The sequence below is a fragment of the Balaenoptera ricei genome, chromosome 8 (genome assembly GCF_028023285.1).
Source record: "Balaenoptera ricei isolate mBalRic1 chromosome 8, mBalRic1.hap2, whole genome shotgun sequence".
NCBI lineage: Eukaryota > Metazoa > Chordata > Mammalia > Artiodactyla > Balaenopteridae > Balaenoptera > Balaenoptera ricei.
The window spans coordinates 9,358,699-9,647,056 of NC_082646.1; the positions used below are offsets into that span (position 1 = coordinate 9,358,699).

At 47.4% G+C, this 288,358-nt stretch overlaps 2 protein-coding genes, 1 long non-coding RNA gene, 1 other non-coding gene and 1 pseudogene across 17 annotated transcripts; 3 read left to right on the forward strand and 2 right to left on the reverse strand.

Annotated features, from left to right (window-relative positions):
* Nucleotides 1-9,481: 9,481 nt before the first annotated feature.
* On the forward strand, nucleotides 9,482-33,146 carry SCN3B (sodium voltage-gated channel beta subunit 3). Of its 9 annotated transcripts, none has more exons than XM_059930159.1 (7): nucleotides 10,254-10,590; nucleotides 11,013-11,092; nucleotides 17,903-18,066; nucleotides 20,432-20,657; nucleotides 24,850-24,988; nucleotides 28,704-28,783; nucleotides 29,151-33,146. In XM_059930159.1, the coding sequence occupies exons 2-6, from the start codon at nucleotides 11,038-11,040 to the stop codon at nucleotides 28,765-28,767; spliced, it is 648 nt and encodes a 215-aa protein (XP_059786142.1). In that variant the 5' UTR covers nucleotides 10,254-10,590; nucleotides 11,013-11,037; the 3' UTR covers nucleotides 28,768-28,783; nucleotides 29,151-33,146. The 9 variants fall into 9 exon arrangements, with proteins under 9 accessions (XP_059786143.1, XP_059786147.1, XP_059786142.1 ...); XM_059930165.1 differs by having other exon boundaries at nucleotides 30,448-33,146; XM_059930166.1 differs by having other exon boundaries at nucleotides 28,704-28,749.
* Nucleotides 33,147-36,605: 3,459 nt separating this feature from the next.
* GRAMD1B (GRAM domain containing 1B) lies at nucleotides 36,606-212,927 on the reverse strand. Of its 6 annotated transcripts, XM_059930168.1 has the most exons (20): nucleotides 211,874-212,342; nucleotides 170,468-170,533; nucleotides 80,995-81,205; nucleotides 74,017-74,037; nucleotides 63,090-63,174; nucleotides 62,517-62,620; nucleotides 61,677-61,772; nucleotides 60,216-60,296; nucleotides 56,762-56,877; nucleotides 54,783-54,939; nucleotides 53,516-53,705; nucleotides 51,715-51,858; nucleotides 50,638-50,756; nucleotides 50,226-50,368; nucleotides 48,124-48,227; nucleotides 47,287-47,490; nucleotides 46,181-46,271; nucleotides 42,314-42,421; nucleotides 41,878-41,995; nucleotides 36,606-39,347 (listed from the first exon to the last, which is right to left on the reverse strand). In XM_059930168.1, exons 1-20 carry the CDS (start codon nucleotides 212,245-212,247, stop codon nucleotides 39,258-39,260), a joined length of 2,622 nt encoding a protein of 873 aa, XP_059786151.1. In that variant the 5' UTR covers nucleotides 212,248-212,342; the 3' UTR covers nucleotides 36,606-39,257. The 6 variants fall into 6 exon arrangements, 5 of the variants coding, with proteins under 5 accessions (XP_059786151.1, XP_059786152.1, XP_059786153.1 ...); XM_059930169.1 differs by lacking the exon at nucleotides 60,216-60,296; XM_059930170.1 differs by lacking the exons at nucleotides 36,606-39,347; nucleotides 41,878-41,995 and having other exon boundaries at nucleotides 42,315-42,421; nucleotides 46,185-46,271.
* Nucleotides 67,061-71,861, forward strand: LOC132370329 (uncharacterized). The gene is made up of 3 exons (XR_009504547.1): nucleotides 67,061-67,265; nucleotides 69,904-69,947; nucleotides 71,201-71,861. It is a non-coding gene; the product is annotated as an uncharacterized LOC132370329 (long non-coding RNA).
* Nucleotides 212,928-217,691: 4,764 nt separating the features above from the next.
* On the forward strand, nucleotides 217,692-217,764 carry TRNAV-CAC (transfer RNA valine (anticodon CAC)). Its single transcript has one exon. It is a non-coding gene; the product is annotated as a tRNA-Val (tRNA).
* Nucleotides 217,765-237,240: 19,476 nt separating this feature from the next.
* On the reverse strand, nucleotides 237,241-238,019 carry LOC132369580 (cdc42 effector protein 3-like; annotated as a pseudogene).
* Between the last annotated feature and the right edge of the window lie 50,339 nt (nucleotides 238,020-288,358).

Here is a 288,358-nt window from a genome sequence, read left to right on the forward strand (position 1 = left end):
ACTTTACTACCTGTTTCACTAACATAAAATTTCTCTCATTGGAGCGACTTGAAATTCATTTCTTCCTTTCTCAACATCTCTGTTTCCTTCCTCTTTCTCCTCTTCTTCCTCCTCTAAATCTGAGGTTAACCTCTCAGCTAGGGCTCCCCATTCAAGTCTCTCTTTCCTCCTTGGTACCAAGCACCTGCATCAGTTCTTTCACTTCTCCTGCATCTTCAGTCCTTCCCTCTGAGTTGACTTCTAAGCTTTTGCCCATATGACCTTCCTTAAGAAAATCCTTACTTATCCTAAAGTTTCCTCTCATCACTTTCCTATCCCTCTTTCATTCCCACTATCAAATATTTCGAAAGGATAGTCAAACCAATCACATCTACTAGTTTTGTACCAACAGTTCTTTTTTTTTTTTTTAATTAATTAATTAATTTATTTATTTTTGGCTGTGTTTGGTCTTCGTTGCTGCATGCCGGCTTTCTCTAGTTGTGGTGAGCGGGGGCTACTCTTCATTGAGGTGCACGGGCTTATTGTGGTGGCTTCTCTTGTTGCAGAGCACGGGCTCTAGGCATGCAGGCTTCAGTAGTTGCAGCAAGCGGGCTCAGTAGTTGTGGTACACGGGATTAGTTGCTCCGCGGCATGTGGGATCTTCCCGGACCAGGGCTCGAACCCATATCCCCTGCATTGGCAGGCAGATTCCTAAACACTGCGTCACCAGGGAAGTCCCTGTACCAACATTTCTTGCTTTACTGCTTCCATTATGTGTTGCCCCCTCTCTCTCCTCTACTGAAACTCCTCTTAAGGTCATCAGTGATTTCCTAATTACCAAGTCTCCCAGCCAACTCTCCCCCAATTAACTTGCTGCTGCAGCACGCTTTGGCATGAAACTTTCCCTCTCTTTACTCCCTGACCACAGCACTATTTTGATCTCCTCCTATCACTTTGATCACTCTTTTTCCATCTCTGCTCCTGGCTCCACTGCTTCCTCTACCCTCCTAAGTTAAGATATCCTCAGATCTCCTATCTCTTTATAGTGTCTCCTTCAAATATCATCCATTTTCATTACTTCAATTATCACTCTATGAGAATGACTCTCAAATCATGATTTCTTCTAAGGACTAAATTTAAATTTCCAGATGATCTATCGGTATCTGAAACATAAAATATATCAAACAAGACCCAAGATCCAGCCATTTTCTCCCCTAAATCACTCCTGCTATCTTCTCTATAACTTCTAATGGCATAAAAATTTTCCCCGTCAACCGTGACTAGAGTGACTTTTCCTCCCTTTCCCCACATCTGGTCATTTGCCAAATCCAATGTCTTTTTTTTTTTTTTAATGTGATTTTATTATTTTTTATTATTATTATTTTTTAAAATATTTATTTATTTATTTGGTTGCACCGGGTCTTAGTTGTGGCAGGCGGGATCCTTAGTTGCAGCTCGCCAGCTCCTTAGTTGCGGCACACGGGCTCCTTAGTTGTGGCATGCCAACTCTTAGTTGCGGCATGCAGGTGAGATCTAGTCCCTGACCAGGGATCGAACCCGGGCCCCCTGCATTGGGAACGTGGAGTCTTATCCACTGTGCTACTACGGAAGTCCCCAAATCCAATATCTTATACCTTCACATTTTTTCCAAGATCAGACCTCTCCCACTCTCACTCCCTACATCAGCCCCTCCTTCCCTCTTACTACATCTACTCCAATCATTTCACCTATTTTTCTCATTCCATGTCTCCTATTCTGCCAGATTAATTTTCCTAAACTCATTTCATATCATCTTACATGCTTTAAAGACTCCCAATTACCTATCAAACTAAGTCTAGACTACTTTAATGAGCATTAAAGACTATTAACTTACTTTTCCAGCATTACCCACCATTATTTCTCTAAATGTGTCCCGTGTTCAGATAAACTTAATCGTTCACTTTCCTCATCTCAGGTCTGAAACTTTCCTACCTCTATGCTTTTGCTCATGTTGTTTTCCTGTCAAGAATGTCTTGCTTTTCAATCACTTCCTGTTGAAATTCTATCTTTGCTTTAGGAAGTTTTGTTCCTTTTACTGTTTGAGATGTAAACTACCTTTCATCTGATCCTCTATATTTTACTCTTAATCTGCTTTGTATCATATCCACTGGCGAACGTACCACGTTCTCACCACTGATGTCTTATCCTCACTCTAGCTTGTGTCTTTAATACTATTTTCCAAGTACTCTGCTAGTTTCTGCAGATTCAAAGATACGTAAAAATTTTCCTAATTTCCCTGGGAAATTCAAAACGCCCTTACCCAAAGGACACTTGTATTTATGTTTCTCATCCCCATCCCACCGTGCAGGTTTCTCACTCACCCAGAAGGCAAGTGAGCTCCTATCGCTACTACTTAAAGGATGTAAAACAGAGAAAGTAGGGCCATCTTTACCACTACGGCAAGGGAGAGTGTGTTCTCGAATCCTCGTGTTGGAGTTTGGGATGCCAATCTTTGTGCCAGAGAGGGTTTGCAGGCTAGTGCTGGAGACAGACCCCAAAGAACCAGTTACAAGGTAATTTGACAAAAGCTGTGGTAGGAGTGTGTACTCTCGGAGCTGTGGGAGCCATCTCCAGCAAGGAGTGGGAGCAGGAAAGAACAAATCTGAAGGCTTTATTGAAGGATGAAGGAGGTTGGCAGCTGCTCAGCTCAGTCAGGTTTTCTCAGTGACTTTATCAATCATTCTGAAACACAAAATCCAGTGCTGTGCCTTTCCCAAGCATTAGGCATAGTCACACGTTCTTGCAAGTACTTACAGAAATGCAATAAATTTTAGAAGCTATGTTACTGTTTCATATGTTCTGGATCTAGAGGCCCATCCCTTTCCTCCTTCAAGTCCTGGAGTTGGTACATTAGCCTCTACCTGGCCATACATGGCTGTTGGGGAAATCTGAGTCCACGGGCATGGTGAGTGAGGAACATCAAAGAATTGAAAACAAAAAACTGATGGTTCTGCCACATACATACAAGTTGAATGGCCAAGTCATTTAACTTCTCTTGAATTCAGTTTCCTAAAAAGAAGAAGATAGTAATAGTGTCTACTCCTTATTTATGATGAAGGGAGAAGAAAATAATATCTATTAAGTTTATGCTAAGAGCCAGGTGATTTATATGATAATTCATTTAATTGCCATAAATAGCTATGGGTAGGTAGCATTAGTATTCTCATTTTATGGCTGGAGAAACTAAGACTCAGAGGAATTAAATAACTTGCCCAAGGTTACAGAGGTAACAAGCAGAGTACCCAGGATAAACCTGTCTGATTCCAAAGATATCGTTCTTTTCCATTACTCCATTTAGCCACAAATCACGACCTTACTTGAAAATGGCAGGGTCATTTGGTGAAAAGTGCCCCAAATTAAGAACCAGCAGAGTGCCACCCGCATCTACAAGGTAAGCCTTTCAGAACACCCATCAACTCCCATTCTAGCATTCCTTTTCTTTGGGAAAGTCTACTCATCTACTCAAATATTACCGCTTTCAAAACCTTCCCAGCTGTCCCCCTGCCCCCCCCCCCCCACAGAGCATAATCTGTGACTCCATCCTCCAGGGCTATGGACATAATAGCCCTTAGCCCACAATTTCACTTATTGTTGTAAAGCCAGAGATTAATCCAATACCTGGCATAGAATAAGCACCCAGTAGAAGTTTTCTGAATGAACGAATGATGTGTAACAGTACACAAATCATTTAATCTCTCTAAATATCAATTTTTGCCATCTCTAAAAGAGATGACTAGTCTCTCATACCTCACAGGTATATCATGAGAATTCAATGAAATATGTTGTGTTCTTAAAAATAAAACTATTAGATGAGGCCAAGAGGTTATTCCTTTTACAAAAAACAAAAGACAGAAAAAGAAAGCAACAAGGAGGTTTTTACTCATGTTGATCCACATGAGCTCTCTAAATGGTGAGTGATTATAAGCTGCCCCCACCCCTAAAAAAAGAAAGAAAGAAAGAACACAAAATATATTGGATTTTCTCATGTTTATTTACTTAGAGTCCATAGTTTTTCATCATACCAGAAGTTTTGTGAGTAAAGGGATTATACCTACTTTTCTCACATATAAATACACATACCTACACAACACTTATCTAGGAACTTTCCATTGCACGATGAGTCATTACCTTTCTGACTGATTTGCACATAGACATGTCTTTTGATGGTGTCATAGGAAGAAGTTAAGTCCTTAAAGCTTTGGAGGGGCTTCCCTGGTGGCGCAATGGTTGAGAATCTGCCTGCTAATGCAGGGGACACGGGTTCGAGCCCTGGTCTGGGAAGATCCCACATGCCGCGGAGCAGCTGGGCCCGTGAGCCACAACTACTGAGCCTGCGCGTCTGGAGCCTGTGCCCCGCGACAGGAGGGGCCGCGATAGTGAAAGGCCCGCGCACCGCGATGAAGAGCGGTCCCCGCACCGCGATGAAGAGTGGCCCCCACTTGCCTCAACTAGAGAAAGCCCTCGCATGAACCGAAGACCCAACACAGCCAAAAATAAAATAAAAATAAATAAAGTAGCTATAAAAAAGAAAAGTGCAAAAAAAAAAAAAAAAAAAAAAAAAAAAAAGCTTTGGAGACAAAGAGCCTTATGTCTGAATCATAGTTCTGCCACGTACAGTTGAGTGAGCAAGTTAACTCCTCTTGTATTTATTTCCACAAAAAAAATAAAGTAAAAGAGAGAGAGAAAAAAATTATAGCAGTACCTACTTCTTAAGATTGTTGTGCAGAGTAAATGAATTAATCCTTATGAAGTACATAGCATGGTTCTGGGCCAAAGCATGCCTTCAAATACCGTGATGATGAGATAATAATGCTGCTGATGATAATGATAACAGAAGTGATGATAATCATGAAAAGCTGATTATTTCTCATCCTGCTGAAGTTAACAGCTGAGCGCATCTCTGTAAGGATTAAAGAAATCATCTGAACGGGAGCCTAACACCTCTTGGTTTTATAGGACTTTACAAAATCCAAAACACATTCACACACACAATTTCATCTGTGCTCCCAGTAATTCTGAGAGGCAGATAATTAGAGAGAATTGGTTCAGAGAGGTGAAGTGAAAATGTCAGTACTATTCAGAGTACAATGAGGCATGGGACACAGGCCTATGTCACAGACCTGGGCCTCATGTTGTGGTTTCTTTCTCTTTTTCAATAGTGTTTCTGATGAGCATTGAGTCCTGTTCCAAATGTCAGAACAACAGTAGTATTTAGATAAGCAGCAAAGGTAATAATGATATTTATTTCTCCAAAAGACTTTTCCTTTTTACCTACCTGAGAGCTCCAGCCATATGCATGCCAGAAATGCATAAACAATTATGCCAGGCTAACAGCAATAGCTGAAAATATAACTTTTCCTCTGAGGTGAAGTACATTATCACCAACTATATTTTCTTTTTCCCCACTCAAATGTTTGGATTATCATACCTACCTATTGACAGCTTTCTCACTGACGTATAACCACGGGTTTCCTGGAGATTGGCTAAAAGCAGTGTGACACTGGCTTTTTTGCACACAGGGTGTGTTCTGAGTGGTGGGGTTCCTCCTGGGTGTCAGGAAAGTTCTGGCTTCCCTAATCATTCAGATGGGATTCAGTTCTATTCAAAAAACTTGTTTGGCCCCATCTTACCTGCCAGGTTCTCTGCCATGTGCAGTTCCAGAAAGAGATTACATAGTCTGGTCACCATGTCACTGTTTCCTGTTCTAATCCCAAACATCCCTTGGCTAGTGACAGTAACCACACAGCTGGCAGGCAGGATAAGGGAAAGATCTGGGGGAGCCCAATATCTCTCAGTCCCATATGTGCTCTTTGGCCACAGTTTAAAATAAAGAGGTTTCCTCCCTCTCATCCCCTGGGGTGTGCACTATTTTTCAAAATCCACTTACAATAGCAGAAGCAGGTCATTTATTTGGCTTGCCTACACTGGGCTCTGATTTCTGCATCTTGACTCTAAGTTCAGGTATGTGTTGATCTTGAAATGCTTCTCTTGGCATCTACGTGTCAAGAAGAACCCCACGGTGATTCCAGACTGGTTTTCTTGTCCCCAGTTCCCTTGTCCCTACTCTCACTGGACAATTTTGTGTGTGTGTATATATATATATAAAGATCTCATGCTTTATCTTTACTCACAGTGTCACTGCCACTACTGTTACTAATTTTCCCCCCAATAATCTTAGTGAAACGGGTTTCTTTCCTCAGGAAAACTAACTTCTCCATGCATATCTCAGATGTCATTATTTTTTTTTTCCAGTCAGAGTCATTCCTTCCCTCCACCTCAAAATCCCTGAAAACCTCAGGCCCCATACTCCCCCCCTCCTCTTCCCTAATCTCTGAGCACAATTAGCTGAAGTCCCCTCTGAGGAGGAGTGTCCCCAAAGTCTAGATATTTTATCTTCCCTTGTCTAGTGTGGCACTGTGTCTTTCTGGACCTTCTCCCATTCCTCTGACTATTTTTTTCTGTTCCCTCTATTGATTATGGCCTCAGCTCTTCACTCTTTCTGCACTATCCTCTCTCATTCCTCCATCCATTTATTCATTCATTCAGGATTCACAAAGGATGGAATATCTGCCTGGTACCAATCCAAGCATAGGGATACCGCAGCGAAAAGAACAAACAAGGCTGCTTTCACGGAGCTTACACCCTGAGAGGTGGAAACAGAACATAAGTATGTACATAAATTTAAAATAAGATAATTTTGGATAGTGAGAGAAGATGGGAAGAACAAGAAAAAGGGTAATGAGATAGAGAGTAGCTTCAGATGGGGGAAATAGGTAGGAAACCAGTTTAGAGAGTGTGTCCAGGAAGTGCTGCTCTAAGAAGAAGTCATTTAAGGCAAGAGTGTAATGATAAGAAACCAGCCACAGGATGAAGAGCAGCCTGGGCAGAGGGGACAGCTCGTGCAAAGGCTCTGTTAAGGGGAAAGAGCTTCTTATGTTTGAGGCACATATTTAAAAAGTCAAAAGTAACTGGAACATTGTGGACAAGACAGGGAATGGCAGACATGAGGGTGAAGAGATAGGCAGGGCTCAGGGCAGGCCTTGCTAGACCGTGGTGAGGAGTCTAGATTTTATTTATTATTTTATTATTCAATGAGATGCTATTGAAGGGCTTCAAGCAAGAAAGGTACATGGTCTCATAGAATACAAAGAGTGCTCTGGCTACTGTTGGTAGACTAGAAACTACAGTTTCACCCTCAACTGTAAGGGGAAGATAATCATCAAATTGGGAAAGGTAGAAAAATAAAAATAAACAAACAACAACAAAATCCCAGCAGAAAAGGATTGAAGCCGAAATGGCAGAAAGGAGGAAGGGATAACTTAATTTAAATGAGTTAAGAACTCTCAGAACAAGGCCAGAGGTGCTTTAGGGAATTTAAGGTACTTGTGAAAGTGTCTGAGAGCTACTGCCAAATATCAAAGGTAATGTCAGAAGACTGAAGAAACCAAATGCTCCTGTTTTCAATAGAGAGACAGGGGAGTAAAATCCTCAAAATGACTATTTAAAATGGGATTGGTAAATATTTTTAAGAGAACATTGTGATTATTAGGAATCAGCACAAATAGACCTAAGAAAAAATTATGTAAAATTAAGCCAGTTCCTGCTGCCATAGTGGTGATGGCTGTAGTGTAATGGTTGATGGAATTATCAGACTGAAAATATTTCAGTCACTCTATGTATTTGGGTGAGACTTTCAATAAAATCATAGAATCTCAGAGATGACTGGAACTTTATCAACAATCCGTTCCAAATTTCTAACCTATAGAAGATTTTTTTTTTCTACAACATCCCAGTAATTCTTTGGATAACAACTGCTTGAACATAACAAAAGGTAATTCATTCCACTTTGGAATGGTTTGAAATGTATTGCTGAAAATATGTTTCTATGTAAATGTAAACCTCTCCTATCTGGATCATTATAAGCCTAATTCCTCTCACATATACCCTTCGTTTTAAATTTTCAGAATGTGTTACGTTACAAATACGGAAAATAGGGAGATATGTTTGGGTATTTATTTGTGATTGAGCAATAATACCAAAGAAGTCTAATTAGTCAAACTAGAATAAGGTCTCTAAACTCGTGCCAAAGAACTCTTTTTTTTCTATCCATTTAAAAAAATCTATATTTGAAAAAAAAAAATCTATGTTTGGATCAAGCGATTATCAAGCCTAAAGATGAAACAAAGCTAAAGAAGAGAGATGTCGGATGATTAAATCTGGATTCAATACAATTATTAATAGCATGGGATAATTGGTTGAAACTAATACATTTTTAAAAATTAATTAATTAATTAACTTATTTATTTATTTTTGGCTGCGTTGGGTGTTCGTTGCCGTGCACAAGCTTCCTCTAGCTGCGGTGAGCGGGGGCTACTCTTCGTTGCGGTGCGCGGGCTTCTCATTGCGGTGGCTTCTCTTGTTGCGGAGCACGGGCTCTAGGCGCTCAGGCTCAGTAGTTGTGGCGCGCGGGCTTAGTTGCTCCGCGGCATGTGGAATCTTTCCGGACCAGGGCTAGAACCCGTGTCTCCTGCATTGGCAGATGGATTCTTAACGACTGCACCACCTGGGAAGCCCTAAACTAATAAATTTTAACAGCAATAAGCACAGAGGTGTCCCCCCCCAAGATTCCCTGTATAAGTACAAGATAACTCTGCAACAAGTTGAGTGAAAAATACTTAGGGATTTTAACTGACCATAGCTCATTATGAGTGAGATATGGCTGTTAATGTAACTGAACAGACATACCCTCTAAAGCAACTGTGGCCATAATTCTCCTGGATTTATGCTGGCAGACCCCGCAGAAAACATCAGTTCTTCTTTTGGATGTATGATGCGGACAAACTAAAAATCCTCCTGAGACAGTGACCAGGATAGTTAAGGGTTGGAAACTACCAGAAAATACACTGGAAGAAACTTACGAAGCTTAGCCCCAAACAAAAAAGTCTGGGGTGGGATGTGGGGAAGCATAGCTCTCTCTTAAGGAAAACATTTTGCCGACCACTTAATGGAGTTCGGGGAGGAAGGAAGAGTGTACAGAATTCAACTGAATATAAAGAAGAACTTCCTTAAACATTAGGAGGGACTGACTTGTGAAGTAGTGAGCTCTCATCCCTGACAAAGGCCAAGGCTGTTCATCAGGAATGTCCTTGGGGGATTCAAGAATTGGAAAGGAAGTTGAATTAAGTCGACTTCTAACTTCTCATCCAGGTCTAACACACTGTGATTCAAGGGCTGGCCTTCAAAGCAACATAGAGTATGGCCTGGTGGCTCCCTGCCCAGGAAGAAGGACATTCTGTTGCTCTGTGATATGTTAGGAGGGAGAATTTCCTGCATATGGTTCACTTACAGTCAGCTGTTACTCTGCCGTTCTGTTTTGGAATATCAGTGTCAAGCTTCCCCTTTTGGAAAGGGAGCAGTAGGGAATGAGGAGGGGGGAGAGGTTCTTGTATTAATCGTTCACTCGGTCCCAGGCATTCCTAATCTATTATGTCAACTTGAGTTTATAAGTAAATTTAAACGTTCAGGTTTCCCTTCCAGGGATGAGGAGGAGCAGTGAAACAGCTGATAGGACTAGGGTGAGGCTAATAGTTGGAAGAAGCCAAACCACAGTCTATCTGCTTTTAAACTTAACAACAACAACAACAAAGTGATTAGAGCGAGGGGGAGTTGCTCCACCCCCCCAACACCGCTGCTGCACAGACGTTTGGATCACCTCGTAAGCCAGTGAGGAGGTGAACACGGGAACAGGTGCGCCTCCCTCTAACCCCGCTTCTAAGCAGGGATTATTATGCTGCGTTCAGGGTGCCCGGTACCAATTAATCAAGGCTAGACAAAAGGATATACCAGGAGGGAATGGGGTCGGGGGAGAGAAGCCAGGAGCCATGTAGCATGTACATTGCAGATGACATCATTGAAAGAGATTTGGCCCTCCTCTTCCCGGAGCTGGAAGCTCGCATGTCTGTGCAGGAGCCAGAGTGGGGTTGCTTGGCGGGGGGTGGGGGGTGTGAATTGGTGAGAGGAGGCGTGCCGGTGCTGGGGAGAGGTGTGGAGATGCGAAAGGGAGACCTGGAGACAGCCGGCGAGCAGAGAAATCGCGGGGGCTGAGGTCTTTGCGCCGCTCCGAGCTCCGCCCCTGCGCTCGGCAGCCGCGCTCGGCCCTGAGAGGGGCACGCCTGTTTGGGGGTGGGGAGTATTGCACTGGGGTGGGGGGGCGGGTAAGTGGTGGCGGTGGCGGTGGAGAGCCGCCTGCGCATGTCAAGGCTGACGGTGCACACACGGTCGGGGCGCCTGGAGAAGGGCCGCTGGTCACCCGCCACCCAGGGTCCGGGCCCCTGCACGATCTGCAGGCCCACAGAAGCTTCCGCCTCCTTCCTGGCCCCCCTCCGGCCCTCCCCGGGGAGGCTCGGCGGGTGTGGACCGGACTGAGGTGGAACGAGTTCTGTAGCTCAGACGGCAGCCCCGGTGGTTTCGGGTGAGAGGGCAGGCCCAGCTGGAGAAGCCGATCAGGGCGGACGAAGCCGGCGCTCCCGGGTCTGGGTGGATCCTGGTCGGAGCGTAACTCTTGGTAGGGAGGTGAGAGGTGGATCAACATGGACCCCTCCGGCAGCGCAGCCGCCTAGAGCCTGCCTGCCGCTCTCTTCGGAGCTGAGCTTTCCCCGAGGCTCAAACAGGGGAAGCAGCTGAGCGGCTGGAATTGGAAGTTCCGGGTGGGCGGGGAAGGCTCTGTCCGTGGTGCTGACCCGGATCCCAGCAACGGGCTCCGGGGAGAGCGCGCCAAGCTGCCGATCCACTCCCTCGACTTGGGGCAGTCCGCTAGGGTGGCCGGGAGCTGAAACCCCCGCCCGGCTCAAGAAGCCCGCAGAGCCTCCCCAGTCAACGGCACTTGGCCCTTATTTCAGTCAGAAAGTCGCCCCCTTGGAGCAGTTCGTCCCAGAGGGTTTCCTCGAAAGTACTGAGAGGGAGGAGTTGTTGACCCAGGGAATCTCTCTGTTTAGCCCCGGAAGCCACCCGCTGAAAAAGATGCCTGGCTTCAACAGATTGTTTCCCCTGGCTTCCCTCCTGCTCATTTTGTGGGGTAAGTACCAGCACCCTGCCATGCGAGATGCAGATGACAGTAATAATGCTAACAGTAATAACACTTATTGATGTCGTTGGTGACAACAAGGAGCCCTGGTTGACTTCCCTCTGTGCACGTCTCCCGGACACGGGATCCAGAGGGGTTCCATGAGAGCTGGGATTTTGAGACTGGAAAAAGGCCTCCCCACTCCCGTGCTGCTTTATTCCTGAACCTCCCTTGGTGGTTTTTCCACCCTTCCTCCCGTTTCCTGTTAATTCAAAAGTATTTTTTCCCTTTCCCGTAGCTGAAAGAGCATGCAGTCACATTCATTATTAAAAAATCTCGGTTACAGGTACATTTCATTTCTCAATGAGGTCTTTGAATTAATTTTTATATATTAAAAAAATCTGGATGCGTGCATTTTGAGAGTGAAACTAGTTGTTGATCCATCTGTTTAATTTCAATAAGTAAAACAGGCTTCAGCCATTTGCAGCTATATATTAGATAAATAGGCACCTGGGAATTGCATCTTTCTTCTTTTTCATGAACACGTGGAATTAAGGTGCTTTGGCGTTTGGGGGGCTGAGTTTTTTTGCCTTTAAAGATAAATAGGTTCTTGTTTGTCTGCTGTGAAGGAGTGAGGTGACCTTCTCCCTCCAAATAAGGGAGTCCTATACTTGGCAACAGTAAGGCTGAGCAGAGTGGTGTTAGAGATGGGCTTGGAGTGGGGTGTCTGCATGTGTGTAGTGGGAGTTAATGAGTCTACATGATAATATCTGAATGTGTGATTGAGAGAATGCTTTACTGTGTTGATGTATGCCTCAGGGTCTGAATGTGTATGCTAGTGTATGTCAGAGCGTGTTAGTATGGGCATCTGCATGTATTGATGAGGATATAGTAGTGTGTGTGTGTGTGTGTGTGTGTGTGTGTGTGTGTGTGTGTGTGGTTGTTGTGTAGTTATGGGCATTTCAGTCTTGGTAACTTAGATCCTCAGGTCAAATATAGGTGCTCTCCAGCTGATAATTGCTTTACATGATCTTAGCTACATTCCTCCATGTTAAAAATCAATAACCAGTATAATTAGATGTGAGCATGCCCACCTGCCTTACTGAAACTAGGTATAGGATTATGCTCTATGGTTGGCATGGAACTCATTCTGCTGGTGCAGTGGCAGATATGCTGATGGGAACAGCCTCTTTACCTTCGTATCACTTTATTAAGCCTCCAGGACTAACTCTGGCTGCCAGCATTATCTGGATTTTGCATGTGACCAGAAGCAGAGCCAAGCTTCCTGTTGAGACAGGCTGGGAAGGACAAAGAGGGAGAGTAATGCCAGTCCCAAGGGCAGACTCACCGCCACCCATCCCCAGTAGAGTAGATCAGACCTGAAGCTGAAACAGACATAATAGGTTGCCAATGATCTCACCTGCTTTGAAGACTTAAGGCTGTGATGTCCTCAGGGGAGGCTAAGACTAGGGGGCTTAGGAGAGGTTAGTTGGGCTGTATATGAAAGAGCATGAGTAAAGCAATGAGAGATGAAGTTGTAGAGAAGGTTGGGGTGAGATTCTACAGAGCCTTTCTTCCCACACCCTAATTTAAGTTTTTAGCATATTTGCCTGAATTCTAGTGGAGGGGGAGAGCACTCTGTAGGCCAAGGACCTTTTGACTAGGACTTACAAAGCCTGGATTGGAGTCTTAGCTCTGCCACTAGCTTGCTATGTAATAACCTTAGAGTATTTTGTTCCTCATATACGTATATTTGGAAATACATAAGTTTGGAAATTGGGGCAGATGATATCTAACGTCCCTTTTAGCTGCACAGTTGAATGGTGGGGAAATATTTACAGAATATTGCTAAAATAGGCAGAATGCCCATCCTCCTCCCCACCCCTCAATTCCCCCACAATAAACCTTTGCAAGAGTGTGCATATTACACCTATCCTTGCCCATCCTCAGCTTCTGTATGTTGGTTCACCAAATTGAGAAGCTGCAGAAGGGAAAGAGAGATAGATAGTTCAGGAAACCTTGCCAGTAAATGTAAGAGAGAGGGCCTCGCTTCACAAATGCAGTATCTTTTTATTTGCATGTAATCCCAGCATTGGAAAGCACTTAACTTAGATGTGTTCACCCTTCCCAATATGAATGGAATTTTTTCCATTCTTTTATTTTCTGCGTGAATTGAACAAAATTCCCTTATTTCCTTCAATAAAGTATATCATAATAATAATAATAATAATAATAATAATAATAATAATAATAGAACCTACACTTGCCTTGTGCTTTCCAGTTTACAAAGCAATTTTCAATCTATTACTTCTTTTGGTCCCCATAGCAATCCTATGGTGGTAGTCAGGGGAAGCAGTATTATTTCCAATTTAGAGATGAGAAAATGAGTGCAGGGGAGGGGAAAGGACTTGCTAGAGAACTCTTATCTCTTGATTTCAGTCTTCCAGGTCTTGTTCTAGCTCCTCTTATGGACATACATGCTGCCATACAGGATTGCCAGGTGGGCGTCTGTCTTCCTCTCATCCCTCTTTGGAACCACTCTTCCACTTCTCTCCCATGCCATTGCCTTTCCTAGGGCCTTACTCATTCTTTACCTCCTAGTGTCTTCTCTGTTTTTCCTCTCCAGGTCTACTCTCCCAGGTGTCGGTTGTGTCGGGGAATGTTTTCCTCTCTTCCCCCAGTAACCCATTTTACATCCCATTCTTTCAAGGCTCTGCTAAGTGACTGGCTAATCTGATAGACCAACTCATTTCAGGGAGTTAATATCTACAAATAACATCATTTATTACCCCCTTTTGGAAAGTATTTACAATCTAATCAAAGCCTTTCTTAGCATTGTAGAGCAAAGTCAAGAGGAGCAATATAGCAATAACCAAAGAAGAAAAAGATTTGGGGTTATTAGAGGAGTTGATTACATACACATTACTATCCACCTGATAATAGATTGATGCTATTCCTTAGTTAAATATAATCATAGTTAATATATTCTTCCTTCTCTGGTTTCCTCATTATTACTATAGACATTGAAGAGGAGACCATGGGTCAAATGATTTGGTCAAGATTATTCCAGGAGTTTATTATTTACAGTCAGCAATGTGGGTTGAATGTCTACCATATGTACAATCTTTTCTTGGATATCTAGAGGATTTCTTGGAAAGAGAGGCAATAGTGTACTGGAGACTTACAGGGTGGAGAAATATACTTTACCTTTTGGTGGAAGGAGCAGCAAGTCATATTGCAAAGGGAAGGCAAACAAGGATGAGAGGATTCTGTGGCCATTTTGCAATGTTCTATCCAGGACCTCATGAATTAAATTGACCTCATGAGCTGAGTTCTTTCTTAGGACTTCAAACTGGACTTTGGCAAGGAGAAGGCGATCAGTGGGGCTTGCTGTCTGATGATACCTTGGATTACTCAGGGGCAACTCAGAACAAAGAGAGGCTGCCGTGCCCTACTCACCATCCTGACTACATGTATTCTGCCTTCCCTCCTTTAACTATAAATGAACTAACCGTGTTTATATTTAAGATCAACTCATCTACTTGTTCACTAGAGGCTATCACCTCTCACCTATTCAAGGATGTTAGTCCAGCAAACCATACACTTTCAAGCCCCAGCAGCTCTACTGTTATCTTCATCCAAGCAAAATCATTGAACCACCTCTCAGTCTGATCACTGTACCAGCCTCTTAACTGTTCTCTTTGCTTCCACCCTTATCCTTCCTCACCTCTTCAGTTTATTCTCAACATAGCAGTCAGATCATGTAATTTTGTATAAATCATGTCATTCTTCCACTCAGAAGCCTCCGATGCTCCCACGTCACTCAAAGCAAAAGCCAAAGTTCTAATTGTGGTCTGCAAGAGCAGCCATGATCTGGCTCTGGCTTATTTCTCCTGCCTCATCTCCTTCTACTCTCACTTTGTGCCCTGTACTTTATTGTGCTTTTTGCTTTTGCCAACACACTCCCACCGTAGGGCTCTCGAGTTGCTATCTCCTCGGCACACCTTCACACAGATATTCATACAGCTTGCTCCCTCCTTTCTTTCCTTCAACACCTGCTTGATGTCACCTTCTCAGTGAGTCTCTGATGATTCTATGCATGCTCTAACTCCTCTGTTCTGTTTTATTTTTTCTTATAATTGCACTTATTGCAGCTTAATGTTGCTTATTTTCTTTCTCCTTCCACTGGAATGTGGGCTCCATGAGAGCAGGGATGCTTTCTGTTTTGTCCCCTGTTGTGTTCTCAGTGCCTAGAGCAGTGCCTGGCATACAATAAGCACTCGATATATGTTGAATGAGTGAACAAACAAATGAAGGAAAATAACATTAACGAATGTACAAAGCACATTCGAAGAAATCATCCCATAGAATTTGCATGACAAATCTATTAGATAGATATTATTTTCAGCATTTTGTTGATGAATAAACTGAGTCTCAGAGAGGTTAAACAGTCTATCAAACTGGGAATTCTCTGGCGGTCCAGTGGTTAGGACTCTGCGCTTTCACGGTAGGGACCTGGGTTCTGTCTCTGTTTGGGGAACTAAGATCCTGCAATCTGCGCAGCACGGCCAAAAAAAAAAAAAAGTCTATCAAACCCAAGCCTTCAGTTGCCCAATACCGTCTTTCTTCTGCCTCTATAAGTGTAACTGTACATTCCTTGGTACATTTTCCTATTCTTCTCTGAAGTCATCATCATTGAACGAACTCATCTTTACCACGTCTCATTAAATATGAATGTGCCCCAAGGCTCCCTGCTACATGGGGTTCTCAGTGCACACTCTACACCTCTATCCACTCCCAAACTTTTGCACAAACCATGCTTTTTTTTTTTTTAAACCAGGCCTATACTCAAGCTTTCAAACTCTTCATATTCTGAAAATGTTTCTGATCAGTTCTCTCTAGATATGGACCCTCCCCCGATTAAAGTGATGACCCCAATGCAGAAGCAGGAGAGCCTCTTGCAGGCTGCCTGATAAAACCACCCTCTGCCTGTTGAGAGTTTTAAAGCCAATAAAATTTATTTTACCTTGATATGTTAAATTTTATCATAGTGCCTCTAGTTTTTAAAGTCTATGTCTAAAAATTAAATTTGTTGCTTTCTGAGTCAAATATTTCATTTTTTGACTCATAATTAGTCGGTCAGTCTCATTTTAAGTTCTAAATCAAGCTTTTCTCTGCTTTTAGAAAGAACTGTCTGCCAGTAGAGGAACAGACTGACCATTCACTGTGGACTATTTTTTAAATTACAATGTGTATTATTACATTTTTTAGGGGTTCTGTTTTTATTATTAATGAGAAGGTAGCCTCAGAAGGGGTTAGAAGTTCTGATACAAGAATCGTTGGTAAAAAAAAAAAAAAAAAAAAAGAATCGTTGGTGATTCATCTCACTTTTGAATCTTCTGTATAAGATGCAAACTCTCTTACCAAATAGTTTTTTGCATTTGTTAACAGCTTCAACACCAGAAAGAAAAAAAAATTTTTTTAATTGAGTTAGCTTTACTTTCTTGTGACTTTTGGAGTTGGACAGAATCTATTTTCTCTTCCACAGGCCAACCTTCAAATATTTGAAGACAGGTGTGTCGGTGTTCAAGCTAAGCACCCCCGGTCCCCCCTTTGTTCTTACCAGACTTTGCCCCCAGACCCTTCTCCATCTTGCTTTCCTCTGCACATGCGCTCGTTGAAAACTTCCTTTTGTACAATGTGACACCCTGAACTGATCATAGTGGTGCAGAGTTGCTCTGAACCGCACAGGGGGACCACCCCGCCTGTGCCCTGCAGTGCACATCTGATAACGCAGCCCACGTTTGCACTTGCTTTCTTCGCAGCCACATCCCACTTTTGATTCATTCTGAATTTTCAGTCTGATGTACTTACCCTCTGTAATGGGCCATGAGCTTCTAGAGGGCAGGAACTGTAAGTCCAGGCCTGCGTGTGGCCTCCAAGGTGCCCCCCAATCTGACCCCCCCCTCCTCATTTTGTTTTTGTTTTTTACTTTTTTTTATTTTACTTTTTTATTTTTTATTTTTTAAATTATTTTCTCTTTTTCCCCTTCTCATTTTTAACTGTGTGTCTCTCTCTCCTCTTTGGGTGAAGATCATCGCCCCAGCCCCGTGGTCAGCTCACCGTTCTCCTCCTTGCTGCTCCATCCTCCACCAGGCATCAGAATGACCTACATTTTCCATAAAACACAGATATGATTACGTCTCTCTAAGGCTTTAAAACATGTGACCCCCTCCTATTGTGAAGGGCATACAGAGGTCTTCACAACATGGGTCCAATCTACCTTTCTGGCCTTAAGTCTCACCATCCTTCTCTTCCTCTCTTCCCAGCCCAGCCAGGAATAACTGCCTCTCCTCTAGTGTGTCACTCACCATGGTCTGGTTTAACGACAGGAGTATGTGTTCCCTGCTAGACTGTAAATGTCTTTAGGGCGTGAAGCATGTTTTATTCATCTTTGTATCTCAGCGTCAGGCCTGGCATAGAGAAGGTCTCTGTGGGTGCTGGTGGAACGAAGGGGTGCATGGGTGGTTGGTGGATGGATGCTTGGGTGCCCTGTTCCCCACCTTGACTCTAAGTCCTTGAGCGCAGAGCTGAGGTCCGAGCTGTACCGCATCGCTGCTGCTTCCGGGAGGCTTTCAGTCAACGCTGCCTCATCCCTGCCCGTTGTGAGAGGGTGTACCTGGGGATAAACGTACATGTGCACGCTATTTCCAGCTTGTCTCATGATTCTGCCTTCTCTGTCTCTCCTCCCTCCCTCCTTGGTCTCCACTGCCTCTCCCCTAACACCTCCTGTCCCTTCCCTGGCGTCCGGGCTCTCCCCAGCTGGCGTCTGCTTCCCTGTGTGTGTGGAAGTGCCCTCGGAGACGGAGGCCGTTCAGGGCAATCCCATGAAGCTGCGCTGCATCTCCTGCATGAAGAGGGAGGACGTGGAGGCCACCACGGTGGTGGAATGGTTCTACAGGCCCGAGGGCGGTAAAGATTTCCTTGTATGTCTGACTGCTGACTCTGCCCTTTGTTTTGCTGCCTCTGCCATTGTGTGCCTGGCCCCCGACAAGTCTGGGGAATGACATCTGACAAACACCGGCTCTTTCTCTCCCGAGCACTGACAGCTCCTCTGCAGATCACTGACAGCCTTAGTTTAGCCCAGCCTCTGGGAAAGGGAGGGCTCCAGGCCAGCTCTGGGCACTCCCGGTTACAAGCAGGGTAAGGAGGAGAAAGGCATAAATAGTACTTAGAGCCTGCTGTGTGCCAGTCACCCCACTAGGCACTGTGCAGGTGTTTTCATCGAATCTCTGCACCATCCTGCTGGATGGATTAACTTCATAGAAACATTGAAATAACTCCAAGGGTCATTAATTGAGATAGCATAGGTTAACTCATTTAAGTCTCACAATCTCAGTGAAATAAGAATGTCAGGCACGACCAAAACTGATGTGCAGCTGGTACACACACATCAGTGGGTAAGATATTCAAATAGTCCTATAGTGGTTACTTGTGCCAAATCTCCCAAGTGGCTTCATCACCATCCTTCCCACTAGGAACCTCCAGACCTCCCATGATGTAGGAACTAAGGGATCAGCCATGGCCAATGTCAGTTCTGATGGGTTGGTGCCAGTGCCAAAATGGTTGTCATGTACTTTGAACAACAACTTGGGGATGAGCATTATTCACGCTGTCGCTGTCTTTGGAGCCACGCTGCCTGGGATTGAGTCTTGACTCCACAACTTATTTTAACTCTGTGTCCTTGGACAAATTACTTAACATCTCTCTCTGTGCCTCAGTTTCCTCATCTCTGAAATGGGGATATAAGCCATAGCTACCTCACAGAGCTGTTACCAGGACTCATGTGCTATAATTTTTAATGCGTTGAGAATAGTTCTGGAATACAAGAAGTACTGTATAAGTGTTTGATAGAGAATACACACACACACACACACACACACACACACACACACACACACAAATGGGGCAACTAAGGATCAAAGAAATTAAGTTAGTAAGACAGCTTAGATTTGAACCAGGTCGTCTGACAGCGGATACAAAGCCCTTTTTACTGCACTGCCTCATCTTCCTGGGGGCAAGTTTTTCCCCACAAAGACCTAATGGAGACACAACATTAGGATGAAATTGAGTTTTGCTTGCTCTTCTGTCTAGCTCTCCTAAAGCTGGACTCATTTCTCACTCGAGGCTGGATGTGCCATTCTGATGTGGCTTTGCTGCACTCAGGTGCCAGGCCTGGGACAGTAGGCTTCCTAGTGCCTGGCTCAGGGCTGACCACAACTGAGGCTACTGCGTAGGTTACAGGAGCCTGGACGTCTTGACCAGATGCAAAGGTCCCCACGAGCCTCAGGTCTGGTCATATGCCAGCCACCTGCTCTGCTTCCAGGCCTGCCCAAAGTGAGGAGAAGGTGACTCAGATGGAAGAAAAGAAACTTAAAAAATTGTGCTGGAAATACAGAACAACACTAATAGAAATTTTTGTGACAATGAAAATGTTCCATATTCGTGCTGTACAATTCAGTAGCCACCAGCCACAGGTGGCACTGGACACTTGAAATGTGGCTAGTGCAACTGAGAAACTGAATTTTACATTTTATTTCATTCCTAGTAAGTTAAATTTTAATGTAAGTAGCCACACGTGGCAAGCAGAAACTAGATGGACTGCACAGCTGTGGAAGGAAGCAAAAAAAAAAAAAAGCTATGTCAGAAGGTGGAAGTGTTTGAGAAGAGAAATGTAGAGACCAGATTTCAGATCTCATTTTGCCCAGAGTGGAAGAGCTGACGTGTGCACATTGGCTGGCAGCTCTCTGCTCACGTGGGCCACTTAAGCAGCCTGGGTCCCCTTCCTGTGGCCTGGCCCCGACTGCTCACATCCCCTCCAAGGGCACCAGTTCCGAGAGACACTTTTGGAGGCCAGAGCTCTCAGACGTCTTCATGACAAATGAAGCTGCCTCTCTGCCTTAATCTCTCCCCGGCTGCCCCCATGACACACCTTTCTCTCTTGTTCTCTCTGCCTCCTTCCAATCCTTCCTTTCTCTCAACTTCCCTCTCCTGATCTCCTGTACACTTCACTCACCTTCCTCTGTCCTCTTTCTTTCCAGCCCTCTTTTCCTGCCCACCCCTTCCTGCCGTGTCCATGTGCCCTGACACCTGTGTGCCTTTGCCCGTCTTTCCCTGTCTTTGCTCTCTTCCCTGCCCTCCTCTGAGCTGCCCATCCCACTCCCACATTTGGGAGCTCCTGGTAACATTGTCCCTGTCCCTGCATCCGAGCACCATTCTGGTCCTTTTCTCTGCCCTGTCCCCACCTCTACCCTGTCTTCTCTCCTACTCCCTCTGCTTCTCTACCTGCAGATCTATGAGTATCGGAACGGCCACCAGGAGGTGGAGAGCCCCTTCCAGGGACGCCTGCAGTGGAACGGGAGCAAAGACTTGCAGGACGTGTCCATCACTGTACTCAATGTCACCCTGAACGACTCCGGCCTCTACACCTGCAACGTGTCCCGGGAGTTTGAGTTTGAGACACATCGCCCCTTCGTGAAGACCACCCGGCTGATCCCCCTCCGCGTCACCGAGGAGGGTAAGGCTAGGGCACAGGATCCCTTGGGTGCGCTGCTCTCGGGAGAGGGAGGACAGCGGGTTTCCACACAAATGAGCCCCTTGCAGAATGCAAAACCCCATGTATCTGGAGTGGTGATATCCAAAAATGTCACCGCTGGCTTGTCTTCCTGGGGCGGCCAGCTTTCTGCAAGCTGCCCGAGAGCTTGCCTCTCTGTGTCTTTCCTCAAAGCAGAAAGGCTTGGAGATGATAGTGCAGTAATCTTGACCCGGTCCCTGGACTCTCACCCTTAGAGAAAGAGGACAGCCTCCCTGAAGCCTAAAACTGCCAAGACAGTTACACCTACTCTGGCCTGCGTTGAATCTCCGACTCAATGGGCTCAGAGAAATCTCCTGAGGTTCTCTAGAGGTCATCTACCCTCTTGTCTGTGACTCATACAAACCTCTAAACCAGCGGTGCTCAAACTTCAGCCAGCCTCAGATTCCCCTGCAGGACTTCTTAAACCCGGGCTTTCTGATTCCGTAGGTGGAGCTTGAGAATTCGCATGACTAACAAATTGTCATGCTGCCGGGGACACACTTGGAGAACAGCTGCTGTAAACCAAAGTCTGACAGTCTTTGTCTTCTGTCTCCCTGCACAGTAATCATACAAGCAACCCCCTCCCCATCCGTGGCGTCTCTCATTACATAACCTCACTTTCAGCTACGAGAAGGGGAAACGTGGTTTGCTCTCCAGTCTTTAAATTTTCCCGATTTCCCACAGCTGGTTCCTTGTTAGGCTGGGAAGTTCTTTCATCAACCTAACTCAAAAGTTTCTGTTGCGATCGAATCCGGAATCTTGAGGGTGAACTTAGAACTGTTCTTGTTCTGCTTTCAATGGACTCCTTGTTCAGAGCACTGTGGCTCCTCGCCCCTTGCAAATGTCCCTTCATGTGGCAGAAGAGTGATATATGCATCTCCCTTTGTGTTTTCTCACCCAGGCTAAATGAGGACTCCATTTTACTTAGCCCTTCCTAGACAATCTATTTCCAGCACGTTCTCAGCATTCTGCATCTGCCTCAAGATGCAGGTCAGTGAACAGGCAAAAGGTGTGGGGCAGGAAAGAAAGGAGAGGTCAGATTAAAGCCAGGCTCTTCCTAGAAAAAGATGCCAGGAATCCCGACTTCCAGGCCACAGGTGTATTTATTTTTTTATCGTGTTATGGTGATAAAATTCATGAAGCAAACGAGAGTGCACAACAGAGTGAGCGATGTCATGATTTAGAGAAGACGAAAACGGAAGGTAGGTCAATCCAGATGGTGCACAGGGACTCTCAGGCCACTTGGCTCAGACCTGATGAGCCTCTTCCCCTCTTTGAGCCCGTCTCCTCTTGTGTGAATCGAAGGGGTTGGACTGGGAGCTCTCTAAGCTATATTTCTGTTCAGAAGTTCCATTATCCTCTTCTGTTTACACACCTGTTCCCCCCGGGGGAAGGGAGCCTGGCGCCCTCTGCTGTTCACTCTCGGGACTGTCGGCTGGTGACAGCCAGGCCCTAGGAAGCTGCCTCTGTCTCCACCTTGTGCTCTCAAAGGCTTTTGCCTCCGGAGACCTTCGCGCAGCCAGTGGAAAGGGTGGCAAAGTGGAGCCAGTCCGCCTGCCTGCCGGGCACCAGAGCCAGACTTGGGTAAGAATAGAGGGGAAACAAGTTTGTCATCAGAGCCACAGAGCCCCTCGGGACGTTAGGGCTGGAAGGAAGCTTGGCTCTCTTTCAGTCCAGGGGTCTGAACAAAGAGCTGGCATCGGAATCACCCAGGGGGCTTTCCTTCAGTGCAGACGGCTCCATGCCACTGCTGCGGTGTGAGTGCAGCAGGTTGGGGTGCGGTCTGGCGAACGTCAGTTGAAGTGACTCCGCAGGTGGTGGGAGGGTGAAGCTCTGATGCCTCATGTTGTGGCTGGGAGACAGAGCTCTGGAAGAGGAGGGCTTGCCCAGACATGAAGCACATTAGTGCCAGAAGCAGGACTGCGGTCCAGATCTTTGCCTCTATTAGCTGTGTTTCCACTGCCTCTTTTCCCTCCACCACCGCCCACTCCCTGCCACTTTTTCTTTTTCTCTCTTCCCCACCCCCTGTGACCCCTTTGGCAACCCCCTGCGTCCCCACCCCCAGATATTCACTGCTCTCATACTGCTGCACGCTCCACCGTGACACATTCCCCGCGTCTGCTCCATCCCTGTGGTCCCAGAGAATCTCCCTGCTTCTCTTTGCTCAGGCTGGACTGATCCTGGCATAGGCTCTCACCTCCTGGCTCTAAGACAGAAATCTGAGTTCTCTTCACCTAGAGGTAAATAAAGCTACTGAGGACAGCCTCCTGCGGTACTACTGCTGGCTACTGCATTTAAAAAGAAATAGGGGGCTTGAAGTTGAGCACACCGCAAACCAGCCCGTTGTCAGACAGTGAAGACATTTGATGTGTCCGGCATTCTCCTGTGCCTCAAGCTGCATCTGTGACCTCCAGCTCCAGTTAGGAAACCTGGGTGATCCTGGAGCCCTTGGACGGCTTCTCTGAGGTGAAGGCCATGGCTGTGCCTATATTGTGCTTTTAATGAGCAAGGCCTTGGGGATGACTTATACCCTATGAATAACCATGAATCTAATTTGCTGCTGAGAGCTCGCAAAGGGAGATGTGGCTGCAGCCTTCCTCGCCACTAGGAAGGAATATATGTCGGGACATTAGCCATGTATTATGTTTCATTTATTTATTTTTTTTAAATGAAAAAAAATTTTTTTTTTTTTTTTAGCCGCACCGCACAGCTTGTGGGATCTTAGTTCCCCAACCTGGGATTGAACCTGGGCCACGGCTGTGGAAGTGCCGAGTCCTAACCACTGGACTGCCAGGGAATTCCCTATCATGTTTTATTTGTCATTTTTGTTGGTTAGGAAACAAGGAATATCAATATTTATTTACATTCATTCATTCCACAAATACTTATTGAATATTTGAAGTATTCTAGGATTAGGCAACAGGCTGTTAATTCAGAAATAAATATGTTCTTAGTAAGCATACAGTCAGTAGAGAAGAGAGATAAATACATCACAGTACAATCTGGGAAGTGTTATAATAGATGGATGGAAAAGTGCCTGGAGAAGAACGTGAATAATAACTGCACGAGAAGTTGAGGAAGGCTTCACAGAGGAGGTGACTTCAGTGGAGTCTAGAAAAGTGGTTGGGAGATTGAAAAGCAGGAGGCGATGTTGGGACAGAGGTAGTAGCACTGGGGTGTGAGATACAATCTAGGAAGAGGGAAGAGAAAGAAGAAACGTCCACAGATTCCAAAAACCCACAGCGTGTATGAGTAGAGAGGTTTTGCTGGCCAACCGAATGGAACTGAGGTGAGGAAGGCTGCACAGCGAGTGGCCTCTGGTGCCCTGTTCAGAGGGTCAGGTCTCTATGCTGAGGGCAGTGTGGAATACTGGAAGGTTTTCAGTAGGGATACGGCAGGATCACATCTGTGTTCCGGAAGTAGAACTCTGAGGACAGCCTGGTTAGTATGTGGAATTCTCCAACCCTCATTTCTGTCTGGGTTTGGGATGACCTGGAGGGAAGATGAGCTGGGAACGTCCTTGCTTCTCATCCAGACTTGCAGAAAACATGCTCAGGTCACTGGGCGGGCTGATGGCACTGTCCACGTGGCCCTGTCCATGTTTTCCGACGCCCTCTTCCTGGGGATACCACACTCCACCACCTTAAGCTCAGAGGACAGAGTCGGCTGAACTAAGACATGTGCCTCACATCTGTGCAGACTTTTACATCTCACAAGGTATCTTTAAATACATTAGGTAATGTATGGTATGAATTATTACCCTCACTTTACAAATTAAGAAACTGAGTCTCAAATCAGGGAAATGACTGTTCACACACCAGGAAGTAGGAAAACTGGGACCCAGCTGTATGTATCTCACACAGCTCCAGGATTCCTTTCAGTGCTCTATGACTTCTTCCTCCACCCATCATTCTCCCTCATCCCTCCCTCTGGAGCATCTGAAGAACATCAGTGAGAAAGCTGACAGACAGGAGAATTAGGGGATATTAAATCTCATTGATACCCTCTTGCGCTCCTTTAGACCCAGTGCTTATTTAAGACATACCTAAAAATAGGCCTCATATATCTCAGACCTCAGTGACAGCTCTGGGTTTGTTGGACATGCATATTGTGAACCTCACTCTCCCCCTTCCAGCTGGAGAGGACTTCACCTCTGTGGTCTCAGAAATCATGATGTACATCCTCCTGGTCTTCCTCACTCTGTGGCTGCTCATCGAGATGATATATTGCTACAGGAAGGTCTCAAAGGCCGAAGAGGCAGCCCAAGAAAATGCGTAAGTCCAAAGATGCCAAAATAATGATAGCTCGCACCTTCCGAGCGCTTGCTCTCATAGTTGAGGTGGTGAGCAATTTACACAGTCCTCCACTTTCCTCACAACAACCTTTGAGGTAGGCAGCATGAATATACCCATTTTACAGATGCGAAAGCTGAGCCTGGGAAAGTTTGCCCAAGACCATTATAAGAGGCAAAGCAAGGTTTGACTTTGTGCCTGCTAACTCATGCCCTGCACTCTTAACCACTATGTAAAGCCCTTCAGCTGCCACCACAATCCCATGACATTAGCATTATTATGACCATTTTATAGATGCTGAAACAGTTCATAGAGCTTAAGTGGCTTGCTGGAGCCACACAGATAATGAGAGGAGAGGCTGGGATTTGAACCGAAGCCTGTCTGGTGTCCTTGCTGTTCCCGTTACATTCAGCTGTTTGCTGTAAACCACAGAGCTCGTCAGGCCACCTGGGCTCTGCCGTCTATTAGCTAAGGAGCTCCAAACATGTTCTTCCCCCTGGAGCTTGGCCGTGATTGAAAACCCAGAGAGGGGCTCTTCTGCTCCAACGTCCAGACTGTACCTTGGCCATTTTCGCCAAGGCCCTAGTCACTCGAGCACAGGTAACAGATGATGGGGTCTCAGAGTCTAAGGGGCCGTGTTGGCTTGTAATTTGGGGAGAGGAGAGAAAATAACCCTCACAGATTTACACAGTGGAAGCGATAAGCTAAAAACCCTAGGCTGTTATCACCTAGAAATGCTTGATAAAGTATCATTTTTCCTGATATCTATGATCTCAGGAAAGTAAAAAATTATAACTGACCAGACAGAAGGAAAGAAAGGATATGCTGGGGAGGTTGTCATTCCTGGTGACCTGGGTGATCAGATTTCAGTGCTTGAGCATAGGAAGCAGCCACACTTGGACAGGAAGTGGCCACACTTGGACAGGAAGTACCTACACTTGGACAGGAAGTGGCCACACTTGGACAGGAAGTACCCACACTTGGACAGGAAGTGCCCACAGCTGGCCTTGCACAAGAAACAGAGTTGGAACTGAGGTCACCAGCAGAGCCAGGATCCTCAGAGGGCTACAGCTCATGCAAAAGATAGATCAGTAGATAATCATCAGTCCACCAGCCCAGAGAAAAGCCAAGGAAACATATCTATTTGGCCTGACTCCAAGTAGAAACATAAAAGATTCTTGAGAACTGGTAACCACAAGCCTGCTCTCACAATGTTTGGGATTTAAATGTATGCTACCCACATGATCCAGGAACCTCTAAACTGAGAAAATCAATAAAAAAAAATTAGTCCCCAGACAGTGATAACCATGTAGACGCAAATGAAAAACTATTCTGAAGGGACCCACTTTTAGCTGAGGCTTAACAGTGCTCCCCAGATAAAGCATTGATGAATCTGATTCCACAGTCTCATCCAAAACTAAAAGACACAGCAGGAAATAATCCAGCATGAGCAAGAGAAGTAACAAATGGCAGGATTAAACCCCAGGAGCTTCAGACACAAGAAGGACCTGGTGGAATATAGAAAATAAATTTGCTTAAAAGAGTTAAAACAAGAGGAGGAACCAAAACATAAGAATACAATAAGTTATTAAGAAAAAAGAACAGGCAGGTTTGAACAGGAATAAAGAAAAACCTGGAAATGAAAAATACAGTCAATAAAATTCAAAACTCAATGGATTGGTTCACCAGAGATTAGATACTGGTAACCAGAAGATAAACATAAGGAAGTTTCACAGAATGAAGCACAGAGATATAAAAAAATGGAATATCACAAAGAAATAGGAAGACGAAAATTGAGAAGATCGATTAGAATAGAAGAGAGAAAATGGAGGAGAGACAATATTCAGAGATACAGTGGCTAAGGAAAGGTATGACTCTTCAGATTCAGGTAGCACAATATGTCCTGAGCAAGATAAATACATATAAATCTAAACCTAAACACCAACCATCTTTAAACTGATTAATGGCAGCAACTAATGTAACCTACAGCAAATATCATCTATGTTGTAACTTTAGAAGAACTGCCTATAATATTAGAAACATGTCAAGGATACCTGCTTCTATTCTATACTGGAGATCCTAGGTGGTGCACTATGTAAATACAAAAAAAGAAAAAGAAAAAGAGTAAGAATTGTAAAGAAAGAAGCTAAATTATCATTCACAGCCAATATGATTACCTATATAGAAAATCCAAGGGGATCTATAGACAAACTATTAGAACTAGTAAGAACATTTCATAAGATTGTTGATACAAATCAAAATATTTATATTTATAAATATGAAAACACCTATATTCCAGCCACAAAAATTTAGAGAAACATCTCAATATTTAAAACATTTTAAAAAATTCAATTACAATAGCAACAAATACTCTCCAGTACCTGGGAATAAATCTGATAAAAACGTGTAAGATATTTAAGGAGAAAATTACAAAATTTTACTGAAAGATTTGAGTTAAATAAATGAAGACTAAAGCCTCACTGTTACAAACATGGCAACTCTCTTCCAAATTAATCTGCAAATTCAGTAAAATTCCCATCAAAATACCCATTGGATTGTTCAAGGAACTTGATAAGCTGATCTTAAAAGTCATACAGAAGCCCAAAGGCTAAAACTAGTCTAAGCCAGAGGATGGCCAGATAGTAAATATTTTAGGCTTTTTAGGCTACAGAGGGTCTCTGTCCCCTATTGTTCTTTAGTTTTGTTTGTGTGCAACCCTTTAAACAAGTAACAGCCTTTATTAGCTCATGGGCCATAGTTTGCCTATTTCAAAGAACAATAAGTTTGGGGGAGGTGGCTGGTAGGACTTTTCCTATCAGATATAAAGATTTCTTATACAGCTGTTAGAGTAAAGAGTTTATGATACTGAACTTCCCTGGTGGCGCAGTGGTTAAGAATCCGCCTGCCAATGCAGGGGACATGGGTTCGAGCCCTGGTCCGGGAAGATCCCACATGCCACAGAGCAACTAAGCCCGTGCGCCACAACTACTGAGCCTGTGCTCTAGAGCCCACGAACCACAACTACTGAAGCCCACGTGCCACAACTACTGAAGCCCGCACGCCTAGAGCCCATGCTCCGCCAACAAGAGAAGCCACCACAATGAGAAGCCCGCGCACCGCAACGAAGAGTAGCCCCCGCTCGCTGCAACTAGAGAAAGCCCATGCGCAGCAACGAAGACCCGACGCAGCCAAAAATAAAATAAATAAATTTTGAAAGAAAAAAAAAAGATATTTTCAAGACGTGGAATCGTCAAAGAAAAAGACAAATGTCTCAGAAGAAAAACTGGTAAACAAATGAAGTCATATTGCAGAAGTACAAACCCAAATTGCTTATAAACTTATGAAAAGATGCTCAACTTCACCAGTAATCAGGGAAAGGAAAATTAAAAGATCTATAAAATGTAATTTCCCATCCATCAGTTTGGCTGATTTAATCTAACAGTACTAAGTCCTGAGAACAATGTGGATAAATGAGAAGACTCATACATTGCTGGTGGAAGGAAAAAACAAAAGTAGTTATTATTCTAGTCTGCTGAAAGGGCCATTCTCATTTTCTCTTGGGAACATGGTGAGAAGGAAATGCAGAGGTGTTCTAGAGACATCCTTGTTCCTGTGGCCCTTGCTTCTTCCCTTTTCCTGTGTTCGCACCTCTGGGTACAAATGCACTGATTTTCTTCCCCTGTCTCTCCTTCAACAGGTCTGACTACCTGGCTATCCCATCGGAGAACAAAGAGAACTCTGCGGTACCAGTGGAGGAATAGAAGGGGGCAACTGGAGGTGATGTACAGGGAAGGGAGGGGCAGGTAGATAAGGAGGCAGGTTGTACAAGTGACCTTGACACCCACAAACCAAAATGACTTTAGATTTGGTCCCTTAGATTTCTACCCTACCCAGAGTCCCCACCCTCAGGGTACTTCTTTAAGTTGATGCCCAAGTAGTCATAATGTTCTGTGCGAGGTTCAAGTCCTTCAGAAGGTGAATTGCTTTGGCCTGAGTGTTGGGGCAGCTTGAACTCCTTACCCACAGTGACAAAAAATAATTCCCCATTCTCCCTCCTATGTAAGGATCGTGGATTAGGTCAGAGAGCCTTTGGCTTGGCTGGACTGGGCTGGCAATTCTCAGTGAGCTGTTTTGTCGCTGGTAGGTGGCCTGAACACTGAAGCGCTGGCTATCCCATGTTCAGTGATGTCAACAGCGTCAGGAGGGTGCCCCAGGGGCCACATCACTTCCCTTCACGCGTCCATCCTTCAGTTCATTCATCATACATCCACTCACCTCTGAACTGTCACCTCTGACTTGCTAACTCCATCAGACCTCCACACACCACAAGACTTTGCCAGAACCGAGGAGCCAACATTTCTACACGACTCAACCTCAGCCTGCCCTTGCTTTCAAGCAAGCAGCTCCCATGCCAACTGGACCCCTCCCCTGTGCTCCACCCGACTTTGAACACGTGCTGGAGTCGGCAAATCCATGGGCCCCTTTCTTGCTGGAGCCGGCTCATTCTCCATTGCCGCAAGTGAATGGAGGTCTTAACGGAAGGAAGCTGGAGTGATTAGTTTGGGTTAAAGCAAAAGAGTGTCATGAAGTGGGATTCCTTGAAGTCAGTTTTTCTAAGTTCCTGGCCCACTGGCTGGAGCATCAGAGCAAAGCATGCCTTTCTAGGCCCTCCAGTGATAGAAAGTTCACTAAGCATGGACTAAAAGGTTCTCTGGACCATGGTGCTCCAGGGCTAGATCCCAAGAGGTCTCAAAGGCCTGGGTTAGTGTCAGTCCTTCAAGAAGCCAAGGGCAGGGGACTTGGGAAGTCATACAACATGTTCATGATGCTCCTGGGGCAACGTGTGTGTGCCTTGCCAGGTGAACACACCACCGGAGATGGCTGGGTGCCATTGTTTTCCTGTGGGCACTGGGACTGAAATTCCCAAGTTCTTCCTCTCAAAATTTCTGTGGGTCGGTAGTATTACTCATACAGGAGGCAACGGAGACTCAGACAGGACTCCACTGATAAGAGACTTCAAAGGATAAACTGGAGCAGATAGAAGCCTAGGGCGCTGTCCAGTTTACACTTCCCGAGATGGGATAATTTTGTTCTTGAAAAGACTTCGAGATTGAGTTTGGCCATGGCACAGAACTGAGTGGATTGCCTGGCTGAGGTTAGCTCTGATTTAGGTAATTAGAAATTGGCCAAAAAGGCAGAGAGAAGGATGGGAGGTAGATTTGAAGAATTTCTTTAGTGAAAAGATTTGTGAATCTGAGACGTCTTCCAGAAGGGGAACGCATCTGGGAATGGCATTTAACTAAGAAACATGTTTTTAGTCTGAGATAGATGATGGCAAATGAGTGACGTGATAGAGGAGGGACAGGCTAGATGGCTTCCAAATATTTCACCTGTGAATTCATAATGTCCAGTTTTTTGTTTGTTTTTGTTTTTCTCCCTAGATGTTAGGAGAGCAGATGAACACTGGAAACATTTTAGTCAATATCTCATGTTTCACTTTGAGTAACTGGTGTAAGTGTGGTGTCCTTCCGCACCTCGTGATGAGAGGGGGAAGGATGCTTTACGGGATGTGAGAAGATGAACGGGACTGGGATTCGATGAACAAGATGTCCCTCAGATCCAGGGGAATCTATGGGGAAAGATCCCACTCTCTTGGCTTTGGGCCTCACCTGACAAACTCAGTTCATCTCTGCCATCCCTGGGAAAGCACTTGAATTAGTCCTTGTTCACATATTCGAGAGTCTGATTTTATTGAAGAAAATACTTTCAAGAAATTCAAGGCTGTTCTCATTGGTAATTTCCCACACTATCTCTCTGAAATAGGGGACAGAATATAGATTTTCCTTACTTTCCTGTGAGGAAAACAGGCCTGGATTACTGTGAGGTTTTCCCAGTCACGTGGCTGGTGGATGACAAGCCTGCCGCAGAAACTACTTTCTACCACTCCACTGCCCTCTTGCTTCAGTAGACCACGCATCTAACTTGTGATCTAGAATGCACGTTTGCTTTTTTTTTCCTTTTTAAAAGCCCAACTCAGATATTTCCTGAGTGATTTTTAATGAAGCTGAATGGTACCTCTCTTTTTTCCTTATCCTTTACAAGTAATCTTCTCTAGTCTTTTCCTCCTCCTAACTTCTCAACTCTTCTCATCTTTAATGCTTTCTTTATTAAGCTATATGATTTACCAAGCATTTTAATTATCTTATTTCTTCTCCACAACTAGCTCTGTGAGGTGGATATTGCTAATATGTTAACAAAGGAAGAAACACACTGCCTGAGGCTAAGAAGCTTTACCAAACCATAAGCTCATATAGTTGGTAAATGGAGAGCTGGAATTCAGGTCTTCTGAGCCCTAGCCCAGCTCTCTTTCCACTGAGACCATAGCTGCTTCCTTTCCTCTCACTTTTTTTTTTTTTTTTTTTTTTTACTTCCATCTAATCTTTGCCTCTCTTGCTTGTCCTGAGATGTTAAACATCTTCGCTCACTCCTAATCCCACTCGATTGCTCCTCTACCACTTTGCTTCTTGGTCCGTGCTGAAAATGTGCTTTCAGAGTCTTAATCTCATGTTCGTTTCCCCTTTCTCGTTGGTTTGTACCTCATTATTTCTCCTGAATTGCAATTAAACTCCTTCCTGGGAGACTTGATCATGACTATAAATCCACAAGGTACTGTGGTCACCAGCCCACTTCAAATCCTCACTCACTCCCCGTTCCTCCGCATATTCCTACCAAGGACCCAGATAAACGTGCACTGCTCCGGAAGCTTTATCTGGCATGCTGTTCTTATTAAAGGGCTTAGAAGTGTTCTCAAGGGCTATCATCACTCTAGGAACCCCACCTGTTGTCTTGGTGCTGGATATTTCCCCTGACTGATGCTTAATAATACAATTCACTCAAGGCCAGCTCGGCTGGGTCTGGTTTTCCCTTCCCTTGGGCTTAACAGCCATGACCTTCATTGCTCAAGTCTGCTGGCCCTGTGAGCACCTTGCCCTACTGACCTTTGCCATCAGCTCAGCCCTGCATCGCAGCCCCAACGCCTGTGTGGAAATACCTTGACGGTCAGCACGTGTCCCGACACTAGCCTTTATTTTCAGGCCATCTAAAAGCACTGTCCTTTATAGAGTCACCACCCCCAAACACCCACACACCCGGATCTCTGATTCTCTGAGTTTCCGGTTTCTCCTTAGATGCCAAACTAGAAATGTTAGTAGGAAAGGAATTTTTCAAAGCAGGAATATGCTGGAAATATGTATAGAGCTATGAATGGTTAAGAGAAGAGATAGTACCTCCTTTTCTTCCTCCAAAACTACGGGATCAGAAAGGAAAATATACCCATCTCAGAATCTGTGAACCCACCTGACATAAATCAGAGAGAAAAGGCCGTGTAACTGCATCTTGGCAGGAAGAAGCAGCAAGGAGCTAGACCCATTTCAGGATATATCTTGGCTCCCCTTCCCAAGTGGAAATGGAAAAATAAAACAAAAACCACCTTCCTCTCCCCTCCTTTTGTAAATGAAAAGCCCCCAACCCAGTGAACCCTCCTAGTCACGGCAAATGTACCTGTGTAGTACTTGGTGCGCCATTACTCCGATCATGCATTCATTCTGCGTTTCAGCTCCCTCTCTGCGTCAGGCACCAGTCTAGACCCTGACTGTGCCCTGTGCTCTTAGGTTTTAAAAATATCATCATCCAAGACTTTCCTAGTCTCTTAAAACTCTACCATGGTAGACGACTCATGTTTGGCGCCCCTCCCCTTACCTGAGGCTGTAGTAGGACCCAGGAGATGTACACTTGAAGCAAGTCTGAGCTGTAGCACAGACTCAACCCCTATCATAGGCTAGCTAAGCCTCAAAGCTGGTATTACTCTTTTTTGGGCAGAGTGACAGGGAGGGAGGCACCGAAGGACGAGTGCTTGTGGGTTTGTGAGGCACCAAACACAATCAGCAAACTCGTACAGCCATGGAACTCGTCACCACGTTGTCACCTTCATGTGGCTTCTTCTTGACTTTCCACAGCCAAGCTTTTTCTGAACTTTAGAAATGTTGTTCCTGACCACGCAAGCTCTCAACAACCTAATGCCTGTACGCGGTGTTTTTCAGTGAACTCCCTGTTCACGTCAATAAAGTGTCTCTGAACCCTGCTGGCTCTGGTGTCGCTCCGCTGTGTGTGTCTGCTACACACACCACGGCTTCTACCTCCCTACCCAGCCCACATCAATCCCTCAACTCACAATCACTACCCACCTCCCCAGCCCACATCAATCCCTCAACTCACAATCACAGGGTATAGGCCCAGAGAATGAAAACTACATTTAACAGTCTAGAATTAAACATGCTGTCTCCCTTCTTTCCTTCCCTACCCAAATACAAAGGAATCCAAGAGCCAGCGGGTTCTCACCTGAATGACATCAAACAAGCTGGGGAGGGGCTCCCAGCAAGGAAGACCTAGTGAAGGGAGGGGCCCCACTTCCTTACCAGGTTGGCTAACATGCAGGAAATAAAGCAACGCTGTCCCCCAATGTGTGTCTTCCTAGAAGTGCCAAGGCCCCAAAAGGGAAAAGTTACACAAGAAATTGTCACTGGGATTCAGTCTACCATACACTCCTAGAATAATAATACTACTGATTAATAATGATATAAAATCATTAATAATGATATAAAATTATCTTCATATAGTACTAGCCACTATACTAAGAAACACACACACATATACACACATATATTTTATGTTATCTCTAAAATAAACTGAGGCTGGCAGTAATGGTTGGGGCCCAAGGACACAGCTGGTAAATAGTGATGCTGCAATCTGGACCCAGATCTGATTCCCAAACTTCTTATCCATTCCACTTCATCAGGCTCCCACCCTCCCCTGGGAAGGAGGTCCTAGATGGCTGGCTGTGCGTGTGTGTCTGTGTGTGCCTGTGAATGAACACACGCCTTCAGGGCTTGCTGTGATCACACCTGGGAAGACCAAATCCATCTGGGACAATGAGGACTAACGAATCAAGCAATGAACACACACACCGTTTATTATATGTAGTTCAATACTTTTTTTCTTTTAATTCATACTGTACTTCCATGGCTCTAGCTACTTTACATTAAGATTTGACCGGGAAGCCTTGTTTGTCTCTAGGTACTAGCAGTTAAGTTTTTAGACCTTGCGCACAGCGCCAGGCAAAGTACAGTTATAGCTCCAAATACAGATGGCCAGACAACTCAATTGCAATCAACCTGTGTTCTTTCCCGTATATGGCCCAGGGCAGGGGTTGGGGATGCTCCCTCTGGCTCACCCCACCCCCCACCCCCATGTCAGGATTCTCCAGGGGCCGCAATGGCCTCGGACCCATCCCTCCCCACCTTGGAGTCTAGGTTGAGTCGGGGGGAAAGCACCATGGGTTTGGGAAGATGATCTGGTCCATGCAGAGAGTGGTCTGGCCCTAGAGTGCAGGAGAGAGAAATGTGGGGAGCCACACACTGTTGTTGGCAAAAATGCTTGCTTTTACTATGCCATCTCCGTGCGTGGCACCCAAGCCCAGGGCCAACTCCCCAGACACAGCCAGCTGTCTTGCCTGGAGCAGAGGCCACCATTTTTTTGCTTCTGCAGTGTCTCATCGTGTTGAGAGAAGCAAGGAGGGCCAAGGGGCAGAGGTGACAATGTTCTTTAATGCCTTCACGTGTCGGGTACCTCGCCTGGCATCAACTCCTCTTGGCAGGCAAGGTGCTTCTCGCCAGCAGCCAAGGCTCCGGTCCAGGCTTCCAGGCCTGCTGAGGACCTCAAGTCGCAACAGAAGACGATGGCCCAGACCCCCGAGCTTCCCCCGGAACGCCAAAACAGGGAGCTGGCTGGGTCCATCACAGCCACGGCTGGAGCAGGAGTGAGGTAACAAGGTGGGCAGAGAGGTGGGGAGGCGGGGCCAGCTCTCTACACCGTGGGCAAATTCCTGCTCCACATCAGGCAAGCAGGGCCGCTCAAAGATGGCCTTCCAGAAAGTGCTCCTCTCGGACCCAAAAATGCATCTTCTGGAAGAAAACCTAGAGGTGGAGGGGAGTGGGGCCAGCCTGCTGGAAGCTGGGGGATGAGGGTCGAGGATGTTACGTGGTGGATGGGATGATTGTCCCACAGCCTAGAGATGAAGGTCGGAGGAGGAGAGAGTCAGGAAGAGAGGTTCTCAAGCTTCCTACTGGAGTGGGCAGGTGGAGTCAGGGGGTGCCCTACCACCTGGGGGAAGAGAGGGGAGTGCTATTTCTCCTGGGGGCCCCTAGGGAGGAAGGGCTGGCCTTGGCTGCCCTGAAGAGCTAAAGGCGCAGCATGGTTATGGCGCAGAAAGGTTTCTTCTGAGACCACACAGACCAGAAAGATTCTCTCCCTAATCCCTCCTCCAAGACTTCACCCTAGACATGCTGCCTGCAAACGTATGGACATGGTCAAGCTTGGGTCACAGACAGGGCAATGGAGAGAATCCACTTCTATCAAAGCATTCCTCTTGCGCTTTCTTGGTCCTCCCCCTTCCTTGTAATCCCAAGTTCTTAGTGTCAGCGCTCTAAGGCAACCCAAGGATTTTAGCCAAAGCTTCACACTTAATCCAAACCCCAACAAAGTTGGAGACAAGAGAGAGGTGGTAGAAGCAGGAATGACTTCTCTCCACCGTTTGCTCTAGCCAGGAGGAGGGAGGATGGATAGATGGATGGAAGGCTTCACAGCCCAGGGACGAAGATGAGCTTAATCCAAGACGGTGTCCTTCTTGCCACCATCCTCCTCTTCCCAGCTTAGAGAAAGTCCAAAAGGACCCTTCCCAAAGTAAGACTAGGCCAACAAAGGAAGAAACACCCTCCTAGGTTAACACCAAGCAATACAGCAAGCTTCATCTTTCTCCCTCTCCCTCCCCCACCCGCCTCTCACTGGACCTCCCTGCCCCTCCTAGCGCGTAAAGAAGATTTAACTGCCCTGGATTTCCTGGGAACCCAGACTCTGCCCTACGACTCATCTAAACGCCAGGGAGGCTCTAGTCCAGAAGGCTTGTCCTCTCCTGGCAGGGCACCTTCCAAGTTTGAGAAAGCCCAGCCTCGCCAGTCTCTGACCCAGCCTCCAAGATCATGTCAAAGCTAGAACCCACCTTAGGGACAGTCTAGCTCAAGCCCCTCCTGTTACAGATGAGGCTCCAGAGGCTCAGAGACCGGGGCTGTGTGTGGGGGGGTGTGACCTGCCCAACAGCAGAGCCAGGACTCAGGCCCAGGTCCCCTGAACCCCTCAGCTCACTGCCCTTCCAGAGAGCTCCAAGTTGCTGATCTTGCTGTCCTGGAATGTTATCCCTTTGTCCCAGGGAGGGGGATGGGGGAAAGGAGAGAGTTACAGACATGACTGGCCTCTCCCAACACCAGTCCCGTCAATTCCCCCCAGTCAGCAGGAGTAGAGTGCAGACCCGCCGCTGTTCTCACCTGTCTAGAAACGGCAAAATCTTTGAAACTGAGTGCAAGCTCTCAAATGTCTCACCACATGAATCCTCGCAGAAAGACTCCTATAAGACTGAGTTCTTATGTGAAAAAAACCAAACAACAACAACAAAGAAAACAAAACAAAAAAATGCCCTGGTTGGAAGAAATAACATAAGAAATGGTGGTTTTAATGCTCCCTTACAACCCAGGGTTGCCAGCCATGAGTTACAATGTTATTTGTGTGTTTCACTCCCAGACTGAGCTGCTAGGGCAAGGACCCTTCTCTTTGACAGGTTCCTGAATAAAGGGGAAAAGCTTCTGTTTGGTAGTGAACACAGCTGTTGGTTTTCTCCTGGTTTGAAAATCAAAAAATTACTAGACTAGAAAGCTCCCACAAACGATCCGTGATTCTTAGAAATGAGGCAGGCCAAGAGATGCTTCCCATGTGTACACACTGTCTCCCGGGTTCAAAACCCCAGAAATCAAGAGGGTTCCTTGGACATCCCTCCCTGTCACCTACTCCTCCCTGAGAGGGGCCTGAGAGGTGAAGCAAAAGCCGAACAATTCTGCGTAGCCAGGCCCACTACACCACTTTATTCCCAGCAAAGAGTCCTTTTAAAGTCATCCCAAAGGTCCCAATATGGTACCTTTAATAAGTGAATAATTTAAATAAATAATTACGTATGGAATAAATTAGAGAATTTATCATTTGTCCTTTCCTTTCAAAAGTTTCGGGGAATAATTTTGACTTCTGGCTACTCCAACCGGAAAATTCCTAGCAGTCTGCACTGTTTCTCCTTCTTTGGCTCAGGGCCCATGAACCCTGACCCTCACCAGGGTCTCCCATTCAAAGTCCCGGACAGGGACAGAAATGATCTTGAGCCGCTGGCCTGTGGGCATATGCACACTTCACAAGGATTACATTCAACTCCATTTGCTCATATCTCCTTTTCTAAAGAAGGGATATCAACAATTCTAGATGACCATTATGGAATCATCCATCTCATCCTACTCCCCCTGCGGGGGATGGCCTGGGTGTGTATCTTTCTGTCTTCTCATCCTGCCCTTAGGGCAATAATGAGGCCCTCTTCTCAGACAGACTGAAGAGTCAAAAACTTTCTTTAATCGCTAAAGTGGGATGCCCAGGCCAGTCCCAGAGAATACAACATGGTCTTCTTTTGGGCTAGATCAGTGATCAAATCTACCTTCCTTTCCTCTGTCCCTTCCACCAAGAGGTCCACTAGAACAAGCAATCTGGAAGAGCTCTCCTTGCCAAACTGGTTTAATCCTTTCCTGATCAAGAATCTCTACAAGCTCTGCCTGGGGCTGGCAGGATTCCTTGGGTCATCACAGGGAGAGATAGTAGTTAGTGTGTGAAGGACGGTAAGCATGCCCAGATGGGCCATCAGTTCTGTGAGCCAACCCCCGAAAGGCCCTAGATGGCTCACTTTCCTAACCCATGGTCTTCTTTCTACTCTGTAGTGATCTCATACCTCTCTGGGGCCAGAGACCAGAGAAGGCGCTGGTTGCTCTCTCTGCCAGAACTTCCACTCCCAACTCTCAGAAACAGGGTTTGGAATGGCCCTCTGTGGGGTAGACTCGATCTGGCTTTTTCCTGCCCAAACCTACGCACCTTTGCCAAATCCATTCCCTCCAAGGCTTAGGTCTTCTTTCATGTGCAAAGTGTCTCAGACGGTTGTCTCCCTTGACTAAGCTGGTTCCTCGCTGAGAGGAAATGAGGCTGGCCGCCAAAGAGTGCTTGGATATTGGTGCTCATGACTCACAGTAGTTCTGTGGTTAGACCCTACAATTCTTCCATGGCTAGTGCATTCACTCTCTCAAACCCTGGAGGCCCTAGGACACCCTGATTCATCCTAGAAATCAAATGACAGCTCAAAGGGAAGGGGTTAGAGCCACAGAGCTGACTTGCTTACAATCGCTAAAAGAGGTTTAACAAGATCAAAAATGCTCCACCCTGATGAATAAACAATGTGCTCTTAGGGCACAGAGGAAAAATAGGGCTTTAGGCACTAAAAAGTGACACTTCACCCAGATCCAGCCTGGGAAAAGACCAGAGAGAAGGGGTGGGGGGGAGGGTGGGAAAGTAAGAAATCCCCAGCCCTTATTGGGTCCACACCCCACGCAGGGTAGAGGAAGGTACAGGGGGTGATGGAGGAGAACACCCTTCAGAACACAAGCCCTCAGGAGCCTGCGGCTACAAAGCCCAATCCCTCCGGGGCCTCCCCAGCTGTCCCGCGGTCCTCTGCACCCGGCTCATGGTGCGCGGGCCACGTGCAGGGGGCGGCCTCACATGGTAGAGTTTAGCTTGTGCTCCTGCTTTTGATGCTTCCTTGCTCCCAAGAGAACACTTGGGGAAGTGTTGGGTAGGGAAAAAAAGATTCTTGTTTATTTTGGAAACAAATCAAAAGGGGATTAGGGAATGAAGCACCTTAAGCAATGCCCCCTTGAGACTTCTTTTCACGACCCCAGGGTCTTCACAGGCATAACTTTGGCTCAACGTTTCCCTTCTCAGAGCCAAGAATGGCCAGCGAGGGAAAGGGTGGGGACGAGAGGATGGGGAGGAGGAGGGTCAGGGGAGGTCGGTGCTGAGAGGTGGTCCCTGCCCTCCTCGGCCCCGCCGCCGGCCAGCACAGGGGGGCGGTCCCGCTCCTTCTCCCTGGTACATAGGCATTATCTCTTTTTAAAATCTGTATATAATATATATATTTATATTCTCTCTCTATTTATACATATATATTTATATGGTCTATGTACACGTATTGCACAGGCCTCCTGCAGCTGCCCCCGCTCCTGCCTGGTCAGTGATAGCGGTTCCTCTTCTCTTCACTTTCTGACGTGTAGTCACGGGCCCTGATGCCGTTCTGAAGATTGATGAGCGAGTCCTTCATCTGTAAGACAGGGAAGCCCGCCCCAGCCCGGGTTTGTGCCCTCAGTGGGCTTCTCCACTCAGCAGCACCCACCACACCCATGTATGGCAGGTCCCCCGCCAGGCCAAGGGAGCTAAAGGGAGCAGGCTCCTGAAACAAGGGTGGTTCTCAAGGGACACGGTCTCAGGCTGAAGGGGGACAGCCGATCGAGCACTGGGAACCCCTGGGATAAGGAGTGCTGTGTCTCAGTGATTTGTGGTCCTTGCTTCACTGAATTAAGAATTCTCTGGAAGGTTCCATTGCTATCAGGACCTGCGTCCGATGCCACTGACCGGTCTTCTACTCACTCAGCTTGGTTTCCCAGTGATCCTGAATACTCTGTCCTCCTCCCTTGGTACCTTTGCCACAATGTTCCCCCAGCTCGGACTCTTCTCTCTTGCCCATTCAACCTCACCCACCTACTATCAAGGCCAAGAACAGATCCAGACTTTCTCTGGCTCACAGCCATCTCTCCCTCTCCTGGCCTTTCGTGGACCCCTCACTAGGGCTCTGTGCTGCAGTCATCTTTAACGGCTTTGTTTCAGCTGTGTTGGGACTGCACTGTCTTATCCTTCCCTTATACACCCCGGGTGCCAAGCAGAAAACCGAGTAGGCTCCTAGCTGTTCCCATATCACTGAATTAACTGAATCTTAATGGAATTTCTTAACCTTCTTTAAGAAACAGATACATCCCACATCACGGGATGGAGTTTACACGGGGCAATTCCAGCGGTAGAATCTTACCCTGGTTCTAGGAAAGCTGCCTTGTTAACACAGGACGGTTAACGGTTCACGGGTAAACAGTTATGGATTTTGAGAACCTCTGATCTCTCTGCCTAATCCATCACTTTCTTCTCTTTAGTTCTTCGATATCAGGAGGGATGAGGGGCCCATTAATGTTCTTTTAAAGGGAACAGAACGATGGGAATTCCCTGGCGGTCCAGTGGTTAGGACTACGGCACTTTCACTGCCAGGACCTGGGTTCAATCCCTGGTCGGGGAACTAAGATCCCACAAGCCATACAGCGTGGCACGCCCCCCCCCCAACCCCTAAAAAAGGGGGAAAAGAAAAATGAAAAACAAAATCAAGGGAACAGAACGAGACACCGATCTTAATGCTTGCAGAGTCGAGTCTACGAGGCTACGGGTCTGCCTGCCCCAAGCTCCTTCTGAAGGAGACCCACCCCAAATAGAATTCCACAGCTGGAAGGGGACCGGGTCATCCAGTCCAACTGCCCCCGCCTTTAATTCAAAAGTCCCTCACCCCACATCATCGCATCACCCTCTGAGCACTTTCAGTCCTTCGAAGTAGCCCATTCCATTGCTGGACTGCTCTACCCGTAAGGAGTCTGCTTTTCGCTGATGACTCAGAAATCCGATTCCCTGTAACTTCTGGCCCTGGTTCAGTCCCCTGGAGGTTCACAAGCAGTGTAACCCTTCTTCTAGATGTTAGACCCCAACGTCTGAAGACTGTCCTGTGCTGCTCACCCACCCCAGTCTTCCCTGCTCCTGAGCACATCTTTAATTCTGTCAAGCCTTCCTGATAGGCCAGAGCTTCCAAACTCCTTGCTGTGCTGTCTGCCCTCCTTTGGTTAAAAAAAAATGCCCTCCTTAAATGTGGCTCCAATGTTATGCGTGATACTCTAAACCCATTAAACTGGATCGTGATAGCTGCATTAAAATTCTCTCTCCTTAATTTTGAGCGAAGAGACCAAACCATGAAGGGGAAATAAAGTTGAATATTAATGAGTGCCTCCCATGGGCCATCAGATCAAATGTGACAGCAATTTCACAAAGCAATGATTATAATTCCAATTTTATAAATGAAGAAACCGAAGGTCTCTAATACTAAATCCCTTGCTTGAGGTCACAAAACTAGTCAGTGGCAAGATTAGGATTCCACCTCAGTCTGATAAAATGAAGCTAACTATTGATTTTGCCCCAGAAAGACTTTCTTAAATAGACGCATCTAGTTTTTCAGAAAGAAAACTGTACCAGGAAGAAGACGTTATGAAAAGGAGACACAGTACCAGCCATCTTCCCAGACTCTCAGCACAGCCCCTGAGGAGGAGCCATGGCCTGGGCGTTGGGTGTTGTGTGCATGTTTTGAGGGCAGGAGGTGGGGGAGGGGAGCACACGTCAAAAGGAATTAGAAAGACACGCCCTCTGGGAAGATAAATCTCTGCAAAAAGGGGGCTATCTCTTTCAAGGCCTGTCAGATGGCTATGGGTTACCAAGAAAATAAATTAGCTCTCCTTCCATCTAACCTACAGTTTTCCTACTGCAAATCCAGTGTGTTCTTTCACTGATATAATTTTGGGAAATACACGGGTGTCTCCAACAGCTCACTCAAGGATGGCTTTAAAATTAGAACAATGGATGGCCTGGGGGAAGAACGAATGGGAGGAGGGCATCTGGTGGACAGTGATGGAGATGGCGCTCTCCTCAGAGCACAGGGTAGAAGTCCCATCTCCATAAGACCAGGGCCAGGAGGGACGGTGGGGGCATCTCACCTGGTCAAGAAGCATCACCGAGGATTTGATGATCTCCCTCCATTTTTGGAGCTCGGTATCGTGGTACTTTTGCTGGGACTCTAAGAGCTGGGCCCACTCTGTCTGAGACTGGGGTAACCTGCGGGGTAGAAGAAGGGGTACCCCAGCAGCTGGAGTTATGGCCCGTCGACTTTCCTATGCGCCCAGACCCCTGAGGGACAGAGAGCCACATCAGAGTGCTCTGTCCCTTGCTCAGTGCCCTGGTTCCCCTGTGCCCCAAATCAGAAGCAGACTGAAACTACAGGGACAGTTTTCAGAGCCTGCCTAGGGACTCATCCCAAAGGGTTATCCCCCCGCCAAGGGCAGCAGGGCCGTCCCAAGGAGACTGGGAAGCAGGAGCCGGGACACAGTACTGGCTGGGGTGAAGGTGGGAGCAAGGGGGAGAGGCCAGGATTACCTTTCCTGGAGCCGCAGACCCTGCCAGGCAGTGAGGGTCTGGGTGGTATATTCCAACATCCAGAGCTTGTAGAAGAGCATCACGTTGAGGATGACCAGCAGCACCAGACTAAGGAGGAGACAAGGGGGAAGCAGGAGCCATGAGACGGGATCTGGGAGAGCGCCCGCCCTCGCAGAGCCAGGCTCCCCTCCCCAGCGGCCGTGCCCTTGACCACCGGGTCACCTGAAGCATCGCGGTGAGTGATGAAGTGAGCCAGAGGGATGCAGCAAGCGGGGGGAGGGGGGAGAGAGAAAGAGAGAGAGAGAGGGAAGCAGTGTCATCTGGAGGGGCCAGGAAAGGGCCGTGGAGAGGTGTGTGGGGTGAACGCATCAGAAAGGAGAGACATACAAGTCACCCAGACACCCAGGTGCTGGGGGAAGCGAGGTAAGATGGAGAGGAAAAGAGGTAAGATGGAGAGGAAAAGAGATGAGGGGGTAAAAGAAGCAATCATAGAGCCAGCATCTGAAACAGACCCCAATGGGAGCAAGGAAGACAAACGGGGAGGAGGCAGAGGTTAGAAACAGGCTCGTGTGGGGAAGGGGAAAGCCGCGCTCAACCCGAGGCAGAGAGAAAGTGAGTGTCCGTGACAATGAAATGCCAGGAGCAGAGACACAGCAGGATGGGGGCATCTAGCAGGAAGGTGGGGGCGCTGGGCGGGGACCAACTGTAAAGAGACTCTTAGCACTTCAAGGGTGATCAGTGGAGACAAGGTTCCTCCTACAAACCCAAACCGGGGGAGGAATTCCAGTGGGATTCCCAGCTCTGCCCCTGATACGCCTCCCAGATGTTAGCACAACTGCCCGAGAGCTGCCGTCTCCTCCGTGCACCTGCCACAGCCCTGCACGGGGCACGAGGACCAGCCGAGGCTTCTCAGGGATGGGCTGGAACTGCTCAGAGTCAGGGAGGTGTCAGGAAAACCAGGGGCCGGAGGACCCAGTGGGGAATGATGAAGAGTCACTGAGGCCTGTGGAAATTCTCTTCTCTTGGCCCCAGTGGCCTAAAGATCATTTTATAACAGAGGTTCATGGGATGGAGAGATGAACGCTCCGGGAAAGAGAGGACGCAGACACGCAGAACTGGGTACAAAGCCTGGCTCACTACTTAAACATCTCAACTTTCAATCAAGTTTCCTAGCTTCACTGAAACCCAGTACCCTCAACAGGATAATAATACCTACCCTGCTGAGGTTGTTATGTGCATGGAAGGAATGTATGTGAAGCCCTCCACAAGGAGCAGTTATTTTCATTAAAGGAGGAAGTACAGACACACAGGAAAAAGAATGACAAAAATGGGAAGATAAAACAAATAGATGGAAAAAAGACCAACAAAGAAAGAAAACCTATACTACGCCTCTGACCTTTCAAAGTGTGTGCTGCATGTGGTGTGTGGTGTGTGGTGCGTGTGGTGTGTGGTGCATGTGGTGTGTGTTACTGCGTTCCTCACCTGGGCTTCCAGCACTATGGACAGCGGCATTCCTTAAAGCAGCAGCTGCAAATCCCTGGGGCTACTCTGTTGTGTTCTTGGGGCTCTCTGAGTTTTCCACGAGAACGTCTAAATGTTGTATTGAATTTCAATGATACCACCTTTAATTGCATCAGTACGCCTGGACCACCTGAAGGCCGCTTCCTCAGGGTGTGCTGCACACAATCTTAGTACTTGCGTTTGGGTTTGTGTTTACAGTCCTGTCTGTGCTCAGTGGAGGTCAAGGGACACCCCTGCCTGCTTCCCAAGTGAAGGCTTGGGGGTGGTCTAAACAGAGAAGAGGTAGGAGGCTGGGGTCACCACAGGGCAGGCTTATGGCAGCCGGGGCCTCTAAGACGCAGGGCAATCTGCACTGTACCAGAAGGTTCCACTCACAGGCTGGGAGCAGACCCACCGCCTGGACCTTCTAGGGTTGAATGACGAGGCCCAATTATCCTAAACTAACAAAGCGCCAACGTTTGTTAATATGCTATACAATTTACTCAGGCACTGGCCTTCTCTACTAAATAATGACAAAACACAGAGAGAGCTTAAGCAGAACTAACCCAAGGTTAGAGTTTTCTGTTGACCAAAACCAACATCAGAGATTTAGTTTTAACAATGGCATGAATCACATTAAAATGATGCTGCTAAACGTGAATTCTACTGGTTTTACAGTTGTCTTTGTATTTAATTTTGTAAAAATATGTTGGCTTCTTATGCCATAGTCAGAAGACTTTTGCATCTACTTTTATGTTACATATTCAGGTAAGGTTAGCAAAAGAGCCCCCCTCGTGACCCTCAAAGGCCCCTCTCCGTACGTGGTCCCCAGGTCTGTCCTCAGCCCATTTCCTTTCTCACGCTCCACACTCTCCTCCGATGATCATCTCATTCCCACCATGACTTTAACGCTACCGACAACTAAATCTGCAACTGCAGCCTAAACTTCCCTCCTAAGCTCCAGGTCCACATCAAGAAATATCTATCTGTCACATCCGCCTGAACAATCTATGGCAGCTCAGAGACATCGGGACCTGACAGCATCTTCTGTGACAACTTTCCTCTAAGTTCCAGGTTTCTGTCCATGACACAACCATCTACAGGCACGCAGATCAGGAAGTCCTCTTCCTTCGCTCCATAACCAGGTGTAACGAGCCTTCACCTTCTGGGCCCTCTCAGCCCCAGGAGGCCCTCATCTCAGCGTGACAGCCCCTCCTGCCGAGATCACTGCCGTTTACTCCTGTTGGCCCCCACTGCCTCTAGCCCGTTCTTGTCTAGCCCATGCACCACCCATGCGCCATACTGCCGTCAGAGTGATTTTTTTTTTTTTTAAGTGCAAATCCAACCATGTCAGTCCAGGACTTCCTTCCCAGATTCCTGTGGGCAGAGCTGTGGACCTGCTTCTGCAATCCTGAAAAATGCTTTAGTGAAGGCAGGAAGGGCTGGGGGTGGGGCGGGAGTCACGGAAGCAGGACAGAGCTACGCACAGGCTAATGCCTGGTGCACACCTGGTAGAGCCAGCGTCTGGGCAGCTCCTGAGCCCCCCAAGCCGTGCCGCCACGTCTCACAGCACAGCCCAGGCAGGAAGGGCTGGGCGGTCAGGCGGTGGGCCCAACCAGGCGGAAGAGCTGTCTGTACTTAGCTGCCCAAGCTGTTCCTGCTCAAGGTTTACACAAGTCCTGAGCAGGCTCTGGGCTCACACTTCAGAAAGCTTGTCTTCCCATCTGACACCCTCATTTTTTTCAACGAACTTTCTCCCTGGCCCAGCATCTTTCTGTGCAAGTTACTGAGCCCACAGCTTTACAGCACTATGGCAGTGATTATACATTGCTTATATTAAAATAAGCATACACTTTTCCTGGGCTCTAGTCATCGATTGTGTCTGGCCGCCCTGCCAAACGGTGGGCCCCGTAAGTGCACAGTCCCGACGCCTGGCACAGAGCAGACACCCAGAACGTCTGTCACAAACAAATGAATGGGCTCCTAAAATGCTCTGTGGCATCTCTATGTTAGCATTTATCCAACAGTGTAGCAACTGTGAATTTCCTGTCTGTTTGACCCACTTGAAACTGAGCTCCTGAAGGGCATGAATGCTGCAGGCAGCATTTTCTTCTGAATCCTGAAGGCCCAGCATACAGTAAGTGCTGAGTGAAACAGAGAAAGAGCAGCAAAGAGGCAAGGAAGGACAGACAGAGCAACCGATCTGGAGAGGCACTAGAGGAGAAAGCAAAAACCAGGGCAGCAGCGAGGGTGTCTGGATGCCTGAGGAAGACAGACGGGGAGGAGGTGGCAGGAGAGAAAGGAAGTGGCAGGCGAGAAAGGAAGGCGGCCGGGGCAGGGCTGGGGAGGAGAGCCGGAGTCCCTTACACACAGCTGATAACCAGCAGCAGCTTGGACACACTCTGCAGGTGGAAGCCATTGGGGCCGTCCTCGGGGATGTGCCGTGTCTGCGTGGAACCTGTGGGGAGAAGGAAGAGGCTGTCACCACGTGGCCCGCCAGGCCACCAACGACCGACGTGATGCTGGTCACGCGCAGAACTGCCCGTGACGCTGTCGCGGCAACGATGTGAGACGTGGACCCGGCCCTCGGGGAAGGGAAGCTCCTCGAGGGCGAGGGGGACAGGAAAGTGACCGAACAAATGAGAAAGTCACCTGACCTCTGTAGCTAGGACATGCAGAGGCAGGACACAGCGACCTGCAGCCGTGGAAGGGAAACAGCACTGGGCGGGGACCAGAGACAGCTTTCAGCTCTGGCTTTACCCATAACTGGCCATGTGACGTTGAGCAAGTCATGTAATCCACTGAGGGCCAGTTTGTTCGAATGCAAAGTTAGCCAGGAGTCCTGTATGTAAAACTCATGAACAACACGGGAGTGCTCTGGCTGAAGCCAGGCGAGGGACAAGGAAGGCTGGCACCCTCCTCCTCCTCGTCCCCTGCCCCATCCAGATCTGATGAACATCCGGGGAAGTGCCGAGCACAGCCTGAAAATCCCTTGCTGCACGTTTCGGCGACCGAGCAAAGACGGGAGGTTGTGAACGGCTGGATGGGAGGAGGGAGCCCCCCTGCCTGGCAGGGGCCGAGGAGGGGCCTGCCTCGCACTCCCTGACCTTTGCGTCATGAGGTAACCCTGGGCCTGAGCTCCGCTTCTCCCTGGGGCGCGTCCCAAGCGCTCGGAAGCTGCAGGCTCGAGGCCAGGCAAGCAGGGAGCCTCGGAGCTCAGGGAACACGGAGGCAGAAACCCAAAGGCAACTTCTGTTCAGCAGAGCACACGGCGGGGTTGAGCAGGGGCCGAGGAGCTTAAGGGCAAAGGGAAATGGTGGAGCATCCGGAGCCTCAGATTTAATGAGTCGTGAGCCAATTATACGCAGTCCACCCCACACTGCAAACTGAGCACGCCTGCGTGCCTGGCGTAGGCACGCAGCTCCCGCCCACAGCCCTGAGCCACGCCTCCCCGGCCCCCGCCCGGCGCACACCTGCCACGTGCTTGATCCTGTGGCCCACATCTTCATCGGTGGGCGTGGTCACGGGGCTCATGGCCTCCTCCAGGTGGGGCACCCGCAGGTGGGCATGGGGACGCTTCCTCCTCCGCACCGACGGGGGCTTACTGGCCTTCTCCTTGGGAGACTGTCTGTGCAGCTCAGCCAGGTAGGTGCTCTCCGTTTTGGTCAGCTCGCTCTCTGTCAGGGTCAAAAGGCCCCATCAGAGGACATCTGCCCCTCCCTCCAACCCAGCACGCTGGCCTCCAGAAGCAGCTGTCTACTCCTAGCCGAACCTTCTCTAAGGGGACCATTTTCCCCTACTGTACTCTGAGATGTTGCCTGGGAGGGCGGGGGTCCCTCAGGGATGCCCATGAGCCCCAGGAAATACTCCTGGGACCCAGCCCAGCCCAAAGCCCTCTCTGGGTTGTTCAACAGTGTGTAGAGACAAAGGCTCCCAACATGCACCCTCACGTATGCAATCTGGGGCACGTCACGTTTCCCAATGGACGCCTTCACAGGCTACTTCCTTCTCATAACAGAATCACCACCAGTGTGCCTGGATCTCAGGCTCATTTTGGGGGGGGGGATCATGGATCCCTTCATGATAACGATCTCATAAAGGTTACAGGCAGAATCTCTTGAACGTGCGTATGTTCACATACGTGCTGAACTTTGTACCCATTTCTGGGGCAGACTCAGGGACCCCGTGAAGCCCGCTCACTGCCCCGTCTCTCCCCGTGCCCCATGCCTCTCACTCCCTGAACGGTGACAGTGCGACGGTTCACCCAGCACCAGTGACGGGGTTCACCCAGCACCAGCGACGGTGCTCACCCAAGTGGCGGAAGTAGTCCTCCAGCCCACTCCAGAAGTTCTTCTCGATGAACGTTTTCACCAGCCCCCAGGGCTGTTTTCGATAGCGCAGCTCTGTGGAGACCCTGAGAAACAAGCCACAGACAAGATCAGCCGTGTGCTGGGCGGACCCTCCTCTGCTGGGAAAAGGAAACTTCAGGTTTAAGGCCGCAGCAGCTTCACATCTGTGCTGCCCTTTACAAGTTAAAAGAGCCCCTTCACATCCACATCACCTGATCTCCCTGGCCACCCCTTGGGGTAGGTGAAGCTAGTGGATTTACCCTCACTTCACAGAAGAGAAAACTGAGTCTTAGAATTTGTAAGCAGACCAAAGACTAGCAAGAAGGGGTCTGACTCCAAGCCCAGAGCTCGCTCACGATGCCACTCGGCCTCCTCCCAGGAGGGCTCCGGACGGCGGGCAGCCTGTCGGCCCCAGGGCCCTTTTCTCCTTCTCCAGCGACTTTTAGCCCAGGGCAGGCTCTCGGGCTTCATGGCGTCCACCTTTAAGAGCTTCGTCAGCTCCTGGCCTGGCCCCTGCCCCCCCACCCTCCCTGGGACCTCGCCAGCTCCGGCTCTGTCCCCAGCACTCTCTCCCCGTCGTGGGCGCCTCCGCTGCCCCGTCCCTGCAGCGTCACCTCCCTCCGCTCCTGCACGGTCACACTGCTCTGCCTCTCCTGAAGCTGCGCTTCCATCGGTTACTAGATGCTCCCAGTTTACGCTCCCCACGCTCAAGGCTCCCTGCTCTGCCCTCAGGAGGAAGAAGGGACCTCACTCCCAGCCCCGGCCCGACGTGTGTGTGTCCACGGCCACCCCATCCCCACCCAGCAACTCTTCCCTGGATTGAGGGTGGGCACCTCTCTGTGAAGGTCTGTCTGGGGTCAACCAACTACCTCTGCGTGAGCTGGACGGAAGGGACATCCAACTGGAAGACCCTCCAAGGAAGCTGGAAGCGAGGAACACAGATGCTGCAGGGGAGGGACAGTGGGGCAGCGGGGAGAAGAGAGAGGGGAGGGGGTGGGGGCGGGAGGAGAAAAGGAAGGGAGGGAGAGAGGGAAGGAGGGAGGAGGAGGGGGGGAGGGAGGGACGAGGAGTTGCTCAGAGAGAAGCACCGAAACCAAAAAAAATGTTTCAAAGGTGAGAAAGCTTCAGGCCCTTTTCAAGGTGTGGGTATTCAGATCTTCCTGATTCCCCAGAGACCTCTCGCAGCCTTTCACCAAACTCCTATTTTATTTGAACAATGTGAGTGAACTTCTGCTCCATATAACCAGAAGAACTGGGTCTAAGGTACAGGCACACGATCGGTTGTTTTCAAATGGGTGTGTGTCTTGGCTTTTCGGTCAGACTACAAGCTTCGTGGAATGTTAGGGTCTAAATTTCTTCCTTCCTTGAAGGCACGTCATAGTGCCCAGGTCAGGACTCGAGCCACAAACAGCGTCTAACTAATCATTGAGTCAACCTTTTCTGACTCTACTGTGTGCAGGCCCCGTGCTGGGTGCTGGGAATGCAGTGGTGTGTGGGCTGGGACTCCCGCTGGCCAAGGTGGCCGGAGCTGCCACCATCAGGGAGACGCACGCGTGGGAACTCGCAATACGCCCAGCACCCAGCACCCAGCACCCAGCAGGGTGGGAGGGGCAGAGATTTGCTTTTCTAAGACCTGGGTTTCAACACTTTTGACTCTTGGAAAAGTTACTTAACTTGTATGACCCTCAGCTTTCTCATCTGAAAAGTGAGGATAAACCCACCTCCTTGGGTTATTCTAAAGAATCCAGTTCTTGGAGGTGAAGTACCTACACAGTATTTTATAAACTGCAGACAATCACTAAAAAGCAGTGCTTGTGAAAGTTCTACTACAGAGACGCACAGAGGGGTGAAGGGAACGCGTGGTGGAGAGAAGCAAGAACGGTCAGCACGGGGCGGGGGGGGGGGTCTCGGAGGCTCCAGCGAGCAGACAGAACAAAGGCTGAGGCAGCGGCCAGCACACCCGGCCTCCCCTCCTCCCCAGGGGCACGTCCACGCTTTCTGCTGCGGCTCCCCCAGGTGCACAAGGAACTTGCTCCGCACCCGCTCGGCCGTAGAGACAGCACCTGAGTCGACTCTTGTTCCGGGCCACGCGGGTGAGAGTGTAGCGGTTGATGGTGTAGAAGTAGTCGTGATATGGCACGTCGTGCGTGAGGACCTCGGCGTCGACCACGTAGCACTCGCTCTCCTGGCTCGCCTTGTACATGGTCTGTGGGGAGGAGAGGGTCGTGGCACGAGGCTGACGAGAAGCAAGACGGGAAAAGCACCTCCTTCCTCATCTCCCCAGCCCACCCCCAACTTCTGAACGGGGACCCGGAACCACAAGAAGTGGCAGCATCTAAGCATGTCAAATGCCGCCGTGTCAGGGCTAAACAACACTGTCACCCAGACACTCCTTCCTGACGTCTCTCCTGAATCCTCCATGACAGAACAGAGGCTTTTCCAGCCCGCCCTTACTGGCCTCTGCCCGGGGCTCACCTGTGTCTCCCTGACAGTGGCAGTTTTGGGAGCCAGAGGGTTGGTAAGGGTGATGGTGTAAAGAATCACTCGGCTCTGGTTTCCACTGTCTTCCTTCTTCCACGGGTGGAAGATGATATCTGAGGGGAAAGAGGAGTCATGGGATGAGGGAGGGAGAGAGGTGCGCCATCCCCACATCTGAACGTCCCCTCCAGTGACCTTCTCTTGACTGTACTGACTGCCGACTGGCCCCCAACAGGAAGCCAACGGGAGCCTGAGGGCCGGGGGAGGAGGGTGAGAGGAGGGGGCGTCAAAGCAGAAAGAAGCTCATTGTAGCACGGCCGAAATCCTACACAGGGCTCCAGAATGCTGATTGTTCTGGGGCCACCTACGGGGCAGCTGGCAACACTGGGGTTACTGTGATGAGGGCCTGGGATCCTTGGGACCAAGTCCTCTGCTCCGAGGCACAACCTCCCCGTGCCCTCGGCTCGCCCCTCCTCCTGGCAGAGGGCTTCGCCGATGCCCAAGGGCTCTTCCGCAGACTCGGACCCCGAGCAGCCCTGCTGGTCCCTGCGGTGCGGCCAAGCAGGGGCAAGGAGCACACAGGTGCAAAGCATCAACTCTGAGAGCTTGAGGTTTGAATCCCAGCTGGGCCCCTTCCTATTAGCTGCATGACCTCGGGCGTCTAACAATGGTCTGAGTTGCAGCGTCCTCAGTGGTACCGTGGGGCTCACAATCCTGGCACACAGGGCAGACGGGAGGACTGAACGAGACAGTGTAATGCGCCTGGTGGACAGCACATGCCGACAGGACATGGTAGCTGCTACCCTCTACTAGACGGTGAGCCCTGGTGGGTCCTGTTCGCCGCCGAGCCTTTGGGGCCCGGCACCGAGGGTCTGGGCACCGAGGGCGAGCGTACAGCCGCAGTGGCACGGGGAGGAGTAGCCGGCAGGGCCCCGAGGAGCTCTGGCACCGCGTGAGGCCAGAGAGGGGGCGCCCCGGGCCATCAGGCGGCCTGGAAAAGGAGGGCGCTTGGGAGGAGGGGAGAGTGGACACAGAGGGAAGGGGTGGGAGGCACCAGCCCCGGGAGGGACGGACCTGAGAAGCGTCGCTGCTCCATGAAGTCCCGCTGGAAGGGCGAGTCGGTGAACAGGAGGTCGTACAGCTTGTCCACGCTGAAGTTGAAGACTTCGTTCACGTACTGCCGGCCACTCAGGTCCTCGTAGAAGGCCTGGACCTCCCCTGCAGAGAGGATGAGGAGGGAGACAGGGAAGGTGAGGGAGACCCCAGGGTCACCCACCCCAGAGCACTTATGTCTCCGTGGCTAATGTGGGAACGGCCACCAAGGCTCAAAGGAGGCCGCGGAGTGGGGCAGCGGGGCCCTGGCCTCCGCCGTTCGTGGCTTTGTGTCAGTCGGCCTCCTTCCTCAGCGGGCATGCATGCTACAGACTCTAGCTTTACAAAGAATTTGGGAATGTGCTATTTGCCTTTACACTCTCAAGCCTTCCTAATTAAAGTGATCTTAGACCAAAGTTTAAATAAATGACTACTTCCTGGGCTTGCCAGAACCCAGAGGATGCGTTATCAAGAGTCTGTAAGTTAAACCACAATTGACAGCAAATGTCATTGCAACCCATGGCACCGGTGTGTCCAGGGACGCTGATGAATCTGTTTTTACAAAAGCTTCTGAGGCTGGTCTGGTCTGCAGGGCTGTGATCTCTGCGCAAGGTCTGCTCTCCTTCCATAAGGCAGCCTATACCCCCTTCAAAAAATTTAATTTTCTACAGGAGAGAGTTTCTGAGTACGGGTGAGTTGCTCAAACCCCAGCATTCTTCTTGAGCCCTCGGCACCCCACAGGCCCTAATTACTGCACCTGCAGGGGCTGTTATCTGATCTCAAGCAGAACGCTGCCATTTCTGGCATCCCTGTGACCCTGAGAAGGCCAGGGAGGAGTTCACGAGCATCCTGGAGGGTCCGTGCCCATGACTGTGCAGGATCAGGACCGTGGAGCACAGCTCGGGGGATACTCACTTCTCAGTTTACGTGACGGCACCCCGGTTCTTAGGCAGTGCCCACCTGCGCAGTCCTTTGCACCGACCCTGCACCCTAGGTGGCAGTGGGCAAGCCCACCGCAGGTGAGAAAGCCCCACCGGTGACTCACAGGAGACCGTCCACAGATGGGTGAGTGAGCACTGTCTGCACAGCCTTGCCAGTCAGAACCCACCACCAACTCAAAGGAGGTAAGCCATCAACCATACCCGTGAACACTGGGGATCCGGCCTCTCGCCCTGGAATGTCAGAGGCAGCGTGTTCCCGAGGGAGGGCTAGACGCCAGCCCTACGCAGGAGGGAAGTAAGAAGCCACCCACTTAGGGGTATGCGACAGAAGGGCAGTCTCCTCAGTCTGTCTGACCAGGCAACAGTCTAGGTCCGAAATCCCCATGCTGGAGCCACCAAAGCAAGTGTCTGTTAAAATGTGTTTCCAGGGCCAGCTGCCTGGCACTTCGCTTGTGGCGTATACGCGTACACACTGTGAGGGGCAGAGCTGCAGGGCACGCCGGTGCCAACAGGGGGCACGTGGAGTGACAGACTAAATGGCAGACAACCTAACACAACACTGTAAAGCAATCATACTCCAAGAAAGATGTTTGAAAAAAAAAACTGAAAAAAAAAAAAAAAGAAAAAGACAAATATGAAACGACAAGGATACTACGGTGAGTACCTGAAAAAAGGGATGTTTGCCAATAACAAGTGCACCTTTTTTAAAAGAGCTGTTTTACCCACCCACCCTTCCGCCAGGAACCCAGACTGACTCCAGTCTCCATATGGGAACATCCGTTAAGCCTTCAAAATGTTTGGAGACAGGAAGTGCCATTCTGCCCCCGCTGTCAGACGCCCACCTTCATCGTGGGTGTCGGAAGAGTCACTGAGCTCGGTGGGGATGTCCTCGTTGTCGTTGAAGTCTAGCGAAGGGGAGTTCACGGGCGCGATGATCTCAATCTTCTCCCCGATGACGCTGTCGATGGCGAGCTCCTTCTCCAGGGACCCGTCGCCCTCCAGCACCTCCTCCTCCAGGGGCAGGCCGTCAAACTGGGGCGGAGACAGAGCGGTCAGCCTGGCCTGCTCTCCAAGAGGAAGTCAGAGAGCTGGCCGCGGGAGCCCGCACGTTCAGAACGCAGCCGCTCAGGGGCTGGGCTGTGGGGGTCAGGGGTCTCCCCAGCTCTGCCGGGGAGGACAGAACACAGCACAGGGCCCTGCCCTTCTCCTGACACCAAGCCCCACACGTGGGCAGAGCCAGCTCCATAGTCCAACTCCTCTCCTGGGGCCAGGCCTCCACCGTCCTGTAACAACGTGGGCCTGCCTCCAACTAGTGCCCTGTTTTCTGAGAGGCTCAAAAGGCTTCCTAAGCAGTTTTTGATTCATTCTCCCATTAGCCCTGGGAGGGAATGGGTACAACTCTTTACATTTTAAAGTCAACCTCAGAGACAGAAAATGGGGACTAGGCATCATATGCATGATGCTTTCATTCTAAGGCCAAGTGGTCTGACCCCTAAGCCACTGGAATACAAGGCTCTCTTTTCTGGGAACCCTTTCTTCTACCTGCCAGCTCACACCCCGACACTTCCCTCACCAAGCTTCTATCCCCTCTATAACCGAGTCCCAGAGGACAGAGTCCTTCTTACACATTTCTGTCTCTTCTGCAAAGTCTAGCACAGCAGGAAAATAAACCAGAGTGTCGACACTAGGAGCTCCATCACGATTTACAGAATGAATGAACAGATAGCAGTTCTGCAGTCCTCTATTCATGTACAACTTTGACTTTAGATCGAGGCAGTGAAAAAAAAAGACCTGGAATAGTTCTCCACCAGTGGGCGGATCACAGCAGCCCACCAAGAGCAAAGCTCACACAGTGGACTTGAAATGGCTCTCATCTGCTCCGAAGCCAAACAAAATCTGGTACCCGAAGCACCAAGAACCCAGCTCTGGATTCTACACTCATCTGAATGGAGAGAGTGCCTCTGCTCCAGGACGCCTCCCTGCATAAACCGACCACAGTGTAACCAACCTCCCCTCTACCTGCTCCCCAGGTTGGGGTCCCGTGGAGTCAACAAGGCTGGGAAACACTGCCGCCGGATTGGGTGGAAGCAAAGGGCTCCCTGCCCGTACCGAGACGGGCGCTTCGCTGCTCCCCGTGGACGTCAGTGTGCTGTTGGTGATGGACTTCTTGGGCAGCTGTGGACTGGCATCCGGCTTGGTCTCTATGCTGCTTTTGGAAGAGCTGTCATTCACTTCATTCTCCTCTACAGGGATCTCCTCACAGTAGCTGAAAAGGGACAACGTGAACCCACGTCAGCCTCAGTGGCCAAGACGGCCGACCCACAAGAAACTCACACCCATTGATCCATCCCAAACTATGGGCTTTCCTGCTTCTTTGCTTTGTGCATGACCTTCCTCAAACCTCTAGCTGCCCCCGAACTGCTCTCCTAAAACCTCCTTCCCACCTGACACCCCCTCCCCGTGGTAAAATTCTGTCCCCAAACTCACCTTTTCTAGGCACCCTCCTTAGACTTATCCCTACCTAAATACGAAAACTGTTTGTCTTAAACTTTCTTTTTCCATTGGCTTCCCATCCCACCCCAACCTGACCATGTGAATCAAACATCCGGGCTCCGAGCATACATCTGATTTCCCACAGTGACCAGGACAGGACTCTGGACGTGAGTGCCCTTCGGGGGCACTGCCCAGATTCTGGATCATGACTAGCAAGCTTCTCTGCATTGCACACCCGAGGGAAAACCCTCCTCGAGATACAGGCAGGTGCCCTTCTGCGGACACTTCAGGGATGCCATCGGAGCCTCCCCCAAGGGAGAAATCATCATCACCGTCGCCATCAGCATCTAACTTATACTTTACATGTTACCTCATCTGGATGCATAACAACTCTGAGTAAATCATTCCATGCGTTTTAGAGATAATCAAGTAGATATTCACAGAGGCTAAGTGATACTACTATTAAGTGTCAGAAGTGGTACCTGAGCCCTGGGCTACGCACCACGCGTTTGACGTTCTTTCCTTGCTGTCTATTCCTCTTGCCTCTCACATGACCACCAAGCCTCTACCTTCCAACCTCAAGCATATTGTATCACTCTGCAGTCCCATCTGTCTTAGCCTGTCAACAGCACGTGGTACAGCGACAGCCCCTTCTCCTCACAACATCCTTCCCTTGGCTTCCAGGATACGAAAACCCTCCTAGCGTTCCTCCTACCTCACTGAATGTTCTTTTGTGATTTCTTTTGCTGCCTCTTTCTCTTGTTGAGTGTTCCCAGGCCCAGTCCCTGAGCTTCTTCTCATGTTCATTCGGTCACCTGGTGGTCTCAGCCACTAGTAACCCCCAAGGTTATGTCCCTAGCCCAGACCTCCCGGTGAACTCCACACTCATACACACAGATGCTTATGTGACATCTCCACGTGGCTAACAGTCATCTCAAACCCAACCTGCCTAAAATCAAGCTCCTGATGTTCCCCCACATCTGCTCTGCTTATAGTATTGTCCATCTCAGTTCAGAACAACTCTATCCTTCCTGCTGGTAAACCTTTAAAGCCACCTTTGGATCCTTTCTGACCCATCAGCAAATCCTTCAAAATACGTCTGGTTCTATCTTCCAAATATATTCAGAAACTAACCACTTACTGCTGTTTCTACTGCTACCTTCCTGGTCCAAACCACCATCACCTCTCATCTAAATGACCTAAATTATTCAGCAGCCTCTTAGCCAGTCTGCCCTGGTTCCCCTTCACTCTATCTTCAACCCAGGAGCCAGGGTGAGGTTAAAGGGTTACGTCAGATCTCATCAATCATCTATTCGAAGCCTTCCCTGGCTTCTCATCCCCCTCTGAGGAAAAGCCAATCATCACGCTGACCCAGCGGCCCTCAGAGTCCAGCCCGACCTCCCCGCTTCCCACCTGCCCTTTGCCACCTGCCCTTTGCTCGCTGGCCCAGCTGCCGCTTCCCCTCCCTCTGCCTGGGAGGGCCTTCGCGGGGCCTCCCTCACTGCCCCAGGGCCTTACTTGGACGCCGTTCCCCAGCCGCCCTCACCCCTCTGCAAAGGCTTCCCGGGCAGCCTCCTGCCCTCTGCCTCGCTCACCCCATCGTGTTGAAGTCGTCATCAGGGGGCACGTAGTCCTCGTCATCGCTGGTCAGGCCCAGCTCATTCCCGTAGCACTGGTGAACGAAGTGCCAGAGCTCCTTGGGGCACAGGGGCTGCAGGGGACAGCAGACAGGCTCTGACCCTCCCTTCCTCAGGACCCCACTCTCCACAGAGGCACTGAATTGAGCTGGACTCTCTCAAGGGTAGGAGAAGCCAAACTCCACCCACCTGGGCTGGACTAAGTAGAGGGCAGCGCCTCCATGACAACCCCACCCCCTGCTCTTCCCTCCTCTCCGGATCTCAGCAAGACGCCCATCTTCCCCCGAAGGATATGGCTTTTAGTAAAGCCAGGAGCCTGGCCTGTTCCCTCAACTCAGGTTTGCACAGTGGGACCAACAGGCCCTTGAGGATGGCAACCGCCCGCCTCTTGCTCCTGTGGGTGAGGCCCGGCATTAAGCGGCACAAACCAAAACTCCTCTGGGGCCAAAGTGATCACAGAGCTTCTGACTTGGACTCAGAATGAGCACCAGAGGCCCCTGGGCCAGTCTCGCCCACGCTGCAGAAACCTCCTTATACTCACAGTGGCCACGCAGGTCCTGACGGACCTGATCCAAGATGGATCAGGTCCAAGAATGAGGTGTGACCTCAAAGGTGGCCCATTCCACAGTTGGGCAGTTCCTGTGCTTGGAAAGAAGTCTACGTTCTCACAGTTTCAGGGGCCTCAAAGGTCACTGCACCCAGCCCTCTCTTCACTACTTGAATACTTCCTTCTTTATTCTGAATTACAATCAGTCTGCCTACGGTTCTATGTATTAGTTCCATAAACAGTTTTTCTCATTTCACTGGGTGTCTACATGTCCTCCTCAAAAGCACTGTCCTAAGAAAAGTTAGCTCTTGTTGAGGTTCAGAGTTTTGGAAAAGAGGCAACAGTATGTCAAAGAATGAAGGTCAAAGGTGGAGACCATGGATGAGTCCTGGGTTGGGAGGAGGGAGAGAAGGTGGGAGGGATAAGTATGTGAGAAAGAGAAGCATTAAGAAAAACATAAGCAGGGACTTCCCGGTGGTGCAGTGGTGAAGAATCCGCCTGCCAATGCAGGGGGACACGGGTTCGAGCCCTGGTCCGGGAAGATCCCACATGCCACGGAGCAACTAAGCCCGTGCACCACAACTACAGAGCCTGCGCTCTAGAGCCCGCGTGCCACAACTACTGAAGCCCGCCTGCCTAGAGCCTGTGCTCTGCAACAAAGAGAAGCCGCCACAGTGAGAAGCCCTCGCACCGCAACGAAGAGTAGCCCCCGCTCGCCGCAACTAGAGAAGCCTGCGCATAGCAACAAAGACCCAATGCAGCCAAAAATAAATAAATAAATAAATTTATATGAAAAAAGAAAAAAGAAAATCAAACTTAAAGAATGTTCCCAGCAACGGATTTGATAAGGAGTTTGAGCTTTCTCTGACCCCATCCTTTTGAGGTACGGCTTAAGAAGCACGCAGCTGGCAGGATGCCATGAGCCAGGTCGCCGGGTTCCCGGCTAAGGAGAACTGCCCAGAATGGCATAGTCCGGGCTGTCTGTGGCCCGGAAGGGTCTGGGGTGGCAGCTCTCTGTGCTGGCCGCCCCCCCCGACCCAGTGCCAGAGGGAGGCACCTGCTTCTGTACCTGGACCTCCTACCTCCTCCCTCCTCCCAGCGGCCTTTACGTACACCATCCACCCTGCCCGGGACGCATTTGCGTCCCTGCCAATCCACGCCCTCCCCTTCTCCACAATTCACCTGCTCCACGCAGCCTTCCCTGACCAGCCCCACCAGGCTCAGCTTGTCTGACCACGGCCAGGACAAGCACAAAAAGCAGACCCTGCTCGTCAGGCAGAATTCTGATGTGATTTTGTGAGAGTTTTTGCGAACCATATGGATGACCCTCTGTCTTAAGTTAGAAATGACAGCGGTTGTGAGCTGAAAATTCAGACCTGCCAATGGAGACTCAAACACATTCTCATTTTACCATTATCCATGGCTAATAAAGGTAGACGATCAACTCAAAGTAAGTTACCAGGATTTATACGAAGGCTACAGACTTTCAGGTTAGAAGAAACTCTAAATAACAAATCTATTCAATTTTCTTTAGACAGTACTAAGTTTGGGCTAGAGTCAAGGTAGAGACACACATAAATTTAAATACATACAAGTCATATATATATAGTCGTAATTACAATATTATATAATTATATTACATAATTGTTCCCCCAGGTCTCTTTCCCTGGCTGGGAGGCTGTTTCTCGACACCCCCGGCATCTGCGTGCACAGGATGCACAACCATGTCTCCATCTGCATCTCCCACAGCGTCCCCTTCATCCAGGTGATCAACCGGCGGCTGTGTTAACTCTATCTTCCTATTTTCTGTATTTCTTTAAAACTTATTCCATTGACGTATAGTTGGCTCACAATGTTGTGTTAATTTCTGCTGTACAGCAAAGTGATTCAGTTATACATATACATATGTATATAGATTCAGTTATATACATATATATGCTTTCTTTTTCATATTCTTTTCCACATGGTTTATCACAGGATATTGAATATAGTTCCCTGTGCTCTACAGTAGGACCTTGTTGTTTATCCATTCTATATACAAGACTTTGCATCTGCTAATCCCAAACTCCTAGTCCTATTTTCTGTATTTTTGATGCTTTAGCATCTGAGGCCTTGCTGACTGGGGAAGGCCTGCCCCTTGCAGGATTAGCTAATTCCTAGAGAGAGAAGTCACCCTGCCAGGGAGACCACCTTCCCTATGTAAACCGGCCAAGCCAAAGCCCGCACACCCAACCACCTGGTTTTTCTAGCTGTTACATTCCAGGCCAATACTCTCTTGCACTAATCACCCCGGGACAGTGTCTCTGGAGACAGTCTCTCTACCCTGAAGCCCAGCGAAATATTCAAACTAGCCAGTCCAGTGAGCTGCTTGGCCAGCTCACTCTGCCTCACTCATCCTTTCCCGTGAAAACCTGCAACGAAGGCTCTTGCCCCTGCTTCCCCCTCGCTCTCTCTGCCTCCTGACTGACCTCGAGCTTCCCCGTGTGGCCCTGCCTGGCCTGCTTCTAGGGGTCTGTGAGTATAAAAACCTCTTCCTTCATGACAGTCATTTCTGTGTCTGTGCGTCTTACCGCACCTGATTAAAACAAACCCCGGTGCCTTTTAAGACAGCGGGAATGCACTGCCCTGTCAACAGGGCCTTGCTCCAGGCAGCAATGAAGCTGTTCACATAAGAGGACGTGCTACTCTCAGCACCTGGGTCACCAGCAGTGGAGGATATGTTACCGCGAGCCTGGAGGACTTCCAGAACCAGGAGAGGCACGGGCTTCTTTGGAGCAGGCCAATGTCAAATGGACCCCCACCCAAGGGGAAAGAACGTTCTAGGTGGGTGCGCATCCCGAGGCTGAAGAGCTGGGCAGGACTCACCTTTTCCAGGAGAGCGTTCTGCCAGAGGCGGAACATCATCATATACGTCCTATCCCGGGCCCCAAAGGAAGTGAAAAAGTGCTGGATTGAAAGAGAACATGGCAAGAAATGTCTGTTAAGACTTACAATACAGTGAATGGAGACACTGTGCTCCTTCCTTTAGGAAAGGCTCCTGAGTCCGTCCTCAAATCTGCGGACTCTCAGTCACCCGTGATCACAGCACAGGGGCTCTGCAGTGAACGGGGTCAGCACACCGGGGACCAGGGACCTGGGACCTCTGAGTCCACACTGTCTCCATGTCCTTCAATGTTCACCCACACTTTCGTCAGTGGTTCTCTTTCTGGTTTGAAGTTTCCACCTCCATAAAAAACTTCCTTCGCCTACGTACACGGACTGGGTGAGTGGTGAGCTGGGAACCAGCCCAAGGGAAGGAGAAGGCAAACCCACTAACCCACTCACCCTTTGATTCATCAATTCAGCAAATACTTGAATATTAGTGTGTGCACTCTTCTACATGTACACACACTAATACACGTGCACACACTCTTCTACATGCGTTGGGCACAATCACAAACAAAACAAAGCTCTCATGGAGCTTACACATTCGTGGGGACCTTTTATAATGTGCGGGAAGAAAGCGACAGAAAACCAGATTTTACTGAACACGTTCTAGGTGCTTCACAAATGCTCCTTCATTTAAACCACACAAAAGCTTTGGAAAATAAACATAACTGCTAATACTTAATAAAGAGAAACCGGCTGGTGAGGTTAGGTGACCTCTGTCATCACAGAGCTGCTTCGTGCCAGAAACAGAATTCAAAGCAAAGACTATCGGACCCCTAAGTCTCAGGGTTCTTGCCTCTGGAGTGCCTGAGTCCAAGGGCACTGTAGACCTGTGTTCAGTCCACCCCTAGCCCTGAAGCTATCAGTCTTCAGGCTCTGGCTAAAGGTCAAAGATCACAGTGTTCTCTCCGCTCTAAATTTTATCCACCACACTTTCCCCATGCTGACGATATGGACAGTCTGTTTCCTATCGGACTCCTCTTCCCTCTGGACGGGCTGTCCTGATATATGATGATACAGCTTACATTTGTACAGCACTTTGCAATTTAGTGTTTTCAAGTGTGTGAGGTCATTTCAGACTGTTAAACAGGCGTTGCTGGCTCCGTTTTACATTTACAAGCTGGGGCTCAGAGAGGTTACATAGTGTACCTACAGCCATGGGACTCTAATTCAGGTGTTCTGGCTCCAAGTCCAATGTTCTGCAACTCCACCTCGCCCCCTGCTCAGACCGCACGCACCCTGCCCACCACGGAGGTGGCTCCCGTAATCTGCATCACCTTACCACCTCTCACCCCAATCCTACTGGCCACCATATTAGTGCAACTGAAGGGCAGAAATCCAGGAGTAGGGGCACTGGGGTTTGGGGGAATAGAAAGTCCAAGATCAGGCTCTACTTACCTTTTCCGAGTCAGTGCAAACTTGGATGGCGTTGGGAATGAGGCGGGCTGTTTTTTCTTTAGTCATGGAGCAGATGTCTTTCAAACGAACGGTCAGCTGGCATCCGCACAGAAACAGAGAATGGACAGCAAGCAAGAAGAGGCATATTAATAGAGTCGGGCAAGGAGTGTTCACACGGCACCAGTTCAGACAGAGGAAATCAGACCACAGGCTGCATACTTCTAAACCTGGAAGGGACCTCCTTAGAGATCACCTGATGTGGCCCCTTATTTCAGAGGCCACACAGCGAGCCTCGCCCAAGGTTCTCTTGATTCTTGGTCCAAGGAGCTTTGCTTTCTCATTTCTACACAGCCTGGTAAATGTGCAGAGGTCCCATCACGATTTGCCACTTACAAAAACACAGAACACTGGCACTGGATGGGACCTTAGAGTCATCTAGTCTGTCTTTTCTCACTTTATTTTATAAGATTAGGAAACAGAGGCAAATAAACAATAAAGGACTAGCCTAAAATCACACAGCTAATTGGCTGCAGAACCCAGGAAGTACAAGCCCGTTCTCCTGAGTCCCAAGGCCAGTGCCCGTTTTACCTACTCTTCTGCCTCCGTGGTGATTCCTGCCAAATACTTACCTGCACTTCCCCAAAATCAAATGCTCACCCGAGGAGGAGGGAGGGGAAGGCATGGTAGAGAGATCTATCCTTCAAGATTCAGGCACGTGCTTTTGTGAATTATGCAAAGGCTTGGGCAGAGTATGAAGTCAACCAAAGGACAAAAGTGAGGGCAGCTTCCTCAGCTACAGCCCAGGGGGACAGCCCCAGGGAGCAAGCCCCGGGTCTTTACCAGAGTTTCCCAGCGGAAGATGTTGCTGTAGAAGCAGATCCAGTTTTCAGAGAGGTAGAGTCGGCCCTGAAGAAGAATGTCTCTTTGGAGTGCGCAGGAGTAATCTGTGGTAGAACGGGGGACGGAGCTCAGGGGCGGGGAGCGTTCTCGGCAAAGCAGTACAGTCAGGCACGCCGTCCCCCAGCTGCCCACCACGGACCAGGCGTGTGAAACCCTAGTCTAGCGGCCAAGGGAGTCCCCAGCATCTCCGGATCGGGCACGGCAAGGATGCGAACTACGTTAGAGGCCGAGAGGCCGATACAATTCAACCAACGCCCCTCCCCCTCCACAACCTCCCCAGCCCCTCCTCCGCCGGGCCATCTGCAGGGACAAGAGTGGCAGCGACGCCTCCCAGGCCGGGCTCTCTGGAGGCCATCAGGCAAGTGGGGCTCAGCCCTGAGTCCCCACCGCTGGGGCCAGCTCTCTGGGCATCCTCGCTCCCTATTCCCAGACAGATGCTCTTACTTGGGGAACCTGTACTCAGAAGCAGCCTGATTGCCCTCCTGCCCCCACATGCCAGGTCGCCCAGCTCACCAACGATGAGGCGCTCCGTGTCTGGAAGTTGCTTAAAGAGCTTTCTGAAGTCTTCATTTCTCTGCTTGTAAGTGGGGCTTAACACCTGCGTGACAATGGCCAAGGTTAGCAGGATGTTCCCAGGTTCGCGGGTTGGGGAGGAAGGTACGGGAGGAGCACCTGCTTGCGTGTTTCAAGGCAAAGCTGAGGCTCTGTTGCGCCAGAGGCCCCAGGAGCTGGGCAGAGGGGGCTCGGTACGGGAAAACATGGTGGAGAGAATTTGATGCTGCAGAAGGCTTTATATCCAGCGTCCATCAGTGAGAAAATGTCAAACATACTAAGCAGGGCCCACACAACATCCCAAGTGGACAAAGGAAAGAGGGACAGCTCTGGGCTATTGCTGTTCTGCCTCTGACAGCAGGAAGCACCACCGTGACAGTGGAAAAGGCCCAAGGGGACCAAGGGGAGCTCCCCCCACCCCCCAGCAGGACCCAGGATATGACGGTGCCCAGTGTACCCCTCAGAAGAAGCTGTCATCATGAGTAACACAGTTGGCACTTGGCTGTGTCTGAACTTCATGATTGGAAAAAAGAAATCATGAAACATAAGACTAGTACAATGTTATGTCAATTATAGCTCAATAAATCTGGTGGGCATGGAGCGAGGAATTACACCTTTACAAAGAGTGGACTAAAAAAACCCATAAAACTAGTACTAAAAAAAAGCACACAAGTAGGGAATTTAAAAGCATATCTGGCGGGCTTCCCTGGTGGCGCAGTGGTTAAGAATCCGCCTGCCAATGCAGGGGAAACGGGTTTGAGCCCTGGTCTGGGAAGATCCCACGTGACGCGGAGCAACTAAGCCCGTGCGCCACAACTACTGAGCCTGCCCTCTAGAGCCCGTGAGCCACAACTACTGAGCCCGCGTACCACAACTACTGAAGCCTGGGCGCCTAGAGCCCGTGCTCCGCAACAAGAGAAGCCACCGCAATGAGGAGCACGCGCACCACAACAAAGAGTAGCCCCCACTCGCCGCAACTAGAGAAAGCCCGCGCGCAGCAACAAAGACCCAACACAGCCAAAAAACAAAACAAAACAAAACAAAACAAAACGTATCTGGCAACTTGAGGTACCCAAACTTCACTCCCTCACCATCCCTTAGAAGACAATCTAATCCAAACCTTACGTTACCAATAAGGAAACTAAGCTCGGAGAGAAGTCCCTGCCCAAAGCCCTCTGGCTGGTCAGTGGCAGAAGTCTTGATCCCTGGTTCTGTGCTCACCTCCCACCAACACCTGTGCTGCCAGACACCCCTGAACCCACCTAGCGTTTTGGTGCCTCAGTGAAAACTCATACCCATCAACTGCCTTAGTGAATCCTTCTTGGAAATTCCATGAACCAGTTGAACAGACAGGAAAGGCACCCAAGGCTGATACGCGAAGACAAGCGCACAACCCGGGAAGGGTCAGGCCTCGTGACAGAGACATCTGCACTCCACCCAGGTGACTTGTTGACCTACTTATGCCAGGAGCACACGCAGGTAGACAAACCGTCCTGTTATTGCTGACAGATGGGTCTTGGCCATTTATGCTTTCTCGCCCGCTTCCCTGGGAATCCACTGGCATACAGCTGTGGCGACAATGGAGTGAACTCTGCACTGTTCGTTTCTTGGCTTTCTGCAAAGCTAACGGCCTGTGAGACAGCTGAGGCTGCGGCCTGACCACCCTGGCAGCAGGTACTGACTACCTGAGCCAGAGGGAACCGGAGGATTTCAGGAAGTTAGAGGAGAGAAAACAGCATGACTTCAGTTTGGGGAGGTTTTCCAGGTAAGAGAGAAAGAAGAGGAGTGTTTTCAACTACTTTGTCCATAGTTAATTTGAAATTTAAACTCTTGTTTTGGCTTATTTATAAAATGAGTTTTTTATATGCAAGTGGACCCTCTGCTACCTTCCCCAAAGCAACAGACATGCTGTAGAATCCCAAACTTCACCGGCCATATGTTTGAACCAAGTATCAGGGTTATTGGGAGGGAATGTCTGGAAGCCAGCCCATCCCGTGACTTCTACGGCTAGAAAAGACCTCAGAAGACAACATTCCTCGGACCCATCAAACGGATACTGAGGTATCCAATCTCATGGCCCCCTGGCCTCACAGAACAGAGCCCACACACTGAAAACCCTTGCCTGAGCACCTGATTGTCAGGAAGTTCCTAATTATGACTAACCGACCTTGCAGAGCTAACGTGGAGTGAGATATGAACCTGCACCAAACACTATCATAAGCCCTTCACAACATCCTCTCATCTGACCACAGGGTCGTTTTTATGATCCCATTTTAGACGTGAGGAAGTTGAGGCACACAGAGGTTAAGCAACTTGCCCAAGGCACGTGGTTACGAAAGGCAAGTGTGGAATATGAACCAGGGCGGGCAGTGTGGTCCACAGCTCTGGGTCTGAGCCATCACTCTGCACTGCCTCAGGATCCTTGCGCCAAGAAGGAGACAACAGGGATGCCCCAGCCGAGCACACCCTCTTGTGGATGAGGTGCTAACTTATGCGGGGGGCCCCCACTAGCCTTCCATGCCTGCAACTGGGGCTTTTTTGGGGCGGGGGTGTAGTTTCAGTTTTGCAAGTTCTGGAAATTGGGTGTACAACAATGTGAACATACTTAACACTACTGAAATATATATTTAGAAATATCTTAAAATGGTAAATTTTATGTTATGTGTATTTTACCATTTTTTTTTTTTTTTTTTTTTTTTGGCCGCCCCATGCAACTTACGGGATCTTAGTTCCCCGACCAGGGATCGAACCCAGGCCCTGGCAGAGTGAAAGCGCACACTTCTGACCACTGGACCGCCGGGGAAACCCCACAATTTTTAAAAAAACTGTTATCAGTCAAGTCGGTCTTTAAATTTACAAAGTTCCAATATCAGCCTGAAGACCAGCCTACCAGGTGGCCCCGGACCCCCTTCAGTTGAAACTGGACATCAGGCATCCAATTGCCTGCAGCCTGGAAGTCCTCCCCTTTCTAAATGTTCCCTCCGTGGCGCTCTGTCACCCCTGCTTCTCTCACATCCAGTGGGGACTCAGACATGGACAGAGATGCAGGCGCAGGGAGTCTGGCCCTAATCTCCAAACCAGAGGCAAACGGAGGGAGCCGCCCTCTCCTCCCCTCGGAACAAAGCCGTGGCTATGGGGAGGGGAGGGCCCGGAGGGCCCACCCAGCCCTGACCTCAGAAGTCAGCCAGTTCTGCGAGGGCTGCCTCGGGGTGTAGGAACTCCTTAACCCAGGCCCGCAAGTCACTGCCCTGATTCGAGCAGGCTGCCGGCGTGGAAGGCAGGCAGGCTCGCCTCCTGGAGTCTAAAGTACAGAGATCTCAGTTGGCCCGCCACCATCTACCTTCTTGACGCGGGAGACCGTGACCCTCTCTCCCTGGCGCCCTCGTGCTCTTAAAGCCGTCTCCTCCGAAGGGGAGGCACGGCTCACCTATTTCCATTTTACATGGCCAAAGACTTCTGGTCCAAGGCTTGTCAAACCCGGGGCCCTCTCAGGGAGCAGGGCCAGGTGGCGAGCGACAAGGGCGCGGCAGACCTGTCACCCGGCGCAGAGAAGCCAGGATGCGCACTCACGGCTGGGATTTCCTCAGACCCGGGCCGGCAGCAGAGCTCCGCGCCGGCAGGTCCGTCCGTCAGTTCCTCCAGGCGCCGCTGCAGGGGCTGGCTGTCGTGCTCCAGCAGGAGGCTCCAGAGGACCCCCGATTCCGTCAGAGATTCCATCCCGGTCCCCCAACTCCGACCCCGCACCGTCCCCACAGGATGCAAACAGGCAGCCTCGCCCAGGCTGGACGCAGACAGGCGGCCTCTGGCTGCTCGGCAGCGGGTCTGCGTGACCCTCGCTGGCCCCCTTGGCGCCCCTGGAGCCCCGTTCCCGGTGCAGAGCCTCACGGGTGGGAGGGTGCGGTCAGCAAGGTTCTCAGGCGGGCTGGCCGCTCTCCAGGGGCCGGGCTCTGCCTCATCGCACTCGGCTCCCAGCGTGGCAGGTCTCCAGGCTGCGGGTGACCCCGAGGGGACGTGAGGAGGCCCCTCCCCCGGGTCAGCGCGGACAGCCGCTCCGAGGGGCCGGCTGCGGCCGGGACGCGGAGGACGGGGCAGGTGCACGGGGCCGCCAGAGGCCCGCCCCGCCGTTACTCACACACGGTAAGTACAGGGGCTCACGGCTGGTCTGAAACTCCAGGGAGGGCAGACGCCCAACTCCCCAGCTCCGTCTGGCCTGTCCCGTAAGGCAGCCTGTTCAACGTGCAGTCGCTGCCCTGGGCGGGCGCCGGGCGCTGTGACTCACGGTCCTCAGCCAGGCAGCGCAGCCACCGCTGGCTGGGGCACCAGGGCCTGCCCCCACCCCCACCCCCACCCCCCTTCCTCCCAGACGCGCTCCTCTCGGCTGACCAGCAAACAACTTCTTTGTTAGCAGGAGGGAGGGGTGGGGGAGGCAGGACGGGTGGGCGGGCAGGGCCGAGCCCTACACACGCTTCGAGTTACAGGATCTGGGTGATGGTACCGGCCAACGTCCTCCAGTAACCCCCGGCCTAGCCTGGCCTCCCCAGCAGATGTGTCCTGCAGTGGAAAGTAGCTGGCCTAGGCTCCGCGCCGGGGAAGGGAGGGGAGGAGGTGCCAGGGGCACTGCTGCTGTGATGAAATCGGAAATGTGAGACCTGAACAGCCAGGGACTTCTTGGAGACACACTCTCCCCTCACTGGCCCATCCATCCACCAACACCCCCCTAGCAGCAGCAGCAACAGGAGACTTGGAAGTTTAACACATCCCGTTCCAGATGTGCCGGTGGGGAGAAGCTGAGGTCAACAGCTCCCAGGTGCGTGGAGGCATCGCCTTCCTTCCCAGGGATGCCGGGAGGGTACCCACGCAGCCTCTCAGACCTTGAGGGCCAAGGAGCCACGCTAAGAGCAGAGAATCTGGGCCAGCTCCAAAGGAGACAGACAGGCTGCAAGGAAGCTGAGACCTCTGGAGAGGAAAGAGAGCCTGGCAATGAGGGCAAGAAGGGCTCCAGAAAGAGAAGCTGGGGGCAGAGGTCAGACAGCACTGGGGCCAGGAAGATTGGATTCCCAGGAAAAGTCAGACTCTGGAGACAAACGGGGCACCTCCCTCACCCTCCCCAGTTCCGCCCGCCTTGCCAGGAGGGTCTCCAGGCTGCACACGAGGGAGAACGCTGCCTTTGTCCTAGGAGTCTCAGCTATCGATATTGGATGCCGTAACGCTCAAACTGTACCGTACTTAAAAATGATCTAACCATCGTATTAAGAGTATAGATTCCTGACTCCCAAACCCCAAAATAGTGATTCAGAGGCACCTGGGGTCTCCCAGTTAAATCGCGTTGGAGGAAGAGCCTGAGTCCTTCCCCGAACTCCTGTTCGCGTCTCTCACTGTGCACACCCCGGACGCAGCCCCCTCCTCCGCCCGTCTATCACGCAGGGTGATTCCTCTCTCAGACTACCATCTTCTCCAGGAGGCAGCTAACGCCTCCAACTATCTTCTCCAGCACCTGCCATGGTGTGTTTCAAGTATCCGCTGCTCAGAAACTATCTACCAAATGAATGCATTCCTTTTGCACTTCTTACACTGTCCCTATTTTACGCATCTTGTGTGTACACATCCACACACATCCCCACTCCTACAGGCATGGCTCCCAGCACCCAGTCCCTGCCAACACTCTCCAAGCCATAAATCCGAGCTTCTCTCCGCCCTGCGTCAGCCCCATCGTCAGGAGTGGGGTAGGAGAACTCAGCAATCCCGTTTTCCAGGGTGACCGGAATGCTTCTCTCCTGGGCCTCACCAGACCCCACGATCTAGGCAGTACCAGGGCCCAAGAGGGCTGAATCCTTACAGAAATTCCTTGGAAACATCTGAGTATTGCTGGGGCCAGATGAGGGGATGACTGTTTGGGGTCCAATGCGGTGAGTCAGGGGCAGGACACACCCAGAAAGATAAGCGCTGGGAGATGAGTCCCAGTGCCCTCAGCCTTTGTCTCCTACGCCCCCTCACAACTGCCACGGGGCAGGGCAGCGGGCAGCTTCCAGCCTGGGGAGAGGGAACTGGCCCCAGGCTAAACATTAACTCGAGGGCAAACACTGGGAGCTGGGACCGAGTGGTACCCCCGCCCTGGCTAGAGCAGCGGGAGGGAGAGGGTGGAGGTGTCCAGGAGAAAAACAGATGGATCTTGGTGGAGCAATGGCCTCACCTAGGAAGAAAGCAATTAAGACCCTCAAAGGAGACGCTGGACTTTCAACCAGATCTGGGTAGGGAGGAGCCAGATGTGGGATAAGGGGCAGTGGAGACGGGGGAGGTGTCCCAGCAAAGGAAGGAGAGAGGTGGGTGGGTGAGGGTGTAACAGAGAAAGACGGAGAGGAGCGGGACTGGGAGAAAGTTAAGACAGCTGTCGGGGGCCCGGGGGTCCATGGGTAAACAACAGAGGGGAGCCGGACGGAGGCACAGGAAGCAGAGGCCGTCCCCGAAAACAAACAAACAAACAAACAAGAAAACGGGCTGCCAAGGTGTCCTCAGCGATGCCTTTCAGCGCTCACTCCCACTTTCCTCACTGTCCCCCATCACTTGAATTTCACTCCTACAAAGCTTCCTCCTCTTGTTCAATAGTATATCTGCCGGGCCTGCCTGGTCATTCCACAGGGCCGGCACCATCCCTCTTCCCCACTGGACAGCCAGCATCCCCAGTGGGGACCAGCAGGCCACTTGGGCCCTACAGTCTCAGGGCAGCCGCCAGGGTCTGGGCTCCCATCCTCTGACCTCAGAAACCTTCCTTCCCTAGGTTGCCACGGAGTTGACTGACCCTCCAGGAAAGAGGTGAAGCAGGTGAGGAAGCACCTTTGTCCCCCTGGAGCACCGGGGAAAAGACTTCTGTGACTTGCCTTCATCCAAGATGCGAGAGCCCACTGCGTCCAGTGGGGCCATCTTTGGGGGGGCAGATTGCACCCCTCCTGCCCCTAACCCTCCCCTTGGTTCCCTGTTTCTGCTTATCCTCCCACCTGTGTATCCCCCAAGCTGGGGGCCTTGACTAGTAAAACTGGGGTAGTCAAAGGGGGGGTTCAGGGGCAGTAGATGTGATCAGGCCTGGCAGGGACTCAGGCAGACGGCCCGGCCTTCAAACCCCACTCTTGACCTGAATATCCCTGGCTGGAGACCAGAGGCTCTTGCCTCGGTCTTTCCACGTGTCCCTGGGGTCCAGCCACCTCCCTCCGTGGGACCCACGCTTTATAAAGGCCAAGATGGTCTGTCATCATGGTGACAGCTCCTCCCTGGCTAAATAGGTAAAAGTAAAATGCAGAAGAGAGGCAGATGGAGGGGGAGGCTGGGGAGGGACAGGGAGCGGTTGGGGGGGCTTCCTCTCACATCAGACCCAGGCTACTCCAGTGGGCCTGAGATGTTCTCGCAACAGTTGGCAAGCCTGTGCTGACCCTCCCTGCCCTGAATCCAGCCAGGCATTTCTAACTGTCCCTAGGGCTGGGGACGACAGAGCCTTTGCTTATCTGAAGGACGTCCAGTGCCAACGATGGAGCCTCAGGCAGCAGAATAGCTGGAGAGCCACCACCGGTGTCAGGAGAGGGATCAGAGAGGGCTGTCTGATGCCTTCCTGCTGCCTTCCTGCTGGCCAAAGTCCAACCCCCTAGGGCAACAGAGTGGTGAGGCAGGAGGACCGAGCAGATCAAGGGAAAACAGAGAACCAGGTCACAGCAACAGGGGCAGGGCAAGGGCCTCCTGAGAAACCAGGAATGGACTACGGGGGGCAGTGCTGGGGAGTGGGGGCGATGAACTGAAGTTTCCTGATGGGGCCTCTGCACACGAGCGCTGACACACACACAGCATACCGCAGGAGCGCAGGCCCCAGAGGATGGGGGCACCGCACGCCCGTGTGCACGGACTCAGGTGGTTCTGAGCTCAGGCAGGGAAACTCCCAGGACCTGGCTTCCCAGTGGAGCCAGAGCATCCGGCCTAGGAGCACAGCCACGCTCAGGCGGTGCCCACGGACAAGTGCACCGGTACCATCAGAGTGGGCATTCATGGGGGTGACACTTGTGTGAACACGCAGCATCTTGCTTCCTCCACAGACACCCAGGGGTGGACCAGCCCAGAGCCGGGGCATCCGCCTCAGGACGAGAGCAGGGTTTTACTTGGAAGAGGGGGGTTCCCGGTGTTGCTTGAAGCCGGCCTCTCTAGAGCTCTACCCACTATGGCAGCTGATTACCCTCCGGACATGAAAACACATAAAGAAGAAATGCCAAGATGCACTAGACACAGCCCCTGACATCTGTAGCTCAGGCCGGCTGGAGATCCCTTCACCTCTCAGCTTCCCTCCATCTGCCCAGCTTCTGCCGCTTCCTCCCAATGTCCACCTGCCATTTCTCTCTCCCTCCCCCACGCTGGTCCATTCTGCTCCCTGTCCGGACCACAAGTCAGGACGTCCGCGGTGTAAGTCCGGCAAGACCAGGAAGAAGGCAGCACCCAGGGGCTGGGTGGCAGGCACAAGGGGCCACGTCTGCCTGGCAACCCTGAATCGGGGAGCAGGGGAAGCAGGAGAGCTGCAGGAACACCTTTGTGGATGGGCCCCACGTCTGGTATGGCTGAGCTTCCAGAAGAAGCCCCCGCGTGAGAGCGTAAGGCCGGGAGGGGATCTCTGAACGCTGCTCAGCAGAGCCCCTTGTGCACTTGGCCTCTGTGAGTTGATGATTTGTCCTGGGTGGAGAGTCAGTGTCTCTGGAATTCATTTGGGGTGAGGGGTGGAGGGTGAAGGGAGACGGCCTAGGATTAATGGAGGGTGAGGGCAGGCAAGGCCTGGGAACCGGGTGGGTTCTGGAGGACGACTGTATGAGGGGATTTACGGAGCGAGTGCGGGCGGGCTGCTCCAGCACGTCTCCGCTGCAGGCGGAACCCACCAGCAAGCAGCGCTCGGCCACGCCGGGCTCCTCTGTCTGTCGCTTATCTGCCATCAGAACGCCTGACCTCTGGGCCCCATATGGCAGCTGGCCTACCACCACCGTCCAGCCAAGCGGCGGCATCTATTTCTAGCCTGTTGCTCTGCTGAGGGCTCAGACGCCAGTTCTCCTGTGCGGGGCTGAGGGAGAAATCAGGAGTGAAAGGAGGGGAGAAGTGGGGTGGGGAGGGGAGTAAAACCTGCTAGAACCAGAGAGGAAGAGAAAGCCAGCCAGGAGAAGGAAAGTTAGAAAGGAGAGCGGCAAACGGAGGTGGAAAAAAGAAAACGGGGGAGTCAGCGAGGAAAGGGTAGGCAAGGATTCAAGGGAAGGAAACGTGAGACGGAGCGGAAAAGCTTACTGGAAAGAGGAAAGGGAAGAAAGGAGTATATAAAAGGGAGAGGGTGGAGACTAGCAGCAAGGATGAGGGTCTGCCCGTCCAAATCTGGTCGATTTAATTGTCTCCGGGGTCTGCAGCCACGTGTTTCCTGCTCCCCTTTGAGACACTGATTCTACAGTACCCCTCGGGAGGGTGGACGATTTCGTGACGACGGAAAGGATGCTGGAGGCCCCACCCACTCCCAGGAAAGCATTCTCCATCCCCTCTACCTCCTCCCACACAGAAGGAAATCCTCTCCCCTCCAGGATGTCAGCTCTAAGCCACGGGGAGGCCACAAGCCCAGGTGAAGACCACTGTGGGTCCAAGGGGGGCGGAGGGGCTGAAGTCCGGCTTCTCCCACCCACAGGCCACCTCAGCCCTCAACTCCCCTCCTGCCGGCACAGCCCACCAACCTCTGCCTTGTCTGCGCTGGGTGAGGCTAAGGCTGGGATCCATCAACCCTATCTCTGGCTGGTCCCCTGAGTGGGAGGTGGGAAGCCACAGGGCTGACTGACACGTGCTTGACTTTGGGGAACTGCTGAGCCCTGTGGGAAAACACCCTCCACACAGTGATCCTGGCCCAAGTCCCTGCGTTACACCCAAGCCTCTCCCCTCCTTCTCCTCCCGCTCCCCCTCGCCAGGGCGTCCCCAACGCCTGTCTCTCAGGCGCCCGCTCCGGCACCTTCTCCAAGTCCACGCGACCTGCCGCAGCGGGGGCTGGTGTTAGGGGAGCGGGGAAGGTGCATCCATGTGACCATCAGGGTCAAGCACGCGCAACAGCGAGCTCAGGGATGAAAGACAGTGACCTGAGACCGGGCCACGGCTGCCCGTCCGTCCACTGCGCAGCCGCGGAGGTCGGAGCACGACCGGGCAGGCCGCTGAGACTCCAGCCAGCTGCTCTTAGCAGGAAAAGTCTGAAACCCTGTGGCCCCGGCTCTGTGACCCAGAGGATGTGGCCTCTGCAGGGACCGCTTACTCCACGATCGGCTTCCGCGTAGGAGTGCCTGGCTGGACACGGCAGGGACGACCCCAGAGCCGGGGATGTGTTCTGGCAGGAGCGTGCCCGTGGGGCTACTGCGGGGACCCAGGGGCAGAAGTCACATTCCGCCACATGAGACCACCTCGCTACAAATGGGCAACTTGTCCGGCTGCTTTCTCCCCAAAATGTCTTGGTTAAGGGGAGGAAACCTCGGCCCTAAGTTTAGGCCCCAGGACTGTCCCGTCCCAGAGTTCTGTCTGGTCTTGGGATGCCTCCCCAGCCTGGTCTCCTCCTTCAGGGCTGGAGGGCCCTTGTCGGGGATTCTAGGCGGGGGGACGAGGCAGCCCGTCTCTGCTTGGTCTCCGGGAATCGAACCCTTCCTCACCAGCAGTCCTGTCCTGCTACAGAAGAGAACCATGGTGTCTGGTTTTTGAGGGAGGGGGTCTGGTCAGGCGAAAAGCCCACCTTTCTAGGCCCCTAAGTTTGCCCAAGCCCACAGGGAAGCCACGTCGCGCCCCCCATGCCTCCATCCCCTGAGCACGGCCACCCCCCACCCGTCTTACACGTACCCAACAAGCAGAGAAAAGGGATACTTACATTATACCAACTCTGGCTTTTCTGAAAAAAAACAAAGTAAAAGAGAAGCAACGTTAGTCAGGGAGAGATGGCGGGAATGGCCAGAGCATCCCTGGCTCCAGAGGGAAGGTTACACAGACAGCGGAGGGCGGGCGGGGAGGACGAATCCCAAGGCAGCTGAAGGCTCCCCGTGTTGTTGCTCGGGGTGGGGGTCCTCCTTTCTCAAGACAGCTCCCGAAAGGAGGCCCAGGGAGCGGTCCATGCTGGAAGCCCCCGCGGCTGGGGTGGCAGGCAGCGCAGCGCCAGCTAGAGCTCGACCGGAAGGGAGCAGACCCCATCACAAGGTTCTTCCGATGGGGGCGAGGGAAGTACTGCAGGCATCCGAGACCCAGTCCCCAGCGGGCCCTGATCAGAAGCAAAGTACCCACGGAGCGCAACACAGCCGCCCACCCGAGGCGGCCCCCCTGAAAGGCAGGGCGGGACCCTCCGGTGTCGGGGAGTCGAGGGGCTGCCGAGAAACTTCCCTCCAACTCAGTAAATTCCTCCTTCTGCCCAACTGGCTGATCACATAAGTGGTAGTGGCCAAGGAGTGGTTGGGGGCTGTGTGTTGGGAGGAAGGCTGAAGCACATAATTGCTAAAGGTCCTTCCCGACTTCATGGGGTTAAAATTCAATACCAACAAACCCTGGTCCGTCCCGACTCCAGAATTCAGGTGCTCTCCATTCCCAGCCCTGAGCAAAGGTAACAGAGATTTTTAGGGAAAGAGGAGGGATGGCTAAGAGGAGGGATGACCTAGTCTATCTCCCATCTCACTGGCCAGGAGTCCTTTATACATACACATCCCACTTGGAAGACAGACAGAAAGACAAGCAGATAGAGACAGACAGACACACACACACGCACACGCACACCCCTGCCCCATCCCTTCAGGGGCTGACCCAACAGGTTTACATTGGGTAGAATGGGGCTGGGGTATTTTCAGTTTTAAAATGCTTGCCAAGGGTGTATAATTCAGGAGGAGAATCCCTGGGTAGAAGGAAGCTTTGCCTACAGGTCCACATCTTAACTATAGGCACACCTCGTTTTACTGCGCTTCATAGACATTGCATTGTTCACAAATCGAAGGTTTGTGGCAATCGGGCGTCAAGCAAGTCTACTGACACCATTTCCCCAAGAGCATTCATTATTTTTTAGTTAATTTAAAATTGTATTTTTAATTATAATTAAATGTACACTGCTTTTTTTTAGACATAATGCTATTGTATACTCGACAGACTACAGTACAGTGTAAATGTAACTTTCAGATGCACTGGGAAATCAAAATATCCACGTGACTTGCTTTATTGTAACATCTGCTTCACTGTGGTGGTCTGGAACCCAACCGCAGGCTCTCCGAGCTATGGCTGCACACGCAGAGGTGTGGATCGTGGGCACACTTAGCAACCTTTATCCCGCCCACCTGGTCTTACAGGGTCCCTACTCCTAAGGGAAGAAGGCAGGTGTGGTCTCAGGAGGTCTGCTGTGCGGTGTCTGGAGAGGCAGGGGGGGCGGAGGGTGAGGGTGACTGCAGCGGTGAAGGCCTGGGCGTGCGATCGCCCCCCTTGCTGGCTCTCCCATCCCACCGGAAGAACTCTGTAGAGACCTTCACCTTCGCTCTGAAGAGGAAGCGTGTCAGCAGAAGAAGGACAGGCGTGGGTGGTGCTGCCTCTGAGTGGCTTTGTTTCAACCTCACACCCTATCTCACTGGCCAGAGGGCAGATGGCAAGGCAGGCGCTCAACCCTCCTCTGCAAGATGCTCTCCTTGGTCGTTTCCCAACAAAGGCTGTCACCACGGCCCCATCCGGAAGTCACGTATTCCCACCACAGCCTCGTCTTCTCCTCCAATCCAGAGGGCTTAGCAGGTGAGGGGCCAAATCCAAATATCCAAAGCCAACTATTCCACCACTGAGGGAGAATGGGAATCGTGGACTGAAAATTCGCCTCTAGTCATTCTGGAGGAGAGTAGATGGGGCAAGGAGGCTGCATCGGACTCTACCCTGCACCTTAGAACATCTTAATTCTTGGGTCCTCATTCTGAGATCACAGGGCACGAGGCTGTGCAGGTATCCATGAAAACACCTGTCTCAATAGTGGAAAAGCACGCTCTAGAAGCTGCCGGCCTCAAGCACCCGCAGTGTGCCTGCGTTTCATCAAACCAAAGCCAGGTCATCAGACCCCTGCTTCACGGCTGGGAAAACTCTCTGTGCCCGCCCCCAGCTCCTCACCTCACTGTCCTGGCCTCCACATGAGACCCTCGGAGGAAAGGGGGCAGCAGGAATTTGATCCTTTACTTAGGCTCCCCCTCCTAACTCGGGTGAACGGAAGGAGGAGAGTTTCGTGCACTGCCCCACAGATGCGTGGCCCTTCTGAATCTGTTTGGAAGAAGAGCTTCAGAGTGACAAAGGGCCTGCACCAGGGAACCTGGGCCCACCTCTGACTAGCTGTGTGATATCTTTGTGTGTGTTACCTGCTTGTGTAAATACGTGTTCACAAGCACTGCAATGTCAGACACACAGAGCGAGGAGGACTTCTGTCCCTCAGCCTGAGACTCCGCCCCGACCCAGCGCTCTGTGGGCAGCTTGCTGCCCGTCACCACTGAGGGTGTCCACCCCTCCGGCCAAATCCACGGCAGCCCCTGGGAACAGCCATGTGGGTGTGAGTCTCCCTGAACTCAGTTTGATCTCCGTGGCTCTGCTTTCCAGGACTGAGTCCTGGAGGAGCTGCTGGACCGGGAGGGCCCAGCTCACGGGGCAGGGGGGCCAGGGAGCGGTGGCCCCGGAGGGTGAGAGGGGTGTCCAGTGGCACTCGTGAAGTCTCTGCCCTGGTGGGTTCTCGAAAGTGTCCTCCTGTGCAGAGAGGGCCGGAGGCAAGGGAAGAACGGAACGAGGGAGTGGGGCGAGGGCTTTCTGACAGGTGATAAGTGGATTTGGGCAAAGCGGGAGGACGGAGTCAGGAAAACTGCCCAAAGACAGAGCTGCTGGGGCGGGGCTGGGCTGAGCAGGTTTCTAAGCTCCTCCCCGAGTTCTGAGGAGCGAGCACCTTAGGGACTCCAAGGCCCCTGGAAACAGACAAGTTCCTTACACATCCCCCCAGCACAAAGGCCCGGGAGTCGGGAAGACGGGGCGTGGGCAGAGGAGGGACGGAGGAGCGCTAGCTAGAGGAGTTAGGGGGAAAGAACAATTTCTTACTTTGATCAGGTTAAGTCTGTCATACTGGAAAGGAAACCACAAAAATTAGGACTGAACAACAGGGAAAGAGTCAAAGGGGGAAAGGCGTGCCAGAGCCACAGAGCCCGCGACACCGCACACCCAGCGCGGGGAGGCACAATGCGGGGGCCAAGCAAGGACCTGCCTGGGCTCCCGGCACCGCAGCGCCCGGTTCCGGAGCTGGCGGAGCAGGAAACGGCTGCGGGCTCCCCCTGGCGGCCACAAGCCAGCACTACAGAGCGGAAGCTGGGCGGTGGCACAAACTGAGGGGTCCTGGAATAGACCTGGGCCTTGACGTGTAGCCCAGGGCTCTGGGCAGGGCTGCCCCGGGCAGGGCCCGCCTCAGCAGGACAGCTGCAGAGTCACAGGAGCGGGGCCTCGCCGGCTACCGCGTCCAACCCCAGTGTACTAACACAGGAGGAAATGGGGGCGCAAGAGAAGGGCAGGCGACACTGTGAGCGAGGCCTGGCTTCAGGGAGAAGTGGGGGCACTCTCCAGCTGGCCTGAAAAATATGAGGTCACCTCCTCTAGTGCACAGGACGCAGGCAGCAAGGTGGCCTGGCTGTGAGAATAGTGGCAGTAGCTCTGGCCACCAGACCCCTCGCTGTGGTTGCATTCGGTCAACCTGAGAAAACGCTCCACCGGGGGAGGGGTATCCCCACCACAAGACCCCCCTCCTCTCCTCACCTCACCCCTGCAGCTTTCCCTTGCTCCCTGCTCCGGGCCCTGACCGCGCAGAGCCTAACTCCTACACTGGTCGTCGTGTGTCTTCTCTGTCCCGCACGCGCATTTCCCAGACCAACCACGGCTGCTACCATGTCCGCCTGGGGTGGCAGGCCGCCCTCCCCACCGCAAGTCAGTCCTTGTTAACTGCTGTGGTGTCGGTCAGTGACGATGGTCATGACTGGGGAGAGGATGGGGTGGGGAGGCAGCTCTCCGAAGCAGGGGACCTCAGTCTGTGGCTGACAGGTTCAGGCACCGCCTCACCCAAGCTCTTCACAGGGAGAGAGAACCTGGACCCCATCAGTCACCTCCCTCTTCAGCTCCTTAGGAAAGGGGCTGAGATGCACTCTGGGTTCATGCTCAGCTCTGGGTCTCTTCATGATGCCTCGTTTCGCCCCTCCACAATCCCACTGGGAGTTCCAGCCTGGTTCCGGGCACCCGCTCCCCGCTCCCCGCCTCAGACGTGAGCTCTCCTGCCTCCGACTTCATGAAGCATCCCAACCACGCATGTGGTTCCGAAGGTCAGGTTAGGTTTGTGGATAATCTGGGCACAAATAATCAGGATAATCTGTGTTTCTTATCTCCCTTCCCAGACTAGACACTGCCTGGGGGTGGGAACCTGGTCTTCATACTCTTTTCTTAAGGAAGACCTACCGTTTAGGGGTTTTTAAAAATCCTCATCATTGGCTACTCCCCTCAACCCATCACCTGACCAAAAGAGGCGCTCCGTTAAGTTCTGACTTAAGTGCTGTCGACCATAAATAAGTATTGCTCTGCTCTCTGAGTGCCTTGCTAGGCACAGGGGTAAGAAGGTAAGGAAGGTTAGAGCTTGACCTTAGGATGGAGAAGTGTGCAAACACTGTGGGCAGAGGCAGAGAAGTGGAATAACTGGATGCCCTGTCCCGCTGCATCTGCCCTCTCCCCAGCCAGAGGCGTGAGGGGCTCAGGAGGGGCTGACGGAGGTCATCTCCAAACCCCGTCCCCAAAAGGCCTGCACCTGCTGAGCCCCCCGAACCCACAGGGGACTCCTGGGGGCCTCCTCGGGGCAGGCAGAGTTCCTCCTGCCCTGCCCACAGCCAGCAGCTGTGGTTTGAAATCCTCAGAGCTAAGATGAGTTTTTAGCCTGAAGGTCACAGACTGTAGGATTAGCCCTGTAGCCACTCGTTCATCCCTCAGGAACGAGAACAGCTGTTGAACCCAGCTCCTCCCCAAAACCCTTACAGAGGCTTGAGACTATGATTAAGTCATCCCTCAGCTCTCTCTTCTTCAGGCTGTAGCCACCCACTTCCCCCGTGGGTATCATTTCCTGAGCCCCGCTGTTGTAAAACACCTATTATTCACCCTCCGTTCCCTCCAAGTTCTCCTCAGGCCTCTGAAATCCTGGAGTCCTGGGCAGACTCTGGCACAGGCTCCCTGACCTGGTTGCATCTGTGCAGGGCCTGAGCAGGGACAACTCTCAACGTCCACGACCTCCCGGGGCTGGTGCCACGCCCTCTGAGAGAAGACTTCTCCTCTGATCACCAGCCAGGATCCTAAGAACACCACGAGTCCCAGGCTGGATGGTGGGTGGAAGCATTAAGGGGAGCTCAGGCTGAGCAGCTCTCAGCGGGCAAGCGGAGGGAAGGAGCGGGCCAGGGTGAGCTCCTGGGGTCGCTCTACTGCACCAGGGAACTCCTGTAAGGGAATTCGTGACCCTCAATCAGCTTGCCTGGGGAATCAGGAATCACCCACCAGAGCAGGTACAAGGGGGTATCAGGACCTGCAGCCCCACCAGATCGGGGAGTGGGGGGCCTCCCTTCCCCAAAGGAATGAAACTAAGCCCTGGCAGGACTCTGCTTCTACATGGCACCAGGTAAGTAGGGAACAGACGCCCAGCCGAGGCAGTGTTTGGGGCGCAGGCAGAGACACGGGGGTGGGGGGGGCGGGTCTGGTCTCCGACTCCGGGTGCAGTGGGAATGGTCCGCTCAGTGACCTCAGCCAGCCTGCCAGGGGCAGTGGGGCCGGCCCTTCTGGGAAAGGGGCCAAGCCAGACGCATGGGCCAAGATGCGCGAGGGAAGAGGGAGGGGTGCGGAGCACTACAGACAATTCAACACCGGAGGGGAGACCAAAGACAGAGACAAAAGATGGCTTACTTTTGAGAGGCGCTTGTGAGACTAAGACCATGCATGCAAAGAAGGTATTTGGGAGATGGGGGGGGGAGAAGAGGAAGAACAAGAAATCAAAAGACAAATTCAGGTGGGAAGCCAGCTCCCGAGCCTCCCGGCGTCCCCTCCCCTCCCCAGGGCCTGTGAGTCCAGCAGGTAAGAGAAGCTTTTGAAGGAGCATCTAGGCAAAGACATCTCCTGCTTCCCAAAGGACTAAGGGGGTGGGGGGTTGGGGAGAAGAACGTCTCTGGGGACCATAAGTAGCCCAGGCCCCCCAGGGCTTATTTTATGCCCCTCCTTAGGCAAAGGCCCGGGGCTCAGGTGGCAACTCGGACACACCTGGGAGGGATGGAGAGCCCTGTCACCGTCCTCTTGGCCGGATGAGTACCAAGTAGGTTATTACCAAAGGCCAGGCAGGGTGATGGCCAGGGCGGAGGTTAAAACGGCATTCCGCAACCTTCCCTGAGGACTCCCTTCCTGGCACTACAGTTGTCCCAAATAATGTTCCCTTCTACCCCAAATTTGGAAGAGGTAGCAGGGCTAAACAGATGACCCCTCCTGACCCCCAGAGCACCTCTCCTCCAAGTCTCAAGGCACGGGAGGCTCCCTAGCCCCTAAAGAGAGATAACGGTCATTGCGGAGTCATTTTTCCAGCTGCCGGGGCCCTCTCGGAGTGCTTAGCTGAGATGATAACATTTAACTAGGGTCTCCCCTGCCGGCCCCGCCTCACCTCACTGAATCAAGGCTATCTCTGGGACACTAGGGGCCGGCCAATCACGCCAGGTCCCTCGATGACGGGGTTCTCTGCCTCACCGTCCCCCCACTGCCAGCTTCCCCGCAGCCGGCTACTGAGCGAGGACAGAGTCCCCGGCGGGGTCGGGCTCACCTTGGAGTTCTTGCCAGCGCTGCGGCCCGACTGCGAGGAGCAGCTGCGCTGCACGCCCTGCTCCGGCGTGGACGGCGACTTGTCCGAGGAGTGGTCTGAGCCCTTCTCCACCATGGTGTCTCCGTCCGGGCTCTGAGCGGGTGGCGAGCGAGACCGCTTCCGGAGGATGGGGGAGCAGGCCGGCGTGCTGCGGTTGGAGTTACTGGCAGTGCTGCAGGGGGAAGACGGAGAGAGGGGGCGGGGTGGAGAGGGAGGAGGAGGAGAGACGAGCAGTCGGTGACTGAAGGCCAAAGACGGGTCCCAACGAGCCAGCTCGGGGAGCCAGGGTTCGGGGCTGGGGAGAAATAGGGAGCAAAGGGCCCAGCTACGGACTTGCTGCACCATAATACTGCTGCTGGCCAGGAGGGGGCGGTGGTGTCCACGTGAAATGGAAATAGCAACAGGAAGGGGTAAGTAGGGCAATTAGACATGGAGAGATTCGTTCACCCAGCCATCCATCTGACCATCTGTCTGTCCATCCATCCATCAGATATTGTTAGGACACCCCCGCTCCCCCCCCCATTTTATGCCAAGAACTGTCTAGGGAACACGGAATTTAAGATCTGAAAGGCTCATTAGAGATCATATCAATACTATCAGCTCATTTTATACATGCTGCAAAATCCAGTTTCTACATTTGGTTTTGGAGATATTTGCCCATAAAAATAACAAAAATAATCCCGCTTTCCAAAGCATTCACAACATATTATTTCACTGGGTCCTTAAATCATTCCACCAAGGTAGTAATGACAAGTGCCATAAGTCCTATTTTTAAAATGAAGACCAGTGCATGGCAAAGAGGATCAAGTGTCCTCTGATCACAGAGGGCTTAGAAACAAAATCTGGGTCTTCTGACTTGTAACTCACCCGCACTATTCTATTTCCTTGTAAGCCAGACTGGTTCCTGTTCCCTTCGCCCAGGGCAAAGATGAATGCAGCGGAAGTTCTCACATGCCATGTCTCCTCCCCCAAATTCACTTGCAAAAGGTACCTTTCACATCCCAGGGTACCAAATCCCCTCACGCCAAGGCTTATAAACTGTGTAAATATTTAGCTTGTGTTCTTAATGGACTAGAGGAGATGAAGAAAGGAAGAGCAGAGGAAAATTAAGTGCAGTTAAGTTCTAACAGGTGCTTGCTTTGCTCTGAGAGAATGGAGGAAGGAAAGAGACGGGGGAAGGAAAGGTTATGGAGGAAAGAGACGGGAAACGGGAAACAAAGCCCACGTTGAGACTGGAAAGCCAAAGAAGCACGAGGGGAGGGGGTGAAAAGCCCAGGGCCTGGCACAGGGCAGTCAGAGCAGGGTCGGGGCTCTGGGCACAGCCGGATGGATGCGAGGCTGTCAGGGCCCCAGGAAGCACCCTGGGAAGCTGCATCCCCGCCTTCCCTCAGCGAGTGGAGTGCAGGGCGGGGAACACTGCCATTTGCATGAAGATCCAGCTGCAACCTCAGATGTCCCATCGGACCCACCTGCAATGAAAACCACGCCCCCTTTCAGCAGAACCTTCCACCTGGGGATCCTTGGCAGAGAGAAAAGGAAGGAAGCCCAAAAGCCCAAACCAGCAAGTGCAGGAGGAGGGCAGCAGTGGGGCGAGGGAAGGGCTCTGACTTTTGGAAGGAAACGGATGGAGAGAAGAAGCAAAAGGAGACCAGAGTAAAGGAAGCCAAACGTGACCAGAGGGCGTATGGGGACACGTAAGGCCAAATGTTTTGCTTTATCCCCAAACAGAATTTGAATTTGGAAACTCAGTTATAATACCACCAACAACTGTGATTTAGAAAGCGGCTTTTCAAGTTCTCACCCCACCGCCAACGTCCTTATCCTCTCCGACTTCTGAACTCATCCACTACCATCTCCAGCCAAACCCTGGACAAAGGAAATTACGTTCTTCTCCCTCGGTTGGAAGAGCTGGGCCTTAGAATAGCAGCAAGTGCCTCCTCGGACCCGCCCTGGGGTGGGGGCTGGGGGCCTCGGGATGGTCCAAGGAGCAGGATCAGGTGCTCCCCTCTCTGGGGGCAGCCCCCCCACCTCGGGCCAACCTCAGTCCATGGCCAAACACTCCAGGGCTGAAACCGTCTCCTGGCACGGCTTCACTGGAAGAACAGCCAGGACCGGACCTGTGCCCCGCACCTCAACTAGTTTGCTCAGAGAAGCGAGAGCAAGAGTGGATGACACCAAGTGCACGCCCGTCTCGGACACGCGGACCCACGCCTGGGCTCCTGTCTTTTCCCGAGATAAGGGACATCCCCACACAGGGTGATTCCAGACCCAGGAATAGAAAGGAGCTCCCTTTATCCTTCCTCAAACTGTGAATCCCTGAGAAAACTGCCTGTTGAGGGAAGATTCGAGCAAGGGGTGGGCAAAAAATTCCAACCGGGAGGAAACTCACCCCAACTATCCAAAACCGCATGAACCTCAGGCGCTCGTGGTCGACGTGCCTAGGAGATGTCCTCCGCCCCTAGTGACCCCACATCAGCTGACCCTCCATATGCCACCCGACGAGTACCAAAAACTCTGCTTTCAACACTTCAGTCAACCCTGAGAAAACCATAATTCAAAAAGAGTCATGTACCAAAATGTTCATTGCAGCTCTATTTACAATAGCCGGGACATGGAAGCAACCTAAATGTCCATCATTGGATGAATGGATAAAGAAGATGTGGCACATATATACAATGGAATATTACTCAGCCATAAAAAGAAACGAAATTGAGTTATTTGTAGTGAGGTGGATGGAGTTAGAGTCTGTCATACAGAGTGAAGTAAGTCAGAAAGAGATAAACAAATACAGTATGCTAACACATATATATGGAATCTAAGGAAAAAAAGAAAAAAGAAAAAAAAAAGGTCATGAAGAACCTAGTGGCAAGACGGGAATAAAGACACAGACCTACTAGAGAATGGACTTGAGGATATGGGGAGGGGGAAGGGTAAGATGTGACAAAGTGAGAGAGTGGCGTGGACATATATACACTACCAAACGTAAAATAGATAGCTAGTGGGAAGCAGCCGCATAGCACAGGGAGATCAGCTCGGTGCTTTGTGACCACCTAGAGGGGTGGGATGGGGGGGTGGGATAGGGAGGGTGGGAGGGAGGGAGACGCAAGAGGGAAGAGATATGGGAACATATGTATATGTATAGCTGATTCACTTTGTTATAAAGCAGAAACTAACACACCATTGTAAAGCAATTATACTCCAATAAAGATGTTAGAAGAAAAAAAAAAACACTTCAGTCAACAGACGATGTACACTATCACGCGCCATTTTACTCTCTGTGCTTATAAGGCTGTTGATTTGTGCTGCTGTTGAAAATCTCTCCCCGTCTCCCTGACGACACACGCCTCTCTCTTCCATTCCTCCTCCTGTCTCAGCAGCGGGCTCCCCCCTGGCTCCTCCACCTGAAATTCAGTCCTTCCCCAAAGGTGGGCCCTTCACCACCTGAGCCAGTTCCTGTTTTCCATGACTTCAACTATGCCCGGAAGCAGAGGACTCCTCTACCTGCTTCTGGCCCTGTTAGCTTCAGCCCAGCAACCTGGTGCCACCGTGACATTTCCTCCAAACGGACGTGTCTCACGAGCACCTCAGATTCAAAACTGAGCTTGCCGTCTTTCCTCCCAAGCCGCCTCCAACTGCTGCCCATCCTCGATGCCATCCTCATTTCCTGCTCTCTCAAGCTGCAGGCCCATCTCTTGCATCTCACCCCACAAAAAGTGAGCCACTGAATCCCATCAATTCCATTTCCCTAAAGCTCCCATAACCCATCCCTCCCTTCCACCCCCAGGGCTCTAGTTCAAGCTCTCAATGCCTCCGGCCTAGACTTGTCTAATAACCTTCTAAGTAGTTTTCTCCTCTCCTTTCCTCTTTCGTGCCCATTCACACCTTTGTCCTTGAATCTTTCTAAATAAAAGCCTGATACTATCTTTCTGCCCCCTACTAGCGTTCCTATTAAAGTCCAAAATCCTCAGCATGGAATTCAAAGCTCTGTACTGAAAATAATTTGACACTTTCCCTAGATCTCAATACTTTCTCCTTGTACTCGCTCAAAGGGTGCCCATCTTCTCGTCCTACTTATCTTCCCCTGGTTTTCTTAATACACATTCTTCTTCTCCTGCCCCCTACCTCCCCAACTCACCACTTGTGCGTGAAGCGCTCTCTCCCTTCATATGTACCCAATGGAGTCCTGTTCATCTTTTTTTTTTTTTTTAAAGATTTATTGATTGATTGATTGATTGATTGCTATGTTGGGTCTTCGTTTCTGTGCTAGGGCTTTCTGTAGTTGCGGCAAGCGGGGGCCACTCTTCATCGTGGTGCGCGGGCCTCTCACGATTGTGGCCTCTCTTGTTGCGGAGCACAGGCTCCAGACGCGCAGGCTCAGTAGTTGTGGCTCACGGGCCCAGTTGCTCCACGGCATGTGGGATCTTCCCAGACCAGGGCACGAACCCGTGTCCCCTGCATTAGCAGGCAGATTCTCAACCACTGCGCCACCAGGGAAGCCCCGTCCTGTTCATCTTTTAAGACCCATTTCAAACCTCACCTTCTCCAAAAAGCTTTTGTAAATCTCCACCACTGAACTGACCAAAGCATTTAACACGTTCTGCCTGGTGTTAAAGTGAAGACCTGCACACTCCTGGACGCACACCTCTGAGCCTCCCTCCCTGCTCAACGGGACGCTCTGTAAGTAGTATGAGCTCAGCTAACGCCTGAAGCGAGTCTCATTCTAGTGCACACCCACGGCTTTAACAACCCCCAGGATCATGACAGCTCCCAAATCTGCACCTCCAACCTGCTAATATTAATACAAATAGCTAAAAGTTGATCAGTGCTTATGAATTCCTGGCACAGTGGCAAGCATTTATTAAGGCATTCTCTCATTTAATCTTCCCAACGAACCTGTGAAGTATTAATGGATATTACCAGTCCTGTTTTTCAGGTGCTAAATCAAACGACTGACAGATTAAGTAGTTTGCCCAGAGTCACACACATGGGTAAGTGGCTGGAGAGGCCTAATCAATCGTAGGCCTATCTGATTATAGAGCTTGTTCCCAGAACCAAGCATTCAGCAATGTCTGTTTGCTGGGTGACGAGACAGGAGGATAGATGAACAGGATTGATGGGGAGCTGAACGGATGGAAAGAAAGAAGGAATCAACTTTCTGCCTCTAGCCTTCAATCCATTCTCTATTTCACTGTCAAAATGAACTTTCCACAAAAAGTAAATGGGTCATTTTTGGCCCTCCTCTACCCCTGGTTAAAGCCCTCTATGCTTTTCTACCTCCCTGGAATAAAATCTGAACTCCAAACTATGGTACAGAAGTTCCCCAACTGTCGACTCCAAGCTGCCTTTGAAAGCTCTGGCTTGGCTCCTCCTCCCAGGACACACTCAGCCTCAGCCATGAAGGCGTATTCACGGGTCCCCTGGCACGCTCCCTCACTCTTCCACGTTGTATCAGTCTTTCCCACCCAACACTTACACTCAAGACTAAGCCCAAGTATCACCCTCACGCCCCACCCCATGCTCCACCTCCACTCTGATCCTTCGCTAAACAGGAAAAAATGTTAGGAGCTACTACAGTCCTAACTAGGCAAAATCACAGCTAGACTCGTTCGATTCCTAAAACTCTTTTACTTTTACTAAGCTTTTTTATTTAGTATTTTTTCCTTTGGCCACGCTGTGCGGCTTGTGGGATCTTAGTTCCCCGACCAGGGATGGAACCCGGGCCCTCGGCAGTAAAAGTGCCGAGTACTAACCACTGGACCGCCAGGGAATTCCCCCTAAAACTCTTTTAAAAGGCACTCCATCATCCTACAGATTCGGGTGTCCTGCTGAGCAAATAAAACCAATTCTTATGAATCTCATAACCTGTAATACTGTTTTTCCAACAAACTCTACGATGTGTGCCATTAATCTGATCCTGCCACCCTTATTAACAATAGTATTACATTATATTTCAAAATCCTTGGATTTTAAAGCTAAAAATGACCTTCGGTTTGCTGTAGAAAGAAAGGAAGACACGGATTTTGGAGGGGCTATTGGAGTAAGACCCCCCCTTTCAGATTTCAGAATTAACATAGCCAACTCTTAACTTCACATATAAGAAACCTGAGAGGGCTTCCCTGGTGGCGCAGTGGTTGAGAATCTGCCTGCCAATGCAGGGGACACGGGTTCGAGCCCTGGTCTGGGAAGATCCCACATACCGCGGAGCAACTAGGCCCGTGAGCTACAATTACTGAGCCTGCGCGTCTGGAGCCCTTGCTCCGCAACAAGAGAGGCCGCGATAGTGAGAGGCCTGCGCACCGCGATGAAGAGTGGCCCCCACTTGCCGCAACTAGAGAAAGCCCTTGCACAGAAATGAAGACCCAACACAGCCATAAATAAATTAATTAATTAAATTAAATTTAAAAATTAAAAAAAAAAAAGAAACCTGAGAAATAGAGGTTAAAGGTTAAGTGCCTGGCCAAGGGGATAGGACTTCACATCTGGATCTTCTGTTCCACAAACATTTACTGAGCACCTGGAATAATACTAGGCGTTCAAGTTCATACTGATGAGTCAAAAGGATCCTTGTGCTTGGGACATTACCATCGGGAAGAGCTAGACACGTATTCCTCTCATTTTAATATAAGCAACAAGTGGTGTGACAGGAGAGAGGAAAGGAACCTTAGAGGTCAAGAAAGGCTTCCTTGAAGATATGGCCCTTGAGACTTAAGCTGGGTCCTGAAAAATGTGTCAGAGTTAATTACATGGGACTGAGTGAACTGATGAGGATGAGTATAATTTTTGTGACTTTCTGTCTGAATTAAAAAAAAAAAAATCCAACAAGGACTCAGAGGCAAAGAATATACAAATCAATTTTCACTGCAAAGTAAAGGAGCTGTTACAGTGGAGGATTACTGGACTGAATGTCAATATTATGACATAGTATGAGTGTGTTTCATGTTTGGTAATTGCAATCGTTGCTTTTGCTGTGGTCATCCATGTACAATGCTTGGTGTCAGTCTATTTATCTCTTGTAAAAATAAAATACAGTGTGTGTGTGTGAAAAAAAAAAAAATGTGTCAGAGTGAGCCAGGTGAAGGGCGTGGTAGTAGGAGGGAAGAGAACGTTCCTGAAAACAAAAAAAAAGACAACCCACAAAAACCAAAACAACAGCATGAACAAAGGTATGAAGGCCTAAAATAGCATGGAGTACACAGAGCAGTACAAGGAACTGTGTGTTTTTGAAGCATAACACACTTGAGCGAATACTTAAGAGATTCTTGTCCTCATCAACTCTCCCCAGTAACAGGTCAGCTGAGACCCCCTGAACCACCTTTAACCCCTGCGGGGCGGGGGGGCCCAGAGGTCATTCATTCACTTCCCATCTCTCCTATTTTATTTTATGACTATTATTTTTTTTGATACAGACCATTTTTAAAGTCTTTATTGAATTTGTTACAATGTTGCTTCTGTTTTATGTTTTTTGGTTTTTTGGCCACGAGGCACGTAGGATCTTAGCTTCCCGACCAGGGATCAAACCCGCATCCCCTGCAGTGGAAGGCGAGGTCTTAACCACTGGACTGCCAGGGAAGTCCCCCATCTCTCCTATTTTAAAACCTCCATTAAAGACTATGTCACTCCTCCCCTGGTTACTTTGCTCACAAACAGTGCTTCCTTAAGTCTGACCACAGTACCTCATGCTACAGTTTGATCCTGCTTCCCATAGTTAGGTCTGGCTGAAGTCCCTGAGAAACAGGGGCACATGGAAAGAGGACCAAGGCTCTTGGGCCTTCTGTGGCGACCCTCCTGGCCGCATCTCCCACCCCCACTCGAGACGTGGGAGCCACGGCCCCGGTCTGCTTGGCCTTCTGTTTCCATCCTTCTGCCTGTGTAGTCCTGCAGGCCAGCTCCCTGATCAGCCACCCACACGGTTTCAGACCCCCGAGCAGAGCAGGATAGTCAGCTGGTGTCCCAGTGCTCCTCATTTTTTTTAAAAATATATTTTATTTATTTATTCATTTATTTTTGGCTCTGTGTCGGGTCTCTGTTGCTGCACGCGGGCTTTCTCTAGTTGCGGCCAGCGGGGGCTACTCTTCGTATCGGTGCGCGGGCTTCTCATTGTGGTGGCTTCTCTGGCTGTGGAGCACGGGCTCCAGGTGCACGGGCTTCAGTAGTTGTGGCACATGGGCTCAGTAGTTGCGGCTTGCGGGCTTAGTTGCTCCGTGGCATGTGGGCTCTTCCCGGACCAGGACTCGAACCCGTGTCCCCTGCATTGGCAGGCAGATTCTTAACCACTGCGCCACCAGGAAAGTCCCCCAGTGCTCCTCATTTAAGTTAACTTGTTTGCTTGCAGCAAAGTTAACTGTTTCTGCCCCAGTGATTGCAAGATATGTACCTGTCGCCCCACCCCCAGAGGCTCCTTTCTGGCTCTCAGGTCACTGTGCGTTCCGGCCCTGGCTCATTCCCAATCAGACCCCCTCCTTCCCACCCCTGGACACTTCATGTTCACTCTATGGTTCGCCCTGAGCCCAGCTCTGCCATGACCTGGATGATCAAACGTATGGCTGTCACAACTTCAGTGCCCCATACTGGTAATTTTTTAAAGACTGCCTAATACATTCCAGCGCACCCCACCCTAATAGAAAGAGCATTTAATTAGAAATTTAGAAAGCCAGTTTCAAATGAAACGTTTGTTTGCCGAAGGCCTGCTTGGGCTCTGCAGGGTCAGGATTAATCGCCAGTGTGCAGCGTAAGCAGGCTCAGCGTTGAGTCCCAGCTTTGCCACTTGCTGTGTGACCCTGGCCTCTAAGCCTTATTTTTCTCATCGGACCAATGAGAGATACTAATACCTATCTCAGAGGATTGTTGTGTTAAGTGAAATAACGTAAGTGAAATCTTTAGTGCAGTGCCCGATACATAATGAATGATCAATAACTATTTCTGAGCTGCTGTTATTAAGAAGGTTTTTGTCCCTCTCTGTAAAAAGTGGAATAATTATCCTTGCCCTTTTTCCTCAGAGGGTTATATGGACATGCTCTGAATGCTCCCAAACATTACTTCCCATAGGAGGGACCAAATCCACGTGGGGTGCTTTCTTGAAGTGCAAAATCCCAGCCCCATCCCCACTCAATAAATGACAATTTCCAGGGGATGGTCTTATGAATCCGCATTTTAAACAAGCACCATAGCTCATTCTGATGCACCCCAAAATTTGAGAACCAGTGTTCCCAAGGACTAAACCCTATAAGGATCAAGGGATAAGTGACCGTATCTGCCCCAGATGACAGAAACCTGCTTGTAACTCTCTTGAGTGCATCAGCTGTTCAGTGTCTGCCGGGTGGGTGGGCTGTGACAGAAAATCAGTTGAGCTTGTCAGAGGAAGTGCCAATGGAAGAGACCCCAGGGTTGCTGGGGAGTGGGCATGAAGGTGTGGTTCTCAAGGTAATACTACGACTCAGCACACCTTTTTTTGGTGCAGGAGCCTGACAATCATCATTAGATCCCACGCCCACAGCCATATTACAAACACTGCTCCCCTCCCTACCTTTAGTAGCATCTAGTTAAAGCTGATTCCGATATCGAGCGCTTCCTAATTCCTAACAGCCAACTATTCTGTTATCTAGCTATGCCCCTCCCATCCCCATGCCAATTCTGAAGTTTCATCAGTAATCCTCCTCAGCTCTTTATAATAGCACTGCAAATATCCATGCAAATTAGCCAGCTCCACTTTGAATTTTCCCATAGCACATGTTCCAGCGTCTGAGATAATATGGCCATAGGTGTATGCGCATAATAGTTGCATGAAATGTACATGCTTCCTGCAAATGCCTCCATTAGATCTGTCCACCTAAACTGGTTCCAGATTCAGAGTTGACGAGGATTCCCTGAAGATGGTTGTTTTTCAATCCCTCTCTGTATTCCTGCTTGTCACTTAGTGTCTCTGTACCCATAAATCCACAGCACGGTAGATGGGAAGGGCAGACCCAACCAGAACTTTGCAGAGGAGGAAAAATAGCCCAGATCACAAATCCCAGCTGGGCCCCAAATTCCCCTTGGGCCCTCCTCCTTGGAGAGCAAAATACCAAGTCACTTAGAAAAAAAATTTCCCAGGCCTGCCTCAGTTCTTGTTATGACGCGCCGGAGCTCCAGGTCTTGGCCCCCTTTACCCATGAAAATAAAACCACAGTCTCAGGTGCCCGAGGGATGACTGTTGCAGAGAAAGAGTCAGAGTCCTCTTACTGTTACGGATGGAAGCACAGGCCCGGGGAGACGATGTGACTGTCCACCAAGGGGTTAACAGGCAGCTGGAGAGGGTGCTCAGCAGGGTTAAGTCTCAGTAGCTTTTCCCCCCCGTGCTTTTTAGGGTACTGGATGGGGTGGGGTCTTGAAAGGATGGAAAAATGTACTATTGTTCCTCCTAAGAGGAGCTCCTGGTGACCGTGTATAGAACTCACTCTTTGAGAGCCTATCGCTTAGAATCTAAACCCGGCAACAACTCTGCCATTGGGTCCAACGCCTTCTCTTAGGGAGAAAAAGCCAAGTGTGCTTTTTGCGTCAAACTGTGATTACCTGCTTGAAGAAAGGGGCCAGACAGCTTCTGGAGAGATGCCTTTTTGTTGTTGCTGGGGTTTTTTGTTGGTTTGTTTGTTTATGGCATAGAGGTTCTCTTCCCAACTTATGGTAAAGCAGGTCTCTCTCAGCCTGGTCCCAGCATGCCACACTTTGGCCTGGATGTAGCATCGTGTTGCACTTCAGCAAAGGGCAGGGAAGGAGAGGAACCCTGGGGTGATGCCTTTCTTTCCTAACACAGCTCATACAGCGCAACTGCAGAGCCTGACACTGAGCAGGCCTCCCTCCACTGCTGCAAGAGCAAGATTTACACAGAGATGAACATCTCGCTCCGGCTCTTCTGTTCTAGTAACTTGCTGAAATGCCCCGGGGGCTTTCCAAGTTGGGCCTTTGGGTGAAATATACACAGTGTTCAGGGAAAGGTTCTGTCTGAAATTTGGAACCAAGAAGGTGGAACTAGACTGTTGCCAGGTCAGACCATGGGCACAGACACCTTACAAATGGAAGCCTGACAATTCTCCAGACTCACTATCTGGCCACTGGTCATCCAAACATTGGTTCACAGGGTCCACGTGGCCCAGGCTCCACCCTCTCTCTGCACTCCGTCCCTCATTGGTCTCCATCTCTGTAGATATTGCGTAGATAATTCAGGGCACTTCTTATGGTCAATAAGTTCCACGGACCCATTCTTCCTTCCCTATCTTGTTCAAGTACCTATGGAAAGTTAATTTTTTTTTATCTTACGAAGGGAATGAAAGGTGGCAGAGCCCATCCAAAACATCTGCAGCCAGCTGGCTAATTTAATACCTTCTAGGTACATACTAGATACATTCTCATTAGGGAGCTACTTAAGCCTGGAAGGACCTACTTGTGGGGAAAGTCTTAGCATTGACTTCAATTGTTGATGAACTTATTAACTGAGCAATTAATGAAAGGGCAAGGTACATGGAAAGTGTTTGGCCAAGGAGAAAGGCAGAAGAACATAAGTTACCCTACTACTGGTGTTCTTGGTCCAGAGAGGTGATGGGTGAAGACAGGGCTGGAGAGCGGGCAAAGGTTGTCTGACTTTCCAACACAAGCCAAGGAGAGATCGCTCATCACAATGGCTGCAGCCTCCATCCACCCTACTCCCCCACTCCCTGGCTTTCCTACAGCTTCTGTTCAGCCCAGAGTTTGGAATTCAATCCAGGAACAGGCATGACAAACACTATTTTTCATTTCCATGGAGACCAGGGCCCGCAATAGAACCAAGACTCCATGCCTGAAATGCCAAAACAGGCTGACCCACTTTTCCTCCTTCCTACAAAAACAAAATAAGTTTGTTTGGGTCCTGCCAGAGCTGAGGGAGAAGGCAGGGCTCCAGTTATCTCTATGGACATTTCGAAGAGGAACAAATGATGATAACCTTTGAAAACTCTGATGATGCTACAGAACCAGTGTCAGAAGTCAAAGTCAGACATGAATTGTTTTGCGCAAAGGGTTCACAGGCCGCACCAAATCCATCCTGTGTCCTTGTCGTAACCTTCTGGAGGGATGGACTTAATGACTAGCAATCCAACTCCTGGGATCTAAACTCAGGGATCTGTTTCCTCAACTTTCTCTTGTACCACTTTCTCCCTCAATCTATTCTGGCCTCCTTGGACCTTTCTGTTCCTCCAACACACCAAGTTCACCCCTGCCACAGAACTCTCACTCTAGAGTTTTGAATTTTGATTCCTTTTCAACTTTTAGATCAAAGTTCAAATGTCACCTCCCCCAAGCAGCCTGTCTTGAAGGACCACTGCACCTAATGCAGCCTCCCTGTCTCCAGGCAATCACTATCACATCGTGCCATTTCCCACCTTCACGGCACTTATCAGGAGCTGAAGTAGTCTTATTCTTTGTTGTTGAGTTGCTTACACTAGATTGAACACTCCATGGGGGCCGAGGCCTTGTCTATTGTGTGGTTCCCCAGTGCCTCTAGCTCAATGACTGGGGATCACAGATATGTATTGCATGAATAAAGGAATGCACTCATTTTAAAGCCACTGTTCAGCCACTCTGTTAGATATTTCTTTCTTAAGCCTGCCCCAAATCAGCCTTCTTATAACAGCCCATTGGTTCTTGTTCTGACTTCTGTATCCATGAAAACTAAAATGTGACATCACTTCCAGACTTTGCTGGCCTGATCACTTTGTCTAGACGTAAGTGTACATGTTTGAGTTTAAATACTGAGCTGTTTTGTGCCCTTGAGAAAAGTTACTTTATCTTTCTGTGTACCTGTGTTCCCTGCCTACTGGATGATCACAATCTAGCTTACTAGGATGACCGGAAGAAGCTAAAAACAAACAAACAAACAAAAAACCCAACTAATTAGCCGGTGCATCCCCAAAGTAAAGGGCTTCCTGTAATTTGCTCATGGAGGGAAAAAGGGGGTTAGAAGTAAGAAGTCAGTTTCCAGCTAAGGAACTGCATCCTGTTTCTAAATTCTGTCCTGTCCACGAGGCAAAGACAAGGGATGAGAATACAAATTGCTGGTATTCACATCTTCAGCTAGTCCCCACTTCCACAGGGCTAGGAGGATAAAGACTTAACATGAAGCTGAAGATGCTGAAATTAAACATAGGAACTTACTGGTGGTGTACAATTTCCTTTCTCTGAGTTTGTTCACAACAGGACAAACACCTAACATGTGGGAAACAGTCCTGCCGGATTCACAGGCAGTGTTGACCGAACTGCTCTCTGACAGTCTGTAGTCTGGAAGGGGTCTCAGTGGTCATGTAATCTCACCTCCCACGGGACACAGGAATTTCCTCTTTGAGGCCCTGTCAATAGGCACCTCCCCCCACCCCCACTTCAGGTTTCCTAGGAGAGAGTACCCATTAGGTGGTTAGGTTCCAACGCACATGTGTTGGAACAGCTCCAAAGGGACTTAATTTTAAGCGCCACGGTCCTTACTTCTCCATGATTCTCGGTGATCATTCTCCATCCAGCTCTCTCTGAGCTACACAGTTAAGCTGACCTTGTGGATTGGATGTCATTAAACAAGCATTTACTGAACACCTAGTATGTGTCTCCTACTGTGTGATACGTATTCATCCTGAGGGCCCCACAGGGCAGCGACTGTGCCGTTGTTCTTTGTAGATACGCAAGGATTACATACACAGTACTAAACATGCTGGGCACACAATAGGGTCTTTATACTGTTACACTTGACTCACTATCAATCTCAGTCAAATCTAAGTACAATCTACCCAAAGTATTTCAGAAGCCTCAACACTCAGGAGAACGGGACCTTGTGAAAGTGGAAAGGTGCTAAGCTATTCCAGGAAGCCCCTTCCTTGAAGGAGATTTCCAATCCATTGGGGGGCCACAAATCACCAGAACAAGGCAGGGAGGAGTTCAACTGAATAGAACGTCCAACTTATTCTAAGTTTGCTCCACAAGGGCCCCCTCCCCCAACCCGCGCAAGAGAAATGTTACTACTAAAACTGAAAGGAACTTGTGCCGGATCCATCCGTCCATCCATCCATCCATCCATCTAACAAACAGCTGAAGAGAACATGCTCCAGATAATGCTCTAGGCATTTAGGGAAACAGGCTCTACCTCTAAGGAACCCACCGTCCATGAGAGAGACAGACATGTAATTAACCCTGCGGTTAAGACCTACTTGGATTCAGTCAAACAGTTCCCCTCATCACCTGTCAAGGGAGCTGGGCAGTCCCGACTCGGCCCCTTCGCTGTGTATGATATGGGGGCAAACCCCTCCTCCCTGAGCTTCGGCTTTCGTTATGCAAGAAGAGCGAGTGTGAATATATCTTAGCCCCCCACAGAGACAGAGACGTGAGAGGGGGTGACAAAGAGCGTATAAAGGACACACCGTGAACTCCTGAGAACAGCGGCTTCTCTGAGACACAGGGACCCCGATCTACATCAGGCAAAGGATCCAGAAACAAGATCCAGGCAGTCTGGGCCCCTAGTTAACTCAGCATCAGCAGCTCTCCCTCTCGTCAGGGCCACGCCATCTCAGGCACCAGAGGCCGCTGCCGTGCTGTCAGGAGAAAGTTCCTAGCCAGGCAGGCAGGCTAAGGGGTGTGCAGGGTGTATATAGGTGGATGGGGTAAGGAGCAGCATTGGGTGCACCCTTCCCTCCCGTCACTCCTCCCCAACCTCACCTTTTGAGCCAAGTGTATGGCTCATCGCCTCCAGAACCTATGGATTCAAACCCAGTTCTGACTCACTTTCTGCCAGAGATCAAACAGAAGCAGGCTGAAGAATAACCATTATGTAAAAATCATAGAAATTTTAGAACAAAGAGATCTGTAAGAGGGGTCGGCCAATCTGCCCGGTTGCAAGCAGATACCTATGTCACCCAAGAGAGGCTGTACCCTCACTTAAAATATATTCAGAGTACAAAATTCCAGGGCTTCCTCCTCTGAGCCTTCTCATTGTCTTCTGCTACCATCAGCAAGTTCTTTATGATTAAAAAAAAAAAAAAAAACCCTGTTATAATTCCTCTGGGTGGAATGAATCTAATGCCTCAACCCTATTTTTAGAAGTTTAAAATCATTTCTCCTACATCTCCACCTAATCTTTGTTTAGAGTCTACCTCAAGTGACAGAGAGATAATTAAATGATTATGTAACTCATTTCACCTTAGGACAACTCTTCTTATTTTAAGCTCAATCTGTTTCCTGTGGCTTCCCACCAAAGGTCCTATATCTATCTACCCGCTTGGCAGGTGTAGAATAAATCTCACTCCTCTTCCACATGGCGCTTTTGACGTGGCTCTCAGGCTCCCTCAGTCTTTTCTTCCCCAGACTTGCTGGTCCCTCTGGCCATCCCTCACACAGCACAACTATGGATCCCTTAGCCACTGGGTTCGCTCTCCTCTGAAAGAATTCCAGTTCATCTCAATCGCCCTTAAACTGTGGAGCCCAGAAACGGTTGTAGGACAGAAAAGAAGTGCTCTGATGACCTCAGAATAGAGCAGAACCATCACTCCATGTGCTCTGGAAATCAGAGTGCAAACATATATTTTTGGAGTCATATTCTGAATCAGAGGAATCTGGAATTAGTCACTCTTCTCTTATGAGTCTCTGGCTACAGCCTCCAGGCTAAGGAGAGCGCGGGCACGTGTAACGTATGTATGCATCCCTACAAGGGACACTCCCCGCCCCCACCATTCCTTCCCCCAACCAGACAAACCCAAGTTCCAGTGGGATGAAGAAGAACCCACTCAGTCCTCAGCCCAACTCAGGTGATACTACAATTCGGAACGTTTATATGCATATTTCCAGGCCAGATACAAAACCACAGCCCTTAAGAGGTTCTGGAGATGTCATGTCCTTCGCAAATGCTTTCCCTCCTTCTAGTCCAAACATTTGATCCTTGGACCCTTACTGCCTGACTTACAGAGAAGGTGAGGTTTCGCCTGGCTGGCCGAGAGCAATGCTGTGAGGTTCTGTCTGAGGCCATTAGGAAAACTGAATCCAGCCCTGTCTCATCTGTCACCGGAATAGAAGGGTGCGTGTGTGCGAACACGTGCACAGTGAAGGCTGCACACGCCCTTCACACTTTCCTAAGGAGGTCTCAGGTGATTATCAGGCCGTTCAAATCAGGACTACTTCATGGGTCAGCAAACTACAACCCACAGGCCAAATCCGGCCTACCACCCGTTTCTGTGTGACCCACAAGCTAAAAATGGTTCTTACATTTTTAAACGGTTGGGGGAAAAAAAAAAAAAGAATATCTTGTGACGTGTGAAAATTATATGAAAGGGAAATTTCAGAGTCCATAAATAAAGTTTTATTGGGAAAACAGCCACGTGCGTTCATCCTTATACGTCTGTGGCTGCTTCCGCTGTACAAAGCATTACAAGAGAGATGGCCTGGCCCACAAAGCCCAAAGTATTCACTCTCTGGCTCCTTACAGAAACAGCTAGCAAACCCTAGTCTCACAAAATGTGTGACCTTGAAAGGTCTGTTCTGTGAGTCTGCCTCTCCTCCGTCAAGTTGAAGAGGAGGGTATCTGTGTCCCACCGACAAGGCACCTGTGCTTGACGACTCCACAGTGGAAGGAAGGGGCTGCAGGCTGGCTGCCGCCTGCAGAAGAAATGTGTAGGGCCAGGGAAGAGAGGAGGGGTTTTTCTCCAGGTAGGATGACAGAAGCTCCCACTCCTCCATTCTCTCCCAATGGGGTACTACCGTCCATGGCCTTGACACTGACACTCTCCTGCCAACGGCAGCTCCCCGAAACGTCCCTTCCTCTTCCCTTCTTCCAAAGCCAGCTCTTTCCAGCCCGTCCCGAACTTCGCTAACCAATGGAGTGCTAGCCAAGGCAAAGGAGGAAAGCAGGCCCACCTTAAGGCTGCCGGGAGAGAAGAGGCGGGAAGCAGAGGAGCCAGGCGGTGTCCACAGAAGCTAACAAGTGTCAGAGAAAGTAAAGAGGCGAAGATCCCTTTCCCCAGCCCTGGCTGGGCGCTTGGCTGAGTCCCCAGGGAGACAGAGCTTCAAGTCCTCCCCTACCCTCCACTTACCTAAATTAAGCAAATAACTAACAATACAAGGAGGCGTGGGGGAGTAAGGCCCCCGCCACTGGGTACCTATTTTCTGAAAACACATGGCAACTCTCTGAGCCAAATGCTGGCTAAGCCAAAGAATAAACAAATCCCTTTATTTCCCTGAGACGGGAGCTATCGACTTCCCCGCTGGTGCCCTCCCCCTGCTAGCCGGACCTATCCACCCGTCCCACGGCTCTTCCCCGCAGGAGGAGCCGGATCTGTCTACATCTGAGAGGGTGGCCTGCCTTCTAACCCTCCAGCCCGCCTCCCCTCCCTTGCTAACCACTGCTCTGGTCACCTCTCCCCCACCAGGGGCACCCCAGAGCTAAGTCAGTGGGTGGAGAACAGGAGCACATGGCCTGTCCACACCTCCCCCAGAAGCTCCGGCCAGCTCTCCGTGACGCACCGCTAATGCGATCCTCTGCCCTCTTTTCTCCGAGTTCGGGGACCCTGAATAAGTCTTGCTGGCCAAGGGGACCCCACCAGCCTCAACCCAACCCCTCCCTCCACCAGCCCCAGGCCCACCCCTCAGTGCTCCAAAGCTCAGCTAGGGCAGTGCTACTATGACGGAGGTGAGGAAGGGGGAGAGAAAAAAGCCAGGGAGGAAAAAGAATGTGGCATCTCTGCAGCATGATGTCACGCTGGCTGATTTCAGATCCCCCAACACAGAACAGAAGCAAACAACATGGACTCCGGATTTACTAAGCCGGGAAAGGTTTGTGTTCTCGGCAGCGCCAGCCGCCTGCGCCAGCTGGAAAAAGCACGCAGCCAGTTAAGACAGGTCCCCCACCCGAGCCCTGCATAGACGCCCCTTCCAAAAAAATGCCTGGAGAAGACAAAGATGGACTGACATATACACACACACAAGCGTCAGCACGAGTGAGCACTAACCTGGCAGCCATTGGGAAGGTAGTGGAGCGCAGGGCAGAGCTCATTCATTCATGCACTGGGCAGTGGGGGGAGGGGGCGGGGAGCGGGGGCCCCTGAGGATGCCGGAGGGCACGCACCTCCATGACCATCCCACAGCCCTGGGGCTAACGGCGGGGGCAGGGCTCTCACAAGCTGGGGGAGCTTCCTTTCTCTGCTGTTTCGAAACGCTCTGGAATTGTAAGCGTGACTCCCCTTGAATGTCTTCCCCCCACCTCCCTGGCGGCCGGCGCTTGGTGTGGTCGTGCGGCCACGCCGAGCCCCTCTCTCCCGGCCCTCACTCCCTTTCTCTCTCTCCCTCGGACTCCCTCCCAGACAGCTGTTCCCGAGCTCCTGCACGCACGCGCACAGCGCACAGACACACTCAGACACGCACCCTTCTGGCGCGCAGACACACTCGCACACACGCACGCACACACGCGCACGCACACCCCGCCGCCTGCCGCTTTACATAATGCAACTCTCTGGTGCACAGTCGGGCTTGCCAGCTCTCAATTATTCATGCCGTCCTGGAGGACAGGGCCGCTGGGGTGACGAGCGTTATTTCCTCTCCATCCCCAAATCTGACAAAACACAAGATGATGCCCCTGAGAGATTCTGCTCCCTTCGCTGCCACCAGTTATTTCCCAGGTGTCGCCTATTAGGTCAACCTGTATCAAGGAGGTGATACTAAATCAAAACACAGGTGCCTGGCTCAGAAGAGAGCCTTGCATCTTTCAAAGGATGACAGCTGCTCTTACGGCCTGAGCCTCAGGAACAGAGGAAAGGAGGAAGGCGGCACTGGAGACCACAGTCTTTAACAGAAAATGGCAAGGGCCTCTTCAGGGCAGCCTCCCTGACTTCCAAGGCAGCAGACCGTGATACCTGCAGGTCAGACCCTTAACAAGCACAACACTTACATTCATGACAAAGCACAGTCCTCTGAGTTTTTTCAAACTCTAAGCAGCACCTCCAAATATTGTTTTTTTTTCTCCTGTCCATTCACTGGAATGCAGCACTAGTACGGAAGCAGCCCCCAGACGAATGTTCTTTCAGATGAGAGGTATTCTATTCAACAACGGTATTAATGAATACTTTGAAAGTCATTCACGGCTTACAAAGCACTTTCACTCACATTAATTCATTTGATTTCCACAACAATCGTATACATAGGCCTTGTTACGACAACTAACATAAGGATGCTGGGCCCTGGAAAGGTGGAGGGTCCCCACGGCAAGAAAGGTTGAGCTGGGAATCCAGATCACCTGACCTGAAATCCCATGACACCCCAAGTATGACTGTGAGAATTTTGAGTACCACCGTCATCATTTGAGGGGAGGAGCAGAGGAACCCCAAACCTGGGCCCAAAACAACAAAAACAATGGTGACGGTGAGCTCAGTGTTTCTCGAACTTTAATCAGTTGAGGATCTTGTCAAACCACAGATTCTGATGTGGTATCTGTGGGAGGGACAGAGGGCCCAAGAGTCGGCCTTTCTATCTAACTCCCAGGTGATGTCCATGTTGCTATTCCACGGACCACACTTTGAGTAGCAAAGTGTTGGTTTACGCATTCTCACTCTTTGGATGTCCCTAAAGGGCAGAGTTTTGTCTGCCTGCTGCAGCTGCACAGGATAACATGCTGAAGGTGAATAATAACTATCATTCATCAACGCCACCTGTGTCCTGCTCACCAGACTCCGGCTGGGAGCTAATACTTCTTGGGCATCTGTTGGCAAAAAGTCTCACTCTATGATTGCCAAGCCCTACAGGCTCATCAAGAAAGGTCCTTCTGGGATTGTTTCTACCTGCAACCAGTTGAGAGAATAGCAGCTTCATGGTGTTTAGGAAGCACCAAGGTTTGGTAACTGTCCCACCTCAGTTACCTAGAGGAATTTCAGCGCCACAGAAAGGTGTGCTGGCAACGCCCTGGGACGCAAGCACTGCCCCAGTTCTACCCGCCCCCGCTTGTCTGGTCAAGTCCCACCTCTTCTGAAATGATGATCTCGCTGTGGACCACCCACCCACCTCCCCTTCTGTTACTCCAGGGAAAGATCTCGGACTTTGGGGGTCAGATCTGCATTCAAAGCTATGCTTTGCTGCTTTCTGGCTCTGTGGCTCCAAGTTGCCCTGCCACCCCCTTCTCAGACACAGTTTGTTCATCTGAAAAAGCCAAAAATAGGTATTTCCTCTCTTACAGGGCCAAAAAAAATGAAAGACTAAAATAAACGTATGAAAAAGCACCCAGGAGAAGCTGGCTACGTCCTCCACCTCTGAGCTTCTAACCGTAGTACAGAATTTAGAACTTAATTGTAGATTCTGTTGTTCATTTTGTTGGTTTTATCTCCCTAAGAAGATTGTAGGCAACTTCCTTCATGTCCCTCCAACTCGTAGGAGTACTGGGTACAGACAGCACAGGTATCAGTAAATATCTTTGCACTGACTGTCCCGTCCTCCATTAAGACAGTAAACAAAAGCGTTGGTGGGCCCGAGGCCTTGTCTTGCCTTCTCCATTCACTTACTCTGTGACTTTGGACAAATCATACTGACTTTTTTTTGGAGGCTTTGCTTCTTCCGCTATAAAAGGCACAGATTTCACCTTTCTTCTGAAACAGCTCTACATAGCCCGATAGTATCAGTATCTTCATGATTTAGATTGATAGCAATGGGTTAAAAGGGCAGACACAGAGATCAGACAAACCTGACTTCAAAAGCTGGTTCTCTCAATTACACTAAGTCCCCTACATACAAACCTTCAAGTTGTGAACTTTCAAAGATGCAAAACGTGCCCATGTATGCTAGCTGTTATACTGTACTATGGTACCTTTCAAGGTACTGTAAGATTAAAAATGTTTTCATTGTTGTGTTTGTTTTTTATGTATTATTTGTGTGAAAAGTAGTATAAACGTATTACAGTACAGTACTATATAGCCGATTGTGTTAGTTGGGTACCTAGGCTAACTTTGTTGGACTTACGAACAAATTGGACTTAGGAACACGCTCTTGAAACAGAGCTCATTTGTATGTAGGGGACTTACTGTACTAATTTTGTGACCCTTGAAGTTAGCCTCTGGCTTCAGACTTTAAATTCTTTAAGTAGTCACAAAAATAACAGAATATTACTGGACTGTGTGAGGATTAAGAGAGGTAAATACAAATAACGAGCTTTTCACTGTATCTGACACAGTGTCTATCCAATAAATGAAAATTATTATCAGTACTGATTCAAAAAATAGCTATTTTTAAAAAACACAACAAAATATATCTTCTAGTGGTGAGACAGGCATTCAGAAGCCTTCAGTTGAGTCTGAATCTAAGAAAGATGTCAGTTCCTAAAGATGCATGTGGTAAGTGCATGATATTTCCTCAGTTTCCAAAATGTTCTTTGCCTGCTCCTCCCAAATTGGACCTCATTAAATAATAAGAAAGTTACAGGGGCTTCCCTGGTGGCGCAGTGGTTAAGAATCCGCCTGCCAGTGCAGGGGACACGGGTTCGAGCCCTGGTACGGGAAGATCCCACGTGCCTCGGAGCAACTAAGCCCGTGCGTCACAACTACTGAGCCTCCGCTCTAGAACCCATGAGCCACAACCACTGAAGCCCGCGAGCCTAGAGCCCGTGCTCCACAACAAGAGAAGCCACCGCAATGAGAAGCCCACGCACCACAACGAAGAGTAGCCCCCGCTCGCCGCAACTAGAGAAAGCCCGCCCCCAGCAACGAAGGCCCAACGCAGCCAAAAATTAAACACAAAAAAACAAACAAGAAACAGAAATAGAGTACTTTCTACATGCAGTGCAATTCGCTAAGTCTCTGATGTGAATGGTCTCATTTAATTCTACCAGCAACGGTAAGAAACAGGTACTCATCATCCCCACTTTTCTGATGAACGAAACCATGAGAAAGAGGGTTTAATAAACTTCCTATAGTATATGGTCAATAAACAGTCGAGCATGTTTCTGAAACCCAGACCCCCTTAGCCGAGTCCTACTCTTAACCATTAATTGTGTATGAAAAGAAGGCTACTGACTTGTCATGAGGAGGGAAGGGGCCTTTTCAAACTCACAGTGTTTACAGATTGCACTGTTCGCCTCATCCTTCCTGAAAGTCACAGCACAAACTCCGAAGAGGCTGGCTTAGCCTCAGAGCGCTTGCTGTGACCAGAACAGAGCTGACTGGACAGATGGAACTCCTGCTCCCGGACTCAATCTCCACGTTTCAACGGCTGAGCTATTTGCTGCCTAAATTCCCAAACTGCTTTCCTGTAAATTAATTTAGGAAATTGAGGTAAAAGTAGTTATCTTTTTCTGAATTAAACCTTTCCCGTAGAGATATGGAAAACTGACATTAGTTTCTATTTTTGAAAGGAAAAGAGGTTTCTGAGAGTCTTGTGCAGTATCAAAAGCACTTTCCAAAGAGCACCCTGGAGGACTTGGGGAAGAAAAAGAAGTTAATGTATACCTGCAAATCCAATTGAACCAAATGGTCCCATTCAACCCAATCCCATTCAATCACATGCTATAAAAAGAAGGTCGGTGTCTACACAGTATCTTGTTCACCTCAAGTGCTTAACAACTGTTGTGGACAAGAATGGGAGGTAGGGATGATAAAAGATAAGGTCTTATCTTTGAATCCTACTCCCATCCCGACAAAAACAAAAGAATTTTTACATAGCAAATACTTCAAAGATTTTAACTAGATCTGAATTTGTTGAATTATGGGGAATGACAGGCAAAAGTGAACCTGACTCTATCACGACCATCATCCAAAGCACAAGTGCTTTTCTGAAGCATAAGCATCTAGGAGATTCCTGAAGTGTGTGGGGTAAGTCAAAGAAGGAAAAGGAACAAAGATCTAACACTTACTGAGACTCGACCATGTGCTAGTCACGTATTTTACTTTATTATATATTTACTAGTAAAACTTTTATTTAATCAAATAAATGAAGAAACTGAGTATAGAAGCCTCTCCTTACCCAAGGTCACACTAGTATTTCTAAAATCCGTGTTTGCACCACACCATGCTATTTCCATAAATAAACACCTACTAAGGCAAAGGCACTTCCCAGGTCACTGGCATTTAATCATAACCAGTTACTATCATAATACCGCATCTAGTCCTCAACACAACCCTGCAAGGTAAGTTCTATCCTTCCTATTTACTTAGGCCAGTTATCCATTTATTGCCCCTCAGCTCCAAATCCACCCTTCTTTGCCTGGCCTTGTGATGCTGGAGCTGCGCCCTGTGAGCGTTTCACCAGCCTCCTGGTGAGCATCACCGGCATCCCATGGTGGTTTTCGGTTTATGTGCCCCACCCTGCAGCGTCTCAGGAACTTTCTGTGCCATATACTGGGCAACAGCCACTGCCCTCCAGAATGAGCCCTGAATCTCAGCCCTGTGTGGGGACCACCCTTACAAATTTGTTCCTAGAGGCAGTGGTTGCTCCCTACCTCTGTTATTCCTGTGTTCCTTAGAGTCTGCTGCACTCGTTTACACTTGTTAATGACTCTTCATATTAAACTTTCCCTGTTCAACTTATTGGTGTGGTGTCAATCTCCTGACTGATGCTCCCTGATATATTCCTACTCTACAGGGATGAGCAAAAAGCAGCTTAGAGGAGTAAGACACCATCCTTGCCCTTGAGTTATTCAGTAAGAAGAAAATGGCTAAAAGCATCTAGAGCACTCTATGAGCCAGACAGATTTTATACATTTAATATGCACTCCCTCATTTAATCCTCACATCAACCCTCCTTTACAGATGAGGAAACGGAGATATCTCAGAGATTAAATAATTTCCCCAGATCATACAGTGGACAGAGAAACCAGAGTTTCTGACCCCACAGTCCATTCTCAGCCATGCCATGCTACAATGCTGCCACCATCAGCTGGCTGCAGTCAAAGAGGGAAAGGGGTGCAAGGAGGCAGAAGTGGGACACAGAAACACAACAGTCCTTCACGAAATTTGGAAGAGCAAAAAAGAAGTTAAATTGTTGGCCAGAGGTCCACCTGTCTCCAAAGAATTTAAAATATGAGAAGGGACCATTAAAGGTCTTTTAAGTCAGTCTCTTAGTGTAAGAGACTTGGTGTACCGTGGTCAACAGGTACTCGGGAGACCGTATTAAATATCTCTTTCAGAATTAATACTTGTCCATGTTTTATGAACCATTAATGTAGGAGAACTGATGGTCCACAGATTTCCACTCTGCCATCTCTGAGGTCCCAAACCCAGACTTTAATCCACGGAACCTGGGTCAGGGGTTCCGAATAGGTATATTGATTGCCTCTGACCCAGCTGTAAACCAAGACATCTCATGAATACTGCATCTCTCACATGAGGAGCAGTGATGTCTACATAATTAAAATTGAAGCAAGAAATGGCCAGAAGGGTGGGGAGAGAGGGATGAGGATTCAGATAGCTCTAACACCAATCCCACCCTATGGTAAACCAACACTGCCACTAAAACAATGCCCACCCATTAGGTCAGACTTTAGCAGGATAAAACCTTTCCCTAGAGCCAAATGCAGCCCACTAGGATACAAAGACCTATCCCCTAGCCCACTGGGAAGAGAATTTGCTGGGGATGGGGATGCTTCTATATATTAGTCAAAGCCCGTGTCACCATGCCTGCCAACACTCTCTACCAATTTTCTTATAACTCTATCCAAATAGAATAACTGACTCCTAAATATCTCCTTTTTCAAAAATGTTCCTGCCCATCAGTCCTAGATTTTCAGCCAGGATCAATTATAAATCCAATGAATGGTCTATGCCAGTGATTTCCAAACTTTACTACACCTAGTAGTTTTTACATATCCCAATGCCTGGTCACACCCTGTACCCGATTAAATCAGAGTGTCTGGGGGGGGTGGGGGGTGGTGAGAGCTAGTCTTCGGTTGTTTTTTTTTTTAAACATTTATTTATTTATTTTTGGCTGTGTTGGGTCTTCATTGCTGCGTGTGGGCTTTCTCTAGTTGCAGCAAGCGGGGGCTACTCTTCATTGCGGTGCGTGGGCTTCTCATCGTGGTGGCTTCTCTTTGTTGCGGAGCATGCGCTCGAGGCGCGCAGGTTTCAGTAGTTGTGGCACATGGGCTCAGTAGCTGTGGTGCATAGGCTTAGTTGCTCCGCAGCATGTGGGATCTTAGTTTCCTGACCAGGGATCAAACGCACGCCCCCTGCAGTGGCAGCGCAGAGTCTTAACCACTAAACCGCCAGGGAAGTCCCTCATTTAATCTTATTATTCCAGTTTCACAGAAGAGAAATTGAGTCAAGACATTATAAGCACATCTACAAGTTTATTCAGGACACCTGTGAGACTTCAACAAATTTTAAAAGATCAAGTCATCCCATGTTATCTTTTCCCTGATCTTTGGGTTTTAATTTAACCCAATTACCTATGATCTATTCTTTTGATTTAGAAAACTGCTCTCTCTACACGAAAATACGTCATGTATGTGTGTTTGGTGACATTCTGAAACACACTGAAAAACAGAATGAAAATCCCTCCATTTCCTAGATCTTCAGAATGAAAGTGAGTGCTCAGGGGCCATGACAAATATCTACACAAGAAAGCAGGCACTAGAGATTGGTTCAAGATGGCAGAGTAGAAGGACGTGCTCTCACTCCCTCTTGCAAGAACACCAGAATCACAACTAACTGCTGAACAATCATCGACAGGAAGACACTGGAACTCACCAAAAAAGATACCCCACAACCAAGACAAAGGAGAAGCCACAGTTAGACGGTAGGAGGGGTGCAATCACAATAAAATCAAATCCCGTAACTGCTGGGTGGGTGACTCACAAACTGGAGAACACTTATACCACAGAAGTCCACCCACTGGAGTGAAGGTTCTGAGCCCCACATCAGGCTTCCCAATCTGGGGGTCCCGCAACGGGAGGAGGAATTCCTAGAGAATCAGACTTTGAAGGCTAGCGGGATTTGATTGCAGGACTTCAACAGGACTGGGGGAAACAGAGACTCCACTCTTGGAGGGCACACACAAAGCAGTGTGCACATCGGGACCCAAGGGAAGGAGCAGTGACCACATAGGAGACTGAACCAGACCTACCTGCTAGTGTTGGAGGGTCCCCTGCAGAGGCGGGGGTGGCTGTGTGTCACCGTGAGGACAAGGACACTGGCAGCAGAAGTTCTGGGAAGTACTCCTTGGCGTGAGCCCTCCCAGAGTCTACCATTAGCCCCACCAAAGAGCCTGGGTAGGCTCCAGTGTTGGGTCACCTCAGGCCAAACTACCAACAGGGAGGGAACCCAGCCCCACCCATCAGCAGACAAGTGGATTAAAGTTTTACTGAGCTCTGCCCACCAAAGCAACAACCAGCTCTACCCACCACCAGTCCCTCCAATCAGGAAACTTGCACAAGCCTCTTAGATAGCCTCATCCACCAGAGGGCAGACAGCAGAAGCAAGAAGAACTACAATCCTGCAGCCTGTGGAACAAAAACCACATTCACAGAAAGATAGACAAGATGAAAAGGCAGAGGGCTATGTACCAGATGAAGGAACAAGATAAAACCCCAGAAAAACAACTAAAGGAAGTGGAGATAGGCAACCTTCCAGAATAAGAATTCAGAATAATGATAGTGAAGATGATCCAGGACCTCGGAAAAAGAATGGAGGCAAAGATCGAGAATATCCAAGAAATGTTTAACAAAGATCCAGAAAAATTAAAGAACAAACAAACAGAGATGAACAACACAATAACTGAAATGAAAAATACACTAGAAGGAATCAATAGCAGAATAACTGAGGCAGAAGAACGGATAAGTGACCTGGAAGACAGAATGGTGGAATTCACTGCTGCGGAACAGAATAAAGAAAAAAGAATGAAAAGAAATGAAGACAGCCTAAGGGACCTCTGGGACAACATTAAACACAACAACATTTGCATTACAGGGGTCCCAGGAGGAGAAGAGAGAGAGAAAGAACCCAAGAAAATATTTGAAGAGATTACAGTTGAAAATTTCCTTAACATGGGAAAGGAAATAGCCACCCAAGTCCAGGAAGAGCAGAGAGTCCCATACAGGATAAAACCAAGGAGAAACACGCTGAGACACACAGTAATCAAACTGGCAGAAATTAAAGACAAGGAAAAATTATTGAAAGCAGCAAGGGAAAAATGACAAATAACATACAAGGGAACTCCCATAAGGTTAACAGCTGATTTCTCAGCAGAAACTCTACAAGCCAGAAGGGAGTGGCATGATATACTTAAAGTGATGAAAGGGAAGAACCTACAACCAAGATTACTCTACCTGGCAAGGATCTCATTCAGATTCGATGGAGAAATCAAACGCTTTACAGGCAAGCAAAAGCTAAGAGAATTCAGGACCACCAAACCAGCTCTACAACAAATGCTAAAGGAACGTCTCTAAGTGGGAAACACAAGAGAAGAAAAGGACCTACAAAAACAAACCCAAAACATTTAAGAAAATGGTCATAGGAACATACATATCGATAATTACCTAAAACGTGAATGGATTAAATGCTCCAACCAAAAGACACAGGCTTGCTGAATGGATACAAAAACAAGACCCATATATATGCTGTCTACAAGAGACCCACTTCAGACCTAGGGACACATATGGACTGAAAGTGAGGGGATGCAAAAAGATATTCCATGTAAATGGAAATCAAAAGAAAGCTGGAGTAGCAATACTCATATCAGACAAAATAGACTTTAAAATAAAGAATGTTACAAGAGACAAGGAAGGACACTACATAATGATCAAGGGATCAATCCAGGAAGAAGATATAACAATTATAAATATATATGCACTCAACATAGGAGCACCTCAATACATAAGGCAACTGCTAACAGCTATAAAAGAGGAAATCGACAGTAATGCAATAATAGTGGGGGACCTTAAAACCTCACTTACACCAATGGACAGATCATCCAAACAGAAAATTAACAAGGGAACACAAGCTTTAAATGACACAACAGACCAGACAGATTTAATTGATATTTATAGGACATTCCATCCAAAAACAGCAGATTACACTTTCTTCTCAAGTGAGCATGGAACATTCTCCAGGATAGATCACATCTTGGGTCACAAATCAAGCCTCAGTAAATTTAAGAAAACTGAAATCATATCAAGCATCTTTTCTGACCACAATGCTATGAGATTAGAAATCAATTACAGGGAAAAAAACGTAAAAAACGCAAACACATGGAGGCTAAACAATACGTTACTAAATAACCAAGAAATCACTGAAGAAATCAAAGAGGAAATCAAAAAATACCTAGAAACAAGTGACAATGAAAACACAACAATCCAAAACCTATGGGAGGCAGCAAAAGCAGTTCTAAGAGGGAAGTTTATAGCTATACAAGCCTACCTCAAGAAACAACAAAAATCTCAAATAAACAATCTAACCTTACACCTAAAGGGACTAGAGAAAGAAGAACAAACAAAACCCAAAGTTAGTAGAAGGAAAGAAATCATACAGATCAGAGCAGAAATAAATGAAATAGAAACAAAGAAAACAATAGCAAAGATCAATAAAACTAAAAGCTGGTTCTTTGAGAAGATAAACAAAATCGATAAACCATTAGCCAGACTCATCAAGAAAAAGAGGGAGAGGACTCAAATCAATAAAATTAGAAATGAAAAAGGAGAAGTTACAACAGACACCGCAGAAAAACAAAGCATCCTAAGAGACTACTACAAGCAACTCTATGCCAATAAAATGGACAACCTGGAAGAGGTGGACAAATTCTTAGAAAGGTATAACCTTCCAAGACTGAACCAGGAAGAAACAGAAAATATGAACATACCAATCACAAGTAATGAAAGTGAAACTGTGATTAAAAATCTTCCAAGAAACAAAAGTCCAGGACCAGATGGCTTCACAGGTGAATTCTATCAAACATTTAGAGAAGAGCTAACACCCATCTTTCTCAAACTCTTCCAAAAAATTGCAGAGGAAGGAACACTCCCAAACTCATTCTATGAGGCCACAATCACCCTGATACCAAAACCAGACAAAGATACTATAAAAAAAGAAAATTACAGACCAATATCACTGATTAATATAGATGCAAAAATCCTCAACAAAACACTAGCAAACAGAATCCAACAACGCATTAAAAGGATCATACACCATGATCAAGTGGGATTTATCACAGGCATGCAAGGATTCTTCAATATATGCAAATCAATCAATGTGATACACCATATTAACAAACTGAAGAATAAAAACCATATGATCATCTCAATAGATGCAGAAAAAGCTTTTGACAAAATTCAACACCCATTTATGATAAAAACTCTCCAGAAAGTGGGCATAGAGGGAATCTACCTCAACATAATAAAGGCCATATATGACAAACCCACAGCAAACATCCTTTTCAATGGTGAAAAACTGAAAGCATTTCCTCTGAGATCAGGAACAAGACAAGGATGTCCACTCTTGCCACTATTATTCAACATACTTTTGGAAGTCCTAGCCACAGCAATCAGAGAAGAAAAAGAAATAAAAGGAATACAAATTGGAAAAGAAGAAGTAAAGCTGTTACTGTTTGCAGATGACATGATACTATACACAGAGAATCCTAAAGATGCCACCAGAAAACTCCTCGAGCTAATCAGTGAATTTGGTAAAGTTGCAGGATACAAAATTAATGCACAGAAATCTCTTGCATTCCTAAAAAATAATGATGAAAAATCTGAAAGAGAAATTAAGGAAACACTCCCATTTACCATTGCAACAAAAAGAATAAAATACCTAGGAATAAACCTACCTAGGGAGACAAAAGCCCTGTATGCAGAAAACTGTAAGACACTGTTGAAAGAAATTAAGGATGATACCAACAGATGGAGAGATATACCATGTTCTTGGATTGGAAGAATCAATATTGTGAAAATGACTCTACTACCCCCCCAAGCAATCTACAGATTCAATGCAATCCCTATCAAATTACCAATGGCATTTTTTTACAGAATTAGAACCAAAAAATCTTAAAATTTGTATGGAGACACAAAAGACCCCGAATAGCCAAAGCAGTCTTGAGGGAAAAAAACAGAGCTGGAGGAATCAGACTCCCTGACTTCAGACTATACAACCAAGCTACAGTAATCAAGACAATATGGTATTGGCACAAAAACAGGAATACAGATCAATGGAACAGGATAGAAAGCCCAGAGATAAACCCACGCACCCGTGGTCAACTCATCTATGACAAAGGAGGCAAGGATATACAATGGAGAAAAGATAGTCTCTTCAATAAGTGGTGCTGGGAAAACTGGACAGCTACATGTAAAAGAATGAAATTAGAACACTCCCTAACACCATACACACACACAAAAAAACTCAAAATGGATTAGAGACCTAAATGTAAGACCTAAATAGACATTTCTCCAAAGAGGACATAGAGATGGTCAAGAAGCACATGAAAAGCTGCTCAACATCACTAATGATTAGAGAAATGCAAATCCAAACTACAATGAGGTATCACCTCACACCAGTTAGAATGGGCATCATCGGAAAAGCTACAAACAACAAATGCTGGAGAGGGTGTGGAGAAGAGGGAACCCTCTTGCACTGTTGGTGGGAATGTAAATTGATACAGCCACTATAGAGAACAGTATGGAGGTTCCTTAAAGAACTAAAAATAGAATTACCATATGACCCAGCAATCCCACTCACTACTGGGCATATACCCAAAGAAAACCATAATTCAAAAAGACACATGCACCCCAATGTTTACTGTGGCACTATTTACAATAGCCAGGTCATGGAAGCAACCTAAATGCCCACTGACAGACGAATGGATAAAGAAGATGTGGTACATATATATAATAGAATATTACTCAGCCATAAAAAGGAACGAAATTGGGTCGTTTGTAGAGACCTGGATGGATCTAGAGACTGTCATACAGAGTGAAGTAAGTCAGAAAGAGAAAAACAAATATCGTATGTTAACGCATGTTATGTGGAACCTAGAGAAATGGTACAGATGAACCGGTTTGCAGGGCAGAAATTGAGACACAGATGCAGAGAACAAATGTATGGACACCAAGGGGGGAAGCGGTGGGGGGTGGGGGTGGTGGTGTGCTGAATTGGGCGATTGGGATTGACATGTATACACTGATGTGTATAAAATGGATGACTAATAAGAACCTGCTGTATAAAAAAAGAAAGAAGATAAAATTCAAAAAAAAAAAAAAAAGAAAGCAGGCACTAAAGTGCTCTACCCCAGAGAGAAAGCCCAGACCCCCACATGTACCAGAACATTACACCTCACATGTGGAAAGGATCGGAGGCAAGGATCTGGAGTTGATGCCTGGGAGGAAAAAATGGGATTGAGGAAAATGAAGATAATCTATGGTCCTGATTCAGTGGGGGAAGCAGGTGGTAAGAGGGGTCTGTGTGGAGCCCAGGGAGCGCTGAGGAGTTAAAGTAGAGAAAGAAAAAGTGAGGAGGCTGACAAATGGGACCCGCAGCTCAAGGAAAGGACTCAGTCTCACTGAAAAGGGACCATCCCCAGGCAAGTCTGTCCTCTCTCCAGGCGATCATAACGGCCCAAGCAGGAAGACCCTGAATGGAGAAACTGCCAGCAGGGTAGCTACAAGTGGGGCTGGAGACCTTTAAAACCTGGGCACAGAGCTAAGCTAATTACTTCATTATGCAAATGAAAGTAGTTTAACTTGCCCACAACCCCAGCGTTAACACGGAAGAGGATTAAATCATAATACACCTGCTCTATGAGAGGGTGATTTTGAGGAAGAAGAGATGTAAGGCCAAGTGCAACGTCCTTGACTCTGAGACATGTGCAAGGACATTATAGTGAAGCAGTTACCTCAGTGCACTGCTCCCTTCCACAGAGAGGCACTCATCTCCCTGTAGTAAGAGCTGCTGATGGGTCACACCCTAGCTCCTCTTGGGGCCCTGCCCTTGACCAAAGAGAGCAGCCTCACAGAAGAGTATGCCCCCTCCCTGAGGACAGACCACTCCTAATGGCTAGTCCCTCAGGAATGCGAAACCTGCCCCTTTGGGGATAACTTTTTTGGGAACCTTGCCTCAATTTGGGGTAACTCTGCAGGGCCATCCAGAACCAGAGCTGTCCATGGGATTGGCCCAAGTGCATCAAAGTTTAACTTCTCCCTCTGCCCAATCCTGATTCCCTCACTCACTTCCAGGCTTGTTCCCAAGAGCACTTCCCAATAAACCTCCTGCAGGCAAATCCGTCTCCATGTCTTTCCCAGGGTCTCTTTCCAAACTAGGACACACACCAATTACAGTGAAGGAGTGTGTGAATAGGGAGGTGACAGGACACACTGCTGAAATTTAAGAAAAACACCAAATTTCAGCCTCAAGAAATCAGTACCAGCCTGGAATTTCTAGAGAGACACTTGGTCCCCTGGGACAGGTGGATGGCCACGCTATGGCTTCTACCTCTGTCCACCTCCGGATATTAGGGGAGACTCAGCCCCCCTCCAAATCACCTCTTTGCAGAGGTAACTGACCTCTCCTTAATCCTGGATTAAGGTCTTAGAGAGGGACGCCTGCTTGCTGGTGCCCCAGTTAAGATGTTGACACACTGTACTTAAGGACAGACTTCAAGTCCTTCCGGCCACTGGCCTGAGGCTTGGGCCACATGACTGCCCCCTGCCCACTCTTCCTTTAACGGAGAGAGAAGCAGCCAGCTGTGACAGCTAATAGAGCTCACGTCATGAAAACACTATGGTTAGGCCCCTGCACCGCACTGGAGCTGGTGAGGGAGAGAGGGGGTCATGATGAGTGAGTTAGGAAGGATCCTCGTCACAGCAATGACCCTGCCCCAGCTGGGGGTCCCCGGTGTGTTCCGGGGAGGCTGCTGTTGCCTCCTGGCCCCCCTGCACACACCCCCGCATCTCAGGAGTTTAGTTGGTCAGTGGAGCCGGGACAGAAAATCCAGGTGGAAAGAAAGCACCAGAGCTCACTGGTCACGCACACCCTGACCCAGCTCTTCTTTAATTCACGCCAGACTCTCCAGAGGACAACTGGGAGTGCTCTCACACGGGCACTGAGAGACCTTCCACCATCTCTCTTTCCTTAGGATGGCACAGTGGTCCGGACCCTGTAAGTGCTGCCTCGAGTCTGGCTTCTGCAGACGTGTCCAAGCTGCTCTGTGCGGCTGCCAGACCCTGTCTGGGCTCCCCTATGATGTGAGTTGTTCATATTTATGAACATCTCTTCTCAGTGTCCATTTCTCCATACACGTCCAGCCATGGCAGTTAGTCTGCTCAGCCACCCCTCCCAAGGGCAGCACCTGGGCTGCTTTGGCCATTGTCTCCAAGCCAGGCCTCCTCCTAGTTGGGGACAGAGTATACACGTGACTCTCGAAGAGGACGATGCAGGCTATGGAAGGAGTTACTAACAAGCCCCAGTCCCAAACTCACTATATAAGACAGCGTCCACCTTCATGAGGTACAGGCACCCAGGTGACACTGGTGGTGACCTTGGATGTGTCCCACCTTTTCTCCGGGCCTCAGTTTCCCCCTCTTTTATAAGAAGGGGTTGGTCTAGATGACCCCCATGAAGACCTGTGACCATTGTTCACCCTCACACATCTCCAAGTGCTAATAATAAAAAAAAAAAGAGCTCTGTGGCCACAAACTGAGGTAGAACAAAGCAGCAATGCTGACCACAGGAGACAGGGCCAGTGCCCGGCCATGAGGCTGCTCTCTTTACACCTTCTCTCTTCTGAACACATCGTTGCCTTCAACTACCTGCCTCTCCTCTCCCTTCCTCTGTATCTCCTGTCTCTCCAGAGAAGAAGAGCTAAAACGCTGTGAGGGCAGTTGTGCTGGGCATCTGGGAGCCAATGCTCACTAAAGAGTTTGGGCCTGGCCTGACTCTCCATTCCAAACCTGACGGGGGCTGGAAAGGAACAGGTAGGAACAGATGCGACTAAGGAAGTAAGTAGCCATGTGGCAAGCTGGGGACACCAACTCACCACGTGCATATGCTGTGACACCCTGGCGGTACCATGGCCTCCAACCAAAATCAAATCTAAGCAAAACCATCTTCCTTTCTCACAGCCCACACGCTGTTAACCAACCATTCAGCCATGCACCCCCGATGCTGGAGGCTCCCTGATGTCAGGGGTACTGCAGAATAAGCCCTGACTTATGGTAAGGGCCTTTTTTCTACAAAGCCTGAAGGAATATAAAGGTAGAGCGGGCAAAGATCACAATGCTTGGCAAGGGCCAAAACTACAGGGTGACTGTGAGAGTAACCAAAATACACCTGGGGCTCGCCAACAGCAGCCAGTAAAGGGAGGTAATAAACCCCCTGCAAATGATACCTAGAGAGGGCAGCGCTCTTTATGAGGTCTATTGCTCAGATAAGATAAACAAGACAGTGTGGGTCTGGACAGCCTGCCCTATGCAAAACTGTAAAGCAACTGGGAATGTTTAGACTAAAGGAGAAATGCCTTAAAGTAAGCAGGATATCAAGTAATTGAAAAGAGGAAGAGAGAGAGAAAGCCAAAAGAGAGAAGAGTCTTTTTTTGTTTCTCTAGAGAGAAGTTATCAGATTACATGATTGGGTTCGAAGTAATATGGAATATTCTAAGAGTTTAGGGTGCGCTTCTAGTCAAGAGGCTGGCTTCACATCCCGATCTCCAGGCTGGTCCAGATGATCCTACAAAACCTCCCGACTCTGAGACATCCCCTGTGCTGAGCAGTGCCCAGTCACAGATGACACCCAGTGAGCCTACAGGGTAGGAATGAGCACAGGGCCTTCTGATTTTCGTATCGGAAACCAGAAGGGAATCTCCACCTGCTCCCATTCTATGGATCCTTCTTCTCTAGATCGAGAGGGAAGGGCTTCCCTCTATTGTTAGGGGCCAGAGATAACATCCACAGACTCCATGAATCTCCAAAGTGGAAAGGCCTTTTGATCTCACTCAGCCTAATTTTTCACCCAAAGCAGTGCTTTCCTCTGCAGCTTCCCTGGAGGAGAAGGAAAAGAAACCAAAGGATCTCTTCCATTAGCTTCCAAAATAATGAATCAATGTTCTTAACTAATGGGGCAGGTTAGCCAAACCCTTCTCCCAGGAGAGGTTGATACGTGTCCCTCAATCCACTGAGGTCCTCCTTCTGCCCATCACTGTGGGTCTCAGAACCACCAGAAGTACCAAAATCCCCCCCAACCAAGAACAGAAATACACCTGTGAAGCTTCCTGGAAATCTTGTGAAATATGCTCAAGAGGGAGTGAGTGGGTGCTAGGAAAGCTCTGCCCACTGCTGGGTTCCCTGTGTGCTGACATTTGTGATCAAGATGGAAAATATCCACGAGACATGCCCTGGAGACTGGCTTGTTTTCTTCTAAATAATCTTGCATTCGACTCACCAAAAACTCTTGTAACAGCATCTATAAAATACCACCGCCTGGGTGTACGGCATTAGAATGCTCTACTAGACCAATGGCCTTTTGTCCAGCCTTGATTATTTCCCAGAACACCCTGGGGGGAAGGTAGAAAGGAATAGCTCAGTCCTCCCAGGTTGGGTGTCTCTCTCCCACCCTCCTCCAGCCGCATGCCATGCCCATAAGCAGCCGGATCAATGTGATTCCTGAGTAACGAATGCAAAGAGAAATTAGAAGGCACAGGAAGAAAAAGAAGCCTTGAGCTGGACACTAAACATGGAAAATTTTAGTCCAACAGAATCGTTTTCAGAAAAGTAGTGGTTGAGCAAAACCAAAAAGTTATAATAAAAACTTGGATGCGTGCTGAACTATAGCAGTGCCCACTCTGGCTCAGCGGTGCTCCTGAGGGTAGCACCACCCACATACCCTTGGTTACACACCCCCCCGAGCCCCCACGGATGCTTGTGTGCTTGTGTCCCTTCTCCTTCCCTGAGGTCAGGAAGGCTATGCAGAGGGCCCAATTTAACTCAGGGGATGGAGCTGGGTGTGGGTAGTAATTAGGATACCTTGTATTTATGTCTAGCTATTTCTGGCCTGCGGCTTGTTTTCTCCTCCTTCAGTTCCCTCTGAAGAGGTCAGTCAGCCTCACAGATGTGGATTCTGGCCTTCCTGTGCCAGCGTTCCAGCGCTCATCAGCGTCACCTCGCCCAGAGGTGGCAGTTAGGCCAGGATTTTTGTCCTCACTCTACTGGCCAAGTGACAGGGAGAGCAGATGGTAGGGCCACCTCAGAGAGAGTCACACAGACGTACCTGAGAATTGCTGCTCATTTACTAAAGCATATAAGGCTTCCCTTCCCAAGGCCAGCTTAGCCAGGGCACACGGCCACTAAAAGACTATTCAAATCGTGATCTCCTGGATGAAACCTGGATGACTAGTTTACCAAAGAAAAAAAAAGGTTTCACAAAAAAGTCTACAGTACTACTGATGTGTTAGTTCTGTTGTGCTAACTTTATAAATATCAGCTCCTTTCATCCTCATAACCACCCTATACGGTAGGGACTAAATTATCCCTATTTTAACGGGTGAGACAACTGAGGCACACAGAGGTTGAGAAACTTACCCAAGATCACAGAGATAGTAGCTGGTGGGGCCAGGATTCAAGCCCAGCGGACCAGCCCCAGGGTATACGCTCGTAACCACTGAAGAGAAGCCGCCTTGCTTAAATTCGTGGGCCCCGCGCAGATACTCTGATCCAGCACGTCCCCACATGATCCTGAGGACCAACCAGGTTTGGAGATCGCTAATGAAGTCGGTGGCTCTCAAACTACGGTGTGCTTGTGGGTATTCAGATTCCTGGGCCCCAGAAGTTCTAGAATTGGAACCAAGGATCTATAGTTTTAACAGGCGCCCAAGATGAGGCCAGTGCAGGTGGTTCACAGAAGGCCCGTGTAGAGAACTAGTCCCATCGCCTCACCCGGCTCACCTGGGACAAGCAAACAGCTCACTGGGGCACCTCAGGGCTGCCTGCGTTGACTGTCCCTTCTTCACTGGAGCAGCCCTGGGGGAGGGGAGCTGGTGGCTGTGTGAGGGCTGCTCTGTTCTTTGGCCTTGGTGACAGGCTGCGTTCAGATGGCGGAGGAGGGGGAGGGGGGCCTGAAGGGAGCTCACCGTCCCTCCACCCTCGACAGGCTGCACATCAGAGCGGCACACGCAGTGGGGAGCGGGAAAAGGAGAAAAGACTGGGCGGCCTGGGCCCCCGTCTCCTGTCACCAGAACAACGGCCTCTTCAAATCCCTGGCATCTGAACTGGCAGTCGGCCACCAGGGAAGAAAAGAGCCTGCTGTCCCTTTAAGGACGCCCTCTCTCCACAAAGGTCAGAAATGCCAGCTCAGCCGGCCCAGCGGCTGCCATTTTGCCGCTTTGGTGCCCTGGGGCCCCGGGCCGTGAGCCCCGTTCCAGCTGGTTCTCCGGGCACCTGCTGTCTTCGGGAGAAGGCAGAGCACCTGCGTGACAGCTGCGGCTCCAGGCGAGGTTCAGGGATCAGGCAGGAAGGGCCGGTTCAGAGGAAACCCAAGACCTCATTTGTTTCTCAAACTCATCCTCCTAGGGAGAGTTAGCTCCAAGGAAGCGGGACTTGGGGCGGCCAGGTCAAAGATGACCGCGGGAGGGGTGGGGGTCAAAAAGAAAACGGACCAAGGAATGGGCGCTCCAAGAGAAACATTTCATCCAAGAGAGCAAAGGCTGACAGATGACAGATCCAGAACTCACAAAGAGAACGGGGCAGGGAGTGGAGGTTGGCAGGAAATACTGGGGAGTGGTCAGGGTTTTCTCCTACAGACTGAGTTCAAATCCTGCCACTTTATGTAATCTGGGGCACCGTTCCTAACTTCGCTGAGCCGCAGTTCCTCTGCAATGTTGGCATATACTGAGCAGTGAATAAACATTAGAAACTAATACTGTCTATTATTAGAGTACTAGCCGCTCAGTGTGTTCCTCAAGAGGCCTGAATCCCAGACCACACCACTGGTCCCACTAAGTCATCCTGCAAATATGTGCCGTGAGGAAAGGGGGGCGCTCATTTAGGAAACTACACGGTGAGGCAAATCATGATTCTCATGAGAAAACAACTGAAAATTAGTCATCTATTCATAATACAATGCAAGGGTTGGTGAACTCTTTCTGTAAAGAGCCAGGTAGTAAGATCACACAGTCTGACCATCCTACTGAACTCTGCTGCTGCAGGGTTAAAGCAGCCATAGACAACGTGCACGTGAAAGAACATGGTTGTGTCCCAATAAAACTTTATTTACAGAACAGGCAGCAGGCTGAAGCTGGCTGACCCCTGAAATAAAGGATGGCATTAATAGAGGAAATGATGAGTCCTTATGGTGGCAGAGGCCCATTTCTTGCTCTTCTCATGGGACTGAGAGTATTTTACCCAATTACTTGACGTCCAGGAAGAGATTTTAGCCGACACCAGCTACCTGCAATGACTCCTGTATGCTGGTTTCCTCAGCATCTATGTCTGGAGTTTGCCCAGTACCTCTCTGCACTTCAGAGGGTTCTTTTCCTTGTTCTTCTGCACGTCCTCTAATGCTTGAGATTGGGAGCTCACAGGGCAGGGTCTCCTCCTCCTCCAGCAAGCACAGTGAGAAACTGGCTGAACTGGCCACCCCTCAAGATGTCTTCCTTGAAATCCCTCATTGCAAAAATGCCCGCCCCTCACCCACTTTCCCAGGCCACAGTGGGTTGGATCCTACAAGTCTGTCCTTCAGCAGCTTCCTAAACAGCTGCGCATCTCAGGGAACCCAGGCAGATTTTCACTCATTCACTGATTTATTTAAATAGGGGAGTGCCCACTGTGTGCTAGGTAAATCTTAGAAAACACAAATTTCCCTTCCGCTTTGAGTGGAGTTGGAGAGAGGCTGCTATGGCTGGAATCTTCTCAAAAGGCTGCTCTGAAGCGTATTTATTTCCTGCTCCCTGGTGTCTTTCTACCCGAGAGCTCAAACACTTCGAAAACAACTTTCTCAACAGTACTAACAACTTTTAACATGATGATTTCTAAATGGCACTAAAAGCAGAAAGGGGCTTCCCTGGTGGCGCAGCGGTTAAGAATCCACCTGCCAATGCAGGAGACACGGGTTCCAGCCCTGGTCCAGGAAGATCCCACATGCCGCGGAGCAACTAAGCCCGAATGCACAACTACTGAGCCTGCGCTCTAGAGCCTGCGAGCCACTACTACTGAACCTGCATGCCACAACTACTGAAGCCCACGCACCTAGAGCCCGTGCTCCACAACAAGAGAAGCCACCACAATGAGAAGGCTGCACACCTCAACAAAAGAGTACCCGCTCGCCACAACTAGAGAAAGCCCACGCACAGCAATGAAGACCCAACACAGCCAAAAATAAATAAATAAATAAAAATAAAAGCAGGAAGGATAAGAAAAGCTGAGAATGAGGAAACAGTGAGATCCAAAGCAACGAAGGTAGAAAGGAAAGGAAAAAAAAAAAAAAAAAGATCACTATTTCAGATTAAAAAAAAAAAAAAATACTGCTTACTTACATCATTCTCTCTGCATCAAATGACCTCATTCCACAAGTCCAACCTGTATGGTCCCAGCCTTCCTTCAAAGCTCTGCTCCCAATGTATCTTCCCCGGGGAGATTTCCCTGATAAACTCCCCCCAAATCTCAAACTCTCCAGCATCCCTTAGAATTCTCCAGCACGCCTCCCACTTGTTCATGTACCTTAAGTGTGGTGTATGAGAGCCTATGGGCTATGTCTTAACCCTTGGACTATCACCTTCTCAAAACCCCTATCAGGATTTTTCCTTCTTCCACATTCCCCATGGCACACTGTAATTGGCAAATGCTCTCCCTACACTGTTGCTCGGCCAAGGTCCTGCTTCAATGGAAGAGCTGCTGCTATCTTACAGTATCCTCAGCGACCTGCCATCACTTCTCATACCACCATTTACTCATTCATTCATTCATTCAGTTATTCACTCAACAAAACTGATGCAGACTGTTTGTGTGCCAAGCAGTGTGCTGAAGGTTGCCTTATATCTCATTTGCAAATTTATTTAATCCTCAAACCAGCCTACTTAGATAGATATTATTAATATGTAACTGGCACACAATAACACAGGTGATTTCAGAAAGGATGATGGAAAGTGTGGGCGACTGATGGGAAGGGGTAGACTATCATACTCTGGAAAAGAGGTACCTATCTACCTGGGCTGCTGCTCTGATGCTAGGAAAATGAACATGACTTATGATAGTCCCTTCTCATCCCATGACTGAAAATGTAGTCACCTGAGTTTTATAAAAGTATCAACTGATACAATTTTATATCAAATGGACCAATGCATTAAATTTAAAAACAAACCACAGAAAAACTCAAAGCTTAAGTGAATATGTATACTGTTAAGGTTGGGAGGAACTTTCTATGAATAATACCCAACAGGGGAAGGGAGACTGACCTGATCACATTCAAACAAACAAGCTTCAATGTGCTGAAAATCAGCCTGACATTAAAAGACAAAAAATCCAGGGAAAGTACTTAAAACATGTATGACTAAGGGTTACTAGCCTTATTATGTTGAAGAGTTGTGAGCAAGGAGAAAGACAAACACCTCAACAGGAAGGTGGGCAAAGAACAAAAAAGGCAATTCGCAGAAGAAATATACATGAGTAATAAGGAAATTAAAAGCATGTAGTCAATGATCAAAGAAATGCAAATTAATGCAACTCTGAGACACCGCTTGTGGAGTATCAGATTGGCAAAGACTAAAAAGAATGGTAATGCCAGGCAGGCAAAGACAAGGGGAACAAACACTCTCATAACTTGGGGGTGGACGGGTAAACTGGAACAACCTTTCCAAGGACAACTTGGCACGTGTGTTAAAAGCTGTTGACCTAGAAATCTGGCTTCTAAATTTTTATCTGAAGAACGTTAGTATGACGTTATTTTTAATCTTGAAGAATTAGAAATAAGCTAAATGTCAAATAAGAGGAGACTGGACAAATACTTGCATATTTGCACTGCTACCCTTAATACTAATTAGGTAAATCAATGTTAGTTGATTACAGAGAGATCAGATATTAAAGAACTTAAGAACAGCATATAGAATGAATTATCAATTTCAGCTATTTCTTCCTATGAAAAAATAGCTCAAAGGATATAAAGTAAAATGTTAATAGTGATTATCTCTGAAGGGTGGTATTATGATTGATTTTTTTAAAAATATTTTCTAATTTTTCTACAATGCTCACAATTTTTGTTGCCAAAAGAATCAAACAAGTTACAAGTACTGATAATTTTTTTCTTCAAAAATTTCTTTAGGGCTTCCCTGGTGGCGCAGTGGCTGAGAATCTGCCTGCTAATGCAGGGGACACGGGTTCGAGCCCTGGTCTGGGAAGATCCCACATGCCGCGGAGCAACTAGGCCCGTGAGCCACAACTACTGAGCCTGCGCGTCTGGAGCCTGTGCTCCGCAACAAGAGAGGCCGCGACAGTGAGAGGCCCGCGCACCGCGATGAAGAGTGGCCCCCACTTGCCGCAACTAGAGAAAGCCCTCGCACAGAAACGAAGACCCAACACAGCCAAAAATAAATAAATAAATAAATAAATAAATAAATAAAAATTTCTTTAATTTTGATTTTCAAAAGACAAGAAATCTATAAAAGAACTTTGAAAAGCAAAATATAAATTCAAGAATACAATCAATTATCCAGCAAATATTTCTTTGAGCACCAACTGTGTGTAAAGCCCTGAAGAAAGTACAGTGAAGGGACTTCCCTGGTGGTGCAGTGGTTAAGACTCCGTGCTCCCAGTTAAGGGGACCCGGGTTCGATCCCTGTTCAGGGAACTAGATCCCACATGCATGCCGCAACTAAAGAGCCCACAAGCCGCAACTAAGACCCAGCACAACCAAATAAATAAATATTAAAAATAAATTAAGTCTTAAAAAAAAAAACCAAAAACAAAGTACAGTGAGAATCAACAAGGACCTACTGTATAACACAGGGAACTCTACTCAGTATTCTGTAATAACCTATATGGGAAAAGAATCTGAAAAAGAATGGATATGTGTATATGTGTAAGTGAATCACTTTGCTGTACACCTGAAACTAATACAACATTGTAAATCAACTATACTCCAATATAAAATAAAAATTAAATTAAGGGACTTCCCTGGTGGTCCACTGGGTAGGACTCTGAGCCCCCACTGCAGGGGGCCCGGGTTCGATCCCTGGTCGGTAAACTAGATCCCACATGTATGCTGCAACTAAGAAGTCCGCATGCCACAACTAAAGATCCTGTGTGCTGCAACTAAGACCTGGCACAGCCTAAATAAATAAATAAATAGTAAATAGTAAAAAAAATTAAATTATAAAAAGAAAGTACAATGAGAAAATAAAACAAAAATTAGAATAACTCTCTACTCTCAGAGAAGGCTTAATGTTATAAAGACAGAATGATACCTAATCCAACACAATGTAATTATGGGAATCCAAGCAAAGTGCTCCTATTTGGGGATAAGATAAATCTGGGAAGACTTTTTCAAGGCGGTGACAGTAAAGCTAAATTTTGAAGGATAAATAGGATTTCCATAGGCAGAGAAGAGAGAAGCATGAACAAAAGAGCAGTGTTTAACTATGACTGTAGTTCTAGGAAAAGGTACGTGAGATGCTCTGCAGAGGATAGGTCTGTTAGGGTGGCGGGGACAGCAGAGGTCATGGAAGGAAGGAGTGGATGACGAGGCTGGACAGTCAGGATGGAGCCAGACTGGAGAAGGCCCTGAGTGACACGCCAGGCTGTCAACTGCGTTTTGTAGGCGACACGAAGCCAAATTCAGGTTTTGAAGAAGGGTTGGAAATCTGACCTACATGACAGCTGAATGAAAAATGGACCCAAGAGTTACAGAAGAGATTAGATTATTCAGCCACGAAAAAGGAATGAAGTACTGATACATGCTACAACTTGGATGAACCTTAAAAACATAGTACTAAGTGGAAGAAGCCAGTCACCAAAGTATATGCATGTGTGTGTATATATATATACATACATATATTTCATAAATGGAAAATATGTATGTATATATGTATATGCATGTGTGTATGTATATATACACATGCATCTATTACATGAAGTCCAGATTAGGGCAATCTATAGAGACAGAAAGTAGATTAGTAGCTGCCCAGGGCTGGGCTGGGAGGGTTGGGATGTGCCAGCTAAAAGGTATAGGGTCTCTTTTTGAGGTGAAGAAAATGTTCTAAAATTGGCTGTCATGATGATTGTGAATATACTAAGAACTGAATGGTATACTTTATTTATTTATTTATTTTCATTTATCTATTTTTGGCCGCATCGGGTCTTCGTTGCGGCATGTGGGATCTTTTGTTGCAGCGCACGGGCTCAGTAGTTGCAGTGCTCGGGCTTAGTTGCCCCACGGTATATGGGATCTTAGTTCCCCAACCAGGGCTCGAACCCGTGTCCCCTGCACTGGAAGGCGGATTCTCAACCACTGGACCACCAGGGAAGTCCCTGAATGGTACACTTTAAATGAGTCAATTGTATGGTATGCGAATTATGTCTCAATAAAGCTGTTCCAAAAAAAAAAAAAGAGGGAGGAGATCAGCCAGGTGGCTATTGCAACAGGCTAAGTAAGACATTCAAAGGTTATGAATTAAATCAGTGGCAGTAGTCATGGGAAAGAGTGGAGGATGATCAGAGACACTGCAACGACGGAAGTAACCATGTGGGGAGTGAGGGAGAACAAGTAAAAAAAAACAGCTCAGAAGTTTCCAATGTGAATGACTAAGAGAGGATGTGAGGGGAAGGCTGGATGGGAGACTATTATAAATCTGCTTTTTACATGAAAAAGCAAAAGTGAGTTTGAGGAGCTTAAGCCCATTCCCGGAAGTAAGGGAACAGAGAGAGAGGTGCAGATCTGGAGTTGACAGCCCTTCTCCTGGCAGTGGAGACTAAGGGTCTTTTGTGACTGGTGATGACAATTATTAATTATATTTAGCACTAATGACCAGTTTAAAGTGGTCCTAACTTATGCCTAGAAATATGCTTAGGAGAATTTAGCCAGAGAAAGAAGTTAAGATTGCAGCATGCAAGGAAAACCAATTCTATAGCTGCATATACAATATTCCAAGCATTGAAAAGAGCTGAGTATTTACTGCTCCAAGTAGGGACTTTTGTAAAAAGGAGTATTATCATTGTAGCTATAAATGTAATGGTTTATACAAAGACTGCTCAATAGCTGAACGGCAGTAGTTAGCTCCTATTACTAGAGGGCCTCACAAGAGCACAAATTTTGCTTGTTTATATCAAAGAAGGAAAGAACATGGAGTAGAAACCTCGGTTCATAAAATCAGAGAGTTTAAAAAAAATCATTTAGACCAAAAAGATGACTAAGGAAAATAAGGTGCAATGAGCAAAGCAGATCACCTTCAAAAGCCCAATGGTCACAGTTCCCAGAATTTTTATCCTGAGGCTTGTCAAGTTAAGCCTCTGGAAAACAAAGGGGTTTTGCATGTCATGTCATAATGCCACCGGATACACACCATGACCATTCATTCAGTCAGGATAAAAAGTTGAGGTCGCTGCAGGGAAGCTATTATGAAACAATGAAGCTCCCAGTCTCAGGAGAAAGGGTCCAAAAAAGGATCTTAACTGAAAGATAAATCTATGTGCACCGGAGAGGCATCTGAGTCCCTCTGGAATTTTCCTATACTACGCAGCATCGGTGAGACCCTACAGGGAAGGGAGTCCACGTCCGGCTCCCCCTCTACTGAAGCCTCACTCCAGGGCAAGGACCAGTTCTTCTCATCTTTGTGTTCCTACCACCTAGCCCAGTGGGCGCTCAAGAAACGTTCGTCCAGTAAACAGATGAATAAATGAATTAAAGGGAAGATAGGAAGAATCCAGTAGGAACTTGGGAAGAATATTAAAGGGTCTTGTACTCCAGAGATCCTAGTCCAAAGTCCATGGGGATCCAAAAGAGATAAAAATCTGCTGCTCTAATCTCGCCTATCATCTTAGAGACGAGGGCACTGGTGCCTTGCCGAAGGTCACACACCCAGTGAGTGGTAGGACAAGTTCTAGCTCCCAGTTAAGTAACCACGTGACCATATCCATGTGGGACAGGAGACAGAAGAGCTCCAGCAGTGAGACTCAAACATATGATATTGGAGGTTGTTAACTTGAAAGGAGGGGTGAAACTGACTGAGAGTGGCCTAAATCTACTGTCCCTGGCTATCAGGGAAGAGAAGGACCAGAGTTCTCGGTATCCAGCTAGGGCATGAGAAACAATCTTGGATTTTAGGTGTGGAGAGCAAGGACCATGACCATGCTCTCTCTGAATGATGCCAAACATAAAACAATAAAGATTTTAATAGCAGCTTAACATTTATAAGGTGGTTACAATGTGCCAGGTCTCCTCCTAAACGCATTAACAGGAATGATCTCATTTAATCCTCCCACTCTTTACAGCAGCCCTCCAAGGTAGGTGTGATGAGCCCCATTTTATAGATGAGAAAATCAAGGCTTGGGGAGAGTAAGTACCTTGCCTAGGGTCATACAACTAGAAAGCAGCAGAACCATCTGCATCCGTCCCTTGGGGTCCACATATACGGAGCATCGTTAGAACAAAGAGGCGCCTGCTGAGAAGCAGAGCCTGCTTCCTCTAAGAAGGAAAGTCCCAACCCAGATTCAGGAAAGCAGTCAGTGCTCAGTTCCCAAGATTTGCATTTCCTGAGGCTTGACCTCCCAGCCACTGAATATTTCCATAAATCTTACAAAAGAAACACATAAAACATGAATGACTTTCAAAGGTTTAGGTAATGTTCTAAGCTTAACTGGATGGTGACAATGTTCAGGTATTCTTCTTTAAGTTGTACAGATACATTAGACACTTTCTTTTGTATGCATGATATACTTCATAAATTAAAAAAAAATTTTTTTTTAAATAAACCCTGACGCAGCCCTGAAGTGACAGCCACCAGAACATTGATGACTAGGGTCATGGCTCACCATGGTGGTGGGGTGAGTGCACTGGAAAAACTATTCTACTGCATGACTGAAGGACAAAGGGAGCACCACCGCCCAGAAAGGTCGCCCCACCTCCTCAGCAAACCTCTGCTGAAATGCAAAGTTTAAAGCATTTCTACCAAATAAACACTCTTCACACTGTACGCAAGAACTAGAGTATAAGGGTTAAGGGCACAGGGCTAAACATCTTCGGTTTTATCCCAGTTCTGCCACTTACCACACGGTCTCGAGCCTGTTACTTAAACCTCTTTGAGACTCAGTTTCCTTACCTGTAAAATGGGATGAATACCACCTTTCCTGTAGGGTTGCATGAGGGTTATATGAGATTTTTTTTTTCATGGAAAGCTCAGAGAAGCATAGTTATTATAATTTCTAACGCTATTCTTCACACATGCTCCCAAACTTATTCCAGTTCTCGGCCCCAGAGCAGCCTGCCCTCCAAGTTGGGAAATGCATCCCCACGCTCTTTGGTCATCCTGAGCCTGAGGGCTTCTCACGGCTGAGCAGAGCAAGCCCACAGCCTCTGCCTCACTTTGGATGCTGTCGGCAGGTGAGCCCCGACTTGCCTCTCAACTTTCTGCTCTGTTCTGATCTCTTCATCCACCAGGCCCTCATCTGATTTCTGTGGCTCAGTTCTTGCTTCTTCCCTGCCTGAGAGACCCACTAAACCCTCCTGACATCTCAATGGCCTCCACGCTTCAAGGACCAGCCCGCAGCCCACCTCCTCCATTCAGCCCTTCTCCACTGATTTTTGCCCATTACTGATCTTCCCCTGTCTCTGTTCTTGCACATCGTTGGTGCTTATAATTCATATCATTAAACGTCTTCATAAATTACCTTAGAATATTTCTCTAACTTTTCTCAGGTATCGGTCTTCTCTCTTTTCATGGGCAAAGACCTGTCTTCCAACTGCTTTGTAACTGTAGTGGTTAAGAGCACGGGCTCTGGAGTCAGACTGCCAGCTTGAACAATTCTGGGCTGCGTGATCTTGGGCCAATCACTTAACCTCTCGGTGCCTTAGTTACTAATTTGTAAAACCTACATAATAATAGTACAGAGCCCAAATAACTGCTATGAGTTAATATATAGAAAACATTTATAATATGTCATATAGTCAATTGTTATGTAAGTACTAGCTATAATTATTACTATCTTTATCGTCATCACTATTACTATCAAGGTGCCTAGAACAAGACTGCTAGCTAGGAGGTAGCCAGTAAAAACATATCACTTTGTTGCACTTGAGAGGCATCTCTATTTGCCTAAACTAGGGGGCAGCAAACTTTGTGTAAAGGGCCAGACAACAATTATTTTATCTTTGGGGGCCAAAGCTCTCTGTCACAACTACTCACCTCTGATGCCGTGGCATGAAAGCAGCCACAGACAATGCGTAAACAAAACTCTATTCATGGATACTGAAATCTGAATTTCATACAATTTTTACATGTCGTGAAATATGACTCGATTTTTTTTCAACCATTTAAAAATGTAAAAAAAAAAAACATTCTTAGCTTGCCTTAGCTTGCGTAAAAACAGGCAGCAAGCTGAGCACAGCCCTCGGCTGGGCGTGCTGACACCTGGACTAAGGTCACACAAGGTCCCCCCGATATCACAAATTAAGGCCCTCGTTCTCCAGGCGGTAAGAATACATTGCGGGATTTTAAGTAGGGGAGTGCGCCCACGCCCACACCTCCATAAAAGCAGCTGTGGTGGGCATTACTGGTGCTCAACAATACTTCTCTTCCTGCCATCAGAAGTCTACATCTCCCAGCTTTCTGGCTGTCAGGCAGGGCCACGTGACTAGTCCTGGCCAATGTGCTAAAAGGGCAATGACAGTGTATTTGCTTCCAAGGAGAAGCATTTAAGAGGCATGCTCTCCTCCCCCTGTAATGATTGTGGAGGAGATGCCAGGAGATTCTACAGCCTGGATCACTGAGCTACCACACGGAGGATGGCATCCCTGGAGAGTTTTCCAGAGTCTCAGAGGGACCTGGAGTGGTCAGAAACTAACTTCCAATGAGTTAAGCTGTTGAGTTTGCGGGTGGGGGTCGTCATCACAGCATAACCTAGCCTATCCAGTTTAATTCAACATCTTTCTGCAAATACAAACCAAAGAACAGCGCGAAGGATAAGTAAACACAAAAACATCTAGCCAATACCTACTTTATCATATGCTTTCACCGTAACAACTCATTTAGGAGACCAATGCCCGGCCTTCTGGACAATTTAGCAAGAGATCAGAGGCATTCTTCTCTTCCTCAAGTTCTGTCATGAGAAACCCTAAATCACCTCTTCCAGCAGTAAACTGCAATGACAAGAAGTCTCATAATAGCCAAGAAGAAGCGTTTCTAGCCAGCAGCAAAGAACCTGGAGCGCTCATCATCTCATTTGTTTGACACCATCTCTGCCATCCAGAAGCTTACATTTTAATAAGAGTAAATCTCTTTCTTCTTAAGTAATAATAATGATGACAACAACAACAAAGCAAGGCAAATAATGTTTAGCGTTGCTTATTTCAAGCCAGATGCAGTTTCCCAAAGGAGAAGAAAACCTGGGTAAGAGGTAGGAAAGGCCTATCCTTTTAAGAAATCTGCAGAGTCAGAAGATTTGGTCATTGCCCTAAGCTGTCCTGATACTCAAGGGATTTAAATGCTTAGATGACCAGTACTCAGTGCCCTGGATTTACCAAACCATGGGAAATCGCCAGTTCCCATCCCACCAAGTCATAAAGTAAATCTCACACTGTTAGCAAGAGGTGTGCCTGCTGGGGGATGATGGTAAATGAATATTGACTATTTTCAAATGAAGGTTTATTTTTAGTGTCTCCTGCTGGCTAAAGAAGTGCACCAATGGCCCACATCACAAGGGACCCGCTCTGTCGGGACTGCGGCCTTTGTTTAAACCACTGGTGAAAGGAAAGCTGAGAGACCCACTCATCTGCCCAGCACTGTTATTTAACCCCACTTTCAAGACGGCTACCACCCAAGGCAAACGGAAGTTACTTAACATGGCCACACGACAGGTCAAAAGGCGACGACAAGATTCAGACTCACGAGCTGGTTTTCCAGAATCTCGAGACTTCACCCTAGCTCACCTTCTGGTAAACGTGTGAAGAGCTAGGAAGCCTGGGGCTAAAGGGGGTGTGCAGAGGCCATGCCCAAGGTTTCCTCCTCCTCCACAGTAAACCTCACAGAAAGGGCCTCGAAAGATAGATACACGTCCTGAGCTTAATGCTCCAGAAAGTCCAAACTCTTTCCTTACGTCTAGTTTAAATCCTCCCTGCTGCAACCCAACCGTTTCTTCTTTCTTGGGTCTAAACCAGAGCTGAAGAAGGAACAGTGCTCCATTTGTTAACAGATTTAAAGAGAAGAAGTACACTGGACCAGTGACCTTGTATGAGATAAAATATGGCTGGCCATCAATCTCCATGAAAGATGGAGGTGTGCAAAACGGACTCTTGTCCCAGTTACGCAGTAAGAACGTAAGTGACTGGGTTGTCTCACACGGCGTTCACATTCCTAAATAAACAGTGTGAAGTCGCACGACTGCTCTCTCACCCGCTCAAACACAGAGACAGACTCGAAATTCCTCTCGTCTGTGGACCAAGACCTGGCCACAGAAATGCTTCCCCCGCTATGTGTCTTTACTCTGTTTTTTCTTCACCAAATGAAATTCTTCCAGCACGCTGACTTTCCTGAAGGTCTGTCACAGCCCCCAACAGACGTGAGGACCAGGAACGTGAAGACAGAGAACCGAGACAGATGTCACGACAGGCTGTCAAGTCCTGTGGGGTCAAAACAGTCTGTACAGGGAGCAGCCCCACGGGACTGGAGGCTTCCTAGTGGCTGGGTTTCTGAAGCTCTAAGGGAATTAGGAACAGCTTTACATCACACACACATACAAAAAAAAATAACCATGTAGAAGCTAAGGAGGCCTAGAGAAGTGTCCTTTAAAAAACTTACTTGGCTTCTAAACTACGCGTGCCACGCTTCTGCTTGGACACAGCCCTGTCTGCATACGGACCTCCTTCCACGACCTCCTCCCCGCCGCCTTCACCTTGCTCACCAAGTTACCAGGAGATGGAACCACAGAAGCATCTTTTGAGAGAGCCTAAAGCCCCTGACCCAGTGAGGGGGAGGTTGGATTGGGGGGGGAGGATTTCTCGCTCACAATCCAGCCACTTGTCAATCACAGACACGTATCTTGATCAGCTTCATCCAAAAGCATCCCCTGTGATAACCTCGTAACTCCGAGAAGTGGGGTATCAGTGTTGTTCACAGTACAGCCTCCACTCGCCTGACGCTGTCCAGGCTTCACACCCCCACCTCAAGTGCCAATTACTTCAAGAAGCTTCTCTGCCACCCAAGCGGAAATAAATTCCAACCTTCTCTGGATTTCTAGAGTGCTTGTTGTTCATTGCCCTAGCATTTACTGACTTTGTGTGTGTGTGTGTGTGTGTGTGTGTGTGTGTGTGTGTGTGTCTGTGGTCGGGTCTCATTCTGCCCGGGGGGCTACCAGTCCCTAGCAGTGGGAGGCGATGTCCTTTACATTTTTTCACCCCCACAATGCCTAAGCACAGGGCTGTGAAAACAATAATTACCTGGTCAACATTTGTAGAATGAAGGGATGGACGAATAATGAATTTATAGACCTTGACCCTGCTCTCTGGAGAAGTATAGGTCTAACCTTGTTGTTGCTGTGACAGTTGCGAAACTGAAATAATGGTCAAGTAATAAGAGTGTGCATCCTGGCCTTCCACTAACTAGTTGCAAGAATTTAGTCAAAACCCTTTATCACTCTGTAGGTCAGTCTCCCTCGCTCTAAAATGGAGATACCACTTGATGGAATATAGTGAGGACTGGGGTGACACATTTCCATACACTTTTAAAAGCCTTATTGGACTTCCCTGGTGGCACAGTTGTTAAGAATCCACCTGCCAATGCAGGGACACGGGTTCGAGCCCTGGTCCGGCAAGATCCCACATTGCCACAGAGCAGCTAAGCCTGTGAGCCACAATTACTGAGCCCTCGTGCCACAACTACTGAAGCCCTCGCACCTAGGGCCTGTGCTCCGCAACAAGAGAAGCCACCGCAACGAGAAGCCTGTGCACAGCAACGAAGAGTAGCCCCCGCTCGCCGCAACGAAACAAAGCCTGCGCGCAGTGACGAAGACCCAACGCAGCCAAAGATAAAATATAAATAAATAAATTTAAAAATAAATAAATAAAATAAAAAATAAAAGCCTTATCAACTAACAACAACAACAAAAAAAGTAAGGCAAAGAGACAGCAAAAAACAAAACAGCCAATATGTACTAGACGTATATATTCACATGTATATACATATAATACAGATGAAAGTGAACAAGTGAATCACTGGGAAAAATTCCCTGCAAACCCAAAGCCAGATTCCTATCTGTACACCTTCAAGCAGGTTACTTAACCTCTCTGTTTCCTCGCTCTGTAAAGTGGGGACCTTAATCGTAACACTGTGGGCACTACGTGACTTAATACATGTAAACGGTGCTCGACGCATGGTAAGCACTCAAATGTTAGTCGCCATTATTATTATTATTATTATTATTATTATTATCATTATTACTGTCAGCATTTTTTATATCACTAACGCATAGTAGGCATTCTGGAAATGTTTCTAGAAATGATTCAAAGGTTAGAAAGTTAATTCATTCCATCCACTTCCATACACAGACAGTTTTATCCAGAACAAAACAGCCAGTGTATTTGTCACCTTGTTTCTAGCAAGTCTCCCTGTTGGGAGAGTAGAGGGTGCCCTGACATGGGATCCCACCAAAGGGAGCCGCATTTCCAGCCCAAACATCCACATCACAACAACAAGGTCTGGCCCCTGGGCCAAAATGGACTGATAAATCTGTACCTAATGACATGGTGAATCACGGGATCTGATAGTACCCAGGCAGACCACATACACAATTTCCCCATCCTGGTAGCATCTGACTTGGCTGAAAAGGACAAGGTTACCCCAATTACAGTTCCCAGCCTAACACTGCTCTCCCGTGGAAACGCATCAGGAGGTGCTCAAGGCAGATTTTTAAAGGCAAACCTCTCGGCACGTCCCTGAGGGATCAGCCTGGGCTGTGCAGGGAAGCACTCTGTGTTAAAGGGATGCCTCACCCTGCATGACAGCCAAGCGCCCCTCAGCTCCAACCCGGGTGCGCTGACAGCAGGGGCGCAGGGGAAGGCCGAGTGATTTCTGATGATGAGGCAGTATCCCCACTCTCCCAGCAGCACCTGGGCTCTCCTTGGAGGCCTCATCCAAGTCACAGACCCAGCTCGGCTCTGCTGAGGAATAAAGGGGCAGCTTTGGATGCTGACCGGGCCTGCTAACGGCTTCCAACCCAGGAGGAACAGGGAAGCTGGCCCCAAGAAAGCAAGGGCAGGGATGGCACCACAGTACCTCTGCCACCCTTTCTCAAACTCAGAGGGGGCTTCAGAACAAGAGTCGATACAAGAGGCAGTGATACCACATCCTGAGGAGCAGAAGCTAGAGGCTGGGCGGTCACTGACGTGCACCACCGCTTGGGACCTCGCAGTTATGAAGAGCTAAGCTTGCAGGAGCTAAGCTCCTCCCCTTCCCTTCCACAAAGTATCTTTTCTAAAGTGCCTTTTCACTAAAGGACCCTCTTGCCTAAAGGAGGAGGGCTGGTGTAGACTGATTCTGTCAGGGTTTACCCTGGCGTACCGGGGTTCTGCAAAGCCAGAGGCGGCCGAGAGCCAGGCTAGGACTCCCTGCATTAAACTGCTCAATACCCACCCGGCCTCTGACCAGCACCCTCCAATCCAGAGAGGTGACCCAACTACCACCCCACCCACGACTGCCGGCCGCAGGGAAGGCGGGACGCAGCCCTGCAGGGAGCGGTCTCACGCTTTTGCCTCCTCCCACCCTCCACTGCCTTCAAGGAGAGGAAGCTCCATCTGCAGCCCAAGGAGCCTTTCTCCTCCGAGCTGCACACGCCACCCTGCATACAGTGGCAAAGTTTTCCAAGCAAAATCTCCAGTTGCTCAACCAGATAAAAAGCCAATTCACCCACCCATCTGATTCAAAGGAGAAGAGGGAGAGGTAAGGGTTTTACTTTTAAAATGGAAGGTAAGAATGTTCTGACGACTTCTGCGGCTACAATACAGACACCCCACACCCCAAGCAAGAGGAAGAGGGGCTTGCAAAGCCCCAAGGTGCATCCATGTGGTGGGCAGGGGGGCGGGCCACTCTCCTCTGGACACCAGGCATGCTAGAGGTTGGAGCGTGGCCCCCCGGGACTCTCTCCTCAGAGAGAAGCCTCTAAGAGCTCAGGGACTGCCCACCGCGGGGGAGGGTGCCCTAAGCAGCGGGGTGACGAGGGCCCCTCTGGATGTCTGTCGTGTCAAGAAAGTTCGCACTGCCAGCTTAATGCGGACATGCAGGACCTTGTGAAAGGTTTCTTTCTGTATCCAGTGCACTCAGTGTTTGGCACCCCTCAGCCCCCTCAGAGTCGGAGCCTCTTTTCAGCTGCAGTTTGATTCTCTCCACGGCCACCCAACTTCCACAAAACCCCTCCCCCAGGAAGATGCTGGCAGAAAAAATACTGCAGCGGTGCAGAAGCTGGGGGGAGCCAGAGAGGGCAACCCAACTTTGTAGAGTGTGTGGACCCCACCTTAACCCCTTGATACCCAGCTAGGGAGAGGGGCCTATCTGAGGGAGACCTCTCTTGAGGACGCTGAGGTGCTGGGGGGCGCACAGGGGTGAAGGAAGACAGCGGCAGGGGAAGGTGCTTATCCCTTCTCTACTCACCAGGACAGCTTGAATCCTTTCATTAGTACAGTCACGATAATCCACTGACCGTGTCCTTAGCATCCCGGGCACAGCTCCGGAGGACCCAGGACATATTTGAAAAGATGATGAAGTCCCAAAAGAACAGAATCCCATGTAATGTGACTTGAACCCAGAGAGAGAAAGAAAAGAGAGAGAGAGACAGAGAGAGAGAGACAGACAGACAGAGAGAGAGAGAGAGAGAGAGAGAGAGAGAGAGAGAGAGAGAGGCAACCCCAGCCAGAAGAAGTGCTCCGCCGCTTTCCCTCCTTCGCCGTTCCCAGCTGAAAGCTGGGCGAAGGAAGAGGCAAAGGACAGCTTCTGCAGACCCAGCCTGGGGCTGGAGCTGCCTGCCTGAGCGGCTGCTGCCACTGCCAGTTTCTGTTGAGGATGGGTAACGCTGGCAAGGCTGCAAAACAAGCCCTGGAGTTGCCGTCAACAGGCGGGCTGGCCGGCCACCCACCTACCCTCACCTCACGCCGGCTCAGCGCAGCCTTGGGAAAGGAACCCAGGGAGAGCCCGGCAGGAGGGCAAAAACCTGGCGGAACCTGCACCTCTCTTCCCCCAGGCGGCAGCTCCCGCAGCTCCATATAATCTCCTAATCAATGCAGTACCCAGGCAAAGCACCGCCAGCCACTTCCGCCCATTTAAAGACACAGCACATGTTTTGTCCCAGGATGGGACAGACAGTCGGGGAGAGGGTGGGTGAGCAACGTGGGCGCTGGAGAAGGAAGAGGAGAGGGGCAGAAATATCTGAAGGCGAGCACCTCCCTGGGCATCGCCAAAGGGTTAAAAATGCCCCACCCCTAGAAGGCGGAGGGGAGCCTTGCCCCCAGGCCCTCTGCCAGCCCCGAATCTGAAGCTGAGCCGACCTGAGAGGTCGGATGCCTAGGTGTCCGGAGGCAGGCGAGCTGCGCGGGACCACCTTAAACAGAGTCCTGGCCCTTTCCCAGCGAGGCGGGGCGAGCTCGGGGCTGCGGCTGCGAGCTCCCGGCTGCGAGCTCCCCGGCAGTTCACAGCCCACGGAACACACAGCTCTCCTCCCTGCTGGGGAAGTCGCCTGCCGTGACTTCTGGGGCTCGTGGTGAGGCAGCAGCTTACGGTGGCCCAGCAGTGCCCCCAGTCACACGGAGCCAGGGAACTCTTAAGGTGGCCACAAAGGCCTGGTGTAGGATTTAAACAACATTTTATCACCAATGCAGGGCGCCGCGAAGATTCAGACCAGGCAGAGCATCGAGATTTTCAACATCAGCTCGGAACACGCAGTTCCCAGGAAAAGGGGAAAAGGCTCTTCTTACAATCCTCCAAGCTGGGGCCCGGGAGTTCCAGCACCAGCAACTTCCCTGGCTAGGTCATTCCTTTTTGTCCTCCCCTAGATTACTGACTATCTGGGTCAGTAATGCGGATGGGTGAGAATGAACAAAGAGGAGATTAATTATGACATGGCAACCTTCAACTGAACCATAATAAGCCTTTACCCTGTAACTTGCCCCAAAGCAATCTAGATATTCATTTGTGTTGTATGCACACCATCTACACTTGACCCTCTAAGGCGATGCTCTTAAGAAAAACTGGAGTGCAGATCCCCGTTGGTAGCACTCATTGTACTTGTAATACTTGTTTATTATCTGCCTTCCTCCTTTTACATGGTCAGCTCATGAAGGCAGAGGCTGTGTATGGGTTCAGCTCTATCTCCCTGGTGAGTAGGAGGGCTTGCACAGTAGGGGTCTGATGAGCAAGTGTTTAATTGAAGTGACCTCATTCAAACCTAAATGAAACACTGTAGTCTCTCTCTCTAGTGTCCAGATGGTTCTGCAGAAATACTCTTAAACATATCCTTGGGTGATGGAATTTCCCTCCACCCATAGCCCCCATGCCAGACAACAATGAAATGCTTTCAAGACTTCTGAACACATCTGGAATTATGTTTTTAAAGCTCCTTGAGCCTGTACCCAGGCCATAGTGTCAGCCTAGGTATTGCAGGGATGCAACAGATTCCAGAAGTGCATAGAGTTCTCCTTTACAACCTAGATAAGTCACTCGAAGGGCTTCTCCAGGACATATGACCCAGCCCCTAGACTAACGTCACTTAGAGTACTCCAGGTAGATGAGAATATTCTCATTCTGCTCCATCAACTGCTCTGATCACAAGTGACACATAAAAGCTGGACTAAAGCTTTCCAAGTATTACATTAGAGACACATTATTGTAATGTTAAAATTCTTTAGCTTTTACCATTTACGTGTTTTTTTTTTTTTAACTCTCCTTTGCTTCACAACTATTAGTATGAATTTATTGAGGGCAAGCATTATCTCATTTAATCCTCACACACATAATGAAGCAGTTAACTATCGTTACTTTCCAGGTAATGCAGCAGAAAACTAGAGTGCAGTATCTTGATTTGTCTAATGCCAGCCAACAAGCTGCAAGCTTGGGATTTGAATGCAGGCACATCCAACTCCAAAATCCACTCTCAGTCATAATGTATGTTTATTAAAAAAAATTTCTCTATCAGACAAGCTGATTATAAGTGCTAACGTGCTCCCAGAACAAAAAGAATCCAGGTAACAGGTAAAAAAAGGAGACTAAATCAAGGCAGCTTCCTCTTTCTCTTACTGATGAGTTAGCTGGCTTGCGTGTCGCTGTACATATGTGATGTGAGAAGCACCCTGAGCTTCCTCATTTAATATATTTTCCCTGTTTTATCTTCTCATAGAGGACAGTCTGTTTTGTATGGTTTGAAAAGTTCCCTGATCAGTAAATTGTCAGCACTGACATAATTCTACATTACTCAGTATATGATCAGGCAGGTGCATTAGACTCTCCTGCTTCTGCCTGACTCTGCAGTCTGGCTGGCTGCTCTCTGACATCCGTATTTCAGCAAGGGCAATAATTTAAAAAAAAACACTAAATTCAGAAGACTTCCATTTCTGGCAATATGGCAGACTAGATATCCTGGTGATCCTTCCTGTTAACAACAACTAAAAATGCTACATAAAATAAAATATTAACAAAGAGGGGGGGAAAAAAAGAAATTCTTTTAAAAAAAGCTTGATGAACTATCAAAACAGTATGGAATATTTAGAGGCACAAATGTAGCAAGGGCAGAAACCCAGAAAATCAAGGACCGCCTTGAGGATGCATTTTCTAGAAGGCATTTGCAGAAGCTGTGAAATTGGGCTTTGGTTTTTATGGCCTCACAAAGCACAGTGGAGAAGAGACGACTTCTCCAAAAGACCACTAATGTGAAAGGTGTAAGGGGAGATCTGGTAAAGCAGGCCCTGCTGGCCACACCCTCACCCTAAGGGTGAACTTGAAAGACACAGTATGGCTGAGGATATAAAAGGAAAACTGTCTATCTTCAACCTTGACAGTGAGTGAATGAAGAAGGAAGGAAAAACCATCTCCCCTGATAAGTCATGATTACAAACGGACCCTCACACAGATTGTTGCCTGAGGATTTCCTAAGCAAGTCACCAAAAACCATGTCCAGAAAGAAGACTGTAACCACAGTAAAATTAAGAACATCTGATCGTCAACATTGGTCACAGAAAAGACAAGATTTTTCTGGGAGAAGATATGTGTGACATATGTAACTGGAAAAGGAGTTGTTCACAGAGTTTATCTTAAAAATTTTACAAATCAATAAGAAAAAGTAATACAATTAGAAAAATAGACAAATGATTTGAACAAGCACTTTCAGAAGAGGAAATGATCAATAAATATATGAAAAGGTGCTCAACTTCATTAGTACTTAGGAAAATGCAAATTTAAACTTCAGTGAGATACCATCTCATACCCATCTGATTGGCAAAAATTAAAAAGTCTAACAATATCAAGGTTGGAAGGGAGCTAGTGCAGGTGTATATTGGTTTGATTCCCTAAGGAAACTATTTTATGTAGTCAGGTTGAAGAAATGCATCCCCTCACACCTAACAGTTCTACCCCACTGACTGAAGAAACTCATGTCAGAAACTTCACACGGGGGACTTCCTTGGTGGCGCAGTGGTTAAGAATCCGCCTGCCAAGGCAAGGGACACGGGTTCGAGCCCTGGTCCGGGCATGTCACGGAGCAACTAAGCCCGTGAGCCACAACTACTGAAGCCCGCGTGCCTAGAGCCCGTGCTCCACAACAAGAGAAGCCACCGCAATGAGAAGCCCACGCACCGCAACAAAGAGTGGCCCCCGCTCGCCGCAACTAGAGAAAGCCCGCACGCAACAATGAAGACCTAACGCAGCCATAAATAAATAAATAAATAAATAAATAAATAAATAAATAAATGTATTAAAAAAGAAGCTTCACACGGTACTGGATGTAATAACATGGTTTGCAGAAACCAACCAAAAAACTGGGGGGAAAAAATTTCTATCAATAACAGAAAGGAAAAATACCTGTTGTATTTTTTTTTTTTTTTTTAAAGAATTTATTTATTTATGACTGTGTTGAGTCTTCGTTTCTGTGCGAGGGCTTTCTCTAGTTGCGGCAAGTGGGGACCACTCTTCATCGCGGTGCGCGGGCCTCTCACCATCGCGGCCTCTCTTGTTGTGGAGCACAGGCTCCAGACACGCAGGCTCAGTAATTGTGGCTCACGGGCCCAGTTGCTCCGTGGCATGTGGGATCTTCCCAGACCAGGGCTCGAACCCGTGTCCCCTGCACTGGCAGGCAGATTCTCAACCACTGCGCCACCAGGGAAGCCCTGTATTTTCTTAATGTGGGATGGTATGTAACAAGAGCATACAGAAAATGTATAAATTACTGTCACATGCAACAAGGAGGATGCATCTCAGAAATAATGTGAACGGAGGAATCAAATCAATGAAGAATGCCTACAGTATGAGTTTATATGTATTTTATGTATGTATATAGCTAAAGAACACATAAAATAGATAGATAGATAGATAGATATTTTATATCCATATAGATACAGAATCTGTATAGATATTCTGTATCCTTAAAATGAAAAGTCAAGGGAATGACACACTCAGCATTCAGGGAGGTGGTCACGCCTGGAGCGGGGGGCGGGGGGGGGGGGGGCGGGAAGACAATGTGGTCAGCAGGACAGGTAAAAGGTACAGCTGTGTTCACCTGACACCAACCTTCTCCTATGGGTTTTTGTGAGCAGACCTGATGAAAGGGCAGGATGGTGGTGAGGGAAGGATTGACAATGACAATGTTTTGTGTTATCTGCATTTTCAAAAATCTAAGTTCAAAAACTTGATCTTCCCAGCCTCACAAACATTCACAAGTTGGTTGTGTTTACAAGGTGTGGTTCACAGAAGGTTGGTTTGTAACACTCTAAGCTTCTTGCTACAACGGTTCCTTCCAAACGGGTTTGGAATGAAGGCTGGAAAAAGTTCCTTTCTGATTTTAGCTGCTTTGACTTCCTCCTGGCCCCCAGGAGCCTGAAGGTCTCACTCACCCTGGCGCTGTTCCTTTCTTAGTCCAACAAAACCACGACTGGCCTTTCTTGCCTCATCCGTGAGTAGGGGCCAGAATGGTGAGAGAGGTCTTTCAGCCAGAGCACACTGCTGGTCATGTGTAAGCAGACACCCAAGGCCCCCAGCCAAGGGACACCTAGCAGCTGTGAGCCCCCGGGAGGACTCAGCCCCCGTGACTCCCACCTCCCCACCAGCGGCTCTTTCCAGCAACAGACACCAGAAGCGCACGCCTCCTCATGACCTTGGGAAGTCACGGGGAGCGTATCTGGAGCAGAAAACAGATGGACAACGTGGTCCCTGAGGCTCGCCTTCTCTCTCGTTCTCGGATGTGTGCTGCCCTCCCTCTGCCCCTGCTCCTAAGGAGAGGAGAGCCGCAGTACCAGGGCAGAGCCGCATGCCTCCAGGAGCTGGCAAAACTGGGGCAGAGCAGTGCTGCAGTCACACGCTGGGGAATCAAAGCTCCAAGCTCAGGCAGGGGAGTCGACAGGCGCCGAGAGTGTTATATTTAAGGAGCATTTTGGAGGTCAGGAAGCTAGCGAGATCAGCAGCGGGGGAGGGAGCAGCCTCCTGAACATTTCAACAACAAGCCTCCTCCTCAGGGCTCCAGCCAGAATCCTCTTCCACGTTCCAACTGCAGCCAATAGAGGCTGTGGAGGGGACGGCAGATGGCCAGAGCTGCGCCCATCAGGTGCTCCCCGCTACTTCCCTGTCCCCTCCTCCCCCCCCCCGCAACCCTCTGCCACTATTAGTCACCGGCTCTGGGGTGATGGCCCAGGCCGCAGGCACTAGCCTGGCCTTCTGGTCTGTTCACCTGTGCCAGCACCCAGCCCGGAGCTTCCTGAGCCTGCCCCACCCCTCCTGTGGCGGGACCTGCGCACAGCCCGCCGCCCTCCAGCCCCACCGGCCACCGCAGGGAGAGGCCGGGAGGGGCGGCACAGGCCACAGAGCCGCTGAGGTGGACAGGCTTGTGGGGAAAGCAAGGCAGGCTCTGTTCACTTGAAGAATGCTTCCTTCTGCCTCTGTGACCCCACGGATTTGCTTAGGGTACTGGACAGACTTACTTCCCCCATTCTTCTTTGCCTCTCCTTCACGATCTGCTAATCCAGAAGGTTCCTTTAGGCAACCAACAGGACGGACAAGGTCAAAGCCAAGCTCTGGTAGGCTTCATCCTGCCCCCAGGTGCTTCACCGACACGGTTGACTGGAGAGGGAGGCAGCCAGAGCTTCCACCGGGGGTCTGTCCGCTGGAGAGTTTAAGCTGGCCTCCCACACGCTGTGTCTGGGGTTCTCACAATAACCCAGTGAGGTGTTACTAAAGCACACTGGATGGAAGAAGAAACTGAGGCCCTGGGAGGCCTAGTTCTCATGCTACTCCCAGCCGTGAGATAAGGTGGGAGTTGGTGAAAAGAGCGAGAAAGCTACAAAGCAAAGCCCTACGCCAAGGAACAACAAAGCGCCCGCTCTCTCTAGCCCAGGCACCTCTCCCCTCAGCCAGGCCAGGAGGACTGCCTCCCCTGCCCACCTGGGTACAGATGCCCGCTGAGCTCTCCCTCCCTGCCTGCTGAAGCACTGCTGGACATCCCTTCTCCACGGAGACCCCCTGGCTTGATGCAAGGAGACAGGAGTGTCCCGGGCCCCACTCTCTGCGACAGTGGAAATCCCAAAGAGGACCCTCTCTCTCTACCCTACCATTCCCCCCTTCCCTTCCAAAATCACTGCCCGCTTCCCGAACGCCTCTGCCGGACTCAGGTCTCCTTCATTAGTGTGCCCTGGATCACGACCCCTCCTGCCAATAGACAGAAGGGCGGCCTCCGGACGTGAAGCCCTCCTGTCAGGAAAGACAGCACGCTTCGGAGAAACACCCCGCAGGAGAAGGGAATGCGGCCTGCTTTCACTCCTCACTCTAATTACGTTCGTCATAAAAGAAAACATGTCTCGTGCCAGATGGAAGAAACAAGGCAGATTTCTAATTACGCCCCCTGCTCCTCCTGGTTTATTCTCTAGAGGAATTCGGGGTGACTGATGGTGTCAGGGACCCCGGAGGGTGTTTATAAACTCAGCTTTTCTCAGGAAGGGAGCACCCATCTATCCACAGCCAGCTGCTTCCTGCTCCCCTCCCACCAAATGGAGATTTCTCTTTTCTCAACTAAGCTACATATGACAATTACCATTAACAGACAGCTGAATCGAGTGTTAACTCATGTTCACAGTGAAAGTCTCCAGGCCAGGGACAAGACCAGAATCTGTTGTTGGCAGAGAAGCTGTTTGCCGATAGGACAAGCCTAGAAAAGCCGCATTCTTAGCTGACAGGGGCCTGACACCAGTCCCAGAGCTGCGCTCTGTGGTCTAGCACAAGGATTCTGAAACTAGACTTGAGTTCAAATCCGTACTGAACAAGCTGTGTGACCTTGAGCGACTTACTTCATTTCTCTACGCCTCGGCGCTATCTATAAAAAGGTGATGACAGCGATCCATGAAGCTGTTAAGAGTCAATGACACAACACGTGACGTAGTATTGAGTAAGGGCTCAACACCTTTTCACCCTTGTTATGATTACTCCCAACCAGTGTCCACAGACCACCACTACCCACTGCAAGAACCAGAGGGCTCCATTTCTATGCTTCCTGGTCTACTTTTTCTCCTTTACCTAAACAAAGTTTCTCATTTTTCCTATTGTGTTGGGGATAATTTTGTGATACTTCTGTCAGGTCAGTCAGCTACTTATTTATTTATTCAACAATAACTATACTTATCGAGTGCCTAATGTGTTCATGACCTAAGCAAACCAAGATGCTATTTCAATGATCCATCCAATATTGTCCTTGATCTCTAGAAGCTTATAATCTAAAAAGGAACACAAGGCATGGGCATTAAGTAGTTATATTAAATAATTCTCACATAAAGTTTAAAGCAATAAGTCCCATAAGAGAGACACAGCTAATCAGAAGGGCAGAGTACTTCTGTTTTCCAAAATGAAGATGGGTTTGTAATCATTATGCCAGTTTTTCAATCAACTGATGAGTAATGGTGAATGTTCTCAGCTAACCTATATTAAATCTGTGATAATCATTTCTCGATTAGTATGGTCTTAACTCAAAAGCGTTAGCCAGAAAAAGGATCCAATATTTGTCATCATCCTTTAAGGAGACCAGAACTTCCTATTTGCATGACAGGTGTCCAGAAATAGTGCCTTTGGAACATATTGCTACAATCACTGCCAATAAACACAGGTTTATTTGGATGGAGTAGGCTGTATCTAATGGGGTGGATTTTGAAGTTTCATTTCCTCCATCAGGATATTTTCTCATCAGCACCATAAAGCTGCAAACGAAACGCTCAAAGATGTTTCAGGCCCCCATAGCCACGATATTCTCTTAATATCACAACAGACATGAGACTGGCATAATCATGAGTAAATGTAAGAGCCCAGGTTCCAGAGCTACTCCGTAAATGCACCTGTGTCCTTCCATACTCAGCCACTGGCTACCGCTGCTGCTTCAGGGGCACCCAAGCGCTGGCGTGTACCATGATGAAGTTTTTACGTGGATCCACAGACAAGTGAGAAAAGTAAGGGCAACGCAGTAAGTTTCTAAAAACTAAAGATACTGAATCTTTAATTTTTGACAATTCATCCTTTTAAATTTTGTGTTAAAATATTCTCTAAATACAGACAATGGGGGTGGTAGTTTTATATTTTAGTTCAGTTTAGTTCTGTTGTTACCTTTTATAGGTGAAATAAATATCAGGCAATTCTGTGTCAGTCCACCAACATTTTTCAATTTCTCTACAAAATCCACAAGTTCAGACTCTCCTATGAAGAAGCCCTTCTCAGTTCCAAGATCTCACATCCTACTATAAGGAGAGCCTCCGCCTCTTAACCGCTGTGATGGGAGATCTGAAAAGTTTCTCCTGTCAACTCGCTAGTCCTTGGGTGGCCATCTAGGTCACAGAGGTTCCTAATCTAGTCTTTCTTTTTTTTTTTTTTTACTTGAGATATAATTGACATATAACATTATAGTAATTTTGGGAGTACAGCATAATGATGCCATATATGTACATACTGCAAAATGATCACCAAAATAAGTCTAGTTAACATCCATCCCCACATGATTACAATTTTTTTCTTATAATGACCTAATCTAGTCTTGACTGTTTGAACAATGCCTTGGAGATAAGACTGTGCCTCCCAAATATATATGTGTACAACTATGACCACTCCCCTGACTTCAGATACAGATTCGCGATTGTTCCTGAACACCTTCACCTCGATGTCTCATGGGCACCTCAGAGCCAGCACGAATAGATGAAACTCTGCATTGTCCCTCTACCTCTCCTCTGACCCTGACCTCCCGTGCCTATCCCAATAGATGGCACCACCCACTATGAAGCCACCCAGTCAGACACCTGGAATTCATCCTACATGCCTCCTCTCCCACCTCCCGCTTAATTAGGCACAAAGGCATGTCAATCCTAGCTCCCTACTTATGACTAGCGTTTGTCTCCTGCTCTCAGTTATTACCTGCCCTTCAATCCTCATCTTTAGGTTTGCAGTTGTACTTACCCTCTCCTACTTGTTTGTTCATTCACCAAATATTTATTGAGCATCTATCATACACCAAGTAATATGCCAGGTACTAGGGGTTTTGTGGCTTAAAAAGCAAAACTGCACAATCCCTGCCCTTAAAAAGCTTATAGTCTAGTGGGGGGAAGACAAACATGTGAAAAATAAAGTGTCAGAGATGGCGCAAAATGAGGAAAATCTTAACAATCTGTCTACCTTGCAGTCTTGTAGTCAAAAGCAGACCTGAGGATATCTTAAAGTCCTTCGATTGTTCCCAGTATCTACACGGAACAGGCTGTCACAGGGTGTCAACTCCCGCTTCCTTCTCCAGTTTCACCAACTGCCTCCCATCTTACACATGCGTCCCACGCTCCAATCAGGCCCAAGTACTTGCAGTGACCTGGGCTTTGCCACATGCGTGCTGCCTCCCTCGTGTCCAGTGAACACCTACGATGTGCAGGCATTTTACCTAAGTTATCTCATTTAACCCTCACAACAATCCTGTAGGGTGGATGGTATCACCCTCATTTACAAAGGAAGAAACTGAGACTAGGAAAAGCCAGGATAACTCACTCAGGTTCACTGAGCCAGAAAGCGGCAGTGCCAGTGTTTGAACCCAGACATGCCCAGCTCCAAATCATAACTAGATCACCTCTCTTGCCTCGTCCGCCCGATAAACTCCTACCCATGCTTCAAATCAAATGTCACTTCCTTAGAAAGCCCTTATGCCTGCCCAGGCAACATCAAATAGTTCTTCTGTGCTTCCCTGGTGACTCGAACTTCTATTACAACCCTTATTACCTTTGTGCCATCATAATTTGTTTACTCATCTGTCTTCCCCAAGAGCCCATGAGCAGCTAACTGCTCACAGGGATCGTGTGTTATTCATCAAAAACCTCCACGTTGAATCTCTGCTGGCGTATAAGCGGCACTTAATAAACATTTGTTGAGTGAATGGATTAATGAATGCTTACCGACCTCTTTTCTCAAGGCTGAAATAGAAACTCTCAGGACACAATTTATCATCTACTTATCTTAACACAGTCATGTCAGGACATCAGATGGCCCCAGTCTGAAACTGCAACCTTAAAAAAAAAAAAGAGAAGCGCCACAGCAATGCAATAATCCAGACTCCAGGAGATGAAGTCACACCTCCAAAAGCCCTCCTCCAGGAACTGAACACAGTCTAAATAGGCAGGGCTGTCATCAAGAGTGGCCACACCTCCAACCAAAACTATTTCATTTGGGGGTAACTGAACCCAATACACTGGGGGCTAAAGGGATCCAGGGAATAGGACCTCAGGTATTACAGGGGAAAGAGAAGGTAAGGGGGATGCATTTACATGTATTTAGACTTTTAAAAATGATACCCACATCATCTTAAATCAGTTACCAGTGAGTCACGTTATGAATTTTTACTCCACGGTTCCTGCTCGCGCACGGCATTCTTCAATGTCAGTGTGTGAACCACAATGTATAGGTTTTCTTTGTACCTGGGTTGCAAAATGCAAACAGGCTCTTTATGGGAGCATCTTGATCAGTTAAAGAGTCTTGAACTTTTTTGAGTCATAAGCCCTCTGGAGATCTGATGAGAGCCATGGATACTCTTCCCAGAAAAATACAGAGATACAAAATTCTGCCTACAAGTGGTACAGGCTCATGGACCCTCTCCTAAAGTCCATCCAAGGACCTTAATGGTTCACGGGCCCAGACTGAAAACACTTGAACTAAACTCCCTCCAAAAGGTTTAGGTTAGAGAAGGTTAAAGAAAACGAATCCCAGGGCCAGTGTTAAATGTCGCCTGTTTCTATGACCAATCAGATTCACTCCTGTGGCCAAGGTCCTGATCGCAAATGCTAGCCTCAGGAATGGTCCAGCTCCAAGGTCTGATTCTTTGCCTGATTAGATAACCTGCAATCTGGGCGAAGGGATGGCAAGAGCCTGAGAAAAATGAAGCTGACTCTGTTTCTACCTCCATATGCAAATGGAAACATAAATGCAGATCTCCAAACTAACTGCAGAATAACTCCCCGATGCCCCCAAAGCGCACCTTTCCCAGAGCAATCACCACCACCACCCCTGGAGGGCCAGTTGATTGATCCCAAACCACTTACAACTTTAAGAGCTAGAGGACTAGCAGGCTGGTAAGCCTGGCAAGAGATGACACTTGACATCACAGAGAGAAGAAGCATTACAGCCAGACAGCAAACTGCTTGCAGCAAACCGTTTTGGATCCAAACACAGCTGCAGATGCCTTGCTCCCATGGCTGCCACTGCATACGGCCAAGACGGGTACAGCACCTTGACCAGCCATGCTCAATGTGGCTACTCAAATGTTTGTGGAAGGAGGTGAAGAGAGAGGAAGGGTGGGGGGACTGAAGAGTGATGTGGTCCAGGAAACCAGGGAGGCCTGTTCTCATTTAGTTTTGCTCTCCCTAGCTCCTTTCTGCAAGGAAAAGGAAGTATTCGACAGACCTAAGCTGGTTAAAACAACATATGCATGTAATTCTTACCACTATACAGACTAGGCAATGAAAGCCCAGAGAGGTTAAGTAACTTGGATCAGATCACACAGCATGTGGGAGTGGGAGAAAGGGGCTGAGAATCCAGTTCTGCGATTCCCAGAGACGTGTCCTAACCACTTTAACACATTACTGCCCGCAGCACGGTCGCTGCTTGGACCTCGTACCTCATTCTCTCTTCCATACACACATGGGGTACTCAACCTGCTCCGGAAGTCTGAGCCTCGTCCAGTCTTCCATCTTTGAGAGAAAGGAGACCCTGCCATCTGGCCAGAGAGGAAGGCCCCCAAACCAAGCACTGAGATATTGTGGAAGGACCTACAGGTCTCTCTCCCAGTACACAGGGGCTGCAGCTTACAAACTCAGCCTCCTTGGCTCCCCCATCCACTCTCAATGGCTCTAGCTCCTTGTTTGGAAAAATGCACAGAAAAACAAATTTCAAATTGCAAGCAGGAGTCAGGAGACATCAGAAACCTATCTCAGGGACGCCCTCTAGCGTGCCTACAGGGTGCGTGCGACACAGCACCCGGGCACCGTTCCCTAGAGGTGCCCAGACCCACACTTCCATTGGGGCATCAGATGAGCGGTGGGAGGGGACAGCAGCCGCATCTGCCACTCAGAGCCAAATCCCAAGGCCACCTCACCAATCCCAAGGCCAACATCTGCTGCAGGATGAGAGGCAGTCTCTGCTCTCAAGGCTGTCCAGCCCACACCGACCCCACCCATTCCTTACGCAGCAGGCAGAGGGAAAAGAGAAGCAAACAGAGGGTGAAAGTGTGGAGGTGGCAGAGATGGGTTAAGAGAGCACTGCAGTGTGGGGAGGAGGCAGAGGAAGAAGACAGAGAGGATAAGGGAGGGGGCGGCTGAAAAGAGACAGGATAAAGAGAAAGGAAAACCAAGGCAAAGCTAACGAGAAAGACAGACACACGGGTCAGCCCAGACAAAGCTACAGGTCACCGCCCCGCCTACCAGGCTTCCAGGTACACAGAGCTGAGGAGTGTGCCCAGGAGGGCCGGGCCTTCCTCCCCTCCCCTGAGGCCCTCATTCTCGCACCGCTTCCCTCCACTCTGACACAGCCCCGGGACGCTCCGGAGTGGTGGGCTGAGGGAGAGGAGGGGAGAGAAAAGTGAACCAAAGGCAGAACTTGCCAAGCGAAGCCACTTACGCACAGTGCGGCCGGCAGCATTTCCATCCTACCTTTGCTGTCGCCATATCAGCCGGCTCCATGATCGCGGCTTGGCCTAAGGAGCAGCGGTGCCATCCAGAGAGAAAAGGCAGAGTCACAAAGGTCCACCCGGAAAGAACCAACCACCCCTCTGGAAGACTGGGGAAAATGAGACACCTATTTCTAAGCTTCGGCCCCAGGACCTCCTCTGCTTGGGGGGAGAGCAAAGGGCCTCGGGGTCCCCAGCGAGTCAGGGGCCTGCCTGTGTTCCCACAGATGCCCACATCAGGCTGAGTCAGGGGGGCATCTCCCCTTGCCTGGTACTTCTTCCCAGGAGGCAAGTGCGGGTCTCGCCAGGGCTCCCCCTGCTGGGGGAGAGCGCACAGAGGTGGAGGCCCTGCCCTCCCATCACCGGGCCAACTGGTACCCACGGGTCAGAGAGAGGGGAGCTTGTGGGAAGGGGCCGGCTGGCGGGTGCTGAGCAAGTGCTGGGGGGAGCAGGAGGGGAGAAGGCTAGGGGTCGGTGCGGAGGCGGGTGTGAGAACCTCAAGAAGAAGGTACAGGCACTCAGACGGAAGCAGAAGGTGCTGGGCAAGGAGGTGCCGGAGCCACAAAGCCAGAGCCCGCCAGGCAAGGCCGAGAACGCAGAGGGAGAGGAATGCGCCCGGTGAAGCCACTCACCTTGCAATAACATTCAGACTGACTGAGGCCTACACAGGAGCCAGAGCGGGCGGTTCACACCCCCCCACTCCACTCCCAGAGACTCACAGCCTCTGTCTAAAGGTACATGAGAGCAGCCGGCAGCCCGGCTGGATCTGCAGAGGCCCCTGGCTCTCTCGGAGCAGCCTGATTGGAGGAGCAGGATGACTTCATCCGGCCCCATTCATCACTCTAGGTTTCCTGCCCAGCAGGGACAGGCCGCTCTGTTGCAGTGACTGCCGCTTCCTCTGTGGCCCATTCTACTCGGGCGGCCTGCGAGAGGCTGTGGCGGTCGGGGGCGGCCCGGGACAGGGGTCAGAGCACGTCGGGCCCTAGGAGAAGGTGGGAACAGCCTGCTCACATTTCTAGGGAAGTGCAGAACCTCTACTTAAAGCACAGCGCACACATCCATTCCTCCGTGCGTCTGCCAGTGCCAGCGCCAGCAAGAATGCGAAAGAGCAACTCCCCTCCTTGAAACCAGCAAGGAAACAGGGTTGTGTGCTCTGCTGGACCACCGGTCTTCCTGTCAAAGAGTTCAGTCAGACACATTCGAATCCTTAGGTATTTCTCCCAATCACTGAGAACAACCTATGGACAGGCAGGTCGATATCCTCGGGCATCCCTAAGTACCTCCTTCCATCAGTTCTCCCTGTCAGCTCTCCTAACGTGCTAACCTGGGCTTGCTGTTAAGGACATGCATTCCTTCAAGCCCATGATTTCAGACCCACAAAAAGTTGCAGGTGGATGAGACCTTAAAGCTTCGGCTCCTTTTTACAGAGAAGGAAACCAAGGCCCAGCAAAAAGCAAAAGGGTCAAAGGAAGGTCTCCCAGCACTTGTTCCCCAATTCCACATCGATTTTCCCTCAGAGATGGTGAGCTCCTGAGAGAACTGATGCCCTCATTTGCCCCCCTACCTTCTGATCCCCACCCGTCTCCAATCCAGCTCCCAGAGCACAGAAAACCCAGCAAAGCAAGGGTTAAATGGAGAGATTAAAATATAAGGGAATAAAAAAAGACGGCAGTGACCGTGAGGTCTCATCCACTACCGCCTGCACTGGCCCTCATTCTTCCTATTACCTGCTTCTGTTCAAGCCTGACTTCACACCGAATCCATGCAGTCAGGTAACCAGCACACCAAGGAAAGAGTTTTCCAAAAGAATGACGACATCAACAATTCTACCAGTTTATTTTGCCAGCGTCCTAGGGTCTGGCAGGAACAATAACAGTAGCAACTCCCATTGGTACAGGGATCCATAATTTACATGTTTTCAAATCCATTACCTCATCTGATACTCACAGGCATCCACTGAGGTAAGTATTGCTTCCCCCATTTCACAGATAATGAAACTGAGATTCAGAGACGTGAAGGGACTTGCCCAAAGGTCACACAGACAGCACAGCAGAGCTGGGACTCAAACCCATGTTCACTGACTCCAAATCCCCTTCAACTAAATGTCATGCTATCAAATTTCCCACCCCTCAATCCGCCCCCAACTCCAGCTCCCCATGACTATAGACTAAAAGAACATAAAACCTCAATGAATTTACAATTTCCCTCTGGCACCCCCTTTTTGTGGAAGATGGCAAATTAGAAAATACACCATCAAACACTAGGAAAAAAAAAAATCTTAGGCCTGCCTAGAGGTTACTGTATACATTTAGCAAATCTCCCGTGTCCGATGGAAACTGCTTTTAAAAAGAATCACCAAAGATTCATTCATGATCGCTTTATTTAAGCGGAAAAGTGGACCAAGACACCTGACCAAATTGGTCAACCATCAAGATTGAAATTAAGGAGGAAAAAAAAGATGTGTAACCTGGTTCCTGGAGGTACATTATTTTCCAGCCATCATAAACACCGAATGTATCACTTCCCCCTTCCCTTTCCCATCTTAACTCTATCAGCCAAGGGCCGCCAAGTTCCATAAACCTAGATGAAAAAGGACGAGGATGAGAGTAACAGAAAATCATTTAGGCCCATGGATCGTTTTTCATTAACTCATTGCCTGGTTTCTATAAGCCCTAGACTGTGGTCACAGATACAGTCAACCTGAAGTGGGTAAGAGGCTTTGCTAGTACCGCAGTGGCGATATTCCATCCTATGCCCACAAAAATAACAAAGGTGTAGGGCCGTGCCAGACCCGCACGTGTCAGCTCTGCTCAGAGGCCCGGAATGTGCCTTCTGGCTATCGCTGTGGCCTTCAGTCCTCTCTGTTCCTGGGCTGACAGTCAAATGTACAAACAGATGGAGGGCAGAAGGCTAGCACCCACGAACGGGGACGTTCTGCTTCATCAGATCCACACAGAGATCGGACCCACGTTAATGGGACTCCACCCAGTCTCCCAAATGACCAAACACATTCACCTACTCAGTTCTTCAAGGCATGCAGCTGTCACACAGCCCTGATGGGGACGCGGAGGACGGCATTTAGAAGACCTGCTCCGCCAGAAGCATCCACGTCTATTTTACAAAGCAGTGTGTACATCCTGAACTCAAAGCAGCACAGAGAGCGCTATTAGCTATACAACAGACAGCCTAGAAGATGGGGCGGGGCGGGAGGTGGGGGACGGTGCTAAGCTTTAATGAGAAGGAAGAGGAGGACTACGTCCCAACTCCAGGAAGAAAGACGGGAAAGAGAATGACACTGAAGGAGAAAAGGAAAGGAAAGCTAATGCAGGGTATCTAAGTAGCCATTGAATCTGCACCTCTGCTACTTCCCAGCAAGAAACTGATCTAGATGATTCCTCACAGGATAAATCGCTCCTCTATTCCATGCATTTGCCTTCTGAACTAGAGACCAGAAGCTCTCTCTTCTACAACTGCTATAATCTCCTTCCATTTTGCCTAACATTTAGTGAAAAGACAGACAGACAGACAGGCAGGCAGGCAGGCAGGCAGAGAAAGGGGGTGGGGTGGGGCGGGGGGGAGCCCCTTTATAACATCATCATACCATTTTCTCTCCAGGGCAATTATTTGTACTAATTACTTTACCCTACGTATTATATTCTAACTCCTTAATCACTGTACTTAGGTATAAAGTTAAGAAAGTGCGGGGGCGGGGGGAACCCCAGATGCTTGAAAAGAGGCTAGAGTGACTATGGGCTGGGGCCAGTCAAGCTGTGGTGGGGAGTCCGGGCACCCAGTGCCCGGAGGACAGCGCAGAGGCTGACGCTGCACCTTTAGGAAGCCCTTCCTCTGGCAGCTACGGGTGGGACGCGCTGCCAGGAAAGCAGGCAAGGCTGTTTCGAAGCCTGGTCGGATCAGCCTTGCCTGCTGCACTGTGGCGTGTGCGGCTCTCTGAGTGAGGGGCAGTGGGATGGCCTCACCTGCACTGCTTGTAAAATGTGCAGCCCGGTCACCCTGCCCGTCCTGAGGCCACAAACACAGATCGGGTGCCTTTTTGCCAAAAAAGGTGAAATCCCTTCTCTCCAGAGTCTGACTGATGCCTGTAAACTGAAAAGGCAGTGATGAAGCAGGGAGAGTCTCCCAGCACGACAGACCTTGAGAGGTCACTTGATGTCTTCTCTCCCCGAACACAGAAAACGGCAGTTTCTTTTGAGAGGAGAGACAGAAAAAGAAAGAGGGAGGCAGGGTGAAAGTGAACAGGGGCAGAGTGTGTGAGTTCCCACGATCCTGACCGTGTGACTGTGCGTGTCTGAGGGGCTGGAAGGTGCCGTCTCCTCTCTTGTGCTTGTTGACCATCAACTCTTCAGAGGCAGTCGATCCTGGTGGAGAGCCTGCCTCTCAAGTCACCCTGCTTAGGTCTGAATTCTGACTCAACTATGCACCGCCTGTGTAACCTTGGGCATGTTACTTGGCCTCTCTGTGCCCCCATTTCCTCATCTGTACGACAGGGGATGCTATTCCTCAACTCATCGGGGTCTATGAGGATTAAATGTGATAAAATACGGAAAGGGCTTAGAATTGTGTCTGGCACACAGTAAATACTACTTAAACATTGAGCTTTTTTTTTTTTTTTAAATTCAGTGGTTCACCTCCTGTCTTTCCTCATCCATGTGACCTCTCCCCCCAGAGCATGAAATTTTAAGACCCCGTTGATGACGGTAGAGGTAGACTGGACAGAAAACAAACCCACCTGCTTTTTTCAGGTGAATAAAGGCGTTAGAACAGTGGGGTGAGAGCGTCCTTATAACAATGCAAAGGCAGAAAAGGAATCAGGGAAAGACCAAGGGGAGACACTTGCAGGTAATGCTGAAGGGTAGTGGACACTGTGGGGGCATGTAGGGGAGTTTTGGGGGAAAAAGCCATCAGAGAACGATGAAAGAGTCCAAATGAAAATAAGAAGGGAAAGAAAGATGCACAAAGAAAATCAGGGAACTGATCAAGTTGGAAGTGGGAGGAGAAAGGAGACCAGGCAATTACAAACTCAAAGTGGAAATTTCCATGACAGTGTTTGACCGAAGCATCTGAGAGGAGCTGTGGCTGGAGAGAAACAGCCAAGCACAAGGGAAACTAGGGAGACGGCAGCTAACCCTGCAGGTTCAAGTCCGACTTGGTCTCAAGGTTCAAGTCCAACTTGGTCTCACACAGCTGAACTGCCCTCTGGTGATGTCAGGTCGGGGAGGGCTGGGGTGCAGGAGCTTCTGACGAGTCAGGGCAAGGAGAGAAGGAGATTCAGGTTCTAGGTGGAAAGGAAAAAGCCAGGGGCCAGTCACCTCCAGGAATGCACCCTCTGCTGGCCGGAAGGGACAGTGTCAGGCCGCCCACCTCCCCCCATTGGCGCCCTTAGGGAAGCCCACAGCTCAGGCCAGACTCGGAGGTCTCTGCCTCGGTTCACACTGTAGCTCCTCAGGGGAAACCCACCTCCCCCAGCCGCCAGCGCTTCCTGGGACCTCACAAGCAACAGGAGTATCAGTGATAGCACCTGGACATCAGCCTCTAGAACTGGACAGGGCAGTGCTGCATAGTGCTTAAAACCTAGAGTCAGATTACCTGGGTTCCAATTCCAGCCCATCATTTAGCAGCTGTGTGCTCTTATGCAAGTTACGACACCTCTCTAAGCCTCAGTTTTCTTGTCTATAAAATGGAGGCAATAGTTATACTACTGGATAGGAAAATGGGGAAATTTAAACAAGAGCACAGTGACTGACACATAATAGGCACATTCAACAAATGTTAACTAAAATAATGTCGCCTTTATGATTACTATCTTAAGGGTACTCAAGGGGCTGGGAACAATGGGAACTCTCTGAGTTCCCCCAAACCTCCGAGCCATCTGCACTTGGCGCCAATGCAAAGCTGGCACTGGTCTGGTTACACAACTCCTGCCCTCCCCCCGCCCCAGTCACACCACCTCCAGCCAGCAGCTGGTCCCTGAACTAGACTTCCACATGACAGATTTGTGCAAGTGCTTCAAAAATGGAAAGGCTCATAAATGCCTAAGGTGGATAATCCTCCCACGCCCTGCCCTGGAGGTTTACTCCCATGCCTGTACCAATTTTCACAAAAGACCTACAGCCGGGGCGGCAGAGGATGTCAGAGACTTTCGCATCGGGGTCAGGGTGAGAACAGATGAGAAGCCACAGGATTAACTGAGCAGGGGGTCAGCAGGGAGGGGAGCGCGGAGAAAGCCAATCACACTGCCTGACCTTTTTACGGTACATGGTAAACGGGAGCCACACACGTTTCCATTGTACAACCAAAGACTCTACTGCAGACGGAGGCGGGCACTGGTGGAAGAGCTGGTGCGGGAGAGGTGGGGACCGTCTGAATGCCACTGGGACATCACTGGACGCTGGACTCGGGACCCGCTAGTGACTACTGTTGAAACTGAGAGAAAAACAAGATAAGGTGACAGACAGAGGTCACAGACCCCTGGGCAGTCCAGTGAGCGGCAGCAGCCTTGGGGGGCGGGGCTGGGAGCTGTAGGGGCGCTGTTGAGAAGTGTTTCACTCCCCCGTTGTTCTTCTCTGCAGCTGCCAGACCAGGCGCATGGGAGAGGTAAGGGGGAAGCTGAGGGGAAGTCTCCAAGTGTCCTCCTCTGGGTCCCAGGTTTCTCCCAGAGGACTGGGAACGAAGTTGAAAGATGCAGATACAGATCTGCACCAATTCCTGGGCCAGGGGCTGGGGAGGAGATGCGAGCCGGCAGCACACGAGGGCAAACGTGGAGCGGAATGCTTCCAGAGCCTACCACCCTCTCCAGACTGTCCTCAGCTTGTCTTCTGAAGGTCACTGGCTCCAATGTATCCTTGGAGCTGCCACTGCAGCGCTTACATCCAGAAAACAAACAGACCATGAAGCTATGGAAGCTCGTGGGGTGGGAAAGAAAAGAATGACCAAGGAACATGCTACTTAAATGTCCAAGGAAGAACTCATGGGTCCCAGAGGAATCTGAGCAGAGGGTCTAAGAAGAACATACAAACCCGTTTGCACAGCAACGCCAACCAGCAATTCTTCCTCCGTACTGGCAGTTCCCTTCCCCCCCAGTGTCCTCTCTTCCTACGAGGTGGGAGCTGTCCTGCCAGGCAGACACCCCTGCCCTCCACAACTGAAGAAGTGGAGTCCAGGCCACTCCCTTAGCCTTCTCTGCCTGCTGACTCACGACTGATCTCATTACTGAGGGATCAGATGACCACTCCCTCCTCTCCCGGCAAAGCCACCACCAGCAGGGGGTGCTGGCGAGCCCAGAGGGAAGGGGAATTTTTGCAGGTCCTGCAGATGCCTACAGGGGCTTCACCTGGTACCTGCAGAGAGGTAAGAGTAACAATGGCTCTGTTCTGCAGTTTAGGCATAACAGTGAAACCGAAAGAAAGTTTCAGAAAGAGATACTGTCAAACAAAGAGGTGCACTGGAACTTTTGTACATATAAAATCCAAAGGCACTTCTCAAAATGAACAAGGCATAGGAAATATACTCAAAAAAGATTAAAAAAGAAAAAACCTATTTGGCCTTCAGGTACATTTAACTGCATCATTCAGAATCACTGGGGTCTATCCTCTCCCTGTTTGTTTCCTGTTCTGTCTGGTTTTGAAGCTTTCTGAGAGATAATCTTCATTAATAGACTGGCTCATACACCTCCACATCTGGAGCTTCAATTCTAGCAAGCTGGTAAAGATAGACCCATCAGATATAAGGAAAAGCAGAAGGTCCCGCACTGGATCCCCACATGTATCCTTTCTCAACGGGAAGTCCTAAAGCACTGCAAATAAAAACTTGAGCTCTGGAGTCAAATCTCAGCTCTGCCACATTACAAGGAAAGGCAATGGACTTTGCCTTATCTAGAAAATGGGTAGAGTAGTAACTTCCCTTCCTGGGTCGCTAATATGATAAAATAAGAACAGCACATGAAAAGCACAGCATCGAGCACAGAATAAGCTCTCAAAATAGAAGGTATTCTTAGTAATAACAAATAATACCTCAGAACTGATATTGTACCCACAAACTAAGTACACAGACATTCTGTGTTGTCTTGCATTTGCTCTTCTCATTTGCAGATTTGCAGTAGTTTCTTATAATTATAGATTTCTTTACTGAAAAAGACCCCAATTAATTTCCTTAGTCAATTTCCCATTATGGAAGTTATTCACAGAGAGGCAAAAAACCACTTGACATAGACAGTGAAGAAAAAATTCATCAATTAGGAAGGAGTAGAGAGTGTTTGGCCCCTTAAGTTCCTTCTTAAGGGCTTCTTCTGTAGATCTCTGTTCTGTACCCTTATTTACAAGGACAACTGATGTAAACTCTCAGCCAGAAGCGAATCCACCCGTTGTTTAAGATGCCAGGAAAAGGAAACATGGATAATAGTTGTTTCACTTCCAGAGGGAAAGGAGTTGAGCAGGTGAAATTGTCCACTTTGTGGAGCCCAAAGCAAGTCTAAGGCATGGAGCCAAACTAATAAACTAAGAGTTTCTAAAGTCCAACCCCGAATTCTACTTACGAACTCACCCACCACGCTCACACAAAGAATGACCAGGGGAACTTCTGTGTTTATGTACGGGCGGGCGGGGGATACTCAGACTGCCTCCACTCCCTCAGCCCCTTCCCTGCAGCCCGGAGGAGGAGGACCGTTTTGAACCAGGGCTGCAATGGGTTTCTCTGCATCTCAGTGGAAGAGTTGCCCCTTCGGATTAAGGAGGACTGGCAAAGAGAGGGAGGGAGCCCAGCAGTTAACTGCTTGTGGCTCCCCTGCCTGAGGACAAGAAGAAAAGAGGCACTGAGCAACCTGAAAAGTGATGACAGATAAGATGAATGATTAACTACACAGTCCAACCCACCCACCTTTCTCCTTACTGCACAGTGGTGATTCTTGGGCTGTGCAGAAGCTAAGGGAAAAACAGAAGCCACGCACTGACACCAGCAGCCCAGGCTGGGTAAAAAGGCACCGAGGGTCTGCCAGAGGTTCCCTAGAACTGATGTCACAAGCCAGGACTGGGACAGCTAGGCTCTCCCTGGCCCAGGCCTATTAAATTGGGTGCTTGATACCAGCTAGAAGGTTTCAGCCTACAAAGTGTGTTTCTCAAACACCACCGACATGGAAATCACTTGGGGTATGTGTTATCTGTGCCAATTCCTAGAGGCTCAGAATCAGAGAGAGGGGCCCAGAAATGTGCATGCTGAATTAGTTCTGCAAGTGATTCTGACACCCGTTAAAAGGTTGAGGACCACTGCCTTAGAACCTTGGTCTCCCAAGCTGGCTGCCCATTATCAAGGGGGTATGAACACTTACTTACTCATGCAGTGCAGGAAGAAAATATTAGAACTTTTATTTATACTTGTTTTTAGCTCATCCTTTAAAAATGTCTACTTAATTATATAATATACAAAATATATTCTTCATATATTCTTCAAATATACTTCATACAGTAGTGCACGCATACAACTTACGTAATTACATTTACACATGACATTGGTGGTACCGCTCAAAAAATGTTTACTGATGGGGATATGCAACCAAGCTGGAGTATCAACTTCTGGTACAACAATTGCTTCAAAGCAAGGAGTGGCCTCTGTAAATACCTGCTCTGAGCTTACATTATTCCTCAGTGACCAGTTAAGAAGAGAACCCAGGGCAAGCCTGCGGGCGGAGTCCGGGCCTGAGCCCCGAGCTGTCACCCACTCACGCTCCTTCTTCACCCTGGCTGGTAGGAGGACACTATTTCTCCCAGTAGGAAGTGGAGACGCTGGGGAACAAAATTTACCGTCCATCCTGCCAGTTGCCCCAGTCTAAATCCCAACTATGGCATCCGCAGAGAGAGAGTGGTTTGCTGAGCTATAATTAATAACCCCGCTTTCTCAGGCAGAAAGGGAGAAATGCTGGAGTAGGAGAAACGCAGAGCAGGTGATGGTCACACCTGCAGACAGTTCTGCTGACAGCAACAGAAGCAGCCGGAGTAAAGCTACAAACGGAGAACTCGGGCAGAAGGGGAAGGCAGAAGCGCCCTGCCCCCCAAAGTCAGAGCTTGGCCCAGACCTAAAATAAGTTCTCCTCTACTATCCAAACGCCTATGTGCTGTCTGCCACAAGACCGCACCATCCTCTAAGCACACGTGTATGTGAATCGGAAAAAGGGGCACACAGATCAAACCATTTCCAGGACCATGAAACTGTCACAACGGTTAATAGATGCATTAGGGCTACAGCGGCCCTCCTTCTGGGCCATAGTCACAGAATCCCATGATCATAGGACATTAGAGCTAGCAAAGCCTTAGACACATATTCATGGAACAGATATTTACTGAGCACCTACCATGTGTCAGGCTCCGTGCTGAGTGCTGGGTACACACTAGCAAATAAAACAAAGGCGGTTCCTGCTCTCATGGAGTTGAGGACGAGCGGGGGAGACAGACAACAACCAAGTCAACAAATAAATACAATTATGACACCATTCGTGCTAAGACGGAAAGGAAGCTGGGGGGGCAGTGAGGACCGGAGTTGATGTGACTGGCCTTCCCGGGCGACTGAGGAGTCATCAAACGTCACCTCTCCTGGACTCACTCAAACCAAATCTCCAACTACGGTTCTCTGAGAACTTACCTTCCACTCACCTGCCAGGCGTGGCCCGAGCCAACAGTTTGCCGACAGTAACTCTAACAGAAGCTACCATTTACTGTGCGTCAGACACAGTGCCAAGTGTTTTTCCCCTTTTTTCTCATTTTGATCCCCCCAACCTCCACAAAGTAGGTACAATTATCTCCATTTTCAAAGAAGGAAGCAGGCTCGGAGAGAATAAAACGCTGTGAAAGCACCACAGCCCACAGCCAGTAAGTGGTAGAGCCAGGATTTAACCTGAGGTCATTCCTTCACCTTCAAAGCAGGGTCCTGAGCCCCACGTGACCAGTGCACAGAGATTCCTGTCCCTGACGCCAGCACGGCAGGATCAGAGCCTCTCCGGTGCGGCCATGCCCTGCTGGGGGCCGGCTGCAGGGCCACAGCGCGGGGTAGTCGGTGGGGCCCGAGGAGCCACCTCCTAAGGGTGCGGACTGGGCTTGTGTTCCCCACCCTCACCCTCCGCCTGAGAGCGCCCTGGGGAGAGAACCCTCGTCAACGACGGCTGCATGCTCGTGGGCGTGTGCGCGTGTGAGAGAATCGCGATCGTCACCGACCACCTCGAGCCCCTACCTACCTTCGCGATCCACTGAGCCTCTCACTGCCTTTCTTCCTCCTGTCCTCCCCTCACCCCAGCTGTCCCATCTGTCCTTTTCCTCACTGCTGCTTCTCTTCAAAACAAAACAAAACTGCCCGTAAGTTTATGTGCACCTCTCTCTCCAATGCCTGCCAGCCCCTGAATTTAACTCTGATCCTAGAGGTTGCAACCTCCTTCTCCTCCAGAAAACCCCCTCCCCTCTGCCTGTCACAAAGGCCAAGGCACAGCGTGTCTGGCAAGGAAACACCACCCCACGATTCTGCCAGGTTCCGGGCCCACATTAGGGAAAAGAGCCCCACACCTGGTTTATGCCCAGATGTCCCTGGCAGCTGCTCAAGCAAAGTCCCAAATGAATGGATATGAGATGTGAACACACAAAGGCAACATCCCCAAAGGTCCCTATCCATAGGTCCCTATCACTGGAAGGGAATTAACACCCACAAAGATACCAGAGAACCCTAAACCAGGCAGAACACACCATTCTCTTCAGCACCTTTCTCTTGGGACCTCCAAGTTCTTTACCAACTGAAGTAACTTACCATCAGAGAGGAAAAGAGTGCCCCCTGGTATGAAGAATCCAGAGAGCCAAGGAAGCTCCTTGGAGATGACTCGGCGAGGCCCAGTCAAGCACGCCATCCACTGAGGAGCAAGCAGCCTCATTCACTGCCCTCCCCACCCCCGCTTCCCCTTTACCTTCAGCCTCTGGCAACAAGCACTCTCTCTCTTGGGGGCCTGTCACTAGCAAGGAACTGCAATATCCCCAAACGTGGGAGACACCCCAAAGCACTCCCACCTCCGTGAACAGCCCCGGCTCATCCCAAACCAGCCAAGGGCCAAGTCCTCGTGCCCTGATCTCCAGGGCCCCCTGCCACCTACTTGGCTCGTAGAAAGGACAGCTTCTTCCTCAGGGAGGAGACATGGTGATGGCAGGCCTGCTTCACAGCTGTGCTGCAAGAGACCGTCGGGGAGCGCAGGTTGTGGACCATGCTGGGCTCACGGGGGGGCCTGCCACATGGCCGCAGGGACCTGGGGGGCCGGAGGCTCCCTCTGGGGCTGCTGGCCGGGCAGCTCCTTCAGCTGTCAACCTGGCCCCTGCACCTGAGCTCTCCCTGCCCTAGTGTTCCCACAGAACACAGGCGGGTGGAGGGCCCGGCCTCAGGCTCCGTGCTCCGGGGATGCCCCCTGCCTGCGACCCGGGCTCCGCACAGAGCCCTCCCCCATCCTCCCGCATCTGGCCACGGGCTCTGGGCACTCAGTCTCCTCTCCTCCTTTGTCCTCAGACAGGGAGGATGGAGCTGTACCTGCATGTGATGTCAGCTGCTGGAAGGAGGGGAGGGCCACGGGCACTGCTCCCAGAGGGTTTGCTACTCCTGGCTCCTTCCTCCCGGTGAGGGAGCTGACCCGAGCCATCACCTCAGTGTCCACGGGGCCACGGGGAATTTGGCGGCCAGGCAGGTAGACGGGGCTAGAGTGCCCTGGAAATATGCGACTTGGGGACAATTTCTGGGACAGAATTGAAAACATCTTTCCTTCTAGTAGGAAGCTATCTATTCCAGTGGCCAGACCTGAGTTGGAAGGAGTGGGTCTGCTTTCTGGCCTTACTCCAACTCCGGGGGTTCAGATTCCATTGCCTTGGTTTCTGCGTTTGTTCGTTCATAAATTCTACACACATCTGCTGCTGAGCACTTATTCTGTGCCTGATATAAGAGATACAGTTTCTGTTCTCCAGGGTTTCATGGGCTAGTGGGGAGATGGATAAGTAAACCAAAGAGTGCACAGCATGGGGCAAGTGTCCGGCAGAATTAACCACAGCCCGCTACTACACTTAGAAAATAGACGCGATGAAACTTAAACTTGCCTTCCCTACCTTATCTGGGAGAAATGAGGGTGCATTCCAGTAAGACATGTAAGACGTGAACGTCTTTTGAGCTAGTCAGAGAAGAGGTGATACAAGAAATCCCCAAATGAATGACGCCCCAGCCTCATACTGTTCCCATTCACCTTCCTTGATCTTCAGAGATGATCCTTTTTCCCATTACACAGAGAAAATAGGTGCTGCTGCGATTACCCTCCTCACTGTCCTACCACATCACCTGTGAACGCACCTGCACTCACATCCACTATTCTCTCCTATTCAAGGCTAATCCGTTCACCTGTGATCTAGGTCTAGCTTTTCTTGCCTCCTCCACACCCGTTTCCTTATCTTTCAGCAGAGGCACTCCCCAGCAGGGCAAGATAGAATCCCAGGACCAACTCTGGAGACCTCCCTTTTCTCTTACACCCTTCGTCCGGTGCGTCACCACGTTGTGGGCATTTTATCCCCAACGTGTATCTGGAATTCATCTACTTTTTTTTTTTTTTTTAAGTCCAAGCTACCAATACTCAGTCCTTTGCCTGGACTATTGTAACAGCCTCCCAACTGCCCCAGCTGATCCTCTGCATCCTTTCTCCGAGCTGCAATCTTTACAGAATGCAAATCTGACCCTGTCAGCTCCCTTCTGAAGACTTCCAATGAAAATTAAAAATTAAAAATAAATAAAAAATAAAGACTTCCAGTGACTTCCTAGTGCTCTGAGCATAAAGACTCAAGTCCTGGGCTTCGCTAGTGGCGCAGTGGTTGAGAGTCTGCCTGCCAATGCAGGGGACACGGGTTCGCGCCCTGGTCTGGGAGGATCCCATATGCCATGGAGCAACTGGGCCCGTGAGCCACAACTACTGAGCCTACGCCCCGCAACAAGAGAGGCCGCGATGGTGAAAGGCCCACGCACCGCGATGAAGAGTGGCCCCGCTTGCCGCAACTAGAGAAAGCCCTCGCACAGAAACGAAGACCCAACACAGCCAAAAATAAATAAATAAATAAAATGCTGGCTTAACTCCTAGAGAGTTTCATTAAAAAAAAAAAAAAAAGACTCAAGTCCTTGTTGTGGCCAACCAAGCTCCTCTCATCTTACCTCATCTCATCTGTCTCGTCTCACTGCTTCCCTCCCATCTCAGGCTCATCCTTCTGGCCTTAGATCAACCACCATGCTCTCATCCGACCCCCACTTCAGTCCAGGCCCAATTTATTTGATACACTCCCTCATGGCACCATGTTCCCATCCTTCAGTACACACATCCGAGTTTGTATTTTCTTTGTTATACACTCAGTTACATTAACACTGTCTCCTCAACAAGACTGGGAACTTGATGAGTAGAGCACATAGTACATAACTGATAAGTGTTCATTGAGTGAATGAATGAATGATGTCCTCTTTAAAATTCTCATCCCTGACCTACCGGTTTCTACTTGAGATTAAAAATGTGCTGTGTCTCCCTATATTAAAATAAACATTCTCCCCAAACACCCTTACGTACCATCTCTATTTCTCTTCTTCCCAAGCAAATGTCTAGAATGAATTCCCCATGTTCAGACTCTCCTTCCTCCCCTCATATATTCTCTTCTAAAACTGCTCTATGGTTATCAATGACCTCCTAATTACCACTGCAGAAGATTCTTTTTAGTTCTTACCTATCTCTACCCTCTTTGTCTCTTCTTCCTTGCTTCTACGATATTTCTGTCCCCTAGTTCTCTTAGCTTCAGTGGGCAATCTTTTGCAAATTCCTCCTTCCCTTATCTTCTGCTTAAACTCTGCTCATTCTAAGACTCTTGGCCTCAACTATATTCTCATTTCCAAACAAGAAGTTTTAGTCCTGTCTCCTGAGCTTCAAACAGGTGTGGCCAACGACACAGTGTATCTCTCCACCTGCACACTCCATGCTCAAACTCCACACATCTAAATGAAACTCACTACCACCCCTGCTCCTCAAATCTTCCCGCTTTACCCAGTATTTTAGTAACAATAGCATTATTATTAATAACAATAATAGCAAGCACATATATAATGCTAGCCATGTGCCAGGCACCATTCCTGTTCTAATCATCACACATATACACATTCAATCTTCTCAACAACCCTATGAGGTAGGAGCTGTTATTATACCCATTTTATAGATGAGGAGAGTGAGGTACAGAGAAGTCCTCTTTTCTATTCTTCTACCATAATTCAGAAATGTGCCCATCTGGTCTCACCTTAAATGTCACCACATCAGTAAGCCGTCCCTCCCACCTAACTCACAGTAGTCCCAAAAAGCCTTGGTCCACCACCTCACCTTTCCTCATCTTCTCTATAGCACTTATTACTACTTGACGTTTTCTTGTTTATTATCTATCTTCCCTCACTAGAAAGTAAGCACCGTGAAAGGAGAAACAATGGTTATCTTGATTATAGCTGTAGCCACCAACACCCAGAAGAGTAGCTAGCATACAGTATGTGCTCAATAAATCCCTTATTCAATGAGGGAACGAATGGGTGGACAATTGCCACAGTATCCTTCCTTGTCTATCTGCTTCCAGTGTTTGTTCCTTGAATCCATCTCTCACACTAGGATGAAAAGGATTTTTCTCACAAGAATATCTGGGAGAGACTTGGGTGCCCCTTCCTCCAAATCCCTCACTCACTTCCCCCATCTATAAATACGGGCCACTCAATCATGGCAGGATGTGACATGATCAGGCACCTGCTTACCTGTACAAAGATGATTTCCAGCCGCTCGCTAGCTACCCCTGCTCCTGGGACATCCTTGGCAGCAGTACTGAAGTATTTGCCGTTCCTAAACATGCCTTGCTTTCTCACGCCTCCATGCTTATGTACATCTTGTTCCCTCGCCTGGGAATGCTGTCCATGTGACGGACTCCTACTCACCTTGCAGCTCTCAGCTGACGCACAGCCCTCTCCCCCTCTCCGTGGAGTCTTTCTGGATACCACTGCCCTCTCCCTCCCTCCTCCCCAATCCTCGCCCCAAGCAGAGTACCTGCATTACTTGGGCAAATTTCTTAACTCCACTGAGCCTCAGTTTCCTAAACTCTAATATGAGGATAATAATAGCATCTATTTGATAGGGCTGTTGAGAGGTTTTATTTAAAAGTATATGCAAGATTCACTGCACAGATTAGGTGCATTAGTAAACAAATTCTTTAGTTCTACTACGACGAAATTCTATTAGACAAAATTCCATCTGTCAATTATTACACTACGTTATACTTGCTTACTTATAGGTATGTCTCACCATAAGACAAGAAGGCTCTTGAGGGCAAATACCATGCCTTAATCTGTTTATCCTCAGGGTCAATATCTGGTATTTTGCAGATGATCAATATTCTACACATTCTTTCTGTCTCTGCTTCTTCAAGGACAGAACACAGATCTGCTAAGACAGTGAGAGTAAAACCTCACGATAGCCAAAACCATCAGAGTCCTAGCAGCCACCATACTAAGCACCTACTAAGTACCAGGCATTCTACACACGTTATCTCATGTACTCTTTACAAGAAAAGACTTTTGCAAATGAGGAAACTAAGGTTCAGTAAAGCTGAGGAAAACGCTTTTAAAAATGCACAGTCAATATGGAAGAAGGCAGACAAAACCAGGTCTGCTGACTGAGACTCTCACTCTTTCCTGCACACTGCAGGGCCCCGTGGCAGAGGGCAAGCCTCTTATTCATGCTGCAGCCTGGACTCAGGCAGGCTCCAGCATGTTGAAGACATTTAATAAAGGTTTGTGGCACACATGCCCGCATGCAGGGATGAGTACGTGAATGCATGGAGCCCTGCCTTGGTCCTCAGTTACACTCCAGCCCTCTCCACGGCTCATTTTCCTACCACGAAAAGGCTTCCTGTTCAACTGAGACCACGTTCTGTTGAAACTAACATCCGGTACATAAACGGTCCTTAGTAAAAATAGCTCCTTTTTCTACACTACTGGCTTTGTATGAAAGGTCCTGCCACTGGGTGAATGTACTAAATAAATAAAGACCTGGGGACCTCAGAAACCTTACCAGCAGTTCCAGTTTGGGCTGAACCTGGGAACTAGTGCTTTGTAAGTGTACCCGTGACTTCACCTCGAAGCATGAAAATGGATTAGTGTCCCAAATTCCATCGCACACACATACACACTTTGGGGAAGTTAGATCTATTTTGCTTTCAACCAGAAACCTGAGGGAATTATTCCTATCTCTGAGACAATCCCTGCTTCCCAATAAACTGATTCTTTTCCCAAAATTGCCCCTTCTCCCTGATGCACACCTGCCCAGGAAATGACCGCCTCTTGCACTCACCTACCCAAAGACTTTTTTTCCTTTGGGACAGAAACTGATGTGAATGAGGAAAAATACAATTCTTAGAAGCCCTTAAGTTTGGATATCTTATTGAGGCATTTCCCTCTTTGCTGTAATGTGGACTCTTCTTCCTTTTTTTGGTCACATTGGGTCTTTGTTGCTGTGCCCGGGCTTTCTCTAGTTGTGGTGAGCGGGGGCTACTCTTTCTTGCGGTGCACGGGCTTCTCATTGCGGTGGCTTCTCTTGTTGCAGAGCACTGGCTCTAGGCTCACGGGCTTCAGTAGTTGCAGCACATGGGCTCAGTAGTTGCAGCTCGTGGGGTCTACGGCGTGCGGGCTTCAGTAGTTGTGGTGCATGGGTTTAGTTGCTCCAGTGCATGTGGGATATTCCCGGACCAGGGCTCGAACCCGTGTACCCTGCATTGGCAGGCAGATTCTTAACCACTGAGCCACCAGGGAAGTCCTGTGGACTGTTTTTAGACTACGGTAGAGTAGCTATTTGTCTCTAAATATTACATCCATTCTGAACCTTGTACAAGAAAAAAGAAAAATCAATGTTTTATTTAACCAGTTGAAAGTTATCTCGTACTAAAGGGTTATAATTTTGATCTTTAAAACAGAAGAAATCGGGACTTCCCTGGTGGCGCAGTGGTTAAGAATCTGCCTGCCAATGCAGGGGACACAGGTTTGATCCCTGGTCCAGGAAGATCCCACATGCCGTGGAGCAACTAAGCCCGTGTGCCACAACTACTGAGCCTGTGCTCTAGAGCCCGCGAGCCACAACTACTGAGCCCACGTGCCACAACTACCGAAGCCCGCATGCCTAGAGCCCGAGCTCCGCAATGAGAGAAACCACCGCAATGAGAAGCCGGCGTGCCGCAACTAGAGAAAGCCCCCCTCACAGCAATGAAGACCCAATGCAGCCAAAAATAAAATAAATACAATGAATAAATTTTTTAGAAAAACAAAACCAAAAACAAACCAGAAGAAATCAAACTTTTTTTTTTTTTTTTTGCCTGCTCTATGAAACGATCCTTCATTCTGTAATTGACCACATGATTTGGAGAATGAGGAGGAGCCACAGAAAAGGGTCCATATTACCCATTTCATACTTGACCATTTTCAACCCTGCTCTACCTGCTTCCCAGGGGAGGGGCAAAGAGTAAATGAGATGATCCGTTTGTCCAGGAAGGCCTGGCCAGTGTGGGGAATGCCGCTGTAACCAGCAGGGTGTGCTGCCCATCAAACTGGGCCCAGAGCAAAGGGCACAAACCAGATTCCCCCACTCCCGCAGAAAATCTCCCCAGGGTTCAGATCTCACACTTGCTCTAGGTCAGGATATCACAGAGTAATATCCAAAACGCCCCAGAGAGTCTCTTAATTGGATGGAAACATGTTAGAGGAAGGATTAGGTGCAGGGTGTAAAGGTTTGTGCTGAGCTGGGGCTGAGTGATTCATTAGCACCCTGAGGACTTGCTCTCTCCAGCAGAACCCACTGGCTGAGAAGGGAAAAAAGAATTCATTCAGAAAGGCCATGGTGAACACACATCAGTCCTGAGCTTCGAGGGGAGGGGTCCACAGGGACCGCCACAAGAAGCATCCTTCTGAGCCCAGCCCTCTCTGTTTCCCATACTGCCCAAGATGAGCTAGTGCAAAACTGTATCCAACATCCACCATGAAGAGTTCAGGGGGCTGTCGGTGGGCCAGGGAGAAGAAAGGACCAGGGAAGACATTTAGAGGATTTTTCTGGGCAGAGGTTTGGAAGGGAGACCCTCCATAACATTTCACTTGGTTGGGGGAGTGGGCAGAGAAGGAGCTAGAATATAATTTTTATCAGCATACAATCCCAAATACTGAACAAAAAGGCAGGGCTCTCTCCAGTTAGCAAGCAGCCTTGGGAAAAACGCATTGCAGAATATGTACAATTTGGCACTTATTCATTTCTCCCAGGAATGCCCTAAGCAGCAGGGATAAAACAGGGAACTGAGGAGCTGCCAATCATAGAGCAGACAGACAAGGGGCAGCTGAAGGTATGATGATCAGAAATGGACGGAACACTTCCAGAGATGTTTGGCGCACAAGCACAGGGAAGGGAGTTCTGCTGGGGAACTCTACGGACCCTTCCAATTTTGAGAGTATGGTTGTCGAAATCCAGACAGCATTGAAAAGAGAGCAAAGGCCACTCTAGAGACTGAGGGCACTGCCATCAGATCATAACTGATGAAAGCATCTTTACAAGAGTGATTAATCTTTGCCCCTTGGAGGCCCCGTGCCTCCGCCTAAATTGATGAGCTGAACTGTTAATTTTGGTTAGTAACAAGCACAAAACTGAGAACTAGGGCAGAACTCATAGAACTTTATAAAGCGAAGGTCCCACCCTCCTGCCCAGGATGAAATCCTTTTCATGACATACCATCTAGCTTTTGCCCAAACACTTGTATGGAGGAGATAGTTCATTACTTTACAAGGCCTGTTCCATTGCAGTGCAGCTCTCATCATGGAAAAGTTCTTTCTCATCCTGAGCTGAAATCCTTCTCGCTGTAACTTCTACCCCTCTAGTTCTATTTCTTAGGCTTTCAGATATTTAAAGAGTGCTGCTATAGTCATTCTAAACCTTCTCTTTTCCAGGCTAAACCCCTTTCCTTCAACCAATCCTTATAATGACATAGTTATCATGTTGATCATTCTTTTCTGAACTCTAATTTATCAATATCCATTTCCAAAGAATGGAGAATAATACATCAGATATGGTCAAACTGGTGCAGACTACAGTGAAACCTTTTTTTTTTTTTAAATCCATGCTCCATCCTTCCAGTAATGAATTCAGACTTTTAAAGATCATTTGGTACTTGCTTCATATTACTGGTTCATATTTGGCTGGTTAAAAAGTAACCCTTAAGTTCTTTTCCACATGAAATCTTGTCAAGTTAGGCTCCTTGTGGTAACCCTACACTTAAGAAACTATTCTAATATAAATGTATAAATATATAATAGCACATTTCCTTTTTTAAAATACTCCGTGTTGTTTCCACCTACTGTTCTATTTGAAATAATACTAAGTCTCGGTTCTATCATCCTTGGTGTTCTCTCTACTCCCTCTCAGCTGAGCAGCCATCATAAGTTTGATAAATGAAGTAAAAGTACCTTCTGCATTTTCATCCGGTTTGTTGATAAAAATGATAAACAGAGCTAGACCAAAAGCAGAGCCCTGTGGCATGTCTGCTGAGACCCCCTTTCCATTAAGGTCAGTGTGGTCCACCTTCGCTGGGCACAGAAGCTTAACTTGCTGCAACAGACCACTCCCTCTGTCTACCCTTTAGAGGCGCTACCTGCAGCAGATGCCACCTGGGGCCCACAGCCTGAGTGTTTAGCCAGTCCCACTTCAGAGCCTCAAACGAGCATCCAGCAGCCTGCATATCCTCAGGGCCCCCTGTACACCCCACCTCATTCTCCGTTAACCTCTGACACCTACCATCCACTCCAATCCTGGTGTTCTGCTGTCATCTTGCAAACAGATACTGATACTGAGCAGGACCCTGTGGGGCTCCTGGGCACAAAAGCCTTTCTGTGACCCCCACTTCTTGATTACAGGAAATAGGCTTCATTCAGCCTCCATGACCTTCCCTGAGTTCCAGCGGGCAGGTTCAAACAGTTGCTAATCAGGGAAGGGAGGGGATACGGAGGAGACGGGGAGGGGATAGGAGGAGACAGGAGAGGAACAGTCAAGAAACAATAGTGCAGCCTTGGGGCAGGGTCCTGGATCCCCCCTGCAGGGATACACACAGCAGTATCCTTGAGCTGTTTTGCAGATACAGAAACCCCAACCAGGTGGGAGACGTTAACAGGTTGATGATGCTGACTCGCACGTGCCCCCACCCAGGTGGAGGGCGGAAGGATGATGTTGACCCTACTCACGTCAATCAACTAACGCTTGAACTCTGCCGACCTCTGTCCCAATTCCATGCTGAATTCTCCTCGGCTCAAGCCCCTTCTTGAATACGCATGAATACCCTTAGCTTAAAACTTCCCCAGTTATGCTGTAGGGGAAACACTGCCTTGGGATAACTCCTTCCTTCTTCCCATCTTTGGCTTGGTTGTATCTTTTGGTTGACACCCACCAAGAGTCGAACCCACCTTTCAGGTACCACTCTGATGCCACACACGCATGCCCGGCCACGCCGTTTTCCTCGGGCACAAAATACCCTTTCCCCTCCCGCTCCACACCGCACCCAACATTTAGAGTGTGCCTCAGGTCCCAAGTCCACTCTGACATCTTCCCAACGGACTTGGTTTCCACGCACTGACTTCTCCCCCTGCTGAACACCAAAAGCCTTTAGAATCGGTCCCCTCTCGGGTCGAGGGGAAGCATCCTCTTCCCAATCCATGTTTGAGCACAGAGGTCTGGCGGGCCCCAATTTCTCTGCAGTTTTCCACAGTTCTCGCTCGCCGCAGAAGCACCATCTTCCTCAAACATTTTCCGCACCCCCTGTCATCGCTGCTCCCATCCTCTCCCTCCTCATGTGATCTTACCTTTCTTCCCGCACCCAAGGACTCAGGAACCTGCTAGAGTCATCATCATGGCTGCTCTGCTGGCTGCTGAGAAAAGACAGGATGTGAACCGTTAACGTTCGGCTTCTTTCTCAACCCTGGGGGAGAGCATCTAGACTTCAGCTCAATGGAGAAACGGGGTTACAACATCTTAAAGGTTCCCCGGGTAGGTTTACACAGAGGGTATACTGCCAGACGGTGGAACTGAGACACACATTTGGTGAAAACCCCACCCATCACACCTAAAGCACAAGAGGAAGATCCTGACCTATCACGTTTTTCTTCCTAGGCCACACAGTCTCTGTGAGTGAATGCCTCTGGCATTCTCTGTACCTGGGCCTCTAGATCTGTAGGACAGGATAATAATCCCATTCTTCCACCTCCCCTGAGACACCCAAGGTGCTGGCTTGCAGTCTTGCGGGCAGGAAGGGGAGGGGTGCGGGCGGGAGGGAATTCCAGCAGGAGAAAGACTTGAGACTTGATGGAGTCTGGGGCCACCTGGCCTGCTTCCCCGCCTCCAGGGCAGGCTGAAGAGGGTGAGGGACAAAAGAGGGATTAGAAGGTGGAGTCCCTCCACTCCTTAAAGCCCTGTAAGCACGAAGATTATAGAGCTTCAGCTCACAAGAGTTCTTGAAGTGCTTACTTTAAATGACTGTGGAATTCAACAGTCATTCATCCTACTCAAGAGAAAGAAAAGCTGTTCAGACACCTTATGACACTAACTGAACATAAAGCTGGTGAACAAATAATTTTTATTAATTGCTAATTATTAAGTACTCCAGGTTTCTAATCAAGAGTCGTAAAGCCACAGCCCCGTGGCCAAATCTGGAGCCCCCGTGGGCTAAGAATGGTGTTTGCTTTTTTAAATGGCTGGGAATAAACATTTTTTAAATGATAATAATATTTCATGACATGTGAAAATTATACAAAATTCAAAATTATGTCATAAATAAAGTTTTATTGAAACACAGCCACACCCATTCATTTACATACTAACCAGGGCTGCCTTTTTGCTACAATGGCAGAGCTGTGCAGTTAAGGCAGAACTGAATAAGTGCAGTAGTGAGGCCATTAGACCCACAAAGCCTAAATATTTACTGTGCGGCCCCTTACAGAAAAAGTTAGCAAACCCCTGTTTGGCATAGATTCCATTAATAATAAATTTCTATTACCATATATGTCACTATAACCCAGGCCCAGTACAACCAAACTTGTTCCCTTATTCTGGTGGATTGTCCACAGCCATAAAAAGCACTGATCTCTACAGAGTACACTCCTTAGACTAGATCCCCAGGAGATGGCAAACTGTGAACCATCTTGTAGAGTAAGTGCCCGCCCCAGTGACCGTACACTTGCCACCAAAGAAGCACGTGACTTTACAACCATGATCTCATGTTCTGATTTTTCAGCAAGAAGTAAATGAACTTTGAAGCAATTTACGTCAAATTTTCAAATACACAAACATGCACCTACACACACACACACACACGCCAGAAATCAGAACAGCACCACACACAAAGCTTCCAGTTGCTTGGCAGAACCAAGTGTGCACACAATCCTGTGTTCTTTCTTTTACTCTACACAAAGCACTTTTTTTTTTGCCGCTCATTCCCTGTGGAGAACGTGCGGCTACTCATCATTCCCTCTTTGCAAGGTCTCATAGACTTGCCTTTTAAAAACTCCTTATAACAAAATTATACTGCTGTGTTGCTACCCCATGGGATCTCTTACATTGGGGCTGACCTGTCATATGTATCAAGCACCCTCTTCTATACAACTTGGAATAGGTGTTAAGACTACAGTAGGCAACCCACAGATGACTGGGACTCAAATTCCACAGCAGACTCAGCTCCAGAGGCAAGCATCAAGAGAGGAAAACCAAAATAACAACAATAATAATAATTTAAAAAGAAAAAAAATGAGAGAGAGGAATACCAGTCTACACCGTTGGCAGTACATGTGAGGAGAAGTAGGAGGGATGGCTGTCTGGAACCCAGTGTTTTACACTATCTAACACCCAAAGGGGCTCAACCAACCCAATGACCACAATCAGCATTACAGCCTCTTCACGGAAGAGATCAAACTGGACTCCATTTAAGCTATCTATAATGGGGCTGTGCTTCCTTCTCACCTTACCCTCCCTCTGGCAATCAAAGCTTAACGTAAAGCTAATAGAGGGGCTCCCAGAACTAAATGAGAAGTACCAGAGTTTCAGAAAAATAATTCTGAGCTGATTTTAGCAAGTTATCTCACTAGATGGCACTGCTGACTTCCAAACCAGAACCTGAACGAGGCCAAGCCATCCAGCTTCTGAAACCAAAACTAGAACCAACTTTCTGGCGCCCCCTTCTGGCCTTCCCATTGCTTAGAAAAACCTTCAGAGGGTGGAGATGAAAGTTAACAATGGATCACCTTTAAACGATTTATTGGTTCTAAATAACTAAGAAATATCAACGTGCATGCATTCAACAAGTATTTCTACAATGCCCTCTGTGTGCACATATGTCAAAAGGCAGCATCCAAGTTAAGTCAAGACTTTGGAATATGCTGCCTCAGGTTATATCCAAGCTCCTCCACTTCCTACTTAACACAACCCTGAGCAAATTATTAGTCATTTTCCTTACCTACAAAATGGAGATAGATGTTATGATAGTTCTTACTGTCGTAAGGATTAAAGAATGTAAAGCTGTTGTAAGAATTAAAGAATGAACATATGTAAAGTATGGAGAATACTGCTTGGCACATACTAACTGTTGTACAAATGCTATTATTACGTGCAAGTCATCGTTTTGTGGGTCATGGAAAATAAAGCCATGAATCAGACAGGGATCCTGCTCTCAAGGTGTTTACAATCTGTAAAGTAAGAGTCAATATAAACTATAATTTTAAACTACATTTAAAAGTAGAAAATGATAACTCTTAGAAGTAAATATTAAAAGCTACAGAAACATAGACCAGAGAAAGATCGCTTCCTTCTGGGGCTGGTAAGAGAAGACCATCTCAACAGCAAGGGGTTTTTTGCTGACACTTGAAATTTGAACAGATTCATGATGAGCAGAACTGAGAAGAGAGGGCTTTTTTTTTTTTTTTTTTTAATTTATTTGGCCACTCCGTGTGGCTTGTGGGATTTTAGTTTCCCAACCAGGGACTGAACCCGGGCCCCCGGCAGTGAGAGCACAGAGTCCTAACCACTGGACTGGCAGGGGATCCTGAGAGGGCATTCTGGTTCAGCTCGGCTCACCAAACATTTACCACATACCAGGCAGTGTGCTAGAAGGCTGGGACGTAAGGAGCCCCGGCCTAGGAGGCACAAGTGTTCCCTGAGCACTGCGATGCAGCAACATCGGAAGGATGAAGGGGCGCAGGTCGCAGACACTTCTGCTGGGGGATTTCAGGCAACATATTGGAGAGGAGAACGTGCAACAGGAGGAACTGCGGGTAACTCCACAGCAGCAACAGCTGCAGCACGCATGGGCTCCCTCCTCCTCTAGACAGCCCCCTGCCTCCCCACCCCCCAAAGGAGCCTGGTCCTCTCTCCTCCCATTTTCAGGACTTTTTTTCCCACCTTCTTTAAAGGTGAGATAGACGCCAACCACTCCCGCTCCACCCAACCCCATGAAATGATCGTTGTTGAGCAGAATTCCCAGAGATTCAGACATGGCCTTGCTCTCTCGCAAAAACTCTCAGTTCCTCTCTTATATGAGCCTTTTCAAACGATACAGACCACCTGGACACTGGGCAGCTCACCCTGTTCCCTAAATGAATCTGCCGGTCTTCTGAGGTCACGCAGAAAAGCCATCACCACGGTAGGGTGCTTGTAGAGGATTGTGGAAGGCCAGAAGGTCAGGGGCCACGTCCACAACCACTCCATTTCAGTCAAGGCCTTGGAGGGACAGGTGGCCAGTGCCGGCTCTACGGCTTAAGGAAGTTGAGAAGAACTTGAAGGAAGTCCGGCAGAGGGCGCTCACGGATGAAAACGTCTCTTAGAAAGTCTGAAAAGAAACTCCAAACACCGATTTGGAATGACTTAGCCTGGGCACTAGATGACTGAAAGTCACTTAACACTGCAAGGAAGGGAAGTTGTATAAGCAACCGTCTGCCTTTCCCCCAAAAGAGCTCTAGAAAACGCATGAGGATGATTAAAATCCCTCCTGCTGCAAATTCAAGCTGCTGATAAAAACCACTGTAGCAATTAAATTTTGAAAAAGCACACTGTGTTACTAAATAAGGTGGGGAAGCGCTTCTGTGCACCCCGGAATGTTCCAGAGGGAAACCAGCTGAGGCGAACCGAATCTGGAGTCCTGGTTTTGTTCTCTGCCAGCAAGCTAGTGCTGGGAGCTTATCCTAGAAGGTCACACTGAACCCTGGCTGGGAAAAATCCATTGTAATCTGAGGCAGAGCACACTCCAGAGGCAGAAATTCACAGGCTACCGAGCTAGCAGGAAGCTCCGCAAGGCAGGCTGGGTAAATTCCCATGATTCCACTGGTCTCCCTTCCTCCCTCCCCCACCCCCGGGCACTGGCAGGAAGTTCAGCCTAAACCCACAAGCCAGCAGGAAGGTGTGCTTCTGCCCCATGAAAAGTACAGCTTCACTCCTAGGGAAACTAAATTTGGCACTTTTTCTGAGCTGGTGCTTCCTAAGTAGAAACAGTTCTTTCTCGCCCAGACAACACTAATGGGGTCTCCTAAGCCCGGAAGGGGTTTTGAGAGATTCAGGGGATTCCAAGCAATTATGGGGCTATGCGAGATGTCATTTAGTATTTCCAGAGCCTAATGGAACCTGTACATTTACCCACACTAAGGCTGTGCACTCATTTTTCACATTTCTTTGTTTTTGGCTCTAATCAGAGCAATCTAGTGTGTTAATACCAATTATCTTACGCTAATTAGAAGCTCTGAAAAGCTCAGAGTGGCTTTTTTTTTTTTAATGGGAATTAAAGGTGGCATGGAAGAATCTTTTTTTTTTTTTTAATTATTTAATTATTTAATTATTTATGGCTGTGTTGGGTCTTCGTTTCTGTGCGACGGCTTTCTCTAGTTGTGGCAAGTGGGGCCCACTCTTCATCGCGGTGCGCGGGCCTCTCACTATCGCGGCCTCTCTTGTTGCGGAGCACAGGCTCCAGACGCGCAGGCTCAGTAACTGTGGCTCACGGGCCCAGTTGCTCTGCGGCATGTGGGATCTTCCCAGACCAGGGCTCGAACCCGTGTCCCCTGCATTGGCAGGCAGATTCTCAACCACTGCGCCACCAGGGAAGCCCCTAGAGTGGCTTTGATTGATAAATATCTGATTAATAAAAGTGGGGGATATGTATACGCATGACTGATTCACTTTGCTGTACAGCAAGAAACTAATAACACGACGTTGTAGAGCAACTATACTCCAATAAAAATTAATAAAAAAATTTTTTTAAAGTGGGGGAAGAAATAAATTTAAGTAGTGGATGTAGTAGAATAGCATGGAGACAGACAAACCGAGGTTCGCCCTGGCTTTGTTTCTTATTGGCCCTATAAACTTTGACCAAGTCCCTTACCCTCTCTCAGCCTATTTCCCAATATCTGAGTTCAAGAATTGGAGTCAGGAAGACACAAGTTCTGCCACTTAGCACAGTGATACTGGGCATATTATTTAGCTTTTCTAAGTGTCAGACATGGGTATACACCACATGCCTTTAAGGACTGCAGTGGGGATTAGAAATGGTAGAAATCATCTATAGAAAGTGTCTAGGGCCACGTTTGGGCCTTGGTAGGTGTACCAGAAATGTTGGACATCAATTTTACTTAATATTCACAGTTAGTTTGGCAGATAAATACTTTGAAACATCCAATACATGGGAGGAAATTAACAGAAGAGAACCTTATGATAAAAAATGTTGAGAGCCACTGACTTGAAAAGTAGAGTCGCTACTAAATGTAAAATAGATAGCTAGTGGGAAGCAGTCGCATAGCACAGGGGGATCAGCTCGGTGCTTTGTGACCACCTAGAGGGGTGGGAGGGAGGGAGACGCAAGAGGGAAGAGATATGGGAACATATGTATAACTGATTCACTTTGTTATAAAGCAGAAACTAACACACCATTGTAAAGCAATTATAAAAAAAAAAAAAAAGAAAAGTAGAGTCGCACTGTCACTGATAAAAGGCTGGGTTTTCATGTTGAATTATATCCGCCTGAGAAATGACTCTAGCATCTACCATTTCAGTTTAAAGAGGAAGGGCATCTGGGGGAAGAAAGGCAGGTAGCCTGTACGTAGAGAATAAAAGAGAATAGTTTCTGTTTGTCATCTGGCAAGCGGGTATAGGAAAGTCTAACAATAGACGATAAGTAAACAGATGTGATTTGGGACACTGCCAATGACTACCAGCTTCTTACACAACATACCTGAATATTCTCAAATACTACTTAGAAAATAACATGCTCTGCGTGAAGATTAATGATCTGTCTACAAAGGTAGCAGGACTGCTTCTGCTTAATGCCTCCCCTGGGAACAAGTAGCAAGGTGGGTAGCTGGTCAAAGACTGAGGGATTCGGAATCCAGCTAAATATCTTTTAACTCATTACAAGTCACTAATGTTTCTCTATTTAATAGTTCTTCTGCCTCTAAACATACCCATGTCTCTGTCTTTAAAAAAAAAAAATCTCTCCCTCAACTCCTTTATGTTTCCTTCCGTCCCTTCAGGGCCATATTTTATTGAAAGAATGCACTATTTGGTGACTGCCAAACTTCCATCAAAACTCTATCAGAGATTTGCATATAATGTGTTGTGATAATTAAGCAGTTATTAATAAACAAAGAAGAAATCCTTATCTCCCTATTTCAGGCATGTCTCATTTATTGGTTTTTCTACGTAATTTAAAATCGTTCATCTTTAAAACATTTTAATGCTCCTAAGGCAATCAATAAACTAAATTACTTTAAAAAAAAAAAAACTGTATCAGAATAAGCTAGGAGCATTTCTATGCAGATTCCTTGGCCCCCTCCCCAAATTTACCAAGTCAGAGTCTGAGCCTGTCCAGTAATGCGTATTTTTTAAAAAGCTTCCCAGTGATCCTGGGGGGCAACCAGGATTGAGACCCACTGGACATCACACTCACTGCCTCTGCTTCCTCACCACTGATTCCGTGAATTAGTCACTGTAACCTGGACCACATCCCTACCCCTCCTTGGTTTGGTCAACCAGGACCTCTGTTACTGCCAAAGCCAATAACAATAGTTACATACTAACCTCATTTGACCACCCAGGCAGGTCTGGCATTGATGATTATTCCCATTCTTTAAACTTCACCCTTCTTGCCTTCTATGACAAAACCCTCTGCTCTTTCTTGGATTTTATCCTACTTTTGTTTTTCTCTTCTTCTTTAGGGAACTTCATGGACTCTTCTTCTGGTTGGTCCTAAAATGTTTCCCAGGACTCATTCAGCCACTCATTTAATAAATTATCTGATACCAACTATAGGCCAGGCATTGTTCGAGAATCTAGATACCAAATACAAAGTAGTAAATGAAACAGATGAAAAATCCATGCTCAAGGAGTTCACATTTTATTGGGTTTCTTGCTCTTCCAGCTTTATACCTGGGGAGCCTAGGTTTTGTGGATCTCTGAAATTGTTATATTACACATGCAGGGGAGAGGATTTATAGCTCTCATCCAATTCTCAAATAGAGAATGTAACCCACAGAAGATTAAAATCCACTGCAATATATCTCTGGGGAATCATGTCCACACGCAAGGCTTCAATTATGATGGATAAGTTAATGACCCCCAAAGACAGCACAGCACTGAGCTGTCACTAGTCACATGTGGCTACTTAAATTCATTAAAAATTCAGTTCCTTAGTCGTACTAGCTACATTTCAAGAACCTGATAACCACATGTGGCTATTAACTTCCATATTAGTGCAGCTAGAGAACGTCTCCATCACCGGAGAAAGCTTTATTGAACAGCGTAGAGGTTTCCAGATCAAACCCAGGATTTGAGTTCCAGCTCTGCCACTTGTTATCTGAGTAACTCAGAGCAGCTTGTTAACCTCTCTCTACATTCCTGCCCCCTTGTCTTTTAAAATGTAAGTCACTTCACAGACCTGTTTGGAGGATTGAGCAAGTTAACTGATATATAAAGCACTTAACAGAAGTCTTGGCAAGTAGTAAGTACCCCAAAAATGTTAATACTACTTATTTTTATTATCATACATTTGCCATGGTGAATGGGTCCAACAGGAATCTCAAACTGAACATGCCCAATACTGATTTCACCATCTTTTTGTCCTCTCCTTGGACTCCACAACTAAGGATGCATGCAAACTAGAAATGCACCTCCATGTCAATTTCACACCAGGTCCTGCAGATGCTACCTTACTATCCCTCAAAGGCATCCCATCCTCCCTTCAACACTCTGACTGCCACTGCGTGAGGTCAAGCTCTCATCACTCCCTGCGGAGATTACTTTAATAGGCTCCTAACTGCTTTGCCTGTTGCCAACCCGGCCCTGCTCCAGTCTACCCTTGACACTGATACAACAGTGTTCTTCCTGATATGCAGATTTGATCATGGCTCTTCCTGGCTTACTACTTTTTTTTTTTTTTTTTTTGACCATGTGGTTTGAGGGATCTTAGTTCCCCGACCAGGGATTGGAGTCCGGGCCCTTGGCAGTGAAAGTGAGGAGTCCTAACCACTGGACTGCCAGGGAATTCCCCTCTTCCTGGCTTAAAATCCTTTAGGCGTCTCCTAATTTCAGAACAAAGTTCAAAAACTCCTTAGTTTAGCCTAAAACTAAGCTATAAAAGCCCAGTAAGCTGACTGCCATCTACCTTCCTAGCGTCCACATCTCCCACATCTCCCTCACCGGCTCCAGAATTTCACTCTCCACTCCGGTCATTCTGCTTGTCCCTGGCTTTGACTTTGCTCTTCTCCCGCCTGGTTTATCCTTTTCTCCACTCCCCTCTTTGTTTCACTCATTCCCATCGCTGAGGCAGGATCTTCAGGGATTAAGTCTGAGGGCTCTAGCTTTAGACGGTCAGCACTCAAATCTCGATTCTTCCACCTACTCAATTTCACCCTCCATAAACTGGGGATGATAAAAGTATCTTCTTCACTGGGGTGTTGTGAAAATTAAATAAATTAGTACCCACAAAATACTTAGAAAGGTATCTGGCATTGAGTAGGTACTCAATATTATAGCTATTATCATCCTCCAAAAGTTGTACCTTCTCAGGGAAATCTTCCTCGATGGCCACCACCCACACTATGGTCCCTATATCACCCTGCCCTGTACTTCCCTTTATCATAACACTTATCATACTCCTTGGGATACAGTAATTACTGATTCAGTTCTGTATACCTTCTACCACGCTGTAAGTTATTTGAGAACAAAGATCCCATTTTATGTCATTTCTTTCTATCCCCAGTGCCCAGCACTGTACTTAGCACATATTAGATGTACAACATGATAAATTAATGTACAAATATCTAGCCTTGTCCTCCCTCTGAGGTCTCCACTTTCTGCTGAATACTCCCCAGCAGTCCAGAAAGACACTTTGCTGAGTACAGATTACATGCTCCCTCTAGATTACAATGTGCTTCCAAAATGTTCATCAACCTTTTCTGGACACCTGTGTTCAAAGTATCCTGCTAGGCCTTACTGGATTTGTAAGGCCTGGTCTGTGACCTCAAGGAGCCCACCAGTCTGTATGAATTCCTGATGGACCATTCATTCATCCATGTTTCCAGCAGACTAAGCTTCAGGGTTTGGTGCTCTGGAGATGCCAACTTGAATTAGATGTGAACCTTCTAAATAAAGCCACCATAGGGTGGCATAGCCACCCCTATGCCAGAGTTGTGGCCCAACTCTCAGTTATCCATCATGAGGAAGCCGTACCTCATGCCTGACAGAGCCTCCATTGGAGGGCGAACAGGAAAGAAGGTGGCCCTCCAATTAGACATCACAGGTATTCGTCAGTGGGAAAAGATTCTGAAGCCCAAGGCTGCAACTTTTTTTTTGTTTCTTTCTTTCTAAAATGCCTATGAGTATTGAATTTTCTCTTTTGTTAATTTAATAAAACATTTTTAATTTTTACTTATTTATTTGATTGAGGTATAATTGACATAAAACATTGTATTAGTTTCAGGTGTACAACATAATGATTCGATATTTGTATAGATTGCAAAATGATCACCACAATAAGTCTAACATCTGTCACCATACATAGTTACTTTTTTTTTTTTTGGCCGTACCGCAAGGCCTGCGGGATCTTAGTTCCCCAACCAGGGACTGAACCCGGGCCCCAGCAGTGAAAGCGCCAAGTCCTAACCACTGGACCGCCATGGAAGTCCCACAGTTTTTTTCCTTGTGATGAGAGCTTTTAAGATTTACTCTCTCAGCCACTTTCAAATATGCAACATCATATTATTAACTATTGTCACCATGCTGAACATTACATACCCAGGACTTAATGTATTTTATAGCTGGAAGTTTGTACCTTTTTTTTTTTTTTTTTTGGTGACATTGGTATCCCTTTTTTTTTTTCTTTTTTTACTGAAGTATAGTTGATTTACAATTTGTGTTAGTTTCGGGTGTAGAGCAAAGTGATTTGGTTATACACACACACACATATATATGTGTGTGTGTGTATATATATATCTCTTCTTTTTCAGATTCTTTTCCATTATAGTTTATTACAAGATATTGAATATAGTTCCCTATGCTATACAGTAGGACCTAGTTATTTACCTATTTTATATATAGCAGTTTGTACCTACTAATCCCAAACAATGAGTTTTAAATTTTCATGCTAATCCCTGGCTCTCAAGAATATAGATAATCAAGCTTCGGTTGGAAACAAAAAATTATTTTCTCGAATGCCCTGTTCTGAGATAGTTTTCACAAAGGGTAAAGCATCCCTCACCCACGACAAAATTCTAGGCCTCTCACCTCACACAATTAAAAGACTTACACCTACCCCATTACATCCCTCCAATGGGGCCTGAAGGCGGGGGGGGGGGGGGTGGGGGGGAAGCAAGGAGAATTGTGCCAGTTTATCTCTCTTCAATTGCGCTTAGCCAAAGGAACACACTGCCTTTTCCTAGTTTCCCACATCCCAGTAGCTTCCTTGGCCTCAATCACTACTCAGCGTCACACTGAAATCTTACACCGTCTGAAGAGAGTAAATACAACTTCACCAGGTCTCCTGGTGGTAAACCTTTACTCAGGACGGAACGGGGCCGACGAGTTGTTTCCCAGGACCTGAAGTCTGTGAGAATTCGCCAAGGCCCTGGGCAGCAGAGTCTCAGAGGCCAGCCTCCTCCCACCCTCCCTCGCCTTCCTCCCTCCCCAGCCCCCTGGGGCCCCTCCTGCCTTTAGAAAATCCCTTCCTTCCCAATCCAGAGCCTTCACATTGGAGAAGGAAGGAAGTGCCAGGAAGCTGCAAAGAGCTCTCAAACCCCAGGAGAGCCAGAAGCCACTTTGTCCACAGATAACCTCAAAACCTGATCTTGGACAATCATCTTTTTTTGGGGGGCTGCACCACGTGGCTTGCGGGATCTTAGTTCCCCGACCAGGGATCGAACCCGGGTCCCCGGCAGTAGAAGTGTGGAGTCCTAACCACTGGACCGCCAGGGATGTCCCTTGGACAATCATCTTGATCCTGGTCACTTTATCTAAACGACTCAAAATGGGTTAAAGTTCCTTCTCCGTCGATTTCCCCTCACAGGGACAAGTCAGGAGACTTTCCCAGGACACACCAAGAGCCCCGGCTTGTGCTCCCCACACATCCCCACTTCCTCCACACCAAGAACCTTTAAATTATATTCCCAACTATCAGGTTTTGAAAGAGATAACTGACAACACACTGTCTGTCTCCTGGTTAATTTGTGAGACTGTTTTAAGTCAAAGGCACACAGCTACCATTCAGGTCAGCATCCAATAACACGCCTCATCACACTGGGTTGATAGAATTCAAATGAAACAATGTGTGGTTTCTATTACGCCTTTGGTCCCTCCAAGGAACCACTGACTTTGGTAATCAAAATACAAACTGGTGTTTGCTGGATCTCCTCTTGGCTCCTCTTCTACCAACCTCTGCATGGTTAGAGCTTTGCCCACAGTCACCTTCTTTTCACTACACATTCTCCCCCGATAATCTCGTGCAAGTCCATGGCCTCAACGACCCCCATGTTGACTCCCAAACCTGTACCACCAGCTTGGACCGTTCCACCAAGCATCAGTTCCCCGGACCCAGCTGCTTACAGGACATGACCAAGACCCCGCGTCCATGGGCTCCTCAAGCAGCATGTCCAAAACTGCCTGCTCCCTCCCACACTCTCACCTCTTCTACCAAACCACTTGCGTCTGCTTTCCTTCGCTCAGCCACCTGCATCACCATCCATCCACTTAGCTATCCAAACAAGGAAACTCAGAAATAGTTTCAGCGGTTCCCTCTCCTCCGCTCCCTGCCTCCAATCTGTCGCAGAGTTCTGTTGCTCCTACCTTTGAAACGTCTTTTATATCCATCCCCTCCTCCCTACTCCTCTGTCCCTGCCCCGGTCATACCAGACTGGCTGCACAAGAACTGACTGAAAACTTTTTAAAAAATAGGTTCCTACACCCTCACTTGCCCTGGATTCTGATTCTGGGTGTCTGGGTGGAGCCTGAAGGATTTTTAAGGCATATCCCGAGTCTGCAAACTATTGTACTAAAGTCCTACCCTACTGAAATGGCCCCTTAACTGTGCTGGATAATTTTTTTTTAATAAATAAAAATAAATTTTTTTAAAATAAATTTATTTATTTATTTTTGGCTGCTGTTGGGTCTTCGTTGCTCCGCGCGGGCTTTCTCTAGCTGCGGCGAGCGGGGGATACTCTTCGTTGCAGTGCACGGGCTTCTCATTGCGGCGGCTTCTCTTGTTGCGGAGCATGGGCTCTAGGCGCGCGGGCTTCAGTAGTTGTGGCGCGCGGGCTCAGTCGTTGTGGCTCGCGGGGTCTAGAGCGCAGGCTCAGTAGTTGTGGCGCACGGGCGTAGTTGCTCCGCGGCATGTGGGATCTTCCCGGCCCAGGGCTCGAACCCTGCGTTGGCAGGCGGATTCTTAACCACTGCACCACCAGGGAAGTCCCTGGATAAATTTTTAACAACCAGCTTGAAGTGGAGAGGGGAATGACTTGTATCACTTGTTGACTTCTGTGCTGTAAATTCTCCCACCACGTGTGATTTCAAGCACCAACGTGATGTCACTAAAAATATCACAACTGGGAAGCTATGTGCACAACTGGTGGATGCAAGCCGGTCCAGCAAGGAATTCGCCTAGACCACCGCCTTTATCTTCTAAAACAGAGCTAGACATGCCTCTTCCCAAGTCCTCTGAAGGTTTCCCCTAATGTCACAGATGACAGTCCAAAGACCTTTGCCTTACAACACGAAACCAACTTCTCAACTTCCCCCCACAGGAAGTGCCGCCTAAGTTCTGTTGACACTGAGCCAACTGTGCTCCCCAAATACACCACGTCCACTCATTCCTCCAAGCTTTGTCCATATCGTCCCCTAAATGTCTCTTCTACAGGATCCCACAGACCCCACCTCAATAACTGCATCTCCCACCTTGGCCAGTCGAGCCCCATGTCACACAGAAGCGTGGCTGTCTCTCCAGGGCCTCACTGATTTTCTCCTCCTACCTGACCCTTTGCGCTGCAGAGCTACGACAAATCCAAGCCTGAGAGGCTATCGCCAGTGTTGATGGTGGCCCTGCCTGAGCCTTGGAGATAACCTGTTGGCTGCATCAGAGAAACCCTCCTTTAGCGCAAGTACTGGCTGCTTTTTTCAGTGTAGTCAAGCTATTGCATACTAATATGTTTAATACTAACAGTAATCCTTCACATTTAAACAGTGCTCTCCAGTCTACAAAGTGCTTTCTTGTACATTCTTCCATCTGATATTTCCAACCTTATAAAGTAGATAAAATATATGTGTGTATATATATACATGTATATATATACTCTGATCCTCATTTTATTGTTTTGTTTTGTTTTGTTTTGTTTTTGGTCGCAGGGTGCGGCTTGTGGGATTTTAGTTCCCCGACCAGCCGACCAGGGATCAAACCAGGGCCCTCGGCAGTGAGAGCGCCAAGTCCAAACCACTGGACCACCAGGGAATTCCTGATCCTCATTTTAAAGATGAAGAAAATAAGGATTCAGGGGAATATATGACATGTCTAAGAGCGAATGGTTGGTAAGCTAAGGAATGAGCATTTCAACCCAGGCTATCTACTCCAGAATTCTTGATTCTTTCACCTTGAGCACATGACCACGCTGGGCCATAGCCTTCACTTAAGACTGGGAAGGGCTGGGCGGCAGGAATGACCTCAATGATGAGACAGGGGGAGATGTGAGCTTGGGGTGGGGGAACTGGGAAGAGCCTGAATGTTCATTCTGATGAAATTGCCAATGTCTCTGCCCTGCAGGAGGCAGCCCTTAGCCAGAAAGCAAGAACATCTGGGAGGTCCAAGGCCGCAAAAACCTTGAAACGAGAAGTGACAAGCGTTTGCCCGCACCAGTCAACAGGCACTGACGTGAGATGGGACCGATAATGCAACCTGCCATGAGGTCTCAAGGCCACAGGTGAAATCACAGAAATAAACAAGTGCGATGATAACTGAAAAAAATAACTTATGGCTCAGAGTAGAGCTGTTTCATCAACCAGCTGGTGAAAAAGCCACAGGCACACCAAATAAACCAGAGCACTGTGCCCAGCGAGAGCGTAGGACTTCCTAGAGCCAGAGCCAGGTCTCGAGGGACTTCCAGGAAGCCAGGGGAGGGTTGGCCTGAGCCCAAGGGGGAGGCTTTGAAGACCAGGGAGCCCAGGACCATCTCATTTAGGTCTGAGAGCAGGACTCAGGAAGGGCAGGCCAGCCGCAGAGCAGAAATGCAAGTGCCCTGAGGGCCTCTTCACAGAAATAAGCGTAGGAAACACTTGGCAGTGCCAACTTGATTCTACTGCCAACCGAGGTAGAAGCAGCTTGATTTAGGAGCCAACCTGGAGTAGACTGGGCAGCTGATGCTCCAGAAACAACTGGTGATTTCCCACAGGAACGTTCCAGATTCACCCCCCCGCCCCCCAAAAAAAGTGGCAAGAGTCTATTTTACAGCTGATTGAAGATCCAACTCAATTAAAAATAAATGTTTTCAAGACATTTTATGACTCTGGCTTTCCAACTGGCAGTTAATTTTGTCATCACCTGTTTCCCTCTAGTTAACAGAATTCAAATCCCTTAAGCTGAAAAGTGTATGAGTCCTAAAGGTTAAGGTAGGCAAGATACAAAAAGCCTTGTGTTCTGCCCCAGGGGCCAAGGACAGAGGCACCCAAGGAGAGAAGCTGATGCATCTAGAAAGAAGGACGAATTCTTGAGTCCTACAGGACAAAGGACACATGGGGGAGGAGGGTTGTTTTTGCAGAAACCCTAATATAGACAAATGGCCAGATACCATGGAGGGACCATGGAGTTCAAGGACAGACTGCAGGTTGTGCTGTTTTCCAGAAAGAGGCCTTTCAGCCTCCTTGCCTCCCCTTCCCTGCCCCCACTCCCGTCCCCATCCCCATCCATCCCCCATCCAACTTTGCCCTTAGCCCCAGGAAAAACTGGTTTATGGTAAAACTGTTATCATGGGTTTTTTTTTTTTTTTTTCCAATTACAAGAAATAAAAACAGTTCTAACCAAGAACTTCGGTCATTTACCAACTCACAGAGAGCCCCTCAGGGGCCTGGGAAGAAACAGTATGGACCGGGCCTAGAGTGAGGATGTCAGGGTCTAACAGGCTGATCTGTTTCCACAAATGATTTTCCACACAGGAGTAAATGCCTATCTTTTCAGCCAAGCACTTTGACAACTTTCTGATAAGGTATACGCCACTCATTGTCTTTTTTTCTTTTGGCCATGCCATGCGGCATGCAGGATCTTAGTTCCCTGACCAGGGAATCAAACCCATGCCCCCTGCAGTGGAAGCACAGAGTCCGAACCACTGGACCAGGAAATTCCCTCATTGTCCACTTTTTACTAGCAAGAAGGCAACAGGTACTGGAACACCTGTTATGAGAACAGTGAACAAAAGAAAACAGAAGTTGAATAAACCACAAATCATTAATTTTTGGTTTGAGAATGTTAAGGAAACAACCTCTCACCCCACCCATCGCATCCTGCCCTATATTCAATTAACCCTCTTCAAGTTCTGCTCTGGGATTCACCCACATGGACAAGGGCATAAAATAGATTTTGATGATCTACAAAGTGGATCATTCATTCACTTAAAATTCATTTAAAGAACTCTTTGAATGGCAGCCTGTAAACAGGGAAAAGATGAGAAAGCAAACTTTGGGTGGGCCAGGTACTGTGCTAGAAAGCAGCAGACACAAAAGTACCCAAAGACCCTACCCTAAAGAACCCTAATGTGTGTTGAGAAATGAAGCTGAAAGGCTAAAGACAATTAATTATGAAGAACCGGGGCTTCCCTGGTGGCGCAGTGGTTGAGAATCTGCCTGCCAATGCAGGGGACACGGGTTCGAGCCCTGGTCTGGGAAGATCCCACATGCCGCAGAGCAACTGGGCCCGTGAGCCACAGTTACTGAGCCTGCGCGTCTGGAGCCTGTGCTCCACAACAAGAGAGGCCGCGATAGTGAGAGGCCCGCGCACCGCGATGAAGAGTGGCCCCTGCTTGCCACAACTAGAGAAAGTCCTCGCACAGAAACGAAGACCCAACACAGCCATAAATAAAATAAATAAATAAAATTAAAAAAAAAAAAAAAGAAAATGCTCCCTATTAAAAAAAAAAAAAATTATGAAGAACCAAAAGTTTGTTTCATAGAGGAAAGGGAAACTAACATGTACTGAGTGCCTACTCTATGCATTTTTCACATTATCTCACTTAAAAGTCAGTATTTGAAGAAATATTTTTTACTCAAATTCTGTTCTATTCTTCTTGATTTATTTAGAGCAAGACTACAAGTGTCCCATTTAATGTAACCAAGTCCCTTCATCTGCCCTAACTCCACTGTAACTATAACTCATCTACGATGTTCTTTCTGACCAACACAGAGTCCCCCCTAAAACAATGTCCTTTAAATGCTCTTCCAAGCTCAGGACTAGGCCGGCGATTGTGCTGGAAGATGCCTGAAGCCCGCAAGAGTGTTGAGTCCTCTATGTAACTCTGCTGAGCTAAGAGCATATACATTATAAGGGAGCAGAATTTGCCACCCTAAGATATGTCTCTTTGGCACATCGATTGTTTTAAGCTGGTTATTTTCTGAGAAAACAGCAGACCTGGGAAGGGCTCTAAAAACCAAGTAGGAGTTGCCCTTCTGTAAGAGACTTTTGCATTTGTAAGAGAAATCTCCATCTATCAGGCTGTCTCCCTCTCCACCTGGAAGAGGAGGAGGACCAAATCTCTAGCAACTCTTATCAGTGGAGAAGGGAACAACTGAAATCTGAATCACAATCACCCTTGTTCACTGTGCCTTTCCTGGTCACCTCCCAGCACTGACTCTCCCCACCCTCAGCATCCTCTTCTGTCTTTAGCTGAGGATGGTATTTAAGGAGAGGGCTTGGGCCATGACGGCAAATTACTCAGATTTCCTGGGTCTCTTCCGTGTGCACATGTTATTAAACTTCTGTTTGATTTTCTCCTGTTCATCTGTCTCATGTCAATTTCATTCTTAGACCAGCCAGAAGAACCTAGAAGGATACAGGAAATTTTTCTTCCTCCCCAACAACATGCATCACTGGCTAAGGGGGTCCGACTCAGAGTTGAGGGGAAATTATAGGCGCACAGAGAGCTAGTCCAGAAGCTCTACTTCCATTCTGTAATTGCCCATCTGCAGAGTTGACACTTAAAAAGTATTCCACGTGTACATACATACCCTACACGTTCTTGTCACTCAAAATGCTCCTGTTCTCCTCTCTCTTTGCTGCTCATCACTCACATTTCAGCAGTAAATGAGTTGGGGGGGGGTGTTACAACAAGCAGGGGAAACCCTGGCCCTTCCCTGTTTCTTTAGCTAGGGTTCTTTAGATCAAAAAAGCCATCTGCTTCAGACTCTTCTTTACATCCAGTTCCTTCTCTGGGCAATTTGAGTGAGAAGGTAATGAATGACACTGCATGGGCAGGCTCCATTCCTGAGCTCAGCTGCCAGAGTCTCATCTGGATGAGACAAGTTGGTATTTGTGATGCCCAGCTGCCCCAAGAGGGCAAATATTCACTCCAAATGGGTCAGACTATTTTGGTTGCATCATACTTCTTGAAGCTACCCACCTTTTTCCCTTTCATTACCCACCTCTCCTAACTGGTGATCCCCACCAGCTGCAGCCACTCCCTCTCTATTCACTTCACCCCCTACAATCAAGCTTCCAATTCTACTGCCTGATACAAACTGTTCCTTTATCAAAGGTCACCAATGACTGCCTAATGGCCTTTCTTCCTATCTCAATTCTTTCTGACATTTCTACAGCATTTGGAATAACTCTTCCTTCTTGGGGTAAGAAGTATTCCATCCTTGGCTTAGTTTCAATAGTACTTAGTGAAATCACATCTTTCATTCAAACCAGCATTTCCGGAGCACTTACTATGTGCCAGGCTCCATTTGAGGGGACACAAAGAGAAAGATACATTCCACCCTTAAGGAGTTTACTGCCTAGCGGAGAAAGAGACAGTCCATCGAACAATGAGATCACACGCAATAAGGTAACTGCTTCACAGAGGGCACGATGGGGAAATGTATGTACAAAGTTCAGTACCCATACCAGCGAAAGAACACCTGGGTTGCATGGGAACACAGATAGCACTCCACAGAGGAGGAAGCATTTGAGCTGACATTTAAAAGATGAGTAAAATTTGACTAGCAGACCACATTCCAAGTGGAGAGATTGGTACGTGGCAAGAAACAGATGCAAGCTCAGTCAAGGACCTTGACCTTAGCACGAAGCCCACACTGCTGGAGATGAAGGAGGACGTGGGAATGGCAAGAGATGAATGTGCGCAAGTAAGCAGGGTCTGCGTCACAAAGGGCCTTGTGTGTTCCAGAAACAGGAGGAAATTTCATCCTGTAGAGGACAAGGAGGCATTGAAGAAATCTGGAGAGGGGAGTGATTTGTTTATTAGAAGAAAGTAAAGGGTTAAGTGGGAGGCCTATAAGGAAGCCCTCTCAGTAAAGCAGAAGGGATGAAGGCTCAAGCTAAGGAGATGAGGATGGAGAGAACCGACGAGCGGGGAAAGAGGCAGGAGGTGCCTGACTGCAGGTGATGGGAGCAGGTGAGGGAGAAATCTGGAAGCTCCTGCTTCCTCTGCCTGCCAGCGCTTGAGGGCAGTTCTAGGTCCTTCTTTGGCATTCCCACCACTTCAGCACAGTGCAAAACAAAAGTGCGGCAAGCAATAAATACCTGCTGACTACTTAATTATTACCACCTTCATCAACTAATGGTAAGATAAGTCTGTAGCAAATCTTCAGTGAGCCTTGTACCTGCAGCGAGAGCAGGCGGGCTGCTAAAGTGGGTTATGAAAAGACTTCAGGGCACCCAACTGGGTTCTCTATAGCACCCATATACACTCATTTTGGAGTCGTGCGTAAAGCAACACTCAACTATGAAGAATAAAAACATATGGAAAACAGAGCACAAGTACGGTGCAGCAATAGTGCTGGAGCTGGGCTCAGAAGTCCGGGTCCAGCTCTGGCTCTGCCACTAGCTCGGCAGCACACAGATCAAGTAGCCTCACCGTTCTGAACCTCAGTTTGCTGGGTGTGCTGGGTGACCACAAAGGCCCCTTCTGGCCTCAAACGTGCAAGGAGGCTGAGGAAGGTTGAAGTAAGTAAGGATATCTGCGGGGAAAATCAGTTTGAAAGCTCAGTGATTGGCGGAGAAGGGAGTTGCATGAACTGAACCAGGAGGGCGAGGTGGCCTTGGCTGCACAAATGGGAGTGGAGGACCGGTGTCACTCAGGTCCCTGGAGAGGCGTTTCACGGGCAGAGACAGAAACCGTCCCGGCGCACTGCTGCAGGCTCCTGTTGAGCCCTGCTTCCTTTCACTGTTACTCTGTCTGCAGCTTATCATTTTATCATCGTCTATAATTCTACTAATAAAGTCATGGACCAACCCTGACAGCAAAAAGAGGCCTAAAAGATGATCTTGTCTGGACTTCCCTCGTGGTCCAGTGGCTAAGACTCTGCGCTCCCAGTGCAGGGGGCCCGGGTTCGATCCCTGGTCAGGGAACTAGATACCGTACGCATACCGCAACAAAGATCCCTCATGCTGCAACAAAGACCCTGCGCAGCCAAAATAAATAAATAAATAAATATTTTAAAAGGGGGGGAAAAAGAAAAAAGAAGATCTTGTCTACTTCATTCCCTTTCAGAACAGGAAACCAAAGGCCAAAGAAGTTAAGAGACACGTATAAAGCCACAGAGGTATTTAATAGCATTGCAAAAAATAAAACTCTAGTCAGCACGCTCTTAGAGCAGAGTTCTGCCCACAGCTGCCCTTCGGGTCCGAGAATATAAACTCCTAGAGCAAAGAGGAGGTATTTTACATTTTTTTCCTAGCCCTTTGGTGCACTCACTCATAATAAGGATAACTACTAACCACGGTTCATTCCATAAAATGTATGCGGTCTGTGCTGTCGCTGAGTGTTTTCTAGGTACCAGCTCTGTTCTAACCAGAGACATAGTAGCGGCCAAGGCCCCTGCTCCTAAAGACCTCAAATTCTTGTGGCTTGGCAGGAGAGCTGCAGAGATGGGATACGGATCATCAACAAAGACAACTTAAAAAACAGGATAATTTCAAAAGTGAAAAATATAATGAAGATAATAAAATTGGGTGCTGAGAAGAGGAATCTCAAAAAAGAAAATAATAATGTCAAGTTCACATCAGTATTAAGTGGCAGATTCTACCAAAGCAGACTTAAATGTTTGCTTTCCTATTTTCCTAAATATTAAACATGTCTCTTACACAGTACATATTCAAACAATATTTATCATTGATGTTGATGGGGATAAAACAGATCACAATATTCCTACTAATATAAGACTAAGTGCTCATAGCTGGTTCCACAGACGTTCCAGGGAGGGGGAGCTCCTGGCCGAGGCCAGGCCGAGGGAGGGGCTGTGGGCTCTGCCCCTGGAATCTGGAGCCCGAGGACTTTAACACCCCCGCCCTGGAGGCAGAGTGCCAACGGGCACCGGGGCACCTCCAGTCCAACCAGCACACAAGTCCCGAGGGTGGGCCGGCACGCCTGAGCCCGCCTTCAGGTGCTTTTCAGGCCGCGAGAATGATTTCTGTTTGTTTGTGATGCATGTTTGCTGAAAGATTAATAAATCATTTTTGTGCCTTTAGCAAAAAAAAAAAAAAGACTAAGTACTCATAAAATATTCAGATATAACAAGTTAAAGTGTTTCTCAAACTATAAGTTCCCCAAATAAGTCTCATGAAAGATGGCAGAAGCATCACAGAGCACACACAAAACCAATCCTAATCTCACAAATGCTTCATATGTTTTTAAATTTAATTTTTAATGTAATTTTTAAAGGTAACTTTCATTGAGTTATTACAAAATATTGGCTGTATTCCCCATGTTGTACAATACATCCTTGAGCCTATCTTACACCTAACAGTTTGTACCTCCCGCTCCCCACCTCATCTCTCTCTTAAAGACTGTCTTTAAATCTTACCTTGGCTCTTTCCTACAACTTCTCATTTTTCTAAAAGTTCTCTTTCTGCATCTTCTCCCTAGCACCAAAAGCATCTTCTCTCCTTATTATCCTGCATATCAAAGAATGCCACTCATCTCAATCTCAGAAGACAATCCTGCCCTCCAGCATTTAGTCCTCCAACAGAGCCTTACGGGGCAGCACTGATTAAGCTGAAATCAAAGATTCATGAAGCCACATCACAGGAAATTCAGCACGGGCAAAATACGTGTAACACCTTCAGCGCTGGTTACTTGGCCCCCTCCCTTTCCCGTGAGAAGGGGGATCAGGTTCCAGAAGTGCACAGGGAAATACTGAGACAGGACAGGCTGCCTTAGCTGATCACACACTGCCCTAACCACCCTCTGGACCACTATTTTTTCCACGTCTGCCAACCCCAAGTGACTCAGCAAAGGTGGTGCAATGACAAAGAACCACAAGTCCCAGGGCCTGTCCTTCAGATCAGATAAGCTTGGCCCCAAAGGACACCAATATGAAAACACCTCTTTCCCTTGAATTTGATGGGGAGGGAGATAAAAGGAAACGATCAGAAAGTGAGCATGTACTGTGCACAGACACTTTAGAGAGATGCCTTACCTTTCTTAGTTCATCTTCAAACCAACCTACAAGGTGGGGATTATCATGATCCTCCGTTTATGCAGGAGGAAACTGATGATACAAAGCAGCCCGAGGGAAGAAAACTCGCTCCAGGCTGGAATTTTACCCCATGGAAGCAGGCTGGAAACTGCTACTGGAATAGAAGTCAAAGGCAGCCCCTGGGATGTCATCTGTGTAGACAGAGTGAGGAACAGAGTCGGCTTGGGAAGTTATGGACAGTATTTTGCAGAGGAGCAGCCTTGGGAGAGGTAGAAACATTCTCTTCCTCAGCTGCCCCCATCACTCTCTAATTCACAATCAGTTGCCACCTGTGACTCCAGACCCTTCATCCCTCAGCCACAGGTGGGCTTATCCTGTCCTCAACCAGAACAGAGCAGGCCAAGTCTCTAAGTCTCTCTGACATGGATGGATCTAACCCGACTGCCGACATCAAGACAAGAATCTTGCATTCAACACACAAATTAAAATTTCTTGCTGGTAAATGTGAGTCACCATCCCACGGCCAATGGGACCTCACTTGCCCTATGGGACACCCAGGGTTTAAAAATATATGTATATGTATATATACATATGTGTATAAATACACGCATACATATGTAATATTTATATGTATTAAATACACAATATATTTATTTTTAAAGGTTCATTCATTCATTCATTCAATCATTCTCCATTACCTATCCACTTCACCTGGATGAGTGGGGTCTGGAGTTCCCTGCATGGTGCCAACTATTTTGGGTTTTTTTGTTTGGTTTTTTGCCAATTCCATGGGGAGCTTTGAGCTAGGATGCCTTTTTGGTATTACCCCAGTTGAGGCAAAGGTGCTGAGACTTTGGATTCCCATGTCAGCTCATCATTGGCCACAGCTTGTCTCTTTTTTTTTTTTTGAATTTTATTTTTTTTATTTTTTATACAGCAGGTTCTTATTAGTTACCTTTTTACACATATTAGTGTATATATGTCAATCCCAATCTCCCAATTCATCCCACCACCACCACCCCCCGCCACTTTCCCGCCTTGGTGTCCATAAGTTTGTTTTCTACATCTGTGTCTCTATTTCTGCCCTGCAAACCAGTTCATCTGTACCATTTTTCTAGGTTCCACATATATGCATTAATATACGATATTTTTTCTCTTTCTGACTTACTTCACTCTGTATGACAGGCTCTAGATCCATCCACATCTCTAAAAATGACCCAATTTCGTTCCTTTTTATGGCTGAGTAATATTCCACTGTATATATGTACCACATCTTCTTTTTCCATTCATCTGTTGACAGACATTTAGGTTGCTTCCATGACCTGGCTATTGTAAATAGTGCTGCAATGAACACTGAGGTGCATGTGTCTTTTTGAATTACGGTTTTCTCTGGGTATATGCCCAGTAGTGGGATTGCTGGTTCATATGGTAATTCTATTTTTAGGTTTTTAAGGAACCTCCATACTGTTCTCCATAGTGGCTGTATCAATTTACATTCCCACCAACAGTGCAAGAGGGTTCCCTCTTCTCCACACCCTCTCCAGCATTTGTTGTTGGTAGATTTTCTGATGATGCCCATTCTAACTGGTGTGAGGTGAGACCTCTTTGTAGTTTGGAATTGCATTTCTCTAAATTAAATTAGTGATGTTGAGCAGCTTTTCACGTGCTTCTTGGCCATCTGTATGTCCTCTTTGGAGAAATTTCTATTTAGGTCTTCTGCCCATTTTCTGATTGGGTTGTTTGTTTTTTTAATATTGAGCTGCATGAGCTGTTTATGTATTTTGGAGATTTATCCTTTGCCCATTGCTTCATTTGCAAATATTTTCTCCCATTCTGAGGGTTGTCTTTTTGTCTTGTTTGCAGTTTCCTTTGCTTTGCAAAAGGTTTTAAGTTTCATTAGGTCCCATTTGTTTATTTTTGTTTTTATTTCCATTACTCTAGGTGGTGGATCAAAAAAGATCTTGCTGTGAGTTATGCCATAGAGTGTTCTTCCTATGTTTTCTCTAAGAGTTTTATAGTGTCCAGTCTTACATTTAGGTCTCTAATCCATTATGAGTTTATTTTTGTGTGTGGTGTTAGGGAGTGTTCTAATTTCATCCTTTTACATGTAGCTTTCCAGTTCTCCCAGCACCACTTATTGAAGAGACTGTCTTTTCTCCATTGCATATCCTTGCCTCCTTTGTCATAGATTAGTTGACCACAGGTGCGTGGGTTTATCTCTGGGCTTTCTATCCTGTTCTATTGATCTATATTTCTGTTTTTGTGCCAGTACCATACTGTCTTGATTACTGCAGCTTTGTAGTATAGTCTGAAGTCAGGGAGTCTGATTCCTCCAGCTCCGTTTTTTTCCCTCGAGATTGCTTTGGCTATTCAGGGTCTTTTGTGTCTCCATACAAATTTTAAGATTTTTTATTCTAGTTCTGTAAAAAATGCCACGGGTAATTTGATAGGGATTGCACTGACTCTACAGATTGCTTTGGGGAGTATAGTCATTTTCACAATATTGATTCTTCCAATCCAAGAACATGGTATATCTCTCCATCTGTTTGTATCATCTTTGATTTCTTTCATCAGTGTCTTATAGTTTTCTGAGTACAGGTCTTTTACCTCCTTAGGTAGGTTTATTCCTAGGTACTTTATTTTTGTTGCAATGGTGAATGGGATTGTTTCCTTAATTTCTCTTTCTGATCTTTCGCTGTTAGTGTATAGGATAGCAAGAGATTTCTGTGCATTAATTTTGTATCCTGCAACTTTACCAAATTCATTGATTAGCTCTAGTACTTTGCAGGTGGCATCTTTAGGATTCTCTATGTATAGTATCATGTCATCTGCAAACAGTGACAGTTTTACTTCTTCTTTTCCAATTTGTATTCCTTCTATTTCTTTTTCTTCTCTGACTGCCATGACCAGGACTTCCAAAACTATGTTGAATAATAGTGGCGAGAGTGGACATCCTTGTCTTGTTCCTGATCTTAGAGGAAATGTTTTCAGTTTTTCACCATTGAGAATGATGTTTGCTGTGGGTTTGTCGTATATGGTCTTTATTATGTTGAGGTAGGTTCCCTCTATGCCCACTTTCTGGAGAGTTTTTATCGTAAATGGGTGTTGAATTTTGTCAAAAGCTTTTTCTGCATCTATTGAGATGATCATATGGTTTTTCTTCTTCAACTTGCTAATATGGTGTATCACATTGACTGATTTGCGTATATTGAAGAATCCTTGCATCCCTGGGATAAATCCCACTTGATCATGGTGTTTGATCCTTTTAATGTGTTGCTGGATTCTGTTTGCTAGTATTTTGTTGAGGATTTTTGCATCTATATTCATCGGTGATACTGGTCTGTACTTTTCTGTTTCTGTAGCATCTTTGTCTGGTTTTGGTTTCAGGGTGATGGTGGCCTGATAGAATGAGTTTGGGAGTGTTCCTTCCTCGGCAATTTTTTGGAAGAGTTTGAGAAGGATGGGTGTTAGCTCTTCTCTAAATGTTTGATAGAATTCACCTGTGAAGCCATCTGGTCCTGGACTTTTGTTGGAAGATTTTTAATCACAGTTTCAATTTCATTACTTGTGATTGGTCTGTTCATATTTTCTATTTCTTCCTGGTTCAGTCTTAGAAGGTTATACCTTTCTAAGAATTTGTCCACTTCTTCCAGGGGGTCCATTCTATTGGCATAGAGTTGCTTGTAGTAGTCTTCTATGATGCTTTGTATTTCTGCGGTGTCTGTTGTAACTTCTCCTTTTTCATTTCTAATTTCATTGATTTGAGTTCTCGCCCTCTTTTTCTTGATGAATCTGGCTAAAGGTTTATCAATTTTGTTTATCTTCTCAAAGAACCAGCTTTTAGTTTTATTGATCTTTGCTATTGTTTTCTTTGTTTCTATTTCATTTATTTCTGCTCTGATCTTTATGATTTCTTTCCTTCTGCTAACTTCGGGTTTTGTTTGTTCTTCTTTCTCTAGTTCCTTTAGGTGTAAGGTTAGATTGTTTACTTGAGATTTTTCTTGTTTCTTGAGGTAGGCTTGTATAGCTATAAACTTCCCTCTTAGAACTGCTTTTGCTGCATCCCGTAAGTTTTGGATCATTGTGTTTTCATTGTAATTTGTCTCTAGGTATTTATTGATTTCCTCTTTGATTTCTTCAGTGATCTCTTGGTTATTTAGTAACATATTATTTAGGCTCCATGTGTTTGTGTTTTTTACATTTTTTTCCATGTAATTGATTTCTAATCTCATAGCATTGTGGTTGGAAAAGGTGCTTGGTATGACTTCAATTTTCTTAAATTTACCAAGGCTTGATTTGTGACCCAAGATGTGATCTATCCTGGAGAATGCTCCATGTGCACTTGAGAAGAAAGTGTAATCTGCTGTTTTTGGATGGAATGTCTTATAAATATCAATTAAATCTATCTGGTCTATTGTGTAATTTAAAGCTTGTGTTTCCTTATTAATTTGCTGTCTGGATGGTCTGTCCATTGGTGTAAGTGAGGTGTTAAAGTCTCCCACTACTGTGTTACTGTCGATTTCCTCTTTTAGAGCTGTTAGCAGTTGCCTTATGTATTGAGATGCTCCTATGTTGGGTGCATATATATTTATAATTGTTATATCTTCTTCTTGGATTGATCCCTTGATCATTATGTAGTGTCCTTCCTTGCCTCTTGTAACATTCTTTATTTTAAAGTCTATTTTATCTGAGTATTGCTACTCCAGCTTTCTTTTGATTTCCATTTGCGTGGAATATCTTTTTCCATCCCCTCACTTTCAGTCTGTATGTGTCCATAGGTCTGAAATTGGTCTCTTGTAGACAGCATATATACGGGTCTTGTTTTTGTATCCATTTAGCGAGCCTGTGTCTTTTGGTTGGAGCATTTAATGCATTCACATATAAGGTAATTATCGATATGTATGTTCCTGTTACCATTTTCTTAATTGTTATGGGTTTGTTTTTGTAGGTCCTTTTCTTCTCTTGTGTTTCCCACTTAGAGACGTTCCTTTAGCATTTGTTGTAGAGCTGGTTTGGTGGTGCTGAATTCTCTTAGCTTTTGCTTGTCTGTAAAGCTTTTGATTTCTCCATCAAATCTGAATGAGATCCTTGCTGGGTAGAGAAATCTTGGTTGTAGGTTCTTCCCTTTCATCACTTTAAATATATCGTGGCACTCCCTTCTGGCTTGTAGAGTTTCTGCTGAGAAATCAGCCGTTAACCTTATGGGAGTTCCCTTGTATGTTATTTGTCATTTTTCCCTTGTTGCTTTCAATCATTTTTCTTTGTCTTTAATTTCTGTCAATTTGATTACTACGTGTCTTGGCATGTTTCTCCTTGGGTTTATCCTGCCTGAGACTCTCTGCACTTCCTGGACTTGGGTGGCTATTTCCTTTCCCATGTTAGGGAAGTTTTCGACTATAATCTCTTCAAATATTTTCCCAGGTCCTTTCTCTCTCTCTTCTCCTTCTGGGACCCCTATAATGCGAATGTTGTTGCATTTAATGTTGTCCCAGAGGTCTCTTAGGCTGTCTTCATTTCTTTTCATTCTTTTTTCTTTATTCTGTTCCACAGCAGCGAATTCCACCCTTCTGTCTTCCAGGTCACTTATCCGTTCTTCTGCCTCAGTTATTCTGCTACTGATTCCTTCTAGTGTATTTTTCATTTCAGTTATTGTATTGTTCATCTCTGCTTGTTTCTTCTTTAATTCTTCTAGGTGTTTGTTCTTTAATTCTTCTAGGTCTTTGTTAAACATTTCTTGTATCTTCTCAATCTTTGCCTCCATTCTTTTTCCGAGGTCCTGGATCATCTTCACTATCATTATTCTGAATTCTTTTTCTGGAAGGTTGCCTATCTCCACTTCATTTAGTTGTTTCTCTGGGGTTTTATCTGGTCCCTTCATCTGGTACGAAGTCCTCTGCCTTGTCATTTTGTCTATTTTTCTGTGAATGTGGTTTTCGTTCCACAGGCTGCAGAATTGTAGTTCTTCTTGCTTCTGTTGTCTGTCCTCTAGTGGATGAGGTTATCGGTGCCAACTATTTCTTATTAACCTTCTGAGGATACTACTGAGCTGATTAAGACAGTGAAAGTGAATTATTTGCAAATAGCACCTGTCAAGCAAAGGGGCCTTAATCTAGCAGGCAACGGCGGGTAGAGGCTCTAGGACTCTAGATTCTGTGTGGCTAAGAGGGAGAAAAATGCAGTTAAGAAGCCCAAAATACCTAAATTCTGAATCACTGCATCAACGATGTTTGTGAGAAACAGAATTTTTGTTTTTCCTGCCCATCCTCTGCTGGAGAAACCAAAGGAACATTCAATGGTTCTACATCCAGCAGAAAGTGGAAGGAGCAGAAAAAGCCCTGGTTACCCCCATGTTCACAGCTGGGATTCTCCAGCCAACAAAACATGAGCCATCTTTGCCTATTCTGTGAAATGAATGAGCTAGGCCCTATGTTGTGAGGAAATTGCTTCTGCTCTCCTAAAACAAAATGTCCATGCAACCCCACTTCCTCAGGAAGATCTTCTACAGAGAGGATGTCCTTCACAACAAAGGCTGGCCAATCACCAGGACCACCAAATGTTAACGGCTACTGGTGTCCCCTTTGTGGAAGCACTGGCCACATCTTCAAATTTTACATTTATTTGAATGATTTGCATTGACTGCCTAATAGACACTCAATTAAAATCTGCTGTTGAACAAATGAGTGGATGAATAATAAATATACTAGACTAAACCCTTCAAGGGCACAGGCCAGTCAGAGCTCAGTGGCGGGCACAGAGCAACCAAGCTGTCAGATTTTGCAGAATCTGGACTCGCCTTGCTGTGACAGCCTGAAGGTTTAATGTGTCCCTCCAAATGGGAAGGGAATGGAGGGGAAGTAAAATCCAACCAAAGCTTTTCACAGGGTGAGGCATGCTGAAACAGCCACTTCTAATATTTGGTCTTTACTTACCATTTCCTGTGGATTTTAATGACCCACATCGTCAGCACACAAACATCAGCCTTGGTATAATGCCAGATGTATACATGTTTGCACAATACAGAAAAAGGCCTAAATTAAAGGTGACAGGACACAACCTTTTTGAGTCAGGTTTCCATCATTACTCAGTTGTATGGATGTGGGCGTGTTTCAGAGTTTCAATTCCCTTAAATCCAAGTGGACATACTCATTACATCCACCCCGTAGGATGCGGGAACAAATGAAGTGGTGGAGCGTCGTGCCAGAAGCATGTTACTGGAAGGCTCGGTGTGTGCCAGGCACTGTGGTAAGTGCTGGGGCAAATACAAAGAATAATTATACTCTGCGCCGGCTTCCGGAGCCCAGGGCCTTGTAAATCACGGAAAAAAGGATCAAATCCTCCCCACATTAAGAGATTATCACATTGCTATTGCCAGCACTGCATTCATTTGAGTCCAAGCGGGCACCATTCTCTGCCGCTCTGACCGGAATCTCCCAACAGCAGGTGTCAACATCCCCTCTCTCCTCTGCACCTCCCCCCAGGCTCCCAGTTCAAGGCTCCATACTCTATAGTCCCTCAGTTAATGGCATTCCCAACCTGCCTTCAAGGCTCTCATTACACGACATAAAGAAGGGCCATTTGTATTGGCAGCCCTTTGGCTCTTGGTTTCCACTGGAGCAAAGAGGAAGAAAGAAGCAAAACACCAGGAGAACAACTGCCCTGGCACCTGACAGCTGCAGAGAGAGGCCCAGCTTAATACCATGTCTCCCTAGGTCTTGGGAGAGGTCAGAGCAACAGGTGCATCCGCATTCCAGAACTGAATGAAGTCCTACTATCGGTGGGACGGGAGTCAGCCCCCAGCTCCACGCCCAACATATCTCTCTCCAGCGCAGCATGGAAGGCATTCCTTTTACAACTCCTGATTTTCCAATTTTAGAAAACACACTAATTCCCTTTCAGTGATATGCTCAAGTAACTTGTTTTTAAATAAGTAGGGATCAATGTTGTATTGTTAATTTGTTTACTGTCTTTCTCCCCTCTCTAGGATGTAAGCTGTCTAGGGCAGAAACTATTTTGTTCACTATTGGTTCTGGTGTCTAGAACAGTACCTGGCACGTAATACGTGTTCAATAAATATTGGTTGGATTAAGTAGGAGGGAAAAAGGGTAGGAGGAAGGGTGCATCTATCACAAAATCCTTCTCTCCTGCAAGAGGAACAACTGTTGTCCTGACCTGGAATCACAAGACTACAGAAAAATGTACTGTGTTACCATGGCAACCACAGCTCCAAAAATAAAAATAGCCTTCAAAGCTGCCACAGGTCTTTGGTGGGAAAAGGCTAACCACTATTTGTAGACTGTACCTGGGCCCCAGGTTGACTACGAGCCAAAATATTGCCCCCCATGTGCTTTGCTCTCTGGAGCCTCGTTTTGGGAGAGGTCAACCACTCTTCACCTGGTGATGCCAAAGTTGTCTCCCCAAATAGAGAACACACTTAGAAGAGCAGCCATGTCTGGTCTCTGGGCACCTGCCGTCTGAGGGAAGACACAGTACAAAGGAAAAACCATGAAAGAAACCAAAAGACTTAAAACAGACAAACAATACATAGTAATCCAGATTTACATAAATGGCCCACGAGGGCATAATTATTCAACTTCAGGAGGACTTCCTGCTTTGTAAAATGATTTCCAATAGAATTCCATGAAAATCAAATTTCCTTCGAGTCCTTCATCCATTTGATTATTTATTCACTCCCTAAGTGTATGTTTACTACATTCCACGCAAAGAGCTCAGCAAGCACTGAATAAAACAAACACTGAACACAATTAACTCTGCCCTCACAGCTTCTGATCCAGTTAAAGATACAATGTGACCAAGTAGCCACAACTTAAGAACACAGATGTAATAAATACGTGAGTCAGGAAATACTTGCTAGAGCAACAATAACTAAGCTAAGATCCAAACGAGAAGAAGGGCAGGGTGGCCAAGGGGGTCAGTGTTACAAAAGAGGAATTCCGCACAAAGGAACAATGTCTGTGAAGACCTAAAAATAAAAGGAAGCATCCATCCAAGGCACTGAATGGTAACTCTGGCTGCAGGGTGAGCGGCATCAGGGAGACCAGTTAGGAGGACGCTTGAGTAACATATGTGAGAGATGGTGATGGCCCAGGGAGCCGAGATGGTGGTGGAGATGAGAAGACAGACTTCCTCCAAAGGAGGGAAACCGTGCAAAACTGAAGGGTACCAACCCTCCCCTCAAGGAACAGAGTGAGAGGAACTGGTTTGGAGGGAAAGGTGAAGAGTTCAGTTATGGACTGTTTTGAAGAACATTCCAATGGAAATGCCCATCAGCCAGTTGGAGAGATGAGCTTAAGGCTCAGGAAAGAGATGAGGTCTGAGATGTAAGTGTGAGAATCATCACCATGCAGGAATAATTAAATTCAAGAGAGTGAATAAAATAGTCCAAGGATAGTATGTAGATTCAGGAGAAGGAAAGGGGGTGGGGTGAGGGAGAGGGAGGGGAGACGGAGAAGGAGAAATAAGCCTGGATTCAGAACCTTAAGCAGACCAACACTGAAGAGACAGCCAGCCAAGAGCAGCCCACAAAGTATAAACTCATTTTCACCATGTATCAATATATCAGAAAAGTGACATCTCATCAAAGCAACACCAAACCACTGTTCAGCTTATACTCACCAGAGCAGCAGACTCAAAACCTCACAGACCACCAAAGAAATCTCAGTTTTATTAACTAATGATAACATGAGCATAATTCTTCAGACACATCTACTGAATTCTGTCTTACAAGATGAAGAAGAAATGTATACTCTCCATTTTACCAAGGAGAAAGACACTGAGGCCCAGAGAGACTGAGTAACCTGCCCAGGACCACACAGCAAAAAATAAATAAATAAATAACAGAACCAGAGCCTCTACCTCCGATGCTGCCTCAGACACCCCCCTGGACTGGCACAAAGGCAGTCGCCCTAGGACAACCATCACCCTGCCCCTAACAATGGATGAGGCCTGTCTGAGCTTCCTGGGTTCGCTGATGAAGATATGGCTCCATCCTGGGCCAAGATAGGCTCCTAGGGAAATGGGGTGGGCAGAATACGATAGTTAGGTTGCAGGAGATCAGTATTCTAGAGCCATCTCTGCCACTGACCAGCTTTGTCCACTGACCTTGCACTTCTCAGTTTGCTCAAAGGTGAAATGACCACACAAATCTCATCTACCATGAAGACTAGATTCTCTGAGCGAGATGCAGAGCAGAACTGTAGGTACTAAGGGGTGGCAGCTGAGTGCGAGAAAAGTAAGGCTATTCGGGGGTGAAATCTAGGTCCCAGGACGCTCCTCCCATCTCCCTCCCAGCAGATCTTTTCCTCAGACCTTTATTTTTTAATGTTTTAGTCCAAATTCCATATTCTACTGAAATAATCTTTTGCACACTAGTCTCCCCCACAGGCTGTGAGCTCCTCAAGGAAGGGCCACTTGTATCCATCTTTGTGCCCCAAGCACTTAGGACAGCACCTGATTCTCTGTAAGTGCCCAAAAAATGTTTGTTGAACTTGAGAATTACTTCTCCTGAGTTATCTACATTTTCAGCCTAATCTCTTTGGCTGCTAAACAAAAGGCGTGTCAACTAATAGAGGCGTTTTGGGAAGGAGTCCAAGCATGGAGAAGGCACTTCAGAGGAATTGTCCAGTGTCCCTAAGAACTTTCTGAATGGGCGGGCCACTTCCTACTCTGCTCACCTCTGAGACTGGCTCTGCCTTCTAACGTGTGTGGTTGCCAGTTGCTCCACTGTGTCTGCAGGGCTCCACAACCTCCACCGGGGAATCAGTGAGCACCAAGTAACTGGTAGCCCAAATCAAGGCTTCTCTTACTATCTGGAAGCAACAGCCCAAGTTACTAACAATAAGTCTCTGAAGGAATATTCTCAAAGGATAATGACCTGATAGTCTCTCATCTTCACTGAGGACAAAACAAGAGAGAATGAGTTTGAATTATACCATGGGGGATTTCAGTTAGATCTTCAGCAGAACTTTCTCAATAGTAGGACTTGAAAACATAGAAAGAAGTAACCAAGAGAGGAGAGGTGGTGCAATCTCTTTCCTGGGGCCTTTTTTTTTTTTAATGAGATCTTCACATGTCGAGAAGATGTGCTTCATCATAGACAGAGAAAACATCACCCACGCTAAGGGCAAACTGTTCTCTGGAGAAGCTCCACCCTGTTCAGAGTAACCTTTATTACTGTCATTCCATCCAATCCCAAGAATACAGAAAGGTCAGGAAGAGCTTCCCAGTGTAATGACCCAGCTGGGAAACAAATGCTTGCCGGGTCAAGGCAGGCTGCTTTGAGGGGTCAGACCGGCACTCACGCCAAGCCTGGGTCACAGAGAACAGAAGAATGAGGCTAAGAGGCATCTTCTTTGATGAGAGGGCTTGTATCCCCCCCTGTGGAGAAATGTCTCATTCTGATGGTTCCTCCAGAAACAATGCTTCAGAAATCCTTTTATTTTCCTTATTTCACAGACTTACCTGTCCTTAACCTTTGGGTTTATGTTCTCCCTTACTTTATACAGGTACAAGGTGCAGAAGAGCTGATGAAAAAGGAAAGTTTCAATCAGAAAGAAACTCTGGGGAATTCCCTGGCAGTCCAGTGGTTAGGACTCCACGCTTCCACTGCAGGGGGGCAAGGGTTTGATCTCTGGTCGGGGAACTAAGATCTCACAAGCCACATGGCATGGCCAAAAAAAGCCTCTTAATGAGAAAAAATAGCGGGAGATAATGCACCAAGCATGCTACTAATGTTTGGGTTAGCATAGTAAAATGATGAGCTCTTTTCCTTTTCCCTACTGTCCAAAAGTTTTATATTAACTAGCTATTTGATCACACATACAATATTCATTGATTTTTATCATGTAAAAATTTCTTTTAAGACAAGCTGGGGGGACTTCCCTGGTGGCGCAGTGGTTAAGAATCCGCCTGCCAATGCAGGAGACACAGATTCGATCCCTGGTCCGGGAAGATCCCACGTGCTGCGGAGCAACTAAGCCCTTGAGCCACAACTACTGAGCCTGCGCTCTAGAGCCCGCAAGCCACAACTACTGAGCCCGCGTGCTACAACTACTGAAGCCCAAGCACCCAGAAGCCCGTGCTCCACAACAAGAGAAGCCACCGCAATGAGAAGCCCGCGCACCGCAACGAAGAGTAGCCTCTGCTCGCGGCAACTAGAGAAAGACCCCAAGCAGCAACGAAGACCCAACATGGGCAATAAATAAATACACACATAAATAAAAACAGTAAACTGAGTAAAAAAAAAAAAAAGACAAGCTGGAAAACCCTTGGAGAGACTCAAATGTATTGCTATGTATATCCCCATATCCCCTCCCTCTTGCGTCTCCCTCCCACCCTCCTTATCCCACCCCTCTAGGTGGTCTCAAAGCACCGAGCTGATCTCCCTGCGCTACGCAGCTGCTTCAAAAAAAAACAAAAAAAACAGTCTTGCTAAACTAACCGTCCATCATCTTTCTGTATTTTCCTAATTGCTGGAGCAAATGATACATGGGTTACCGCACTCCACCCTGCCCAAACGGGGCCCCAAGGCAAATTCTTTTTGCATAGTTGCAAAAGAAAGTGGAAAAACCAAGTGGGTTGTGGATTATTTTTTTCAGTCCCCTCACTCAGCCCCCTCATTTCCTGACTAAACTTGTGAACCAGAAGCAGCAAAGACCAAAAAACCTCTGTGGTCAGACCATGGAGAAAGGAGGTACCAGGCTGGCAGAAGCTCCAGAGACGTGACAGATAGAAATTAGCCCAGACTTAAGGTCAGAGGCCTGAGTTCCAGACTGTAACCCAGATCTGCCACTGAGACGTGCCTAATCCCCCGTTTCCTTTATCTTATCCACAAAATCAGGGTGGAACAACCAGAGCCAGTTAGAATACGTACAAAGGATGCAGAAGAAAGGGCTTCACAGCATCTGACCCAAAAGGTGTATCAGGGCCTCAAATGAAAAAGCCATGGGTGTCCTCCTCTGTCTCCTCTTTACCACTGGTCTTAGCTAAGGAACAGCCGCACCTTCCTAGTGATGATTTTGATGAAGATTACCCAGGCACATGGTCTGAAAACAGGGAAGAATATTTGACACCAGGGCTATCTTCAGGAGGCGGCACCTGGCTGCCCGCGGTGGCATGGAGGCTGGCGGGGGCAGGCCACGGCCTGACATCTCTGTGCCCCAGCTTGAGGCATCTCCATCCTGCCTTCCTTCCACATTTGATTTTCCGTTATGCATCCCTGAAGGAAGCCTCACCACCTCCTCCTAGAGAAGGAAGGTTCCTTAGGCTCCAAAGTCACAGAACAAGAGCTCATAGACCTCCCACCCACCCCGAAAGATGTTGAAAAGCATCTCCCTTCACACCAGGTACAACTGCCCCTTAGCGAGTCACTGCACTGATATGGGCTTTGGAGGAAAGAACCCCAAGAGGGCAAAGCCTCCAGGAAAAGCCTGCAGACTTTGTAAAGCTCTTGTACACACAGCGACCCGGCAACCACGTCTGGGCTCTCAGGCCAGCTGGGCTCTGTATCTGAACGCCCGCTTCAGGGCCCAGCGGCTCACCCACTGGGGTCAAGAAGGAAATTCCCCACCGGCAGCTCAGCCATTCACGCGTCCTAAGGAAAACTCCGGAGTTACCCTAGAAGCAGTTATCAGTGCCCAGCATAGCAACTGGCGTACAGACGGTACCTGGGAGAAACTAACCAAGCGGGGCAGAGTTATCACCTGTTAATCTGCCCCATGAAAATCCCAGTCTCTCCCCTGACATGGAACTGGCACTTCCTGAGTGCAAAACCACCATGGAAACTCTCGAAATACCAACTGCCATGGAGGAAACTGGCCAGTGTGAATCAGCCCATGGGGCTTGGATCTACCTTCTCCTTTTCCACAGACTCTTTGAATCTGGAAACCACATCTACAGCCCAAGGTTGGCTGCTTCTCACGGAGCAGTTCACCTACGCCAGGTAGCACCGCCCTCACACATCCCCGTGCTGACCTCTGACCTCTGACACCTACACACTTATCCTCAGTGGCCTTCCCATCCTCCCGACCTCCTTCAGAACCTCCCTTTCCACGTGGGTGTGATCTCAAACACGCAAGGGCCAACTATTCCCAGGCCCCGGGGAGATGGTTCAGTGTAGCTGTGAAGAGCACGGGCTCTGGAATCAGAAGAACGTGATTCCGATCTCACCCTTGCTTCTGTGTGACCAGGAGCAAGTGAATCTCTGAACTTAAGGTTCCTCAGCTGTAAAACCCACCTGGGGGTTTGTTGTGAGGATTAAATGTGTATTTAAGGCTCTTAGCAGAAAGTAAGATGCAGTCCCCGCCCTCAAGGAAATAAGGGTCTGGGAGAGAGGTTTTTCCTAGTTTAACCTTATCCAGCACCAATTACTTATTTAATCTGCTGACAAATCACAGGTCTCCTGTTTGATGCTTTGTGTGAAGAAAGACATGAATTACCTCCCTCCCACACTCTCTGTGCTTCTCCTAGATGTCAGGGTCCGCACCGAGCTGATGGGAGCAGCACACATCAGCCTGCTCCCTGGAAACTGAGCTGAAACCGAAAGCAAGACTCCCTTGGAAGGTCAGAGGAAGGGGATGAAGACTTACGATAAATATACCAATGATGAATAATCATTACGTGCAAACCCACATGGCGGCTAGACTGGCAACAGTTAGATAACCAGGCTCGCCAGGCTGGCAGAATCAGTGAGAGGCGCCACCTGAGGTCAGGTGTGCAGCCGAGCAGAAGTCATGACAGGGTAGATGTGTCACACAGAAGAGGGGACAGAACTGCCACGGGAAAGTGGTGCAAGAGGTGATAATAAGGAGGGCGTCCTGGGGAGACAGAGCAGAGAAGCGCTTCTGTGTCCCCCAGACAGACAGCCTGCCGTCGGGCGGCCACACCTACACCCTTGCCCCTTGTCAGCGCTCCTTTCCCCCTCCAGAGAATGATGTCAGGATGCCATCACAAAAGTTGTGTCTCTGTCCAATTCTGACCTCTTGCCGTAATCCAGCGGGTGAGAGAGGGACTCTAATCCTCAATTTGGGTTTTGAACAATCACCACAACCAGTTATGGCCAAGGGATTTGGGCAGACACGCAGGTACTAATTCTAAAAGCCTGCCCCATCAACTTCAGACTACGTTATCCGTGGAGCTCAGAGGGCAACGCGGCCAGCAAAAAACGGTGCCACCTTATGTTAAACAGTGGCTAAGATGACAATTCCCAGCTGTAACAGTAAGTGCCGGAAGAACAGCGCAAGGCTCAGGCCTCTACCTCGCACCCGGTTCACACAGAACAGCAAGAATTCGTTGCCTCCAATACCACTCTGAGCATGTCTCTCCTGGGTTCCGGAACCTACAATGGCTCCCCGTTGAGTTGAATGAATCCTCTTTGCAGACAAAGCACACTGTCCATAGGATCTCAATACATCTTTGTTGACTGACTGACTAATTGAAGTGCAAACTCTTCAGCATAAATCATAGTCTGTCGGCCCATCACCTCACCACCCTCATTTTTCCACATCCCTCATCAAGACCACACTTGGTCATCCATCCCCATCTTCAAGCCAACACACCCAAACTGCCTTCACCAGAGGCTTCTGGTTCCCATTCAAAACTCAGCTCTCCACAGAAAGTAGATTCGTGATTGCCTAGGGCTGGGGGCGAGGAGTAGAGGGGGATTGAAGGTGATATACAAAGGGTATGGGTTTCTTTTCGAGGTCATGAAAATGTTCTAAAATTGACTGTGGTGATAGTTACACATATTTGTGAATATACTAAAAACCATTGAATTATGTACTTTAAAACTGACTAAATTGTATGGCATGTAAATTATATCTCAATAAAGCTGTCACACATCAAAAAACTCAGTTCTGGACTCATGTCCTCCAGGAAATTTTCCCTCATTCATGAATAAGGATAATTTCACTCCAAAGAGGAGAGAAGAAGGAATCATTCACTCAATCGTTATTAATTTACACATCAATAAACATCTATTGATCATGACGAAAGGCCAAGTACAGTGCTAGACAGTGAAGATCCAAGGATGAAACAGACAAAATTGGACTCAGAGTACTGGCCCCCAAGGTCTTTGCTAACTTCACCGTTTTCTCTACTTCTTTCTTCCCAGGATTAAGGAAAAGAAAGGGGTCTCCTGATTCTCTTTATATTTTCATCTTTGTGCAGTTAAAATCCACAAGCTGAGGCCCTCTTGACCCCGTGCCTTCTACCACATCAGACAGAATTGCATCGCAGGCCTGAAAGGGGCTTTTCTCTGTTGCGGAGAGGTAGACTTGGGGTGGGGACAGTGAAGAGGAAGGACGCTGTGCTGGGCCTGGTGTGCTAATCCCCCTAATCCAAGCCTGAGCTGGGTCACTTTCCAATCATTATATCCAGAACGTGTTAACATGTGAGGAGTCCCAGGTCCTGCTCCAGGACACGTGAGTATGTAACCTATACTCTCAAGCACACATCCACTCCATGTGAGCCACTCACAGAATGATGACAATAATCCTTCCCCCTTGCACAGCAAGAGGACGTTTACAAAACAGTTCCACGTGTATCACTTGAGACCTCCCACTAATCCACAGATGGAGATGAAACAGAGGTGAAGGGAGGTGTCCAAGGTTCCACAGCGAAGCAATGACAGAACTTAAATTTAAACCCAGGTCTCCTGACTTGAGTTCCAATTCTCTTTGTGCCCTATTGCCTCTAAATGTCAATTCCTCCTCAGGGAATCATCTTGGCCATTTACAAGCACCCCTTCGCTTGACTGCTTCTTTTCTTTCCAAGAAGCCTTCTACTTCCAAGGCCTAAAAGAGATGGGTTTTTGTTTTGGCCACAGTCGAGATAGAGTCCAACAGGAGGCAGTTTAACAGTGGTTAAGAGTAGAGATCTGAGTCAGACAAATTTGGGTTTGAATCCAGAGATTGTCTTTTTATACATATGTACATATATTCTTCTAATCCAGCAAGCCGCCATTGAAAACAACTGCCATCTGGGGGTGTGCTGTGCCATGCGGCTTGTGGGATTTTAGTTCCCCGACCAGGGATCGAATCTGGGCCTTGGCAGTGAGAGTGTGGAGTCCTAACCACTGGACCACCAGGGAATTCCCCAACTGCCAGTTTTTAAACTACTCCTCGAAGGTGAAAACCCTTCCTGATTTAAAAGTATGTTTCCTGCTCCAACAAAAATGAAGATTCCACTAAAATTTTTTTTTGCCCACACGGCTTGCAGAGATCTTAGTTCCTGGACCAGGAATCGAACCCGTGCCCTTGGCAGTGAAAGTGCAGAGTCCTAACCACTGGACGGCCAGGGAAGTCCCTCCACTGCACCTTTAGACAACTCTCAAAACCAAGACAGACTTCCCTAAATCTAACCAAACCCTCCCCTATCCCTTCCCTGGCTACCAGCGTTAAGAATCTGCCCCATATGCTGTCCTCAGTATACATGGCAGAATCTCAGGATCAAAACAGGGCCTCTTTCAGGGTTTCTCACATTTGAGGGGAAAGCTGACAAACACGGATGAACTATTTTAGTTCAAGATTAGCTCCCACCAAGCTTGCCCCATTTCCCTCTACTCTCTGGAAAAGGTGACAGGATGAAGTAAGAGTACAGAAAGAATTGTTATCCTCAGGTCCCCAAAAAGCCCCAGAACCAAGGTTTACATCTGCGCCTGCAGGGATAACCACATCCAGTCATTACAACCAAAAAAGTGAAAGGAAGCCTGGCAGGCTTAAAATGCTCATCTTCTGTGTGACCCAGCCCAATTCCTCAGCGCCCCCTCAACGACACATCTCACCCTGTTCTTATGCCTTCATCTGTACTGTTCCCCTTTCCTGATCTCATGCCCCTGACATTATATTCTTCCTGTTTTCTACTACTTTTCTGTACGTGTTGTGGTTTGAGCCTCTTCCTTCCAGAAGTCTTCTGTACCACATGGCACACACAGTATATGTCTTCCAAAGATTCCATCTCCTCAATACCAGGGAAACTCACATGCCGTAATTTCTTATCCAAGTCTCCTCCCATCCTCCTTCTCAACTTCCACATCCCCACACTCTACCCAGCTCTACCCACCCTCCCTCCCTGCCTCCTGGCCATAGCACCATTAGCTGGTACCAGACTGAACTCACAAGAACATCCAATAAATACTTGTTGAACTGAAATGAATGGAATTGAATAGACTGGGAGGAGGAGTCCCGGGGAAGGTGGCCAATCACTTGTCTGCCCCACGCAAAGGCACAGACCACTGTTAGGAGACAGGGCCCTAGAGTCTGAAGGTAAATGGGTAGGGTCCAAGACATCAATGAGCCATTGAGGACTGCCCCCCCTCCTCCACCAGGCAATGGCCTTGGCTCAAACACAACCCCTGGCCAAGGTTGTGTGGAGCTGCCCTATGGTCTTCTACACCAGTTCTCTGTCTAGGGAAAGCAAACTTCCCGACTACTCAGATGCCACATTTATCCAGACAAGAAGTAGCTGGCACAAACCATAATGGTGTGGACCAGGCCTAGATGTCTAAAGATTCTGTGTGATAAGAAATGTGACTCACTCAATGTGAATACTCCGCCACCTCCTCTACACATGGGGGCCAGGAAAGGCAACCGGGGGTGGCCAAAAATAAAATAATAAAAATTGAAATGGAGCTTAGAAACTGAAGTCTGAGTGGAGGAGCCACTTAACGTCTTGCCTTCTACGATCTCTGTCTGTACAATGGGACTGACAGGAGTACCCATCTCAAAGAGGTTTCGTGGGGATTAAATGTGGAGATGCACCGTGAAGTGCTCATCATACTGACCGAGAATGATAAGGGTTCAATAAACATCAGCTGCTATGGTTGTTAGTATTCATGTTGCTGTGAGGATCCAATAGGATGGAACGCAGGTGTAATGGAAAGTCACCGGCCCCCCGGCCGGGACTGGGGAGATGGGTGACACGTGGGGAAGCCGTCCACCCTGGCGAAGGGCTCCTGCAATCCTCGGCGAAGTTCCCCGGGGTGCCCTGGGCACCCCCCCACCCCACCTCCCCGACGGCTGTGGGGAGGCCGGGGGAGGAAAAGGGAAGAAGGCTGGGGCGGGACAGGCACGTACCTGCTTTCGCTGCACTCCTTCCGCTCACTCACCCGCAGCCACTTGCGGAGGAGGAAGCGTTTGCGGCGCGGGGAAGCGCTGGGCGTGGAGCAGTTGGACCACGGGGTGTCTTCGTCGCTGGAGGGCGTGATCTCGATGGACGGCAGCTGCAGAAACTCCTTGCCCGGAGCCAAGACGCCGGGCAGTTCCCGGCTCAGCCCGGCCTCCAGGCTCGGCTCCTGCACATTCTTGGTGCGGCGCATCTTGAAGCGCCGGCGGCGGAGCGTGGGGGTCGACGAGCTGGACCAGACCCGGCTGCCCTCGGGCGCGCCCCGCGGCTCGGGCACCTGCAGGGCGGGCGGCTGCAGGCTCTCCATCATGTTGGCCGCCGGCATGGGGCCCGCCGCCTCCGCCCGGCGCCTCGCCGCCCGCGGGCCGCGCTCCCCGCCCCTCGCCCGCGGCGCCCGGCCTCTCACGTTAGGAAACGCTCGCCGCTCGAGCCGCGAGCGGAGCAAGTTCGTCTCCCGGAGCGCCGCGCGGAATGGGGGAGCTCGGGGGAGCGCGGGGGCCCGCGGCGCGACCGCCCCGGAGTCTAACTCGGCCGCCCGGCCGCCCTCCGGGGCTCCCCTCGCGCGCCCGCTGCTTCTCCTTCGGCGGCGCTCCCTCGCCGGCTGGCGGCGGCCGTGCCCGAGCGGGACTCGGCGGCCCGGGCCCCGGGAGGGGGCGGCTCGGCAAACTCTCAGCGGTTTGCGTTCGGCGGACTAGGCTGGGGAGCCGTCTTGGCGCTGCAGGGAGGCAGAGAGCGGGAGGAAGAGGCAGAGGGAGAGAGAGAGAGAGAGAGAGGAAGCAGACGCTGGATGAAAACAAAAGAGGAGGAGCAGGGGCCGAGGAGCGGGGGTCACTGCTGTCCAGAAAGGGCGTGCACAGGCGGCGACAGCTAGCGTAACTGTACGCGGGATCCCTGGGGAGGGACGCCACCTCCGAGCCAAGGCTGCTCCAATCAGCCGAATGAAATAGGATCACAGCCCAAACTTTCTCAAAGCGACTGCTGGCCAGGCAGCTCTCATTAATCTAACTGCCTGCTCTTTCTTTGAGGGGGAGCAGGGGAAGGGAGGAACCGAGGAATTCAGTCCTGACTCGCCAGGGCCACCCAGGATACAGGGTTGAGGGAAAACTAGGGACTCGTGGGCTGGATCTCCTCTCCTGAGAAACGTGCTTTCTCTGAATAACTTGGGGTGCAGGGGGGTGGGCACAGGAAGCCTGGGAGGGAGAGGGAGACAGCAAGGTTCTGGAGACTGCTTCCAAAATGACAGGCTGAGAAGAGAGGACAGCAGACATTACATATGGAGGAAGGACAGACAGTAGGACCTGAGAGACACAGGACCAGTCAGGAAACGGGAGTGATCTCCGTGCATCTGGAGTGACCCCGTCAATACCAGAGCCCCATCCCAAGCACAGAATGAAATGAGAGGAAGTTAAGCACCCAGAAGGCGAAGCATCCAGCAAAGTGAGTCTCAGGGAGCTAAGGGCACTCCCTTTACGTTCCTGGGGGCTGGATCCAGTCTGCTTCAACCTGCAAGGGGCATGGACTGGGTCACAAAAAGTCTGTATGTCCCCAGGTCATGGAACCTAGGAAGTCTGGATCAGTCCTGTAGTGTCCCAAGCTATCCTGAACCCCTCACTCTCTAGACCCAGGTACCACCCCAAGAGATTGGCCCTAGAACTGATCCACCTTACCGAGGAGCCCTCTGTCAGGACCGAGTCTAAAGCAGCCCAGCTCCTAGATCATAGACTGTTACCGCCCATCTTTCCTCCCAGCCCAGCGCATGCGCCTCTCCAGTAAGTCCTGCACGTGAGAACCAAAGTAGAGATGATGGCTTTCAAAGAGACCAGTAGGAGTACAAATAATGCACCATTAAGTCCACAGTGCAATTCACCCAGTCCTCTCTGCCCCTCTCCGCGAGTCCAGTAGGGAAACAATGCCCAGCTTCTGTGCCAGCATGAAGGTCATGAGAACATTTCACAAGTGTCCCAAAGCTGAGGAAAACATCACATTCCTAAAGACCACCTGAACTCACTGTAAGAGAATATGTCCCTGCAGTTCAAGTGTGACAGCTGGCCATGGGTCCACCATGCCCTGCAATGACACAGGTGGGGAGCTCAAGGCATTGTGACCCCTGCACAGCCTCCATGAGGCCAGGAATCTGAGGGAAGTATGTTTTGCTCAGGGAGAGAGAGAGACTGAAGCCGAAAAGCCAGAGCCAGGCCCACCTGTAAATGACTCCCTGGAACAGCGGGCCTGTCTTATTTCTGACTCTTCTCCACATCCGGCCACTGGCTTTCTCAAGGGTGGCTTGGAATCATTCTATTTTAACTCCTGGTTGTGTCCCGGAAAGGATAAACTCCTTCCCATCAGGTGTCAGGCCTGGCAAGCAGCAGGATACTGCCTCCGGCTCCGGGAATGCCAAGGAAGCCAGGCTGTCCCTCCAAACTTCAGGGTCCGGAGCTAAGCCACAGAGCTGCTCACTGCCTTGGATTTCCTCCAAAGACGAGCGGGTTGCCGGGGATCTGGTAACTTTTCAGTTCAAGGAACCTGCTTGTTAAGGGGGGCTGTTGAACTAAGAGAGCGGCGTCTCAGGTGTTTAAGGGGCAAAAGGAAGGTGGGCGGGCTCACTACCGTTCACTGGGAAGCCAAAAAACAAAACAAGATGGAACAAAACAGGAGGGTGCACAGACAGGGGCCAGAAGGTTCCATGGGTATTTTGGGGAGAGGAAGATTCAGCAAGGGGAGCGGCCCCCTTAAGGGGACCGTGCGCCCTTTGAATTTAAATGTACGCCCCTTGAAAGGAAGAAAAGCAAGCAGCTTCCTCCTCCCACACACTTCAGCCCCTTTTCCACCCACAAGAGATGCTAGTTGAGAGTGATCATTTATACTTCTCCTGGCCTGAGGGAAAACCTCCTCCACACTAAGTCTGCAACGGTTTCCCTTGAGAAGCAGATACCCAGAGTACCTGAACCCCCAGCCACTGTCCTAGCTCACCTCCACCAGCAGTCTCAGCTTAAAGAAAAGACCGTACTTGTCACCCAATAAAGCCCTACTCAAAACACATCCACCAGAAACTAACACAACATTGCAAATCAACTCTACTTCAATAAAAAAAAATTTTTTTTCTTTTAAAACACATCCCCATCCCACCACCCTCCGCTGTTTCCTTTCCACTGTGGCACTGTCAAGGAAGATGATAAATGGGACACCAGTTTGAAAATGAAATGCCCTCCAGCTGCAAGTCATCACTGCTGTGAAAACTACACACATTGAAGGAAGGACCAAGTTTGTCCCTCCTTTGGTTCTGTCCAGTGTCCTGTGTGTTTTGTTTGTAAAGCAACCTTTACACTGTCACAAAGGCTTTCTCATATGTAATAGTTTATCTTCCCAGTGACCCTAGCAGTGAGAAGGACAGATGTTATTACCCTCATTTTATAATTTATTGAAGTGAGGCACAGAAAGATATCCAAGGTCAGAGATAAGAACACAATAACTGATCCATGACAAAGCCAGAACTTGAACCTGGGTCATCTGAAGCCACTTAGAGGCCACCCAAATCTCACCAAATGCATCAGCTCTGGAAAAGCAGGTCCCTTGGAGCACCAGCATTTTACCAGCCCTGATTTTAGTTGGGTATGTCACGAAACGACGTGTAGCTATTCAGTTCCATCCGTTATTTTACAAGTGTGGAAAGGGAAGTGCAAAGTTCTGCAAAACAATTTCTCAGAGGAGCTGGTGTCAGGGGGTCAGGACTAAAGAGCTTCAGAATCTGAGCCACTGCATTCCTCCCAAGTCCCCCCACCCTACCACTTCTCTCCCATATTTCACTCTCAGCCGACTCGGCGGTTCCCTGGGAAACTGCCCTCACCTCTGGCTCTCCAGACAGGTGGTGCCAGGCCAACCAGGCCTCCCTGCCCCCAGCTCACAGCCAGGCCTCTGACTTTAAAGAAAGGAGCTCATATTACCAAGCAACTGTTGTTTATTCTCAACTGTTCAGGCTCCCTTTTCCTGCAGACACAAGACATCCAACACCTGTCTATTACTTCTGGAGCCCCGCAAACTCCAAAGTCCATTATTCAGCAGAAACTTCCAGGAGGGAACTTAAGTGAAAAATAGCAGCTGAGAAGCTAGATTTCTCCTGGGTGCCCACCCAAGTGATTGGGAGGCAGAAGGGGCAGGTCACCACCCACCCACATCCCTCCAGCCCCAGGGATGCCAAGGGCAGGCAGCTCCCCATAGCACGGACAGGCGTGTCCCCTCCAACGCGGCTGCCACAGGACAGTCAGTGCTCCCCCTCAAGGTGAGGACACAGACTCTCTCTCCCTCATGACATCAGAATAGCCAGACCCATGCGCTGGCTCACGGGCCGGAGAAAGAAGTGGGCAGTGGGCATTCACGAAGAGAAACTTGTTGCTATCAGAGAAACTGGAAATCCTGATAGAAATGTGGACGAGGCCATAAGAGCAGTGTAATGAACTGTCTTCAAATACAAAATGAAGCACGGCCGGATCATATACTGAAACACTTCTTCCGTTGCCAACCAAGAGGAAATGAGTTTGTGTAGTACTCTGTGTGGGAGATTCAGGTTAGATGATAAACATTTCCCGGGAGAAAGGCCAATTAAGGGCTGGAATGGATGACCTAAGATGGTTAGAGGGCGGCTTTCTCTGCACATCTTTAAAGGTAACTGGGGCCCAGTTAGAGGCAGAGGCAGAAAAGAATGATCTCGTAAAGGCCCAACCATCATGGGTCTGTGGGCCCCAGATTTTCTCTCTTTTAAATAAAAGCAATTCACGTATGCCTAAAACAAAGTCCATTTGAACTGATGCATTTCTGGCCCAGGGCGTTTTGATTACTGGATACTAAATACCTCCCTGAAACCCACAGACAGCGTTAATATCTTGCACCGTGAAACAGAAATCCGAGGGTGGTGAAGGACAAGGAGCCGGGAGCAGGGACGGCGGGGGCCGGTGAAATTGGAGGGAGTGAGCTCAAGCCCTCCCCTGGGAGCCTGAGTCTGCTCCTTGCTCTAATCCCTCCCTTATCACCCTATGCAGGGGCTCGTGACTGAAGCCATCAGTGCGGTTTCTGCGCTCAGCTTGTATGATTAGAGGAGGCTGGACGATGCTGGCTAAGCACGACCTAAACAAAACCACAGTGGACCAGCCTCCACGTCCAGCTTCTCCTTCTGAGAAAAAGGAAGAAAGAGCTGCAAGACTTTTCCCGGGTCTCAGTTCCCAAGGATGGTGCGCTGGCGAGGCCTCTCAGCCTTGGGAAACGCGCAAGGTTGGCAGCACGCTTCCGCCAGCCTTCGGGGGCCGATGCCAGGGTAAGCCATGACGTCACCCCGGGAGGACTGTCACCAGATAAGCCTCCCTGGTTTAATTGCTCATCGAAAGGCTTCGGAGTCAATCCAGACTATTCTGCACAACATTTGGCTGACCCTGATCTTGCGGACAGACATCATCACTTGTCCTCTACATCTTCCAAAGGACATCGTCAGGGCTGGAAAAGACTTCCTGCGGTCACCCCACCCGTCTCCTTGTCGTCCATTCCAGAGGAGGCAGGTGGCCTGCTCTGGGTTACCTGCTGCTTTCTTCGGAAGGGTCCAAATACTATGGGCACTGTAAACTAGTGACTGCGTGCACAGGCCCACAGGCCTGTTCTCTGAGCTTCTGACCCTTTCCACCACTTACCAGCTGTTGGAATTGGTGATGAGTTATTTAATTTCTCTTTTTGTCTCTGTCTCCGCACCTAAAAAAAATCAGGATAATTAATAGTGTCTATGGGACTTCCCTGGTGGTCCAGTGGTTAAGACTCCGCACTCACAATGCAGGGGGTCCGGGTTCGATCCCTGGTCAGGGAACTAGATTCCGCGTGCCACAACTAAGACCCGGCGCAGGCAAATAAATAAATAAATAAATATTTTTAAAAAATAGTGTCTCCCTCCTGCAGCTGTTGTGAGAGCATCTGAACAGCGTAGGGCACTTAGAATAGCGCTTGGCACCTAGGAAGTGCTCTACAAATGTTGGCCTTTTTGTACCTAATTAAGTCTCTGTTATAAGACCTGTGTTAGGAAACATGACTACTCGCGTTGATTTTCCATTCAGTTTAATTCTAAGAGTACATGCTAAGCTACAGCACTGTGTGAGGTTCCTTACTAAGCGCTGGGGAGACAGCAAGACAAGCGTGACACGGGATGTGCGCTGGAGCATACAGCCTAGCAGGGCAGAATTAATTATGTGCAAAATGTAAGCACTAACAGGTGTGAGTGGAAAATCGATAAATTTTAACCAGAGGGAAAGAGTGGTCTAGGAAGGCTGCATGGAGGAATTAGTATTGAAGTGAAGACTTAACGTATGAATTTCAGTAGAAAAGAGGAATGGAGCATTCTGGAGTAAAGGAAACGTTTGAGTAAAGGCACTGAAGAGAAAAAAACCCATGGAGAGTTTTTGACAATAGGGAGAAAGAAGTCAGGGCTCATGGAAGGACATAGAGGAGATGAGGATGGACAAACAAGAGGGTCATATTGGTGAGTATTTAAAGTTTAGTTTACTCTTTAAACAAAGGGATGCTATTCAAGTTTTGCTGGGGTTTTTTCTTGAGGGGGGGCAGTGACGTTATCAACCTGTATTTGAGGAACAGCAGTTCTGGTGACAGTGTGAAATACATATTGGAGAAGCAAAAGATGGGACACACAGAGGCCAATCCAGAGACTGTCATTCAATCGGTCCATATTTTTGGAGTATCAACTATATACATGGCAAACAGTGCAGGTAAATGATGGAGAAAATGTGAAATAGGGTGGGAGAAAAATGTAGGATGAGAGGAGGTGGGCAAGGGAAAGAAAAGTCCTATGAAGATTTATTCAGAGGCACAGATTGGAAGAAAACCAAGAATGTGGGATGATTCGGAAGTCAAGGGAAGGAAGGAGCCAGTGTTTGTTGAATGACTACTGCAAGCCAGACACCGGGCAAAGTGCTTCACACACGAAGTCCCATTCAACCCTCCCAACCACCCTGAGAAACAGAGATCGAAAGTCCCATGTTAGGATGAGGAGAGATTTTAAAAGGTGCCTGACTTGCCCAAGTTCACACAGCAAGTGGAAGAGGAGCACAAATTTAAACCAGGGTCTCCCTGCTTTAAAACTCATGCTTTTTCAATTACACCACATTTCAGAAAGCTAAGTGATGCCCGATGCTGTAATGAAGTCAGGCAGGAGGAAGACTGAGATAATCCCATTAGATTTTGTAATTGGGTTGTTGGTGACCTCTGAGGGAACAGCGGTGGTGAGGGCAGGAGACGGAATGTGATTGCTACAGATGGAAGAGCACGGAGCGAAGCAATACATGGAGGCTGCAAGAGACCGTGCTTTCCAGAAACCAGGCAGTGGAAGGAGTGCCTTTCATTCCTATTCGTTCTTAAATAGTTATTGAGCATCTTCTGTGTGTTAAACACTCTTCGAGGATCTGGAGTTAGACTGGGGAAAAGTAGTGTGTGTGTGTGTGTGTGTGTGTGTGTGTGTGTGTGTGTGTGATTGTTGGCAGATGTTATGTTTCAGAGGAACAAAATGTGACTGTATGATTATGCCTTTTAAAATGGAGCTCTGCCTATATCTGCTAAGAAAATTGAAGCTTGGGGGTGTACCTGGTAATCTAGCAAATCAATCAAAAAGTATTTAATATGCCCAGACTCTAAGCATACCATAATACTGGGTACTGTAAAAGGTTTCTGAAAAGTTTCTGCAAAACTATTTATTTATTCCTCAAAATAATTTTTGAATGTTTATCAAAGATGACCCTGGCCTCAATTGCTTCAAATCTTGAGGCAGGGGGGAGAGCAGAAAACCAATCCAAGAACTACAGTTTGGTAAGAAAACCCACTTCAATAGAAGCATGTACCAAATGCAGTGTGAGCCCACAGGAGAGAGAGCTTGATCCTCCTCTTCTTGGAGGAGACAGTACCTACCCAAGGTGGAAGGTTAGCAGAGGAGTTTTCCAGCTAGACCAAGGGGGGCATGCTTCCAGGCAGAAGGACCACTTGTGCAAAGGCACTGAGGTGTAAAAGAGAGCAGGGTATATTCTTGGAATCACAAAAAGAACAGCCTGGATCATAATGTTCCATTAGGTGAGGGATGAGAGCAAGAGATTACATCTACTATAAATCTTCCTTCATTCACCCATTTAAACACAAATTGATTGAGCACGCTATGTTCTAAGTGCTAGAAAACAAGGTGGGGGAGTGTCTGTGCACATAGCCAAGTCTGTGCCCTGGAGGAGTTTACATCCTGGTGATCACAAAATTCCAGAATGATGGAACAGAGATTTCAAAGATCTGACCCAACCATCACTTTATCTCCACTGTTCGTTCTGTTTCAGAGATTAGAGAAGGAGGCACAGGGAGGTTACAGACATTTACTAAAGTCACATATCAAACAGCAAAGGATTCACAGATGATAAAGTGCTTTGCATGCAAAGACCAAGACAAAGACCTGGAGGCTTAATTCACTCAAAGAGAAGGGCCCCAAAGCTCTAGGAAATGATTCCTTTCAAGCACTAAAGCAACCACCTAAGGCTTTTATTTCTGACAGAAACTCGGGCTATTCCACCTCCCTTAAATCAGAAAAGTAGCCCCCTTTTACAAAGACGCAAACCTGGATCCAGAGCAGTAGAGATGTTGGAACAGTGCTTCCAGGGTTGACCAGAACCGTGGTAACTTCTTGCCCTGGGGTATGACGCTGAAACTGTAAAAGCTGCCCAGTTTGTTCTGATGGATACAACGGCATGTTTGCCAAGCATGACAGGGACACTAGCCTTTACATACCACTTCAAACCAAAAATTCGAGTTATTTTGTTGTGACACAGGAAGGAGCTAAAGAAGGCTGGGCTCAGGAGAGGCTTTTCAGCTGCAGCCCATGTAATCCACATCTGGACAAAGATTCCCACTGCAACCTGAGTTGTTTATCCTTCTGCAAGTAACACATCCGGAGGCAGTAAGTGTAGATAATTCATTCCTGTAAAATTCTGCATTTAGTGTGAGCTCTTGCCTTGAAATGAAAGTCACACTGTCAGATGTTCCCACTTTTCAGGAATAAATAGTCCACCACCCTCTACCCTGGCTGTACTCCGCCCGCAACTGCCCCCTAGTGGCAACGCCGGTGCTTGCACTCCCCCACCCCTCCTCTAGGAGCTGAGACCCTGGACCACTGCCCACAAAATTCACAATTCAGTGACTGCTTGGTATTTTAAACACTCTGAAATTGGGATTTGGGGATTGGTTATGCTGGGTGATCTCTGAAGTCTCGATTGTAGCTCTCACAGTCTATGAACTGGAAAAGTCTACTTTGCTTTAAGCAATCCTGGTGTATGAAAACACAGATTTTAAAAATGTATGCACTGGGGGTGGGCTTCCCTGGTGGCGCAGTGGTTAAGAATCCCCCTGCCAATGCAGGGGACACGGGTTCGAGCCCTGGTCCGGGAAGATCCCACATGCCGCAGAGCAACTAAGCCCGTGCACCACAACTACTGAGCCTGTGTTCTAGAGCCTGTGAGCCACAACTACCGAGCCCAAGTGCCACAACTACTGAAGCCCATGTGCCTAGAGCCCGAGCTCCACAACAAGAGAAGCCACCACAATGAGAAGCCTGTGCACCACAACGAAGAGTAGCCCCCGCTTGCCACAACTAGAGAAAGACCGTGTGCAGCAACGAAAACCCAACACAGCCAAAAATAAATAAAATAAATTAATTTTTTTAAAAAATAATAAAAAAATTAAAAGGTATGCACTGGGGGGACTTCCCTGGTGGTGCAGTGGTTAAGACTGCACGCTCCCAATGCAGGGGGCCCGGGTTCGATACCTGGTCAGGGCACTAGATCCTACATGCATGCTGCAACTAAGAGTTCACATGCCACAACTAAGGAGCCCGCCTGCCGCAACTAAGACCTGGCATAACCAAATAAAAATAGATAAATAAATACTTTAAAAAAATGTATGCATTGTAATGATCATCTTATAATACAAAGCATTTGTTTTACAGAAAGGATTCATTAAAATAGATTGTTTCTTTAGATGTAGGAACATTTTTATTCAATTAATCGACTTGAATACGGCACACTCTACGAGGAGACCACCCATTGAATACCAGATGTCCACATGAACCTGAAACATCACTGAATGCTGAGTGATCTTGTTTCTTCATAGTTCCAGGAAAAGAAAGAGCTCCGTTTCCCATACCCTCAACCACTCCCTTGATGTAAGTTAGTACTTTGGGAAGACATATTAACTCTGTCTGACAGTTGGAAAGTTTTATGAGCAATAGAACTTCCTTAGGCAATAGAATTATAGGCCTGGAAGACACATCAGATACTTAGTCCAATTTCATTAGCTATTTGGTCCATTCTTCCTCTGCCCTGTCCCACCCAAGGTCACAGATGAGAAACTGAGGCACTGGTAAGCTCAATCTTGGACCAAGGACATAAGGCTGAAATGGAAATTGCTTTCTATAAGTCAAATATCTTTTGGTCAAATTCCACCTTAATTACTTCCAGTGTTGTTTTGGAGGTAGTATTTTGACCTCAAAGAATAATTAAAAAACAAATGGAACTAAGGAATCCAGATACTCATTCTGCTTTTGCCCACACACATTCTGTGTGCATCTAAGTCCCTCATAAACCGCCAGAGAGCAAGAGGTTAATGAAACACAAGCACCTCACTCGAACTGATCCCAACACGTGAACGTTCGTATTTGCACAAAAGACATCACAGTGTTTATTGCTTTTGCAAAGGCCTTTTGGCTTTACACAAATAGAATTCCTTTATGTGGGAAATTCCCCTCATGCATTTCAAATATTGCTCGATTGCTACACAGTTTTGCAACACTACTACTACTTAATGAACGTATGTCTGTGAATGATCAACTTACATGCTCATATCCTTTCATTTCAAAGCAAATATATGATAATGATGGCTTGAACCAAATGAAAAATCTGTTTCAGCCAAGCATAGATGAGAAATGTTCCAATGGCCTAAAAATTTGCAGATTCATCTAAAATTTCTCGAGCCAGGCACTGTATTTTCTCATTCAGGCCTCACGAAAATCCTGAGGTCGTGCCAATTTTCCCATTTTAGAGATGAAGAAAACGAAGCCCAGAGAGATCAACTTTAGGTGCTAAGATGCGATTCAAACCCAAGTAGTTTGAATCCCAAACCAGTGTTTTCTGCACTCCTCCATATCACTCTATTTCAACTTCCTGTAAAAAAATATTGTCAGTCACTATTCAACTGGTTCTCCCTGCCATTTTTTGTGGAGACTTTGATTTGCAATTTGGTAAATAAATTGATACTGGCGATTGTGATTCTGCAAACTGAGACACTGTTTTCCTGTCTAATTCGGTCGGTTTCTATTTGTTCCCTATCTAAAACACACCACAAAGTTAATACCAATTTCCTTGGGTCTTCCTATTGAATTCTAAATACTCTGAAAAGAAACTCTATCCCAAACACTTAGTAGAATTCACTTGGTAGAAGTGCTTGCAAGAAATACTTTATTTATTTATTTATTTATTTTTGGCTGCTGTTGGGTCTTCGTTGCTGCGAGCGGGGGCTACTCTTGTTGCCGTGCGCGGGCTTCTCATTGCAGTGGCTTCTCTCGTTGTGGAGCACGGGCTCTAGGCATGCGGGTTTCAGTAGTTGTGGCTCGCGGGCTCTACAGCAAAGGCTCAGTAGTTGTGGCTCACGGGCTTAGTTGCTCCGCGGCATGTGGGATCTTCCCGGACCAGGGCTCGAACCCGTGTCTCCTGCATTGGCAGGTGGACTCCCAACCACTGAGCCACCAGGGAAGTCCAAGAAGTACTTTTTATTGGCACGTTCTGGTCACGTAAGCAGTTTCTCATTTGCAACTAAAGAAGTCAGTGAAGCCCTAATTCCTAATTTGTACCCAAGTGTCTCTAACACCTCTTACCTGTTAAGAAGTCCACCTGTAGATCTCAGGTGAGTCAGCAGGGCTCTGCAGGTGCTGGCGCCTGGAGGCTTCTGTTACTGAGATTTTTCCACACAATGCTCCAAGCAGGGCCTGTGCACAAACAGGGCAGCTTGAGGCTCCACTAAGTTGGTTTGCTTAAAACGAGGCTTGCCACCGTCTGCTGAAATGGTAGCTTAGTAAACACTAAAGACTTTTAAAAGTATCTTCTCTGTGGTCTTCGGGTTCTAATTTAGCTTCCACAGGTAGATCTGACTTGTTTCCAGGACTTAGAAAGGCAGTAGCTTCAATCTTGCTAGCCAGGGCAGAGTCTCTGTTCTTGAAGGCTGGCTCACATGATCTCACTCTGTGCAAGTTCACCTTTGCATCCTTGGACCTTGGAATCAGGACATCAGACTCCATCCCCACCGAAATAAAATCTCCCAGCTTAACCAAAGAGCGACTAGTCAGCACTCACTGGTCCCACTGTCCTTCAGGGAGGGCCCCACCAGGATACTGAAAACCTAGGTTACTGCCCTGCCGCTTTCTCACTCTCCTCTTCTCTTTCTTCCCTCTGTCTCTGTCTCTTTTTCTCTCTCTGTGTCTCTCTCTCTCTTTTGCACACACACACACAGACACACACACACACCCCATTCTTAGAGATTCTCCCCCCTTCCTTCAATGACCAGACACTGTTCATCCAAAAATAAATGGTGGGTTCCCCATCGGGGAGGTGTCCAAGCAGAGACTGAACGCGTGGAGGACGTTCTCACATTGAGGCTGAGACCAGATGATTTCAGCGGGCACTTCCAGGTCGAAGGCTGATAGTATCCCAGAGGTTCTGACGTGCTGGAACAAGTCCACAATAGCTTCTAATTGTCCTTTCATGACTTCTCCTTCTTTTCTTTTTTGAGAATGTCCTCCACATTCATTTAAGTCAATCCTTACTTGTATAAAAAGACCTTGGTGCACTTTATCCACACTGCTTTGCAACACATCCTTTTCCACCCTGTATCATAATTACTCGTGTGCCTTTTCCACATCCCCTCAGGCTGCAATGCCACCAAGGCAAGACTTCTGTCCCGTGCATCTGTGTCATCCTGTTACGGAGCTCACCGCCCCACACGGTGTAACTGCTCAGTGAACGTCTGTGAGTGAAGAAATGGTGGGTGGGGCAGTGCTGGTGGAGGGGAGTCCGGAGGACTGAAGAGGCACCCAGAGCAGTTAGCTTCCCAGCCCCATGCTCTCTGGGGGTTGCCTGCCCTTCTGGAGAGACGAAGGCTGAAGAACACGGCCCATCTCAGCCCTGCAGTGTCCCTTGGGACAGCTCTGACCATGGTCATACTTTCCCTCAGATCATCACGACACACTCATGCTACATCGCGTAGGAGGTCTCAGGAGAAGTCACCTGGGACTCCAATGCTCTTTGCCCAGAACAGCCATTCCTGATTAACTAAAAGCTCAGGTTTCTTAGGTAAGGGTGTTTAGACTATGAATCTTTGGGGAGTGATTAAAGGAAGGAACAAGAATGCATTTGGAAACAGCTGCTTACCTATCAGCTCTTAGGAAAACACCCTGAAATGGAGTTTAATCAATTCTCCCTCAGGGACTGGTGAGGGCCTCAGTTTAACCACTCCTGTGAGAAAGGATTTCATCCCACTCTCTGGCGAAGATCTCCAGATAGGCCCAGCTCCCAGCTTCCCCGTGTGGGAAGCCCAGGCCCACTTGAGTTCTGCAGCTACCCTGCACTCCAGAAAATCACCACCCTCTTCCATGGTTTCCTGTCCCAAGGATGTTTGCCAATCTTGATTATAAGGCCAATGTTAAGTCACGACTTAGTTCCACAATTAAATGACTGTTCATTCCGTCTGAGTTGCAAAGGGGAAAAAATACCTTAGAGGAAGCCACCCGCCACATTTTATAGATAAGGAACTGAGCTCAAGAAGTGCCTCTCTGTTGGCTGCCTTTGTTAGCCTGTTTGCTGCGGTACAAAGACGAAGTTAATCCATTAATTACGGAGGAGCTGAGTCCAGAAACACAGTAGCGCATACTTTGTAAAAAATAAACTTTAAGAACAGTTTTTGATTTACTGAAGTTACCACATACTTCTACACGTTAAACTGCTTCATCCTGTCTGTTACTGTTTTACTAACAGTGCTCTCTACAGCACGCTGTCAAAATAATTTGTTTTCCATTTTATGGGCACTAAGTGCCTTATAAGGGTAAGGGTTTGGCCCAGGTTCCAGGAACCATTTGCTTGTTTTCTGAAGGGAAATGTTACAAAGAGCTACTGACGTACACAGGTTCTATGCTGAAGATGGGAAGGGAATTTTACTTAAACTAGACCAACCCAAACACAATCATAGTAGGACTAGCTAACATTTACTGCACGCTTACTGTGAACCAGGCATGATCTCAATGAATCCTCAAATCACCCCAATGAGGTAGTTGTTATCCCCACTTTCAAATGAGAAAAAGTGAGGCTTGGAAAGGTCATGTAAAGACACACAGCTAATCAGCAGCTCGGCTGGGGTTCAAACTGCACAACTGAAACGGAGCAGGACCCTGTGGGGCTCCTGGGCACGAAGGCTTTCTGTGTCCCCCGTTTCTTGTTTGTAGGGAATAGACTCCAGCCTCCATGACCTTCTCTGAGTGTCAAAGGGCAGATGCGAGCAATTGCTAATCAGGGAAGGGAGGGGATGCAGAGACAAAGGAGGAGACTACCTGAGGCCAGATTAAAGGGACTAGAGAAGCTCATCAGGAGACCACCTGCGGCCAGATTAAAGCAGTGCAGGCCCTGCACACACCCTGATTCTTATTAGCAACTCCGTCCTTGAACCGTTGCTATAAAACTCCTCACCAAATCCCCCCAGGTTGGAATGCAGAGTTTTTGAGGGGCAGGAGCCTGCTGTGTCCGCCTTAGCCTGGCAAAGCAATAAAGCTATTCTTTTCTACTTCACCCAAAACTCTGTCTCTGAGATTCAATTCGGCACCAGTGCACAGAGGCCGAGTTTTCAGCATCACAATCTGATGCCAGAGTTTGTGCTCTCCCATGGTTAGCTTGGTCTCTCCTCTGGCGTGGAATGATCTCTGTCTTCAATGTCAGCATCTTGGTCCTAAACTGGTACCTGATTTGATAACTCGTTCATACACCTATCCTACACAGTTATGGCACATGCCTTGTAAAAATATGCATTCTCAATATCCATCACATGACCTGTTTGAGATAAATGTCAGTACTGGTATGTGCAGATCCGAATTCCCAAAGCTGGCAGACATATCTGCATATCCTTGACATTTACAGCATACTTTCCAGTTACATTGAGCTTATAATACTCCTTTATTTCCTCAAGTATGGTTGACAGTATGACCTAGCAGTTAGGTGCAAGGTTCTGAATTAGAATGGCTGGGTTCAAAGCCGGGATCCACCATTTATTAACTAATGTCTCAGTGCCTCAGTTAACCCACGTGAAAAATCAGACTGTTAACCACAGTGCCTGTGTTATGGGCTTGTTGTAAGAGATCAACAAGATCATACACATAAAGCTTTTGGCACAATCCCTAGCACATAGTAAATGCTAAGAAAAGCCCATGGAGGTATAACTTTTGCACCCGCCATCGTGTGTATAAGCATTGCACACTCATCGCTAATGTAATAAGGGACATCGAGCAGCAAGGGATGTCTGGTTGCACAGACACATCATACATACACCAGGGAGCCCTATAAAAATCCACTTCGCACAGCGCTACACAGGCTGCATGCATGAAATCCACTTATCATTTCAGTAGTTCCCCACTTACAGAAAAAGAGATGGATAAAGACGGAGGTCAACTTAATAGCTTAAAATACAGGTTTTTTATTTTAAGGCCTGTGGAGAAGGGGGGAGGTGGAAAATGGTAACAATTGGAACGATTATGACCATGATCATTATCACTAGTATGAATGGAACTTCAGCGACCAGCATCTCAGATTTCCGCACTTGCCTTTTCTAAGGGAGCCAGAGAATGCTTGATTGCTTCCTAACAATGGAATGGGTTTTGCCCATTCAATTATCAGCTCCATCACACTCCACAGAAGTTAAAAGACAGCATTTGGGTCTTCTATTCAAGCGGGTGATCTTTCTATCCCTTTCATTACAGGAGAGGCAACTGGTAAAGTTAATGCAATGTACTGTAACTAATGCCTTGGAAATGCCCCGAGCACGACAATCTTAATCCACTTTGAAGGCTTAACTGTATTCAGAATGTGAGGCTTTATATTAAGCTATATATTATAGTAAAATCAGCTGCAGGGGAAAATCCTCTTTGAACCAAAGAGAAACCATTTTTATTTATTTCTATAACTTACAAGACACTGATGCCAGAGGAAAAAACCCCAAACAAACCTCAACAATAAGATACCAATTTAACCCCTGGCTGGGCTACAGCAATGGCAGCTGTGTGGATTTTGCACAAAGTCCATGTATGTGTGCAATGATATCTGGAACCCTCATGGGCATCACGGAGTCAACAATTAACAGGGATTCTTAATAGGAAACACTTAAAACAAAACTCAAAGTCCAGTTTTACCAACAAAGCAAAATGGCAAAAGTTAGCGATTAAATGGTGACTAACAAAAAAGGACTCTTGCTCATCGTGCAAGTTCTAAGCTCCTCAGAGAGGACCCAGCAGAGGGAGAGCCCCACGCTTTCCCTCTGATCCCTCCTCATGTGCTTCGTGGAACGTTCCATTCATTCCTGAATTTCAACAGACAAAACGGGATGTGCAAATGGTCCCTGAGTTCTTGTGGATGTTTTCCAATGCCGCCTCGCCCCCCCCATCCCATAATTATGTTTCCTCATGTTGGTTGATCAGTTCTCTATTCCAGACACATTCCCCCAGCACAGCCACCAATGTGATGAGGGAAAGGCAGGAAAGATCACAGCAGAGTGTCCCATAGCTCTTATTTTGACAGTATATGTGCTTTGCTGCACTTCTCAAAGGTATAAGGGGTGATACCGAATAAAGAAGGAAGTGGAACTTTTCTCCATTGCTGGTTTGGAGGGCAGGAAACCACGTGTGTCCCACCTTCCAGTAAGGATGAGAGTCCTTACCCTTAGGTGAACTCAGGGCAGACTGTGATATAATTGATGCTCCTTTGCAGGCAGGTAATACTCAAACTCAAGATGGGTTCTGTCTAAAAACAATACTTACAAGGTAAGGAAGAGAATGGATACGGGTCTTTGAGTTTCTTGGCTTAAAAAATGAAGTCAGACAAAGTTATGGGGAAAATAGTATACTTAGGGAGTGGGGCTTTATATAATAGCACCAAGCTTTTGGAAAGCAACATGGAAATTTTTAGTTAGAGCCTAACACCTTTGCCCTTACATTCCTGCACTTACGAGCTTTGTTATTTGGAGGAATAGGGTTTGGGAGTTAGGGAGACCTGAATATAAATCCTAGCTCTGTATTCACTGCCTACGTGACTTAGCCAAGCTACTTACTTTTCTAGGTTTCACTTTCTTTTCTGTGCAAAAGGAGAAAAATAATACACACTTCCTGGGTTGTGAAATTAAGTGATACACTACAAGTAAAGTGCCTGGCACATAATAGGCACTCAACAAATTGCTTTAGGTTTGTTTCTCTTTTTTCAACAGTAATAATAATTATTTCTTATGTAATGTAAGAGAGAATGTTTATTTAACAGTGAAAAGTTGCCAACAACCAAAATATTAAAAACAGAATGACTAAGGAAATCATGGTATTTTCACTCAAAGGAGAAATGCAACTATTTAAAAATATAAACATACATCTACTATATATTTAATCATTTATGGTTATTTGTATAGATTTGTATACATTTGCTGAAAGTGGAAATATATTGCACGTACACTAAAATTACAACATCGTGTTTGTGTGTGTGATTTTCTATATTGTACTAAGTGGTGTCATTATAGATTTCACTTGCTCATAATAATTGATTGTTTTGAAGGTAATAAAATATTTTTAATCTAAAAAATGTCAAAATTAAATTCATTCCTTAATCTAAAAAGAAGAAAATTAGGGATGTGCAGATGGTCCCTAGGTAGTTCTCAACCTCTGGCGAAATATAACTTAAGCCAGTAACACCAAGCCCACACCTGCCACATCAAGACTAAATAATAGCAGATCAGTTCCAGAGCTGACATGATTTCTAGAGATCTACCTGCTGGATTCCTAAAAGGAAACCATCATCTGCCTTGTTTATTTGATTATTAGATGCCTGTTGCAGATATTTGTTATGCCTGCTATACTCTAGGTACCATGCTGGGCGATAAATCTTTAAGTATCCTGCCCTTGAGGAGAACATAACCTACTAAAGAAGGTAAACTATCCAAATATTTAAACAGAAGGCCCTGGGAAAGTGCCCCAAGAGGTAGGCAAGGCACTTTAGGGATAGCATCCATCGTCTTAATAAACCACAGGTAGGCATGAAGGTGGAGATGTGTTTCACAGGTTAAAAAAAAAAAAAAAAAAAATTAAACCTTGCCTGGAAGCCATTTAGCAACTAAGGGGCAGAGCAGGGGAACTTGAACTCTTGTCTTCCAATGACACACTCTCTGCTCTCATCACTTCTCACAGCCTCTCCCTACAGACAGTGATCTGGGAGTTCTCTTCGCCAGCATCTTCTCTCCAGGTCTTCCTTGTCCTCCTCAAACTCTGAGAAAGCATGTGATGTTCCAGCTCTCAAGAAGAGGCGATGGCTATTCTGCCTTCTAGGGATGTGGGATGCAGCTGCCACTGCCTGTTAGATCAAGGACGAGCAGCAGGCTGTTCCTGGGTCGGTGGAGACCTGGGCACTCAAGAGGCTTGAATCCCTGACGGTCTTAGAAGCGCAGATGGAGCATTTCAGAGACATCTGGGCACAGCTGACTTAGCTCTAAAGTATTTGTTTCTGCTCTGTCTCAGCAGGAGGTTGGAGCAAAGAAGTCTCCTAGACCCTCATCTTCCTCCTTTTACTCCATCCTGATTCCCTCACTCCCCTTTTCCTCCTGCATTTCTTTCGTTTCTCCCTTTCTCAGGAAGATTTCTTCCCCTCTCTTTTTGCCCATTTCTTCTTCTGCTTCTATAAACTCCTTTTTTCCTTGTCCTCGAAGCTTCCGAAGGGTCTGGTCCCTGTCCTCATAATCACAGCTCTCCCACCTCGGCCTCCCTGAGCTTATTAGCATCAGAGATGTCCCGTGGGCGGTGGACATGGAGAACCCATTTCTAAAATCTCATCTTGAGACTCAATAATGCTAACTCCACCACAGTTCAAAACTAATCGAAACTCAGTGAGGGTAAGTCACACACCTGTTATTGACCTCGAAAGACAGGGAAAAAGGCTAACTACCTACGGAGAAAAAAAGACTGTACATGCTCTAAATGTTTGTTGTGAGTTTTGTTGTTGTTGTTAATTTGTTCCTTGTGAACTCTATTTTCAGGCACCTAAGTCACCAACTTTGAAGGTGGAAATAAGGCCCATTTCTCACAAGTAGATGTTAACAGGAAGCCATGCTAGCTGCAGGCAAAGGTCCTTGAGTTTGGAGCCAGCAGGTAATTAGGCTGTGTTATGGTAACTCAGCACCGACAGCCTGGACAAAGGGCATATTCTAAAAACCAAAGACAAATAAACAATTGACCATCAGGTCTCCTTCTCAGAAACTCAGGTCTGGGTGTCAGGGCAAGAAAGGGCAGGCAAAACAGGTAAGACCAGACGAGACCCTAAGGGCCAGGTAACAAAATAAAAACCCACATCTGTATAGCCCTTTGTAATTGAAACACTTCCACACAAATGAGCAATATGATTTTTACAACACCCCAATAAAGGGAGTAGAATAGGTGTAATGTTACTTTACAGACGAGAGGGCAGGATCAGAGAAATTATAGGACTTGCATGAGTCCCACAGTAAGAGGCAAAGGTGGGATTTCCAGCCAGGTGCGCCCTTTCCAAATAACCATAATTATGGAAAGTGCTTACCTGGTACTTAGGTGGTAAGACAATGACAGGTTGGGGCTTCTTAATTCCCCTTCAAAGGTCTTTTCACTACCTAAAAATGCCTACGTCATCAAATTATGTAATCAAATTTCTTTTTCTCTGGCTTTTGGTAAAAATTATTCTAATCAGTGCTGCCTCCAGGCAAATAACAGATAAAATTAAAAAGAGGACAAAGACTATAGACCAGTTCAATCCTTATGCTATTACTTCTGTCTTCTGAAACAGTAACTATTGCACTTTATCTGGAGGTTATAGAAGCAGCGTTCTACTTTCGCCTGCAGTGGGCTTTCAGCTAAAGAGGACCTCTAGTCTTCAGAGGTCTGGCCTAGAAGAAGCCCAAGAATCTAAACTTGACCCGCTGGATCAGTGTTAGTATTAGGAGGCAGGCTTATCCCTGCATGAATTCATGCTCAGCCATTTAGAGACAGTTCACATCAACCTAGCAGATTCCCTGTACACCCCAGTTATTGCACTTAATCATAAATGCTCATTACCCATCAGTGCCTTCATGCATTGGTAATCCTGCCAAACTTTTTCAACGTGACCTATGGGCAATACCCACCCAAAAAAAAGTCTGGGAGAAGTGCGTCCCAGAATTCTTCCCTTGTTCCATTCTATTTTTAAGAAAGTAGTGAGCTATAACATGTCATCCATTTACACACTCAACTCATCCAAGTTATTGTGAAAAATAAAATCTAATCCCTTGGTTGCATAATTATTGACTTCTGGGTTCCAATACTATAGTTTTAACATAACCTAGACCCTGTGTCTACACCAAATAAGAGAGGTGGCAGGGAAGCTACCAACCACACAAACAACCAGCTGTAAACACATAGCAAAGGGGCTAGCAAAATCCCCGTGGGGATTCTAGACCCGTGTAATGCCCCACAATATCATTCTCTTCCATCTCACTTAGTTTTCTGTTAGTGTCCTGGCCTTTTCTGAGAGCAGCTGGGAAAACTTGGGTCCAGAAAGATTGATCAGTCCTGCAAGTTTACAACAGCAAAACAGTGATTCCTGACTTAGGATTCACAATGAGCCTATACAGTCTGCTCCAACTGGTGTCGGAAAATTTAGCTATAATACCAAAGGCATTTCCTAAATCTCACTGACAGACATCTATATTCTCTCATTTGAAAATGTCAAGATTATGATCCGCATGCCTAGAAACTTCACCTCACCGTAAGAAAACAGCCTTATAACCTTGGATTCAGGACCATGTGAAACCACCTTGGGGGCAACAAGCCCTTTGTCTGTCATTTATGGAAAAACCTAGCCTGTGAGGTCCTGGAGAGCAGAGGCTTTGCCTTGATGAAGGTTGGATTTGCACAGTCTAGCTCAGTACTTGATACATAAAAGGATTCAATAGATACCTTTTGAATCAGTGAATGGACCTGAACGTTTAATTTTGGGAGATGAGAGAGAGGAGAATCAGCCAACTGACTGCTTATAGCCCTGGCGTTCAGGGGCTCTGAGGTGGCCGGGCATATTTTGAAAAGGTCATTTTACCAGCCTATAACTGCAGGCGAAAGTAGACGGGAAAGGCAATCATTGGTGGTGTGGAAAAACAAGTTCTTACTGCCCCCTGGTGGTCAGGATGATTTCAGATTCCAAAGTCCTCTAGCACTCCTAACACTGAATTTAAGCATCCTGGTAGCCAGGAGTCTGCAGGTTTCCTTTACCCAACCCCTTCTCCAAACAATAGAGTTCTCGGCTTAAAGGCCAGAAAGATGCCACCCCAATCCCAAAGTCCTCGAAGGAGGCTTTTCATCTCTATACTGAGAGAAGATGAATATGTCAAGGAGCTGAAATTGAACATTTTAAAGTGAATTGCCTTTCAGTGAATGGTCTGTGGTTTCAAGAGCTCCTAGAAAAAAAGGAAAATATTCAAGGAAAATAATAATTTCCTGTCTGGAACATTCAGATGTCTATCTATTTAAGATTATCAGGTCAGGTCACCCTTCTGAGCAAAAAAGACATTCCGGCACCCTTTCAGACTTTGAATTGTTAGCACTCCATGATTGCATCCCACTTCATTGAAGGAGAAACTGAGGGTCCAGACCAATTTTTGGAAAAATGATAACTATCCTCTCAAGTCTACAGAAGGTTTTCAGTTTTATTTTGTTTTATTTTAAATGTATGGTAAGTGAAAAATAAAAAAAAAACAACCATAAACTGCTACAGAGGTTTCTAAGGCAGCATCACATGTGCAGGGATTTTTGTGTTTTATCCCACTTGTTGCCTCTCCAGGACCTAGGGCAGTGTCTGACTCATCAATACATCTTTGGTGAATGAATGAATGAATGAAGCCTAAAGAGAAAGAGCTGTTTTTTAATGGAAATTATTGCTTATTGGAGCGGATGTCATCTCCTTCCTTGAGAATCTTTAAAAACAGGTTGAATTCTCATTTACCTTAAAAATTATAGAATCTGACGCTGGAAGGAGCCTTTGAAATCATCAGTTTAATCTCCTCATTTGGTTTCATTCATTCACTTCACAGATGAGGAAAATGAAGGTCAGAGAGGTTAAACAACCCACCATAGGTCACACAGCAATTTCATGGCAGACCCTACAGTGACTCCAAGTCTTCATTCCTGACACTTTCTAAAAGAGCAATGATGTTCAAAGTTTTTGGCTGTGATTTACAGTAAGAAATACATTGTGACCCAGTACACACCCACACAATTACACACACACAACACTAAAAAGAGTTTCGTGAAACAATACTCACCTTCTCCATGTAATAACGTACCCTGGTCTACTGTCTACTCTATTTCATTTTTTAAATAATATTCTGATCACAACTCACTAAATTAATTTCACAACTTAAAATTTTAAAACATTATAACCTCTCAGGCTGAAGTCCTCCAGAATCTTCTTCCAAGGAGAAAAGAACTAGAGTGATCAGCTTCTTGGGACTCCTTGGCCCAAAGATCCCAGTTTTATGACTCAGTAGAGGCAGTAGTATCTCCCACCGTCAAGTTTCATTTCACTTCCAAGAATGCGGTCCAAGCAACCCTGCTCTCCAGCCAGGGTGAGTAACCACACTACTGTGTTTCAGGACGCAGACCAGGGCCACTGGTAGCAGCCTTGTCCTTGTCCTTGACTGGCTCTCTAACCCACAAGTTAGCAGGGATTCGCATCCTTACATAAAAGAGCATGTCCTTATCTCTGCTGCCGTCACCCTCCCCTAGCCTGGGAGCCTGGGGGCAGGGGGCGGAGAGGAGAGCAGGAAAAAGAGGAGCAGGGAGGGGGAAGGGCAGGACAAGTAGGTGGGTCCGAGGTCATCAGCTACGTAAGTAGGTGTGAACAGACGGAGTGCTGAACAGTCCCCAGGAGCCAGGGAGCCTCCCCCGCCCCCGCACAGGGTTACACAGAGCCTCCTTCTCCTAACCCCATTTGATCACTTCCCCCCATCTCTTCCCCTGACGCCGCCCTCTACCAAATATTCTCCCTCTCTCTCTCTCTCACACACACACTAAGATGCTAAGATCGTTAACATGGTGGGGAGATGGCTTCTCAGCTATTTCCCTTCTAACTGACAGGTTGGAACTTTCTCCTCTGACTTCCCACTTTCCCGCTGAGAATCAGCAAGACGGGATTTGGCAGGGGGCTGCTTTGCGGCAGCCAGGGCGGAAAGCCTCCCCATAGCAACCTGGGCACGTTCCCATGACTCCCTGACACAGGTGGAATTTCCAGGGCTGGCAACTCACCCCCTCTCAGAAGCAGTGCACAAGCTGCAGGCTACCCCCCTCCCTCCCCAGTGAGTCTCAACCTGGCTGCTGGGGCCGGCCCAGTAGTGAAGGCAATGAGCCAGAAGGGAGCTGGACAATGCTTCGAATATTTATTGGCCCTTTCAGATATCCTCAGACAGCTTTGGAGTCTAGGGCTCCAGGTCTTGGGGTTCTGCTCGTGAAAGGGGAAGATTAGAATGAACTGGGAGGCAGGAGAGCACTACCCAGCTCTGCCATCAGTGTGCTGTGTGATGTTAAGTCAGTTACTTAACCTCTCTGGCTCTCAGTTACCTCATTTTTAACATGAGAGATTCAGTTTTTTAAAAAATGACTTCTCAACATTTCTTTATTATATTGCTATGCTTAAATAAAATTGTATCATCACTCTCATAGTATACAAATCCCAGATTCACAATGAAGACATGCATCTTTACCAAAATAAGTACAACATAATTAAAAGTCTGTTTCTGGAATTGGGCATTTTCCCCCATAATGAGATTTTTTAAATTTAACCATTTAAAAAAAAATTGAAGTCTAGTTAATTTACAATGTTGTTTAGTTTCAAGTTACAGAAAAGTGATTCAATTATATATATTTATATATACACACACACACACACACACACACACACACACATATATATACGTATATTCTTTTTATTTTAACATTTACTCTGTATTGTGTTGTATGAAGTACCATGTACTGCAAGTATGTACTGTACTAAAATACCCATATTTCCAAATAACATTGTGTGGTGTAGCCCACAGACTCTGCAGAAGCATTCTGAGTAACCTGTGCCTTTACACTTTACAATCCATTGTTGGCTGCTGTGAAAAGTATGATAACAGATGAAGAAAAAAAATAAAGCTAAGTATGAATACATTTTTCCAAACATACACATACACAGCTTACAATGGAACCCCAATGGAAAGTCAAATGACCATATTTGATGTAGTACCTATAAAATGTAGACTCTGCAATCAAAAGCCAAAGGCACATAAAAATATATTTTAACTTTAAAAATAACTTAGTTACAGTAATACTTTGCTTGTGTCTTACCAACATGTAGCTGACAGTCAAAATTTTGCAATATAGATATAACATATAGGGATATCTAAGAGCTACAAGCAAATCCCCGAAACCCGTAAAGTTGTTCACATGTGAAAACAGAGAAAAGTTTTAACACTGAAGAATTTGCTATGGTGAGCCCAAACAATATAATATAGAAAACAGTCTAGAAAAAAGGCGTGGGTGTTAAATAAATTTTGACTTCCTCGTGCTCAGAAAATGCGAGTACTGTAAAGGTCCTTAATGTGACCGGCACAACCCTTCATAAGTAGCGCCAGTCCTGGCCAAGCCAGATTTCTTATGTGTCTGAAAACAAAAAATGTGAGCTGTACATCTGCAATGCTCGCCGAAAATGGGTTCTGACTCACTTGCTCTCTTTGCCAGGATAGGTTTTTTTGTTTCTTTCGCTGTTTTTGCAAACAGGGCCTACCAGGTAAAAAAATATTCTGTAGGAACGTCATTTTAGAAAACCCATCACACGACAGCAAGTATAGCCAGCGAAGCTCTTCTCTTTGACTGTGTTTAGTTTTGTTTTGTTCTGTTTTTTGATACCTTTTATCCCAAAGGAAAAGAGCCTGCGGTGTCCTGTTACTTACTTCTATCCATGACATTCAGCACCTCATCCAGAAATGAGGGCCCAAGATCGAGCTGCAGGGAGAGAAGGGAACCCGTGAGATCAGAGAGGGACTCCTCTGATTTAGTCTTTTCCTTGACGAGCTCGCACGGGGCGGAATGGTCAAACATGTCCTCGGCCGCCCGGTCGGGTACTGTTCGGAGAGGCTGCAGGAGTGGTTGCCCCTGCCCTGGCCGGACTGGGATGCGGACCCGCTGGACCCCCACGAGACGTCCCCCTGGTGGACCGTCCCGTTCTCCAACAGGCCGCTTTCCTCCAGAGCCTTCTCCTCCGTGCCCGGCTCACAGCTAAGCCGGGGTAGCCTTCCCCGCCCTAAGGACTCCTGTTTGCAACTGAATGTCACCGGTGACAACAAGGGCAACATGTGTGCTTGGGACCCTCCGATGGTTGGGAGGGAGATGGCGTTTTTGAGCACCTGGGAGGGCATTTCTGTGACCATGGGGTCGGAGGTACTGTTGGCCTGGAAGAACTCGTTATGCCCAGGGAACTGGCCCGTGCGTGCTTTCTCCTGGTTTCCAGGTAGAAACTTGTTTCCTTGAAGAAAGGAAATGTCTCCAAAGATGTCGTGCTGGCCCTCTTTGCCTACGTGAATGGTGTGGCGGAGGTCTCCAAGGGGAGGGCTGATCATATCCGGAGACAGGATGTCCCTCAGTTTAAATTTCTTTCCTTTCTTGTTATTGGCAGCTTTCAGGTAAATTGGGATCTTGGCTGGCATTTGGGAGTTTGAGGATGTCGATTTTGCAAAAGGGAAAAAGGGCCACTTTCTTCACAGATGTTTTAGGTTTCCCAACATCCTTTTTGATAGGAGCGGTCACATCATTTTTCTCAAGTAGCTTCAGAAGTGGCTCTGAAACGAGATGGAGGTCTAAGAGGCCTCCCTGGACTTACAGCCAAGCAGGGGTTTCTGGAGAGCCGGTTACATCGGCCAGTCCCTTCCACAGCATGGAGAAACCAGCGGCGCCAAGGATCCCAACCGCTGACCCTGGGGCCGGGCGCCCGGCACCGACAGTCCCCGAAGGCACACGCAGTCCCTGCCCGCCACGCGCAGATCCAGCCGGGCCAGCCGGCACGGCGCCTACTCACAGCATTATGCGCTCCGAGACGGCGTGAAGGCGCCCAAGGCCGGGGTCTCCGGACTCCTATACGTATATTCTTTTTCAGATTTTTTTCCATTATAGGTTGTTACAAGATATTGAGTATAGTTCCCTGTGCTATACAGTAGGTCCTTGCTGTTTATCTGTTTTATATATAATAGTGTGTATATGTTAATCCCAAACTCCTAATTTAGAGAGATTCAATTTTTTTAAAATTTTATTTTATATATTTTTTATACAGCAGGTTCTTATTAGTTATCTATTTTATACATATTAGTGTATATATGTCAATCCCAATCTCCCAATTCATCCCACCACCACCACCCCCTCCGCTGCTTTCCCCCCCTTGGTGTCCATACATTTGTTCTCTACGTCTGTGTCTCTATTTCTGCCCTGCAAACTGGTTCATCTGCACCATTTTTCTAGATTCCACATATATGCATTAATATACAGTATTTGTTTTTAGAGAGATTCAATTTTTGAAACAACAAAAATTAATTGGTCACCTTCAATGGTCCCTTCAGTAGTTCAGGGAATTAATTCATTATCTTGAAAACTAGCAAATAAATGAAACAGTCAACATTTATTGGTTTTTTTTCCCCCTATATCAACTACAACACTAGATAATCAAATCGTTGCCAAGGGGAAGCACCTCCTTTTTAAAGTATTCCAAAAATACATAAAAAATAAATGATGGGACATCACCATTTTGCAACATCTGATGAATTGATGAATCTAGACAACGAGCATCAATGATCACTAAGGTCAATAAAAGAGAGACAGATGTTATGTGCTTCCCACCCATGAACTTGCCGAAAAGATCTACTCAGATCAAACCTAATCAGGTCAAACTTCTGGGTCCAGCAAGAAATTTGCAGGCAAAGAAGTGGACAGATAACTGTTGAACTGCATTGTGAGTGTGCAGGCAGCACAACCCAGACTGCGAGAAACTCCACAGGCCATGTGCCCCGAGTTCCTCACAAAATAATGTGTAAGGAAAAGAAACTGATGAAAAGTGAACCTGGAGAGGAACAGGGACTCAGAAGACATGTCGACTTTTTAAAATGGAAAAGACTACACTAGCATGTCGAGAGAGTTGTGGTCAAATGATAAAACTAAAAGGAAACACCAGAAAATTATGACAACAGGAGTCAGCAGGGCGATTACTTTCAGGGCGGGGAGAGTCTATGGTTGGATCAGGAGACAGAACTGAGGTGGGTGATGGAGTTCTATTGCTTGGCTGTCCTCCCCTGCATTTGTATTTTAATTCATAATAAGGTGATTGTTTAAAATGAGAGAGTAGAAAAATCACCTTTACTTCCTGACAGAGCTAGAAGGCTTGGTCCTGGAATTCTAAATCTGGAAAGTGACAGGTGTTGCGATGACGAGATTGGTTGTGGGACCGCTAAGCGGCAGGAGGTGGGGGGCAGGAAGGCCAAGGATGTTCTGGCTGCAGAGCTGCGGGGACTTGGCCTTGACTCCTGACTGCCACTTCCTGGTTGGGACACCAGAAAACTCAGCTAACCTCTCTCATCTCATTTTCCTCATCTACTAAGTAGAGATAATAGTTCTTGCCTTGTCATTGTGACAATCAAATAAGATAACTCATTAGAGTTCATAGTGCAGAATCTGGCACACAGTAAGTACTCAATACGATCATCCTATTATTATTATTATTACTAGTACTACTATTACTATTGTTATTATCTATCTGATTATTAGGATGCCCCTAACGTGGATAGAAGTAAACCAGAAGGTGGATGTCTCCTTCAAAAAGGGAATACGAGAACATGGCCCCTTTGGGACACTAGTGACCGGGGTGGTTGTAGAAGGTGCAGCTTCGCAAGCCTTCCGCTGGCTCTCCCCAGTGTGACGTGTCCCCACTGGACATGCTCCCTACTTGATCCACTCATCCTCCTCCCCATTAAGCACTCAACCAGGCTTCCACTCAAAGTCACTCTCATCAGAAGCCACGCTCATCAGTCTGACGGCTTCCTGTTCTTGGTTCTTCTGCTTGCTCTCCGGGGGGTGTGGAAACCTCAGGGCACCACTCACCGCGTCCATTGGTCACTGGAGCCTCTTTGTGTGAGGAAGCCTCCGGGACAAGCAAACACCGTGAGAGGCAGGAGAGCCTGGTGGCTAAGGGCATGAGCTCTGCACAGGGCTGATGACCCACACGCGCCCCCGGATTACCTTAAAGATGAAGTTCTGAGTGGGGACACACAGCCTTTGGAATCGGGAGCACCAGACCCTTGTCAGGAATTGCTGTGATGCCTCTGGCATCAGAATGGCCACATGTCTTCTGCTCTCCTTACTTTAACTTCTTGGGCCAGGAAAGTAATAGACTCCTGTGCCATTTGGGGCTAAGCTTAGTCAGTCTTCCTTCAAGTTATTATTCAGACAATTTCCTCTTATCTGTGAGACCATGGGCAAGTTATTTAACCTCACTGTGCCCTCATTTCTTCATCTATAAAATCTACGTAAGAGAATCTGCTTCATACGGTTGTCATGGAGATTAACTGAATTAAAAAAGACAAATTGCTTTAAACAATGCCTGGCACGTTGTCCGTTAAAAAAAGGCTCCGTTTCACAGTTTTCTGGATTCAAGTACTAGCTCTTTCCCTTATTAGTTCAATGACACCGGAGCAGTTGCCTCGCTTCTCTACGTCTCTGCTTGTTCACCTATCAAATGGGGATAATAATAGTGCCATGCTTGCTGGATTGGCGTGAATATGAAATAGATAATGCAAAAAAGATCCTGGCTTACACAAAATATTTAATAAACATTAGATATTATTATCCCTATAATACCAGATAATAAGCAAAGTTTTGTTTTTTCCTCGCTATCCAAAGAGAGCAAAATGCACAAAATACCCCAACAAGATACTGGGTAGAGATCCTCCAAAGCAAAGTCCTCATCTCCAGGCACTGAGATATTCTCGCAGACCACAAAGTGGCACCGCTGGGATCAAGGATAGGCAGGTCTCTCAGGATCCATCACATCTTGGGGGACAGCAGAGCAGTGAGACACATGGTGTGGCACCTCTAAGCCACAGGAAAAGGGGATAGATAAAGGGGAACCAGCAAGCAGATCTTTCCATGGAAGGATGGTGAGTAAAGGGAGGAGGAAGGCGTGGCAAAGAGGAGAGAGGCTTCCTTTCCACCATATGAGGTGCATTCATCAACCCAGCCTCATTGTTCCAAAGAACGACCGAGCCATTATTACTGAGAAACAACAGCTAGAGCCTACTGGGGTAACAGGATTCTCAGAGTCTTGATCTCTAGTTGCCTTTTCGTTCTGATACTTCATTTGATTCTCTCAACAGTTCAGCAGGACAGAAAAAAATATGAACGGGAAACCCTATTTCACAGTTGGACTGCAGACAGAAGAGAGAGAGAAACTTATCCAAGGTCATGAACAACTCGGGTCTCTTCACCCGCTACCCAGCGCTCTCTGGCTGAGCACAAGTGTTCTCATACTGGGCTACTCGTTGGAACCACCTGAGAAGCTCTGAAAAGTACTGGTACCCGGGTCTCCCTGATGGAGATTCTGATAAATTTGGTTGGATGTATTTGGTCTGGACATTGGGATTTCTAGACACTCCTCATTCAGTTCTAATGCACAGCCAAGGTTGAAAATTACTACTTGAACATATTTGATTTCATGGGTAATAAGTTAAATCCACACTTCACCCAGGGCAGCTCTGATATCTCCTTTGTTCTTTTGGGTAAGGCAGGCAGATAGGGAAAAGAAACAATGTAAAAATTAATTCCTTCCTTGAAAAATGAATCCAGGCATCTTTTGGTTATATACCAAGAGGGGTGGTGTATCTGAAAACTTCAAAGGACGGAAGGGTCCACTGTTTCCCTCTATACATTTCCAAAATTTTACTACTTAATTTCATTTGTGTTTCAGCTGAAAAAGAAAACCACTTTTAATAGAATAGCTCTTCCTTAGTATGAAAATCAAGATTATCTTTCCAGAAACTTTCTTTTCCAGAACCTGTTTGATTTCAATAAACTAAAATTTATTAAGGATCTACAATGTTCAATGGCTCATGCAACATTTATTGAGATTTTGCTAAATGAGTGTGACATAGTTCTACACTCAAGGGATTATAAACTTGTAGGGGGGACAGAAAAGGTACACAGATAACTACCAGCAGAAAGTTATGCCAAGTGCATGGAAGTAATTAGGACAGTGTTTATCACACATAAGGTGCTCAGCCATTATATGGGAAAAGAAGAACAGGAGGGGTGGTGGGAGGAATTGGGAGATTGGGATTCACATATATACACTATTGATACTATGTATAAAGTAGAGAACTAATGAGAACCTACTGTACAGCACAGGGAACTCTACTCAGTGCTCCACGGGGACCTAAATGGGAAGGAAATCCAAAAAAGAGGGGATATTTGTATACGTATAGCTGATTCACTTTGCAGTACAGTAGAAACTAACACAACATTGTAAAGCAACTATACACCAATAAAAATTAATTAAAAAAAGAAGAAGACAAGGAGAAAAGAAGAGAGGTGGGAAGAAGGACTGGGAGGATGGGAGAAGTAAAAATTTACTATGGCGTTTCTGAGATGAAAGCGCATAATGCGTTGGGAGGGGGTTGCAATGGCATCTTTGAGAAGAGGTTGGAGTCACGAGGTTTGGACGTGGAGAGGCAATTCCGTTTGGAGGGAACAGTACACACAAAAGCAGGAATGTGCAAAGGCACGACTATGTTTTTGTTTTTGTCTTTTTTTAATATTTATTTATTTATTTATTTGGCTGTGCTGGGTCTTAGTTGCGGCACACGGGATCCAGTTCCCTGACCAGTGATCGAACCCAGGCCCCCTGCATTGCGAGCGTGGAATCTTAACCACTGGACCACCAGGGAAGGAAGGCATGACTATGTTTGGGAAACACAAAACGGTATGACTGGAGACAGCAGAAGGAGTATCAACACTGAGAGTAAGAGAGAAAGTGATGAAGGAGAAAGCTGCTGCCGGTATGAAAGCAACGGACAGAATAAGGTTCTTATTCCTAACTGGGACGCAACAGGATGACAGCAAGTCCTGGTTTTCTCAAGACAGTATTCATTTACATCTCTGGTTCATGCATAATTACTAAGAACACCCTGCTTCACTCTCAAAAGTGCCATGGTTTGGATAATAAATTATATGATAATCTTAGCAACAAGAAACCTTTAAACTCCTTTAAAAAACAGAGGGCAGAGAGATTGGTTCAAGATGGCAGAGTGGAGGGGCGTGTACTTGCTCCCTCTTGCGAGAGCACCAGAACCGCAACTGACTGCTGGACAGTCATTGATGGGAAGACACTGGAACTCACCAGAGAGGATACCCCGCGTCCAGGGACAAAGGAGAGCCACGGTGGGATGGTAGGAGGGGTGCAATCACAATAAAATCGAGTCCCACGACTGCTGGGTGGGTGGCTCACAACGTGGAGAACACTTACACCACAGAAGTCCACCCAGTGGAGTGAAGATTCTGAGCCCCACGTTGGGCTGCCCAACCTGGGGGTCTGGCGACAGGAGGAGTTCCTAGAGAGCCAGACTTGGGGGCTGGTGGGATTTGATTGCAGGACTTCGACAGGACTGGGGGGAGGCAGAGACTCCACTCTTGGAGGGCACGCACAGGGTAGTGTGCGCATCGGGACCCAGGGGAAGGAGCAGTGACCCTAGGGGAGACTGAGCCAGACCTGCCTGCTGGTGTTGGAGGGTCTCCTGCAGAGGCAGGGGTGGCTGTGGCTCACCGTGGGGACAGGGACACTGGCAGCAGAGGTTCTGGGAAGTACTCCTAGGTGGGAGCCCTTCCAGAGTCCACCATTAGCCCCACCAAAGAGCCAGGTAGGTTCCAGTGCTGGGTCACCTCAGGCCAAACAACCAACGGGAGAGGGAACCCAGCCCCACCTATCAGCACACATGCAGATTAAAGTTTTACTGAGCTCTGCCCACAAGAGCAACACCCTTCTTTCTCTAGAAGAAAAGGTGGGCATAGAGGGAACCTAACTCGACATAATTAAGACCATATACGACAAACCCACAGCATATATCATTCTCAATGGTGAAAAACTGAAAGCATTTCCTCTAAGATCAGGAACAAGACAAGGATGTCCACTCTCGCCACTATTATTCAACATAGTTTTGGAAGTCCTGGCCACAGCAATCAGAGAAGAAAAAGAAATAAAAGGAATACAAATTGGAAAAGAAGAAGTAAAACGGTCACTGTTTGCAGATGACATGATACTATACATAGAGAATCCTAAAGATGCCAACAGAAAACTACTTGAGCTAATCAATGAATTTGGTAAAGTTGCAAGATACAAAATTAATGCACAGAAATTTCTTGCATTCCTATACACTAACAAGGAAAGATCAGAAAGAGAAATTAAGGAAACAATCCCATTCACCATTGCAACAAAAATAAAGTACCTAGGAATAAACCTACCTAAGGAGGTAAAAGACCTGTACTCAGAAAACTATAAGACACTGATGAAAGAAATCAAAGATGACACAAACAGATGGAAAGATATACCATGTTCTTGGATTGGAAGAATCAATATTGTGAAGATGACTATACTACCCAAAGCAATCTACAGATTCAGTGCAATCCCTATCAAATTACCAGTGGCAATTTTTACAGAACTAGAAAAAAAATCTTAAAATTTGTATGGAGACACAAAAGACCCCAAACAGCCAAAGCAGTCTTGAGGGAAAAAAATGGAGCTGGAGGAATCAGACTCCTTGACTTCAGACTATACTACCAGGCTACAGTAATCAAGACAATATGGTATTGGCACAAAACCAGAAATATAGATCAATGGAACAGGATAGAAAGCCCAGAGATAAACCCACACACTTATGGTCAACTAATCTATGACAAAGGAGGTAAGGATATACAATGGAGAAAAGATAGTCTCTTCAATAGGTGGTGCTGGGAAAACTGGACAGCTACATGTGAAAGAATGAAATTAGAACACTCCCTAACACCACACACAAAAATAAACTCAAAATGGATTAGAGACCTAAATGTAAGACCGGACACTATAAAACTCAGAGGAAAACATAGGAAGAACACTCTATGACATAAATCACAGCAAGATCTTTTTTGATCCACCTCCTAGAGTAATGAAAATAAAAACAAAAATAAACAAATGGGACCTAATGAAACTTAAAAGCTTTTCCAAAGCAAAGGAAACTACAAACAAGACGAAAAGACAACCCTCAGACAGGGAGGAGATATTTGCAAACAAATCAACAGGCAAAGGATTAATCTCCAAAATATATAAACAGCTCATGCAGCTCAATATTAAAAAAACAAACAGCCCAATCCAAAAATGGGCAGATGACCTAAACAGACATTTCTCCAAAGAAGACATACAGATGGCCAAGAAGCACGTGGAAAGCTGCTCAACATCACTAATTATTACAGAAATGCAAATCCAAACTACAAGGAGGTAACATCTCCCACCAGTTAGAATGGGCATCATCAGAAAATCTACAAACAACAAATGCTGGAGAGGGCGTGGAGAAAAGGGAACCCTCTTGTACTGTTGGTGGGAATGTAAATTGATACAGCCACTATGGAGAACAGTATGGAGGGTCCTTAAAAAACTAAAAATAGAATTACCATATGACCCAGCAATCCCACTACTGGGCGTATACCCAGAGAAAACCATAATTCAAAAAGACACATGCATCCCAATGTTCATTGCAGCACTATTTACAATAGCCAGGTCATGGAAGCAACCTAAATGCCCATCGACAGATGAATGGATAAAGAAGATGTGGTACATACATACAATGGAATATTACTCAGCCATAAAAAGGAACGAAATTGGGTCATTTGTAGAAATGTGATGGATCTAGAGACTGTCATACAGAGTGAAGTAAGTCAGAAAGAGAAAAACAAATATCGTATATTAACGCATATATGTGGAACCTGGAAAAATGGTACAGATGAACCAGTTTGCAGGGCAGAAATAGGGACACAGATGTAGGAAACAAACGTATGGACACCAAGGGGGGACATGGTGGGGGGGCGGGGGGGGTGTGGTGGTGGTGGGATGAATTGGGAGATTGGGATTGACATATATACACTAATATGTATAAAATAGATAACTAATAAGAACCTGTGGTATAAAAAGTAAATAAAATAAAATTTAAAAATTAAAAAAAACACAACAACAAAAAACAGAGGGCAAAGGAGTTGAATAGGGATGATATTATCAGAGTTGTATTTTACCAAGACTCATCAGGCACTTCTATGGGATTTATGCTCAGTAGGGAAAGAAATAAGATAGGGATGGGACAATCATTCAGAGGCAATAGCTTTATTCTACGCAAAAGTTAAAAGAGCCTCAACTGAGGTGCTGGCCAAATGTGGAAGGCAGCCTCTGAGCTAGCCCCAGTGAGCCCCATCCTTCTGCCTGAATAGGGCTGACCTGTGTAACTAACAGGGTATCACAGAAATGACCAAGTATGACTTCTGAGGCCAGCTCATAAAAGACACTGTGGCTTCCTCCTTGTTCTCTCCTTCTTGGATCACTTGGTCTGGGAGAAGCCAGCTGCCATGTTGTAAAGACCCTCCAACAGCCCCATGAAAGGTTCATGTGATAAGGAATTGAGATCTGTCACCTCCAGCACAAATTCACAAATCTGCCAGCCCTCTGTGTGAGCCAGCTTGGAACTGAACCCTCCAGCCCCAGCCAACACTTCAGATGACTATGGCCCCAGGTGCCATCTAAGTACAAACTCACAAGAGCTCCTCGGCCAAACCACCCTGCCAAGCTTCTCCTGATTTCCCGACCCACAGAAACTGTGAGATAAAAAATGTTTATTACCGTTCTAACCTGCTAGGTTTTGGGTAATTTGTTATGCAGCAACAAACACTAGATCGTAAAAATAAAAAGGAAAGGGTAAACCTGAATTGCATATGGAAACCTAGAGTAACTGGCATGTAAGCCCTCCTCCCAGTTCCTCCTTCAATAAACTGTGTGATGTTGGTGAAATTACTTAACATAGAAGAGTCTTGGTTTCTTCATCCGCAAATTAAGCAGGCCTGACCAATTACCTTCAGTGTCCCTTCCAGCATCCAAATTAAATGATCCCATTATTCTAAAAGCACACTTATTAGTCGTTGAGCAGGGATTAGAAATTATCCCATTATCTGGAGGGCTCTCCATGTCTCTGACCTCATCCTGTTCAACCATCTTATCAACGACTGAATTGAAAATACAAAAGGCATTCTTGTCAAAATCAAAGATGATGGGAAACTCTGAGGGAAAGCGATCACTCTGCTGAAGCAATATGCTTAAAAATCTTGAAATTCAGGAACAATGAACCAAGCATAACAAGACAAAAAATGTAACAGACTCACAGCAGCCTGTGAAGGTCTGAAAATTCATCCCTAGGAGCATAAGAGTGTGGTAAGGGGCTTCCCTGGTGGCGCAGTGGTTGAGAATCTGCCTACTAATGCGGGGGACGCGGGTTCGAGCCCTGGTCTGGGAAGATCCCACATGCCACGGAGCAGCTGGGCCCGTGAGCCACAACTACTGAGCCTGCGCGTCTGGAGCCTGTGCCCCGCAACGGGAGGGGCCGCGATAGTGAAAGGCCCGCGCACCGCGATGAAGAGCGGTCCCCGCACCGCGATGAAGAGTGGCCCCCGCTTGCCGCAACTGGAGAAAGCCCTCGCACGAACCGAAGACCCAACACAGCCAAAAATAAATAAATAAATAAATAAAAGTAGCTATAGAATGGAGGTGCCAAATAGTTAAAATGTTTAAAAAAAAAAAATAGTACTTCTAAAAAAAAAAAAAAAAAAAAAGAGTGTGGTAAGAGTGACATTCACTCTCAGTCAATCATGTGAACCGGTTGCCAAGGAATGAATATGCCCTTCTTTTGCTGAATTTATTCAATAATCATCCAGGCACGGTACTAGGCATTAGGGCTACAGCAATGACTAAGACACAAAGTTAGACTACATTTATAGAATTATAGAATCTAAAAATAAGGGAGAAGAGAACCCTATGTTCATCCTTGTTTGGTCAGATCATATTTGATCTATAGAAAAATTAGAGTTTGGTCTGAGAAGTGTTAACCAGAATGGATATGGAACTCAAAGTAATCAGAATCAAACAACCTTTATTCAGTGGCTGCTCTGTGTATCCTGTCTAGGGACAGTCTGTCCAGAGAGAAGAAAGGGTGCCTTAGGATAGAATCTTGCCGAACGCCAATACATAAAGGACACACAGAAGAGGAGGATCTGCAAGGGGCTGAGTAGGAGCAGCAAGAGAAGTAGGAGAAAAATCTGGAAGCTAAAACAAGAATGTGTTTCCAAGGTCACAGGCATGTGACCTGGTACTTGCCTCTTCGTCCAGTCTCCTCTTCTACCCTTGTAACTCATTCATTCTAGCCCAACCACATGGGTCTTCCACTTGGTTCTCAAATACCCCACACTCTTTCCTAACTCTGGGTCACTCGTTGTCTTCGCCATTCCCACTGTTTGGCATGTTCTTCCCCCAGATCCAAGAATGGTCCAGTCTCTCTCTTCATTCAGATCTCAGCTCAGATGCCACCTCCTCAGAGGGCTGACCCTGATTCTATCTTACCCTGTCTCAGCCTGATTCATTTCTCTTCTCAGCATTTATCACTCACCTCCTAACATTTTATAAATTTGCTTGCTCCTTTATTTATTATCTCCTCATCTCCCCCGGCCCCATATATACACGTTGATTCCATCTGCTGCTTTCCCTGGTGGATCCACACTGCACAGTACATACAGTGTCTGGTACATTGTAGGTGCTTTGCGAATATCTGATAAGAGAATTAAGTAAAATCAAGATGCCAAGGAGGACTCCGGTAATCTTGACAAGAACAATTTCAGTGCAGGAACAAAAGGTCAGATATATAAGGGACAATAGATTAAACAAGGCCTGAGAAAGCAAGAGGAGATGAGATATGAAATACCGATGGTGGAATTAGCCTGAGATGGGAGATGGGAAACTTAAGAGGGGAGGAAAAAAAGGATGAGTACAGTTTCTTGGTATGGGGTTAAGAAGGTGAAGGATTCCTCACTTCATGACTGTTGTTTTGTTTTTAAAGTAGTATTAAGGATTCATCTGCTGAGATAAAGTGGGGCAAGTGGTGGGACCATGGGTTTGAGGAAAGTGGAATAAAGGAAATTTGAAATACTCACTGTGAGAGAAGCCAGGTGGCAAGGTGGGTTCAATAAAAGGGCAATGAGCATGGGAAGACAGTGGCCGAGTAAAGGCTCATAGAATTAAGTGGGGAAGGAGGTGAAGCCAGGAGGGAGTTTATAGATGGGGGCATACAAAGTGGTCAAGAGACTGGCCTCTACGGGGTCAAAGAACAACGGCCACCCTGTCACTAACAACCAGTTGAAGGGACAGGGAGTATCTATCCTGTCAAGAAATGAGTCATGGGGTGGGGGAGAGGAAAAAGCACCTGTCTTGAAAAAATGGAAAAATCACCATGGAAAAACTGTATTTGACATGAATTCTGCATGGGACTAAAGCCAATAGATAGAAATTATAAATAGATTTGACCCAATGTGAAAAAAAAAAAATGCTGAGAATCATAGCAGTCAGTAAAAAGTCATAAAAAGATACAAGCTGTCTTTCGGGTGGGGGGATACTCATTTCTAGAGCTGTTCAAGGACAGATTAGGGTGTTACGGGGAGGGAGGACCCAAGGAGAGCAGATGGTGCCATGGAGAGGCTGGCCATCCTCGGGGCTGCCTCAGAGGCAGGCAGGCGGGGAGGAAGCGGGCCCAGCAGGCACCAGCAGGTGAGGGCAGGGGCTCACCACTTCAGCCAGAGCAAATCAACATGTACTCGTATATAATTGGACATCACCTAATATTTTGTTTAAATAAACTGTTTTGTGTAAATAAGCATTAAAAAGCACTGGACTAGAGGCCTCACTTAGTTTAATGAATTGATTTGAGCATAGCTATTATTTAAATAAACTTTTAAATTTTAGAATAGTTTTACATTCACAGAAAAATTGTGAAGTTAATACAGAGAGTTCTTATAAACTCCATACCCACTTCCTCCCATTTTTTTTTTTTTCTGGCCTCGCCACAAGGCTTGTGGGATCTTAGTTCCCCAACCAGGGACGGAACCCAGGCCCTCAGCAGTGAAAGTATCGAGTCCTAACCACTGGACCGCAAGGGAATTCCCCCACTCCCCCCCCCCATTAACTGCTTACATTCATAGGGTATATTTGTCACAATTACCAATATTGATACATTATTATTATTAACTAAAACCCGTACTTCATTCAGGTTTTCTTAGTTTTTATCTCATGTCCTTTTTCCGTTCCAGGATTCCATCTAGGACACCACGTTACATTTATTCATCATGTTTCCTTAGGCTCCTCTTGACTGAGAGTTTCTTAGATGTTCCTTATTTTTGATGACCTTGACAGTTTTGAGGAGTTCTGGTCAGGTGCCTTGTAGAGTGTCTCTCAATTGGGATCTTTCACTGATATTCTTCTCATGATTAGACTGGTGTTATGGGTTTGGGGGAGGAAGACCACAGAGGTAAAGGACCATTCTCCACACACCATATCAAGAAGACACACTATCAACATGACTTTTTACTGTTGATATTGCCCTTGATCATCTAATTGAGGTCCTGTTTGTCAGCTTTCTCCACTGTAAAGTTACTGTTTTTCCCCCTTTCCATGCAAACAATAGTTTGTTTTGTTTTGTTTTTATCATGTATAATCTGCATTTGTGAGTCTGGTTATTTCAAAGAAAAAACGTTGCAGATTGTGATGGTTAATTTTTTTTTTTTTTGGCCGCACCTCACAGCATGCAGGATCTTAGTTCCCTGACCAGGGATCGAACTCGTGCCCCCTGCAGTGGAAGCGTGGAGTCAACCACTGGACCGCCAGGGAAGTCCTGTGATAGTTAATTTTTATGTGTCAACTTGACTGGACTAACAGATGCCCAAATAGCTGGTAAAACATTATTTCTGGGTGTGTCTGGGAGGGTGCTTCTGAAGGAGATCAGCATTTGAATGAGTACACTAAGTAAACAAAGATCACCTTCTCCCATGTGAGAGATCATCATCCAATCAGTTGACTGGCTGAATAGAACAAAAAGCAGAAGGGTGAATTTGCTCTCTCCCTGGGACACCCACCTTTCACTGCCCTTGGACATTGGCGCTCCTGATTCTTAGGCCTCTTGACTTCAACCAGGAGTTACATCATCGGCTCCCCTGGTTCTCATGCCTTCAGATGAGGACTGAATTATACCACCAGCATTCCTGGTTCTCCAGCTTGTAGACGGAAGAACCATCTGTAAACCAGGCCTGAGTCTTTTCTTCCTCTGTCAACTGATCATAGGTAACTCCTCACGAGGCCACAGGTGAAGGCTGGGGGAGAGAAGGCAGTCTAGCAGGAGTGGGAACCATGGCCCTTTGGGCCACTTCTTCGTGTAACTTACTTGCGCCTTAGGGCCTGCTCTGGCCCAATCACATAAATTCCACTTCCATTTGATGATGGAGAATGGCCACGCATGCCCACCTTTACAGCTTGATGGGTCAGATAACACGCATTTTGTGAAGACCAGCCCGGGTCTCGTGATAAGTTGGTGGCCCATGGTCAAGTATTCAGTCTCTGCTAAGGACCAGTAGAAAGTGAAGGGCTGTTTCTTTTTTTTTTTTTTTTTTTTTTAATTTTATTTATTTATTTTTGGCTGTGTTGGGTCTTCGTTTCTGTGCGAGGGGTTTCTCTAGTTGCAGAGAGTGGGAGCCACTCTTCATCGCGGTGCGCGGGCCTCTCACTATTGCGGCCTCTCTTGTTGCGGAGCACAGGCTCCAGACGCGCAGGCTCAGTAGTTGTGGCTCACGGGCCTAGTTGCTCCGCGGCATGTGGGATCTTCCCAGACCAGGGCTTGAACCCGTGTCCCCTGCATTGGCAGGCAGATTCTCAACCACTGCACCACCAGGGAAGCCCGAAGGGCTGTTTCTTAAAAGGAGAGCGGTTATCGGTAGAGGATGGCAGGGCCTTGCCCCAAAATCTCAAGGACGTGCGTTGCAGTTCACCTACGGAAACCTGCCAAAGGCTCCCAGCAGCACCCCTTATCTGCCTCTGACCCTTCAGGCACCACTGGATCTGCTGGCTCATAAGGCCCAAGTGGCAGAGCAGCCTGCACAGAAGCCTGGACCTGTTGGAGAACCTTCTCTTGTTCTGGGCCCCACTCAAAACTAGCAGCTTTCCAGGTCACTCAGTCAATGGGCCAGAGCAATACACTCAGCTGAGGGATACGTTGCCTCTAAAATCCAGAGGTCACTAGGCCTTGTGCCTCTTTCTCGTCGGAGGAGGAACCTGAGGCAGCAAGTCATCCTTCATCTTAGAAGGGACATCTCAGCATGCCCCATTCCTGCTGCCAATTCGTCTTAATCCATTCGGGCTGCTAAAACAAAAATACCATAGACGGGGTGGCTTATGAACAACAGAAATTTATTTCTCATGGTTCTGGGGGCTGGGAAGTCCAAGGTCAAGGCGCCTAAAGATTCAGTGTCTAGTGAGAGCATCCTTCCTAGGTCATAGATGGCTGCCTTCTCCCTGTGTCCTCACAAGGTAGAAGGGACATGGGAGCTCTCTGGGGTCTTTCTTATAAGGACACTAATCCCATTCATGAGGGCTTTGCCTTCATGACCTAATCTCCTCCCAAAGATCCCACTTCCAAACACCGTTACACTGGGGATTAGGTTTCAGCATATGAATGGGGGTGGGGGGGAAATGCATGTGTTCCATCTACTGCACGAGGCCATATAGGGTACTTTGGGGGGTCTGAGCAGACTGATGCTTGTTTGTATGCATACTGAGAACCAGAAAACAAAACTCTTGAGACCTCTGGGGATTCTAGAGCCTGAATCTAAGAAGTCAAGGACTCTGTCATCCTGTGCTTTGTGGAGCCCTAAGTGGAGAGCGGAAGCTGGCGGGGGTGCTCTGTCCTTCCAAGCCTTCAAAACCCACTCACCTTGGTACAAGACCTCACACCCCCTGAAATGACCATCTTTAATTTGCCATGCAAAGAATGCTAATTCAGTGTCTTCGGGGACTTTCTGGTTCCTCCTTTCCTTCCAAATCGTCTGTCTGTGATGACAAACAGTGGGTCTCATGTGCGTGTGCGTAGGCCTGTGTGTCAGCAAACATGCTGCCTTTCTGAAGGGCGGGGCAGGCCGCTGTGAGCCGTGACTCCACCCACCAGAGGACTGTGACAAATCAGTCCTTTTCTGGAAAATCTTCCCGGGGATACTTCGCACCCAGCCATTACTCATGAAACCAGACGATGCCTCCTGAAATGCCAACATCTTGGTACTCAACAGATTCGCACACCCCAACTGGGGTGACCCGTAATTCTTCTGAGAGGCCCAGAGACTGCCTCTGGCAGCCTGGGACTCTCTCATCCCACCTGCCTCCTAAAAGGAACCCAAACACAAACCACGGCCAGAAGGCCCTCTGAGCAAACAAATGCCTACAACCTTGGTCAGCCGGCACTCAGCAAATGCACGGTGCACTCATTCAACGCACGCAAAATGATCTAGGCACCCCTCTCTGCTCCCTTCCCACACATCTAAGGCGGGGGCTGATGTTACCACCTCCACTTACAGATGAGCCAGAGGGCTTAAAAGATCTGCTAGACGTCCTGCAGCCGATGCAAGGGGTTCGTCTGGTGAACATTTTCTGGCTAGCTGCTGCTACTTCCCATCCGTCCAGGCCAGGAGACACCTGGCAGCTTTCTGTGTTTTAAGACAGAAGTACATTGTGAGTCATATTCAAAGTGAAATGCTAAGAATCTGGGGTTGGAGGAAGTTGAGTGCCTTGAAAGCACAAAGAGAGGGATTCCCTTTGGGATAGAAGGCCCCTGGATTCCAGTCTCCTGTATAGAATGCTAGAAGTCACCCCTACAAACGAGTCTAAAACTCTTTAGAAATAACAGAGAAAAAAATACGACAGAGGGAAGGCAGATAGGGATGGGGAAAATATGTATATAAAACCTAATTTCATCCTCATAGCAACACTATAAAGTTGGTATTAGGATCTCACTTAACAGATGGGAACACTTAGAAGCAGGGAGGTTTAATAACCTGTCCAAGGTCAACAGCTAGGTCAGAAACTAGAACTCCAAAACTAGGTCAAAAACTAGAATTCCAACTCAGGTTTGTCAAACTTCAAAGCCTATATAATTTTCTGATATTTCAGGATGCTTTCCTGACAGAGGTGGACCAAGAAACCGAGACAGTATTTTCCCAGACCTACTTTGGCCCCGTTACAAAGCATAATGGTGAATCCCAGGAAGAAACCAAAAGAGGCAGATGCAGGAAGAAGTGTAATTGCACAAGGACACAGACATACAGTGATACAGTCAAGGACCAAGGATCTCCACCAACCAATGGGACTCATCCCACAACCCCAGTAAAGGGTCTTTTGGTTAAAGATGTATTCAATTCAACAAACAATACCTCCAAGTGCAAGGCCTAAAATTAAATGTGAATCTATAAGGATGAATAGCCCTGCCCTTGAGAAGCTTGCCACACTAAGGAATATTGCCCAATAAACTCCTGGGCAGGAATATTGAGATAGGCCACTAGAAAACCAAGAAAGTACACCAGCCCAGAAACCAAAACTAAGGAGGGGAAGAGAGGTGTAAACAACCAACCAACCACACCACAAGGCAGAATGGGAGCCGCAAAACATGCGATTCACTCAGGCTTGGGAGGCTGGGGAGGGCCTCCAAGTGAGCAGGATTTGATCTGGGTCCTAAAGCACAAAGATTTCCGTGGGCAGTGGAGACAGGAAGGGTATTCCAGAATGAAAGGAGAGAAAGAACAAAGGCATGAAGAAATGAATGGAAGCCAAGGAGAGGGTGAAGAGGCTGGAAACACTGTTAAAGGATTTAAGCTGGGGACTTCCCTGGTGGTGCAGTGGTTAAGACTCTGTGCTCCCAATGCAGGGGTCCTGGGTTTGATCACTGGTCAGGGAACTAGATCCCACATGCATGCCACAACTAAGAGTTCACATGCCAAAACTAGGGAGCCCATGAGCCGCAACTAAGGAGCCCACGTGTTGCATCTAAGGAGCCAGCAAGCCACAACTAAGGAGCCTGCCTGCTGCAACTAAGACCTGGCGCAACCAAATCAAATCAATCAATCAATATTTTTAAAAATTTATTTATTTTATTTTATTTTCGGCTGCGTTGGGTCTTCGTTGCTGCACGTGGGCTTTCTCTAGTTGTGGCGAGCGGGGGCTACTCTTTATTGCGGTGCACGGGCTTCTCATCGTGGTGGCTTCTCTTGTTGCGGAGCTTGGGCTCTAGGCGTGCAGGCTTCAGTAGTTGTGGCACGTGGGCTCTGTAGTTGTGGCTCACGGTCTCTAGAGCACAGGCTCAGTAGTTGTGGCACATGGGCTTAGTTGCTCCGTGGCATGTGGGATCTTCCAGGACCAGGGCTCGAACCCATGTCTCCTGCATTGGTAAGTGGATTCTTAACCACTGCACCACCAGGGAAGCCCAACAAATATTTTTAAAATTTAAAACTGACAAAAGCACAAGCAAACCTGATAAATTATTAAAAAAATAAGGAATTTAAACTGCAGTTGGCAGGTAACAGCAAACTGGGAAAGGTGTGAGAGGAGTGAGCCAAATGGCTCAGTCAGACCTGTTCAAGAACAACAGGGATAAGTGATTAGGAGGCAATGCAGTCATCAAGACAGAGTTAATGAGAGCTGGAGCAACAGCGGTGACTGAGTGAGAAAAATTATAGAAATAAAAGGGTCAGAATTTAGTTGTTGATTGGCTTGGGGGAAAGAAAGGGTAAAGATGAAGCTAACTCGGGTTTCCATCCTGGATGACCAGAAAAGTAGAGATGATAGAAACTGAGCAGAAGTATCACAGCAAGTGGAGGGGCTTTTGGAGAATGAAGAAAGAGAGGGTAATAATTTCAGGTCAGACAAATTGAATTTGAGGTGCCATTAAGTCAATCATGTGACAATATCCACTGACTGGAAACACGAGCTAGTGAAAGGGTCTGACAGTTCTGGCCCGGGAGCAACGTGTTTTTTGTAAATAAAGTTTTATTGGAACACAGCCACACCCATAAGTTTATTGCCTGTGGCCACTTTCGCTCTACAACAGCAGAGCTGAGTAGTCATGACAGAGACTGGGTGGCCTGAAAGCCTGAAATGTTTACTATCAAGCCCTTTAAGAAAAAGATTGCTGACCTCTGATCTAGAGTTAAAAAAAAGAGGTCAGTAATGTTTATTTGGGGAGCATGTAGTTGAGAAGAAGGCTAAGAAAGAAACACTGGAGGAATATTATAATCCATTCTCCAAATAGTATTTTTAAAAAACTTTTTATTGGAGTATAGTTGATTTACAATATTATGTTAGTTTCTCTGTACAGCAAAGTGAATCAGTTATACATATACATATATCCACTCTTTTTTAGATTCTTTTCCCATATAGGTCATTACAGAGTATTGAGTAGAGTTCCCTGTGCTCTACAGCAGGTCCTTAACAAATAGTGTTTGTTGATCACTTACTCTAGATCCAGCACTGGGACACTGGGCTAAGGTGATGGGAATAACACAATAAGCAAGACACACAAGGCCCCCACCCGCCTGAACTTCACAAGAGAAGCAACAGGAGGAAACAATCAGATAGCAACCAGTTATTAGTTATTTTAATAACTATATTTTTAATAACCGACATCTATATTTTGCGGGTGAGAAAGAAAAAGAGAAGTGAATGGGAGGGAACACATCTGGGCAGGACTACTGAGATAGGCCAACAGGAAACCAAGAACATACACCAACCAGCACAGAAACCAAAGACGAAGCATCTTTCAAGAGGAAAAATGGGACTGGGCATGTCAGATGCTGTAGACCGAGGTCAAGAAAGAGGCCATCGGGGCTTCCCTGGTGGCGCAGTGGCTGAGAATTTGCCTGCTAATGCAAGGGACACAGGTTCGAGCCCTGGTCTGGGAAGATCCCACATGCCGCGGAGCAACTAAGCCCGTGAGCCACAACTACTGAGCCTGCGCATCTGGAGCCTGTGCTCCACAACAAGAGAGGCCGCGACAGTGAGAGGCCCGCGCACCGCGATGAAGAGTGGCCCCCGCTTGCCACAACTAGAGAAAGCCCTCGCACAGAAACGAAGACCCAACACAGCCATAAATAAATAAATAAATAAATTAATTAATTAATTTAAAAAAAAAAGAGGCCATCGGATTTGGCATTTGGGAGTTAATTAGAGAGTTGTGAGATGATTTTTGGCGCAATGGTGGAAAACAAACAAGTCTGCAAGAAGTTAAGTCAAGGGGGCAGTGAGGGACTTGGGGAAATGAGTGTGTGATGATTTTTAAAGAAAATCAGAATAGAAGGAGAGAATAGTAGCCAAGCTATGGCAGGTTAGAGAGGCATTAAATGTGAGAGAGAGGTTTCTTTGTGAGTATATTTATAAAGAGGAAAGAAGCACTAAAGAGCAAGAGATGGAAGATTTAGGAAATAATTCATTACCCAGAGCACAGGCAGAGGATTTATGAGAAAAACAGCCAGCATTTATTGGACACTTAGCATGAGCCAACCACCACACTGGGAGATCTAGATATTGATACAGATAGTTAAGAGATAAGTAGTCTTTAGATCTCAGATCAACCATGAAAGTTTAGTATTACCCACCTTGTACAGATGAGGAAACTGGAAGTTTAGAAACTCTCCCAAAGCCCACATTTAGTAAGGAGCAGAAATGGGATTTCAAGCTACTATTATTTAGCTCGTGAGCCCATGTACTTTTCACTTCATCGAGATGCCACATTTTGGAAACAAGGTTCCTCCCTGCCATGGGAGGAAAGAAACAGGATGGGTGAAAAGAGAGATTCTGAAATAGAAACACGGTTTTTTTTTAATTTTTCTTTTCTATTGGACTATAGTTGAGTAACAATGATGTGTTACAGGTGTACAGCAAAGTGATTCAGTTATACTCATACAAGTATCCATTCTTTTTCAAATTCTTTTCCCATTTAGGTTATTACAGATAATGGAGCCGAGTTCCCTGTGCTATACAGTAGGTCCTTGTTGGTTATCTATTTTACATACAGTAGTGTGTAGATGTCAATCCCAAACTCCCAATCTATCCCTGCCCCCCCCCTTCCCCTTAGTAACCATAAATTCACTCTCTAAGTGTATGAGTGTAGAAACACTCCTAAGTGCAAATCCAGTTGAGCCTTGGTGGACACCTCAGTGTTCTCAGAAAACAATCTCACCTTACCTGCAATTACACATTTGACTCTGGCCAAGTGCTGGAAATTTTCCATGTGCGCTCCAGATCTACTGTCTCTGTCTCACCATCTTGCTCTGTGACCCTGGAGGCTGACTTTTAGGAACAATATAACTGGCTCCCTTGCCTTCTGGCTTCTGATTGGGTCCTGCCAAGGGAGGGCAATGGCTGGAGACAGTAGAACAGGGGATGGGGACATGGATTGGACCCCAGCTTCCTCCTTGCCATGTCACCAGGGATTGATCACATCCTTGTACTAAAGGCCACAGCTTTGGTCAGGCAGCCCTCTCCTATAGCGGTTGCCACCCTTCAGGGTGCTTTGTTATCCTTTGCCAATTTCCCTTAACTCCCCCTACATATCTAAAAGAATCTCTTTATTAAACTCTCCACCATTACCCTGTCCAAGTGCGCCATCTCTGTCCTGCTGAGCCCTGACAAGCCACCGGGTCACATACACTCCTGGATGTTCCCTCACAGTGGATAATGTAGTCACCCTGACATGCTTAAACATCACGTTCATGTGTACATCAACCAACTGCAAGGTCTTCAGAATGGAAAAATTGAGACATTTTTCACAATATAAGCTGAACCTTGGAGTTCAATATCAGTTTAAAACTCACACCCCAAATGTAAGAACCAATGATGTCTAATCATGGACCTCAGTATTCTCAACACCTCTAAAAATCCCCTAGAGAAACGAACCCTGGATTTGACTGACTCAGGTTCTGAAGCGGAGAGAAATGTATCAGATCTGAAGCTACAATTAGATTCAAGTTCAAAGCTCTTCCCAGTTCTGGCCTTGAAAGGGAGGCTAGCCAATCTTTCTCTTATGATTCACACTCTGTGATAGAAACTTAATTTAAAATATTAATTTGCGTCATGCTGAGTGAAGTTAAGTCAAAGAGAAATATTGTAAGATAACGCTTATGTGCGGAATCTAAAAAGAAACGATACAAATGAACTTATTTACAAAACAGAAACAGACTCACAGACTCAGAGAGCAAATTTATGGTTAGCAGGGGCGAAGGCAGGGGAGAAGAGATAGTTAGGGAGTTTGGGATTGACATGTACACACTGCTATATTTAAAATGGATAACCTGGGACTTCCCTGGTGGTCCAGTGGTTAAGACTCCATGCTCCCAATGCAGGGGGCCCAGGTTCCATCCCTGGCTGGGGAACTAGATCCCACATGCCGCAACTAAGATCCCGCACACGGCAACGAACAACTGCGTGCTGCAACTAAGACCCGGTGCAGCCAAAATAAATATTTTTAAAAATAATAAAAAAATAAAATGGATAACCAACAAGGACCTACTGTATAGCACAGAGAACTCTGCTCAATGTTATGTAACAACCTAAATGGGAAAAGAATTTGAAAAAGGATACATGTATATGTATAACTGAATCACTTTGCTGTACACCTGAAACTATCACAACATTGTTAATCAACTATACTCCAATATAAAATAAAAAGTTTAAAAAGAAAAAAAATATTAATTTGATTTTCAAAAGGGTAACAAAAAACTGGATGCCCTCAGAATTGCTGCTTCTTTGTCCACCCCTCTCTTCCCCCACCACCACCAGCAAAAAAAAAGACCCTTAGGTTTTATATTGATGTCATTCACTTATTCTGGGAAGGTAAAACCACCCAAGCTTTACTTTTTTATTTTTTAATTTTTTTAATAAATTTATTTATTTATTTATTTTTGACTGCCTTGGGTCTTCGTTGCTGTGCGCGGGCTTTCTCTAGTTGCGGCGAGCGGGGGCTACTCTTCGTTGTGGTGCACGGGCTTCTCATTGCAGTGGCTTCTCTTGTTGCGGAGCACGGGCTCTAGGCATGCGGGCTTCAGTAGTTGTGGCACGCGGGTTCAGTAGTTGTGGCTCGCGGGCTCTAGAGCACAGGCTCAGTAGTTGTGGCACACGGGCTTAGTTGCTCCGCGGCATGTGCGATCTTCCCGGACCAGGGCTCGAACCCGTGTCCCCTGCATTGGCAGGCGGATTCTTAACCACTGCACCACGAGGGAAGTCCCCAAGCTTTACTTTCCATGTGTCATTTCCTTCTCGGGCTCTGAGCGAGCACTGCCAGGCTGGTCAGAGGAGCCCCCTTTGCACCAGGGACGGCATTTCCCACAGTGTGGGCATGCAGAGCAGTGGCTCCTGACACCAGCACTGACCCTGCCCCAAGCCTCCAGGTCTAGCTTGTGACTTCAGTCCAGTCACCATCTCACTCTTTCTTTCTCTCTGAGCCCCCGGTACTTCATTTGTAAACTAACAGGTTTACATTAAATCAGTAGTTCACAATTTTTTCAAGTATGGAGGGTTGCTTTTTATCATTAAAGAAATAGAGAGATAGTGGCTGCGTTTATGGGCCTGGTCCACAGGTACAGCGCGGGCATGGCTTTGTAGTAATTCCACAGCCCTCTAGGAACATTTAGTACATGTTTAACACATCTTAGCCACATGTTAGAACCTCTGGACTCCAAAATCTCCTCCAGTTCCAGCACACTGGGTTTTTTGTGAATGCCTAAGACCCGGCATTCATATAAAGAGCTGGCACTCGAGAATCTCAACATCTTCCCATGCCAGGCTTGGCCCAGGACACTAAAAGGAATGGCCCTAAATCTCAGGGGTATAAGTCTCTAGTTAGAGGCAGACCTAATCTACTCAAGGATTGGGTCAGGTTTCCCCCAACTCTGGACCTCATATCTAACCAAAGCTTAGATTTGCATCTCCGAGGCAGTCAGAGATTTCAGAGGGAAGCAGTGTAGACATTCTCTAGGGAAGGGCTATTTAATGCCAAGGAGGAGGCCCCACCACAGGCCACAGCCCACACATCTATCTGGATTTGCCCTAGATCTCTGGGAGGACAGTGAGGGTTGACCTATATGGCTCCCACTCAAAATAACCCAATTAAAAAAAAAAATCTCCATTGTATGGGACTAGATTCTTAATCCCAGTTCACCGTTTGATCAACCCAAGTGTCAGCCTCCACACCCCAAATTCCCCTTAGGATTTCAAGAAGAGCTTAGCCCACATAGAGAGAGGCACCTAGATAAGTTAGCTTAAGTGTCAGATTAAATGCAGTGCCATCAAGAGGCACAGGAATGGCTGTGATGACTTCCATCTCTGCGCAATAACGTGAACACAATGGTGGTAATCTGGGACCCAATTCTTCTAACCGGGACTTGCCTCATGACACAATAGGGAGAGCTTGGACTGTCACTAAGAACCTGCCCTCTTCCTGTGAAACACACCAGATTCAAGTTTTTCTTTTTTTTTTTTTTGATTTATTTATTTTATTTATTTACTTCTGGCTGCTTTGGTTCTTTGTTGCTGTGCGTGGCTTTCTCTAGTTGTGGGGAGCGGGGGTTACTCTTTGTTGTGGTGTGCGGGTTTCTCATTGCAGTGGCTTCCCTTGTCGTGGAGCACGGGATCTAGGTGCACGGGCTTCAGTAGCTGAGGCGCATGGGCTCAGTAGTTGTGGCTCGTGGGCTCTAGAGCACAGGCTCAGTAGTTGTGGCGCACAGGTTTAGTTGCTCCACGGCATGTGCGATCTTCCTGGACCAGGGCTCGAACCCATGTCCCCAGAATTGGCAGGCGGATTCTTAACCACTGCACCACCAGGGAAGCCCAGATTCAAGTTTTTCTGAAGCTGCCAGATAACCACCAGCAGCAGCCTCCTCGTAGAGCTACAACTTTCAGGGCCATTGTCACCACCATCTGTTCAGTCCTAAGACACAAGTCTCCGGGCTCCTAGAGCATCATACAAAAACAGATCCAAGAGCTGCCCAGGAAAGAGTTGGGGAGGGAGAGGAGGGAGGAGTGAGGGAAACATTCTCAGAGCTCCACAGAAAGGAGCAAAACTCTATCATCTCACCCCTGTTCAAAAGTCCCCTACCTCTGGCCAGGAGTTTCCATGGAAACCTCGTAAGTCCTATGTACAGGAAAAGAAAAAAATTAAAAAGAAAAAGCATCCTGAGGTATGTATGAATTAGCTCCAAGGAAGGCAGGCAGAGGAGGAGGGAGTGGGGGGTTCACGTGGGAAGAAGCAGAGCTGATCATTATCCTGATACATAAAAAAGGCTCTGCGAAAACCAGGCTGCCTTCAGTCACAGAATCAGGAGGGAGGTGGGGTAGACAAGTAGGTATGAGGCACTAGGAGGTTGAGGTGGTGGAGCACTAGCACGTGAAAGTAACTACAAGGAAAGGAGGGGACTGAGAGTCAACTCATGAACGATCTCAGGCCAAAGGTTCTTTCCAGAGGAGGAAGGACAGGACAGCAGGCGGAGAGCAGAGCCGGTGGTATGTTTAGATGGCGACGGACAGCAGCCTCCTATACTCTTCATCACCTCAGGCCACCTGCAGAGTCAATCAGTCTAACACCCTAATTTCCATGTTTGAACACCTTAAAATAATAATAAAGTGTCTGGAGGTGTCCTGTACAGCTTCGTCTTATAAAATTGCAATGCTTTGGGTCACTTGTAAAGAAGAACTCTGTTAAACTCTTTTTCTCCTAATCTTGATATTAAGATGAAATTTGAGTGAGGAGGGAGTCTCTGAGTCTTAAATGTCATGCAATTTGCTTTTTAAAAATAGACCATGAGGAGCAAAGAAATAAATGTAATAGCTAAAACTTTTAAACTCTCAGAAGAAAACATAAATAGGCATAAATCTTTGTGACACTGAACTAGGCAATGGTTTCTTAGACATGACACCAAAAGCACGAGCGATAAAAGACAAATAAATTGGACACCATAAAAATTTTAAACTTTTGTGCTTTAAAGGACACTCTCAAGAAAGTAAAAAGACAACTCAAAGAATTTGAGAAAATTTTTATAAATCGTATGCCTGATAAGGGACTTGTATCTAGAATATATATATGAAGAGCTCCTACAACTCAATAATTTTAAAATAAGCAAAGGATCTGAATAGACATATCTCCAAAGAAGATAGATATACAAAAGGCCAATAATTACATTAAAAAGTATTCAACATCATAAGCCATCAGGGAAATACAAATCAAAAACACAATGAGCAGGACTTCCCTGGTGGCGCAGTGGTTAAGAATACGCCTGCCAATGCCGGGGACATGGGTTTGAGCCCTGGTCCAGGAAGATCCCACATGCTGCGGAGCAACTAAGCCCGTGTGCCACAACTACTGAGCCTGCGCTCTAGAGCCCGCAAGCCACAACTACTGAGCCCAAGTGCCACAACTACTGAAGCCCGTGCGCCTAGAGCTCGTGCTCTGCAACAAAGAGAAGCCACTGCAATGAGAAGCCCACACACCACAACAAAGAGTAGCCCCCGCTCACTGCAACTAGAGAAAGCCCCCGCGCAGCAACGAAGACCCAACACAGCCATAAATAAATAAATAAATAAGTGAATTTATTTTTTTAAAAAAACAACACAATGAGGTATCACTTCATACCCACTAGGATGACAGTTATAATAAAAATGATGATAACAAGTATTGGTAAGAATGTGGAGAAATTGGAACCCTCATACATTCTTGGTGGGAACATAAAATGATGCAGCCACTTTAGAAAACAGTCTAGCAGTTCCTAAAGAGCTTTTACATAGTTACCATATGATCTACCAATTACCCAAGTATATACCTAAGAGAAATGAAAACATATCCGCACAAAAACTTCATAACAGCCAAAAAGCAGAAACAACCCAAATGTTTACCAGCTTAAGATTAGATAAGTAAAATGTGGCATAACCATACAATAGAACATTATCCAGCCATAAAAAGGAATGAAGTACCGATACACATGCCACAACATGGATGAACCTTGAACACATTATGCCAAGTGAAAGAAGCCAACACAATGACCACATATTGTATGATTCCATTTATAAGAAATGTCCAGAATAAGCAAATTCAGTCCATAGAGACAGAAGGTAAATTAGTGGCTGTCTAGGACTGTGGAGATTGGGGGGAAATAGGGAGTGACAGTTAATAGGTACAGGGCTTCTTTTAGGGGTGATGAAACGTTCTAAAATTGATTGTGGTGACGGTTGCACAACTCAGTGAATATACTAAAAACTGGAGTCTAAACTTTAAATGGGTGAAGTGTATGGTCTGTGAATTAGAGTTCAACAAAGCTGTTATTAAGAAAAATAGACCAGGAGAAACTGTAATATACTGATCTTGTCATTTAGAGTTTTGATATTCAGGATTTTTTTGCATCATTATTATTTCAAAAAATATACTGCACTAATATTTTATCTTGATAACTGAGTTTTTTTGTTACCTTCTTAGATTTTGTGCTCGAGGCCAGTGCTTCACTTGCATCACCCTAGCGCAGCCCAGAACTGGGTGTGGTAGCAAAGCCAACACCCTTTAAAGAGCCTTTTCTGATCCCCGAAGGGGTCTGCTGGAGGCTTCCTTCCACATTCCTCAGTTTTCTCCCTCTGCCTCCCAACCTGAGTTGTCAGATGCATGCTTCACCATTAACCCTCCTGATGTCCTTTTGCTGCTCCTTCATATACACTTTCTCCCACTGGCTTTATGTGTGCATATGTACGTGTGTGTGTGTGTGTGTGTGTGTGTAATTATGAAGAATAAAAACGATTATGTAAAACTGAAAGTGGGCAACTACCCCAATTTTTTAAAAATGAGAAGAAAAGAAAGCACATTCTACAAAGTATAGACCAGTGAGCATGAACTGGATCTCTAGCAGAATTCCAAAACTAGATTATTTCACAAGACGAGTTTATAAACATTCAGAAAGCGTAGCTGTTTCCAATAGCAGCCAGGACAGTTTCGCTAAAACTGAGGAATGTCAAATGAACCTCACTGCCTTTTTTGACACAGTTATTAGACTACAATAATAGATTAGGGAACTGCAAAACACAGTGAGTATTTAGACTTTAATAATGCATGCAGGGGCTCCCCTGGCGGCGCAGTGGTTGAGAACCTGCCTGCCGATGCAGGGGACACGGGTTCGAGCCCTGGTCTGGGAAGATCCCACATGCCGCGGAGTAGCCGGGCCCGTGAGCCACAATCACTGAGCCTGCGCGTCTGGAGCCTGTGCTCCACAACAAGAGAGGCCGCGATAATGAGAGGCCCGCGCACCACGATGAAGAGTGGCCCCCACTTGCCGCAACTCGAGAAAGCCCTCGCACAGAAACGAAGACCCAACACAGCCATAAATAAATAAATAAATAAATTTTAAAAATTAAAAAAATAAATAAATAATGCATGCAGCAGTATCTTTACATCATTGCTAATAAGATAAAGAAATGGGGCTTCCCTGGTGGCGCAGTGGTTAAGAATCCGTCTGCCAGTGCAGGGGACACGGGTTCGAGCCCTGGTCCGGGAAGATCCCACATGCCGCGGAGCAGCTAAGCCCGTGCACCACAACTACTGAGCCCGCACTCTAGAGCCTGTGAGCCACAACTACTGAGCCCGCATGCCACAACTACTGAAGCCCACGTGCCTAGAGCCCGTGCTCCTCAACAAGAGAAGCCACCGCAATGAGAAGCCCGCGCGCCGCAACGAAGAGTACTGCTCGCCACAACTAGAGAAAGCCCGCGCGCAGCAACTAAGACCCAACGCAGCGAAAAATAAATAAATAAAATAAATAAATTAAAAAAAAAAAAAAAGAAATGTAGGTAAGATGATTGCATATTCGGAAGAGTTGTAGCCATTTGATTGATGTTAGGCAAATTTAGTTCACTATAAGCTCACTATATGTCAAAAGCGTAAAACAGCTGCAAAAAAAATTTAAGTTGACCTTGGGCTACATCCATGTCCAAATGTCTGAATGCCTGCTCTACTCTCCAACCGATTTCCCAGGAATACTGTGCTCATTTCTGGGGGTTCTACTTTTTAAGGGGACACCAACCAAGTGAAGTGCTTCCAGAGGACAATGAGGCTGGAGTAGAGAATCAAAAGATTACAAAACATGTTTAATGACAAAAATCAAGGTCAGGTCTTTCCTGTGCAGTAGTGAAGCCATAAGTGGAACATGATGGCTACTTTGAAATATTTGAAGGACTCAAATAAAGGAAAACAAAAACAAAAACGGAATCACGTTAATGTAACCCAGAAGGTCCAAATTAAAGCCAGACAACAGAAGTTTAAAAAAAAACCAGCTCAACTGAAAAAAGGGCCCCTCCCCGCAGCCTGAGCTGTCCTGCAGTCAGATGGCCTGCCTTGGGAGGGAGACAGTTACCTGCAAAGAAAGCTTTCAAGTTAGAAAGCCTTACTGGGATGTTGTAAGGCTTGGGATTTAAATAGTTAGATGAGGTCAGAGCTCACGCCTTACTGGGTCCCTTCAAATCAGAGACACTATGAATCTGTGTTTCTTTTCTTCTCTCCTTTCTAGCCTTTCATACGCTTTCTACTGCACTGAGCATTTGAAAGATGTTCTTAAGCCATAACCCATGGTTTTGACCTAATTCCATCCCTCTAACTCTGTTCTCCAGCCCTCCTTCCTCCCTCCCTCCCTTCCTCCTTGTCGCCACCTTCCCTCATCCCTCTTGAGGCTGACACAGTACAATGCTTCAAGCCCCTCCGACACCCCCCACTGAAACTGGCTGATGTGAGGAAAAAAAAGAATAGGAAAAAAGAAAAGAATAATAGGGACCAAAGACTGAACTCAGGTGGCATACTGCGCCTGTTGTATCTGCTGTGAAATCTCTAGTGCTTGCTGGCTCTGAGACACATGCAGACGTTCATGGAACTGACTGGATTGAGTTCACATGAATTAGCCTCAGGAGTGTCTACATATGCTGTTATCTTTCTGCATAACATTCAGTGCTTGTAACATACTCCATGTCTGTTTTCCCTGCTCTACTGGTAAGTTCCAAAGGCCAGACCATGCAGCTTGGCCTCTATCCCCAGGGAGGCACTCAATCGCTAGCAATTAAATGAATGAAGAATTTCTCTTATCCTTCCCCCTACATCTAGACTGATCAAGATTATGATGCTGCTGATGAAAGTCTTGCTTAAGACTAAACATCGGACAGTGCACAGAACTTGAGAGTTAATAGAGATGTCAGAAAACACCTAGCATAACCCCTCCATTTGACAGATGAATAAACTGAGGGCCAGAGTGAGGAAATACTCAGCTAGGAAGTAGCAGAGCTGGGAATCAAAACTAGCTCTTCTGGTTTCTGAGAGACAGAATGTCACAGGAATAGAAAACACAGCTTTTGGAATCACATGAAACTGGGTTCCAATGCCAAGTCTTCCTCTGACTAATGCCATGATCTTGGGCAAGTTAATCAGGGTCTCCAAGCCTCAGTGTCTTCAGAAGTGAATGGGAAAGATAATACCTTCCACCAAGTCACCAGCACACAGGATACACTCAGTAAGAGGTAGCTTTGATAACTATTACCAAGTCCAGTGCTCTGCCCACTACAACACACGGGCCCTTGGCTTTATGCCTGTAGGAAAAGCCATATGTCTATGCTAACTGGAAAAAAAAAAAGATGGGGACACACCAACCCCGAGTGCCTCCTATATGCTAAGCACTTTTCCATTCTCAATCTAAAACACAGAGGAGCCACATACAAAGCGGCAGAACAACTGCCATCCACACGGATGCCCTCTTTCAGCTGGGAGCACATGGCCGTGAAGGGAAATCCACTTCATTCAAGTTCAATATCTTTTGTGAGTCTTTTCTTTGGGTATCTGACCTTTCTCTTCAAGTCTCTTCGTTAGGACCTCCCATATAGAGAATTAACAGAGAGCCATTGAAACTTTTAAGTATATATTATCTTCCAGCTATTCTGGGTGGTACTTGTGGGCACAGGGCAGGGCGCACGTCCAGTTCAGAGATCTGTCACTGTGGGAGCTTAATAAAAGCCAGGAACAGTTAAACAGGGCATGTTGACAACTCACACCTTCCCTTACAGCTTGCTTCCTTGCCTCCTCATCTGCTGCTTCTGATGTTCCCCAGACCTGGTTCCATCTTCCTTGGTGACAGAGTCTCCTTCTCCTCTTTTTTGATGGCATTACTGCCGAGATGTCACACTCCAGAGACTCTGTGACTCAGTTCTTCCAAGGGAACTTCCCTTTTTCCTGCATCCGGCCCACACTCTGCCCTCTTAGCATTAATGTTTGGTCCACCCAGAACTTCTCATTCAGTTTACACGAGTGAGATACATTCTGGAATTTGGCTGCCGACGTTTTGAGGCATTTATCTTTAGATTTTCATAACAGCTATCATCCTGGTGCGACACGTATAGACAAGACAGAGGAGGTGCTTCCCAAGATAAATCAGCCTAAAGGAAATGAATGCAATAATCCTGTCTTATTGGATCTATTTATTCTACTGTCGGAGGAATTCAGGAGCTGAGAAGAGGAATGGTCAAAGGGAGGTGAGGTTTGTTTGTCAAAGTAGACACTGGTGTTCTTTTAGAGCAGCTCTTGGGAATGATTCAAGAGGTAGGAATGGGTGGGAGGGAAAAGGATGATGCTGATTAATATGATAGGTGGAACCCCAAGTAAATTTTGTGGGTGTAAGACTTGCAGAACTGAACTACAAGAATTGTGGACTACAATAATTCCACGTGCGTTACTTTAGTTAACCAGCAGTTACTGAGTTTCCAAAATCCCATGGTGATTCTAAAACAGAGCAACTACTTGGATCACAGAGTGAGCAGGGATAGCAACCCAGACACAGTCCCTGAGGGAGGAGAGAATTCCGATCCCAAGAACTTGGTCCAAGTCCCTCACTTCCCGTAACCCAGAAAGTTCCTGTTCCTTGAACAGCCAACAGACAAAAGGGCAAGACTTGGGCAACTAGAAACGAAGAAGAGGATCATGCCCATGGTCACGAATGAGACAGACTGTCTTTGCACTTAAAATCGTTCATCTTAGGGTTGGAGAGGACCACAGTGACCCTTATCTCACTCCCAACCATCAGGGTTCCAATTCTTGTCAAGTCTCCCGATTCCATGCTAAGATATTTCCTATTGTCTGCATCAAAGCTCAAAAGCTACACCTTAGAAGTAGTGTGCCCCAAAATCTGCATAGTCCCCATTGCTAATTAAACAGAGAAAACGGGGGCTTCCCTGGTGGCGCAGTGGTTGAGAATCTGCCTGCTAATGCAGGGGACACGGGTTCGAGCCCTGGTCTGGGAGGATCCCACATGCCGCGGAGCAGCTGGGCCCGTGAGCCACAACTACTGAGCCTGCGTGTCTGGAGCCTGTGCTCTGCAACGAGAGAGGCCACGATAGTGAGAGGTCCACGCACCGCGATGAAGAGTGGCCCCCGCTTGCCGCAACTAGAGAAAGCCCTAGCACAGAAACGAAGACCCAACATAGCAATCAATCAACCAATCAATCAATCAATAAACCTTTAAAAAAAAAATAGAGAAAACGGAAAACAATTTATAGTAACAACAACGGGAGTGAAGTAGTACACCTTGTTCTTGTGAAGACTATGCATCAATATTCAGTTACTCAACATATTTTTACAAGCTCTAACTCTGTAAATAAGCAGGATGCAAAACTGTGCCCACTTTCTGATTACAAGCATGCAAAAAAGCATTATTTCCATGATAAAAACTACATGAGATTACACCTCAGTTATATTAGGGAGGTAGGATTATGGGTGATTGTCCATTTCTTCCAAACATTTCTGTAATGCTGTCATATTGCTTTGATATTTTTTCAAGTTGAGAAAGAAATCAACTGAATGGATATGCCGGAGCTATTCTCTTTCCTTCTGACGTGTTGGCCAGGGAAGAGGGATTGGAGACAGGGTATATTCCAGCAAGTGTGTGTGTATCTGTGAAGGTAAAGTGGGGGGATGGGGAGCTGCTGACCAAACACTGATTCCTGACATGTTTGCATGAGGCAGACCAGCCAGACAACTCTGCAAAGTAGTGCTGAGAGAGGTACAGTGGTGACATCCGACCTTGAATCACTAAAAGCCAATCTGTGAGAGACCTGTGGGCCCAGGCTTGGTTGCTGACACTATACCGAGCATTTGCTCCCATCTTCTCTTACACGATTTTTAAATTGTTCCATATAGAGATCATGAGCAACCTGAGGAAGGACATGGTCCTTATTCTTCTGCTGTTATATCCTTAACTCCATCCTGCATATCCTTCAACAATATCTAGCATCATTCCAGCACCGGAATAAATAATTATTGAAGCCTAGTGAGGCATGCAAAGAGGTAAAAGAGAAGTCAGTTCTATGGCAGAAAGCTGGATTTTGTCAATTTTCAACAACCAACCTGGGCATGAACCAGATGTGTACTGGTTCAGCAGGGAGAAGGTCGTTATCCAGGCCACAACCTATGCTGATGGCACCCAAGCCCCACTGCCCTTCCTTCCTGGCTAAAATAACTGAATGCTTCCTATAAAAACCACACTTTCTTTGGCCCCTATGACTTTGCTTATGTTTTCTCTGCCTAGATGCTTCTCCCCACTTTTCCTTGCCTACTCTGTCTTATCCTTCAAAATATAAATGCTTAAGCATCACCTCCTCCAGGAAATTTTTCTCCATACTCCAGGAAGGGCTGAGTGTCTTCTCTATTACTAGAGCACTCGGACATACTTCTATCTTTGCCCTACTCATGTTAGAGATAAAGTGTCTGTTTACAAATCTTAACTTCTTCCCTAAAGAGTGAATTTCTCTAACAGGGCCTATAACTTTACTCTTCTTTGCAACCCTAATACTTAACACAGAGTCTGGGACACAGGAGCTGCTACTATGTTTCAGGTGTGTGTATATACACACATACATACATACATGTTGCTGGGTGGATGAATTTTTGTGCCAAATATTCATTCATTCATTTCTACGAAAGAGAAGAGCTTCAGTAATCCAACAGTCCTAAGTCATGAAGATAGAAGTCTGAAGCAAACAGCCAAATAGACAAAAATTTCTTTAGAGTGTTGTAAACACAGTCAACAAGAAGTTCACCTGCTTGAGAAAAAAGATGGTTCCAAAGGTAAATGAACAATCATTGCCATATGGTCCCCATCCAGTAGCAGGCGAGTTTAAGGATAATATGCACTTATGGTTTAAGGGCAGAGAACTGAGTGGGGACATGGGAAGGAGGTAACAGCTGGTACCAATGAAACCAGCCGGTTTTTAAAAGTTCTACTCATCCAGGTATCATTAGAATATAATGCTATACAATCCCAGTGCACAGACAGGAAGCATTCCCTTCCATCTTTGTAACAAAAAGTTGTTACATCTTTTGTTTTCAATTTCTTCAGTTTCTTCTTCTGTCTATATCCTACATCTTCAAATATGTACTGGTTTAGTCCATTTTGAGAAAAAAAAAAATCTTTGATTAATTCTGTGACCCTGTAATTAGTATCTTCACGCTCTCCTGCTTTGGCTGTTGACCTTGTAAAACGGGCAGGCTGTACTACTGTGACCATGTTCTCTCCTTTTGCTCGTTATTCCTCTGCAACAGGGCTACTGTCCCCACTGCATTACTGAAATGTGTTCTCCGAGATCGCTGATGAACCAATCATCAAAGTCAATCATCAAACTTCTCTTGGTCTGCAATGTCCTTTTCTTCTCCCTGTTGCAGCTTAACACCCATGACCCGCTTCCCCCCACACTTTCTTCAAACTCTCTCCTTCTGAGCTTTGGTGACTTGACAGTAGCCTAATTCCCCAACTGGTCCTTCTTTGACTTTTTAATAGGCTTTCCTTCTTCCCCCACACCTTAAACATGGGCATTCTCCATATAGATAAATGGATGTCTTTGTCAGAGGGACGCCCACCCCTCAATGTGAAGTCCAGAAAAACCTAAGGAAGGGGGACATGACAGAGGTAACCAGTTTGAAAATTTGTCAGAGGAGGTTTTAAAATCAATCTATAACTCCCAGACTACAGACTGAAAACCTTGAGTCTACAAGAGAAAGTCCCAGCTCCTGAGCTTTATATCAGTGAGGCTCTAATCTTCATTTTCAACCTTATCTCTCACCCTTCCCCTCCAGAACACCTCCACAGAGTAGACATTCGTTAAATATCTTTGACCAAACAGATGAGTACACAAATATTTCATTCATGGATAACATCATCTACCCCAGCCCCATCATTCTCCACCCTTCAACAATATAACGTGCCTTGTACTTGCTCATCCTTAAGATCTGTTCACATCACCTCCCTTGTATGTAATGCTTTTCCTATTTATTTCTCATCTATGTAAATCTTGCCCACTGTTCAAGGCCCAGTGTGAATCTCACTTTCTCCAAGACCTTCCCTTCTTATTCATACAATATTTATTATGTTTCACCTTTTGGGCATTTAGTATATTGTTAATTATTTTTAAATGACTTCTTGCCCAACAACTTTTGGAGCCACGTGGGGATGGGGGTATCTTATGCTCCTTTGTGCCCTCCATAAGCGTAACTTCGTACTTTTGATAGAGGCAATGCCCAGTAGGTAGTTTCCTAGAGCTTTGTTTCATGTAACACAGCTGTGTTGGAAGCTCAGGCTTGAAATCAGACCTAGATTAGCATCTCAGCTCTGAATGGTAGGCAAATAACCTTGAGGAAGTCACCAAATCTTGGTTTTTCTTATCTGTGAAATTGGGAAATTAATAGTAGTGACTCATGGTGGAGCTGTGAGCTAAGTGAGACCAGGAAGGCACTGTGCTTAGCGAAGGGTTTGGCCCATGATAAAAGTTTCAATAAAAATCGCTGATGATGACGAAAAGGATGGTAATTCTTCAGATATAGATTAGACCTAGATCAATGCCAAGGCCAAATGGATACCTTTTATCAAAACTCTGTGACTACGTTGAGGGAAGCTCAAGCACAGAAGAGGAGTACTTTCTTGCTCTACGTGACACTGAGGAAGACAGATGCCATCATGCCCCACCTAAGCTGTGGCAACTAAGCAACAGAGCTTTGAATGATGTTTTATATAGCTCATTCCTAGGGTTGCTTCTCCCACATCTGTCGTTAAGCACTCAGCACAGAGCGACAGCCCATCAGCTCTACACTGGGTGATCTGGAAACAAAAGCAGAGGATCACTGTCAGCTGCTTTGTGACAATTTAACCAAATGGCAGACAAGTGGACCAGGAGGCTGTTACCAAAGTAAGACATGAAGGCTGTCAACCTGTAGGGTCAGTGATCTGAAGGATGCCAAGACTATCTTTAACTTGCCCTTCCTGCATTAGACGTGAGCTAGGCTGCTCTCCGGCTTTTATTCCAAAGATAGTAAATCTCTGGTTGGAAATCTCTAGACCTTAATGATACCCACGTTTGAGAGATGGCTCCTTGAAACTCTGGACTGTGGTTTCAGTTAAGAGTTCAACAGAGACAGTGGTTTATCATAAGAAAGGGGCCTCTAAGTAGTAGAGTAATGTTTACTTTGTGTTCACATTTTCCAGCTCTGAGACTCAAGAGCAAAATGGTCTACCTTGGAAAACTAGATTCAGTTTGACTGGGGCAGGGGGTAATTGGGCAGACAAAACACAAAATTACTAAATGAGTAATTTAAGAACAGATGGAAACAATAACACGGATAACATAGGGACAATCCAGATAACAAACACATACTTCATAACATTTTGGAAGCAGTTAATAGCATTTGAACAAGACCAGGAAAACTGTCAAAGCATAGAGCCCATCAATATATTGAAACACCTACCACATCTCACATTTCTCTTCACAGCTAGCATGTCTAAATACACACTCAGTAAAGCTATTAACATGGATGGCTACGTGGCTGTTAACTGATATTCTGTCCAGATGGGATTCTCCCCGGGGAAACCAAATCAGAGAACAAAATAATCAGCAAATAGGAAACAATTCTACAAATGGCCATGAGTTCTGTACAGCTAAACTCTTAGGGACCTCAAGCTCTGGCAAAAAGAGCCTGGATGATTTCTTTGAGGGTTCCACAATATAGGTTATTAACTCATGTTCCAAGGAGACAAGGATGGGAGACCAGGAAACTTTCTCAGCAGACTTCCATAATTTTCTTATGAGCAGTTTAATGGGTTTCCATATCTATGGTCAAATGATCTTCTCCAACCTATATATGTAAGAGGTATACCTTGGAGAGTTCCTTCTTTCTAAGCATGTTTTACCCTTTTCCAGCATGCCTTTCCTGGGGAATGACAAAAGTCATTTGCTTAGTACCAGCTTCTGCAGCCCTAAGTATGTAATCCATCAAACTGACTGACAAGGCAGTGATCTGGGAGAATTTCCACTTTTTCTGAAAGGGAAAGCACTGACTCAGATTCCCCTGTGAGGTCAGGTCATACAGGGAGACCGTGCCATACTTTAGCAGGGCAGAAGCTGGGTAATTGATGACTAGCCATCCGGGAAATCTGTGCCCACGCTATTGAAAATTCATCCACACCCCCAAACCCTTCCAGCTATAAGACCAGGCAAACTTTACTGCTGCTGTGCCTAGGTCTAGTCTCTCTGCTGTGTAAGAAACTAACAATGTTGTAGAAAGGGTCAGCTCACAATTATCAACACAAATTATCAACATGAATCTCTGCCTGTTAACAGAGGGTGACGTTATAAATAATCAGGTGATTAATTTTTATTTGCTGCTAGTGGGCATATGATTTTTAAATGTGTGGTGGTAAAACAAAACTTACCTGTTCAAATTGCTCTGCCTTAAACATACACCCACAGACAACGAGGGGAAGAGGAGACAGATTCAGGGAGCGCAGGATGAAAACTTTACAAGATAATCTACATAGAAGGCAAACTGAGGACCAGAATACCGGACAGGCTGCCCCACAGGCTGTCACCTAACTGGGAACACCATTCTACCCTTCTTCAAAATACCCTTCTTCAGCCACGGGAGATTCCATTAATGACTCTAAACTCTGTGTCTGGAGATGGGGGCGCTGGTCCAGGGTCTGCCACCAACCAGCTTTATGGACTTGGATGACTGACTTTTCTCTGAGCCTCATTTTCCTCATCTGTAAAAGGCTAAATGAGATGATTCTAGGCTCCTATATTGCCAGGAATACATGAAAGTGAAGCCACAGAAGGCAACTGAGATCCTAATTTTTAATATTTCTTCTCCAGAGTTCATCATAAAACTAAGTAATGACTGAGTCATTAGAAGGACACTCTTACAGATTGTTTCCTGGGTAATGTGTCTGCATCTACATTGAAGCCCTACATTTAGTCTCCTACTGGAACAGCAGTGGAAGAAATGAGAAATAACCTGGAAGAAAGGATAACAGACTGACAAAGAAAGGATGTTTTAAAACCTTGCTTCAGTGCTCTGTAATTGAGGTAAACAAATAAACAGGCAGATGAAACAGAGCTGAGACATTTTTTTCCCCTGATTTCTAAAGCTCTTTCTGGATGACATCAGCTGTTTACAGATACCTAGAGACTTGTGTTCTTTTGATTTGCATGTAGAACAAAGACACGCAGTTGCACCAAACTACAGATGTTGTGATGATGCAGAAAACGACACCTAGAAACGGGGAGGGGGAGGGGACGGGGACAGAGAGTTAGGATGGATAAGCCACGGAGAACTCTAACAGAACAAGTCAGCAAGGGTCAGACAGCCCTGGTGGTGCTGTTCCCTGAATGACAGAAAGATCCTTTGTCTGCCTCAGCAGGCCCATCATTTGCTTGGCTTCTGGTGACAACACTTGTAGGAAGCATGTGGCTCAGCGGTGAATCAACCCTACAGAATAGGCCAGCTTGGATGAAAATGGAAACCATTATGCTACCTGGCTGGAATGGAGGTATAGGGAATGGTCTAAAAAATTCACTTCATGAACCTAAAATTTCATGAAGTGAGAGCTAAGAACTGTTCTCTGGGAGGGACAGATTAATTTTAAGGCACTGATGATGTAAAATTAAATTAAATTTAATTAAATTTAATTTAAAAGCCCATTTTTTAAAAAAATGATTCTGTGGCTTGGACTTTCAAAAGTCCAGGCGGAAAAAGCTTGCAATCACGTGTTTTTGAAATTTTTCAAAATACTTGTTAATTGGGCTCTGCAACTGTACATCATCATAAGACTTAGTGGCAGACAGATCATGAGCTGTCATCCAGCACAGCATTCTGTTTCCAGTGAGGTCCACACCTAACTAATCCCAGATGGATGGAGACTACCCAATGTTGAATTCACAGCCTTTCTTGGTCGCCCACCCAACAGTAAGGAGCTCCATCTCTTGATAATACAATTAAGGCGACGCTAATTTAAGGGAGATGGTCACTGGCATGCAGCTTGCTGAAACAACCTTTTATGCAGATATCAACCCTAGAATCTCAAACGACCTCTGAGATGTGTCACCAGGATCTCAAACTCAAACCCTTTGAAATTTCTCATTCTACTCCTCCCTTAAGTCTCTTCTTCTGTCTCATCATTCTCCCAGTTTATCAGTCATCTTCTGGCTTCACTTTCCTCTAGGTCACTTTCCTCAAGAATAGTCTCACCAGCACCCTCAATGCCTTGTGGTTTTGCCAAACCTTCCCAGTACATCTCCTACCCAAGAGAAATCCAACCAACTGCTCTCTCTGCCCAGGTATCAGCTCTGTATGGAAATCTTTTTGCTTGCCCACAGTCAATAATCTTGAACTAAAACTGTTCCATTCTTCTTGAACTCAGTACCCCACTTCCTACTTTATTCTCAGAAGATGGTTTCACCTCTTCTTCACAGAGGACACAGAAGTTACCTCTTAAATTTACCCCTGAACTTATCTCTTGAAGTGACATCCAATGGTCCTTCACATCTGCACTTCTGAAAGTAGCACTCATCTTTTGCTACTTTCCTATTTTTTCCAAGAAAGGGGCATTCCTTCTCTACCCTTACAGGGTTTTAATGAGAATTAAATCAATCAATCAATAAATGTAAGATACGTAGCACAATGCTTAGCAGGCCGTAAATAATATTGGTTCTTTTTAAAAAATATTTTATTGACGTATAGCTGATTTCCAATGTTGTGTTTAATTTCTGTTATACAGCAAAGTGATTCAGTTATACATATATATATATATATATATATATATATATATATATATATATACACACATATATATATTCTTTTTCATATTCTTTTCCATTACGGTTTATCACAGAATATTGAATATAGTTCCCTGTGCTATACAGTAGGACCTTGTTGTTTATAATATTGGGTCTTAGCCATTCTTCCCTCTACAAATTTAATCTCTCCTATCTATCTACCTTTTTTTTTTTTAAACTAGATTCTGTTACCTCTTGAGTTCTTAGAGACCCTACTCTCTTAGCTCTCTCTTCTCTTTCCTGTATCTTTAATCTCTCCCTTTCTGTCTAGCTGCCCCCCTTTCACAGACAGACATATTCAAGTGCTTCCCCTCTTTTTAAAAATCTTGTTTCTTACTTCTCTTCTAAAGGCCCTCCTTTCTTTCAAACACTGAGAGCAGTATTCCTAAACTCTCTGCTGCCTTCAGCTCTGGGCAATGGTACTCTCTTGTTCTTGCTCCATCTTCCTTTACAACTTCAATAAAACTGTTTCAGCTGAGTTTATGAACGACGCCCTGCATCTCTACTCCAGTGGCCTCTTTTCTTTTTTTTTTTAAGTTTTTTTTTTAAATTAATTTATTTATCTTTGGCTGTGTTGGGTCTTCGTTTCTGTGCAAGGGCTTTCTCTAGTTGCAGCAAGCGGGCGCCACTCTTCATCGCGGTGCGCGGGCCTTCGCGGCCTCTCTAGTTGGGAGCACAGGCTCCAGACGCGCAGGCTCAGTAGTTGTGGCTCACGGGCCTAGTTGCTCCGCGGCATGTGGGATCTTCCCAGACCAGGGCTCGAACCCGTGTCCCCGGCATTGGCAGGCAGATTCTCAACCACTGCGCCACCAGGGAAGCTCCAGTGGCCTCTTTTCAATACTCATCCTGTTCAGATTTTGATCTCATTACCCTCCCTTTCAACTCTGCTTCTTTTCTGATACTTCGTATCTCATTTTATGGCTACTGACCTCATTAGGATAACATCAAGCTAGAACATTAATGCAAGTCGTGGCTCCTCCTCTTCCCTCCCTCAGCCTCTACCATACCTCTGCTACCAAAGTTTGATGACTATTTTTTTAAACTACTTCTCAAATCTGGATAGTCTATTCCAACCTTTCTCGCCAGAGCTTGGACCCCACGTGAGTTCCCCAAACCTCACCTGCACGACTCAGCAGCCGCTTTATGGCAACTGGTCTTCAGACCCTCCCTGCTTTGGTCATCCTCCACATCGTTGCCAGCGTTAGTTTCCTAAACACGTGAAGCTGTTCTTCTCACTCTCCTGCTGGAGAATGTCTGGGGCTCCCACGTGCCTCTCTGAAGTACAGCTAAGTAACTGCACCTTCAGAATCTGACTCCAGTTCACTGCTCCAGGCTCATCACCTCTCCTACAGCTCACCTGACGGTCTGAACACGTCAAACACCTCACACCTCCTGCTTTCTGCACAGGCTATCTGACTGAAATATGATTTCACCCTTTCCCATCTGGAGCCTGCCTACTCGCCGTTAAAGCCCCCGCTCAAATATAAGCTCTTCTGAAAAAGCCTTGTCAGACTCGCCTGGGCAGCTCTGCTCACTGCTCCAGATCCGGTGTTCCGGTGCCACCTTATCCTTTACCACTTTGTAGCCATTAACACGTTGTCCCTGACTCCTTCACGCTGCTTACCTTCCTCACTAGACCTCAAGCTCTTTGAAGAAAGAATTATCACATGCAACTCGGCATCCCCAATACCCATTTGGTTTCTTGCTTAACAAATGTTTGCTGCAAGAATATAAAGAGAGGATGTGGTTAAAAAAATATGACAGAAATAAACAAGAAGAAACTAAAATTGTGGTGAGAACACGTTACATCCTGTCCACAACTGGTAAAGATAATATACCCTAGTAGAAAAGGACGAGAGAGAAGGATACTTCATCAGTGCTCGGAAAAACCTACATTCCCGTCCGTCAACTCATGTCTTTCCACCGTCGACACAGGAATTAAATCCATAAAAAGTGTTAATGCCTGTATTCTTCTCTCTCCAATTTCAGGCTTGTGGGTACCACTTTTTATTCTCTCCCAAGATCAGTTGTCCAAACTTGATCATGGTAACGTCATCAGTGCAGGTATACAAGATGCCCAAAGGCTGGGGACTTCCCTGGCGGTCCAGGGGTTAAGACTCCATGCTTCCAATGCAGGGGCCTGGGTTCAATCCCTGATTGGGGAACTAGGATCCCACATGCCCTGCAGCGCAGCCAAAAAAAAAAAAAAAGATGCCCAAAGGCTCAATGCCTAAATTAAATTTGGCTGTTGCTAAGAGATATCAGGCTCCAAACAGAAGAGTCAAAACCTGGCACTAGCGCTGAACTCAGGTGCAGGAGGCATCCAGATGTGTTAAGAGTGATCATACTTGGGGAGAAAATAAATAGGTAAGATTATTTTAAACCAATTTTATAAATCCTCTCATCTCATCCTCCATTGGGCAAACACTCTAAGAAAATAGACTTGTTGTCCCTGCTTACCTGTTCTTGCTTCATGACAAGCCAAAATATATCATTCAGATTGGGGTAGGCTAACTGCTAAACAAAGCCATCAGCACAGCTTTATTTACCTGGGTTTGTACTTTCTCAGACAAATAGCAGGGAGCTCATGCATGAAAAAGAGCAGCCAGGACCAGAAATTAACATTCTCTATTGATTGTTGCCAACTGAATTCAAATGGAAGGAATGGCCTTGGCAAAGATGAAGAAAGACCTCAAAAGGCCAAGTAACAGAGACTTGAATCCTAAGGGCTCTCTTTTGGAAGTGGTAGTTTCCCTCAAGTTCTATCACTTTTTTGCCTTACAGAAATTTAGTTAGCCACTGGTTTAGAGCTCTACCATGGGGTAGAGCTCTTCCTTCAGGATAATCTAGGAGGAAAGGAGAGATAACATAGTTATGAGAAGTAGGTATAATGCCAACTTTCATTCAGTATTTTCTTTGACTTAAATGTCAAGAAAACTTGGCAGTGGGTTAACATACCAAAACCTAAAAGAAAGGCAGTAGGTGTCAAGGAAAGTAATACAGTCTGCCTCTCTGTTCTAAATTCATTTAATTAGTTTTGCATGGGTGTCCATATTTTAAGGAATCCCTTGTATACCCCTGCCTGCTGAGATATAGAGAACTAATGAAAGCTGATCAGAAAGGCTATGAGAAAAAAGATGGCATTGAAAATTTAGGGTAGGATCCACAAGCGAAAGAATGATACCATGGTATTTAAGAATGGATTATAGTGTTTAAAAATAGAACATTGGTTTAAGTCCTGGCTCTACCACTTCCTGTCTATGTGATCTCTGGCATCATGTCTTTATGTCCCAGTTTCTGCAACTATAAAATGTGGATAATAATAATTTATTCTACATAAGGTCCTCATGATGATTAAATAAAATAATAAAAAAGCTCTATAATATATGATATAAATGATATTTTAGTTGTAATAAAATAATAAGAATGAGGAGTTCAAGGTACTTTGTTTACTTCCAGATTCATGAGATGGCTATGTCAACCTCACCAGGAAAGGGGAAATTTTTGGATAAAGACTTTGTGTCAGCTCTCTACTTCCAAACAACTTGAGGAACTTGTTCTGAGGATTCAACTGAATAAAGACTTGAGCATGAAAAGCTCAGGGTCCCAGCATAGAAGTCTGGGGAAAACATAAGACAAAGCAATGACGGAGACCGTCATGTTTGGCTACAATGGCTATGGGGCTGACACCGTGGAATTGTGTTCAATTCTGAGCACAACGCAGCTGAGAGGCCTGACTGAGAGACAGGGGCTTTATATCTGGGAGGCCGTACTTTAAACCTGATGGTAATAAAAGAAGTCCTGACTTGAGTTCATCTTTTTTCCCTTTTCCCCAAGATGCATAAAAGCGTCATCGGCTTCAAAACCAGGCCAAGTAAACTGCCCAAACCAGACAGACAAGAAAAAAGAATACAGAGAGAAAACATACATGGACGCCCCATTAGAGAGAAAGGAAGGAAACTGGCTTCTGCTTTTCTTTTAATGGACTGTCAATCCTTCGTTTCCCCAGGTCTTTGAACATACATCCATACGGTGCATGTCAATGCTCTCAATTGCTCTCTGCTTCAGAGACGAAGATACCTTTTTACAGTCACTGCAGGGGGTATTCTCTGACTAGTAAGCCTGTTCAGTTCTGGAGGGAAAGATCAGTCTCTACAAGGCTAGCCGGCAGGAAGAAGAGTTCCTTTCTGAGTCCCACTGTCCCATCCATCCCTCCTTCTGAAGTCAGAACTGACTCAATCGCAGTCTTTACTGTTATCCGGTTTTGACTGCTAGACTTGTCAAAACAGCATTTTAGAGGTTAATAGATGGTGAATCATATAAACATTCAATGCATTTGGCAAAAGAGCTCATAAATACCCTATTAGATACAAACATGTGCATGGGAAGGGACAAGTCTTTTTGAATAGTCTGTCATTTTCACATCTGCCCAACCAACCTTGTCTTATTAACTGGTCCCCTTAACACGCACTGCTGTTGTTGTTTTTCCTCCAAAAGAATGGTTATGTGCAAAGGGACCGTGCGTTTAATTGCTACTCAACCTCCCGGGACTTAAGGAAGTAAGTCTAAATCAACCATGTCTAAGCCAACAAAGCATTACCTGCTCTGTGTTCTAACCAGGAACAAGATGTACAACATTGTTATTCTTGCCACCTAAGCACTGTCACACCAGCAAAGTACACATGAGCTTCCCTGACCTGACCAACAAACAGGGCAAGCACCCAAATTCTAAGCAAGGCTTCCACTCGGGGCAAGTTCAGCCAAAGTGAACCCTTTTCTGCCATCAATGAGATCTCCAAGGAGAACTGGACCAAGTCTCACAAAGGCTGGAATCAAAGCCAGTGCAAAAAAAAAAGGTATAGGAGGAGAAACGCTGGGCTCCTCCAGAATTCAGTTAACTGGAATTTCTCCTGCTAACAAGCCCAAGCGAGCCAGTGGACAAGGTTCCTTTCTGGCTTCTGTCCACCCTCTTCAAAGCAGCTCTTCTGAAAGCCCAAGCTTCTCTTGAGGATGCCTTCTTATCTGATTAAAGGGAATATTATGCGAAATATTCAGCCACCCCGGCACTGGCTGTGTGGGTGTGCTGGATAAAATCTTCACGAAAATGCCATCACAGGTCATTTGTTTAATTTCAATTCTGCACAATGTAAAAATAGAACGAGCTGCCATGAAGGGTTGAGGCTTGACAACTTCAATGAGAAGGCTCCAACAGCACAAAAACCACGCTGTTCTGCTGGATCGCCTGCTTCCTCCCCCTGACAGAGGAAAAAGGGGAAGAGAAAAAACCTGAAAGCGAGGTACAGCTTTCACGATCTTCTGCTCTTTTCCCCCTTTTCACCCTTTCTTGCACTTCTCCACATCTTCCTCTTACTCCATCTGTTCCCTCTCTCTCCTCTCACTTGGCTTGCTTCCTCTCTCTGTCGCCCCACTCGCCTGCCCCTCCTTCATCATTTCTATGTGTCATTTCTTTTTCTCCTTCCTGGGGACTGGTTCTCCTCCCACGCTCCACACCCTCACCTGGGCTGCCCTTGCCTCCCCGGGCTGTCAGGCACCCGGGGTCTCATAAACTTTTCTAGGAATTGCTCTCCTGCCCTGTTCCCCTCTTTATCCCCTACCCCTTCCACCAAGTCCCAGACACTGAAAATGTTTAGAAAGATGGAATTGCAGAGGTGAGTTAGATCAGATGGCAGATGAGCTTCAGGGGCTGCCTTTTTTCATACTCCCTCGTCTAGCCAAATATGTTTATTATTCATTGAGCTCAGCAGCTCCTGGCAGGTGGGCAGGCAGGAGGTACCTCACTGGTCTTGCGTTCTAGACAAATCAGTTTTTGTGAAATTTTATGAAGTTTTTAAAAATAAATGCCCAAGTTGCCCTCTCCAATTCTGACCCCTGAAGCCCGCAGCCACCTCCACATCAACCTTAGCACAATCCCGGCTCAGAAAGGGAAACTTCTCTTTAACCAGGGACTCCAGAGCTGCGCCAGAAGTCCACATGGGTGCTGAGAGGGGAGACATGCTTCCTGCTTCATTCACCCCCACTGGGGTCTCAGAATGGTCCCACTATTTGACCTAGTTTCAAACCAAAGGATTAGGCTGTTTCAAGTCTGTGAATACGGCTGATGGAACCAACGCAGTCGAGCTCCTTCTCTGTGCCCAGAACGGGCCCCTCGCCTGTGGAGCCATCTTTCTCTGCTACGGTGGATTGCCAGGAACTTCCTCTCTGAAGACAGAACTTCACAGTTGCTTTGAGGAAAGCCTATCAGAAAAGGTGGTTAGTGGATTGCTAACTCACAGATTCATCAACGTCAACCCAGTCTAGAAAAGCACTCCTATTTTTATTGCTGTCTTCCAGATCTGTACTCGAGTCCAGTGCCAAGTGTTCCCCTATCTAAAGAACTTTACTTTCACACACACCAAATGAGGCTTCAGTAAATCAGCGGGACCCTCATAACAGCATATCCCATTTCCTAAAACACCCCGCTCTGCGGTAACACTGTTTCCATCCTCCTGCCTTTTATTGGTCATGTTCATTCGATAGGCAGATGTGCAATGTGTACCCACAAAGCAGAGTGGGTACAAGGGCATCCCTTAGAAGCCAGAGTCTTGTATACACCAAAATAAAGGGTATATGGAACCCTGACATCTCAAAGATACATGTGGTGTTTCTGCTTTGTGCCTGTTAGGGTTCTGGATCAAATCAAGGACATGATGATTTTAGTACAATTTGAAGAATAATCATGCCTAGGCAGAAAATGAAATGTGGTTCCCGATGTACCAATCCACAGGTTCAAAAGGGGGAAAGGAGAGGAAGAAAGAAAGGATCCCGATCAGGGTAAAAGGACCATGAAGGTTAAAACAGAGTATAAACCGCAGCAGGCACCCCAAGAGAAAGAAAGCACCCTCTTGGCCGGGCAATCGGAATGGGTGATAATTCCTAGCAAAATTGTAAATAGCAGCCCCAAACCACAAACAGCTGAAAACGACGTGCCGCCTGTGTGAAAGCAGCAGACAGTGGAAGCAGAGCAGTGGAAACACCTCTGGACGGCAGCTGCAGTCCTGGGCTGGTGGTTTCAGTTATACATGTACACACTACAGATGTGTCTGACCACAGAGCCCTGATGGGGGAGTCAACAGTGAGCTGAACTGCAAAGACATCATGTGACTGTGACGGTCCAAAAGCAAAGACAGGAAGGTGGTGGCAGGGACCCCCTTTATTATGTGGTCTCCTTATACAGACGAGATTTCATTCAAGGCCTATCATCCTTGAAAACAACTGAGCAAGAAACCAAATAAGGCACTCACATTTGGTGACGATTGCACATCGGGGTATTATAGTAGCACCCCAGTTTGGATAAGTGTTGATCAGTTGCTCATAATGGTTTCTTTCCAACACTAACACCAAAGCCTGGTCCCAAATCTCCAAAACCTAGCAGCCTTTGAGTGTGGACAGGGGAAACCAGAACTTCCCCATGTCCACTGGAGACCCTGGATCTCCTGAACACCAAAGATGCCCCGCAGAGCTCTGGGCCCAAGTTGCAAGTTGAGGACAAGGTCTTCTGAGCAAGTTACAAAGTACATGAGTCTAGGGCAGGGGCCTCAGGCAAACACTGGTGACCTCACTATACACCATCAACGGCAGCCAGTTCAAGTTGCAAGAAGCAGTGAAGGTGGCATGGATAGGGACATCTGGTATGGGCAAGAGACCTGATCTTCAAGTAAGAAACAAAGGCAGAGGCGCCGTTGAATAGGCAGAATAAACGTTATCCTCACCCAGAGCACAAGACTGAATTCCTCACACAAGAGATACATGTCTGTACGTTGTCCTCTAACCTTCTAAATGCTGTTTAATAAAAAAAAAGAGAGAGAGGAACGGGTCACATCAGAACAGTGTGGACACCCTTCCCTGAGTGCACCTGTTCCACAGTGAGCCTCGAGATCAGATTAGGGGCAAAGTGGGACGTTGGGATGGGGGACAGAAATGCAGCATTTCCAACTTGTTTCCAACATTAGTTTCCTGAGCTCAAAGAGACAGCCCCAGCTGAGATACTTCCCTCCTGAAAAGCCCCCAGGCAGAGGGCTCCTCATCCATAAGACATCCTTTTGTAGCTCCAAAAGGTGATGTGCTCACGTGGGCACTGGCAGGGGAGACAGCGCAGCCCTCTGCACTAATGTCTTCATTCTCACCCAGAGTGGTGGGAGTTTTACATCTGTTGCTGTCATGAAAACATTTTATTATTTTTTTTACAAGTTTTTTTTCTCCTTGGTTAAAGCTAGGGATCTTCCAAGTATATGTGGTGTGCACAATCCTCCCATCCTATCCCTCTCCAGTTCTGGGTGTGTGATGGAGCTGCCTCTCACAGCTGCTCTGAGGTCCACCAGCACTCAGAGCCTGGGAGTACGCTATCAGCTGCTGGTTCACACGAGGCCTTGAAGCCCAGGCACCTGCTAAGGAACTTTTGGGGGAATGAAGTTTCTCCACGCATAAGGCTGGCTGACGGTTGCAAACAAGTTGTTTGGGCTCTATCACCTTCATTCCAATGGCCACACCTTCTCATCCCTCCATCTACTGCGTAAGAGTAACTCTGTTTCTTCTAGGACGGGACTCCATGCATCCCTAGGTCCAAACCAGGAATTCCTCCAATTACTAGACCTCCACCTCCACCCTACGAGGAAATGAGGAAAAGCAGAACCTCTCCCTAGTCTTATTAGGTACCAGCAGATAAACCTCATGATGTCTACTTTGTCTTTCTTCCAAGTCTCGGACTTTCACCATGTGAGGGGAACAGGCACAGACTGATGGGGGTGGCCAGGTGGGGTCAAGGAGGCACTGCCCAGAACAAGGAACGCCGGCGTCCCCAGTTCAAACTTTTGCCAGAAATCTGGAGAGAAGGAGACACAATCCCGTGCCCACAGCCCTGCCCTCACCACTCGCCTGAGCACGTCTCCAGAACTGAACGGACAAGGAAGCCAGCTTAGCTATCTCTGGAAATTCATGAAGAAGCAGTCGCTCCCAGTGGTTTCCTGGGGACGCCAAGCCTCAGGCGTGGACACCACAGCCGGGCCACAATCCATGTTAACAGCTTTACTGTGCCCTCCGGTAACTTTGAGGTCGCGCGAAGAAAATTCCGACGAGAACGGCACCCCCGCCCCACCCTATGTTCCCACAGCCTCCAGCTTCCCGGGGATCCCTCAGCCTCTCCCCCAGCATCCAGGTGCGCCCCTCGTGGGGCTCAGGAAGGTCAGGAAGTTCTTACCTGGCTCTGCTGGGAGAGGCGCTCATGTGGCCTGGCGGGCCGGGCGCGCCGGTCGGCGGCGTCCAGGGCACTCGGGCTGCCGGCGACCGCTCAGCGCGTCTCCCCGGGAGCCTGGCTCTGCGGACAGGAGAGCCCGTGCCACCTGGGGGCGGAGGCGGAGGAGCGCGGAGGCCGAGGACGCGGAGCCCGGCGGGGCTGGGGCCGCGGGGCGCCCGGGCGGCCGGCCGTCTGCGCGGGGGGCGGGGGCGCCGGGGGAGGAAGAGGAAGCCCCTCCCCCTCCGCGGGCCGCGACGCTCCCGCTGGCTCGGCGTCTACGTGTTGCCGCGTCGCTTTCCCGCTTTCTATAAATATATATTTGCCCGCTCCCGGCGCTTCTGCGCTGCTCTCCGAGTCGACCCCGACTTTACCTCCGTGCCTTCCGCTCCCCTCAGTCTCTCCCTCCTCCCCTCCCCCTCCCTCCGCGGGTGAAGCCGGCCGCCTGCCTGGATTTTCCCGGTGTTGCCTCGCTCCAGCATTTAGCACTGCAGTGTAACTCGGGGACACGCGACCAGACAGTTCCTTTAAAACCAGACCATCAAATTTAGTGCGGAAACCAAGCCCAGAAGTGCAGCTCCCCGTGGCCGGGAGGAGACGTTAGCCCATCTGAAAGCCAGATAGCCGCGTTCCACGCAAAGCTGTGAGCAGGCATGTGAGGAAGGCGAATGGCAGAGATTTGCACGAGTCCACAGGTGACCTGCAGGGTCTCCAGAATGGGGCGGAATCTGGATGGGTGGTGTGGAAATCCGGGTACTGCAAAGCAGGACAGCACCTGAGGAGTCATCGGGTTCAAAGCCCTCATTTTGCAGATGAGAAAACTGAAGCTCGGAGAGGTGCATTGACTGGCTCAGGGTCACACAGCTGGCGAGGGAAGTGGAGACCTTTAGTTAATGCGATTGTCAGGGCATTCACGTTTCCATACCTAAAAAAGAACTGTCTGGGTGTGGAGGGGCCCCAGAGGGACAGTGTCAATCTCTTTCATTCACTCTTGCCCAGGGCACCTGTGTCTCAGGGAGGTCACCTGAGACCAGGAAGAAAACATAATTAGCCAATTTACAGGTTAACACTCCATTCTCACCAGAACCACTTCTAAAGCCACCCCTTCTTCCAGGAAGGCTGTGAAGAAGGAAAAGCACCAAAGGAGCAGCAATGCTTAACCCACAAAAAAGTGAAATGACAAATCCTTCTTCATTGCCGTCTTCCAGAGACGCAGCTAACAAGATCTGCTTTTAAACCCCCATTTTCCACTTACTCTTTTCCACTTTCATCTCCATCCCGCACATCATTCTGATCACTCTCTGACACAGATATTTACACATTACCCACAAAAGAGCACACATTTTCCCCCATCTACTTCTCACGCCTACACTAATACTACCTGGCAGTATCAGCCTATAAATCAAAGGGGC

Bases quoted from the DNA above. Each gene is read 5' to 3' on its own strand.
- GRAMD1B (XM_059930168.1), bottom strand. From the start codon at position 212,247: ATGCCGGCGGCCAACATGATGGAGAGCCTGCAGCCGCCCGCCCTGCAG. The intron at 81,206-170,467 runs GTAAGATCACAT...TTCCCCCTGCAG, and splicing joins CCTTGGGTGCGGGAAGAAAG to CACTGCCAGTAACTCCAACC. The intron at 54,940-56,761 runs GTGAGCGAGGCA...GTCCCTTTTCAG, and splicing joins GACGACTTCAACACGATGGG to CTACTGTGAGGAGATCCCTG.
- SCN3B (XM_059930160.1), top strand. From the start codon at position 11,038: ATGCCTGGCTTCAACAGATTGTTTCCCCTGGCTTCCCTCCTGCTCATT. The intron at 20,658-24,849 runs GTAAGGCTAGGG...TCCCCCTTCCAG, and splicing joins CCTCCGCGTCACCGAGGAGG to CTGGAGAGGACTTCACCTCT. The intron at 24,989-28,703 runs GTAAGTCCAAAG...CTCCTTCAACAG, and splicing joins GAGGCAGCCCAAGAAAATGC to GTCTGACTACCTGGCTATCC.